The sequence below is a fragment of the Ursus arctos genome, unplaced genomic scaffold (genome assembly GCF_023065955.2).
Source record: "Ursus arctos isolate Adak ecotype North America unplaced genomic scaffold, UrsArc2.0 scaffold_4, whole genome shotgun sequence".
Lineage (NCBI taxonomy): Eukaryota > Metazoa > Chordata > Mammalia > Carnivora > Ursidae > Ursus > Ursus arctos.
The window spans coordinates 11,099,322-11,373,086 of NW_026623056.1; the positions used below are offsets into that span (position 1 = coordinate 11,099,322).

The window sequence follows — 273,765 nt, forward strand, 5'->3', positions numbered from 1 at the left end:
CAGGTGTGATCCCAGGGTCGTGAGATTAAGCCCTGTATTGGGTTCCATGCTTAGCGCAAAGTCTGCTTAAAAGACTCTTCTCCCTCTGCCCCTCACCCCTGCACTCTCTCTCTCTCAGATAAATAAATAAATCTTTAAAAAAATGAATATAGAAAAACAGAATTACTATGAAGATTGTACTGTTTTTGAGACAGGTGCTTACCAGAATTGTGCAGTACACAACTTGAACAACATTGCCTAGTGACCATGCAAAGAAAGAAGTAATTAGGAACTTCATTTAAAATAAATCATTACTTAAATTATATGGTTTGCTTAAAGAAAGTTAAGCTCAAGACTGACTTGTATTACTTATATATGTACGCATATTGAAATTCAAAGTAACAATATACCTATGATTTACTTGAGCCCTGCAATTTAACATTTCTCATGCATATGCCTATAGAGTATCAGATTGTTGATTCTCTGCGAAAGCACAGCTTTTTGATTCTAAGGATAAAAATTATATAAGCATCAGAATCCAAAAGCTTCTTTTATTTCAAACAGCTCTTAGCATTTTGACAAGTTAAGCACAAATGAATCATAAATGTACAGATTAAATTTCTCTCGGAATACAAATGGGTTTCAATTGGAGGAGGAAAAAGTGGTTGGTCAAATGCATCCCTGTTTTGCTGAGTCATGAACTTTAAAAAACTAGCCTAGTGTTTAAAAAAATCTAAATATGTTAATAAAACCACAAATGTGAATATTTCCATGTTCTAGTGCTGTGTTTCCATTTTAAAGTCCAAATGGTTTAACAAGTATGTTTAGAAAGAAATTCGCTCCCTTCCTCTAATTAATGGTTTTTCTTATCTGGCATCCTATACGGTTGTACTTGGATTTCTCTGCTTCATCATTTCTAGTTAAGTAAAAACATAAGCTGACTCTGCCTGATTAAGACCATGTCTGCTTCTCTGTGAGCTCTGTGGTTTACCTGAAGAAGAACCTTCTCTGTTTGTTTCATCCATTGCGTAACAGGAACATTTATTATTTGGGTCACTGAGTGAAAATCATCAACAAGACACACTTCCAAAGGGTGAGAAAAATAAATTGCTGCTTACCAGCTACACATCCCAGATTCTTTAATAATGTGATCTGACTTTGGCTGGATGTATTGAGAAAGCAATTAAAAGGATAAGAGAAAAGTAGGGTAAGTAACCCTAAGAACAGTAAGTTACCCACCTACATAAAAGAAAGTAACCCCTTCAGAGACAGCCCAGAATCCCACAAGTAGAAACTGCTCTGTGTTTCACGTGGCCTCTCGCTGGGTTACAAGGGCAGACATTCATCTTTCTAGGTGGGAGTTGAAACAGAACCAAAAGTGAAGTGTGGGCAAAGGAAGGACGGGCCCAAGAAAATGAGAAAATAACTGATGAGGGTTTGGGACAATCACAGAGTCAGGTGCTTAGCCTAGGAAGAGCCAAGTGCTTCTCTACCACAGAGCAGAGAAGGGAAGGTGCCCATGACTAAAAAGGTAATTAAATAAGAGGCCTCTTTCTTGGTAGCTACAACCCCTTTTCATTGATAGAGCACAATAGCTTGTGAGGTTTGCAGAGCCCTTGCTACTAAGAACTGTGGTACTAGGAGGCATGACTCTATCTCAGTAGAGCAGCGAGCTTAAAGAAATATTGAGATTTAAGTGCCTATCTGAGGGGTGTCTGGGTGGCTCAGTCAGTTAGGCAGCTGCCTTCGGCTCAGGTCATGATCCCAGGGTCCTGGGATCGAGCCCCACATTGGGCTACTTGCTCAGCAGGGAACTGCTTCTCCCCTGCCTTCCGTTCCCCCTGCTTGTGCTTGCTCTCTCTCTCTCTCTCTCTCTCTCTCTGTGTCAAATGGGCAGATAAAATCTTAAAAAAAAAAAAGTGCCTTTCTGACTTGGAACAAAATCCATACTCAGTGACATCAACCTTATTGCTAACTTTTGATTTTCAGTATTACCTTGGAGACCAGCTATGTATTTTCAACATCTGGGTTGAAACATCTCTTTATATTTCTCAAGCAGCTTTCTCCACTTAACCTTGTCATCTTGGTTGTGTCAATATGAGGGAGAAATGGGTCCAAAAAAATGAGGTAGAACAATTCAAACAAAGTCGTGGGTAATCATCAGTCTGGCAGAGTACTATAAGGGAGTGATTATTTGTTTCTGGATTCTGGGTCCAGAAAGGGGGAATTCCATTCATTCCCCTCCCCCCCTTTTTTAAAGCAGGTTGAAGTGTGGGGAGAGGAGAATGTCTCTTTCTTTTTGTCCTCTATGTAAATTGGAGCTGAGGAATGGCCAGGATGTGGTGATGGTGCTGATTTCAGATTTATCTTGAACCTCAAGGGAAAACCTGTTTCTGTGTTTTGGGTGGCTCGAAAGCCCTCCAGCCATCAAAGCCTCCTTACTAGGAAACTCTTTGTAAACTCAGCACATGCCCTTGGTTGACCTTGTTCCTTGTATTCCTAGAATCTGCAAGTAGAGTCTTCAATAACAAGCTTCATTAGACAGCTTCAACAGGGGTAAGCATTGCTGTCTGATATAAAGGAAATATTGTGCAAAGCACATTCTATTGTAATGAGCATACAGCCAAACAGAAGAAAATGGGAATCTCTCCCTGAGATTTGCACAAACTGCTCTGAAGGCTCACTGAAGGGAAAATGTCTTCCATGCCCGTGTAGCCAGCTGGAGTCTCATGAAGGACTTTGCTATTTAGATATTTGAATACAATTCAGGGGGAATAACGTGGTGTAATAAACAGAACATGGGCCATATATGGGGCCTGATAGGCTTGGGTTTAAATCCCAGCTTTGTCATTCACTAATAGACACTAAGCAAGTTACTTTTAAACTCTTTGGGTCTTAGTTTCTTCATCTGTGAAATGGAAACAATAGCTATCTTTGAAGGCCAATGCCAAAAGAGCCGATGCAAGTGAGTCACCTGGCATCTAGCAGGCATCCAAAAAGGTCGGTTTCCTTTCCTTCTTCCTCTCCTCCAAGTGTCCTAACTTGCACAAAATAATTTCTTGACCAGTGCTTGTCAGACGACTCAAAAACTTCATGAACTTAAAAGCACTCCACCAAACAACCCTTTAACAAACTGCCCCATAAAAGCATCTAGAACAGATGTTTCATTTCTTTTAAAGAGCATAGGGTTTAGCGGCAGAGAAGTTAGAGTACAAAGTTTTTTGAACAGCAGTTTTAAAGTGGCTGGAAGGTCAAGTCACAAATGATCTAAGGTCCCTTCCAGTTCTAAAATGCTACGGTCCCATGAAATTGCAGCAGCTGCAAAGCAAGGCTGGTCTTTATGACTCAGAAAGGATGGCATGCACTGCGCTGGCTGCTGGCCATACTGGAGATTTGATTCAACCCCCACTACCCTCCAATATTAGCTTTGGGATGAACAGATCAAATAAATGCACGTTACCTCTTTGTCAGATGTAGCCAAGGTATTCCTGTAGGCTAGTATATTTTAACGGAGAGCGTCCCCAGTAGTTAAACAAACTAGCAGGCAAACAGTCCAGGAGGATAAGGACGACGGTGGGGGAAGGGCAGGACCAACCCAGTCTACTAGTCTCTTTATCACTGGTCATCATTATCTATGTGAGGGAACTGGCGTATGTAAATTTACAGATCTGAATGGGGGGGCATCTACGAAGGTGTTTAGTTCTAAAACTAAGAACTCTCCTGAAAATCCAAACAAGGATGCCGAGGTAAAAATGATTTTAATTTGTTTTTAAAATCGAATTAATTTCCATTTAGATGAATTTTCACAAATGAGTTCTAGAAAACTTGGTTTTGCAATGCTAAGCATTATTTGAAATAATTTATTTTCAGTGGCTATTTCAACATGAGAAATAAAATGCAAACACACAGGCTATGACAATGCCTTCTGGGAGTGTGTGTGTGTGTGTGTGTGTGTGTGTGTGTGCTGGGAGGATATGTGTTTTTCAGAAGATAAACTTTTTTTCCTTCTGCTTTGGGAGTTTATTGTTAGAAAGCACTGCAAGTTTTAAATATCTTTTCATTCGATGGACACATGGATTCAAAAATCACTTTTCTTTTTCCCACTGAGAGTCAGGGAGAGTCTGAGTAATTAAGTAACAAGAACACAGGTCTTAAAGACACTTTGAAATCAAGATAATCTTGCCTTGGGAAGTAACAGTCTGTAGCAACAGAGAGCAGCAGAGACAAACATGTTTGAAGCACCTACTGTATGCCGCGTTCTGCTTTGACACTTGTAAAGGGGCTGCAATCCTGGAGGTGTGTAAATGCCCCCAGATGGTATTCTAATTTACAGAAAAATAAAAAACGTTCAGGGTGAAATGGAGTCCCCTATTCAAATCTGAGCAGGTACGAGATTTAATTTATGTGAACCAATACTACATAGTAGTAAAAATCAGTAAGGAAGGAACGTATGTGATTGTTTCTGGGTTTTCGTATTTTGAAATATTCACATTGGTCAATTTCTATTGAGTGTGTCTCCGTGAGAAGAACTGGGAGGGTATAAAATGACTAAAAATGTTTCTGCCTTTAATTATAGTCTAGAAGGTCAGAATATGTATTCTTGCTTTAACTGAATGCTACATATAATTAATAATAGTATAATTTTTATAGGTGAATTTTCAGAGATATGTATGAAAGAAAACTATTTGATTTCAACCTTGCAAAAATAAAGGAAACTACCAAATTTTTAAAAAGTCAATCAGGGGAAAAAAAAAAGTCAGGGATGCCTGGGTGGCTCAGTCGTTAAGCGTCTGCCTTCAGCTCAGGGCGTGATCCCAGAGTCCTGGGATGGAGCCCCACATTGGGCTCCTCCACTGGGAGCCTGCTTCTTCCTCTCCCACTCCCCCTGCTTGTGTTTCCTCTCTTGCTGGCTGTCTCTCTGTCAAATAAATAAATAAAATCTTTAAAAAATAAATAAATAAAAAGTCAATCAATCAATAAAAGCAATAGACAACAAAACAAAACTGGGCGGGGGCGGGGGGGTTACACCAAAATGTTCACAGTGATATTTTGTGGTGCTGAAAAAACAAGTGATCTTGGTTTTTATTCTTATTTATTTTTTACAGTAGCCTAAATTTCTTGTGTAATTTAAATATTTAAAATATGAAAATTCTTTAGAAGGAAGAAATGGAGTTAGGGACAGTATTGGTTGGAGGAAGGGGGGAAGAAGTCATGCTTGAGAAGAGTATTTCTCCCTCTGCTTCTCACACATCTAAGAATCGTGGATCTAGACCAGAAACCCATAGCTGCTCATGTTGGCTTATGAAGTTTGTCAAGATTTTCCCGTTTGTAGCAGAAGTTATGCTGCCACGTCTTGGTCAGGAGACAGAGGAAGGTCTGCAGGGAATGGACAGATCTGAGCTACTATAGGCAAAATGAGCATGATGGAATGGCTAAAGCAAATGGGAGGAAAGTTCACAGGTGTTGGCCCAAATAAATCAGGAGCAAGTAAAAGGCCAAATGAGAGGGGCTTGAAGCCACTGAGTGACAAGTAGATGAGAATGGGGGCTAGTATGGAGTGCAGGGTGGGAACATTGTTTGGGGAGAGGCTGGCTGGGATGCCATGGGATTGAAAGGAGGGAGTGGGGGAGGGGTCACCAAGATGAAGCAAGGTTTGGGATTTGAGTCATTAGCTGGAATGACACCTAGTGTTTCTTGTGGTACCATCAAAGTCTCCTTAACAAGTTAGCACTTCTAAGGGAAGCCTCAAGAGATTTTCATTAGGTGAACCAACTCGGAGCAGTTGGCCCATTGGTCAAGGCACAGATTCAGTGAAATTGGTTCTGGTTCTCCTAGGTGGAGGTCTCTATGGCCTATTTGTGTCATTTCTGCTGGCAGTGCATGGTCCTTCAGATGCACAGAACTAGATGTTGGCTACCTTTCCAGTATTGCTACATGAGTTGTAGTTTAGGTTTTTTCTCCAAATGTAGGGTCCTGTAGAACACCTTGGGACTGAAGCTCTGTTAGTTTCCATGTTGTATGCAGGCCACATTGTGTGGTCTAGAAACTGACGGTTTGGAGATGTGTTTTAAAAATCAGAATATTCCACAGAAAAATCCAGGTTTCTGATACCTTGGACAAAGATCTGTTAACATTAGACCCCAATTCCTGCAAAGTAACAAAGGATAGAGCTCAACAATGGTATTCATTCTTTTACTTCCTGTGTGACTGGAATATTCTCCAAAGGGATTATTTTGTTTACTGGTAAAATGAGACCCATTGGAGCAAACACTCCTCATTCCTCCTCTGGACATCAGGTCTGCAAATGACTCCTGAAACTCTAACATCCTCTAGATCCATGAAGGCAGTGAACTGAGCACAAGATGCTACACTGAAAATGGTGGAGTAGAAAGGAGGAAAGAACATGGGTCCCTGATGACATCATCGAGCCACCGAATTAACCTACCTTTCAGCCATCATAGCCTCGGATTTCTTGTGAAGGCAGGATAATCCATTTTGTTGATTCTAGGTTTCACTTTATTTTCATAGTCACCATCTCTGAAATCAGAATGTATTTTGCCATGATAATATCTTACAATCACTGCTGGCCGGGGGTGGTCCTAACATAGTTGTCGCTGCCTGTGCATGAGTCAATTTGATTGTGATTCCTAGTGACATGACTGACAACTGCAGCCCCTCAACAGCTCAGTCAACAAACCATTAAAGGACATGAGAGTTCGGGATCTTGTTTTCTGTCTGAATACTTTCCATCAACAACTTGTGGAAACATAAAGGAAGCATCATCATCAGCATTTCCATGATGACTGTCAGTGCTTGCAAGAAAATTCCAGAGGCAGTAGACAGCAATCTTTTACGGAATGCTATGTCACCAACACTTCTGATGTTACAGAGGACGACATTGGTTAGGAAAAAATATGGATATTGATGGTTTTGAATTTAAAAAGTAATGAAGACTATATATCAATGTATTTGATTTGTGGTTGTATACATACTATATATTTCTGATATATAATATTTGGTATATATGTGATATATGACAAAATATGTCTCACTTTTACTATTTTTTTCCAATAGATATAAAATAAAAATTTTAAATCATTAGAGGACACTGTGTCAATGCTAACTGAAAGCGTTTTATTTATTTATTTTTCTTTCTTGGTGATGCATAAAATAATGGCTTGGGTTACAGTTGGTGTCTTACATTTGACAAAATCAATAATAAATTCTTTATTAAGTTGGGACTTTCTGTTTCTTGCAGTCAAAAGTTTCCGCAATGATATAGCATGCAATTTATGAAAATTCGACAGTCAGCAGCTTTCTTTTTAGCTCCCTAAAGAAAAAAAGGATAGAATATGTTAAGATTCATGGGAATCTGAGTTCTTGATCTGGTCTCTTCCTAAGTAGCAATTGATACAAGTAGTGACAGGGTTGCTCTCTTGCTACCATGGTGGGTAAGACGAGCAAGGGGAGACTTGTCCGTGAGCTAAGAAGACATCTCTACACCCTCCCTTCTGCAAAGGCATGTCACTATTCAACAACCATTAGTTATGCTCATGTGCTAACGAGCAGTATCTTCTGGAAATGAAAATGTGCCAGCCTCATCACTAACAGATTTCTTAATTAACCTGCTGATACTCTTAGCAACAGAGTTAGCTATTGTCTTAGAATTGAATTATTTGGGTTCTTTTGTCCTACAGTACTCCCTTTATTCTCTCTGACGATTATAGGATGAGGGTGCTCTTTGATTAGCCCATCATAATTTCCTAAAGTAAGCAAGAATTTGAGAAACCGCCCGTGGCACATTATTTCATTGCTTAAACTTGCTGCTGACTCTTTTATCCTTTGATAACTAAGTCCTTCCTGAACAATAGCGTTAATTATACCAGTCATTTATTCTACAACTATGCCTTTTCTCTTGACGTGTTTCATCCTCATAGACAAGATTAGTGGCCTCCCCCAGAGAAGATTCACCATGGGCAATACCTGCTGGGAGAAGAAACATTTCCTGCTCTTCAACCTGTGCCTGCCCCAGTCATTCATGTCTAAGCAATACTTGCCACTATGTGGGCCTTGCTTCTTCAAGAGTAACTAAGCCGGAGACTGGGAGTTTCATCCCTGTGATAAAGTGCACATTTCTCATTAAATGCAAATTTGTCATTTGAAAAGGTTGAATAGAATTCTATTTTAAAAAAGAATTCCAGTTGGTTAAATTTAGTGTCATAAAAAAATTCAAACCAAGAATGGTTTCTGGCTTTGAGCCCACAGTGTTTCTTTTGTTGTGAATTGAATGTATTTTCATTCACTGTAAGCACTTCCTGCAGTGTTTGTCCTTTTGAGAACACATATTGATGGCTCTGTTGGCTTTAATAGTACCTGTCTTTCCTTCGGAAGTGACTTATCTAAATTTGATTATTGCCAAACAGGTAAGACCTTCATTTTTATTTTAATTTTTAAGTGCCCCTCAGCTCTCTTGCCTCTTCTGTCATAAATCAGGACTGCTGTCTTCCTTTCCAGCCCCCCATCTTTTAACAGACGCCACATTTGCTCCTCCCCTTAGTACCTCAAAAGAGACAGCCTTGAAAGACAAATCTCTGCATTTTCTGCTAACAGTTCATCTGATTTTGGAGACTGGATAGACCACCAGTCCTGCCAGTCTCCCTGATTTGCCTGTGGTCTCCTTTACTTCTCTTACTCAACTCTTCCTTGGGCACTTGGTGATTACAACTTCTGTTTATTGAATGCATATTTGGTGCTACTGGGCCCTGCCCTGAGTGCCTAACAGACATAATCCTATTTAACCCTTCTCACTGCCTTAAAGGTAGCTATTATAATCCTTGTAAAGGCAAGGAAACCAAAGACCAAAGTGATGAGGCACCTAGCCTGGTTTACCTAGTCAAGTGGCAAAGCTAAATTTTACTACCTCATTTTCCTGACTCTAAAAAATCCCTCTGGTTATAGAAGTAACATTCAGAGTCTCCTAAAGAATGTGTTAATTTCTCTTTTTTTTTTTTTTGAGGGGGGTGGAGTGGATTTTTAGTCTACTTCACTTTTTATTATGTTCATGACATAGAAACACAAGAGTGATCACATCCATGAACTCAAGTCTCCATGTTCTTGATCTTTGATATTTTGGTATGTTTTACTTCAAATTCTGCCACATCTGAGACATCATCAACAGTTTTTTGTATTAAATTCTGAATTAAATTTTCTCCTAAATTTTTTGTCAGTTTATTTCTTGCCAGAATTATGCCAAAGTGTCAGGATTTCATGATAGACTCTGTTTCATAATTCTGCTTGAAACCTTTTGTTCTAGATCAGATTTTCTGGCACAAGATGAAACAAGACCAGAATCATCTCAGAGCGCTATGTGGGATAATATGCAGTCTTTCAGGCTACTGGTGACTGAAACCATATACCACAAATAAATCTAACTTTACAGTATGTGACATGGGACTGCTAACATCAATGTTTGTACAGGAATCAATAGGTCTGATCAATTGATAGATTTACTGAGAAATGCCTTGAAAATAACAAAAGCAATGTAAAGAGCCCAAATCCATCAGCACCATCTTCATCCCGCAGGAAGGGCACCTGCTGATTCCTCCTGTGATTCCTCTCTCAGCTGAACAGTCTCAGGTCCTTGGGGTTCTAGTCCAAGAGAGCAAAATGATGGGATAATTCAGTTCTAGATCAGTTGGCTTTGGCATAGGAAGATCTGCTCCCGAATATTCGAAACGTGCTCTCTAAAGACGAAGCTACACTAAAGAAGAACTCTGTAATTCAGTCACCCTAGGGAACAAATCAACTAACAAATTTGGAAGAGAAAGGAAGACAATTTTACGTGGCTTTTAACAAATTTGCTCATTATCTGTTTAATATTTTCTGGGCTGTGAACAGTGATTAGTATATCAAATTAATTCTTGGATGGTTTGCTTGGCTGACTAAGTTAGGATTTCTAGGAACAGTAAGCAAAAGATCATCTAATCCAATTGGATCAGCTTCTTCTCTCCCACGCTCCACATAGTCCCCATCTGCTTTCCCAGGTCCAGTAATTAAACAATCTTGTTTCTCAGCACTGTATGAACCACAGGGCACCTCACCCTGAAGCCTGCCCATGGGATTTTAGGGAAGTCTGAAATCATATGGAACATTTAATGTTCATGAACAACCGAGCGTCTTTCTGGAGAGAGATCATAGCTTTCATCAGATTCTCAAAGGTCCTCTGCCACTAATGGTAACAAACATTGGTTAAAAAAAAGTCATAACTTAATGAATTTTTTCATTTCTCCTTTTTGTGTGGGAGTCTGTCCACTGATAATATTAATGAACTCAGCCTCTATTCTAGGTGCTTTGGATACACGAATGAACACAACTAGATTGCCAGCCTTCCCCGCTCTCCCACCCATCAGAGACCTAAGTTCAAATAGGGGAGTAAGATAATAAGAAACCATCCAAGTAGGTGGGCCAGGAACTTGCTAATACTGGTCAAGAGTAAGCATGGCCCCTCTAGATTGGTGGTTATTGTCACCTTTGGTGGGTTTTGTTTTTGTTTTTGATTGGTATTTCTTGTTATAAATACTTCCTGTAGGCAGTTCTCCCCCTTGAAGCCAGTGGGGAATCCTCCCATGGCACTTCCTTGGCATTCCGCTTGCTGAGTGTGTGCAATGCCCAAGTGGTCCCGGGTTTGCGTGCCAATCCGTCGAGCGCTCGGCTGCCGCACACAACACGAGAGCTTGCGCTATCCATCCGCACTGACAAAAGAGAAAACGAGAGGCATGGACCTTGACAAGCTCTGCCTCATCCAAAAATAAAATTGATTCAGGCCACTAAAAAACTCCAAGCTCTTTCATTAATAGGCCTTGGGAAACCACAATAAATCAGCCTATTAGAGTGCAACAGGGGTGCAAATTGGTGTCTCAGTTAATGTAGATAAAGATTTCAGTGCGTACTGCATATATCAAAAATTTAACACATGCTGCTTGCAGAGTTTTAATGAATACAAAAAGCTCAATTGCTTAAAACCAACACAACCCAGGCATTACTTCATTTAGCTGTCAATAAAATTGTCTCTTATTTTATTTTCTAATGGTTTATCAATACTGGTAATTTGCCGCTGGTTATAAAAAGGAGGATGAGGGGGGAGGGAAAGGAATTTAAATAAGTCCTGCTAACTAGAAAAGAGGTTGGTGGGCCGTTTTGTTCTGCCACATAAGTTAATGACCAGATGATGTGAGGTAGTGAAATCTCCATTGCTTCCTGAGACTACAAACATCAGCCTTACTTGGAAGAATACATTAAGTCAGGGGTGCACTTTGCTCCACAAATCTGTTGTTCTCCTTGATAAAGGATGTTAAGGCATTGTAATCCAGCCTCTCTTAAAAAAGTTCTCTGCCTAAGGGAAAAATGATTTTGCTCTATTTTGTTTTTTCCCATGTAATAGAGTAGCGGTGTGAAGCTTGCTGGTAGAACCCCAAAGCAAGATCTCACCTGCCTTAACCACTTCCTATAAAATGCACAGTCAACAGAAAGCCTGTTTTTGAAGCAGGTGAGGAAGCTCCATCATTGTAGCTGAAACAAACAAGTCTTGTCTCTTTCCCCAGTGCAGGAAGGGAAGGGCTCTAACCATGGTTATTACCTGTACAACTTCGTAGGTGTGAGGGGAGTAACACTGTTTATTTTTCCCCGAATGATATTTATGTAGTTTAAAAAAAAAAACAGATTCATGATAATGAACTAACCATGAGAAGTCATTCATTGATTGATTTGATCGATAAACATTTGTGGCAGGCTAATGTATTAATAAGTTAATGTAGAGATTAACCTGTGCCTTATTCTATTATTATTATTTTCTTGCTTGAGCAGACTCATTAGAAAATGAACAATGAAGTAATTGTGTCCTTCACCCATAGAGTAAGGGTAACAAGACTGCCTTGTTCTCCAGTTTCTAGGCTTCTTTGCCCAGGACAATCATTTCCCCTCCCCTCCTCTCTCTCTTCTTTCTTTCTTTTCTTATTTCCTTTTTCCTCTAAGTCTGATGGGGATACACCAGTTTGATGACTTCTTTACTCAGGCTTTTTGGTTTTTTTCTAGGCCTCATTTTCTAGAAAATGAGTCTGAAATATTCTGCTGTTGGTATAGACCTGTCCCTTACTCACATTTACACGTTCCTGAGATGATAACACCTTAGAAGGAAAATGGTCTCCTGGGTGATTTAGGTGGTTGTCCCCAAATGCCGCCACCTTGGAAGTGGGGGAAAGGGGTGCCTGAAAGCCAGCCAAAAGTGAGTTGGGAGGACCGCAGCTCCATCACCTCCTAGAGTAGCAGAAAGAGAAACAGTGTCCAGGTAACCAGTACCTGAGGGCAAGCGTCTCATTTTCATGGATTGCCTGAGCTCAAGGGAGGAGGAAGACACCCCAGTAAATGACTCTGCTGTTTTTATTACCAATTGACAATTGAGAATTTAGATCAGAGTAACGTTTGTTTTAGAAAGGTAAAGAGTTGTGGCACTTCTTGCAGTCTGTGTTGTGGGACAATTTTTATTTATGACCCACTTACAGAGCATCATTTCTGAGCTAGACCTTATGCTAGGCAGATGGAAAGAGCCATTGCCTTCTCTCAGGGGAGTCTAAGTCTAGTGGGGAAGGCAGACAAATGGACAAGAACTATATCACGGGAAGGATTCTTTTCTCGTAGTGTGAGCAAAAGGCAGGGACAGTGTGCAGAGGAGGGGTGGCTGAATCTGCATCTGAAAGAAGAGGGATAGGGGAAGGAAGGGGTGGAATAATTCAAAATGAGGGATCAGTATTTGCAAAGCCACAGAGCTGTAGAAGGTTGCCCTGTGTCGAGGACCTGTGAGAAGTTCCGTGTGCATGAAGGTGGGGCAGTGGGGTACCTGGTGGAAGTGATAAGAGCAGAGGTCCCTCGAGGCCTTGGGGAATGAGCAACATCAGCTGAGAGAATATTTCAGCTTAGTCTCTGGTCAAGGAAACATAAATGTTTGAAATTGTACAGTTCACATATAAAAGGCACTTGATAAAGGATTTTCCCAAATTTGACAAAAATATTAAAAATGTACGTGACATTGCCCATAATGAGTTGTGAGGTTGAAAGAAATTTTCTAAATTATCATTAATGATAAATTCTGATCAACTGTGTTACAGGAAAAGCTGAATTATCTTTCTGGTCTCTCTATAGAAAAAGTTATTACAGAATTTGGTCATAGGAAGAGACAATCAAAGATTATGCAGCCAAAACATGTAGAATAAAAGCATTTATAGAGGTTTGTCAAGCAGATAATTAACAAATCTTATGTTATTATTTTTCCCTGGGTTTTGTAATATTTTTGGTATTTGTCGGCTTTTAAAAGTTAATGATTTTATGCTTTCTTTTCTCATCTTAAGTAAATATTCACTGCTAACCTACTTCCATATTTATACTTTTATATTATTCTTAAAGGAGTGTCCCCATGCTGTATAAATTTCATGTCCCCTCGAACCTGGGTTAGCCTCTAGGTAGGCAGAGATACCGGGGAGGTGGGCTGGGACCAGTCTGGAATCTGAGCCTCAAGAAGTGGTGGAGGACCCTCATGTTAACTTGAGGCTTCACATCCTCATGAGAAAAGTGAGCCAGGAGAAGTCACATGACTTCCAAAATTCTCTGAACTTTTTGGTAGCAGAGCCGAGAGTAGGACCCCATCTCTTACTTCCCTAGTATGTCATCTTCTTCAGATTTAAGTCTACAAAGAACAAACATCAGGTAAGGGCAGAGGTCACAAACAAACTAATTCATGGGTTTTGGCCAGTACGGTGTTTAAAAAAACAACCTGATGTCAAGCCCTTTAGTTGGGACATGCTCTCCGCTATTTACAATAGTCCTTTCCATTCCTATTGTTCTATAATTGGGTGATGGATATAATTGTCCTGTTAGCTTGCAAAGACATTTGGCTTAGGGCAACTGTGCTTGGAGAACAGAGAGGTTTTGAGACTGTAGGCTTAAGACAGTCCTTTCGTGGCTAGTATTGCTAGATGTGTGTTCCCGTATGAATCTGCCATAGCCATATCCAGCAGCACCTCTGACCTTTGAGTTGCTGGGTAGGAAAAGAACAGAAGTGACATTTTACCTGCCAGTTATCCTCAGGGAGCCAGGCATTCTGGTGTTTTGTGAACATGGAACCATGGGCAGGGGAAGCTGGAGGAAAGCAGACTCTTTGAAGGAGAATTCCGCCTATGAGAGCAGTCCACTCAGAGCATACCTCAGCAAGGGACTGTTTGTATTTCATTTCAGCCCTTGGCCACACCATATCTGGCCATTTAAATTCCAAAGAAAACGCAATATTGCTGGTGTTCTGAGGATAACAGTGGCCCAAGAGATGGTATGTTTTCATTTATGAAAGCAGCTAAAATTCAATAACAGGGGACATGATTCCAAACCATTATGTTGCTGTAAAATTCTGGCTGATTAACATAGGAAAGTCTTCTTAGCTATTACTTAATCCACACTGGGAGATAACTTAAAAAGAATGGTTATGAATTTGGTTCAGCTAAGTTCTCTCATGATATCAGGCTCCAGGCCCTTCTGTAAGGCACCTTGGATTATTTTTCTTTGGGAAATAAGTAAGGATTTGCCATGCATAAGGTATTATGAACCTCTACATTGTTCTTAAGAAAGTCTGCCTCTGTCTAAGACCTACTTGCTACGGTTTTATGTTTATTACCTCAAATTCACTTTACAATCTTATAGTATTTTCATGTTATAAATAAAGTTGAGGCTCAGAGACGTTATAATCCAAGACCACACACTTATTAATATAACAGACCTAAAACTAGAACTCAGTTCTGTTTGGTTGCATAGGTTTTGTGTACTATATTATATACTGCTGCCTCAACACAACTACCGTAAAGGAAAGCCAAAGTCAACGAGTAGTGGTAAGCAGGACTCTTCTGAAGGTCTATGCTGTACCTGAGTACAACCCATGATACTAGGCCATCGCTCTTGAGGCTGGTTCATTGCATTTAGCTCTAGGCTTTGTTGTGGGTTTGCACTGGTGGACTGGGGGACTGCCATATTGTTCAATCACTGCTTATTTTTGAATATAGTTACTTTTTAAATTATTTTTAAAATTTTTTTGATGGGGGTAGGGGCAGAAGGAGAAAGAGAGAATCTCCATCAGAACCCCTGCTGAGCACAGAGCCTGACGTGGGGCTCAGTCCCAGGACCCTGAGATTATGACCTGAGCTGAGACTAAGAGTTGGATGCTTAACCAACTGAACCACCCAGATGCCCCTAAATAGAGTTACTTTTTTCCTCCTGGGGAAATCTGGGAACAAAGTCACTGAGCTACCTGGTATCCATCTGTAGGGACTGCTTCCCCACTCATCCACTTCAACATCTAAAGATTTAAGGTATCCCATCTTCCTTTGCCACCACATTCATTCATCCCCATCCCGAAGAGTTTTTGCCTACATGGCTTCACTTTTCTTTCAGAACTGGAGTTGTCTATGTGGACAGACTGGCTGCTATCTTAGGATTTAATGTATTTTTTTTTTAATGATTTCAAAGTATATAAACCGATGGTAGTCACAGATTCTGAATCCAGAAGAAATCAAGGCTTCACCCCTCACAAGTCCCCACTGTAGTCCTGCAAGGAGAAAGAACTCAGATATGGACCAAAGACAAAATTGAATTTTTAAGGACATGCATGTTGCCCCTAGAATAGGGGTGGAATTTTAAGCAGGAGATGTAGAGCTGTCATAATACAGGCAATATTCTCTAAGCCACTTTGGATTCTATTTTGCTTCTTTTTTTCAGCCATGTGGAAGCAAAAGACAAAAACTGTGCAATTATTAAGAAAGTGTGCTCCAAATTGGAGGCATCAGTATGAACTCATTATTTTCAGAATATTTATATGTGTGTATGCATGCACATGTGCTCACGTATGTATGTGTTTGTACGTATGTAAGTGTATGTGTGTATTTGTGTATATGCATGCATATATTTCCCAGCTCTGTCTGCTGAAAGAACTAGAAGTGAAAAGACCCCAGGAGCAATGAGCACACCCAATGCTTAGATTTTGGTCCCTAATACCATTGTTTACTAAAAGAAAAAGATGTCTCAGGGAAATGGATGAATCTAGGACTGGGGCATATAAAGTTCTGGAGGATCCTGGAACATCTGGTTATGCCAGAAAATAAGGAAATGTTTAAAAAATGATGAGAATATGTCATAAGGTTAAGAGAAGGCCTGAAGTGACTTCTACAGGAACAATTTGAATATCAAAATAAATAAGGACAGTATGAATAAAAAACCAGTAAAGAGAATAGAAATCCATGAAACTCTACTGATAATAAATAGATGCGTAAATAAAGGGAGGAAAAGGGAGAGCCCTTAGTGCAGAATTCCAAGGGCTGACTGGTAAATGTGGAGGCATCGTTTTATAAACATCTTAGTCAAGAATGGTTCAGACAAAAATCATCAATGAATGCTAAATCCTGGGAGGGGGGATTTTGATGAAGAACAACATATTTTCATGTTCTTAAACTGACTCCCCACAGACTGCTTATTAGTGTCAAGGGGAATAATTGTAAACTATATGGTGTAGAAATCAGATAACACCTTGATTAGATAAACAAACTGAAATCACCAATGAAGAGCAAATAAACATTGTATACTTCCAGAATGTGATACCATGAGAAGAACATAATAGCACTTCTGAATATTCTGACCAGAAATGTGTAACTTAAATGTAATTATAAGGACACATCAGACAAACCTCAAACCACGTATTTTCTGCTAGAAAAAGAGGAGGAAGGAACTCTATTCCTCAAAATGTCAATGTCCTAAAAGAAGCTGTGGAAATGTTTCAGATTAAAAGAGATAAAGTAACATGATGACTACATGCAAACTTGATTCTAGACTGAATCCTGTACTAAAGGGGAAACACACACACACACACACACACACACACACACAATAAAAGACATTTCTAGGTCAATTGGAAAAATTGGATTATATAGATTAGATTAAAATTTTATATTAATGTTAACTTTACTGAATGACAGACCTGTGCTGTGGTTCTGTAAGAGAATATCCCTGTTCTTAGGAAATACATGCTGAATCATTTAAGGGTAAAGGGGCATAATGTATTCAACTTTCTTCCAAGTGGGGGCGCCTGGGTGGTTCAGTCGTTAAGTGTCTGCCTTCAGCTCAGGACGTGATCCCAGGGTCCTGGGATCGAGCCCCGCATCAGGCTCCCTGCTCCGCTGGAAGGCTGCTTCTTCGTCTCCCACTCCCCCTGCTTGTGTTCCCTCTCTTGCTGGCTGTCTCTCTCTCTCTCTCTCTCTGTCAAGTGAATAAATAAAATCCTTAAAAAGAAAAACAAAAACAAAAACAAAACTTTCTTCCAAGTGGTTGAGGAGAAAAATATCATATATAGTGTCTGTTGTACATAATATTTAAAACATGTAGGGAGATGAGAGAGTGAGCAAGCAGGAATACAAGCAAAGGTAACTATTGACAATAGGTGAATCTGGGTAAAGAAAACATCCGTGTTTTTGTACTATTCCTACTCTCGATAATTTTTTGTAAGTTTGAAATTATTTACAAACAAAAACTTGAGAGAGAGATCCAGCCTTGGCTGCTGTGGTTCCAAATCTGGTTATTTACTAGCTATGTGATTGTAAACAAGTTTTGTAATCACTCTGTGACTCAGTTTTCTCAACTGAAAAGTTAAAATAATAGTACCTTCCCCATAGGGTTTTTGTGGGAAATAACAGAGGTAATGAAAATGTTTATTACTATTGACTTGGAGGTCTTTTCATTAAGGAGGTGCCCTAGCCTTGGGAGGTGAATTAGGAACTTGGACGAGGCTTGGGGCTTGAGGCATGAAGCAAGATACTGAGGTAGGTCCCAAGCCTAGGACCTCTGCTGAAGGTGCATGAGATAAGTCTGGGGAAAGAACCCTCTTCATCCCAAATTCAGAGATTTGGGGCTACAGCTGAAAGTACCGGTAAAGAGTGAGTGTACTTAAATTTTTGCTTTAAGACCAGCAGAAGTGGCAGTGACTCTGATACTCAGCCAGTCAGGTCCTGAGAATCAGGAACCTGGTGATCTTTCTAGAAAACAAATACCAGAGGACCAGAGTCTTTTGGGGGAGGGAGGGTGAGTGTTTCCCAATAACAAAAGCAGCAATGAAAATAACAAGTTTGATGTGTGGAAATAGGACAATTATAAATAAGCCTGGTACAAGTTCTCCCCAAACAGAGGTTGGCTTGTGAAAAATTCTGTCAGTTAACAGGATGCTTAAACGGCAGTATCAGGCAAGAGGAGAAAAATGTTGGCAGTGTACAGGAGAGGTTGAAGGCCGAATCTGTTGTGCCCACGTCGGTTTCCTAATTTGGATCGTTTCTCTCACAAGCTCCTTATTTGAACACAGCTTTAGCAGTGTTATGATTAGAAACATAATGCATTCCACATGTGCCTGAAAGCTTGGGAGGCCACATTTCAGGGTTTTTGGTGATGCCTGCCAAGGTGGCCCCCAGGAAAGCCACCTTGCTGTGACCCTGGCTTGAGTCACAGTCTCCCTGGCCAGTCATGAATAATGATTGTTAGACGGGAGCGGGGCAGTGGCCCAACCATCTTGTTTACTCCTTGTCTCCCTCAGGACTGGGTGAGGGGAGGCGCATGGAGGAGGGCAGTGGTGTGTGACTGAGGGTGTGGGTAATCAGGGAATAGGGAGAGTCCTCATGGATCCTTTCTCTTTCTTTTTTGCCACCTCGCTCCACCCTGAACCTTTCAGCTGGTGTGTTATCCTGTTCAGTGGAATAACCCTACCTCATCTGGCCAGAGGGGTATGGTGAGGAGGAGACCCAACCTTACATTTTTTTTAAAAAGATTTTATTTATTTATTCGACAGAGATAGAGACAGCCAGAGAGAGAGGGAACACAAGCAGGGGGAGTGGGAGAGGAAGAAGCAGGCTCCTAGTGGAAGAGCCTGATGTGGGGCTCGATCCCATAACGCCGGGATCACGCCCTGAGCCGAAGGCAGACGCTTAACCGCTGTGCCACCCAGGTGCCCCGAGACCCAACCTTACATTGAAATTCCCCAGCTCAACTGCTTCCTGGCTTGGGATTTGGGAAGAATTAACCTCTCTGATCCTCAGTTTTCTCAGCTGCAATAAAAGGTAATTCTTCCAGGCTTATGAGGAAGGTAGGAGGTGACTAGCATTAAGGGTTCAGGACAAGCCTGGCTCCAGAAGGAGCCCAGTGGATGGTTGTCAGCATTGTTCCTGTGAGCACTTGAGTAGAGGCCTGGCCTGCCCTTTCTCCCTCAGTGTCTTGCCTCCAGCTCCCGGGCGTGAGCACAGATCTGTTATTACACGTCCATCCTGAAACGTCCATCAGCTGGACAGCTTGTACTAATTCCTTTTCCTTATGGTTTTGATGCTGTGATGTTAAAAATTGCTTCCCCTTTAACCCTCTCAAATAGCAAACCATGTTGAACCTCTCCTTCCTAGCATAATTAATATTTAGCATTTCGGTAGTATGTCTCAGCTTAAATTGTTATATAGCAAAATCATGCTTATACCTGATTTACATTTCTTTCTAGCCTTCTAAATGGCCTGGCTTCTTCTTCTAGGAGTTAGACTGACCACTCCTCAGCAGAGAAGAGACTTAAAGATGTTTTCAGGGCCTATTAAGTCTGATGTTATTATGTATGTGTATATATATCTTTATGTCTATTTTGAATAAAACCAGACCTTGTTGTGGTAGTTGTTTTCATGTTTCCAGTTGAGCCTAAAGCCTTTAATGGTCTGAGTGAATTATTTGCCATCTTCTTATCCTATACAACAATACGAAGCCCTGTGCGTTCCTATCTGATTTGAAATGTGGATAAAATTCCCTCTTATCAACTGCTAGTCAGAAGTGTAACAACGGAGAATTGACTTAGAGTTGGAAGATCTTGACTTGAGTCTTGGCTTCACCACTTGCCAGTTCCCCAACCTCAGTCAAGTAAATTCACCTCTCTGAGCCTCAATTTCATCTAGAAAATGGAGATAAGGGGGCGCCTGGGTAGCGCAGTCGTTAAAGCGTCTGCCTTCGGCTCAGGGTGTGATCCTGGCGATCCGGGATCGAGTCCCACATCAGGCTCTTCTGCTATGAGCCTGCTTCTTCCTCTCCCACTCCCCCTGCTGTGTTCCCTCTCTCGCTGACTGTCTCTCTGTCACATAAATAAATAAAATCTTTAAAAAAAAAAAAAAAAAGAAAATGGAGATAAAAATATCCTTGCGCAGGCCAGTGCTGAGGATTAGAAATGGTCGTATACAGGAGTACTGGTAAAGTGTAAAGTGCATGCCGATGTTAATTTATTGTATTTATTGATTTTTCCACTGTGCGGCTGAGGATTTTCAGAAGAGGGAGAAAACATAACTTCTGTTTTCAATGTATGGTGATTATTAAGTTAGACCTTATGCATTTTTCTTATTTTATTCTACCTTTTCTGCTGATGATTGTGGCTTAAACCTTTATGCTTCTCTACTAACTTAATAATATAACAGTATCTGCCACTTTTGAAAGGACAGATGAGCCAATAGATAGAAGAACATTCTGCACTCTGGGGAGGAAATGTGTTCGGGACATCTAAGGTAGCACGCTTATTGTTAGCATTATTCACCTGGATCATTTTTGTGCTGATACAGTAACATTATCACCACCCAAAGTGGAAAAAAATAAATTATTGATGGCTTTGCATACTCATGCTGGGTTCCAGAAAAGGTTTGTGAATAGCGAGGACTTGAGCTGAAGTCTCCAAAGGAACAATGAGGGGGGTTGAAGCACAGTGGAAAGGAGACCTGTGGGGATCAGTTTCCAACTGCATTGTGGCAAAATGAATAATTCAAGAATATTGTTTTGGGTTGGGTATCCTTTTCAGCATCTTTAAAAACCTCTCTTTCTGCCATGGCAGGATCGCATAACTATTCAATATCATGTCAAGGAGTCTTTCTTGACTGTCCTGCTGTACGGTAGCAGAGTGAAGTATGTGATGTTCCAAATAGATTACAGTATGTTCTTAACATAAAAATGTTTATTGAAATTGTGATCCCTAAATACTTGAGAGGAGTGTTTTGGATTCAGAAATGTCTAGGGTTTTGTTCAATTGATTTCCCATCTTGGAGGTAAGCTTTAGGAGGATAGGAAAATGAGATCTACATGTGACACAGCCACACACCAGATTATGTGTGAACATTTTGGTTATATACGCCCTTTTTGTAATTTCAAGCATTTCATTCTTTTGTAGCTAATGATGCCCTTTATAACATCGTTTTGATAGCTTCACTAAACATATTTATAATTTGCCTTTTTCAAAAAGGATTTTGGGTGATTCAAAAAGAAAAACATACACAACTGGTTAATAACATATATATGTATAAGAAGATGGAGAAAATGTTATCCACCAGGCTTTTTCTTGGAGGAGAACTGTGTTTGGAGTACATTGATGACTTGCCCACAGTGGAAAGAGAAATCCCAAAGGCATACTTAAATAAACAAAGATGATTCCTGAACTGCCATGCACAGGCCAAGAACAGAAATATGTGTCATTCCTAAACAGATGGGAGAGATTGAGATGGGAACAGGAATGGGTTGATGGCACAGGTGGGTGAAATTACCAAGTGATGTGTGTTGTCTGACCTGGGTTTTCCCTCTGGCTCCATCATCCTATAGATATCTGTGGTAAGGAATTTCCCAGAATGCTTACTATTGTGTTTCTGGTGGCAACCAGAGAGGGAAATGAGCCTTGGCTCATTTGGTGGAAAGGAGGATGCTGAGCCAGAGGCTTGGAGGCATCAGCTGATGTCTGAGTATTAGAGATACAGAAACAAAATGAAGTCCAAGCAAACAGGCAGGAAGTAAATTCCTCAGTAATTTACAATTGTTAATAGAGGTTGATTCCAGCTCTCGCTTGGAGTTTCCTGGCAGCCATCGTAGAAAGGGAAGCATGGTCAGCTCCACATTTCTTGTTCTCAGGAAGGAAGATGCATACTATCCTCAGAAAGTTTTTTCAACCCTAATTTTGAAAGATGTTTCTTATGCAAGGCTTTCCACAAAGACCTCAAATGATAAAAGGAAAAAATGCATTCAAAAGCAGTTTTATAGTTAATGTAGAAACAGACTTTACGTGGCTGATGCTTGGACTGTCTTCAGTTAGAGTCCAGGGCATGGAAGCTAGAGCACAAACGGTGAAAAGAATTCTCTGAAGGACTAAACCAATCTAGTCTAAGTATGGAGCTGTCTCTAGTGGGTGCTTGTGGCTGATGTGCACATCATCCCATCGCAGTTGATTAGTCTAAGCCAGTCAAAGGGATTCCTTTCCCCTTGCTATTGACTCACTCAGGAATCAGACTATGACCTAATCCTGGCCACTGAGAGGTGAGGGGAGAAAATCTAGGGAACTTCTGGGAAAGATTTTCTCTGTCTCAAGTATGAAATACAGGAAGAGTATCTCTCTTCTTTCATGGAACTTTGTTGTCCATGAAATGACACCATGGGAGTGAAGCTAGTACTCAGGATGGCTGAGTGGATAAATAGGAAAGACTCTTCTTGAGCTACTGAGTCAGTCAACCTTGGAAATCTTCTAGTCCTATGCAAGCTAATATGTTTCCTTACTGGTTAAGTCAGTTTGAGCTGGAGATTGTCTTACTCGCACTTAGAAACATCTTGCCTGATACATCTGTCAATAATCTGTCATTACCTAATGATAACAACAGTGGAAATCATAGGGGACAAAGGAAAGCAAATGAGTGAGGTCATGACCCATCCTTTGGCTTGCCTGTCCAACCTTGCCTGTCCAACCAACCAATATCACTGTCCACCTCCAGTTATATCTCTGTGCTCCAAGAACACTAACTTGCTTGCTCTCACCATTACTTTTTTGCACAGTCTATCCTTTTTCCAGGAAATCTCCCTTACTCCCTTGAGTGAGCGTGCATATATATGCACACATTCAAGCATGCATGCGACATCTCCAGCCTGGCCTCTTCTGCTCAGCCTTCACTCTTTCAAGTTCATTCAGGTGCCACTTTCTCAGGATTGGGGAGCAAGGGGCTCCTTTGACATATACCCACAATCCCTGCCCATTTAGGGTGTCTGTGGTAGGGAGTCTTTAAGTTGGCCCCAGTGATCTCTACTTCCTGGTATTTACGCCCCCAAGCAGTCTTTTTCCTTTGATATGAGCTGGAACTGTGACTCACTTGTAATCAATAGAATGCAGCAGAAGGGTGTGCATTTTCTCCCTAAGATGTCACTTCCAAGATTAGGTTACAAAAAGACTGACTTTTGTCTTCAACATTCTTTCTCAGTCTCTGATTCTCTCTCTTGGACCATCAATTGCCAGAAACCCTCAAATATCTGTAAAGAAGTCCACATGGTAAGGAACTGAAGTCTGCCAGCAACCATGTCAACGAGCTTGGAAACAAATCTTTTGAGACCTATAAAAAGTCACATAAGTGAGTTTGGCAACAGATGACACCACATCCCCAATTAAGCCTTCAAATTATACTTCAGTCTAGCTGACAGCGTGGCTGTGACCTTATGAGAGATCGTGAGTCAGAGGTAACTAGTTAAGTTGTGCCTGGGTTGCTGATCCAAATAATTTATGATATAATAAATATTTGTTCTTTTGAGCCACTAAGTTTTAGAATAATTTGTATTACAACATAAGTAATAAATACACTATCCCTTTCCTGAGTTCCCACAGAAATCTGTAGTTCTCCCATTATAGCACTTATACTCTGTGTTATAATTATAATTTGCGTGACCACTCCACTGGATGGTAAATTCTGTAAAGACAGGGGCATTGTCTATCCAGTGTGGTACTGTATCTTCAGCAAATAGCACTGTTCCTAATAGATACAATATGCTACCACTCACTGAATAATGATAGTAGGTTGGGACTCTATAAAATATGTGGCACTAAGATTGCTGTGGAATACCAAGTTAGGTCAAGGAGATAAATACCATAAAGAAAGACAATGAAATTAATACCAAATTATAACATAGCTATTAATTTAACAAACATGTAAACAGACTGAGCACCAACTAAGATGGTATATAAGATAAAATAAGATTTTAAATATCATGCCTTTGGTAATGCGCACTGCAATGTCTATTGTGGTAGAACCATCAGTGAGAGTGAGGGCATAAACAGATGTAAAAACGCTGACCAGGTAACTGTCAACATTGGACCTGGGCTGACTCCCTGACCTCTCCGGGCCTCAGTTACTCATAGGTAAGGTAAAGAAGGCTTTGTATCTTCTTTAAGATCCCTTTCAGCTCTGATATTCTAGTTTACATATGAACTCATTCTGTAAACATTCACCTCAAATTATTTCAGATCTGTGGTCCTCCGTCTCTTGATTTTTCCATCCCATCACATCTGAGGGATAAAACACACACCCCACTGAAACAATGATTTTTTTTTTTTTTTTTTTTGAGCCTGTAGGGAGGAAAAGGACACATCACATTGTGGGCCTTTTGGAATTTCTGGGTAATATGTGTAGTGTGAAAAAGTTTCCCAGGGATGCCTGGGTGGCTCAGTTGTTAAGCATCTGCCTTTGGCTCAAGTCATGATCCCAGGGTCCTGGGATCAAGCCCGGCATCGGGCTCTCTGCTCAGCGGGAAGCCTGCTTCTCCCTCTCCCACTCCCCCTGCTGGTGTTCCCTCTCTCGCTGTGTCTCTCTCTGTCCAATAAATAAATAAAATCCTAAAAAAAATAAAAGTTTCCCAGATCATTCTGACCTGCTTGATGCCCAGTTTTGAAAATCTTTGACGTAATAATACATAATGGCTGACCAACAAATTATGGTCGACAGTCCAGACTTTCTGATGTTTGTCAAAATAAATGCAGTAGACCTTAGTATATATTCAGTAGAAGTTTAACAGAAATAGCTGGAAAATAACCTAAGCAGAAATATTTAACAGGTGACCCATTCTAGCAGAGTTATGTCAGAATATGGATCTTAGAACACCATCACAAAGTTTCTTGTTTTCCCAGAGGCTGAGGTACTTTACCCAATGAGCTTCTGAAACTGGCAATCTATCATGTTTTGACAATAATTTAGAAGGCAGTACCTCAAGGCATTTACCACATGACCAGGAGGCTTCTATATCTACAGGAGATTATTGTCAATATCCTTGACTGGAAAACCCCATATTGCTCTAATTAGTTTATAGCAGATTCTTTTGAGATAAAATAATAACAATAATATCTAGCTTTTGTTTAATTCTTTCATTTTTCAAAAAGCTTTCCATCTGTCATTGTGTTACCCTCACAGTGTACCAGTTAAGTAAGCAGTGCAGGAGTCCTAAAAGTAACATTTTCCCTGTAAGTTTACTCATTTCTTCATTCACTATAATGCATTAATCCAGAGTCCACTGTGTGTCAGGGACTCAACAGGGATACAATGCTGAATAAGATGTGGCTGATACTCTTGGGGGTTCAAGATTTAGGAAAGGCAAACATGTAAGCAGGTAATTATAGTGCTCTCAGGTACTTAATTTCTCTCACCTTAGTAACCTGGACATCTATGTTACTCCTGGCCCGTATTTAGAACTACAGAGGAATGGTAGGCTCGGGGGGATTGTTCCAAGAGGGGAGTTATTCAGTCCTCAACATGTCGGCAAGTGTTTCCCCATTCACACACCATTCCATGAGGAAATATCATTGCCTTTCTATACTTTTGGGCTCTTGTTCATCCCTGAAGAAGCCGTAAGTACCTCCAAAATTCAAGAGACATGTGGCTCACTGTTTAGCAATAAATACCATTTCTCTCAGGTCCTGATGTTGCTTTCACCTGTTAGAGAGTCCATCTTTTAGAAGAAGCTCTTAAGTTTAGAAGCTCAATAAAGAAAATGTGTGGAGTTTGAATCTTCAAATGAAGCCTATGGTATGCTGGAACCCATGGACATTGGCTCCTGAAAGCCAAATACACACATCTCCTCCCCACTCAGTTTTCCAATATATCAGATTGGTAGCTTGAAATTGTCCACAGTGTGGGAATATTTTCACCACAGAAATTGGCAAACCCTACCTATCATGACTGCTTTTCTCCTGAAGAGCTAGTTGTTAAAACATTTGCCAGCACACCACTGACTGGAGCTCACTGTCCTTCACCTAGGGCTTGATTAAATTGATAGATTTACTAAATTGCTCTGCATATGATATGCAAAACAGTCTCTTAATTTGGGTTTGAATATAATTACACAAACGGTATTAATTTCTTTTGCCTTCCTCCTACATACGTGGGTTAAAACTCCCCTAATTTGGCATGTAAATTTATGCAAAATCGCAAACAATTTGGGTTTTATGGTGAGAACCCTGGAACACTAATAACACTGCAATCGTGATTACACAGACACCGAACCAATGCTCATTCAAAACCATTCTCCTCCATTGTCACCCATGGAAAACCAACCCAGCTGAGATGAGCTTTACTTCTATAATTGACAGATACCTATTTTCCTTCTTGTCAGAAAAAATAAACCAAAAATCCAAACAAAACAGAAAAAAGCAGTTGTGTTCCTCTCAAAGTTTTTATAAATCGTCAATTTAAAGAGCCAGTTCTTTTCTCGGATACATGTCTCCAACAAAATCGCTCGTCTCGACGGATTTCCTTGTTCCTGCCAATGGTCTTTGTTTTCCCAGTAACCATACTGGAAGCTTCAGTGTCATCAAAGTGCTCACCACTGTGCTAGCTAGGCCCACAGAATAGGGTCAATAAATATATGTTGAATAGATCAATTTTTTTTATTCTTCTTCTTTATAATCCTATGTAACCCATCAGCAAGTCTGCCTGTAATAACCTAGGCCCTCACAACCACAACTTTTCCAACTACCTGTCTCCTGCTCGTCTCTCTCTACTTGCAAGCATTTATAGAACAGGCTTTAGCTGAGGGTGTGTTTTGTGGTAAGTACTGGGCTTGGGATGAAAATGAACCAGACATTCACCTTCAAGGTGGTAGAGACACAACTGGATAAAAAACACTGTCTGCAATATGACAGGGGCTGTGACCATGGAGGACATAGAGTGTTATAAAAGCAGGAGAGAGAGGGATTGGGCCTATTTCAAGGGGGAGAGAATCTTGAGCTGGGTTTTACAGTATGCCTAGAATTTTGCTGTGAGAACAAAGTAGGGAACAAATAATGGAGGAGGAGAGGAAGCGGTTGCTGTAGTTGGTCTTGAATTAAAGCTGAGTCAGGAGCCCAGTTGAGATTCCCTGAGTTAAATGCTGCTTTGAATGACCTTAGGCAACTTACCTCAACTCATTGCATCTTAGTTGCTTCCTGTGCAAAAGGGGATCATCTATCTTATAAAATTGTGAGGGTTAATGGTTAATGAATATAATTTCTTAGGGTGGAGCCTATGATACCTTCCATGCTTGATAGATGCTACCTATTTTTCCCACTCTTCCAGGCAAAAGAACTAGCCTTTGAAAAATTATAGAGATGAAAAACTGATATGGTCAGGAAGGACAGGCTTGCATTATAGCTGGGTATAGCTGGGTGTAACACCGGGTATTGGTTGAGGAGTGGTAAAAGATGAGTCTGGAATGGCAGGCAGGAGTCTTGACCTGAAGAACCTTGTGCACCATGCTCAATTCTTTGGGCTTTAACCTGGAGGTGATAAGGACCCACTGAAATGTTTTAAGAGGGTAAGTGACCATTCTACTTCTTGCTGCTAAGCTGAACGTTGCATTTATTGTCTTTCTCCTGCCCAATACTGTCAAAGAGAAATAGAGCTGCATGTTTGTTAAAGATGGCAAGACAGATTTTCTGCAGTCTAGTTCAGGAGGGGAGAGAGACTCCAGTATACACTGAACTCTTCTCCATTGAAAGAAAAGGTTTTTAAATGCTGGCACGTACTAAAGAAAAGTATTGAACGATGTTGGGAGGTGGTAGTGGTCAGTGTGGTTAGGCTATCTGTGTTTCCTAACTGGTGCTTATTTAAGGTTAGGCTCCTGCCCTCCCACAGAGACGGCAACAGGGACCCTACCTTTCTTGATGATTACATTTCAAAGGGATGGCTCACTTGAGAGCAATTTTCCTGGGTTGTAGAAGATACATCTCACAGGGACAGAGAAAGGATTTATAATTACAAGTTTTCTAAAGAAAATGCTGTAAGAAAAGGGAGATCAGGGGCCTATCATTAGGTTTTGACTGAAACAGTAAATTCTTGCGGCAGCTTGAGCTTTCTCAGCCAGACTTAAAGGACTGTGGTCATCCTAGGGACAAGGTCTTGGGCTGATAGAAGCCACGCTAGTATTTGTTTAAGTCTCTTAGAGTGTGGGGTAGAGAAACTTATTTGTGCTGAGACTTTGCAATTCCCATAGGCCAAGGTTGAGGTCTAGGTGAAAAGGCAGTGCAGAGGAACGTGATGGAAATTCGGTCAAGGAAAGAATACTCTCCAGTAGCTTTCTTCTCTGCTGTGTGGCATGCACTGGCTTACCTTTGCCTGGGAAACCTCATCAATCAATCCCCTCCACAATTTATAGGTCTGCTTAACTTCAGTTTGGAACACGCCCCCCCCCCCACGTCCCTTTCTCATTTTGATCTCTGGGTTTTTGCTTCTGTTGTTTCTTTTCTCCTCAACCACTTGCATCTTTTTTGCCCTCCAAAGCCTCACTCTGTGAAAGCCCATGTCCACGGAGGCTTATTTGATACTCTGGGTCCTTCGCTCTGAACTACAATACTGTCTTCTTGCCTCACAAATTAGCACTTACTTAACCCACATATTGTGTTCGGAACATATGGTGTTTTGGAAAGTGTACTGCGCTTGGAGTTCAGAGAGGCTTGAGTCTCAGGTCTTCTACAGAGCAGCTTTTCAAATATAAGTGAGTCTCATCTCTGAACTTCAATTTCTTCATTTGTAAAATGGTGAGAAAGCTCATCCCAAAACGTTATGATTAATTAGATGACGTTATGTTTGCAAAGTGCCTAACACAGTGCATAGACCAAGATTCATATGAAGTAGATATTTATTGAATCTTTTATCACGTAGGTTTATCAATTATCTCCCTGATCTGATGTTAGGCTATTTTAGAGCCAAGAACACGGCTTATCTTTTTCTTTTTCTCAATCTTTATCAAAGCGTTGAGCATATAATAGGTACTCAATAAACACTGGCTGAAAAAATTGATTAACTGCAAGCTTAGAGGGAAGGGGCTGAGTCTGTTGCACAATCTGTGAGGAATTTAACAAATGGTCAATAAGGAGATGAGTCCCCCAGACACCTACCAAATAAACAATTAATTTATACAGTTCTAGGAAGTACTAGGTTAGTGTAAGGGACTTTTCGCCTTCAAGGAGTCCCCAACAGCATTTAAAACACCAGGACATACTAAGCAAAAGTTTATAAGCAAACTAGGAAATGGATATAAATATGGGGAACCCTAAAAAAACCTGGCTTAATGTCAGGCGCAGCATTGAAAAACATGCAATCAGAGCTGGAATTCCCCATGCCCTCACTCCCTTCATGCTGGGGAGGCTATCTCAGAGTAATTAGCTTCTAAACATCCCTATGTAATAAATGAATAGAACAGCAGATGCTGAGAGTGATTTATTATTCATCATGAATAGCAAGTGAATGAAATAATTTAACAATCGCTAATCTCTAAAAGGGGACCTACTCATTTTTAATCATCTCGTATGACATGTGATCACTCATTCACGCATCTCCCTGAGCTCATCCTACTGCCAGGAAGCCTTAACGGGCAGCAGAGCGCTATTTATGTACTTCTGTGACATGAGTGTATCATTAGGCTGGTATTGCAGCCTGTGGGATTAGGACCATGTTTTTGTGCAGTGTGACAACTTGACACAATCCATACACATGTCACCTTTTGCATCCCATTAGTATCGAGGGAACCCACAGATGCTAATATGGTGTGGTGGTAATTATACAGCTCACGGTTCTGAGGGTAGGATTAGAAATGGCAACCACGGTGATGGATATAGATTGTGGTGGGTTTGTCACACGAGAGAGAGCGCTAAGGGAATGGTTACCTGATGAAAGTCTTTGTCATGAGAAGTCTAACTGAAGCATTTCCTATTCTAATTAGCATAGTGCTGGTAAATATTGTACTGTTTATTTTTGAGTCCCAGGGGAATGTAGACTCAGTATTCCAGTGTCTGGCATATTTGGAGAATTTCCTTTATCTGGATTCATTATTTACATATCTAGAAATTTAAGGAGTAGAAAATCAAGTTTTTCTGTGATTATAGATCCACACATCTCTAAAAACAAACCAACAAACAGAAAACAGAAGAGAAAATAAAATTGAGTGGAAGACCAATTAAACTGGCCAGTTAATCTACTTGGGCTCTGGCACAAAAATTAGTAATGATGGTTACTAAGAGTGCTACTATTTTATGATTGCCTGCCATATGCCGGGCATAGTTCACACATTATCTTATTTAATTCTCACTACAATTCTGTGGGGTGGGCAGTATTATCCCTCCTTACACATGGAGAAATGCATTCATTCAACCTTCGGTTATATCACTGTCAACAAAACAGTTTAGGGAAAAAAAAATCTGAAATCAATCACACAGCTTATCTTGAAAAAAAGTTTAAAATCCTCTCTGGTTTTTTAAAGATCAGTCTTTATATGTAGCTATACTTCAGTAGAATTATTATTGTACTGAAATTATTTATATTTTTATTCTCTCATTATTCCTGTTATTATATGATTGTTATTTTTAGTGGGATTATTATTTCTAGCATCATCTCTAAGGAAGGGAAAACTTCTCTTCTGTGCCAAAGTTCAATAGATCCATGTATATGACTGTGCGTAGGAGACACCAGGGAGGAGAGGGCTTCTCAGTACACAGAATGATGGTCCGTCCTCAGCCCACAGTGATGCTGAGACTGCTCGTCCGGGCACCAGGCACTGTGGATGGTGATGCTAAGTGAAAGAGACCGAAATCACCCTGTTTTGGGAAGCAGCCATTGCTCTGGTTTTGAAGTTAAATAAGCCACAGCTTTTTCTTCTTTTTTTTTTCGGGACGAGTGCATGCTGTCTTGTTTTTTTCCTCCATAAGTTGTGTATATTAGGGTGGAATCAATAGTTCTTCTTCATGCTCTTCAGAAATACTCACATTTCGTGCAGATTCTCTTTGGTCTTTCACGTTAGACTATTCCTGATGTGTTATATTGGTCTCTGATTTGATTTTGAGTTACAGTGAAAGAGTGACCTACACTCTTCCAAGCTTCTAAGAAGTGTCAGCAGATTGAATTAATTTGGAAAGGAGAAGAATAAGCAACATGGGCAGGACAGGAAAGACCATTCTGGTGGCATTTACCGAGCCGTTTGGTTGGTAGTTTGGTCAGAGAGCATAAAGGATTATAAATCATATATTACTTAGAATGTTTGAAGGTTATATTTTGGGTGCAAAACACTAAAGCATATAAGGCTATATTGTTCACAAGACCAGATCTGCCTTTGACTTGAGAATTTAGCTTTAATATAACGAAGGCTTCATATGTGTCAGAATGAGAGGCAGGCGTCCTTGTAGGTAGACATTTCTATCAGTACAAGAGACTGTTGAGAACCAAGGATCCCTCATGCTAGTGCCTCCTTCTCATGAAGGACTTCTATTTTATAAGAAGTTTATAAGACTTCTTGCTATTATTAGACGCTTGGTATTTTGAAATTTGATAAGAATTCTTTTGGTTATGCTGCCAACAGAGTAAGGCTGATCTTACCAAACCTTGTGTGAAGTCAGATGTCCACAGGGGGCCAGTCGGGCCCATGCAGGCAGCGGACGAACAGCAGCAGAGAGGAAGGTCTGGCTGGCATCAAGCCAAATTGGATTTGAATTGTGACTTTGCCTCTGTTGGCCACGAAACCTTGGGGAGTCACCGTTCTTGAGCTTCTGTATCCTCCTGTTCAAAAATGGGACAAAACCACTGCCTTAAAGATTAGTGGAAGGGTAAATCCTGTCTCCTGTGTAAAGGCTTTGACCCAAGTAAGTGCTCCATAAATTGTAGTTTCCTTTCCCTCTTTGCATGCACCAAACATGTGGCCATTTCAGATATAACCGCATGCCCCACTTTCCCCCATCAACCAAGGCTGGTTTATGAGAGGACGATATTGATACACCTCGTTAACAATGTTCAAACTACCTGCTCTCGCTCTCCGTGATATCAGTGTCAAAGCAACTGGTTTAGGAAAGGAAAATTGGACTTCAGTCACAGTCTGTTTTGAAAATAAAAAGCTTTGGATCCCTCCTCCTGTTTCTTCCCCCCACTCCTCCTTCCCCTCTTCCCCCCTCCTCACCTTCCTCCTCCTCCTCTTTCTCCTCCTCCTCCTTTTGTGTTGCCAAAGTCAATCTTTATGTTTAGGTAAAACTTTAGTAGAATTATTTAATTTGCAACTATATAAGAAAAGAAATATTTTTCTTCTGTTCAAAAATTGAAGGAACCTGAAACACTCAATTGTTTTATATATTTAGTTATATATTTTTCTTCATTCACAAATTATGCCCACACCCACTCAATTCCTTACAGCAGGCAAACTCTGGCCTCCTGGTACACAATAAATTGCCCTTCTCTCAAAAGCTTCTTTCAGACTTAAGAAAGCTTAGATATGAAAAGCCAAAGTGCTAGAATAAATTCTTTTCCTTCTTCTTAAGAAATTATGAGTAGAATTTGCACAAGAGTATCCAAGATCATTCTTTCCACTTAAAGAACAACTCTGGAATCTCAGTTTTTCCAAGATGAGGGAATAAGGCGAAAGTCCTCGATCTGATTTTGTTTTAGAATCTTTTCCAATGTGTTTGTCATAGATTTTCCCTTTAGCAAACCTTAGTGGTTCTGAAAACAATTTTAAATCCATCTTTTCCGCTTGCTTAAAGTCTTTCAATTAAGGATTCAACATACTTATTTAAGAAGTGGGCCACTTATGGAAATGGAAGAAGACTAGGATGTGGGAAAGAAGTTAAGTGCTTAAGATTTGGTTTCCTGAGGTTACTTGGAAAAGTAGAGTCAGAGCAAGAATCTGACTTCTGTCTTTTTTTCTCTGAGTTGACAACCCAGCCACACTGCCTCTAACTGAACACTATGGTGTGCCGGGCCATTACGTAGGCTAAAGGAATGAAATTTCAGAGGTGAAAACTAAGATAAAAATAATAAAATTACTTTGTCTGGGAGTTCGAAGAGTACATCAAATCTCTTATATCTGTGGGAACCTTTTCTCTCCCATGACATACAACATTATTTTAGATTTCTAATGGTCTAGGATACTTGCAATTTCTCATCTTCAAGGTCACAAGCCAAATCTGAGACCTTCATTTGCATGTCCAGGAAACCACCTTTCCTCTCCCCTTGGCTTGCCCTTTGAGGACCACCTCTTAGTTTGAATGTACTTATTTGCATGAACGAGGCCTCCATTTTAGGTGAAAACTTTCCTGTGTTTTTAAAGAATTTTCCTTTTTGATGCATTTCTACACTTTCTCCTCACTAGTTCCCCACCAGGATGTGCCTTTTCTGCCTCCTCTGTAGACTTCTTGATAGCTGCTGAGCTCCTGGCTGCGCCTTTGAGAAGGGGATCTGCCAGAGGGAGACTGTAGCCCCATCTGCCTCTGTGAATAAAAGTTCTCTTGGAGAGATTTCCTTTTCTCTTTCTGCTTTATCTCAAACCAGTGTTTTTTACCTCCTGCAAGGCTTCCACAACCAGTCAGATCAGTGCGAGAGGGAAAATTCCGATTCCCCTGCATTATTACGCAGCATTCCTAGGTCCTTTGTAGTCTCTCTTCAGACAGGAGTTTTGGTTTGTGTTTTGTTTTTAAATCAAGACAAGGTATGGAGACATTTTGCAGGAATTAAAAATAAATAAATAAAAATATAGTTGTCTACCATAACCATAAGGAGACCCCAAAGCCTAGGTCTGGATTGACTGTAATCCGATGTTAAAATGTCCTTGGAGCTTTACCCACATAGAAGTTGAAACACTAAAGATGGTTCTAACACTGAAATTTCCCTGCATTGCTGTCATAGTTATGACTTTGCAGCATTTAAGTTTGCTACTTAATACTTTCCCAGTTTTATTTGTCAAATCTAGTTAATTAATAGCCTTATCTTTGTGGGGAAGTACTGTCTTTCCCCTGGCTTTATTAAGAGACCAGTTGAGAAAAGAACAAAGAAAAAGTCTGCCTTGGGCACAGAAAATATAAAGAATGATGACATTACTTTGAAGATGTTAAATGATCTTTTTTTCCAGTTCCTGTTCCCTCCCACCCCAACCCCCTCACCCACCAAACAGTACATCCCCTTTTAATGGATAAGTAAGAAAATACCAAGTGGTATTGGAGACCATTGTATTTGGGCCAGATTTTTTTTTTCTTCTTGTCCTATAGTAGCTGTAGGGCTTTCAAATAATTCAAATTGCATGTGTTTCTCTTCACAACATTTTCCCTTTTCAAATCATCTGGCCATTATAAGAGAAATATTTGGATAACCAGCTGCTGTTTCTTCTTCTTCTTCTTCTTTTTTTTTTTTTTAGGGCAAATTTCCTATATAAGCAGAGAATCTCTGATATTCCTATGGGGAAGCATAAAAATGTTTATGCCAACTGTAAACTTTCCAACTTAGAATTCCTTAGGATATTATACAAAGCAAAAAGAAAAAGATGTAGACAAGTCAGTAGTGTCTTGGACAAAGATAAATAGAATTGTTCTTATTCGGGGCTTAGTCCATGGATTTCCAGGGTGAAAGGTTGCTTATGAATTGCTGGTTTGATGCATTTCTAAGAATTTTCCTAGACTAATTTATTACTATAAAAATTAGCCAGTTTTACTTAGTGGAACTTGAGATTATGCCTTGCATTAGTTTCTGGAAAAATATAGATTGCACTTTTTCTTTGAAAAATTATCTTTTTGTAAACATGAACTCTGTATTTTTGGTTTCTCCGTGGACCTTTATTTTTCCTGAAGAGCTCTGGCTGAGCCTTTGCCATTTACTGTATGACTATTTTGTTTACAATTTAGAGATCTGGCTGGCTGCGTTGAATGCATCGAAAATATGCCTTCTGGTGATCAACCCTGTGATTTACTCTGAAGCAACAAAGCTTCTAGCTTCCCAATTAACAAGGAAAGACAAGTTTTCTCGTTAATTGGTTTGTGGAGATATTTTCATGTATTACAGCTGCATCCTCGGTTTGCATAAATATAAAATGTTCCTCTACCACTCATCGTAGTTTTGTGAGTGAGGATGTTTCCTCATCTCAAGGAATAAATGTAAGATTATCGATGTATTTTATTCTGCATGAAGTCAAATTTATTATCATCTTTATTAGTGGTATCAACATCTTCCTCATCCTTAACATTGTATTAGTTTTAAAAGAGATTAATTAATAATTCTTTAACTCATATGTACAGAGAATCCTATTAGAAAAGACCTACTCTTGAAGTGTCTACTACCCCATCGTTCCAAGGCCTGGTGACAAAGATGGGAGATTTAGTTCACACCGTTCTTTCATTAACACGTATTAAGAAGTATCACCTAACTTGGAAGTAAGGCAAAGAGATGATGGTATGCCCTTTCGATGTCATATCAGAGCGTTGTTTAACAGGACCACCTGACAATTATTTGATCATTCAGGGGAATATATTTTGTTTTACTATATCTAATCATTGACTAAAAGTCCATTTTCTGTGAAGTTGTCTTTTTGTTGGTAGATTTGTATTTGGTAGAGATACAAATGATTTCTGCCTGGTAGAAAACATAACTCTAAAGTTTATGGTCTTATTACTTGATAGGATGTATTAAACATCTTATTTGTGTAACCATCTTATTTATGTATCTAACCCCATCTTATTCAAACATTTTTTTTCTCCTACGCTATATCCCCTATTCTTTACTTCTCCTTTGAAACATCTTGACTGTCCAGTTCATTCTGTCATTAATGAGTTGAATAACAGTTTAATACATGCTTATTTTATATTTGTAGGAGTTATGTTTGATAAATCCTTGAAAATTAAACTTTCACATGTGTCTAAGATGCATATATATGTATATATATGGCATATATATTTTGCATATATATATTTACTGTGATAGTTTTTGTTTAAAAGTAATGTCAGGGAAGCAATCATGAATTAGTTTAGACAAATGAAAACTTCATCTAAGTCTATTTTAGGACCCAGCACTACTTCAAGGACAGACCAAGTCTCATTATTTAAAATATTGATTTTCTAACAATATGTTAAGGAATTGTCTTGGGCTCCATGTGACAGATAGAGAATCCTTAAGGCATGCTGCCCTAGCCGTGCAATTAGCAAAAGCAGAATGAAGCGCCACCTTTATCCAGAGAGGTTTCCAAAAGAATTGTGATTACCATGACTTGCAGAGAAAACAAAAATACTCCTTTAATTTCAGGAAGCCTGGGTGGCTCGGTCGGTTAAGCATCTGCCTTTGGCTCAGGTCATGATCACAGGGTCCTGGGATCAAGTCCTGCATTGGGCTTCTTGCTCAGCGGAGAGCTTGCTTCTCCCTCTGTCTGCCCCTCCCCCTGCTTGTGTTCTTTCTCTCTCAAAGAAATAAAAATCTTAAAAAGAATTCCTTTAATTTCTTCAACAACAATTTGGCCCATAACCGGAATTGAGTTCATTTGTTAAAACCAACCAACACATGGCAGTAACTTTCTGCTTTAACGAATTAACCATGGAGTCCTGTCAGCTTTCTTGTCATTACTTTTGCTATTGCTCACTCTCCATGTGATTAGTTTTGAAGAAATGTTTTTAAATGTTTTAATAGTTGGTGCTTAATGAATGAATGTTTAAGAAGTCAAAACAATGTAAAAATGTATACAGTGAAAATTGTGTGTTGACCTTTGTCTCCATCATACTATTATACTGTCGCTCCCAGAGTGAACCAGTCTTTAGCTTTTCAAGTGTCCTTTCAGATGTCATTTAGGAATATAATAGCAAATTGAAATAGATCCTTGTTTTTCTTTCATTCTACATATAAGGTAGCAAGACATACACATTGCTTGGCACCTTGCCCTTTTCTCCTAAAATGAACACAATGGCCATCTTTTCATATCACTGCATAACATACTCTCTCTCCTTTTGCAGTGCAGTGTGGCTTTGTCAAGGTAACAGTCACTTGGGATCATAAACAGTCACGTGTAAGGGTGTGCCATTCACTTCACTAACCATTTAATAGACCAGTCAATATTCTAGGTGCTGGAGGTGAAAATATCAGACACAAACCCAGTCCTTAAGAAGCTCACATCCTATTAAATAGAGATCAAAACATCACTAAAATATAGTGAGGTTAGTGCTGCAATGGAAACATTTCTTAAATGCTGTGGAAGAGAATCCAGGGAGTGATTAATTCTGCCTTGGAGGTGCAGGAGAGGAGTCAAAGAAAGCCAAAAAACATGGTGACACTTGAACAGGGTCTTGAAATAGGAATATGAAGTCTAAAAAAAAGTCTAACTGGCCAACTGAGTTCTCAATGTTTTGAAAGAAAGAGTTTGGCTGTAAGGATCCTTTCTTTCATTTTCTCCTATGACTCTGCCCTGGAGTATTGGGATACATTGGTTTATACTCTGCTTGGTATTTACATCTTTTAAGTGTCTGTGGATTGTTTCCTTATCCATCGTCAGTGTGCCTGAGGGAACGGAGAGCCTTTCATCTCCCCTCCGGCACCAACCACTCTTCTTGAAGACCGTCATGGCTGTGCTCTCTTCCTGGCTTTCCAGCCAAAATGACACCGCTCTGTATTCTGAAAAACAGATGTTCAGAAGCAGGCCTTTTCTAAACATGAATACAAACAGCTCCACGGTATAAGATTCTCTACCTTTCCAACGACTCCCGCCAGCGTAGTTCATTTGCACTTTTCATTCCCAATCTATTTATCCCAGTGTAATAGCTTCGTCATGGAGCTCTTGTGCTAACTAAGAGCTCTTCGAATGCCAACCCCGAGAACTCCTCCCAGTATGAACTGCAAGCCATTTATTTTCATTTGTTTACAGTCTTTTCCATCTTTCAGCTGGCTTTTCAACCATGAGATAGTGTCCATATAGATGTCAATTTTTATTAAGCTCCTAAGTAATTTTAAAGCCCCACACAAAGTGCTTTTCTGAAGTCCCTATACATTTGCTGCTCTGCTCTCCCACGTTCCTTAATTATGTGATTCTCTAGAAATGACCTATCAAGTATGATGAAGTCCTTTGCGCGCCATCTGCATTTTATTTCACTTCTGTCCTTCTTTCCCCGCCCCAGGCCTGCGCTCTGCAACCACAACGGAACTCAGTGGTCAGGCAAGAATTTTGGCCGGCCTCGTGAGACACTGTTTTTCTTCACCAACTGTGGGGACTCTGTGGGGCATAATATTTTTAAAAATCTCTTTTCCCAAGCTTCTTACCACACTGGAAATTGGCTGGAGCTCTGCTATTATTCTCAACCCAGAGCAATTGGTGGAGAGCCTCAAGTACAGAGATGGGGGGTGTTGGCCTCTTGAAACTGCCAGCTTTGATGGAAGAACTAGAAAATCTTCAACAGCCAAATAGAACTCAAGGTTAAATTGTCTTACAAAAATCTGGCAATTTTGCCCTAAATGTAACAATTTCTTTGAGAGTTTCAAATTGTATTAAAATAGCACCCTGTTAAACTACAACCCCTGACACTCCTCTTTTCTCTGCTTTGTTTTTATATTCAGCATATTAGGATATGCCCCATATTTCACCTCAATTTGATTTTGCTTCCCCCCACTTGAACAGAAGCTCTATGAAGGAGGAGAGCTTGTGGCCATTGCGCTGCATGTTCAGTGCCCAGAAAAACATTTCACGCGTAGAAATTGCACATTCGTAGGGTAGGTGAATGAATAAATTAAAAAGTGTAAAAGGATTGCATTTCAGTTAATTAAATACTGTTATTCTCCATCGTCTATTTTTTTCTTTTTCTGGTGATGCACGGCCTTCTCCCTTCCACATCTCTTATATTCTTTTAAATATTTCCTAGATACCTCTTCCCTAGAGGGAGCTTTTCTTGAATTGTCACATGGAGTTCCACTTCCTTCAGTTCTCAATGTAATGTTACTTAGTTTTTCAAAATAGTAATGCTTTCATATGGGGCTAGCCCATGTTCCAAAGGTCCTGATCAGCTCTAAAATCTGGCGGTAAAAGCTGCCTGCATTGTTAAATCTCGTATATTAGCATACCTGTGATGGGAAGGAAGCAGTTGTTTAGTTCCTGAGGTTGAGGAGCAAAATGTGCATTATCGAGAAAGGTGCATTGGCTTTAGGGTCAGTCCAGCCCGTCCCAGATTTGAATTCCAGCTGTCTTTACCTTCTCTGTGAAACAGTTGGTAAAATACTCTGAATCCTAATAGCCATTCTCAAAGATGAAGAGAGTAAAACTTCTCTTGCGGGGTTATTGGGAGGACCAGACATAATCTCTTCCCAACAACACACTTGACAGATTGGTATTACCACTAACAGGCTGATACTGTGGTTATACCCATTACTACTACTACTACTACTACTATTCTCATAATATCATATCCTTCTTCCTCGGATTTGCCACCTATCCTGTACGGGAATCTCCACTCCATCCCAGGATACGAATTCAGATATTTCCATTTGAAATTAATTTTTTCATATGCTCACTCATTTAACAGGCATTTATTGAGAGTCAGGCATGTGCTAATTATGGCGTTGACTGCAAGGAAGGCAAAGATGAATGCACATTGGTCCCTGTATCTTCAGAACAGACTGTCTATGGCATTCATTTATTTATTCACCAAATCATTCGTCAAATTATTTGTTGAGCATTGGCTGTGTCCTAGGCTCAGTGACAGGGACTAAGAGTACATCAGTGAAAAAAGCAGATGAGGATTACATTCCAGTAGGGAGAGACAGAAAGTAAACAAGATGATGAGTTAAGTGAATTCCACAGTCCGCTGGGAAGCACAGTGGAAGAGAGAGGGGTGGGTCATGAGTGCTCAGTGTGTGTTTCTGTAGGGGCTGGGTATTTGCAATTTTAGGTAGGTTAGTCAGGGAAATGTTCCTGGAAATGAGACATCTGAAAAGAGACTCAAGGAGTGAAGGGACGAGTCACATGGATATGTGGGGGAAGAACATTTCAGCAGAGGGAACATGAGAAGCTAGTGCAGAGCAGAGGGTGCTATGTATTAACAGAGAGAGCTCTTCACTGTAGAGTCAGCAGTAGAGGCCAGAGTCCATTTCTTTGCGTGTTGCTGGCATAGCTAGAGTGGGATCTGAGGGCAGATCATGTGAAACGGTCCTAATGGAGTTCCCTGGACAGTCATCACAGGGCGAGGGCAAGCTAACATTTGGACCGTGCTCTCTTTCCAACACACTCATTCTGATGTCCTAGCTGCTGGATACTTTGAATCATATCCCCTACTTTGGGTTTCTGGGAAAGGATGTTTCTCTGTAGGGTTTTCTGTCAATCCCTTACCTGAACTGCTGTCCATTGTTTTCTACTTTATTCCTATAATCTAGGGGCTTAATATTGAATCCCCAATTCCTCCCTCCTCTGAAAAGTCAGGTGGTGGATATCTGCATGGCATGTGTACTTCTCCTTTCGCTGTCCTTTCTTCTTGGCTTTCTCCCAGTTTCCTCTGGGCAGAGAGATTGAAGATCCTCTGCTTCTTCCCAGTACCTCCACTGGTTTATTTGTGTGATAATAGCAGGGGGAACAGACCATTGCTTCACAGTGTGACTGTGATGGAAAAACACGGTAGAAGGGAATGCAGGACACAGAAAAGATGCAGAAGTGGGGTCTTGGCTGTATTTTCCATTGCCCTAGTTTAGACATTTTCTGTTGTTCCTTTGACTGAACCCAAGATGGTGAGAGTATGGGTGCTTTCCCTCAGACATTCGAAAGGACAGATTTGGTAACAAGGAATAGAGCAAGGGATGATGTGTTTGCTGATAACATCTTATAACCCACTTCCGATTATTATTTTTTTTTTCTAGCCCTGTGACCCCAGGGTTCTTTATTTTAATGGTTTTTGTACCCAGTGAAAGAAAGCAGCCACCAGGAATCGGAAAGAAGACTCAACTCGTGGGGCGCCTGGGTGGCACAGCGGTTAAGCGTCTGCCTTCGGCTCAGGGCGTGATCCCAGCGTTATGGGATCGAGCCCCACATCAGGCTCCTCCGCTAGGAGCCTGCTTCTTCCTCTCCCACTCCCCCTGCTTGTGTTCCCTCTCTCGCTGGCTGTCTCTATCTCTGTCGAATAAAATCTTTAAAAAAAAAAAAAAAGAAGACTCAACTCATGTGAAAGTGGCCTCCCGCTTCTCAGGTCACTGGTCAAAGTAGGAGGGGAAAAAAAAAAAAAAGAGGAAGGAAGAAAGTGTTTTCATTGTTGCTTGGCACAATAGACCTGAATTTTCAGGGAATAGTAAGGTTGGTTTGGGTAGGACGGATGGAATGTAGGAATTGCTCCAGGGTACTATGTGGACTACCGATGTCCAGTGGTAAATTTTATTTAATGGGGAGATAAACCCTGTCACTAGCCCTTCAGTCTTGCTTATTTAAAGTCACTGGCAGTCCATTCGCTTTTGCTCATTAATAAGTATGGCTCTTTTCCTCAACCGATCCTTCTTTCAGGCGAAGTGGATAGATAATCTTGAAATTCTGGTGCCGGTCATCTTTCTCTTCTTCTGAGTCCTTTAGGACCACATCTGAGTGCCAGCACCAGCCTCTTCACATTATTGTGCAAGGCTCAGATATTTTTTCTTCTCGGATGTCTTGGGTCACTTTCTTAACATACTTGAAATTAACTTATTTCTCTGATTGAAAACAAGATCAGTTTATTTGTAAATTCAGTCAAGGTTTGAGTTGAACAGGTAACCTAATATTTACCTTAATGTTGACACTGATTCTTTCTCGAGTTTCAACCATCTACTTTCAAGGAGGTCATAGCCATAGTTAGGTCTTTCTAGTTGGGTCATTGGATTGGGCTGACATGAAGAGATTTTGTTCTTTGATTAAAATTTTAGTCACACTTCGTTCTTATAAGATACTCTTAAATATAAAAGACATACTCTAAAAATATTTAAGAATTTTACCATCACCAAATACTTAAACAGAGAGGTTAATAGAGAATATTATTTTAGATTTAATAGCATTTTTTAAAGTATAATGTACTACAGTAAAATGCTCACATCTTAAGTTACAAGTTGATGATTTATAACATATCTATATCTGCTTGTAACCACTTCAGATAATGGAACAAATCATTTCCGTCACCCCAGTAAGTTCCACCATGCCCCTTTGCAGGCAAGGTACCATCTGCTATTCTTTCTTCTATCCCCGTAGATTAGTTTTATTTCTTCTTCAACTAAATGAAATAATGTGGTATATGATTTTTTTCTGATTTCTTTCACTCAACTTAGCATTTTTGAAGTTTCTCTATATTGGTGCCTTAGTAGTTCTTTTCAATTTATTTAACAGTTAAGCTGGTGGTATTCCATTGTGTGGATATACATGACACTTACCCATTCTCCAGTTCATGAATGAGATTTAGATTTTTCCAGTTTGGGCTATGAAGAAAGCTGCTATAAACATTCTAAGAGAAAAGTTTTTTTAATGGATATAAACATTAATTTCTCCCGATTGTATATGTAAGGGTGGAATTCCTGGGTCATAGGGAGTGTTTAAATTTTTAGGAAACTGTCAAATCATTTTCCAAATGGTTGCACTATTTTACACTTCCACCACAATATAAGAGTGTTCCAGATGATTTCCATTCTTGAGAACACTTGGAATTGTCAGTGGTTTTAATTGTAGCTATTCTACAGGGAAGAATGTTTGTTTTGATGTGCTTGAGACTATGTACCTGTTACTGTAATCAAAGAAATAGGAACTAAGCATCAAAGAAGGACTTCAAGGAAAAAATATTATGTTTGGACAGAAAAAAAGTTTCATATCCGAAGATTTTTAATTAACATCTGAAGAGTCATGCCATGGCATGAATTTTTCTTTTATTTTTCCCTTTAGCCGTGAATTGAGACAAAGTAGGGAAATGGAAGGACAGTCTAGCACTTTTCACAGAGAGTTATTATCTGGTGTGAGGGACATTAGCTAGCAAAAAGGAAAATTCTATTTGTAGTTATATGAACTGAATATATATTTTGATTCATTGATTTTTATCATTTTTCTTCTCTCTGCTGGAATGCTATTCTAGGCTTTCTCTTCAAACTGCGTGACAGAGATCATGCGTCATTTCTTATGGACAAATCTCTTGACTCTAACTTGTGAGATTGGCCCTAAACAACTCCATCTTGTACTATAAAAATGAAAGACATGTTTGTAAATTTATATTTTGTAAAAGTGTGTTATTTTTGCATAAAATAGAAGTAGTAAATGGTCTGATTTTTGGAGGAGTTGACACTAAAATTTTAACGTAAGTTTGTTATAGTTTGTCCTATTTTTAAAATGATTTCTAACTTCAGTCATCTTCTCGAGACTGAGAAAAAAGATTTTTCAAAAGTAATTATGAGAAAGAAAACCTAGCCTATCATATTTAGAGTCGATGATTGTACTAGTACTAACAAAAATGCCTTTTCTTTGGGTCCCCATTGTGTCTTGTGCATTTATCATGTACATTTAACTTATTTCTTTACATGTCTGTCTATAATGCTAGATAATGACAAACTTGGTGACAGTCATTATATCCCAGTCTCCATCCCCAGAACCCAGTATGGTATCTATCACATTTTACTTGATAATAAATACTAATGAACAGACTGGATTAAATGAAGAAAATGAGGGGCGCCTGGGTGGCTCAGTCATTAAGCGTCTGCCTTCGGCTCAGGTCATGATCCCAGGGTCCTGGGCTCGAGCCCCGCATCAGACTCCCTGCTCAGCGGAAGCCTGCTTCTCCCTCTCCCACCCCCCCCTGCTTGTGTTCGCTCTCTCACTGTCTCTCTCTCTCTGTCAAATAAATAAATAAAATCTTAAAAAAATTAAAAAATAAATGAAGAAAATGAAAGTCACAGAAGCTACTTTCAAATCTCAAGCCCTGAGAACAGCGCATATAACTTTGGAGAGCTTAAGAGGGAAAAATTTGGGGTGTGGAGCATTATTTTCTGTTTAGTTCTGGACATGGACAAATATTTGAGTAAGCATTAAGAGAAAACACTAACAATACTTGTGAGACTATAAACACATGCTTAAATGTCAAAATATTTTATATTACTAATTATGGATTGACAAACTTTGAAACTTTAATAGTCTATGCCTGTGAAATAACACATAATTAACAGAAAAATGTTGCTATTTTCCTTCTTATCTAGTCTAAGGTATGTCCAACCATTTGGCCTATGAAATCAAAATCTTCACTCCCATTTACTTGGTGAAAACCACTGAATCAAACCCAATTTGTAAAGTCTTGGCAAGTTTCAAAAAATCTCTTCTCTTTAAATATAAAAGAAATGAAACAAGATTCCAGATTCAATTTAAATAATTTTTCTCTTTGAAAAAGTTGTCTATATGGGCACGGAAAGTAAAAGCCACTATATGCAGTTATAGAGAAAATTATTTTTCCAGATGTTTTTTGGCAGTGTTTTAGGTAGGAAAATAAAAAGTTTTATAATATGATCCTCCTTCCAGAATTATTCATATCCATATATTTGGCAGGTACTGAACACACTCAATTGTATCTCAGAAGGGATCCACAGATAATGATGAATCAGCACAAACAGTTCCAAATTGAAATATTCAAAGAGTCACTGTATTTCCCTTGTTCTCAGATGTTTTGAAATAAACACTGGCAGTGTTTATTTATAAAGGTTCAGGACTTTTTGAATGTGTCGCTGCATGCCTTGGCTCTAAACAGATTATGTTGCAATTTTTTTCCTGATGATTCAAAACTATAAACCTAAAATTACCTAATTAAAAAGATAACAAACTACAATAAACTTGGACCTAAACTTCAGTTATGTACCTTGTCGGAAATTAGATCGTGTTAATAACTCCTCTTCGTGCCAAAGGCAGCATTTCCTCTTAGTCTATAAACACTGTCTAAGCATTAACTGAGGTTTCTTGGTTGGTTGGTGTCATTTTGAAAATACACTTTTTATTCTTTACCTGCTTTGGTAAATTAGGGATTTGGGCTTAAATCTGTTTTTCTTAAAAGTCTGTGAATAATATGTAGAAATAAAAGAAAAATAGCTCAAGAGAAATATCAAAAAATATTGTTACTGCTTTAAATAAGGATTGAAAGGTAAGATTTTTATGAAAAACTCCCATTCTAGAGAGACTGAATGAAGAATCTGTACTTACTTCAGTCTCATGATAAATCTTTAAAATATCATGAAAAGTAAAAGTACTCCTGAGATGTACTTATTTCTAACAGTTTCTTGGTATCTATAATACATTGAAAATGCTTCAGTTGATTAGCATATATCCTGCAGGATATGCCAGAGAGCTCTTAGTTGTGAGAGAGCAAGGCTGCCTTCCTTCCTCTATTTTCTCTTTTCTTTATGCAGTTGATGCCACTAAACCTCAATTTCCCCATTTGTTCAATGGAGATAATGAAGCTTTCTACATTTTTTCACAGTCGTTTTTGACTGTAAGGCTCTCCCAGCATGGCATCTATGGATACCTTTAAATACAATTATGAAATTATATTGGACTTATTGTTAGTGCTGAATATTATAGTCTTATCATTTATCTTCCTTTTCTCAAAGTAATATTTTACTCCATCATTTACTCCAAATGGAGCCAAGTGAAGCCTCTATGCATCATCTCTGGTAGCAGGAGGATTTGGGGAGCCCACTTACCCACATAGGAGGCAGAGGTTAGAAATTGTAATGGAGGAAAGAGGAAGAAGGTTATTTCCCCTTACCTCTAAATGTTTTGCAAATACTTGCTGTTAAAAAAGAAGTGGATAATAGTGAGGAAAGGATGTAAGACTATTTCTCTAAATCTGTTTTTCAAAGAAAGAGGAAGGAAGGGAGGAAGAGAGGAAGAAACGAATGGGACCTATTTCTCAAAGGAACTTTTACATTAACCCACAGTATATAAAAGAGATAAAATGTTGAAATAGCCTGTTCGTTCTTTGCCAGTGGTCCAAGAACTACTTAAAAGGAATATGAGGACTCAACAGAGAATGGCATGACATTCACTATGCTAATCACATCCTCTATTGGATTGAGGCTAGGAACGGAGTAGAGGTGAAGATGGCAGGGTAGAGGATGAGCGAACACTTTAAGAACATCTGTTCTATGCCAGACATGGTGCAGAAGTCACTATGTTTAAATTGTACAATAACTATACAGGGAAGTTGTGTTTTGGTTAATATCACAGATGTGAAAGTCAAGTTGAAGAAGGTTACATTACCAGGTTGTATTGGATAATGGAACCAGTATCCAAACTAAGATTTGCTTCCAAAGAGTATGCTTTTGCTGAGGTAGAAACCCAGTTGTGTTTACACTATAGCCCCTAAAATGATGTCTCGGGAAAAACAGGTGCTCACACATTGCGCATTGAGTCAAAGGTCACAATATTGAACTGGGGAGGGTAGCATGGTGTTTGGTAAATTAGATAATCTATTTCGTATTGTTGATTGCTTTTAATAAAACCTTTAAACTACATCCACAAGCTCTCTGAAAGGCAGATATTGCATTTTATTTGTCTTTTTGGTTAAAGTGAGAAGTAAAAGGTAGTTTGCTAGGTTGGCAGCATTAAGTATAAATTATAGATGAGATGAACCAAAATTTTGGCTGTCTCTAAATTTGCTTATAAGAGATTTTTGGTAAAAATATCTTTTGTCTTGAGATACAAGAAGCATAATAATTTTGATGGTGGAGTTGGATAAGATGTATGCACAAATTTCATGTATCATTGCAATGAATTTACTACATTTAGGCTACAACCTTTATAAGCTTGAAAAGGCAAGGATGTGGCTTCCAGAAGGAACATAGCCCTACTGACCCCTTGATTTTAGCCCAGTGAGATCCACATTGGACAATCTACACTTACCTATGGCATTTACTGTCAGTGTTACAAAATGAAGAGACTGCTTGGGTGAACTGAACCAAAGGAAACAATATAAGAGAAAAAATTTTTCTATTCTGACCCTAAAATCAGGGTGTAGAATTGTTCATTACAAACTAATCTTGGCAACTTCTATTTCCATCTATGACAGACTAACTTGTAAATCTAGATCTCCTGCTAAAAACAACTATAAGACTGAACAAAATGCATGAGACAACTTTCTCTAGGCATAAAAAATAGTCAGTGGGGGACTACAGGCCCTGAGAAGTCAGCCCAGTCGTGGGCCCAGCTTTCTCGGTTGGGTGTACTTTCTTGCCACTGTGTGGGGAGCTGGAGTCAAGTAGAGTGGTGGTCTCAGTGACTGATCTCAATATTGACTGGTCTCATCTATATTGAATTAGAATCCCAGAGAAAGAATAGAAAGAAAGCTGAATAGAAAACATGTTTGAAGAAGTAATGGACAAATATCCCCCAAATTTCAAGGAACACATAAATTTACAAATCTGAGAAGCTGAACAAATCCTAAGAGGATCACTACAAACAAAACCGCTCCAAAGCATATATTATACAATCTGCTGAAAATCAAAATTAAAGTGAAAAAATAATATCAGTACTGGAAACATTGATAAAAATGGTAGCTGCTTTTTCACCAAAACAGTGGAGGCTTGAATACAGGGGAATGCCCACACCCTAATTCCCAGGACCTGGGAATATGTTGCCTTACATGACAAAAGGGACTTTGAAGATGTGATTAAAATTACCGACTTTGAGATTGGGGGGCGGGGAGATTATCCAAGTGGGTCATCTACAATCACATATAATCAAATACAATTTTTAAAAGCAGAGAATTTTTCCCAGTTATGGCCAGAGAGAGACAGGACACTGGAAGACACATCAGAGAGATGGACACCAATGGCTTTGAAGATGGTTATGAGCCAAGGAATGCGGACAACCTTTAGAAGCTTAAAAAGGCAAGGATGTGGCTTCCAGAAGGAACATAGCCCTACTGACCCCTTGATTTTAGCCCAGTGAGATCCACATTGGACTTCTGAACCGCAAATAATAATTTTTTGTTGTTTTAAGCCAGAAGTTTGTGGCAATTTGTTATGGTGGCAACAGAAAACTAATATTTTTCAGAAACGAAGATGAAATTATGATATTTTCACATAAATAAAGGTTGAGAGTATTCCTCTTTAGCAGACCTGCATTATAAGGCATTTTCACCAAACAAAAGGTGAGAGAACTAGTCGCCAGCAAAACCAAGCTATAAGAAATATTAAAGGAAGTTCTTCCAGGTGAAGGGAAAAGAAACCAGATCCATGAGATTGAATGATAAAAGGACCACTTCACCAGTAAGACATAGAAATCTTAAATGTATAGGCATCTATCTAATCAGAGCACCTAAAAATACAGGAAGTTAGGGGAAAATAGACAGATCTGTAATTTTGGTTAGATGTTTAGAAGTCTTCTCTCAGTGATTGAGAGTGCAAGACAACAAAATCCAACAAGACTATAGATACAGAGGGTCTGACCATCATCAGCCACCCGAACCTAATGACTACTTGCAGAACACTGCACCCAATAATTGCAGAATACACATTCCTCGCAAGTACTCATGGCATATGCACCTAGATCATCTTTTGGACTTTAATATAAATCTCAGTCAATGTAAGATGAGTAAAAGTGAACAGCATATGTTTCCATATATTTGGAAATGAAACCAATTCCAAATAACCCATGGATCAAAGAAGGACTCACCAGAGAAATCAGACAATACGTTCAACTAAGTGATAATGAAAAGCATCACACGTCAAACTTTGTGAGCTACAGCTGTGATTGGTTCTTACAGAAAAAAAGGTGTGGATTAAAATGCTGACAATGGAAAAAGATATTAAAAATGAACCACTTCCTGTGCTAATTAGTGTTTAGTCATTGCCAGTGGTGTCATCTACATAGAAAGCTTGGCAAACAGTTCAGACAAATTTACAAAAAACTGCTACCTGTGCGGTAGATGAATGTTACCTCTAGCATTCATTATCAATAACCATTCTTAAACTTGACAAGGAATTTCATTAGCATTAATTCTATCTCCTGGTGAAGGAAAACAGCAGAGAATTTGACAGTGCTTAGAATACTGGTCCCTACTTCTTCCTCTGACACTTACAAGTGCTCTGCCTAACCGTCCTGGTTTTGATTTCCTCAGAGAAAGAATGATATCCACTTTATGTATGTCGTAAAGTTGCTCTGGAAAATGAAACACTACTTGAGAAAGGGTCTTTGAAATGCCAAGTGCCAAAATCAGTTAAGGCAATTATCATCAATGAATGAAGCTAGAAAATATTCCTGCTTCTATTTTTTATTTATCGCTTATTTTACCAGCACAGTATTCTCTCTGATTTTCAAATGTGACTTTGAACTCACCAAAGGTTGATATTAAAGATCTTCTACAGAAATCGTTGCTTTATTTTTTTCCTCTCATCCCCTATGAGCCTCTGTTTTGTTTCTTAAATTCCACATGAGTGAGATCATAGGATAATTGTTTTCCTCTGATTGACATATTTCGCTTAGCATAATACTTTCTAGTTCCATCCATGTCATTGCAAGTGGCAAGATTTCATTTTTTTTTTTTGATGGCTGAGTAGTAAAACAAGATGAAATCAGATGAAACCATAAGAGACTCTTAATCATAGGAAACAAACTGAGGGTTGCTGGAGAGGTAGGGTTGAGAGGATGGGGTAACTGAGTGATGGGCATTAAGGAGGGCATGTGATATAATGAGCACTGGGTGTTATATAAGACTGATAAATCACTGACCGGTACCTCTAAAACCAATAATACATTATATGTTAATTAATTGAATTTAAATTTTTAAAAGTATTTAATTTGAAATAGAAAAGAACTGGCTATTGTGTATTTGTATGAAAAATAATAATATTTGTAAAACTAACATACACCATTTTTGTAAAATTATATATGTATTAAATATGTGAATATATAATAGGAATATTAATAAGCATTAAAATAATGATAATTTTGATTTTTTTTAAAAAAGGATATACAATTATTTTGTATTGGATCCGTACTATGTGCTAGATACTAAGCTAAACATTTATTTTTAATATGAGTAATCTTATTTCATTCTTCAAAGATCCCTAATAAATGGATTTTATTTTGATCCCCCCCCCCCAAAGAAATCATTGCAAAATGAAACCAAATAAGAGATTGGAAACTATAATGTTTGGAGCTCGAGCCACTTCCCTGGCCTGTGACACCTGATAAGTCCCGTTCACGCTCCTGGGTGTCAAGTCAGGGGCTCTAGTTCCTGGTCTCTGTTCTCCAGCCTCAGTTCATCCCACTAACTCTAAAACTTTTATGTTCTGTTTCGTGAGTTTTGGGTATGTGATCATGCAGTACCCTCTGCCCTGAATGTTTCAAACATTGTTTTTACCTGAAAAACCTATTTTGACTCCATCTATTTTGAGTTTAGGCATCCTCTTCCTCAGAAAGTGTTTCTTGATTCTCTTCCCCTCTCTTCCCTCCCACAGAATCCTGCACGTCATGCTGCCTTATGGCCCCTGACGTTGTGCTGCATTGTCTGTGTAGGAGTCTGTCTCATCTACTATGCTCTACGTGCTACAAGGTATGGACCATATTTTATTCATTTTTGTACCCTTAGGGTGTAGCAGAGTGCATAGTGCATATTAAGGACTCTACAGATATCCATTGAATTTTTTAAAATGGAACTGAATTGCTTCTACTTATGAATGTATTGGAAGTGTCATGGTAAGAAGCAAAGCTCTAAAAAAGCCATAAGGAAATTATGAAATTTTCAGTTTTTTTTAAATGTGGTTTCCACTAAATATTAAAAGTATTAATAAAATATTGAAATAGATATAAACGAAAATTCAGGTACATTTTCCTTTAAAGGAACTTGGTGTATGGACACATGTTTTTATGTGGTTAAAATGGAAAATTTGGAAATGATTCTTCATTTAACAAAGGAGACTTTATTTTATCAAATAGGCCACAAGTTTTCTTTAAATGGTGAGCTGCTTGTAGACAGTAAATTGACCAAAAAAGATTTAAATGTCCATTTGCCAAGAACATGTGATATGCACAAAATTAAGTATATCTGTGTCTTCATAGAATGTGTTGGGCATGGCTCTAAGATTTTCCTTTAATTTTAAAAGAAACGGGTATAATATTTTCAAAAGATTGTATATTACTCCAACTAAAACCTTCAATGCAGGATCAATTTTCATGACTACTTCAACCAATATGAGGAAATTGGAAGGTTTCAAGAGGGGTAAAGAAAATAAAAAATAAAAGCAGAGATTGCCAAAGCCTAAAATAAGTTCTCCAGAGAATTTGGGAGTCTTGGCCTTGATAGGATGTGGGATGGGAATTTTCCTAGTGCTTTGGAATTTGGGCTAAAGTTCAAAACTGAAGGCAACTAGTGACAGTTGTTTCGCAGTCTAAGAGATGTACTAGGTTTGTTCCTTATAAGATGTGCTGAAATACTGTCACTTCATAGAACACTTTTAACAGCCTGGAGGTTCATTAGAGGATAATTTCTTGAAGGAAAGTCGCAGCAATAGAGAGCACTGTGGAATGGGAGAGTAGGCAGCAACGGGATCTCACCTCAAGTCAAGGAAGGAGACTGCAAGAAACACCTTTCGAGAAAAGATAGAAGAGAGATGTTTGTTGGCAGGGTAGGTGCTGTCTTACAGAATGTGAGAAATTTCTTGGGAGAATTTTAAATGTGTCCTCTAGAGCAATGCTTCACAATGGACACATACTTGGATAACATTTAATAGAACTAAATTTCTAGAAAAATGAAATAAAAAATCTTCACTGATCACACATTCTGTATGGTAACGTCAAATTGCTATAAAAATTTCTAAACAGCGGCGCCTGGGTGGCTCAGTCGTTAACCATCAGCCTTTGGCTCAGGGAGTGATCCCAGGGTCCTGGGATCAAACCCTGCATCGGCTCCATGCTCCTCTGGGAGCCTGCTTCTTCCTCTCCCACTCCCCCTGCTTGTGTTCCCTCTCTCGCTGGCTGTCTCTCTGTCAAATGAATAAATAAAATCTTTAAAAAATATTTCTAAACAGTACTCTTAATTTCTGTACATATTTTGTCAGGAATTGGTAAAAGATTATTCAAGGATCAGCATGGAGTTTCCAGACCTCAGATTAAGCAGCACTGCTCTAGATCAGAGCTTTACCTGGAGATCTGGTTAAAACGCCCATTAGAGAAAGCACTACAGAAAGCCCACGTCTTTATTTCTAAGAGGCTCCTTAGATGTTGGCACTGCTGGTCTAGAGCATACTTTCAGTAGCAAGGCTCTAGAGCCAGCTAATAGAAATATCATGTAAGCCACATTATAATTTAAATTTCTTTTACTAAGTCTTTGAGATCTCAACTTGGACTAGCCACATTTGAAGTACAAAGCCATATGTGGTTAATGGCTATAATATTTGGCCAGTGGCTCTAGAGTTTGGGCAGCATGGGAACTAGAGGCTGATTCTTTTCAGGAGAAATGAGAAGGCATGAGGAAGCCTGGAGATGTCCAAAGTGGCAGACTGAGGCCAGAAGGGCAATTGCGCCTATAGTCTGAGAAAGTGGTGGGGAAGGGTGTGTTTGTTTTCTTGTGGACGGGCGAATGCTGCGCAAGATGGCACAAGTTGTCTCAGCAGACCTCGCATGAGAGGGATGCTCGCTTAGGGTGAAGGGAGCGTAAGGAATTTGCAGGAGTAGGAATCAAGGATCTTGCAAAGGAGAGACTAAAGAATGTTTTACAAGCATCAGGAAATGCTGTGTGAGTCCCTCATATTTTGAACAGGGCCATTTGATGACAAAGAAAAGTCTGTAAAAAGACCTGAGTGAGGGAGGAGAGGAACTGTGAAATGAAAGAGAGATTGAAGTTTTGGCATTTGATCGGATTGGACTTTTTTGGTTCTTGAAAGGATCTATAGTGCCCGAAAGTAAGCCAAAACTTGTGGGATCTACCCAAGATGTAACTGAGGGGTGAGGAAGAAACCCTTGACAGCAGTTTTGAGGAAGGTTGTGAAGACAACTTCAAATTTTCTTTGTTCCTCATCATCTCCATCTCACTTAATAAAGTGGTTATAATCTGTGTGAACTCATGGTGCATAAATGACAATCACTTGAATGCTCTGTCCTTCACATCTTTAGTCAGCAGCCTGACACTGGCTGGAAGCATTGCCAGGAAATGCCAAACAACACTTGCAAGATACATTCTGGAAATTATTGTTTCGATCTTGTTAAATTATCTTATTCCCTATGTTTGTGGCAGAAAAGTTTAAATTAAGCAATGGTGTAAACAAGTAGCTTTGGAATCTTCTGAAATGCCTAAGCTCAGAAGGTAGAGACAGTTGAAGGAAGCCAAGAGAAATTGGTTAGTGTGCTATTGCCTGCAAATAATAGAAACCCAGATGCCAAAGCTCTTAAATGACAGTAACGATAACATCTTGTGTAACCCAGTCCTAAGTAGGGTGGACCTCAGAGCTGGTTGACACTGTGTCTCGATGATACCAAGTTTGTTTGTTTCTAATCTTTTCTTCACTCTGTTGTCTTTGAGTTGGTTTCATCTTCAGATTGGTATTGAGAAGGCTGTGTGAGTTCTAAGCAATATATTTATGGGTACTACTACCCAGGTGAGGAAGAAGAGTTTCTTCTTATGCTTCTTCTCTTTTCTAGAAACCCCCTAGGAGCCTCTCTTCATGTCTCCCTGTCCGGAGTTGGCTCCTATTCCTGTTCTGAATCAATTTCTGGCAAAGAAAATAGAATTAGTCATATTTCTTTGGGGCTGATGCTAGAGTTGGGATCAATGCTTATAAAGAGGAAAGAGGGTCATTTGGACAAAATTAGGTTCTTCTAAAAAAAGAAGAGGAAGAAGGAGGAGGAGGAGGAGGAGGAGGAGGAGGAAGAGGAGGAGGAGGAGGAGGAGGAGGAGGAGGAGGAGGAGGAGGAGGAGAAGAAGAAGAAGAAGGAGGAGGAGGAGGAGGAGGAGGAGGAGGAGAAGGAGGAGGAGGAGGAGGAGGAGGAGGAGGAGGAGGAGGAGAAGGAAGAAGAAGGAAGAAGAAGGAAGAAGAAGGAAGAAGAAGGAAGAAGGAAGAAGAAGAAGAATGGTTAGACACCAGTACTGTTCACCAAAGACACGGAGGTTTCTACTCTTCAGGGAAGTGTGCTGTCAATGGGCAGAGATCTAAGATACACTGGATGATGGAATATGTATGCCTAAGCTGAACGGGGCAGTCCATATGAATGCAAACCAATTACTGAAATTGCTTTCTGAATGACATCATAGCATGTCACATTATAATTAAGACACAGATTATGAAAAGGCTTATGTGTAGAACTGACTTTAAATTAAAAAACCTCTCCAGGGAGATACTGTATTTCAACGGAGGGCCTTTATAAAAAAAAGTAGATCTCTCAGATTCCCAATTGAGTTAAACTTGTATTAGATCACATGTCCACATTAGATACATTATAATGAAGTTTTAAAATGCGTTCCTTGACTTGTGTGAAACCTTTGCTTTTAGACAGGAATAGGGAAACAAGAAATATGTTTTTATGATGGTGGTTGTTTTTCTCCCTTTGCTATAAATGGAAAGTTATGAACGTTTCAAGGAATACTATCTTTTTAAGCAGTTAACTGTCAAATTACCGTAGTTAAATCCTGAGACAGAGATGAAGTTTTTATAAAACCTGCAACTATTCCAGAAGATTATTCAAACTTATGGCTTTTTTAAGCATATTTTTTTTCCCAGCAGTAATTTATTTAAGCTCTTCTTCGAGCCCTAATGTGTAGTTCTTGTTTTTCAGGTATAGTACCTGAGCATAATAGTACGGCTGGAAATTTCCTTCTATCAGATCTATTATTCTACAGAGTGATAGGAATATTTAATGCCAGATTAGTTCCTTCACAAATAATACTTGGGGAAAAATTTCACTCCTTTTACTGGCAGCTCATATTAGTGTTCCTCACCTTGAATGTCAAATTTCAAAGAAAGAGAAATCCCAGAAGAGAAACATTGTTTTCTTTTTCTTTTTCTTTTTCTTTCTTTCTTTCTTTCTTTCTTTCTTTCTTTCTTTCTTTCTTTCTTTCTTTCTTTCTTTCTTTCTTTCTTTCTTTTTTTTGGAGACATACTTTTGCTCCATAGTTTTTCTTGGTTAGATGGTTTTCTTTCAAGTTCTCCTCCATCTTTCTTTCTTGTTTACTCCGGGAATGCAAACTTGACCTTGACTTTAAGGTCAAAGCATTTTCAGACTGCAGTCAGCAGAGAATAGAAAAAAAAAAAATCAATGTGAAACATATTAGAGAGGAATAAGGGTAAGAGTAATGCAGAAGTGCTGGGAAGTCATGCAGGAATTGGAAACAACTGAGGTAATACTTAAAGTAAGACTATACCAAGCCGAGATTTTTATGATGCCTTCCTCTTTTGCTTCTCTTTTCTTACGTGGGAGTGGGTTAGAATTACAGTAATTTAAAGCCTAAATCATTAACAAAGCATTTTCGGGGCTAATAATTACTCTTGACCTGTGAAATTGAGACTTCTGCTTCATTTTTTCCCCCTTCTGAAACCCTTTTTTTCTTTCTCTGTTTCTACTGAAGGTAGGGAGAATGACAAGTCCACGTACCTGTTATGGTACATAAGCTTAGGAGTGTTTCTTGCAGGTCCACTGCTGAAAATTGAACTAAATATTTTGAGGTCTTTTATATCTGCATTGGCAATAAATCTAATTTTGAATGATAATATATTTTGATTTTATAAAGATACAAACCCCATGTAAAAGCTGAAAAGGGTTAAATAGAATCACAATGAAAATTTTTATTATAGAACTGTGTAGATCTTTCTAGAATCCAGCCACAGACCTTGGAAAGAAAGAAAGAAAATGTTAGATCAGTTGTCATTTATGACAAGGCTTATCTTCTCTTTCCCTCCTTGTTTACCATTCAAGTCAAGAACAAATTAGGCATAGGGAAAAAAAAATCCCATTATTTTTTGAAGCTTATTATTTACTAAAACTCTCTGAAGTAGAGAATGATCAGAGGAAACTTTAACATATATATATATATATATATATATATATATATATATATATGTTATATATATATATATATATATATGTTATATATATATATATATATTTGTGTGTTTTAAGTGTGTATATATATATTTGTGTGTATAAGTGTGTATATCCTCTCTACATATGCAAATGTGAAATGACAGATTTTTAATCATATTTCCATATAGAAATCGAGTTTGGCTGATTTTAAGTAATTATTAAGCCAGGCTATTATGTTATCTGGGATCTCAAAAAGAGACTAATATTAAATACATGACATCTGTAAAAATCTAACTTAACCATATGTTATACTCAAGATAGAACTGTTCTATAATTCAGATTGCTAGACATATACATTAAAGATGATTCTGTGTAAAACAAAGCCTTTGTTACTTAACATTCTTTCAAAACTTGTGACTTTTGCACTGACCTCACATACTTAAATTTTATAAAAGCACAAGAATGCACTGAGAACAGAGCTCCGGGTAGCCTCATTGATAACCAGAAGTGTCAATTACTGGCCCAAATGGGTATTGATGATTTTGCCCATATCATAGTTGAAAGTGAGCAAAACTGAAAAGCTCTTTGTCTTCCCCTTTGGAAGCATTTGAAATAATTCCCTGGAAAAGAACAAAATCTATATTAAGGGCTGAGTAGGGGAAGATAGAGATTGAACTATTCCTTTCATCAGTACAGTAAGTTCAAAGGTTGTTTCTATGACATCTTATCTTACATCAACATCTTATTTCCAATTTGACAGATTCCCTTAAAGGGTCAAAAAAGACAAGGACTTCCAAGCCAAATCAAATACATGTATTTTAATTCATGGAAAATCAGCAGGGAAACAAGAAAGATTCTCTCCACTAACATTGATTTTCCTTATATTTATTTTTTCAGTTGGAACACTCCAGGCAAAAATTCACTTGGCTTCAACTAATTTGCAAATACCATCATTCACTGCTGTTTTGCTACCCATTTCTCAAATCTCAATTAAATGTGATGACAGTTTACTTGCTAGAAACACACAGAAAGGTTCTTTCCCCACCAGAGGGCTTCACTCATTTCCTGCTAGTGGACTTGGCAAGTGGGGACAAAACATCCGTTACTGAGGCTGAGGTTTAATTTAGAAGGTTATCACCAGTGTCAGCTAAATAATTATAAAATCCTTTACAAATGCAAACCACAACAGACATGTATAGTAACGGCTGAGAGCAATATAAAGGTCATGAGACTTGTTTACAGTGGGGTTTTAAAGGACGATTTTAGGTTTCTACTCGTGGAAAGCTTGCATAGCCTTCTAAGGCACCCAGAGGATGGACTAAAAAGTGTCTTCTCTCTACAAATAATTTTTGCATTAAAACCCAAACCAAGCACAATAAACTTACTTGACTAACTGTACTTCACCACAACAACAAAGACTGACTTGGCAAATCTTGAGACTCTGGCTCGGGCTCCACATTTTCAATAAAACTAAAAGCAAGGAGTGAGGTGAGACCCAGTTTTGCCTTCAAGAAATGCAACTGAGGGAAGGAAAGAATGTTTTACTTTTCCCTTATTTCTTCTATGGGCACAAATTACTATAAATCTATTCGATGTAAAATGTAATGTAAATATAAATCTTATTAAATATGTGAATGGTATGACTTTGTTAGTAACAGGACCTGAACAAATTACAGAATATTAGGAATATCCCTGTGTGTAAAACGGGCACCCACCTCACGTTAACAGCTACTCAACAAATGTTAGCTACAAAGGATAAAAACAAACTATAAGGAGTCTTTGACAGAGACCAACCCATCAACCCTCCTCTTTATAGCTACAGAACTAAAGCCCAAGTGGTTGAAAGACTTGCCCACCTCCTAAGTGGGTGACTGGCAGCCAGGCTCAGGGACTCTTCTACCGCACCACTGTCACAGAACCTCTTTGGGCCTCAGCTCATCATTTGATAACAAGAGTAACTCTACCTGCCCAGAGGTTATCGATCAAAGGTAATAGAGGTTGTGAGAATTCCTTTAAAATTTTAATTCATGGTACAGTGCCTCGCGTGTGGCAGGCACTCCATAAATCTCTGAGGAACGGAATTTGTCGAATAGCTATGGTGAGGGCTGGCTCTGATTCACTCGCTGTGAATCAAAGCTCACTGAGCTTGTCCGGACTCTTTAATCAGGCTTAGGCCAGCAGCACCTCTGACCTTGATCGCTTGGTGGGTGCCATCCCCCGTGCTATGGGAGCAGGCACAGGCGGCCTCCACCTGCTCGTGAGGGCCCGGATGGGGACGTTTCCTTTGGTTCAGAAACTAAGGAGCGCTCTGCTTGACCCCGGTAAACCTCTCACTGCCACGTGTAGGAGCCGAACTGTCCCAGCCAATCTAGCTGCCCCTGGCAACCTTCATTTTCTCTGCTTTTCTAAGACAGAAAAGTCAGGTGGAAGGTACTTCTCTCCATGGTGTCTTCCAGTCCTGGGGCAGACCGAATTGGGAGGGATGCCCCAGAGGCCAAGGGACCCTCACTGCCTGCACAACTCCCGGCCTGGCCTGTGTATTTATTTTTTGGTGGGCTGCCTTCCACAGAAACAGAGAAGGTGTAAGAAAGAGCAATTGGTTCTGAAAATGGGGAAGAAGGAAAAGAAAATGTGAAAAACCCACTTCATACTAAAGCATTTAAGGGGTCTTACACCCCCGGGTTTTTGTTTTGGCTGGCCTTGCAGAGAAGTTGCATTATCTGTGGACTTAAAAAAAAAAAAAAAAGCCTCCTATGGTTTTCTTTAGCAAATACATGATTGCACTTGGTTAATTGTATTTACACATTTTGGCTCAATGAGATTTTAAAAAGCAAACAACTGTAGGAATGTTTTTACAGAGCACAGAGTGAAGAGAGGTAGGTAGGACTGCCAGTACCACCTTGCTCTCTGCCTTGTCTCATCTCCTTCCCTCTCTGTGTGTCTCTCCTCCCTATCCTCCTCCTCCCAGCAACCACTATACTCCCAGCACAGCCACTGCAAGAGAGCCTTGGTACCCATCTGGAGAGAGAAGGAGGAGGAGAAGTAGAGCCAGAAGATCAGGGAAGCAAAGCACAGGAAAAGACGCTGTCTTTTGAGACTGTTTCGGGAGAGTCGTATGTGCGGGGACGAGTTAGCCTCTGCATACCTCTGTTGGGGTGGCAGGCTAGACTTCCCTCTGACTAGTCTCCCAACTTTAAAATCATGCTTTATCCATACTCACGAGCTCCTAGAACAAGTGATTAGTACCTTGTGGGTCAGCGGGTGAATGGCACACAGAGATTGCAGGTTGGTGCAACTGCATGACCGCTGGGCGTTACATGAGCTGTGTGATCACAGTCAAATCCCTTGGCCTCTCTGAACCAGTTTCCTCATCTATTAGATAGGGATGATGCTTGTTCTGTTCTCCTCACAGAGTTGTTTGAAGAAAGAAATGAGACATAGTTTGTGAAACCATAAAGCAGGATGCCCGGATATATAGCAATTTATCATTTTGTTTCTATTTTATCTTACAGAAGAACTTGCAAACTGAATGTTCTTAGGCTTCTCCAGCCTACAGGTGTAGGTGAGTTCTCATTTCAAGTTAAACTTGAATTTGTAGCGGATAAACACATGGATAAAGAGTTGTAGTGGCGAGTCTACTCACTCAGACATGCATGTCATTCCTGAGAGTCCACCGCAGGTATTTCTGTGGGCCACAAATGGTAACTTACCTGGCATCACACATCCAGTCCAAGGTTCCACTCGCCACAGATCCCTGCTGCTCTTTCCACCAGCCCGTACCCATCTGAAGAGTGGATCCTTGCCCCAAAGTCCTCCGTCCTCAAGGCCCACGAGGTAGTGGTCTTCTGGGAAGTAAGGGGAATAGCTTCCTGGTTTCGCTGTTACACTCAATTCAATGGGCCCCTCTGCAGAATGTTCGGCATCACCGGCTGAGCTCAGTCTAGCGCTGAGGGCGGGGCTGTTGCAAGTAGTGCTAGGACTGGTGTGGTATCTGGACTGCCTCTCACTCTTCGATCTCTGTCCCATGGCTGAGGCAGGCTAGTCATGACTATCTCAGTCCTCTCAAACATTTTCCTTCACAAATTATGTAAGAGCCTCCTGTCACTGTAGCTTCCTTTGCTTTCTACCACCCTTAACTCCCCCTGCCTGTCTGTATGCATTTGATCCCCAGCTGGGAATACAGTTTGACATTTTTGGGAGATTCCTCAGCTGTTGTATAAATCACCAGATGGATACAAACAGTTCAGTGGACAGGAGTTTCTTCTAAACCAAAATGCCAGATATACCTGGATCTTAGTTCCAGCCTAACTGGGACTGTCTTGTCTGCCCCATTCATACTTCTTGTTGGGAAATGTCCTCTGAATGGCACCCCAACAGGCCCTCTATAATAAAATATAGAAATCTTTTAACTAACGTTCTGGAGAAATCTACCACATCTTTTATTTTTTTCTAAGACCCTATAAGCCTAGGGATCACTTTATGTTTCAGGTGATAAAGGTTTAAAATGGGGAATATATAAGAGCCTAATATTCTTTTATGTTGCTGAAGAAGTTTAAAAAATAGAAAGCCAAATCACTAGTGATTTTGTTGAAAAGTTCGTTCCTTATGAAAAGAATTCATGGGGTTTAAAATAAATTTTCATCATTGGCAATGCTTTTACTTTCATGTGTCTTCTAGCCCATGACTTCAGTGACACAGGAACTATCTTTACCATTTACCTTCAAACTGTGTCTAGTGCATTCACTTGATCATTTCTATATTATTCAATGCTAGCACGATAAAAGGTGCTCAACAGAGTTTTTATCCACGCGAAACTTAAAATCTATACCCAAAGAGTAATTTATGAATCCAGTCACTCAAGCAGCGTATATTTATTGAGTGTTTATTATGTGCTAGATGCTGGGGTGACACAAACAAATGAGCAAGATGTAGATGCTGGCTGGAGGGGGAGCAGCTGATTTCCTCGAGACCCTCTATTAGAGTATCGTCACATCCAGAGCTCAGCCAGGAGTTACACTGATCATGAATCGATAATCTCATTTCAGGGCTCAAACACAGAGATGGCAAATAAAGCCCAGGCCTGCCCCAGGCAATATTGACTGAAGCAACAAATGACTTATAATAGCAGGAAGCGATGAATAATTTTACGACCGAGAATGAAAGAAAACCCCCCTTTTCTCAATCCCTTTTACTTAAATAGCATTTGGATTTTTTTTTAAAATCCACAAAGTTTATGAAATCTTACCAGTTGCAAGGACATAGATGGAACTAGAGGGTAATATTAAGTGAAATAGGTCAATCAGAGAAAGACAATTATATGATTTCACTCATGTGGAATTTAAGAAACAAAACGGAGGATCACAGGGGAAGGAAGAGAAAAAGAAGACAAAATCAGAGAGGGAGACAAACCATAAAAGACTCTTAACTCTAGGAAACAAACTAAGGGTTGCTGGAGGGGAGGAGAGTGAGGGGGTGGAGTAACTGGGTGATGGGCATTCAAGAGGGCACGTGATGGAATGAACACCCTGGGTGTTATATGCAACTGATGAATCATTGAAGTCTACCTCTAAAACTAATAATACACTATATGTTAATTAATTGAATTTAAATAAAATAATTTTTTTTAAAAATCTACCAAGTTTATATTAAAGCACTATGTACTAATGCTTTGTTTGGCTGCAAAGGGCAGGGGTCTGGAGGATGTCATCTTGGGGAACAGAGTGGGTTTTGACAGGCTGGGTTTCAATCCCGGTTCTGTCATGTACTCCAGGTGTGATCTTGGGCAAGTTACCGCAGTTTCTGAGTGCCTCTGTCTCAGTTGCTTCATCACTAATCTAGGATGAGAATAATAGTATCAGCTCTCGGTGTAATGGTGAGGACTGACTGATAGCAGGTTCTCAGTGCAGTGCTAGCCCATGGAAGCACCGTAAGTGATAGCTATGATTGCATCCCAGCTCCTGAAGTAGAGAAATAATCTTGAAGGCAATTATTATCCACCTCCTTATCCTTTTGTCCCCCCATAAAGCCACTAGCTAACTTGGAAGTGGGCAGCAATGAGGCCAGATGATTACAGAGAAAATAAAGGGTGTTTCTCAAGCACGAGAAAATTATGAATAATCTCTAGGGTGGTTAAAATGGTGATTTAGTAGTAACAACTTCAGGAAATTTATCAATAGCAAAGCTGGGAGTGCTATTTAATCAAGAATTAATTTTAATCAGAAAATCTCCGATTTGGTATTTATTCATTTTTATTTATAGTATGCATGTATCTCTGTTTATCTATGTTCATGTCTCTCTGTTTGGTCTGAAAGTAATTTGACAGCTTATAAAACTGTATACTGTATGGCAAGATAATATCCAATTGAAATTAGTAGAAAAAATTAAATGAAGGGGAAAATAAAGGTAGGAAAAGGAGACAGACTTGTCTATGAAATTGTACCTTGACGTCCCATGCACTTCCTAGGAGTGGCCCACAAAGTTGATTCTAAGATGTCTACTGGACAACTTCAAGAGAAGAAATGAAAGCAATAATACAATGCATTATAATCAATGATAGAAAACAAGCTGGTTTCTCAGGGAAAAAAACATCCTTATTGATACTATGATAAGAGGGATTTCTCCGTGTTGCTCAGTTTTAATATTTGTCAGAAATTTGGAATAGAGTGATTAATAGAGTCATACAGTAGCTGTTTACTTTGCCCTTGCTGCATAGAAATTATTGTGTGAGGTGCTGCAGATATCTAAAACTGTCCCTGCTCTCAGCAAATATGCATCCGATACAGAGTACAAGTGATACATTAATAAACTAAGTTCAAGGTAGATAGTTATAATGAGAGATAAATGGGTGGTGTTAAAAGAAGCAATTTAAGTCTCATACCAATCTATGGACCACCCCAGGAGAAGATATTGTAACAAGTATGTTCTTTGTATTTTCTATTAACTATGCTAGTTTCTATGGTGGTTTTTAAATACTTAATGACTCTTGAATGTGGATTTTAAAAGCTACAGAGTGCAGTAGAATGCATAGCCACTTCAGAACTATTAAAGTTAACTGGGGGGAGGACTTGCAGAGATACCAGAAACCTGTGGATTATTCTATCCCTGATCCTGTATACAGTTTGGATCATGAGTTTATAAACTGAGTATCAAGCCTCACATTAGTCTGTCATCTCAAATTGTCAAAAATTGGTTCTACAATTTTCAGAGAGAGCAAAGAAAAAATTCACTCTATTGGACATCTGTTATGTTATAGGAGTAGTACTGGGCATGGAAATACAACAAAAGGGAAATTTGGTTCTTTTTCTGAAGGAAAATAATTCATTGTTTAGGCAAGGAAACAGGTGTATAAACAAATTATAGCAACATGACAGGTGCCAGTAGACATATACAAGAAGAGAAAAGACAAGCTCTGCCTAGTGGTATAGAGAAAAGGCCATGTTTAGCTGGCATTTGAGTTCCTTCTTGAAAGATGAGCATTTTGCTGTGTAGAGATCGTAGGATAGGGATGATATTCCTTCCCACTAGAGGACATATTCTTGGAGCACCTCCCAGCCTATCAATTTAATATTTCCTAAGTACCTATCAAGGATTCAGTGTGGGGTTAGGTGGTATGGTAATTAGGAAGAAATGGAGGACTTGCTATTAGTCTTCAGAATGTCTACTTGTAATGAGTAGATTAAATTTTCCACACACTTTTAATAGTGATTAAGAGGTCACGACTGTAGGTCTTAAATGGTGTGTTACAACATAAATTCTGTGGATTAGAGGAGAGCATGATTATGTAATTTAGAGGGACCAGGGCAGGCCTCCCAGATAGGCGAAGTCCTAATCTGTTCCTTGAAAACTGGGATAGGATTTGGGTGGTGGTCCAACAGTCCAACTACCATATTTAGTGAGTGCCTGCCATGGGTCAGGTTCCTGAATGAGAAGGCAGCATCAAGGTCAAGAGAGAATTGGGGTCAAGGATATGTGGATCTCTGAGAAAACCTAGTAAGACCAGAGAGTTGGGGCTGAGAGACTGTGGGAAAAGAGGATAGAGGGAAACAAGACTGGGCAGCACAACTTGAGCTGGATTAAAGGGTGTTCGGAAAGGCAGTGGCTTTTATATTTGGAATGTATGAAAATGAGGAGTCAGTGGAGGGTTTTGAGTATGGGAGGAAGCTGATGAAAGAAGTACATAAAGAAAATTAATTTTCCTCATGATATGTCAGAGCTAGAAGGGATTGGAGAGATCCCTTCACTCACCACCATCTCCAGGTTCCTACTGCCATCATTCAACAGAAAAGAAAATTAAGGCCTAAAGAGGTTATGTGACTTGCTTGAGCCTAAATATAGTAATTGTGACTGCCTTTCAGGCCCCTTCTCTCTCTTCCAGCAGTGTGTGTGTTCTGTAGGCTGGATGGCTGGACAGTCAAGTGGAGAGGAGCCTGAGTGAGCCCAGCATCCTCTCAGCGGGACCACCCAGGCTGGATGTGGAAGGGAAGGCGGGAAGCAGGGTTTGGCTGGGCCTCTGTTACAGCCATGGAATCAGAATGTTAGAGCTCAAACTCATCGAGCGCAGCCTGTTTCCTTGCAGAGAAGTGGAGGGCCCAGAGCGAAAGTGATTCATACAAGGGGGCAGTCCAAAGGAAGAACCAAGGGCCGACTTTAAGCACAGCTATTTTTCCTCCAACAGGCTCTCTTTCTTCTTCAGATCCTATATTTGTGACGGTGGGCTCTGTCCTCTGTCCCCTGCTCATGTGTCTTGGCCTCTCTGTCAAAGAAAGACATTGATATTTGGGTCCAGGATGCTTGAGCTGCTCACGGACCGGCCACTTCTCCCACTCAGTTCCCAGGCGTGTGGGGTGGAAGGCGCAGGGAACGAGACCACTCAGCAGCATCTCCTCTCAGGCCTTCCTCACCACTGGCAGCCGTGCCCTTGCAGGAGAGGCAGGGAGGTCAGGGCCTAGCTGATACCTGGGGCTGCTGGGGAAGATGCTTTTCAAATGGTAGAGCATGGGAGATGAGAGTCACTTCACCAAAGCCCTGCTTGTAACTCCTCAGGGAAGGAGGCGTGTCCTGCCCCCAGTGTGAGTGACAGCCAGAGTCTGAGATGACTGAAAGAGGAGGAGCCCATTGGGAAAAGCAAGGACAGAAAATGGGAGATGTTTAAGAAATTCAAACACAAGAACGTTTGTTTTACACTATCTGTGTTAAAAGGCAATTAGGAGCAGGTATTTAGATTTGATAATTTTAAAAAGTAAACAGGCCCTTGTAGTAATACAATTGTTCTGGGTAGTCTCTCCACACCCCCCATCCCCCCACCCCAGGTTGGGGCTTATATCTTTGACTGTGGTGAACGATACATGGACACTCACATTTTAGACATCAGAGATCAAATGAGACCTTAAGAAACAAATGGCCTGTAAATAATTAAGAGTAGACTATATAAAATTATTCCTTAGTATAAGCAAACAACATATGGTTAAAAACATTTCATAACCTTGTCCTAACTTTTGTCCTTATAAATAATTTTTGTACAGTGTGAAATTCCAGGTTGCGTACTTATGGCCATTCAGCTATTTACATGCTAATGTACATTTATTATGAATACCCACAACACTTTTTCTCATTTAAGAGTATAGGTGTATGTTTATAATAGAGTATCCCTGAACTTCATTCACATAAATGCACAGTATTTTTTCATTCATTTAAATTGAGTTGGGATTTATCTATATGGCTTATATGATTATATTTGGGGAAGGCTAAGTAGCAGAAATATTATAACTGTAGACAATGATATTAACATATTCAGATCTGCAACTCAGCCCTCACTGCTTTACACATGTAATTAGGTTGTTTCCATGGTAATGATCTAATTATGGGCTTCTCCTTGGCCTTGTGTAATCACATTTGCTGCATTTTGGCAGAGATGTTTTCCTTATTTTGTTGAACTGCAACACTTGACAAGATGTTCTCTCTTAAGATGAATAATGATTTTTTCTTGGGCGAGAAAAAGAAAAAAAAAATGAAACAATTCCTTCAAAGGTGATTTGAGAGGGATTATATATATTTGAAAAATCATGTCAGTATTAAAATATCTATTACCTTTGAAAGCATGATCTGTTTTTATCTTTAGTGTATGTGTCATTACTGATGGAACTCATAGGAGATTCTCATTTAAAAAAAAAAAGAAACATGCATGCTATTTAAATCTATTATGGGGCCTAGGAACCTGAAGAAAATGTTAGGTCAACAAAGAGAAAGCTCCAGAGAGCATGGCAGAAAGAGAACTAGAGACTGTATTCAGCAAGAATATTATATTGCAATTGACAAGGCTATTCATGAGGAGATATTTGATTATGGTTACCATGGCAGTAGGAAACACCTGAAAAAATCAATTAAGGCTTATTTCGGCAGGGATCCAAATGCAATCCTTTATTCATTTGCAAAAAATACAGGAAATGTAAATACTTGTAGGAAAGACAGCTTTATTGTCACATGGTCCCCTCAGAAAAACTCTGGAATATTACGAGAATAAAAGTTTAACTCTTTTGTATGTATAATATGCCACTGTGCTATAAAGCATTTTTTAAAAATATTTTATTTATTTATTTGACAGAGAGAGAGACAGCCAGGGAGAGAGGGAACCACAAGCAGGGGGAGTGGGAGAGGAAGAAGCAGGCTCTCAGCGGAGGAGCCTGACGTGGGGCTCGATCCCAGAACACTGGGATCACGACCTGAGCTGAAGGCAGACACTTAACAACTGCGCCACCTAGGTGCCCCTGCCCTATAAAGCATTTTATATGGGAGGCCTTTATAGGAGAAAGAATTCGTTCACTGGGTGGCACAGCCTGCTTGCTCTGAGAGTTAGCAATATGGTTTATGGGCTCCAATGGCACATTGTCTGGGCACCAGCACCCAGGGGCTAGGAACTGAAAGCCCTCATCCTTTATAATGGAAATGACTGCAAATCCAGAATTAGCAGATCAGAGCTCTAAGGACCCAGCATGTTGAAATTGCATTCTGAATATCATTTCACAGGGAATAGAGTGGGTAAAGTTTTTTATAACCCAATTGATTCAGGAGCATAAATATAGCATGGTGCTTGGGAATAATTATAACAATAATAACTGATCTTCTCTTTATAGCAAACCAATCCTTATAAAGTATCATATGGTTTGGTTTTAGACTTATATAGTATTATTTTCCTAGGGGGAAAATGGTATTAATGAGATATTTAGTTATTATTTGCATAGAACTAACAAGAATGTTGATATTCTTCTTTAGATGTATTTGTTCACTGAAAAAATATTCCTTTACTACTTGTAATGCACCAGGCAGTGTACAAGGTCCTGGGAATAACAGAAGGAATGATAGAGACATGATTGTTGCTCTCAAGTTATTTATTACTTTGTGGAATAAACAGGCTAATTTCAACCTTGGGCTAAGCAGTCTAATACAGAGATCTTAGGGTAAAATGGGACCACAGAAGGCAGGGGCCAAAGACAACGTAGGGCACAGACCAGGTATCACAGAACCACTGCAGGCAGGATAGTGGGGTGGGAGGCTGTGTGGTACGAGGGGGTTGAGGAGAGATGAGGCTGGAGCTTGAGCAGGGTCCAGAGCCCCACTGCCCTCGCCAGTTGTGCCCACGGCTTGGCCCCGAGCATAATCAGAATGCGTTAAAAGTTTCAAGCAAGGGAACAATATGGGCTCATTTGTGATACCTGCTGCTGCTACCTTTGGCATCTAGTTTCTAAACAGTGACTTTAGAACAATCAGTCCAACAATTTACATCCTTCAATACTTAAACTGCCAACTGGGCCTTGCATATTGTGGTCTTAGGTGAACCACTTTACGTCCCAAGGACACCATCTTATCTTTTCCAAGGGCCTTCTTAGCTCTGTGCCTCTGTAATGACGTGGTTTGTTTTTGTTTATAGACAGATTTGCTTATAGTATGAATATACATGTATGTGTGAGTGAATTATCTTTGATTACTCAGAGCTCTGACCTGTCCACCAGCTGCCTGATCTAAAACACTTTGAATACCTTCGTTCCCACAATGAGGCTCTGCCTCCCAGTAGGTCAAGCCAAGAGGGTGTTGGTACCTGTCACAGAGAAGGATGTGGGTTTGCATGAGTCACTGTGTGCAAGAGTGAATGATGGTTTGAAGAAGTAGTCATAAAGCATTGGAAGCATGCAGTGAATGACTTTCATAGTCTCTGCTCTTTTTTGATTACACCAAGGACAGTTTTTTATTGAGTAGCATATAGAGTGTAGCAGTGGTTTGAGGACTTTAAGGCCACAGTTGAAATAAACCAGCTCTTGCTGTGGTTGGTGGACAAATCTACCAAACATGCAAAGAACAGAAATGTACTTGTTGTAAGTCACAAATATGCCTTGAAGGGAAAAGGAAGGTCAGAGATCTGGTAGTTTGATATAGAATAAGCTTTCTCTTACGGGTTTGCTGGAGAACGTGGGCCTGAAATTCAGTTTTCTTCTCAGGCAGAGAATGGGAATTTGACAATATATTTTGCCAAATAGTTTTGCTTAGTTTGTTAATTTGAGCATCAACAATGCTAATTTAAAGAATTTTATGTGTTTCATGTTGGTGTATAGTTAATATCGGGCTACTGAAGAAAGGTTATCATGCATTTATTCAATAAGTGTTTACTAAGTACCTAACATCTGTGAGGGACTTGGTGTAAAACGGTATAGTCCCTACAGTGAGGAAACATGCTTAAGAGAATGCAGATGAGGTTATATAGCCTACCTGTGAGGTGGGCCAGGAGGTAGTGAAATTGTCGTCTGTGTGTCCAGAATCCTTAATAGTTCTTAATAGCTCAAATATAATTCCGGTAAAATAATGCCACATAAAAATCTTAGAGTAACCAAGACAATTCAAGAACTAAGGAAAATGAAATATTTAGAAGAATCCTTTGAACCTGGTTACATTGGCTTTTGTTCTAGAGAAATGAAGATAGGGTGATCTAGCGGACCTCTTTGCCATCCGTCCATCCATTCATTCAATGTATGTTTGAGCTTCTATGTCTCAGGCACTATTCTCAGGCTTGGGACGACAGAGATAAATAAGACTGACAAAGTCTTTTCTTGGGCTGTCATGGAGCTTAATTTATAGGGGATCCCAAGACGTCAGAACCCTATCTGCTCTGTTACATGCAAAGACAGTCTAAAATTGACCCAGTTAAACTCAAGCCTTTGGTTTGGATCTTGGAAGAGAAAGGACATTAGTCAAAAAGCTAGAATCTGAATACAATTTATAATTTAGTAAATATTATTGTACCAATGTCAATGTCTTAGTTTTCAGAGTTGTGCTGGTGTTATGCCAGATCTTAACATCAGGGAAAGCTGGGTGAAGGGTTCAAGGGAACTCTGCCCTCATTTTTGCAACTCTACTGGAAGTCTAAAATTATTTTAAAAATGACAGCCGAAGCTAAAGCAGAAAAATTGAGCCTTGGCTCTGCTCTACCTTCTGTTTTCTGTGTTTCTCATGTCCCTTTTACCCTTCTGCTTCCTCATCCTAGTGACTATGGTTCAGACAGAACAGAATGGGTAAAGAGCAGAGTATTGTCAGTCTCTTGTTTGCATGCATTACCATTCTACTCTCTGTTTTTCCATGTCAAAGGCTGTCTGCCTTAGCACCTATGTTACATAATTACCAGAACCAATGATTACTATCATCATTTTGTCATGATGATATCAATTGCCATGAATATCAAGGCAGAGGGATAGAGATCTTACAGAGATGATCCCTTTTCTGTATTTCCTGGGATTTGGGTTGTGGGTTTTAATATCACTCCTTATTTTGTGTCTGGATCTAAGGATGCTGGATTTGGAAGAGTTCTTGAAGATCTGGTCCAGCTCTTTCATTTCACAGATAAGAAATCAAGGCCTGGCCTTGGATGAAAGTATTCATCCAAGATCACTGCTTCTAGTTAGTGGGAAAGCTTGAAGCAGAACCAGCCCTTTTGACTTCTAGTAAGATATTTTCTCCATTCCAAGCTGCTTCCAAATAGCTGAGAAAACTCCACAGGTGACAGTTCATTCTATTACACACAGACTGTTACCGTTTACAATGTATGATTTCAGAACCTGTTGGGAAGTCTAACACAGGAAATAAGCCTGTGGCGGCAGTACACATGATTGCTAAGAAATATTGGCTGCATTAGATTATTCCCTAAAAATTCATCAAAACATTCCTTCCATTTTCTGTGATCGCTTTTGCATCTACCTGCACGTCTGGATTGACACTGAAAATAAAAAATGCTAGAACAGCACTATCCTACGCAATTGTGTTACCTAAGGGACCTAAATATAGCATAAGTGTTCAGGTAATTTTTTTTACAATGCATTAGGTGAGGTTCACGTATCTGCAAAAGTCATGTGAATTAGGCACTTAGGAGTCTTACCAATTTTTGCTTAACACCACAAAAAATATGTGTCAGAGAAAATGGCTGCAAATTAAAGCTGACACACAGCAGCCGTGACTATAGCCAGCATCGAAGCCCGGTTTATTTCCATTTCTTTCGGATAAGCTCAGTGATGTGATCAATAAATCTAGATAATTGCAACTATTAGAAAAGTTAAGCAGGATTTTTTTTTTCTTTCTCTCTCGGCCTATGTAATTTCCTCCAGGGTAGCATGGCTGTTGGTCTGGTCTTCCTACAGTACCTCTTCCCCCAATCCAGTGAGCCCCCTTCCTTTGGCAGTGTGGCTCAGCCCTGCGTACTGTCCCTGGAGCCCCCCTTTCTGCCTGTCACAATGCTCCTGGGGCCATAGCTGTAACTGGGCTGCTCTGCAGATTGTCCTTCTCCTCCAGAGCCATAGTCCTTGAGGAAATACTGCCATTATTATGCATATCTTGGCTTGGATCAAATCAATGAACAAATGGAAGACTTCCCTAAGTCTCCCTCTGGTGTGATGCATTCCACCTGTCTTCTTTCTGCACCAAGCATCTCCCAGCCTTCAACCTCTTCTCCCCTCCTATTTTCCTCTTCTAGCCTTTCTTCTATATCTTCTCCCTTCCCCTTTCTTTCCACCAAATAGTGGAACCTTGCTGTGCCTGGAACAAGAGAGTTAGGTCCTGGGGATGAAAAGGTAAATTGGATGAACTCTGCTTCTCAAGTGTGTGCCTCTCTGGTTCCCTAGCTGTCACCCCATACCCACCTGCCTCTGCCTGTCCCTGCATACCCTGGGGGTGTCCAGCCACCCCCATGGCTCCTGTCTGCTCTTTCTCTGCACACTGGCAACCTGCGTTTACACTGGGAAGTCTGAGGTAACAGTGATGAGGAGTAACTGTCAAACAGCATGAAGATATTTAATGATGGTTTAAAAAGAACCTGGGAATAAAGTTGTATGAGAAATTTGTTACATATTTAATTTAGGAAAGATTGTTACAGTATCAGGGGAGGAAAGGAAGAAAATATATTGCTCCCCATAAAAATGCAGTAAAAGATAAAGCACAAACAGCCCCTCTGTTATGTTGAAATATTGTCATCCTGTGATTAAATGGAGGCAGCAAGCTGGTTTCCGTTTGGCACTTAGGCAAGAGAGATGTGGGGGGAGGCATAAGGCTTCGCAGCTATAGGTTTGGGTCTTTTCTAGAGCTCTGAGGAAATTAAAATGCGGACGAAGCGCAGTGGCACAGGGATTCTGAGGGTCTTCAGAGGAGGACTCCTAGTACTCGGGGAGAGAGATGGGCCATGAAAGGAACTTAAACTTCAGGACATTTTGACACCTCTCTTTCCCTCAGCTTGACAGCACGAATAGGAAGTAAGGTTACATCATTTTTATTTTTCAATGTACAAAATCTAATATCATGTCTTTTCTATCCTGGGAATCTAAGAAAAGAACCATCTTGCAAATGAGTCAGCCTGGAGTGTCCAGATAGCTCAGTCAATTTCTGGCTCTGTGCTCTAGCACATTCTGTTAATAGGGTGGATGGCGCTTGTGTGTCAGGCTTCAGAAAGGGGCAGGAATTTCCTAGCGTATCACTCGTTTGAGCTACTGAACTTGGGATCAATAAATATTCCATTACTGCATTATTTATGGCCAACTATAAACAATTTCTATCATTAAATCTTTGCCTTTTAGTTGTCTCTCATTAGCAAGGGATCAATTTCAGATCCCAGTCTGGGTCATGCCCAGAATTAAAAGCAATGTGTGAGAATGTTTATTCATATGCATATTTATATTTTTTATTAAAATAGATACATGGTGGGAATTATTTCTGTATCTAATTTTTCACACTGTTTCGGTTCTAAAAGTCACCTTAAGACTCATGTCAGAGGCCATGGTGACATGGAAGAAACACTGGACAGCACTTAGATGAGTTTGGATTCTTATCCTATGTCTGTGTAGCTCTAATAACTGGTTGTACCACCTGGCAGATAAGTCATTTGCCCCATTCGTAAAATGATTGGATTGGAATGGATGATGTCTAAGTTTCTCTGTAGGTCCTGTGTTCCACAGATGGAGGAGGGCTGTAGAGAGCGGTGGTAGATGATATGTGGGAACAGGATTTAAATAGCATCCTTGCTGAGGTCCAGAATTCATATTAGGACAGTGGTAATGAAGGTGTGAGTGCCCTCTGGAAGATCACCCATTGGTTGCAAATGTTTCGCAATGGACTCTTTCTCACTATAGGGGGCAATTCTGCCTGGAGGAACGCAGGTTGTATCTGAGATGGAGAATTGCCCACGCCCTGGAGGCAATTGAAGATGCACTTTATTCAGAACATAGTGTTATTTTTTGTTTTGTGGCTGTGTTGTTTTTAAGGGGAATTTTAATGCTTTCCCTGGGCTCATGCTGTAATTTACCACAGTCCTCCCCACCTGGCCCCCTTTACTTTGACCTCCTTACCCTGAAGGTATTGAAGTTGGTAAGAGCTAGCCCAAGGAATTCAGAAGGCAGAGCTGGCCAGTCCCTCAGGCAACAGCTACTGAGTACCAGCTGTGTGCCAGGCAAAGTGGGAGGCACTACGAATACCAAGTGAGACACTCCGGATGCAGTCTCTTCCCAGGGGAGCTCATATTCTAGTAAGGAGCACTGGCACAAGCATTCCTTTTACAAATACTTAAATAATCACAGGTTTGCTAAGGACGAAGGAGCCCTGCAGCGTGCCGTGCATGTGTGGAGCAGGGGAATCTAATTTAGTCCCAGAGCAAAGGAAGCCTTCCCCAAGAGAGGGATTTTTAAGCTGAGACGTGAAAAACAAATAGAAAGTATTCAACGGAGAATATCTAAGAAAATGTTGGGTGAGAGAGGAAGGTACAGAGGTGGCGAGGGCATGACAGCTTTGCAAATGAAGAGCTGATGTCTTGAGTGAGATGAACGTGGGTTAGCAAACACATCTCTATGCCTGTTTCCTCCAAAATCATTAGTAAAGGGCTGTATTGAAAAACAACAGCAATGACAAAGCCAGATTTCCCATCTTTTCCCCTGAAACTTGCTTCCTGCCCCCTCCCCAGCCTTCCCATTTCTGTCAGTGAGTGATTCCCAGAATCTCCCAGTTACTCTGATGGGCAAACTCCGCATTGTCCTCGGCTCCATCTCTTTACAGAGTTCTCCAATCTCCAAATCCCATTCCTTCTTTCCTTGGATCATCCTTGACTCTTCTACTCCCTTCCCTTTCCTCTTGTCCCCACCCTTCTGGAGGCCCTCGCACTCTACAGCTGTTCTATCACAGGGGAGTCGGAACTACTGTCTTTGCGGGCTCCCCTGGCAGTCTAAGAAGCATCCTCCTAAAAACACTTCCTTACACAGACTGACCTTTTCAGTGGATGTCTTTGGCCTTCCGTCACCTATAGAACAAAAGCTCAACCTTTTAATCTTCCACCGAAGGCCTTAAACCACCGTGAGAGTTTATGTCCCCTTTTACTGCACCTGAGTTCTTCAGCCAGGCTACTCTGTAGAACACAGATGATCTGGTATCATGAGTGAGCGTTTTGAAAGGAAAAGAGTGTAGCAGAAACATACATTTGGAAGAATGAGATGATTCTTTTACCCCAATAGCCCTAGTCTGAGAGTGATTTTCTTTTTTGTATATTCCTTTTACTCCTATGCACATTTATCTAATAAATTTTCATCATAGTATAATAGAATTTGAATTCTGCTTATCATGCCTTATGGCAGATTGTATCTTCTAAGATGGCTGCAATTCTAAGATGGCTCTCCCATCAGCATGTGCTTCTTTCAATATGGCATTCACTGTCCTCTTATTAGGAGGAAGGCATCATGTTCACTACCCTTGCATCTGGGAAGCCATGACTACAACCAGATTCATTCTATGTGAACTCTGATGCTAGGCCATATGAAGTGGTAGGGCTCCTGCAGGTACTTCTTGGGGTGCTTGCTTTTGGAATCCAGGCACCATGCCATGGGAAAGCAGGGATCTCCATGGGAAGCCCTATGGAGAGGCCATATGTAGGTGTTCTGGATAAGAGTTCTAGAAGAGGTCTGAGGTCAAAGCCAGCATCCACTGTGGATTCACCAAGCTTGTGAGTGATGAAGGCTTTGAAATGATTCCAGCACCAGGTATCGGCTGACTACAGCGAACCGAGAGACCCAGAGACAGAACTGGTTGGCAGAGTCCAGTCAACTCCTGGAACTGTGAAAACTAATGCAAAAGTGATTGTTATAAATTTAAGCCACTTAGTTTTGGGATGATTAAATGTTACAGCAGTAGATAGCCAGACCCATACCTTAAACTGGGGAAATACCTGATGTAATTTTAAATTAGAAGTTTATCCTAAGAAAAAATTTCAAAAGGCAAAGTAAATACATTATCACAAATATACCAACAGTACTTGTAACCTGAAGATAATGGGGAAAGAAAACCAGAAGTCCAATTTTTTTCTGTATCTACTCACATTTGTTTTACCACTTGGCTTATCAACACTTTGAAGGCAGGGATTATGTTTTAAACTTTGCACACAGTAAGCTCATCTATTCCATATTATTTTTTAATAGGATGATATATTCTATAAATATTTGTTTATGATTTCTTTTAAAAACTCTGCAAAGTCTATCCAAATTATTTCATTTGAACTTTTCAAAGTCTTGTCTTATTTTACGGGTGAGGCTAGGAGTCTAGCACTGTGTTCTCTAGGGACTCAGACCTTCCAGTTTTAATCCTGGGACACGTTTTACTCCACCACAGGTGCTCATTGTTCTGAATTTTCTTTCTAACAATATTTGTAGAAACGTGATGGATCATCATGTGTCTGGGGAGGGCAGCGTCTTTGTTCTGGAGCCCTGTTGTGTTTTTGAATGGCTTTGCTGAAGCTCTACAGAAACCAGTAGCTCAGAACTTGAGTCAACATGGGAAGAGAGCCCCTCAATCTTGCTGGGAGTTACATTTTGGGCTCAGTGATAATGTGTCAGGAAGGTTCCACCCAGGACCACCCTAAGTTTTTTTGTGATATACCAAGATGGTTAGTTACTCTTGTATCTTTAATAACTGATCTTTGCAAATGTTGAGAATGAAAGAGAAGATTGTACAAAGAACACCAGCTGTGGTGTCAGACAGATTTGAAGGCTGACTCTACCACAGTTCTGTGGCTTCGAACTAAGTTTACTGACCTCTCAGAGCCTCACTTTTCTCGCCTCCTAAATGGGAACACAGTAGTTCCAACCTCATCATGTTGTTGACAGGAAATAATGAGATGGTACATGTAAAATGCTCTTTAAAATGCACTGCTCTTGGGATGCCTGGGTGGTGCAGTTGGTTGAGCATCTGACTCTTGTTTTCGGCTCAGGTCATGATCTCAGGGTACTGAGATTGAGCCTGGAGTTGGGCTCCACACTGAGCGGGGAGTCTGCTTGAGGATTTTCTTCCTCTGCCCCTCCCCCCACTTATGTGCGTGCTCTCACTCTGTAAAATAAATAATCTTTACAAAAAAATTAAAAAATGCATTGCTCTTAATAAGCATGGAACAAATAATACAATAACCTAAAATTCATTCTGGTTAAACTGTAAAAATGTAAGAGCTCAAATATCACCTGGAACTGTCTAGAAATTCTCAAAGTTTTTGTGTGACCTTGGGCAAATCATTGCACAGCTCTGGGCCCCAGGAAAGATTTGGCTGGAGGATCTCCAAGATTCTTATCTTCCAAATTTAAAATTCTGGCTTTTAAATAGTAACTTAGATGACATTAAACCATTTTGGATTTGTTAATCTTTTAATCGGTTTCCTTGTAATTACCACCTTGTTTGTCTTTTAAATACTAGGTGACCTTCTGCCACGCTGGTATTTGATTTGCTAACAGCTGGAAGATATTTACCCTTTGCAAACATTTTACTAGTAATGACCACGGTCTTTACAATATCACTGCAGTTTTGCTAGGAATGTAATCATTCCTCCATCCTCATGGTGCAACATTCAATGGGACAGTGTATTTGAGGTGTCAAAGCTGTTCTTAAGGCCATGTTTGCTTTCTGTTGATGGTGTCCAGCATTGTCTACCAAGTAGTGTGCCTATTATCTTCATTTATTCAGTCAGAACTAAGTAAAACTAAAATCACATAGGACATTTGTGATTTATAGGGATAATCATTGGCAAAGGGTTGCAATATCAGTAATCTTATAAATTTGATCTTATCCCCATTTATAGATGAGAAGCTAAACCTCAGTTTACGGCTAGTCACACGAATATTGATATGCAGAAATACCTCATTTCAGAGCTGAGTCTCTAGGCCTCGTCTTCGTTCCTGGGAGTGCTCATTCTACCATATAGTGTGATTCTCTGTTGTGGAGAGTCAGGGTCATTCATGCTGCATGGGTTGAGGGAAAAATTGCTAACCAATCTTTAAATATTTCCTTTGATTATAAATAAACATATCAGAAAATTAGAAATGGGGATACATCAGAAATGTAGCTAAAAGGGGATCAAGGAAAGTCTCTAAAAATGGTACCCTTCAACAATTAAAAAAAAAAAGAAAGAAAAAAATAGGTTAACATTAGCAGTTGTCAAAGCTACAATGAGGAGATTTCAAAGTCTGCACTGGCGGCAACACCAGGGTCATTAAGAGAAGGCAGGGAACATATAGGGGATTTTTGTCATCTTCAGAACCTGCAGACCCTGCTCTCCAGATTGTTCCTTCCCAGTCATTCCATGGCTAGATCTGGACCACCTACCTACACTTCTTAAGTAAGTGGCTGGAGAAGTAGGACTTTAAGTATGCTAGTATAGTAAATCAGAGCAATGTAGTGAGTATAGGACAGCAAGAGGAACTACTGTGCAGGGAAAATTGCTATGGCGCAGAGGTCAGAGGCCTCTCTGAGCTTCAATTCCCTTACATCTCTAATAGTCTATGACTGTAGCAGTAAAATGTTTCCTAGTGATCTTAAAGGTAGAATAGAAATCTGTCCTAAGATTGAATTTAATACCCAGCCACCCTGCTGAATATGCTCAAAGTATGACATCAGATCTAGGCCTTATTTCCCCATTCACTTCACTGGGAATTAGAAGTGAAACAGCTTGTTCCATAAGATACGTTACTTACAAAACCCAAATATATCGAATGAATATTCTGCCCTCTCCCATGTTTCTTCTCAAGGAAGAGCCTTGGAATGCTGCATGGACTTGAGAGTCCAGAAAGGCATGGACAGAAGCACATGGAGTTGATTGAGAAATGTCAGCAGAATAAACAATGGGTAAACAGCAACAGCTTTTTTGAGTGGTTGAGATGTGTAATGCGCTTTACACATATCATTTCTAGTTTTCATAATAGCCCTGAAAGGAAGACAATATTATCTCCATGTGACAGACATGGAGGCTGAGGTTCCGACAGATTAAGAAATGTACTTAAGGACCATCAGTAATAATCAGGAGGGCTCTTTTTCCCTTAGAAGCAGACGGGAATGGGTAGAGGGAGTCTCTTGGCTAGAGAGTGGGGCAGATGACATCTATTGCCCTCCTACCTTTCTGGTAGGCCTTAGCAGAGGCAAGGAAAAGATGAAACTGAATATTTTGAAGGGGTTGGAAAGTCTGAGAGGGAGGATAGACTTTTGGCCTTTGGGAATCTTTGGCCTCATGGCATTTTGATCACGGATGGATTGGGAGCTTTGAGGCTTATGGGAGTATGAACTTCTTGAACACCTTTCAGCTGAGGTGGTTGATTTCTTTGACTAGGGAAGCTTCTGGCAGGGTAGTCCTACTTGGTTCTGCAGACCAGAAAAGATCCAAAAGGAAGGCAAGCTAGAACATGTATTTGGGGCACTTTCTGCTCAAGGCAAAGAGAGAGAGAGAGAGAGTGCTGCTTAGTTCACCAGGTAGGAGATCTGAGACTCAGGACAGATGCTTTGTGTAGGAATAGAACATTTGCTTTAGATGCATTTATTGAGCATTTGCTTTTCTGTACCTATAAAAACTGAGAGGGGATATGGGATACATGGAATGAGGAATCCCAGCAATAGCCAGATTTATTTTGAAATGTGTATTTAAAAAAGTAAATATGTACAGAGGTTATTCAGTTATATAGATTCAGGCCATATTGAATCATGTGCATTCTCTATGGTATAACCAGTATAACAAAGCCAGTATGTACACAGCCATCAGTTAAAAATAATTTAATACTCATTTGGCATATGACATATCATACATATTTTAAAATGTGGAATATTTATTCAATTATAAAAATAATCTCAAGAGAATGAGAAGACATGCTACAGACTGGGAGAAAATATTTGCAATGGACCTATCTGATAAAAGTCTGTTATCCAAAATATAAGAATTCTTAAAACTCAATAATAAGAAAATCAACAATCTGACTAAAAACTGGGCAAAAGAGATAATCAGGCATCTCACCAAAGATATACAGGTGGCTAATAAGCATATAAAAAGATATTCCACATCATAAGTCATCAAGGAAATACAAATTAAGACAACAGTAAGATACAACTACCACCTATTAGAATGGTTCAAATCCAAACCACTGACACCACCAAATACTGGTGAGGATATGGAGCCCCAGGAATTTTCAATTATTGCTGGCATGAATGCAAAATGGTACAGTTTGAAAGACAGTTTGGAGGTTTCTTAAAAAACTAACTGTACTCTCACCGTAGATCTAGCAATTATGCTCCTTTGTATTTGCCCAAAGAGTTGAAAACTGGTGTCCACACAAAAACCTGCACATAAATGTTTATAGTATTTTAATTTGTAAATGCTAGAATGTCCTTCAACAGGTGAATAGATAAACTGTGGTACATTGAGACAATGGGATATTATTTAGTGCTAAAAGGGTATGAACTATCAAGCCATGAAACGACTTGGAAGAACTTTAAACACATGTGGTTAAGTGACAGAAACCAATATGAAAAGAGTATATACTGTATGATTCCAACGAGATGACATTCTGGGAAAGGCAAGACTATGGAGACAGTAAAAAGATCAGTGGTTACCAAGGGTTATTAGGAAAGGAGGGATGAATTGGTGGAGCACAGAGGATTTTTAGGGCAATGAAACTGTTCTGTATGAGACTATAATGGTGGATATATTAGTTCATTAGTTAACGGTTATTATACTTAGTCCAAACTCACAGAATGTACAACACCAAGAATAAACCATAATATAAACTATAGACTTGGGGTGATAATCATGTGTAATGTAGATTTATTGATTACTAAATAATTTATTGATTACTAGATACTCTGGTGGAGAATGTTGACAGTAGAGGAGGCTGTGAGTGTGTGGGGACAGAGAGTATATGGGAAGTATATATGTACTTTTTTGTTGTTCAGTGATTCCTTAGTTACATGTAACATCCAGTACTCATCACATCACGTGCCCTCCTTAATGCCCTTTCTGCTCAATTTTGTTGTGACCCTAAAACTGCTCTAAAAATCATCTATTAAAAAAATAATGTATGCACAAAAGAAGAAACAAAAACCATCTCAATTCTACATCCAGCAGTAAGTACTGCTCACTTTGGCATCCATCTTTACCATTTACTCAGTGATTATCAGGGAGCACCTACTATATATCAGGTATCATCCTAGGCATCGTGGCTACAGCAGTGATTCCAACACACAAAAATCCTTATCCAGTGGAGCTTGTATTCCATCTGGGATGGAAGAAGACTCAGAAAATAAACGAAGTGAATGAGTAAATGATATAGTATTTTAGATGTTAATAAATGCTGTGAAGGGATACATGCAAGGAAAGGGGAGTAAGGAGGACATAGGTGAGGAATAGGAAAGGTGTTCCTATTTTAAATAGATCATTTTGGGAAGTCCCCGTTTTTAACATTTGAGGAAAAACCTGAAGGAGGTGAGAAAATGAGCCATGTGGATATGTCAGGTAGGTCATTTAGGGCAGAAGGAACAGTGAACGATGGTTATGGGACTTAAGGAACAACAACGAGGCAAGTGTAGCTGCAGGAGAGTGAGCAGGGGAAAGCCTGGCAGAAGGTGGTCGTCACAATAAGGGTTAGCCACATCAGGCAGGACCACGTGCGCCATGGGGATAGCTGGTGTTTGTTTCTTTTTGGAGTGAGATTGGAAGTCATCGGAGAATTTGTGCAGAAGAATCATGTGTTCTGGCTTAGGTTGTAATAGGATCACTCTGGTGGCTCTTTAGAGAACAGATAGTAAGTGGAAATGGTTAAAACAGGGAGAACAGACAGTATGGAGAGAGAGTTAAAATGGGAAGATTAGGCTATTTTAAAAACCCAGATGAGCCACAATGTTGGCTTGGACCAGGGTGATAGCAGCGGAGGTGCAGAGAAGCAGTCAGATTCTGGGCAGACTGTGAAGGAGACCTGCCAGTACTTACCAGCGGATTGAATGTGGGACAATCAAACTAGTGTGGAGACAGGAGGTCTTTGGCGTTTTGTGGATGTCTGCAAGGATGGAGTTGGCGTTAGTTAAGATGAGGTAGACTCAGAAAGAAGTAAATTTTATGGGGACCAAGACCTCAAGAGTCTGGTTTTGGACATGTTCGGCTTGAGACTTTTTCCATGCAAGTGGAAAGTTGGGTATATGTGTTTGGAGCATAGGAAGAGGTTGGGACTGGGGTATTCATTTGGTAGTTGTTAGCTTAAATGTGATATTTATGGCCATGAGTCTGGTTGAGATCACCATGAGCTGGTACAGGGGGTAGTGTTGACTTACTGAGTCTTTGAGCCCTCCAACAGAAAGAGAGCAAAGGTGCAAGGGAATTTCTTCATCTATACATATTTTAGTGTAATTTCTTACATGGTGTTTTAGCTTGCACTGTTTCACTTAGCAATTATATCATGAACATTTTCCCATTTTAGTATATATTCTACAGTGTGACCTTTTAAAAAACAAATTAGGAGTTTATTTTCCTAACAAAGAGTTGGTACAATATCACTTTTAATGGCTATCTTATGAATGTATTATAAAACATGCAACCAATCCCCTATTGTCTGACTTGAGTTGCTTATAATTTTCCCATATTATAACATATTCAATGAATATATATATGTAATATGTCTTCATTTCTTTAGGATAAATTTCTGGAGAGGTATTGTTGGATCTATTGTTGAATTTTGTCAAATTTCTTTCTTCAGGAACGTTATAACAAGAAAGGAAGGCATGTAATGTGATGAGCACTGGGTGTTATATACAACTGATAAATTATTGAACTCCACATCTCAAACTAATGATGTACTGTACGTTGGCTAATTGAATTTAAATAAAAATATTTTTTAAAAAAAGAAATTATTAGAAGAAAATGATATCTCTTTATACCTACCCCAAACTATTTTCTGTCAAGTTTTATAATCTCTGTCAGTCTGATAGGTGAGAATGATTGGTGAATAAACAGTTTTATTATATTACTTTCGTATTTTTTGTGATTAATAGTGTAGTTCAGTATCTTTTTACATTTATTGGCCATTTGTATATGATTTCTTTTGCTTCTTAGCTATGACCCAGCTGTGGTCTTTAAGACCAGCCACGGAGCACTTTCCACCCTCCTGCCCTCTGTCAGTGCAGCCCAGTGTAGGGTTGGCTTCCATGGATATAATTACCAGGATCAGATTCACTGTCTTCAGTGTTTTATCACCAGTGAAGGTAGTTGGCTTTGGGCGGGCCTCTCATCATAAATTTGCTGTTTATCAAACCCACCACCTACGCAATGTATAAAAGAGTGGGATAGATTCTTTGCTAATATTCTGTCCCACGTCTGAGTTCAGAAGTTCAAGAAGACAGGACCTTTGATTTAGGCCCAGCCAACAATTAGTCTGCAGCAATATATTGCAATTCTAATGCTTCTATTTCTTTCTTTCTCTTTCTTTCTTTCTTTCTTTCTTTCTTTCTTTCTTTCTTTCTTTCTTTCTTTCTTTCTCTTTCTTTCTTTCTTTCTTTCTTTCTTTCTTTCTTTCTTTCTTTCTTTTTTTCTTTCTTTCTTTCTTTCTTTCTTTCTTTCTTTCTTTCTTTCTTTCTTTCTTTCTTTCTTTCTTTCTTTCTTTCTTTTCATTTAAAAATTTCTCCATTGTAATTGTCCTCTGGTTAACAGCTTGAGTTCATTTCAGGAAAAGTTAGTATCATGACTTTTACTTATTGAAGAAAAAAACCATACTTGGAGCTTAGGAAATAATTTCAACTTTTTTTTGAAGAAAAAACCATACTTGGAGCTTAGGAAATAATTTCAACTTTTTTTCCCCCTAAATATTTCAGGCTTGGGCAAAGCCAAAGGTATTCTGTGTCAAGCTTCTCCCCCTTCATTTTCTAACCCCTATGTATTTAAAAAGAAATCCAATCTAGTTGGTTCTGATTCCTTTACCCTGAAGTCGTCAAATGCACTTTATTAAGACATGCTTGATGTTCAAAAGAATTTGGGGCTTTGTCTTTTTTACACAACCAGGAAATCTCATTTTATTGTCTGTGAATAGAACTTGAACCTCAAGAGGATAAAATTCAGCCGAAAACTTCAAACTCATGAGCAAGGAGAATAACTGTTTTGGTATTTCCCTTTTTCTGGTTATTATTTTCATTTCATTCTCAATCTTTATTTAAATAATAGTAAAGTTCTATAGGAAATGTATTGACCAACAAAGATTGACTCAGAATATTCTGATTAAGTTCTAATTTTTCAAAAGACTTCTGAGAGAATTGCAGTGATACTATATTGTTCATAGCATTTTCAAGGGAACTGTTCGAAAACACTGGCTGACATTTTCTTTTGGTACAAAGTGACAGTCTTGGGTGATCTAGCTTTTATGACATATCCCCAGATAGGCATGATGAATAAGCAAGTTTTCTTAAGTTGCATTGCTTCAAGTTATCAGCAAGCGTAATACACAATAAGATTTCTGAATAGTTTTATATTTTAAAATTTAATTATTACTTGACTATTTGACTATGGTATTGCTATTCCTTAATAAATTTATTCTTGAAGAGCCAATCTTTAAGTAAGGAATCTTCACTTATTTAACAAAAGGAGAGAAAGGGAAATTCTCAGAATGAAAAAAATCATACCACCAGAACAATATTAAAAAATAAAACCCAGGACAAGGTAATGGTACTATCTTTGTCTTGTCTGAACTGGATGCCTTATGTATCAATTAATTTAGTTTTCCATCTTTATTTTTTACATTTAAAATTTTATTTTATTGTGGTAAGGATATTTAATATGAGATCTACCCTCTTAACAATTTCTGAAGAGCATATATTGTTATTGTTAAAATAAGTATAGTGTTGTACAACAGATCCCTAGATTTTATGCATCTTACATGTTGAATTTTATGCCCATTCACTAGCAACTTCCCATTTCCCCATTCTTCCAGTGCCTGATAACCATCATTTCCACACACACACACACACACACACACACACACACACTTAGGGCTAAAGACATTTCTCCAAAGAAGATAGACATACAAATAGCCAGTAGGTATATGAACACATGAACAACAGGTATATGATATTTCTCGTCACTACACATCGGGGAACTGTGAGATATTACCTCACACCTATTAGAATGTCTGATGTCAAAAGAATAAAAGACAAGGGTTGGTGAGGATGTGGAGAAATTGGGACCTTTGTACTCTATTGGTGGGAATATAAAATGGTGCACCTGCTATAGAATACAAAATACTAAAAACAGAACTACCATATGATCCAGCAATCCCACTCCCAGGGATTTATCCAAAAGAATGGAAATCCAGATCTTGAAGAAATATTAACATCCCAATGTTCATTACACCACTGTTTTTGTTTTCTTTAATTAGCAGAATAATAACAATAACAACAACAACAACTTCACTGAAATGGTAGTTTTAAAGTAACACTTAAAAATTGGTATTTGTTTACTTTTTCTGTTTTAAGATGGCATACTAAATACAATCTGTGATTTGCCTCTTCAGTAAAATATTTGGAAAAATAGGAAGGATTTTTCATTGTTAGTGATTAAATATATAGCGCATACTCCAAACAACTTTTGTTGTGTCACGAAATGGGAATAATCCCAGGAGAAGGGAGACATCATCTATGGAAGGAAGTGCTAAACAAAGAGGAAGCAGAACAAAGATGCTCCATAGAGGAGTTTGTGGAGGAAACAGGTAGGATGTGATCCAGGGACAGCAATGACACAGTCTACCTCCAGATGAAAACAAGAAGTGTAGGACTTTGGGTGTGGAGACAGGGCATTGCTCCTAGTGACTGGTGAGAACCTGGAAGGGAAAGGAACCTTCATTTTAAAATACCAATCATAGAGGTACGGAGCCCAGTGGCACATACCCCCGACCCCCTTCCCGAAACCCACACCAACCCATAATAGAAGACACACCTAGGCAAGCTTGCAGCAACTCCAACCTCTCCCTTTAGACAAGCTGGGTGAATAAGATGTAAAAGATAATTTAAAAGATGGGCAGCCACAAAAATACAATCAATTTATATATATATCCAGAGAGATATAAAGGATAACATTTTAATATAAAATAAGAATAAACCATAATGAAACAGAACTAGATATCTTGGAAATAAAAACTGTAACTCTACCATGCAGATATTACTGCTGTTAATGTTTAAGCATAGTTCATTCCAGTCATTTTCTCTTCACATTTTTTACAGAATTCTTATATTCAATATACTATTTCTACTTGCTTTTTTCCCCCAGAACAGTTTAGGAAAAAGCCTATTTAACATGCTACTAGATACCTTTTCTACTAATTAATATGTTTTACCCATTGACTTTTCATACATAGAACTTTTGGAACATTTTCTTATAGTGACTTTCATTAATAAGAAGTCCCCATTTAGGACTTGCACTTGGCTCTTTAACAACCCAGTGCCTTCTTCATTGTCTTCTTTTTCACATTAAGTTTGGCAAAGATGGGAGCACACACTTTCCCTTTAAATGCAGAGTGTTACTTTCATGCTTAATATTTATGACTCTTATAATTACTCTTATAAAAGATCCACTATTACTAGAAACTTCAGCTCTTGGGTTAATAATCCTGCATTTTAATGAGCTCTAGGTAATTATACTTTGAAGTCCAAGACTTCTTTTCAAAAATTGTAAATCGAAGTTCTTCTTTTTATAACTATGTAATTTTAATTTCATGTTGAAAAGCAATGAAAATTTGCACATTATAGCACAACTGTAATTTTAGAGGGAAAAAATCAGTAATAGACTAGGTAATTTTAATTCAGGTCACTTCTACACAAGGGTAGTGAAAATAAACTGAGAAAAATTTTCTTCACAAGCTAGAGAATTAATCTCTTATTCACCTTGAAAAAACATCATGCAAATAGGAAGACCCATGGAACAAGTTGGTTTCTGCTTTATGAAAATGGTTTTGTCAAAGCCAAGTGTCACAAACATCAAATAAAATAGTTTAATTGCTAGCTTTCCTCTAACCAGGTCATACAGTCACAATGACACTACTAGGACTATAAGAATTTGAGTTGTAAACTAGACACATTCTGCTACCTTTCCTGTGTTAAGCTAATTCCCTGCTGCCGGTTGACCTCCTTTGTGGCAAGCATCTTCACTTCTTTCCTCCAAAACCCTCATTGTATTCTCCTGAATCTCAATATTTAGTACTATGTGGTTTCTAGATATGTAAAATTGTGATGCTGGTCCTGGCAAGTTTTAATTTTCAACATGGCCTATTTTGAGGGTAAGGCAATTGAGTGTCTTCCATGCTTCCCTTCCCCAACTGGCCTTGGAATGGGTGATGGAGCCTTGGGACAAACTCAGTACACCTGGGGTGGTTCTGTCTTGTAGCATTGTCTCCTTCTATGAGATATGAGATTGTAAACTTGAGGTAGATTGTTAGGCTTAGAGATCTTTTGTCTTTCTTTTAGCTTTGATCATAATGCCTTGCACATAATATGGTGGATAAGAACAAGCTTGAAGGTAAAAGTTCCATGGATTAGATTTGTGCCTCTTAAACTTGATTGTGTGATCTTAGGTAAGTTAACTTCTCCAAGCCTCATTTTTTATCTCTGTAAAAGAGGGATAATAATCCTCCCCATATAATTGTGATTAGACAAATAATAGAATCTACATAAAGACAGTGGCTCTAAGTGTTTGATAGTTATTCTTAAGTAATAATGGTATTGACTCTGTTTCGAAATACTTGTTGATGTATTGAAAAGTTTATCTTTCTTCAAAGAATTTATGCTCCTTAAGGGTGAATGTGAATCAGAAAAAAATCAGCAGTTATCTTTTGGTTAGACTGTTGTTAGCATACTTTCCATATGTAAGTATTAGAAAGATTAGTTATTACAAGAAATATTTGGGAAAGTCCATTTTTAACCCGCCAGCCAACTGATAGCATTCTCATCAATGCCTGTAATGCAAGATTGGATGAAGATCAGTTTCATAGTAAATAGACCTTACTTTTCCTATATGAAGCAGCGTAAATCTTCAGATAATTTGCCAAATAAACATAACTTTTTTGAGGTCACATTTTAAAACACATACATATTTGTATTTTCTTCTACTGAAAACATATGCTTCATTTCCTTGAGCACCTTCACTATCAGTTCACAGATTATTTACCTTTGAGGGGAGTTTTTTTTTTGGGGGGAAGGAATTTTATGGAGAAATTAACTAAAGCAGAAAAATTTAACCTCAGCAGTACTGGATTTATAAGTTGGTCTTTTGATGAAAACTAACCTCTTGCCCCTAATTGTTATATTTATGAGACTTAAAACAGGGTCATTATAACTTTGTGGCTTTCTTAAACATCGAGAAAACGAAACAAAACAAATATATAAGAAGCAAAGTTTACCCTACTCCTTAGTCTCTCTGATGAGTTTGTAGTATGGATGAGACTGGATAAGGCAGTCACACAAATATTTGAGATGGTAGCCTCTTGAATCAACACTCTCAAGAAGAATATATTTTAGGTTTTAATTAATAATGAATATTTTACTAATGCAGGGTCCCCTATTTCTAGTTGTTTCTATGTTAAGTCCATTTAAAACATAACTATTCTCATAGGATACAAGGGAAAGCACAAACATGAAGGTTTATGCAAACTTTAATTAGGCATATGGAAAAACACGTCAGCATTTTAAAAAGGGAAATGTACTTAAGGAACAAATACACATTTTCGTAAAAGCTTACTCATGTTGACCCACTAAGGAATGTCAAGAGAAAGTCAAAACTCAAACCACTAGAAAATTGGGTCTGTGCCACTAGAAAATTGGTGCAATTCAAAGTGTCAAGCAAGCAGCTATGAGCAAAATCTGTGCTTCAAATGCAATTACACCACAATAATAATAATAATTACTTGTTTTTATTATAATGTGACCTGAATTTCTCTAGACCTCACCAGCCTATGGATATAAATGAGGTCACCTTATTAGTCATTATTCAAATTACTCTGGCTCATTGCCTCCACCTGTATAATAGAGTTCTCTAAAAAGTCTTCCTCAGTTTTTTTCTGCAAGTCCCTAGATGTGCTCACCTACAAACTTGCCCTTGCTATATCCTGCTGCTACTCTGATGTTAATGATTTTCTAAGGGCTATAGTCTCTTTCACCATCCTTGTCCGCTGCTGTTTTCCTGTGTACTGTCTGTGCCTCTACTGTTCTACCAAATTCCATTATAGAGGCACTGAGCCAGCGCTATGCCCAAGGTCTTTGCTATTCAATGACAAAGTATAGGGAGAAGAATGGCTCTTTTCGCATTGGATTAATTTTCTGTAAGTGGGCATCCACAACGGCCTTGATAGGGAATAGCACTTCCATGGGACTTAACTACTCAATATGAAATGAAGATAGGAGTCTGATGGGGGCAGGGTGAGGGCACAAACCCAAGTAACAAACCTCTTCAAGATTATGGATTTCTTCTGAATCATGTTCTCATACATATTGGTCCTCAAATGTATTGAATTTTAAACGAACCTACTGTACCATTTTGTCCAGCCATCATCATGATCATCGTAATAGATAACACACTGAACATTTATGGTGTGTCAGGGACTGCTATATAGCTTACCTACTTTTTTTTTTCAAGATTCATTTATTTATTGAGAGAGAGAGAGCACGGGGAAGGGGAGGGAGAGGAGTGAGAGAATCTCAAGCAGACTCCCTGCTGAGTGCAGAGCCCAGTGCAGGGCTCAATCCCACAGCCCTGAAGTCATGACCCAAGCCAAAATCAAGAGTCAGATGCCCAACCAAATGAGCCACCCAGGTGTCCCTAGCTTACCTACTTCTTACAACTTCATGAGTAGGTAATCATTATTATCATCCTTACCTTTTCAGATGATGAAACTGAAGCCTAGAAAATTTAACACACCCAGGGTCATGGGACTAGAAAGTGGTGGAACAGCACTTTAGGGAAATCTCAATCTTAAATTTGCCTCAAGATGAGCACATTAGAATAATAATGGTAGCTACTGTTATTATTCATTCCCCCATTAAGTACCAGGTGCTTTACAGATACTATCTTATTTAATCATCATGAACCCACAAAGAGGTATTAATTTCATGAAATTGTAGAGATAAACAAATAGGATAACATAGAATAAGAAATTTTCCCAAAGTACACTACCTGGAAAATAGGAGAGCCATAATTTGAATTTATGTATGTCTGATTCTAAACATTTTTGCTGTATGTGAAGTCCTTACAGAGAATACTTTTACTGTCTTTATGTATGCTTTATCTATGCTTAGGGATTGGGTTTTATCTTCTTCAAGTCTTTGAAATTCTGAGTTCAACTCTTAATGTAGCAATTTACTACTGTGTATTCTTGAACAAGTTACTCAAGTATTCCAGACTTCAGTTTCTTCATTTATGAAATGGGGATGATGATAATAGAACCCATTTCCTACTGCTGTTGTGAGGATTCAATGAGATAATTCTTGTAAAGATCATGGTTCCTGGTACATAGAAAGTGCTCAGTGTATCTTAGCTGATACTGGTATTATCAGTACACTGAGGAGGACGGTGCTAAAGCAGTCAAATCCTAAATATCATTTAGAAAGATCAAAGCCATCCTGTAAATCTTTTAAGAAATTTCAGATCTTCAATACCAAACATATAGTCATCTTTAAAGTTAGTTTCCATGCAAAGAAAGCAATTCTGTACAGCTGAAGAATGGGAATTCTCTTCACAAGTTAGGATTGGGAAGGCAGGTTTGTGACCCTGCCTCCAGCAGAGAGATGGCTCCAATAATAGTTGTAAATAGATTGTGATCCTTGTGGATGAGGAGGTCATGAGTTGAAAGAAAGACTTTGTAGATAATATTTTAGCTAAATGAGGAGAGGCAAGATATCTCTTGTGATCTCAGAAAGGGAATTTCAGCGACTCTAGTCTTTTTGATATTTGAGGAGGCTTAGAGACACTCTTTACATTACTATGAAAACCAACCAGACATGAATAGAAAAAAATAAAGGTAAAATTCACCTTTTCCCTTTTGCCTTCTCTTTTCAACTTCTTTAATCATCTGTGTAAATATGACTGGCAGAGACTACAGTGTTCACGAAGCTATAAACATAGAAAGGAAAGATTCTATAATATAAGAGTGTTATCAGAGAAAGTGTGTATAATTGTGTAGTTCCCAGTGAACGTAAAAAAAAAATCTGTGACTAAAATATAAACTATAATTTAAAACATCTTAATAAGGTAGTACTATTTCTTTTCTCTCTCTTTGTCTTTCCTTCCATCCTTCTCTTCCTTCCTCTCTTCCTACTTTCTCTTTTCTTTTTTGCCCAAGTTATATTATCCTCTATAAACTGACCTCACACAAGCTATTCAACTTTGTCTCTAATATGTCCACACAAAATCTTGCCTCTCTTGTCTTGCTCTCATCTGTTTCCCACCATATTCTGTTCCCTTTACCTGGCATGTCATTCTGCTCCCACTAACTTGTTCACCAACCCAAAGCCCACCAATTCTGCAAAGCCCGGTTCAAGCCTCCATTTCTCTTAGAAACCTGCTTTGACTTTGTGGTTAGTAGGGAAAATGTGTCTGTGAAGTAAAACTTCTCTTGGTTCAAACACTGGCTTTGCCATTTACCAATTGACCTCAATTAACCTCTCTCAGTCTATTTCCTCATTTTTGGAATAATAGTATCATATAATTTTTTTGTTACTTAACATAATACTAGTAACTATTTTTATTAAAGATTTCTTATAGCTCTTCTTTCACCTTTAGTCATAACTATATAGTTTAGATCTAGGCTTCCAATTCTAGCCTCGGTGGACTAATATGTATCAGATTTACCCTCCTAGACTAAAAAACCTATATGAAGCAAATATTTCCATATACCTGGACAATATATAGCACAGGACTGTAATCACTGACAAAAGGGCTATACCTGAGATGAGCTCCATATTTACCCAGACTTTTTTCACGGGGACACTTTCAAAATTACAGCTGCAGGTTGTAGAGCCCAAAGAGAGAGAAGTGGTCTTATGAGATGTAGAAAACAGAGACCATAATTTGGGGCTGCTGAGACAGTTGGAATTTTTGGGGCAGGGTTTTGAAGAAAAGGAATAGTCTAGAGAAAGAGCTTCAGAACTCTTCATTGGGGGTTCTCTTGAGTCTTTGGCTGAATACTAAGATGTGTACACATAAGGTATGACTCTATGAGGTCTGGGAGAGAATGGCTATTGGTGTGTGTGAGATAAACAGGTGATTCTAAAGATTTCACTGTGTTAGGAGACCTTGGGGTCAAAGTAGCCAGGTTGCAACTTGGGAATTCACCTGAGACTGCAGAAAGGCCTTACCTTAGGAATAGTAAGAACCACTCTAGACCCAACCTAATAAAATATAAATATAGGCCTCAACAGGATCAAGAGAATCTACCAGTAAATTAATTTGCTAACAATACAAAACTTAAAACTCTTTAAAGAAGACAATAAAAATCCAGAATCTCAACAAAATTGCTTGACATGTGAAGAATCAGGAAAATATGGCCTGTAATCAGGAGAAAAGCAGTCACACCTAAGCAATTCATAGTCGAATCCGTGAAAACCAAACATAAAAAGAAAACCTTAAATGCATACAGAAAAGAAGAGATTATCTTCTGGAGATCAAACGTAAAAATGAGCATGAGCTTCTTATCAAAAAGGAAGCAAGCCAGGAGACGGTGAAGCAATATCTCTAAAATACTGAAAGAAAAGAACCCCATCTGTCTAGAATTCTATTTGCAGTAAAATATTCTTTGAAATTAAAGGTGAAATAAAGACACTATCAAAAAAAAAAAAAAAAGCCTGAGAGAATTTACCAAAGCAGGTCTCTACAATAAAAAAATATTAAGGAAATTTCTTCAGACTGAAAGGTAGAGAATTCAGATCATACAAATGAATAAAGAGCACCTGAAGTGATAAATATCTAGAAAATAAAAATAAATTAATTTTCATTTTAAATTATTTTAAATGACAGTTACTATTTAAAACAGACAAGAAAATCCAAATATAATGTAACACGGGCTTTATAACATATGTAGGAATGAAATATATGGCAACAGCTACTGCAAAGAATGGAAGAAAGTAAATGGAAGCACACTGTTGTAAGGTTCTTGTATGTTAAGAGGTATTATGTTCAAGATAGATTAAGTTGAGGATGCACATTGTAATCCATACAGAAACTATTAAAATCCTAGAAATACCTGTTAAATTACCCAGCACTTTTCACAGACCTAGAACAAACAGTCCTAAAATTTGTATGGAACCACAAGAGACCCCAAATAGCCAAAGCAATCCTGAAAAAGAAGAACAAAACTGGAGGCATCATAATTCCAGATTTCAAGAAATATTACAAAGCTGTAGTCATCAAGACAGTGTGGTACTGGCACAAAAACAGACACATAGCAACTTGCATTCCCACATCCCCTTTCTCCACATCCTCTCCTGCATTGTTGGTGGGAATGCAAGTTGGTACAGCCACTCTGGAAAACAGTGTGGAGGTCCCTTAAAAAGTTAAAAATTGAGCTACCCTATGATCCAGCCATTGCACCACTGGGTATTTACCCCAAAGATACAGACATAGTGAAGGGAAGGGCCATATGCACCCCAATGTTCATAGTAGCATTGTCTACAATAGCTAAATTGTGGAAGGAGCCGAGATGCCCTTCAACAGATGACTGGATTAAGATGTGGTCCATATATACAATGGAATATTACTCAGCTATCAAAAAGAACGATTTCTCAACATTTACTGCAACATGGACGGCACTGGAGGAGATAATGCTAAGTGAAATAAGTCAAGCAGAGAAAGACAATTATATGGTTTCTCTCATCTATGGAACATAAGAACTAGGAAGATCGGTAGGAGAAGAAAGGGATAAAGAAAAGGGGGGTTATCAGAAGGGGGAATGAAGCATGAGAGACTATGGACTCTGAGAAACAAACTGAGGGCTTCAGAGGGGAGGGGGATGGGGGAATGGGATAGGCTGGTGATGGGTAGTAAGGAGGGCACGTATTGCATGGTGCACTGGGTGTTATACGCAACTAATGAATCATCGAACTTTACATAAATAACCAGGGATGTACTGTACGGTGACTAACATAATATAATAAAAAATATAATAATAATAATAAAAAAAAACAGACACACAGATCAATGGAACAGAATAGAGAACCCAGAAATGGACCCACAACCATATGGTCAACTACTATTTGACAAAGAAGGAAAGAATATCCCATGGAAAAAAGACAGTCTCTTCAACAAATGGTGTTGGGAACACTGGACAGCAACAAGCAGAAGAAGGAAACTGAACCACTTTTTTACAATATACAGAAAAATAGACTCAAAATGGGTGAAAAACCTACATGTGAGACAGGAAGCCATCAAAATCCTAGAGGAGAACATAGGCAGCAACATCTTTGACCTTAGCCATAGCAACTTCTTACTAGACACCTTGCCAGAGGCAAGGGATACAAAAGGAAAATGATCTATTGGGACTTCATTAAGATAAAAAGCTTCTGCACAGTGAAGGAAACAATCAACAACACTAAAAGGCAGCCTACAGAATGGGAGAAGATATTTGCAAACAACATATCTGAAAAAAGGTTAGTATCCAAAATCTATAAAGAACTTCTCAAACTCAACATCTGAAAAACAAATAATCCAGTTGAGAAAGGGGCAGAAGACATGAATGACATTTTCCCAAAGAAGACATCCAAATGGCTAACAGACACATGAAAAGATGCTCAACATCATTTAGCATCAGGGAAATACAAATCAAAACCACAATGAGATACCAACTCACACCTGTCAGGATGGCTAAAATTAACAACATGAGAAACAACAGGTGTTGTTGAGGATGCAGAGAGAGGAGAACCCTCTTGCACTATTGGTGGGAATGCAAACTCGTGCAGCCACTCTGGAGAACAGTATGGAGGTTCCTCAGAAAGTTGAAAATAGAGCTACCCTATGACCCAGCAACTGCACTACTAGGTATTTAGCCAAAGGATACAGAGTACAGATTTGAAGGGGTACATGTATCCTGATGTTTATAGCAGCATTATCAACAATAGTCAAACTATGGAGAGAGTCCAAATGTCCATTGACTGATGAACGGATAAAGAGATATATGTAATGGTATATAATGGAATATTACTCAAACCATCAAAAAGAATGAAATCTTGCCATTTGCAATAATGTGGATGAAGCTAGAGTATATTCTAAGTGAAACAAGCCAGTCAGAGAAAGATAAATACCGTATGATTTTACTCATATGTGGAATTTAAGAAACAAAACAGATGAACATCTGGGGGGGGGGGACCAAGAAAAAAGAGAGAGGGAAACAAACCATAAGAGACCCTTAAAGACAGAGAACAAAGCAAGGGGTGATGGAGGGAGATGGGTGAATGGCCAATGGGCTAGATGGGTGATGGTATTAAGGAGGGCACTTGATATCATGAGCACTGGGTGTTGTATGTAAGTGATGAATCATTGGATTCTACTCCTGAAACCAACATTGCACTGTATGTTAACTAAATAGAATTTAAATAAAAATTAGGAAAAAAATAAAATAAATAAAATAAACTATTAAAATGTTAACGAAATTAGAAGGGATAAATGGGGCTACGAAATGTTTAATATATCCAACAGAAGGCAGGAAAGAAAGCTAAATATAAGTGGGACAAACAGGAAACAAATAGTAAGAAAAAAAGACACAAAACCACATTCATATTTGTATTAAATGTAATTAGAGTAAACTCTATAACTAAATGTTTGTCAGACTGGTCAAAAGATCATGACCCAACTTTATGCACTACAAAGACTTAGATAGGTTAAAAGTAAGGTAACATAGCATGAAAAAAAATCACAAGAAATCTGGAGTGACTATATTGATATTAAACAAAGTAGATATCAGGAGAAAAAATATGACCAGAAATAAAGAGGGAAATAAAGAGGGACGATCACCAAGAAGTCAAAATAAGACATAACAATCTCAAATGTTTATGCAACTAGTAATAGAACTTCAAAATATATGAGGCAAAAATGGACAGAATAAAATGGAGAAATAGACAAATCCACACGTGGACATCAAAATTTTAATACATTTTCAGTAACCGTTAGAACAACTATACCAAAATAATTGGTGAGGATATAGAAGATTTAAACAATATTATTGATTGAATTAAAACACAACTGATATTTACAAGAAATATATTTATAAGAAAATGTATACTATTTTCCAGAAAACACAGAACATTAACCAAGATAAAACATGTGCTGAGTCATGAAGCAAGCCATAAATTTAAAAGTATCTATCTTCTTTCACTACAGTGAAATTGAATTAGAAATCAATAGCAAAAATGTTTCCAAACATTTATAAATGAAGAAACATCCAAATGCCCCGTCAAAGAAATCAAAATCAATATTTAAAATATTTAAAAATAAATGAGAATATAAACACAACATATTACAATTTGTGGGATGCCACAAAAATATTGCTTAGCAAAAAATTTATAGCTTTAAACGCTTAGATTAGAATATAACAATGATTTATAATCAATGCTTTAAGCTTCTACCTTAAGAAGCTAGAAAAAGAGCAAATTGAATGTAAAATAAGTAGAAGGAAGGAAATAATAAGGATAAGAGTAGAAATCAATGAGGTGGTAAGAAACAAACAATAGGGAAAATCAATGAAACAAAACACTGATTCCTGGAAAAGATCAATAAAATTGATACACACTAGCTAGACTGTTCAAGAAAAAAAAACCACAAATTGCAAATGTCCATAATTAAATAAACAACATGTCTCCTATCCTACTGATATTAAGAGAATAAGATTACAAGCAATTTTTTATAATACTACAATTTAGATGGCAAGGACAAATTCCTCAAAAGATGTAAATCACCAATACGGCTATGAGAAAAATTAGAAAATCTGAATTGATCTACATATATCAAAGAGAATGAATCTGTATTTATTAACATACTCAAGGCATGGAATCTGTAAACCTGGGAGGCAGTTATTGTAAATTTTGGTTGAATCCAAAGATCTGAGAATCAGGAGCACTGATATCCAAGAGCAGGAAAAGATAGATGTCCCAGCTCAAAAAGAGAGAACAAATACACTCTTTTTCCTTTTTGTTCTATGAAGGCCTTCAGCGAATTGGATGATGCCACCTACATTAATGAATGTGATCTTCTTCACTCAGTCTATCAATTCAAATGCTAATCTATTCCAGAAACTGCCTCACAGACACACCCAGAAGTATTTTACCAGCTATCTGGGCACCCTGTAGCCTGTCAGGTTGATGCATAAAATTAATCATCACAACCAATAAAAATATAAAAGTTAAAACATATAAAGCCTCTAGAAGAAATTATAGGAGAAAGCATATTCATGACCTTGGAGTATGTACACATTTTTTGATGGTTCATAGAAAGTATTATCTATAGAAGAAAAACTGGTAAATTGCATTTCATCAAAATTGAAAACTCTTCTCATCAAAAGACATGTTTTTGAAAATGAATAAACTACAGCCTAGGAGAAAGTATTTACAATCCTGTAGCTAACAAAAGACATAAATGAAGAATTTCAACAACAGAATTAACAGACAAAAAAAAAAAAAAACCAATTAAAGTGGGCAAAAGTCATGAACCAACAATTCAAAAAGGAAACATATACAATTGGTCTGTAAGCATGTGAACAAGTATTCAACATCATTGTTTTCAGGGAAGACTAAAATGAAAAGATTGACAAATCAAGTTTTGACAAGTGTAGGGCATAAACAGAATTCTTTTTTTTTTTTTTTTAAGATTTTATTTATTTATTTGACAGAGAGCACAACAGGGGGAGTGGCAAGCAGAGATAGTGAGAAGCAGGCTCGCGGAGAAGGAAGCCTAATACAGGGCTCGATCTCCAGGACCCTGGGATCATGACCTGAGCCTAAGGAAGAGGCTTAACAAATGAGCCACCCAGGTGCCCCCATAAACAGAATTCTTAAACATTGCCTGTAGAAGTTCAAAACTCCTTGTCAATTGCTCATAAAGTTAAACATAACCTACACTGCCTCTCAAGGATTTTCTTCCTAGGTATTTATGCAAGAGACGCAAAACATATACACATACACAAAGATTTTCAAAAGGATACAGCTTCTTCGTTCATAATAGCTCACAACAAGAAATAACCTAGATATCCACCAACAGGAGAACGGATAAATAAATTGTAGTATGTCCCTACAATGGAGTATTACTCAACAATGACAAAGAACTACAAAAACATGGATAAATGTCAAAGACAAAATGTTGAGCAAAGAAAACCTAACACGAAAGCGTGCATACTATATGATTATATGATGTTCCAAATCTAATACAGAGTAACAAACATTAGAACAGCAGTTGCCTCTGAAGAGTGTAAGGGTGGGGACTGATTGGGATGTGGCAGGAGGGAACTTCCTGGGGTGATAGATTTCTGACTTGTTAGGAATGTAGCATTTCTTTTCTTTTTTTTTTTTTTTAAGATTTTATTTATTTGACAGAGAGAGAGATAGCCAGCGAGAGAGGGAACACAAGCAGCGGGAGTGGGAGAGGAAGAAGCAGGCTTGCAGCAGAGCAGGGAGCCTGATGTGGGGCTGGATCCCAGGACCCTGGGATCACGCCCTGAGCCGAAGGCAGATGCTTAACGACTGAGCCACCCAGGTGCCCCAGGAATGTAGCATTTCTTCACGTATATGCATTTGTCAAATTTATCAAATTGTACACCCTATGTAAATGATATCTCAACAAAAAGTCCATTTTAACTTAAATAAATAGATATCACATTGTATTTTAGTATGTTTAAAGATAAATATTGCCTTGCTTTTAGGTACATAACTTAAAAACTATATAGGTTAACACCTACACGTGTTGTAGGAATTCCAGGCACATGTAAACTGTGAATCTATGTTTTAGCAAAGCCAGGCTCATAGTATTTTAGTTGCAAAATGAATACTCATTGATTGATAAGGAATTCTAAAAAATCATTTTGTGTCATATAGAATTCTATTACATATGTGGATTAGTGAGGCAGGAGGGGTTGATAGCAGCCTAACAGCCTAATAATTAAGTCCTTTACAAATTTAGAGAAACAAAAATAGAGAAGGAAGATGTAGGGTCATTTTATTAGGTGGTAAGCATAATATTTTTGGAATAGGAGCATGTCTTACTCATGTTGGGGTTTTTCTGTGTCTCGTATTGCCTGGCACACTGAAGTTTAGTATATTTTGGGAGAATTGAAATGATCGGCTTTCTATTGCAAACACTGTTTAGCAAGAACAAATTTTATACTGTAATTATTTTGGAACTTTCTGTTTCTGTGTTCCAGAATAAGTTATTTAAAACATAACTTGACCTCCCAAAAGCAGACCTAAGTTTAAAGCAGGGAGATTTAAATTGCATATTGCTAAGGTTTAATAATTTGGTAATTATTTGGTTTCTCAACTCAAGGATCGTGCTTCTAGCTAATTCTTGGAAATCATACAGGAGTTAAGGTGCAGTTGGCCTGATGTTTTTCCCTTTCTCAGCATTGAGTGTGTTATGTGAAAAGGAAGAGGGAAGAGACTAATGCCTTGTTCCATGGGTTCATGTTGAGTATGATTGGAAATGACATTGGTTAGCATGGTTTGAAGTTATTTCCAATTCTCTTTCTCCTTTATTGGGAAGTGAGCTATAAATAAGACAATGTGCTCAGTGCTAGGGTCATAAAAATGAGCAAAAGAAATTTCTGCCCTCTAAGAGATTACAGAGCAGTGGGGCAGGGGAGGGAAACAAGATGAATAACTGAATGGATGATTAGTCATAGTCAGTTCTATTAATTTTTGTAAGTTAATTTCTGTGTTAATAATTATTACCATATATAAGGCATCTCTCTCATACTTTACAGGTACTATACCCTCAAGGCAAGTACTACTCTCATTTCCGAGCAGTGGAAATGGCTTGGAGAGCATGTGCCACAGACCCCGGGGTTTGGAATCATGACTTGCAGCCATTCCACACGACTTCCTGGCCTATGATCCTTCAACCGGAATGCACCGTTACCTAAGATGGACGTCAGCCAAGCTTCTCTGCCCCAGTGTGTAACTTCCTAAACCACGTCCGAGGTAAACAAACAAACAACCTTCCAATGAGCTTGCAGCCCATTTTACAATCCTTTGGTAATTTTTATTTTACACTTTCTTAAAAACACACAGAGGGAAGAAAGTCAGATTCATTTTGTGCTGGCCATATGTTTCCATTTAAGATTTCCGTGTGAGGAGATGATGGTATGAGAGCACACATGTGGTGATTTTGCGCATAATGTCACATGCTGAGTTCCTGGGGGGGGGGGGGGGCGGGCTCTCGGCTGCCCTTTGAAGCCATGCTTCCTGCTCAGGGGAGGCATGAGAAGGCTTTCTTTATCCCACCTCCAGCTCCATGACAACTAGAGTAGATGGTTGGCTTAGGCACTGAAAGTCTTGTGTGCTACTCAGTGGTACAAACACATGTTGGCTCTCCTCTCTGGTCAGAGGCTGGGCTGGGTGCTGGAAGGGCTGTGCTTCCGGGCCCCTTGCTGTCCTGTGGCTCGCTTTCTGGTGCGGTAGACCCCCTGATGACCAGGGGCACAGCTAAGGCTGAGAATTCAGAGTGTAGTGCTCTAAGAAAGTGACCTACAAGTCCAGAGGGATAGTGTTTGCAAGGGGGGCTGACATCCTGGTGGGAAACTAAAGAAGCTGAACTTACTGCCTCTTGATGCAGGTTTTATTTACCTGTGCAATACTGTTTATTCCTCCACACAACAATGCGATGGATGTGAATTTTTTATATATGTTTTAATTTAAAACATAATACAAGTGTAGCTACAAGTTAAAATCATGTTAGAGCATATATATCTCACCTCACATTTTCAGTTTCCATCCCCCAGAGAAACCAGAGTAAATAGTTTCTTCCGTATTTTTTTTTGTTAATTTTCTGATTAAATGTGTGTATACTTCTCTGTGAATGCATCCTATATTTTTATACAAATGGGAACACACTAACCTGTTCTGGACCTGAGAGTTTTCACTTAAAATATCCCAAGATAATTTCCATGACAGGAGGTACATAGGGCTTTACCTCTTTTTTTTTTTTTTTTTTTTGATACAACATAGCTTTCAAAATATGTGTTGGAGTTTTGAGAGGATCCAATAAGTAGCATCCGTCTTCCCCTGTCTCCGGGGTTCTGAACAATTTGAGAAGGAAACAAATGGAGACTACAGATGTAATTTTATTGCAGATGGAGGCTGTCGTTTATGTGACTAGTCAAGCAGGCTTGTAAATACTGAGCCTATGTACTCAAAGCCCACCTATGTAGCTTAGCTCAGTTCCCAAAATGAAAAGGATAAAGCCAAGCCAAGATCTGCCACACAGATGTTAGGCCACCTTTTCAGGGGTAGAGTGACTCAAAAGCAGGAGAGAGGCCATGGGGATGCTTTCCACAGGCACCAGAAGTGGAGAGAAGGCGCTCCTCTCTGACAGCACGGACAAAGCCTCCTTAACGTAGCTAGTCTCCTGCTGTTGGATGTGCAGGTTACTTCCATCCCTGCTCCTGGGCATACATATTTGTTATTCTCTTTTTACATAAAAGGAAACAGGCTCTAGGAGGTTACAGATTCAAAGTGAGAGCTTGTGAGAGGCAGAGTCGGAGTTGTGACTCACGTCTGACTTAAAGTCCGGGGTTCTTTTCATTTTCCACAGCCCCTACTGTTCACCCAATTCCTAACATCTGTATGGAAAATTAGTAATAGTCTATGAGTCCATGTTAGGTAAGTCCTCTTCCTAGTTCCTCACGCTCCTCATGTGAGGAGGCCGAAGCAGGAAATATTTTCTCTACGTTAAAGACCAGTAAGCTAAGGTTCAGAGAAGTTGCTACTTCTTTACCTAGCGTCACTTGTTAATGGCGAGGTTTAAGACTCGACCTCTATTCTTCTCACTTCAGATCCTCGTCCTCTATCTCAGAGAGCCTTGAACCAGGCAGTGAAATACAGGTGCAGACCAAGAGGAGCGAGCAGAGTTAACAGACATGTTATGTCGATGCGCAAAGACGGGCTTTGCTCCAGCAGTGACAAAGGGTCTCCTTTCAATGATAGGTAGATTATATCCTTCCTAGGCAGGCTGCCTGTGGTCTGCATAGAACTGGTTGGGAGACATTTAAAATACAGATTCCTATGCCCCACTTAGACCACCTGCCTCTAAGAGAATGGAATCAGGAATCTGCATTTTAACATGATACCTGGGGTATAACTGATGGAAGATAGTCTGTGAATCACGGATGGCAGAAATCTTGCTTTGGGAAATGTTTTTAAGTTAAAAGCTTTTTGGGATACAGTAAATGAGTCATAATCAGAAGAATCGCTTCTTGAGGCTTTGTGTCTTTGTGGAAGGAAGATGGACTTTGGAATTAACTAGGGCTAAATGGAATTCTCATTCCACCATTCACTAGATGGGCCTAGGAGACAGTTACGAACCTGCTGAGTGTGAGCCAGCTTACGGTACAATCTGTTAGGAAGATTAAATGAGATGATATATGCAAAAGCCTACCTTTTAGATGGTCCATAAATGGTACTTGCTCTCCATTTCTTCTAACATTTTTTCCAATCATCTTTCTCATCTCCTCCACCTGGGACTCCTCTGAAGGGCATCCTCTTGGTCTCATTTATCTTCCCATTGCTATTGCTTAAATTCCCTGCTACAGAAAAGAGCAGAGATGCCCAGCAGGGCAAGGCTTACACTAATCAGCCTGCTACATTGATGGGGCTTGTTGCTTGTTCTATAAGATCCATGGAACGAGATGAGCAAAGCACAATTACTATGTCCCTTCTCAGAGGACATGTGCGCTGATTCATTAACAAAATGTTACATTGAAAAGGTTTGCACTGAAATGGGATTTTGCTTGTATTCCCGAAATGTCTTGAAATGAGCGGGGACTGTTAAAGGCAAGCTTTGGAAGCAGGCCCTTTTAATTTTCTTCTGATAGCTCCATTCTTTTTGTCTTCCGTCTTCTCTATGTCTACCGGACCCACCCGAGCAGCTCTCCAGGCAGAGACCTTTCCTCCTTCATGCCTTGGCTTCAAATACGATACCTCCTGTGTCCTCTAACCTCAGAATCCTCTAAGAATAGGATAGGATTAAAAATAGCCCGAAGAGGGTTTTCATACTAGTAACAGCTGGGTATGCTAATTACACTTGTCTTGAAAGGAGGCTTTTCAAGTCCTAGAATAAAATGAAAGGAAAAAGTAGAAACTTTTCATATCTTAGTTTTAGGATGACATCAGGGGAGAGGGTGAGGTTCAAGTACTATCTGAGGGATTACATAAACTGGTGATAGGTGTGATGCTTTACAAATGTAGTCATAACTTTAACAGGCAGAAAAGCAAGAAACATGGATATAAAGAGACAAATATTCTTATGGAAACAATGCAAAGAAACGTTTAAAATCGCAATACTAGATGTATGCTCCTAGAACTTATTGATGTGAAATTATATTTTCAATTTTGCAGACCTCAACTTGTACCTGACCTGAATTTTTATCTTATAGGAAAAAAAAATCACTATGAACAATCATTTTAAAAGAAAAGCAACAGAGAGAATACATTTATAAAAATCACTTTTTTTCTTATAACAAATGTAATACATATTTGTAGTTGAATATTTAGAAAAGATAAGAAAAAAGAAAAGAAAAAGCCCATTTCCCCAGAGATGATCACGTGTACATTTTGATGTGTGTCTAGTCACTCTTTTTTCTATTCATTGAGTCAAACTTTGGGGAGTCAAAAGTGGAATCATAATATATATATTTTTCTTTTGCTTAAAAAAATATGGCACGTACCAGTGCTTCTCAAGCTTGAATGCACATAAGAATCACTTAGACTTGTTAAAATGCAGAGTTTGATTCAGTAGGTCTGGGCTGGGGCCTGAGAATCCGTATGTCTCACAAGCTCCTGGAGAATGCTGCTAGTCTACGGATCACACTTTGAAAAGTAGCAGGTGTGTGTACCATTCTGTGTCATTACTGATTTCTTACCAACATATTTTTAAGCACTGCAAATATTCCATATACAATGTATGTAACTCAATAATACCATATCAGTGGCAGTTAAGTTTATTCATTTATTTTTATTATATTATAGAAGGTACTATGATGGACTTTCATGGAGAGAAATCTTAACACACATTTATTAAGATTTCTTTGAATTAATTTCCTTGAAATGGAAATCATCAAAATTACTCCAAATTTTAAAGTGTTTAATACATATTGCCAACTACCTGATGGGGGAAAATGCAGTTTTGAGAAATAATGTTAACTATGCATCACCCTGACCTGAATTTTTTTTTCAGTTTGTCCCTGTATCCTTTCCCTAGGGAGAAGCCTTTCCTGTCTCCATGGTAACCTCACTGCTTTCTCTTGAATCATTCTCAGTATTCTGGCGTTTGCTGACAAGGGTGTCTGCACCTAGCTGGCCAGTGCGTTAGCCTCAGTGCTGAGCACAGTGCTAGACACTCAAGAAATGATAGAGTGAATGGTGAAGTGAAAGCCTAAGGCTTTCAATATATAAATACTTGTTAGAACATCACAGTAGGGGCAGTATCAACTTCTTATCTAACACATCAGATACTTTGACCACTATTTTTTTTCCATTTTTTTATTTAATTAATGATTTTTTATTATATTATGTTAGTCACCATACAGTACATCCCCAGTTACCGATGTAAAGCTCGATGATTCATTAGTTGCGTATAACACCCAGTGCACCATGCAATACGTGCCCTCCTTACTACCCATCACCGGTCTATCCCATTCCCCCACCCTCCTCCCCTCTGAGGCCCTCAGTTTGGTTCTCATAGACTTTGACCACTAATTAAAACCCAAACATGAAAAATTATTTGCTCCTGCTTATGAAAAATCACCCACAACGAGCTTTGGTGTTAAACTGTTTCTTTTCATAAAGCAGGCCATGCCTGTGTAGCCCTGGTTACAATTTCAAAGCTATGTGCACCAAAACCTGTGGGCTGTTATTATCATGCTGGGGGATCTATTAATAGCATTATGTAATAATGCTCATATACTATCTTGGTATGATATTGCTAATGATATGATAATGTTAATACACTACAAATCTATCCTATATGTATTATGTCCTTATAATTGTTCATAATGGATTTTTTCACTGATTTTGATTTTTGAAAATATTATATTAAGTATCATCGATCTCGATCATCAAGGTTTTTTGCATTCCCTTAAGTTTCCCATCCAAAGTAGGTTCTTCACATACCTCATTGTTCTGGACCGTTAGGTTAACTGTAAATTCTTAAGATTTTTGAACAGGCAAGTGAAATTTATAACTCCTATCACTTAAATAATATTTGCTCGATCTTTCACTTATGTATTTAGTTGTCTTTCCCTTAGGTGTTCCTATCTAATCGGGTACCTGTTCCAGTTGCCGTACTTGTGGGTGGGGCAGGAATCGGGGCTGGCTTTCTACAGGCGACAGACGGGAACATTTTTGAGACAGAACTTTTCATACAAATACCTACTTTTATCAACTCAAAGTTCTTCCTTTGGTTCAATTGCTGACTCAAGAAATATTTTTTGACTCCTGTTGTGTGATAGGAACCGTGATAGGCAAGTGCTATGTAGGAAAAAATGAGTAAAACATGATATTTGCTTTCAAGTCGGTCCCCATTTGATCGTGGAGGCAGTCAGAGCACTGAGATAGAACTAAATCCGGGTTTTCAGTGGGAGCAGAGAGGAAAGACAGGGACGCTTGGAATGCAGGGAAGAGGTTTTGGCCACGCCGAAATTGTCTCTTCCAGGATGGGGTTTGTGCACATTACACTCACAACACCCTCCCTCTCCCCTTCCTTACCCGCCCCCTTTTCCCCCCACCCCCCTCCCCACCCCCTGCCTCCTCCTCAGTCTGTAGCCATTACCCTGGGAGGACTTAGATGCTTTGGCCAATGCTCATTTAATGGAAGTGAAGATTTACAAAATAAAACCTGGCCTGTTATTTGTAAGAGCAGGAAGTAATTCTATATTGCAGCCCGTGCATATGGTGTCACGTGTAGATCGAGAATCACCATGCCTGCTGAATTATGTTATCACTGACTTCGAAGTTATCATTGAGAAGCGGCAGCTGTTGCCAGGAATAGTAAATCATATCTCATGCTTTAGAAGAAATGGTATTATGGCTTTTCCAAGGAACTCATTTTTAATAGAAGGCGCAAGTCATTACCCACACTATATATGGGAAAAGTATAGGTTTATTTATATTATTTATTTTTGGCGATTTTAATTTGATTTCGAAATATTTATTGAATATTCACTACGTGCAAGTGAAAAAGCCCCAATCCTTATCTTAAGTAGCTTGAAATTTATTGGGAAAAAGCCATGCCCATAAGTATCTAGAGTCCTAAGCCCAGTGGTGGGTGTGTTCGGATGGATACAAGTTGCTTGGAGGCAGTGAGGGGAAGGGACAACGAAGGTCAGACTGGCGATGGGGAAGGAAAGAGGACTTTGTAAGGGAGGGGGTTTTGATGGCGGTGCAGGTTTGGTTTTGTTTTGTTTTAGGAGGTAAATAAGGAAAGGCATTTGATACCAAGAAAACAGTGTGGATACCAGAATCATAAAAATAAATGCCAGTTTGGGGAATTGGGAGGTAATTAGGTGTTGCGGCTGATTAGTGCTTCTTAATCCTGGCTGCACATTGGAATGACCTGGGGAGCCTTAGAAATACTGGTGCCTGAGTTTCACCCCCCAGATCCTTTGGTGTAGCTTATACATTGGGATTTTTAAAAGGTCCCCAAATTATTCTAATGTGCAGCCAAGGTTGAGAACTCTGCTGTGGAGTAATATATTTAGCATGGTACTGTGAAGCAGAAAAAAAAAAAAAAGTGAAAATAAAACCTATTTTTCTTGGGCAGCATTAACCTTGTGCTGCAATTCTTACAAAGGAGCACAGAACATTTAAAGGAATATACCTATTAAATCTGTGAAAAAAAAGTTAAGGGTGAGGAATTCTAATTTACATTTACAAATGAAAAAAATGAGGTAGTCTGTAGAAACATGACTAGTCTCCAGAACTCACTGTGAGGAAGGACAGGGTTTGAGATAAAGGAGAGGGGAGTTGGATTCAAGAAGCAAGGGGATATTTAAGAAAAGAGGAGTTGGTACTTTGTTTTTTTCCTGATGGCTGTGTTCAGCCTGGATTCTGAAAGTGTGGAAACTTGACGTAAACTTTCTTTCCTTTCCTTTCCTTTCCCCCTTTCTTTCCACCAACTACCAAATGTGTATGTGGGATAGGGTACACACAAAGGGAAGTGAGTCCACGGAGGGGGCAGGCTTCTTTCCCTGTAGATGGAGGGGGGGACGGGCGCTGATATCCTCCCTCACCCCTTCACTCTCCCAAGCTCCAGGCTTCCTGGCATCACGAATGATTCCTGCCTCCTCCCCCAGATCATCCTTTCAGGTTTGCCTGACATTTCCCACATTCTGTCAGATGATGGTCTTCTTCAGGAAACAAAATGAAACCTCCCCATCCAGAAGTTGGATGAATAAAAGTGCCTACGAGAGAATCTTCTCTTAAAAGATAAATACTTCTGAGACAGAATTTCTTACCTTTTTGATTATTCTAGTTCAACATGCTTCAAATCCATTCATTCATGCCCTATTCTCCCTATTTTCCACCATGGCTACTATTCATCACTCTCAATGATGAACTGTGTAAGGGTCTGGATGGCCATCCTTGTTTTATTCTCAGAACCAAGCACAGCGCCGGATATAGAGTTATTAAATGTTCATCGAATAAATTATCCTACATGCTTTCTAGGACAGAGTTCCTATTTTCTTTCCCTTTCAGCATGTTTTTACAATACGTGAACCTCTGAATAACGCTTTGACTTCGAAGCCCTGGGATCTCGTTTCCATTGATCTGTAGTATCTCATTAAAGGCCAAACATTTTGAATGTTTAATTTTCATTAGTATTCTGTCTTTCCACATTCCATAGTATCTTCCCACTTCATTCTGGTTCCTAAAAACAAAAAGCAAAAAACAAAACCAAAAACCAAAAAAAAACCCAACCCACAACAACTTAGTGTATATATATGTATGTGTTTTCTGCAGTAAATACACGAACGCTAATGAGTAAGCCGGACTTTGCAGGAAATACATCAACATCAACTAACTGAACTACCTCTGCAACATTCCATGATGGCCCATCACTCATGGGAACCATCTTATTTCCACACATAGAGAAGTGCTTTGCCAACCACAAGAAAATGATGACTAACCATGACAAGGAATAAACACACATCTAGCTTCTTTTTTCTATTCTCACTATTTCTCTTCAGGCCCTACTTAATACCTTCTTTCTTAAAGAGATAAATTTCTAATTTCCCTGTTTCCTAATTTATCATATCTTCCCTCTTCATCTCTTCAAAATATATAAGTGCCAGGCAATTTTTTTCTTAAATATGGTTGTGATAGTCATTTTGCTACTCAAAACTCTTCAGTGGCTCTCTACTTCTGACTCAAATATGGCCTCCTGACTTGGGTGTTTATGGGAGCCAACTTTCCCTTCTTGACTCTTATCCCAGTCACTTCTGCTACATGATGCTGAGCCAAATGTGCCTACTTTGTCCACTTTCCCTATAGCACACTCTTTTCTGTCACCTTGGCTTTGTCCTTGCCTCTTCTTTCTTATGAACTATATATATTCACACCAAGGACACTTACCCATCCTCAAGGGTTCAAAATCTCTTTCAAGAAACATTCCCCAATTCCTGCGAGTGAACATAATTCCTCAGTTTCTCCAATTGCTTCATTGATCAGTCTTTGTATTTCTTCTAGTTCCCTCAATGCAGCTTGCTTTATAAATATAAGCAGGGCGCCTGGGTGGCTCAGTTGGCTAAGCGTCTGCTTCCAGATCAGGTCATGATCCCAGGGTCCTGGGATCAAGTCCTGCATTGGGCTCCCTGCTTTGTGGGGAGCCTGCTTCTCCCTCTCCCTCTGCCCACTGTTCCCCCTGTTTGTGTGTGTGCTCTCTGTCAAATAAATAAATAAATAAAATCCTTTAAAAATAAGAATAAATATCTATAACTATCCTACACTGTCTCCTGGCTGATTTCTCTAGCACCGTGAACTGAATGCTGTAGGTGTATTACACGTTTTTGAGACACGTTTCATGAAAGTGCATTGAAGAATTAGGGATGAGAGGAATGACATGCTTTCTCTTATCTGTAGTATCAAAAAGGAGGCCTGATGGGGAGGCACAAGAATTACCTACCCAATATGTAGAGGGCTTTTATCCTTATAATTTTGATCTCTAAACTCTTTATATTTTTCCCTTGCACCAGCATCACCTTCCCACACCCGTATACACACTCACATAAACACATGGGTATAGGTAGCACTTTTGTTCAACATGAAAATAAGCAGGATTAAATTCACTATGATTATTCTGAGCTGGGCAAAAAACTAACATCGTTTAGATACAAGTAGTCTTTTGTAAGGGAGAAAATAATCATTAACATTTCTACATAACAAACAGTTATAATCCAGTTACTATGCTACAAACCTTTGCCCAGAGAAAATTTTAAAATATGTGATTAGTTATTTAAAAAGAAAAAAAATGTGTCCCAGCTATACCTGGTAATATATGAAATAAGGGCACCTGAGTGGCTCAGTGCGTTAAGTGTCTGCCTTTGGCTCAGGTCATGATCTCAGGGTCCTGGGATGGAGCCCTGAGTTGGTCTGTCTGCTCAGCAGGGAGCCTGCTTCTCCCTCTCCCTCTGCCCCCCTCCCCCCACTTGTGTTCTCTCTCTCGATCTTTCTCAGATAAATAAATAAAATAAAATCTTTTTTAAAAAAGAACATGAAATAAAAAGTAATCTGGGAATACCAAAAGAGAGAGAGAGAGAAAGCCTGAACAGCTTCTGTTCTGTACACAGCAAAACTATGAACATTTGAACATTTAGTGACATCTGGACAAAAAGAGTAAGCCGGAAAAACAGTCTGTCTTTTGTGACACATTTTTGAGTTGGATCCAAGGAGCAACTTTTAGGCACAAAATAGCAAATAAGTGTTTTATGTTGGACAGAGTATTTTGTTCTTCATTTGCAGGCAGCTACACTGTAACTACACCCCCTGTAAGTGGCTGTGCTTAATTCAGAAACACTCCACTGGTTGGGTGGCATGGCTCATCTGGAACTTCCCCTTGACAGCCAACATCATCACCGCTGGTTTTGCTACTTTTAATGGTAGTCCTCGTAAACATTAGGTAGTTTGGATGCGTAATATTAACAACTGAAAATGCCATTTCTACTATCTTATGTAGAAAATAATGAAAGACCTCAGGGGGCTCCTTTAAGTTATCCTAAGTAAGTCAAAGATTCTCCTTTCCAGCTTTTTCGTTACTGACTTCATTGTGATAAAAACAAAAACAAACTAAGTACTGAATCGCCATAAAAACTAAACGTTCCTCATGCATACACCACATTTTAAGCTGCCAATTGAGACCAGGAGAGAGTGAAGCATTCTCCATACACCAAGATACCGATTTATAAGGTGATTTTACTTTTTAAATCACCAGTACGGTAGCCTGCATATGCTTTTATACTCTTTTCCCTCCTCCTCACCAGCACTCCTCTGACTGCCTTGGTTCAAGCCTTGAATGGTGATAATGACTACTATGGCTTCTGGATGCAACCCCGCCTACCCCCTCGCCCTCCTCGGTTCGCCCTCCACGCTGCTTCCACAGATGTCTCAAAAAGTAAATTGAATCATGTCATCTGTTGAAATCCTTCTCAGCTTTCTCCTTAGCAGGCCATACAAAGCCTGTGAGGACCTGACACTGCCTTAGCTCTCACCATTTTCCCTCTTGCTGCCCCAGGATCAGGCATTGTCCTGCTGGACTGTGTGCTGTGCCCTTTACCTGCAGTGCTGTCTTTGGCTTTTAGGTCCTCTCCCAAATGTTCTTTCCCTCTGCTCTTGCTCCCAGGCTGTTCCCAGTCAACCACTCAGTCTCAGTCTATCCATCACCTCTTCAGAGATACCGCATTGCCCTCCAACATGTATCCACAGCCTCTTGCGGTTCCTCCCTCAGCTCTCACCCCACCACACTGTCAGAGCACACTTCCCGCCTCCCTCACTAGGCAGTGAGCTTTGTGAGGACTATTTGCTATGCCTTTTTAATCTTTCTCTCAACACTCCCTCATGCAGGACCATTAACTGGGGAGGCTGCTGTGTATGTGTTTGTTAAAATAAGATCCATTCTAATTGCCTAAAAGTAACTCGCATAATTTATACAACAGCCCCTGCCCATTTCTCTTTTGAACTAGCCCTTTTCTGCCAAATCAAAAGAAATCAGTGTGTGTGTGTGTGTGTGTGTGTGTGTGTGAATGTGTGTGAACAATACCATCAAGGGGCAATAGATTCAACATGTTTACACAGGGCCCAAGACCACAAACAACTCACTGTTTAGGTGATTTTTCTCATTTTCTCTAATATGGCACATATTGCTGAGCTCAGGAGCAGAACCATTCTGAGCCATTCATTTCAGGTGTTACTTTTGATTAAATTGATCAGCACACACCATGCTCCAACGAGGCATGATCTGGAAAATTAGTGCTTGTGGGTCTCTGATGAAATATAGACTAACCTCTTCAGTATATGATCTGGAGGTGACTTAAAAATGTTTTGGAAAATTTTTCTGTAGCTGAGTCTGCAGTCACAGTCCACAGACTGGAGAGGAAATCACATACTTGGAGACTGTGCTCCAAGAAGTATTATTGATGGTGATGAAAATATACTAAGAGAGAGCAATAAATCAGGGGCTAGTTGACCCATTTCATGAACTGTACTCCATGTTAGGTTTCTATAGTATATTCGTCAATGTGTTCGCCATCCTTGTCATTCTTCATGATACACATATGCACATGGATGGGTACACACACACACACACACACACACACACACACACTTACTTCAGCAAGATTTGTGTAGAAAATAATCCAGCCAGGAGGGTTGCATACAGTCAGAACATAGATTTTATTTTACTTTATTTTATTTTTCTTAAAGATTGTATTTATTTGAAAGAGCCCCAGAGCATGAGTAGGGGGAGGGGCAGAGGGAGAGGGAGAAGCAGACTCCCCACTGAGCAGGGAGCCCAACCTGGGGCTTGATCCCAGGACCCCAGGATCATGACCTGAGCTGAAGGCAGACACTTAACAAACTGAGCCACCCAGGTACCCTGCAGAGATTTTATTTTAACAAAAATCCTGCAGCTTGCAGTCAGAAAGGATACCAGGGAAAGAATTGTTGCTGTTTGATTGGGTGAGTCTACTACTAATTAATAAGAAAAGTGCTGTTGGTACTTTGAACACAAGGTATCATTATAATTAGAACAGTTGCCTCATTTGTAAGGAAATAAAACTGTAATTCTTAGCAGTGAGTTGTGGTTGACAGGTGAAGAAGACATGCTCTCATATTTAGTTAACGAAAAAGATAACTAAGGAGTCATGTTTGTTTTTCTATGCGTCCTCTCTCTGGTAAGCCCTTCCCTTTCGGCTCTAGGTTCCTTGAAGGCAAACATGAAAGTATATATAGCTACTGCACTTCCTGACACTGGTCAAAATTCTGTGCCCCACACAAGTGGCTTTGTCTAGACTGGTACATTTGTTATCTTAAAAAAAGTATGAACCTGGCTCAAATATTGTTTTATTTGAAGCACAATCTCCTTTGGAGTGGATCTATTTCAAAAAGGTTTTACTGAAGTTTTGAAAAGGATCTTTTAAGGCTGTCTGATCTTCCCTTGACATGGCAGAATTATGGGGAGCCTTTGATGAACTGAACCCCTGGCTAAGTCAGGCAGCTGAAGGAATAGAAAAGACTGGAGGGTCGGGCGGGGCAGGGAGACTGGAGTATGTGAAGCAGCCAGAAGCTGAAGTTGTAGGTGCCTCCTACGTGCTGGGCACCAAGAGGGAAGCACTAGCCCATGCTTTATTTCCTTTCATTTAATCCTCCACCAGAAGCTTGCAATAGAAATTGTTCTGTCCCTTTTATATGGGAGGGAACAGTCCCCTGGAGGTGGAAGGATTTGTTCGTACAGGCCATGCATGGCAGAAGCAGGATTCAAATACACGCACTTTGAAGCCAGTGCTTTTCCTAACATCCCACACCATGTGGCATTACCCAAAGTGACTTGGGAGTCACCGTGCTTGGGTTTCCCTCACGTACTGTGTGGCACTGGGCAAGTCATGTCACCTTTTGGGGTTTGTTTTCTTTGCCCTCAGCACGATAACAATGCCTTTTCTGTGTTCATTGTAGGTGTGTTGTGATGACCCAACAAAATAGCACCCATTGGAAATCACTTTGTAAATTACAAAGCACCAAATGAATATAAAGGGTTATAGCCCTTGGCCCACACCTAGAGAATGAGGTATTGAGAAAGAGTAAAGCAATTTGAGAGACACTGGTTTTGTGGTCTCTGAACTTGCATTCACAATTGCATAAAGATCTCTTTGCTATGAGGGTCAATTAATTATAGCTGCCAGTTTTTAGTGCACGGCTTATCTTACATGCAATTAATTATTCCATAAATCAAATAAGCAAGTTGTTGGCAAATGACATCTGCAATCTTTGAGCTGACAGCAAAATATATTATGCACCATAAATATCACCGGCCAACTTCTATTTTCTAGACATTTTGGTGCTGGTACCCAGGAACAGGTTGTTACTATGAATGCTGCTGGTGATGGTGGAATGTGCCCAGACCTCTCAACAGCTCAGGGGATAGCTCTTTAAGTTCTGATCTCAGGTTAGAGGCTCATTTGACAATTTAAGACAAAAGTGGGATAATTGAGTCCTCACTGAAATAATTTTGTCAGGACCAGCTAACACGCCTTGTGCTGAGAACTCTGGGCCGTGAATACTACTTATTTTACGTGACCTTGATTCTTTCTTCTTTTTTCTTTTCTTTTTAAATTTTTAAAAATATTTTTGTTGAGGTATAGTTGATATATAACATTAGTTTCAGATTGCAACACAATGACTTGATATTTGTATATATTGCAAAATGATCACCCCAGTAAGTTAAGTTACCATCCATCACCATACAGTTAAAAATGTTACAAATTTTTTTTCTTATGATGAGAACTTTTAAGATCTACTCTTTTAGCAGCTTGCAAATATGCAACAGAATATAATTAATTCTAGTCACCATGCTGTACATTACATCCCCAGGACTTATTTTATAACTGGAAGTTGATACCTTTTGATCACCTCCCTTCTTCTGCTAACAGCACCTGGAAGAGTGCCTGGCACATAGTAGGTACTCAACAAACGTCTAGCTCAAGCTCCAATCTTAGATCATTTGCCTTCTGTTTCCTCAGCAGTACTGACTGATTGCCTCTCCCCTTGCAGCTTCCCTTGTACAGGGTCTTACACCATGTACGGGCCCTTCTGTATCCACCTGGATGGAGCCTTAGCCTAGGATCTTGCTTGTCTCATAGGCTTCCAGTAGGCTCACACACTGAGGAGTTACAGCTCTGTACAGACTCCTCTCCCTCCACTGCTCTCTACCCTCACCTGGGAGCTCTACCCAGGAAGAAGAATGACCCTTTTTATAGCAATTGTGCTTGGTTGAGGTTGACAGAATGTAGTCATTCTGGGTGGCTTGATTTAATATATTTTAATATCACTCACAAAATATCTTTTTCCATTTCTCAACAAGGTCAGAACTTCTTAATAGGGAAATTTGTAATTTAATCTATTTTTGACCTAGAGAGGTATAAATAGCTTTCATTTCTTTAATTTGGTAAATTGTCCAAATTATTATCCTTCGGTTCTTTTCTCTTTACACATTAGCATGTCACTTAAAAATGGAAATGTTAATTTATTTGAACCTTTCAAAATTTCTCCAAACACAGTAAACTGCTCTATATATTCACGCATACCACCGTGACAAGGTCTTACCATTATAATTTGTCATGACGTGTAGACCGTATTTCATTGATTCTAACATGCGCATCTTTTTTTACCTGATAATATCTCTGAAATTGGCTGCATCTCACTGTTGCAAGCATCTTACTGTTGTTTCATGATCTAGCGGACAATATTTTTTCTTTTTTATAACTATCTGAAAGAGTGGTGTATTATGCAACCAGTGGTACCTTCGAATGGATGAAAAGTAATCTAAAGTGAACCATAGCTAAAACTTTTAATTCACATTTGGTAGGTAGGATATAGGATCTGGTTCAATCTCATCCCATCCTCCTTTTGCTGTGCTTCTTTGTACTGCATAAGCTGAACTGTTTAAAAATTTCCCAGGCTTCAGTATAATATGCTAGAGTTTGGACTGAGAATAGGGTTTTGCTAAATAGATGAGCACACAAACTTGGAAGGTAAAAATGAGACAAAGGGTGTCTTCTTGTTCCCTTCGCTTGTGTATTTCCTGGCAAACAGGGTCTTGAGGACAGCATGTTCCTCTGCAAGAGCATTCCAGTGGACTTTTCTCAGCCTCCTGGTTGCCAGAGGCAGCTATGAAGCAGCAGCAGAAGCTTCAACGGTTTTCAGATTCCAGCTTCTTGGTCTCTGAATTACTATTCTGCAGTGTGCTTTCTGACACGGTAGTTGCAGTGGTGGGATCAGAGATCCCCTGGTAGGTAAGTTTTGTGTTGTTCTGGGGGTAAGTTCTGGAGGTTTAGCCTATAATTTATTCTTCTACCTCTCCAATAATTTTATAAATACCTAATTCCCTGAATTGGATAGCTTCCTGCTTAAAACACCAGGAGTAGTTTGGGTTTCCTCTACTAGGGTGACTGACAGTTCTACCAGATTATTAAGGACACTCTAAAACAAATAAAAGTGTCAAAGAAATTTTCTTTAGATCAATTCTAGCTAGTTTTTTTAGACCTAACACACAAGCATCAGGGTTTGTCATCATGGTTGAAGTAAACAACACAATGCAAATGATTTCCTTTAGAGAAATGACAGCACTTAGTATTTTTATAACCTCATTATGTGACTGCAGAAGAAGCATTATTGTTGCAATAACATCCTCAATTTCTTTATCGAAGACAGAGGAGCGTAAGCAAACAAGTAGGTGGACACATAAATAAATCATTGTTAAATTATGAGAAAAGAACCACACAAAATACTTTCTCATTTATCTCTTCATTTGTCACTTGAAGAAATAGAGTTTAAAGAAAAAACCCCTGCTATATAGGATATCAACATAAACCGTCAGTCTGACCTTAAATAAGTCATTTTGGTTTGTTCAGACTCAGAACTTTTTCCTATAAAATATGGAGCATAAGACCTGTCACTTGCCTGGATTTTAAGCATATTGTCAAGGAGAAGAATATTAGATAATATCTTTGCATCTATTTGGGAAAGAACTTGTAAGTTTGGAGTATTATAAACTTGGATTAAATACCCTTAGTATTATTCTTATTGCTAAGACTTCATAAAGAGTCACCAAAATTTGAAATTAAAAATATATAGTAGATTGGTCTAATTAAATAGAGCACATCTCTTTTAAAACTGCACTGTGAAAGAGCTCTATCCATGGATGCAACTGTGAAATATATCCCAAGGTTAAACCAGGACTTTTCTGAAAGCCATTAGGGATCAGTTCAAAGCTAAATATAATTCACTAATAAATGTTCCTCATTTCAAGTTCCCTTCTCAGAAATGATTAAAAGATACATCTTAGAAGCCAATAATTTTCAAGTTAACTGTCACTTTTTTTTTTACGAAGATTTGTTTTCCTTTTTTTTTTTTAGTTTGTAGATCTGTGATTTTTAAGCCACGTATTAATATGCTCAGTGAAAACTTTCCTTAAGGATAGATCTATAATGCTGAATGAAGGGAGAAACCCCAGTAACATGTCTTTTCCTTAAACTACTTTCATTTCTGTTAAATCTATTATAAAATCCTAGTACCTCCTGCTAGTATCTGCTGTGTGATTGTCACTGGTTGAACCAGGGCTGGAGGTCAAAAAAGCTGATTTAAATATAAGGAGAAAAGTCATGTAAACTTCAGTGTTGGACTATTTTTCTATTTTCAAGGTGAGAACAAATGCATTTTTTTCAATCTGCAGTTATGGAAAAGACTTACATACTTGAGTTATTATATCTATTTTTAAGTAGCAAGAATAGAAATTCCAGAAAGATTGCATTTCTATCGCTAATGCTTGCAAGGTAGTTAAACGTGATGGTTAGATGCACAAACTCAGGAAATGACTGCACGAACTCATGTTCTGCTGCACCAATTTATGACTTGGGTGACTTTGGACAAATTACTTAACTTTTCCATATTTCTTAGTTTGGAAAAGGAGAAGATAATAGTATCTACTTTTTAGGACCTTTGTTGGCATTAAATGAATTCATATATCTAACAAGGGTCTTAAAATATACCCTCCTTCATTCAAGTGCTCAATAAGCTCTTACCACTTCCTGTAATAGTATCACTTCCTACAATATACAATACTGTCTCACTTCCTTGTTCACAGGGCCGACCATACTTAGAAACTTGACTTCTCACATGGGTCAAGGCCAAACAGAAATTCTTTTTTCTTCCTCAAACTCCACAGTTTGAGCATGAAATGATTACAGATCACTAAGCTTAAGGATTGTGCTTGCCCTGAATGTTTTCACAAATATACTCCTATGATTTGTTATGCAATTAACATACATGAAAAGGCAGTAATACAAATTTAGACTTCTCTAATGCTACAAACATATGGATTTGAAAACATTCAACCCCTTGATTGTATTCCTCAGGTTTTATATAGTGGATTGCTAAATTGCAGAGACGTGGATAGAGCATTTACCCCTAAAATTGTGTCCGGGAAAAAAAGGTGTGTCCATCTCTTAAGATGCTTCATAAGGTGAAAAAAAAGAATGGGAGAAGTGTACCACAGTCAAGTAATTTAATTGAGGAAAATAGCATATTATGTTCTTTCTTGCAAATTCACATTATTGATTGATATATTGAGGTCTTGAAATAAAGAGATATTTAACTATGTTTAACCAATTTCTTCCAAATATTTGATCATAAGGTTTTTGTCCTCATTGCTTTCTAGAGGAAATTGATATGGATTATTAAAATTCATGGACTATTTGCTAACTAGACAAAGGTCCTTGTCTTATCAGCACCCCCCCCCCCCACAGGCTGGCAAGGAAGCGAATTCCTGCTTTTGGCAAGACGTTTTGTTTTTCATTTCTTTTATTTTGTTTTTAATTGAGTGATTGACTAATATTTGAAATTGCTTTCTAATTTCCTTTTCCAGGAGGTCTCAGATTATCAGGAAGAAAAAAACCCTAACCATAAGAAGGTGTTAGAGGAGGAAACTTGACTGGGAACTCCCATGCTTGGGAATCAAACTCTTGCAAATACTTTATCTTTACACAATCTTGCCAATGATTTGGGACTTGATACCTAAGTCCTGTAGGCCTTTTCTCTCCAATTTTTTTTCTTCAATTCTCTCTCCCTCACAAGTGTTTAGGATTAAACAAGGTGATAAATGTTAAACTCCTTTAACAGTAAAAAATCAATACAAATATTCAAAGTAGAGTTGCCGTTGTTCTTGTTGAGATTGTAGTGATGGTGGTGAACAAGCCTGTGTCATTTGGGAAGTGACAGTAATTGCTTTATAGGAAAGTATTTCCCAGCATGGCTACAGTAGAGTGAACCATTTAAGGGATGTTCAGATCATCCCAGGTGTGAATATAAAACCTTTCACTTTGCCTTTTTTAAATGGAAAATATTAATATGTTGCATTGCCCTAGATGGCTTTAGGTACATGTAATGATTTTTTTAAAATTAAATGTATCATCTCCTTTTCTCTTAGTTCTCATGGCTGAGTGACTTGCTGCTCAGTGGTTCAGTTTCATTTATTTGGGAGTGATGTTTCTGATATTTCTTTCAAGTTTTTTCTTCCTCCCGTTCAGAGTCTGTCCATCTCATTATGGGGACTTCAACACGTGTGATGGAGTGAAGAAAGTCCTGGATTTGGTGTCAGAAATATTAAATACAGGGCTTCTGTCTGTGGCTTGCCCAGGTTCATGTACTCTGATGGAATGTAATGAAAGAGCACAATGAATTTCAAAGTGCTGTAGGTTTTTAAAGTTTTTAAAATCTTCAATATTATATTCCAGATCCTACCTACATTAACCACTTCTGGGTAGAAATCAGACAGTTTGGAATGTTCACTAAATCTTTTGGCATGCCATTTAGAGCTCAATCTTAAATGATAGTACGTATTCCAAGATACTATGCATGGTAGACTAGATACAATCTATTCAAACTTTAAAAACAAAGAAAGAAAAATGTGAATGGACTGCCACACCTTGGTAAAAAGAAAGAGTTCTAATTGCCAACCGTGTACATTTGGTGAATACCCTCCATGTGCTGGACTAGGCTATTTATTGAGGATGTAAAGATGTGTAAGACTTGTACTTATATTTTGAAAAAGTAGATCATTGCCAAACATAGAAGGAGAAGAGGGTAGAGAGTTCCAGATGTAGATAAAGGTGTAGAGCTGGAAATACCTATGCACCACTCAGACCACGTGGCATAAGACAGTAGGTTAGAGAGTAATGGGAACTAGGTCAATGAGCATCGTATAGCCGATTGTGAAGGGTCTCGAAAGCCCTCATGTATTAATATGATGGATACTTGTCTGTGACAGTGCTTTAGGTAAAACTTAAAGTACAAGTGGCCTAGCTGTTGAAATTTGGTTGACAAGTAATGTAGCTGAATTTATAGGATTCTGAATTTCTTTTTTAACAGTGGTCTAGCAAATTCAGAATAAATTTTTCAGTGCTTTTTAAGAGAATTCAGATATTACTGGAAACAAATACTTCTAAACATAAAAGAAAGCCAGTTTTTTTTTTGAAATATTTTTTTCTGCTTATAAACTTATGACATCTTCGTATTGCAGAGGATTTGGGGGGCAAACTTTGTTGTCTTTATGTATTCACCCAGAATGTTCACATCCACAAAATTCCTTAAGTTTCTGACAGCAGGAAAGGAAACGAATAATTAAATGAAGAGAATCATGATTGGAATATGTTCAAGAAGCGGGCAATCTATTTAAAACCAACAACTCATCAGATGTAGTCTAGTCAATGGTTATATTTTTGTGTAAGCTTGAAAGCCAAACAGGCATGTCTGAAATCCCATTGGTAAGACACTATGATTTTTAAAAAGTTTTCGGTTTGGCAAAAGCTCCTTTCTGGATTTACCGCATCCCCCCCCCCCCCCCATAGAACTGACTCCTAAGGAAATTCAAACTACATCCATGAAAATGGAAAAATTATAAGGTGCCAGCTGGGAGGCCACTGCCAGCAACAACACATGCCTACAGGAAACTGACAGCCAGAGGGCTGGATGTTCCAGCCAACGCTGCTTTTCCTTTACAGCCATTTCAATTCCAACCTTGACCAACAAATGGTCCAGGGCTGGGCGAAGTAGAGAGAACACCTCTCCCAATTAAAAAAATAATATCAAATGTTGACAGTAGAAGAATTCTTTCACGGGCAAGCATGAATTTTTCCACTGAGTAAGAAATTCCCAACCTGACACATAAAAGGGCTTTGATTCATAGGTTAATCTGAACATTTTCATGTTCTATAGACCTGACATACATGTGACAGATGCCTCACAGGGTCAGAAAGTGGTGTTTTCCATGCCTGATGTCCAAGTTCTAGAGGCAGAGCAGGCATTTCTCTGTGTGCTCCCGCTCGTTTAGGTCTGAGAGAGAGGTGCTGCTACAGTTTGTGGTGGGCTTCACACAAAGCATTTAAATCTGAGCCCATAAGATTAGGGTTTTTTCCCACCCCGGGGATTTATTTGGTATAGATGGCTTACAGTTGTTTTGTTATTTATTTAGGAGAAATGATTTTTTTCCCTGAACCTCTTGAGCATTATAATAATAGTAAAGGATTCATGAAGTACAGATAAACGAGGTTCAGAAGCAGAAGTTTTTTTAAGCACCTACAACTTAATTTCATTTGGCAGTAGCAAGGGGCAGTGTTCTGTCCGATGTTTCCGCAGAAATGGGGGTCGTGGGCAGGAGAGCTCTGAGTGAGGAGGAGCAGTGTGTTGGGACTGGATCCAAGTTTTATATAAAGACAACATTCTACTTCATCCTAATTAGTGTAACGTATTCATTCCACAAACATGTATTGAACATCTTCTGAAAACAAGGCTCTCTTTACCTTTACTATGATCTTGATCTCCCCATATAAAAGAAAAATCCCAATACTAGTTATATCAAAACTCATTTTGAAATAACATATCAAGAAAAGGGTCAGGGGAAACAAAGCAGAACTCTTGGTTTGAATAGGCATAGATCACAGCAAGCCCTTGAAGGCCCAAACTAGAAGTTTCCCTATAGATTTTCGTACTCCAGTGGCCTCACTTTAAAGACTGGAACCTGAAACCCAGAGAGGTGAGGCCGCCTCTTGTCTAGTTGCAGAATCAGTAACTGACTCATTTTGCCAGACTTCTAGTCCAAATATATATTTTGAGAATTACATGATTACTTTTTTTTTAAAAGATGTTTTATCTATCTATCTATCTATCTATCTATCTGAGAGAGAGAGAGAGCACAAGCTGGGAAGCAGTAGTGGCAGAGGGAGAAGCAGGCTCCCCACAGAACAGGGAGCCCGATGCAGGGCTCCATGCTGGGCTCTGATCGATTCCAGGACCCTGAGATCATGACCTGAGCCGAAGGCAGTCGCTTAACCGACTGAGCCACCCAGGTGCCCCTGACATGATCACTCTTAATAATAAGCAAAAACCAAACTGCAAACTTTCAGAGCTGCCTGTGTGTGGGGAGGTGGAGGGACTTGGGAAGCAGGGGAAGACAGTGGAGGCCCAACATCTCTGTATGTGTTGAGTGCTGGGCCAGGCACTTTCATTCCTGATCTCTTTTAGCCCTGTAACAACTTTGTGAGATCAGTGCTGTTGTCTCCATTTTCCAGATGACGATCGTGAGGCCCAGAGTGACTAAGAAACTTACCCAGATGCACACATTCTGTGAGTCATGGACTTAGGATCTGAACTTCTCTCTGCCTCCAAATTCTTTGCTCTTTTCACTGTACCTTAATTATTGCCTGTTAGAGGATATTGTGCATTTCTTCATAAATGAGTCCAATTTTTGCTGGCCACCTGGTTTTTATGACCGTCCAGATTGATTTTTCTTTCGAATTTATGTTTCACAACTGCAGGCTTTTTTCCTTTCCATTTATCTCTTTTCTCAGTCATGAGGTTGGAAAAAATGAGAACTACGCTGTCTTTGTTTGGACTGAGAACATTCCAAAATATTTGGCTGTACCTCAAAACCCTGTTAAAATAATATTATTTATAACTTTCTGCCTGGTCAATTTTATTTTAGGTTTGGCTATTTCCCATAGGAGGCTGTTCTTTCTCCTTGATGGTAGGTTTGCTGCTTGAAAGCTTTGGTCACACAATATTTTCCAAGTGCAACTCAGGTCCTTGCCTTCCTGATGAGTGGAAACTTGTTAGACAATTGTCCCCACCACTCTGAAGCAGCTAATTGCAGGATCTCACTCTCAGGAGCTGTGGGGTTGAGTGTTGGCGGGGAGAATGCCATCTGTTTCCATGTGAGCCATCAACTCTAGTCACAAAGCATGACCCGTCCAACTCCACGATAGGTTGCATTTTAGAGCTGGGTTTGGTGTGGCATGCTGTTTCCAGAATGCTTTCTGAGAAATACAGTTAATTTCTTCTACATTCCTCCTCAGCACGGCTATTATTGTTAGCAGATTTGTTTAGCTGCCTTAGCAGCTTGGGACCTTTCATTGACTTTTGAGCAGATGATTTGATTTTCAGGCAGAGATGAGGGAAAAGGCAGCGAGCAGAATCATTACAACGGAACACCCTCCGCAAATAGTGGGGAGGCAGGCTTTTGACAGAGCGTATCTGAAAAAGAAGACCCGGCTTTGCCTCGGTGAATAATTGAACGATGGCAAAGCAACGTGAATCACAGAGGCCGAGGATTTCTTATTTAGAAATTTAAACAAATAGAGTTTGTCTGAAAGGCCATTCCCTTTCCGACAAAAACGATGGTCAACGGAGCGGCAATTCACAGAGAACTGATGGTGTCTGGCTCCTGGCCGCAGCTCACCTAAAGGGAATATGGGGAAAAAGAGAGAGACTGAATGGTTAACCCAAGAAGATGGTTACATAACTGCTTAAATTCCACAACTTGCAGGCTTGTGGCCTCATTTCAGTCCTTAGAGACATTCCTATCCCCGTGGTCACTAGTGGCCACCCTTCTACATTTCTCCATCTCCCTGGCTCCCTGGTAGCTAAATACCTATTGATTTTCCCAGAACCCCAAGCTCTCTCCATAATAGGAAGATTTGGTGGACATCCTGTCAAATGCAAAGGAAAGCCTCTGCCAGACTGAGCATTAGAACACGGTGTTTTAATAGAAATGTGAAATATCGATGAAATTATAAATCAATGAAAACCCAGAGGGAAAGAGAATCTCATTTGAGAGAAGATCTTTAAGTTTTTTTCCCCTCCTTTTTTTTTTTTTTCTTGTAAGGAAAAATTGAATCAGGGAGCCAAATTTATGAGGTAAAAACTGTCAACAAAGTATTCCTAGCTGTTGCTGGGGCTGAGAAAAAGAAATCCAAATCACGCATGCAGTGTGAGTATGTGAAATGACACATTTTAATATACTAGTTAGGGGGTCAAAAATACCTCCCCTCTTTCACTTATGTTTTTGGATGTTGGCCAAAATTGTTATTGTTTTAATTATTTTGCCCATGCTTTTCTCTTAGGTCTCTTTCCAAACCCCATATTTTCTCCTAGTTTTGCCTCTGTGTCCTAGATATCTGTGGACTGCCAGGGTACCTTTTGAGGTCTTAAAAGCTCACGCTAGTTTGCTTAACATAACTGCCGTAACTCGTGATGCAGAACCAGATGGAGAGCTGTTGTAACGGGGCTGCAGTGTCTCCACTGAGGCATATTGCCAAGTTGAGGGCAAAGTCAGAGAGCATCACTAATGGGGGTAATATACGAGGGCATAAAGAGTCACACAGGGATCACAGGATCATCCATTAAATTGGGTGGGGCTGCAGCAAGTAAATTTTTCACTCGCCATAGCCTGGATCTGTCCCTCGTCAGGGTGGGGTTGTTTCTTATGCTGGACGTAGCTATCTTTGCCAACGTCTTGTAGAAATTCTGAACTTGCCGAGTGAAAGAGCAGAAGCATGAGAGCCGAAAGGGCAGCTATGTGTGGGAGAGAGATGAATAATGGATCGAGACTCTTGGACCGAGAGAAAATATGTTGTTGTTTTCTAATATGTTGGTTTTGACATCATTTTCCAAGAATTGTAGTTATCGAGACAAAATTTTCACAACAAAGTACCCAAGATTATGATGAAAATTATGAGATGTGTTATCCAAGTGATGCAAAGATAGGAAAGTATGAATATAAGCCATCACATTTGTGGTGGTGGTAAGGAGACAGAATCAGATGCTTTGTGCTAATATGCTCATAGTTTTTCTTGTTTCATTTTCTGTGTCAATAAAAAGTTTGTGTGTTTTAAAATAATTACTCAAGACTAATGGGGATAATGTTTCACAATGTATGTGGCTGATTTCATGTACTTTTGAAATTTCTCTCACGTTTTCAGCTACAACTTACTTTGGACTTCTAGAAAGTTCAAAGGCAAGGAGAGTCCCTGTGCTGACCTATCACCAACTCCCACAGCCTCACTTCTACCACCACGCCTGCCTCTGGACATTACTTGCTTTTGGTTTATAACTTGATGAAAGATGGGAGGTGGTAGCTTCAGTTCTGGAATCTTCCTTGGAAATTCAGCCATCATGAGCAAATAAAAATATATTCCCCAAATCAGGAGTTTGGTAGTATGAAGAAGCAGTACTTTTCTTCTTCTTTTGCCTTTAGCTTAGTTAGGATTTTTATATATTATTTTCTTTTATTAAAATTGTCATGCACTGTAAAAACTGTACTGAGTGATTGTTAATTATGCACTGTGAGGAGAAAAAGAGAACACCTGTTAAATGTAAGAGAGATCCTCAGGGATCTAAGAAATGGAATATTTATAAAAATTATAATGTGTACACTTCCTTAAAACCATAGTTAATGAAATAATTGAACATTCTTAATATTGTGTAGTGACTTGGTTTTAGAGAAATTTGTTCTAAACTGCCCGCAGAAATTACATAGGCATCTAAGCCAGGATGTCTCTATAGCATAACGTTGACACAATCCTGACTCTACACTAAAATTTGAAGTAAATAGATCTATCCTCAGGGTGGAGTCAAATGGAACATAAGGATTGCTTTATATTTGTAATTTCAAATGGAAACATCACTTAATGAATCCAAGCTTTGCCAAAGGCCCACTTAATGATGTTTACTTGGCTTAAGAAAATAGTGTAAGAGACCCATTTGCCTTGGAAGGCTGGGAAGGAATTAAAATAGAGAAGCATTTGCCCTTCCAAAGGTTTTCCAGTTGTCTAGATCTGAAATTTTTAGAAGATGATATGGTATTTTCTGAAGCAACTGAGTCATGTAGGTCAAAATTCCCCATGGAAAACATGTTTGGACATATCCTAAATTATTTAGAAAGAGGCTCAGTGCTTCTATTACTAAAGAGAGTATGTAGTCCTTATGCAATCAGACAGAATGTAGCAGTAAGGTGTCCAGCAAAAAGGTGGAAATAGCATCACTTTCAATGCATTAGTTTGCTAAAATCCATACATAACATATTTGATTAGCACTTTCTATGACTAAACCAAGAGTCATCTGTATATGTAGGACTGGGAAGTCTTGATAGCACCTAAAACTCCAATCAAGGACATTTACTAGAGAAGCAGAACTAGAATATGATTGTGATACAATAATCTGATTTTAACCAGTTTTATAATACATTTTTATAGAAAGACAGTATTGAAAGAAGAGAGATGGTTAACCTGGAATAATTAAAAAGAAGTGTCAGGAAGTACCATTTGTCAGAATATCTCCATACATTTCCCTAGAGGGAAAGAATGTTCTTGCTAGTCCTGCAGATTCCCCAGACAAATTCCTGCAGATTTGGCAGGCAAATTCTAGAGCGTGGAGAAACGCATCTGGACTTTGTAGTTTAATGACACGCATCAAGATCATCGACCTGAAGTGAGTTACTGATTATAAATCAGCTTCCCCTGAGTATTGTCTTACAGAAGAAGAATGTCTGACTAACTGAGGTAAACTTTCTTGTCTCCTTGGTAGATCTTTCTCTCTTTGTAGATTGATAATTGACTTGCTGGCTTTTAATGGTTTGGTTAGTGAGAGCTGGTTCCTCTGAGCCAGATCACTTCTAAATACAATGATAACATTGAATTTTAAAGTTAACATGCTGGTGATCCCCACTCTTCTGGTGTTCCTTAGGTGGCCAGGAGGCTTCCCTGATGTTCCTGCCATTTCTTCTTGTCCTGCTCACTGAGTGCTCTCAAACTCACTAAAGTAGGGGCGCCTGGGTGACTCAGTCGGTTAAGCGTCTGCCTTCGGCTCAGGTCATGATCCCGGGGTCCTGGGATCGAGACCCACATCAGGCTCCCTGCTCAGCGGAAGCCTGCTTCTCCCTCTCCCTCTGCCTGCTGCTCTCCCTTCTTCTGTGCGTGCGTGCTCTCTCTGTCAAATAAATAAATAAAATCTTTAAAAAAAAAGTAGTTTCCCAGTGAAGAGAATAGAGGTAGAGAAAGTGTCAGATAGCATAAAACAGTGTTTGAGAGAAAATCAAATGCAAAGAAAAAAGACATTTGAGATAAAAAAAAGGTTGAAGAAAATAAAAGAAGAAAAGGATTTTTATTACATACTTTATACTTTTAATATTATATTTTTATATTTTCCAGTCTACATTCAATGAAAATACATTGCAATTGGAATTACAAAATAGAATAAAATCAGAATATTAAAATAAAAATAAATAGAATGTAGACGCTTGATTCTTTCTGATTGTTTATCATCCTAACCTTATATTTACATGAGCGAACTCTTTGATCAGAGGCAAACATTTACTGGGTATCTAGCATGCTCAGGTACAGTGGCAGGTATTTTATACACTATATGTCATGGAATTGTTTGACAAAAAACAACAACAACAACAACAAAAAACCCCAACGACTAGTCAATTCAATCAAAGCAGTATTTAAGAGGGACTGTTCTCCTTTGATCGTGAGACTATCTTTTAAATGACCTCACAAAGTCTACTTTAGTTCCCCTTCCCTCCCAATCCCTGCAAAAGGGAATATCAATTATTTTATTTCATTTTTCATTTTTTTTTACCACGGAAAAACAGTAAAAGGTTTGACTGAATTCTTCGCTGTAGGGGACCCTGACCATTTTAGTGCCTCAGTAAACTCAGCCTTGAAGAGATTAAATGCTTGCCAAAGAGCCCAAGTCAATATCTTGAAAGCCTCAGGCAAGGGACAGTTTTTTCTCCCTATCTAATAAAGAAGTAACACTTTTCCTTTACCCTTCCTTTGTGTCCAATGTATTAAATTAATGTGTGTGTGTGTGTGTGTGTGTGTGTGTGTGTGTGTGTGTGTGTGTTTTAATATCTCTTGCAAGTTTGGTCAGTGCCTTCCTTCCCTCTCTTTAGCTGACTCGATCCCTCCAGGGGTCTTGTCTTTAGTTTCTTAGTAGAAAATCCCCCTGCCTGGCCAGGTGCCTGGAGGCCCATCTCTGCTCTAGGGCCTTAAGGCTCTCTTTGAATCACACTGGTTTCTTTCCTCTATTCCTGCTACTTCTGGTAAGACATACTGTATTTTCCCTGCTGGTTGCTTTCTTGGTGATTTTGTAAGGTTTATGCTTTCATTACTTTGTATCGCAAAATCCTTTTAGGTCAAAATATAGTTATTGGGAAAGGAGACCAACACTAAGATAGTATTTAATTACTTTAACTAAACTTTTTTTTAATGAATGTAGCCTTAATTATGGCAATTTAAAAAAAAACTTTTGAATTGAAGTGCTTTTGTAAAAATAAGACTATTTATTATGGGAGGAAAAAGCAAGGGATAATTTCATTGTCAGTTTGAAACATAGTCACATTTAAATTGCATTGGTAAAATAGAAATATTGTGATTTGTGAGTCAGAGATCTGGGTTCTAGTTCTAGATTTGCTCCTAAGTGGTATTAAGGAGAGCACTTCAACTCTGTTTCTTAATTGCTTCCTCTAAAAGAGAGTGAACTAAATAGGATTAAACTAAATGCTTTTTAGGATACCTAGCACTTCTAAGACTCTCCAAGGCACTGTGTTATATATCAAAGTCCTTTTAGACATAAAGTTATTCTGAACTTAGAGTTTTATATTTTAGAGGCAACATTATGGGTCTCATATCAAATAAACTGGTGTGGAGCAACATTACTATCTTGAACTTACATACTGTAGGTATGAATAGATGCTACAGTGAGCTTCAAATAGCACTGATAAAACAGTTTTGAGAAGGCACACTTGTTCGATCTTCTGCTGCAAACAATTCTGTCCCATTGAAATATAACGTAAGTGATATATATATATATATATATATATATATATATATATATATATATATATAAATTAAAGTTTTCTAGTAAGCACATTAAAAAAGTAAAAGAAAAGTGAGATTAACTTTGCTATTTATTTTAACCTGATATATTCAAAATATTACTGCTTCAACATGTAATCAATATAAAAATTTTTAATGAGATATTCTGTATTCTTTTTTAAGAAATTGACTGTTGGAAGTCTGGGGAATATTTAACCTTATAGAATACCTCAGTTGGGATTAGCAAGATTTCAAGTGTCAGTAGCCACATGTGGCTAGTAGCTACCATATATTGGTCAGTGCAACGTTCTAGACATTATTTCCTTCTAATCATAACTTTAAAAGCTGTGTATTAAAAATATATGAAGAAACCACTCCACAACTTTGTATTCGACTGAATTTCAATGAATCTTTTGAGAGGATTGTGTTTGCCCAGGTTTTGACAATGTGGCCAGTTGCTCACAGCACAAACTACAGGGACGTCAATCATCTCCTAGAGAATGTAGGTCGTGCAACGAATCCCAATTATCCAGCCTCCATGACAGGGGCTGTGATGGCTTTGCCTGGAATTTCAAAAATGGACTCAACTTGAAAGTGACATATTTCATCGTGTTCATTGCAAAACTGATGCCTTATCAGAAAACCTATTTTTCTACTGCCTCTAGAATACTGACCACTGCAAACAGATTTATACAGGCTTTGTACTTTCTGTAGACAGTTCTTTCTGCAAGCCCCAAAGCAGCAAAAGTTAATCCAGATGTATGCTTTATTGCAAATAATTTGTATAATGTTGGACTGAGAGCTTGAATGGAGATGTTACACAATAATTAGCTTTTTGAGCAAAGACATTTAAACATATTTCTTTTGCTTTCTTTGCCCCATATTTATATTTTAAAATAGAAATATGAGACATTTTGTGAAGTTCTCAGTAGAGAAGGACTATAACTAGGTTTGAATCAGATTTGAAGCCTCCATCTATGAGGTCCTAGTCCATAAGCAGAGATTGTCTCTGTGAAATGTCTTTTCAGAGAAGGTGTTGCAGGGGTGCCTGGATGGCTCAGTCTGTTAAATGTCTGCCTTCGGCTCAGGTCATGATCCCAGGGTCCTGGGATGGAGCCCTGCAATTGGGCTCCCTGCTCAGCGGAGATCTTGCTTCTCCCTCTGCCTCTCCCCGCAGCTTCCCTGCTTGTGCTCTCTCTCTTGCTCAATCTCTCAAATAAATAAATAAAATCTTAAAAAAAAGAGGAGGCGTTGCACAAAGAAACTTGTTTTTCTCACCAACTTTCCTAATGTATCTGAGTCATATAACTTAGATTCATATCAAGTTCTTTGCAGAGTTTTAAACTTGAGAGAACTTCTAACTGAATTAGTCTTCACTTCATAACTACGTAGAACACTCACAATGAAATGCAAATGTCATGCATCCAGGGAGTGAAAGACTTCAGGATTCACACCCATGAATCCCAATCCAGTGCTGATTTTAAGACCTCAAATTCTTCAAGGACTTAATCTCCACAGAGGTTATGGAGTTTCAAGATGCTTAAACATCAAGAGTTAAGCAGACATAAACTTTTAGAGTTGTCAGGGACTTGTAGATTTCTTCTGGTCCAGCAATTCCTAACTTTGACCTCTGTGGTACTGATCATAAATATGGATTTCTGGCTTTTTTCCTCATCCTGAGCTCAGGATTTCTCAGGGTCGGTCTTGGGATTGTCATATTTATCAAAGCCTTTAGGTGATCTTCTGTTCAGTCAGGTTGGAGAAAGCCCATCTTCTGTCCTGCAACTGAGAAAATAGAAAATGAAAGAATTTCAGGTATTTGCCTTGTATCTCATGGCTAGCAGATGTCACGCCTAGGGTCCAGAGCCCATTTGTGTTTTCCTCGAAATGACCCAGGTCCCCAAATTATATTCCATACCATAAGCTGAACCAACAAAAAGAATTCATTTTCAAAAATGAGGATTTTGAAACATGGATTCATTTGAATTAAAGTTAAACAGATTCCCCTTCCTCAATCGTTTAATCAAGCTTTTACTATTAAACTTTGCAATGGTGTTCTTCAGAGAAAATTGCAAGCCAGTTCTCCTAAGCCCTTCTCTCGTGTTTAAGGTAGATGAGGTTTAAGATAATGTAAGAAAGGGGCGCCTGGGTGGCACAGCGGTTAAGCGTCTGCCTTCAGCTCAGGGCGTGATCCCAGCGTTATGGGATCGGGCCCCACATCAGGCTCCTCCGCTATGAGCCTGCTTTTTCCTCTCCCACTCCCCCTGCTTGTGTTCCCTCTCTTGCTGGCTGTCTCTATCTCTGTCGAATAAATAAATAAAATCTTTAAAAAAAAAAAGATAATGTAAGAAGATGCCCACATATTTTTCTGTGGCAGCTGGAATCATTTAGGTAGGTTTATGTAAATTTTATGCAAATTTAACACATTTTATGCCCCTAAACTTATGGTGATCATAACTATTTTATTCACCAAAAGTTGGCCTTCAGCATATGGCCTTTGCTCATAGATGATCTATGTGGCCTCCTTCTGCCTGGCTTTTTGTGACATCATCATCCTACTTGGATATTTAGAGACTTGCAATATGTGAATATAGGGCTGAAACAAGACTCTGATTTTCCTCCAACCCAGGCTAACCTATACAGAAAGCATTTAGAAGCTCATTCCACGGAGCTGCCTTTCTCATTCCCCCATATAACACATCTTGATTCATTTATGCCACAGAGTACCAGTTGTTTAGATTACAATTTCACTGAGTAGAAAGACACACCCTAATATGTATGGAAAGTATTACTAAATTGTATTAGATTTAAGAGGGACTGTTTGCCAGCAGCTAAATGTAGAAAGAATAAGTTCCTGACAATGCAGCTCTAGAGAAAATTTTAAGGGGTGATGATTTCATTAATTTTCCGAGATTTACAGCCAGCTGGCAGAGGGCTTTCTATACCACTGTGGCTTACTGCCTTTGCGATAGCTTTCTTTCCTTAAATTAACCTGTGTTAAAATGATACAATAGCAATAACAGTGAAATAAAATTAGCCTCTCTATGTAATCTTAAAGCATCTTAACTAACTTAAATAATAGTACCCTGAGTTTAAAAGGCTGCAATGTACCTTATAAAAAGAGGTTGGTATGAGGAATATTTATAGATCCTCATAATAGTTTTATCAACAGATAAATAACATTTAGATATTGAATCATATATACATAAAATACAAAGAAACTTCTAGCATTTAGAAGGAATTCCCCATCTAAATCCCCTATCCTGTATAGGATCCTGTACATTTCTGTATTAAATCTAATGCCTCATCGTCTCACTTGTGGTAGAAAGAGCACCAAGCCTGGAGCCAGAGGGTCCTAGATTGGGTGATGGTTCTATCACTTCACTTATGTGACCTTAGGCCTATGACAGAAATTCTGTGGGCCTCAGTTTCCTTATCTGCAAAATGGGGATATTAACATTAATGTTGCTTTCACCACATGGTGTTATAAAAATAAAATAATAAGTGTGAGTGACTAGAGGAAAAACTTTATTCCCCAGGATTCTATGGAGTTTGTCTCCTGTAGAGAAAAAAAAAAAAGTCCAAGTGGTTCTATTATAGAATCTATACTTTCTACTGTGCCTGCGCGGAAAGTGCCTAGATTAGGACAATTGTGTCTGAGAAGCAGAAGGGAAGGAGGGCACAGAAAGCCAGGGAAGGGAGAACACAGGGGAAACGGGCTGTCGGCATCATGAGCATAGCATTCCTAAGAAAGAGGGTTAGAAGTTTTCATGTGAAAGGGATGGATGGACGGAGGTATGGATGGATGGATGGACAGATAGACAGATGGGCTAACTAGGGTAAGTCCCTGCACCACCTTTTTAAGAAAACCATCAGTCAAGATCTACTTTGGGGTAGCTGCTCAATGAGGCATCAGGGTAGCCCAGATTTCTTTCAGTTTAGCACATAAATATTGTCACTATGAAGCTTTTGTACAAATGCCAAGTATTTCTATTTCTCAAATATGGTTGCTGGTAGGTGAGCTGGCTCCTTCAGGAGGAGCCCCAGTCCACTCCTGGGAAGTTTGGCCTTCTTTACATTGTATTGAAATCTTTTGATGCTGGTGCATGTTACTCTGGCCCCTGACTCTCTGTTCAGTCACGGAATACTTCTCCTCCCTTTGATGTGTGGCAGCACCACTCCAAACAAGCTCGACGCTAGATAAGGGTGCAGGGCTGTAGCCTGCGCGTCTGCCCATGATCGTCAGTTTTGAAAGCCTCCACACAACATTACAAACATGTTAAGCTGGGAGTTAATGTCTACTTTATCTTCTGATATTCAACTTAACAATTCCACAAGCCCGGCATTAGTCAGGTTTTTGGAGCTGATTGCACAACTCAAAATTTACAAGATGTCAATGTCTCACCAAAGGGACCAAATGGACCAACAGAAAGCCTATTTTATAGAGCATGCTCACAAAGTAGAGCACCAAGTTATTTTGTAATATGGTGGCTTTCTATAGTGTTTTCAGGAAAAATGGAATCGTCATCAAAAACCTATCTTCTGCATTTTCAGTGATGTGAAGGATGATTCTTTTACCCCAGTCATGTATCATTCATTCATTCAACATTCATCTGCTTCTTTATTGATACATCGTTCACTCAGCAAACACTTAGTTTCTACCATGTCCTAGGCATTTTGCTAGATGCTAGTGCTAGAGATAGGGAGTAGATGAGATATGGTTGGGGCCTAAGAGAGTCTGGTCATCAAGGGTTTAAAGTAAGAAGCCAGGATGAGGTATCAGTAATGGGGATGAGAAAAAGAGTTTTCAAAAACGAGTTACTGCAGGTGAAAGAAGGAAAAGTGGAATTGAGATGGAAATACCAGGGGAATATGAACGTGTCCACATGGAGGTGTGACCCACCAAAGTGATAAACCTGTAGCCTTGGAAGAATTATATTACTCCAACTTTTTTATCATACGAGGAAACAGATCCTCGAGACATATAGGGCAAGGCAAGGTCTCCTTGGGACCAGAACTTCCCAGTGTTTTGGTATAATTCCAGATCCCCTCATCTTGTTAGTGGAAGGCATCACACAACTGGAAACTACCTATTCCCTGTAGGATCTTATTTTATTGTATTTTGAGGCCATATAGAGTAGAATACTTTTTATTTTTTATTATAGACGTATAACCTCATAGAAGAATAATTTATCCTTTCAACTACTTGTTAGTTGAGTCTAGTTCTCTCCATACGAAAAAAAAAAAAAATTTTAACCCCATTCCCTTCTTTTCTGGAAGGCCTTTTTAATTTTCCAGACTAGTTGTTCACTAATCAGTATCCCAAGATTTTAAGTGCTCTAAATGGTACCCTCCTGATTTTTTAAAAACTAAGATGGTTGCAGAATTTTCTTATTTAGGTCTCACAAAAAATCCAGCAAAGACGCTGGTAAAAATGACATATCATTTTCTGTCTAAATTTAGTGACAGACATTTAGCCAAGTTTATTTTTCACCAGATTCTGAAGTTCACAGATTTTTCTAAAAAGAGTGGTAAGGTCTAAATTACCATGCAACCCAGAATTTAAAGGAAGATATGAAATAAAATGACCTTTTACTCTAACCCCTATTATATCCATTTGAGCATCAAATTGGGCAAATACTTTTTACAAAGTCCCCACTTTTTTTTTTTCCCTCCCTTTAGAGAAAATATTGGCCTCAGAGTATTCGGTAAATAACTAGACCAAAGGGAATTCCAGCCTTTTGATTCTTGGCCTAATTTTCTTCCTATATTGCCAGTATGGACATAGGTGTCCCATGTACACATTGAAGCAGAACTTAAAAAAGGTTTAAAAAGGGAGAAAGAGAAGGAAACAAGGAAGGAAAATAAAATACAATGCAGTAATCTCTCCTTTGATGAGCTCCGGATATAAATAAGGGTGTGGTTAAAAAGTGAGTCGTTATACCACTGGCTGCCTACTCCTTTTGTGGCAAAGACAATGATACTATGGAACTAACGCAGCTAGGGGGGCATTTATATAACTATTAGCCTCTGAAACAATAGACAGGCAGCAGCGTGTTGTTCTGGAAAATGTTCAAAGAGGAGGAGTCATTTTGTCCTCTTTGAAATTTAATATCTATTTTTTTTCTTGTATCATTTGGAGGAAGCTCCTTTTTCTTTCTTAAGCAAAATAAGTGTTTTGCACTAGTAGGTAGTGAGTGAATTCTTCTTGCCAGTAGGAAGAAAAGCAATGTTTGAATGCCAAATATAGCTCCTTTGTGTGAAAATATCACATAGCCAGAGACATTTTAGAGAAGAAAGGAAAGATACATGTTCTGAATTAATATTTTTTAAATGTACAGGGAGAGGAATGTTAGCAATGGAACAGGAAGAAATTGACATAAATAGACTGAGAAGAAACAAATCATCTTATCTACAGTCACGGCAGCCCCAAAGCCGGACTGTTTATCCTGTCTGCAATGCTCTTGGCGTTTTCTGTGATCTCAGAAGGATCATTTTTCCTCCCAAGCCATGTCTATAGGAGATAGGTGTTTCTCATCATCCTGTTTCATTTAAGACATTTCTTCTTTTCCTTGCCTTCCACTTCTGGTTTCAGTGTAAGATTGCCAACTAGGCAAAGCATGAGCTACCCCGGACACAAAAGATGGCCCTGGGGACAGAAGTAGAATAATCTCTAACGTGGTTGTCTTTAAGTCTTTAAGTCATACTGACACCTTTGGGATCCATGTACCCTGGGGAGTCTCTTCATATGTATATTTACATATAGCAGGCAATCAGCCGGTTACAAAGAGTTTTGATGGAGGTGGTGGGCATCCATGACTTATCCACCCAGTACCTTTTCCTGCTTCATTTGGCAATACCATATGCTTTGCCTTTGACAAACTAACCTCCTTGTCCCATGTGATCTTGGTGACACTGGCAGTCCAGCTATCCTGCCTTTCCTTGCACTAGTGAATGGACATGTGACCCAAACCTGAACAGTGAGATACTCTCACAGGAACCTGAGTCTTGAGTGGAATGACACGAAAATGGAACATGGTCACTGATTCAGTTTGCTAGTGGTACCTTGAAGAGAGTCCCCATTGATCCGTTAATCCTCTTAACTACACCAAGGGCGTTGTCCTGATTTCTTCTTCCCTAGGCTTGGCTAATTGGTTTCTTTGATTCCATTAGTTACCTCACAACACTGCAATGAATTTGATTTTGAAGTTGGCGAGGATGGTTGCAATAAAAAATTCCTAACTGCAACAAGCAGAAATATTTCCTCAATATGACTCATCTCTTAGTAAGATACCTAGGTGAGAAGCTTGTGGGGAAATAGTGTTCCTCCTTTCAGAAACGCATGCATTGGCTTGTATCTTCCCATTGTATTTGTTTCAGCTTTATTCATTCATTCATTTATTCCATTATATTGTCTTTTATCCTTTCATTTGTTGACTACCATTTTCTAGGCACTAAGGGTATTCCCTTTGGATATCTGTATGACATACTCTTTCATCTCTCTAACTCTGAATAAATGTCACCTTCTCAATGAGACCTATGACCTCCTCTCTCAGGCTACAGTCCCAATCCCCTTATCCTAATTTGTTATAGCATTTCCTCCTTTACAGGGACCATATAATTTATTAATTTTTTATCATGTATTATTATTATAGTTTACTTATTGTCCATCTTCCTGAAATAAAGAACAAACTCCAAGAAAACGGAATTTTTTTCTTCCACTTTGTTCATTCTTGGGACCGAGGACCTAGATTGGTGCCTGACATTTATTGAATAGATGAAATGTACTAGAGTTTCTTTAAAAGTACAGACTTGTGGAGGCTGATTAACCATCTCCCAGGATTGTGTAAGGTTGAATCTCCCCCCCCCTTTTTTAAATCTATCTATCTACCTACCTACTTACCTACCCACCTCTTCTGATGTCTAAATGCTGATTGAATTCTAGCCCCTGACTGATACAGATTTTGGTACCTGGAAATGAGACGAGGTGCTGCCATAATAAAACCTCAGATGTGTGAGTGGCAGTGCAAGTAGGCAGTGTGCGGAAGTTGGGAACACTGTAAGAATTTTGAGGAGAGTATTAGTAAAAGCGTCAAGTTCCTTGAACCTACTCTTCATAGAATTTTGAATTATGTGGTGGCTGGCAGTGAAAACCTTAAGGAATGGGAGAAAAATTGTATTGAAAAGGGCAGAAATTTAGCAGCACTCTTGCCTATAGAAATCTGGAAAATAGAAAATTTGCCTAATGAACCAAGCAGAGGAGATTCCCAAAGTATTTAAGTTCCACCTGGTTTCTTCTTGCTGTTTGAAGTGAGATGCAGGAGAGAGAAACTCAGGTAAGGACTTGAAACAAAGAAACAAAAAAGCCAGAATATGACTTTTTGAAAGCTCTCAAACCCTGCAGATGGTCCAGGATGCTAAAATTAAGAAGGAAAGAAGGAAGGACAGGAGGAAGGGAGGAAGGAGAGCAAGCAAGCTGTGAGCAAGGATCAAATCCAGGCAATGCCAGAAAAACAATATGTGAAGGAAGATAAAATCCAGGGTATGGCCATAGAACATTTTATTCAAATCTCAGAAGGTCTAAAGTGGTTTCTCAGAGGAACCTGAGTCAGATTAAAGGCCCCAAAGAGATTAAGAATGTGCCATAGAGGGTCTCTCCATCAAAGTACTTCTAGGAAGTTTCAGGACATCATCCCTCAGTCATCTTAGCTGCAGCCAAGGTAGAGAGAGAGGGGTTTATTCAGAAGAGATGGTGGAGTGTGGCTATTGTCCATTGGGTTTGACCCCAAGAAATTTCATAGGAGACTCACAAAGTTCTCAAAGGAGACATATGCAGAAACACTGCAGCTTGGGCTGAGTGGGGCAGAGATGGTATAGATTGAGGAGAGATTGGCCTTTGGATCCTCAGAATTTTAACACTTGTGACTTTTTGTGAAAATGTTAAGATAACTAAGAGGGTGGAACCAGGAGTGCTGAGGGCACAGTGGGAAAACATGAAAAATTATTTCAGATAGGAGGCCTAATCAAAAACCTTCCAACATTTGCCTAGCTGAATTTCAGAATTGCAGTGGACCAGTAACTCCCCTGTGTTTCCCACCTCAATCTTTGAACATGACTGTCTGTAATGGTTATCCCATGCTGTCCCACCATTGCATGTTGTGGGGGGTGGAGATGGGGGGCAGATAATTGGTCTCCTCTGCTTCCCAGGACTACAGATTGCAAGGAAGTATACTTAAGGAGTTGTGCTTGTGGGATTACACTTGAGGAACCTCATCCATACTTGGACCTGATTTAGATGTTGAGATTCTGGGCTTTGAGTGGATATTGAGAATTTTGAGGTCTTTGGGGGCAGTAAGTGTATTTGCCTTGAGGGCCAGAGGATGGACTATTGGGAGTTTCTAAGGCAGCCCACTAAGAATCCTTGCCTCCTGGGATGCACACTCTTGTGTAGTCTCTCCCTGCTGAGTATTGTTTGAGTTTATTGACTCACTTCTAACAAGCAGAATACAGAAGTGATAGGATGTCAATTTTGAGATGAGTTTATACAAAGTTGTTGTTTCCATCTGGGAGGCTCTCTCACTGTCTTTTGAATGGCTCAATGTGGGAAAAGCCAGCTGCCATGTCATGAGGCAGCCTGTGGCGAGTTCCATGCGAGTGAACTTGAAAGTGGACCTTCTGAGGCTTGCCAACTGGCAAGTGAAAAAGCTTGGAAGCAGATCCTCTCTAGTCAATCCCTGAGATGACTGCAGCCCCAGCCAAAACCTTGATGATAGCTCATAAGAGAATCTGAGCTATAACTAGCCAGAAAGCTGCTCCTGGATTCCTGATCTACAAAAACTGTTGGATAACAAATGTTTTGTAATTTTCAGCCTCTAAGTGTCAGGATAATTTGTTATGCAGAAATGGGTAAAAAATACATTTCTATTCTAGAAGATAGCCTACACTCCAATGTTCTAATTGCTATTATGTAACATTTTGTAAAGGGGCAATGCCAATCTGTTTAATAAGATGATTTTATCAACGAATTCTTTAGTCTCCATTTGAAAAATGCCAACCTCAAGTTTTGTCTCCTACCTCTCCACTGTCTGACTTGATCTTTTGACTAATTAAGTACTTTAATTATAAAATGATAGCTAAGGGGCGCCTGGGTGGCACAGCAGTTAATCGTCTGCCTTCGGCTCAGGGCGTGATCCCGGTGTTACGGGATCGAGTCCCACATCAGGCTCTTCCGCTATGAGCCTGCTTCTTCCTCTCCCACTCCCCCTGCTTGTGTTCCCTCTCTCGCTGGCTGTCTCTCTCTGTCGAATAAATAAAATCTTTAAAAAAAAATCAAATAAAATGATAGCTAAAGAGGTCATTAGGGTATGATGTTCTCTTGTGTCCTTAGACTTCTCTCAGGTTAGAATGCTCAAAGATAAGATGGGCTAGATCAATACATAACAATAGCTAACTTGTTGGCACACTTTATCTGTACCAGGAACTGTGCAAATTGCTTTTTATGTAATCATTTTAGGTAATTCTCATATCAAAGTATTGGTACCATTGTTATTCCTTTAAAGAGATTTAAAGAGACTTTCAAGAGACTTACCCAGTGTCACACATTCGTTAGAGGTGGATCTGAAATTTGAGCTCAGGGCAGTCTATCTGTAAGGCCTGAGCTCTCAATTACCCCAGGAAAGAAGGTCTCCTGAATCTCTTATAAACAAGTTAATATACTGTAACGAGTGGATTCTCTTCGTGGCACAATACTTATGGAGCAGAACTAGGGCAAACCCTTTCTACGTCTCCATGAATGTATCCTGAGAGGGGTTTGGAATCCAAACAGACTCCTTTGCCAAAGCTGAGTCCTTGATGTTTTTGAAGAGAGGGGTGAATGCTCAAGATGACATAAATTTTGTCACCAGCCTCTGCCCCTTAGAAAATTTTAGCTCATCTGAAATTTTGTTTAGAATGTGGGAGGTCATTGAACTGGCCGATTGTATTGATTTTCAGGACCAGGAGTACATGATCCTGAAGGAGCAGTCTCAGGGTCTGCAGAGACATTTGGTTGAATAGAACAAGAACTCCCTACCTCTGCCTGTATCCAGGACCACCCCCTCTTTGTTTCTCACTGAGGAAGAAGGGAGCTCACATGTATGGTAAACTGGTATGTGCCAGAACATCTACCAGATGCCTCAAGTTATACATCTAGGGTCATTCTGACAAATGTCATCAACTCATTTGTTCATTATTTTAAAAAGACAATTGAGGTATAAAATATAATGGATTCCTTAATATTAACAAGTGTCTTTGTTCTAGTGGAAAAAAAAACAGATCTCTTTTTAAGGGTTTGGCATTAATACAATTTTTGAAAATGGAATTTAAGGTTAAGGTTCTTAACTAAATATTTATTTTTATTTGCTTTTTCCTCTCACTAATTTTCCCACAGACTTCATTTTTTTTTTTTCAAAATCAAATCCCTTCTCTCTCTCACTTTTAAGTTTCAACATAATTTTAAAACATCATTGTTGGAAAATGCAGTCTATTTTTTTTTTTTTTTTGGACAACTTTCTCATGTTCAGACTATGCATTCAGTCACAGGGTGATGGTCAGGCCAAAGTTTATCTTATCACACCAGAGTTTTTAGGTCATTTCCAGTGTTCTTATTTTTTTCTTTTCAAACTTTCACTTGAAAAGAAAATTAATTGGGAAACACCAGCAAAGCTTTTTTCCTTCCTCTTTCAGCTACTCAACTGCCAACTGCCAATTCTTTCTGAATTCTTTATCTGATGTGCACAAGAGACAAGGAAATTGTGGCTGTTCCTGGAGCTGGCAATAGTTAAATGGAATTCTAGAGACTGACTCAAACCAACATGTATTTTGTAGAGTCTTTTGATTATACACAGCTTTCTCTGAGACATAAAAACCTCTTGAAGGATTAGCTTCTAGAAAGAATTATCATTTTGGAAGATTTGTGTCACATTTCAATGATAAAATTATTCAGAAGAAATGCTCTCTGTAAATAATCTCTAAGTTCTCACAAACATCTGAGCTCTTGGGGGCCAGAATCAGGGCACAATTTGCATAGATTAAATACACACACGTACATACACGCTCACATCTGAGCGGTCTGAAGGTCTCGCGGTTGTGTTATGATACTCTCTGGAAACTATTGTCACAATAACTGTACCAACTCTTCAAAAGAGCCTGGGATACAGACCATGAAAACACTGTTGTAGAAACCTTATTTTAACCACTGATGTATTTCAGCTCTATGAAGTTTGCAGCTGAATAAACTTGGTTAAAATCCAAGCATGTTATATGTATCCTTTCCTCAATAGACTAGTGTGAAATGTAAAGCTTATCTTTTTTTATTTAATGCTGTAAGGGACCTAAATCACATATTATAAACACTTACCCTATAATGACTCTTCTGTTAGATATAAATCTTGTTGTTTTCAAAATGATATTTCGAACATTGCTATTTCATGAGTTAGCTACATCAAGTTCCCTGAGATTAATTGTTTTTACCAGAATATTGGATGTGTTAGTGGAATGTTTTGTTGTATTACATTTCTGTCGTATTAGACTTTCAAGACATCATAAAGTATTAATGCTGAAAATAACTTAAAATTTTGTGCAGTTGTTTAATTTCTCATCAGAAATCGTCCAGAGAGGTTGAGTAATTTTGTACATTTAACTGATGACTGACCACTGTAACCAAGGAACAAAATGCGACCCCGCTGCATTTTACCTTGAAGATGGAGTCCATGTCAAGTGGAAATCTAACTCACTTTACAAATCAGCCCAATAGCTGTCTTGGCTTTCAGGCTCCAGTCAAACATTTCATGTAAGAAGGTTGGCAGAGTGTACCTGTGCTCTTCCTCCTTACCTAACCCTTCCTTAGGTCAGGCTCCCTCATTCCAACTTTCCCATCCCAAAGTAAATTGCAGTGAGAAGTTTTGGAGAAGTTAGCTCTGAGTATGCAATGCTCGATGACAGGAAAAATTTAGAGAAAGTGCTTGTGTGAATATGAGCAGGTGTTTCCATGGCTGGGATGAGGGTGGGCAAGATGGAGAGGTAGATGGGGGTTGGGGGGGTGGGGGAAAGAGAGCTGTGATAGTCCTGGAAATAATTTGCTCCCATGTCATCCTGGTAAAAGGCATCTCCCTTAAATCAGGCAGGCAGAATGAATGGTGTGATACCCGGTAGCCTGCACCGTTATAAATACATGGCCTTTCATCCTAGAGATGGCCCATTACCACTCACTAAAACAGTCTGTCACAGTGGTGCTCTGCAGCCATTCTTTTTTCATGACCCCCTTGGCAACGTGACTGAGATTTCCTGAAACCATGCTCCAGTCCCTGCCCAGGGAGCACTCCTCATTAATACCCTCTGATTCCTTTCTTCCAAAGGTTATCATGTCTTGGGTTTATTTGTGTGTGTGTGTGTGTGTGTGTGTGTGTGTGTGTGTGTGTGTGTTTTCCAAAGGCAAACAAGCATAAATGGAGCAACAACTAAGCTTGGCTTTGCTGTAAACACAGCTTATTCACGGGGTGAATCTTGGCTAAAAGGCAATCTTAAGATATTCGAATGTTCAAAGTTTCCAGTCTAATGCATAGGAAGTCAGAAATGTTAAAACGCAGTTAAAATCATCTCTCCATTCTGAAGGCTCAGATTCCCCATCATGAAAGGTACACTTTGGCACAGCAGTTGCCGCAAAGCAGGGCCTTCCGATTTGCTGGCTGCTTCAAACACCAGTTGTCCCTTTGATAGTATTGACGCCTATCTCCGTTCACAATCTAGTGCGTCTCCTGCACTTTGTAACATATCCCATCTGTTTTTTAGGGCCCCGGTCATAAGGAAACCTGGAAGAGTGAAGAAAGGCCTGATTGATCACAAGGTCCTATCAAATGTCAAAGCCGGCCCTGGCTGACCTCCCATCTATTCAGAGCTGCTTTGATTTAATCTCCAAACTGGCTGCTTCTCCAGGCTGTGAGTTCTATCTGCAATCCATGTGTCAGCATTGAGATATGACCTGCTTCACGCTCCATTCATCTCATTTGAAGGACGGAAATTAAACTGGAGGGTCGAAGAGGGGAACTGCTCAAAATACACACACATTAACTGAAGGCTTTTGTGTGGGTGCATTATAGGAGTTTGAACAACCATTAAAAATTATATTAAAATGAAATTGATCTTTACTGCACCGAAATGGTTTAGAACTTTGCCCCCCACCACCCCCTTCGTTTATTCTTTCTTGTAGTAATCCTATGAACCTGATCTCATTAAGGTTTGAAGTAAAGGAGAGAAAATTTTACAATTTTTCAGTTTGTTTTAAAAGGTGTCCTTTAGAAAATTAACTTATTGCCTGCAATTTGCACAATAAATATTTGGGGAAAAAATAGAGATCCAAAGAGCTGATAACCAGACTAATAGAAAGGTATACTGCTATGTTTAGCACTATTGATTCATTTAAGCTTCACCTTTCAAGGTTTTTGTTTGTTTGTTTGTTTTTTTAATCATCTAAAACTCCAACTTTGGGAATAGTCCTGTAACTGTCCAGGCATATTGCTGTGGTATAAATCTATATATTCCCGGTTCCATTTTTTCTTTCTCAACTCCCTCTGCTCTTTTTATTGGCCCTTCTATACTGTTAAGCAGGGCTAGTAACTAGTGAAAGCTTGATTTCTTATAGATTTGTTTGTTATAATAACTCAAAAGCAAACTCTATTTCCTTTACTAGAGGTGTCCCAAAATTATGAGAATAGAATAATTATATTCTAAGTGTGTTTGGACAGGGAGCTATATTTATTTCTGCATGCATTCATTTGCTCATACATTCATGCATCTGTTATTTGAACTTTGTACGATAACTATATCCAGGTAGGGAAAGTGCTTTTTAATTTTATTTATTAAGTATATTACACATTTCCAGTTTGTAGTACTATCCACTATCAGTAAATAGTCAACAAAGACAGGAGAGGAGAGAGAATGAGACAGAAACAAACAGACAGTTTGTTTACGAACACTTTTTATTTTCTTTTCTTTTGTGGAATCACTTTGTTTCTGCTTGGGAGAAGACTACATTTCAGTTGTTTTGGTCACCCCCAATTTTATGTCTATATATAGATATATGTCTACATAAATTTATATATAATATTTTGCATGGAAGTGATTATTTTATTTTGTTAATATTTTATGTAAGGCCATTTAGGTTTTTTGCGTTTTTCACCATTATAAATGTTATTATATAAAAATATTTTTATGCTTCCATTATTTTCTCCAGAATTCTCTAATTTGGAATTAGGATGTGCCCAATTTAATATTTGCAGTCAAAAGTATTATCTTTTCTTTTATGGTTCTTCATTTGAATACCTACTTAGAAATAACTTTCCTTCTTAAACAATCATATGTGTTTTCTTTAGTACATATTATTTATTTGTTTTATATTTAATACATAAGCAAGAGAATGAGTACTATCATGGATATTAGTGTTATTTCCACATAAACCATTTCGTAGGGCTTATGGAAAAGATTTGAAACTCTGGTTATATGGAGGAAAAGCTTTTGCGCATCTGAGGCATTCAAAGAATGCCATTTAAGCATTTAGTTTTGCAAGCAGGGAAGCAGAAGAACACAGTTTGACTCTCTCTCTCTTGTACTGCTTCTCAGTACAATCTCTCTTCCTGTATCCTTATGTAAATACCCTATTACTCAAGGCAGAATGTGTTAAAGCATGCATTTTGCAAGTTAATTCATTCTTTACAGTGCTGAGTGGGAAGTGGGTTCATTGTTTTCATGTAGTACCTTGCAATAGAACTTTCTGCAGTGATGGAAATGTTCTATATTCACGCTATTCAATATGATGGCCACTGGCTACATGTGGCTACTGAACATGTGAAATGGTTACTGAACTGAGGAACTGGATAATTTTATGTAATCTAAATTGTGGCCAGTGGCTCTCTTATTGCACAAGACAGCTTTAGTGGTTTTACCATTATTTGAGCTATTGTAATAGTTGATTAAACATTATAGATATTTACCCAGTTATTCAAGTTCATTTCATTGAAGAATAAATATTAGTTGGTGAGGAACTTATAATTTTGGAATAGAAGAAGAAGAAAGATAAAAACTACTCGTGCACTGAGAGTCATTTTTTATGTTTTCTTTCAGAGAAGAGGATTGAAAATGTCCATAAGGAAAGGTGATGATAGTGTCTTCATGGAACCCTTGGGTAAGATGGATTGGCAAAGAATAAGGTGATCTGGGTTTTAAAATCTGGCTTTGCAACAACTAACCTATTGGGTAAGTCACTTTCGGTGGTCTTAGTTACTTGATATGCATGATAAGGAGGTTAATAAATAATTTTCTTTGTTCTCACGGTGGATAAATTGTATGAACCTCTTCTGTTTTATATTTAGAATCAAATATTACATTTTCCTTCATACGTCAGTAATGTGTGTAAGCACTCAGTGCCGGAGGCTTGTTAGTGCTAGCTACGTATTTGTTGAGTGAATGGCTTTGCTCAGTTGTCTACTTGAATCAATAGTTGTTTTCACCATCCATTCTTGTAGCTTGCTATTTTCCACACTCAGACTTGGGCAAGGTTTTTAAACACAGATGGTTTTGATGTAGGAGACATCTTTTGCTACAGGGAAGTAGAGGGTCATTGGCATAGCCCTCTGCTCTTGAGTTGCTAAAAGGGTCTACTTCCAGAGATGGCCACGGAAATGTGCGATTCCAGAACTCAGCTGACCTTCCTGAAGGGAACTCCTCAGGATGCACCTAAAGGCCTGGATAAAGTGCACTGAGGTGATAATGGGAAGGCAGGAGAGAGGCCAGAATATAACTAAGACTTAACTTGCTGATACCTATCATATATGACTTTTCTGAAAAGGAGTTTCTATACCTCAGCAATATTGCCTACTTTTATCACTCAAGTCCAGAATAATTAAACTTTCCTTCTTTTATGTTTTGAAACATTATATATTTTGCTTGCTAGATATTTAATATTACCTTCTTTGGGATATAGTTAGTTTTTAATGTGATGATGCATTTTTAATCCAGTGAAACTGTTAAATTCATAAGGACAAAGGCACAAATCTTATTTCTGGCACACAGTTCTTTGTATCTCACAAACTCCAGCCCAGTGTAATCTATTCTTCCCCACCCAAGATCAAACATAGGGGGGAAACTGTCTAAACAGGAAAATATTGTACAGACATTGCTGGTTGTTATTACAATAGGGATTGATGTTGTAGGTAATTTAATAATTACTCTTATTTCTGTTACATACTCTCCTCCAGGAAGTTAGCAGCTGGTTAACATTTTTCTGAGTTCACTATGTAGATCTTCCCAGAATTTCTAGAATTTCAATCCTACAAAAATGTCTAAGGAAAATTCATTATACTCTTCCCTGAGAAGAGATAATATTAAAAATTAATGACCATTTCAGTCCTCCGGGATGTAATATAATTCAGGGGAGGGGAGGAGGTCTGTCACTATCCTTTTCAAGGGCAATTCACAACAACAATTTGAGTGATAAATCCCTGAAGCTTGATGTTCTTCTCCCCATTGTAGAATCTGAGTGTTGACAATGACTCCTTTTAAAAGTAGCAATATCTCATTTGAAATTAGTGAATCTGGTTGAGAAGAAAAAGGGTCAGTGTGTAGTAAGAGTTAGATAGATGTTCATATCCTTTACTACCATGAATTCACAACTGAAACTGTATCTTAAAGAAATAGCTCAATAGAAATAAAAATCTAAGGGAATGAATATCTTACTTATGCCTTATCAATGATAAAAAGAAGTTGGAAACAATTAGATACCCATTACTAGGGAATGCTTAAAGAAATTAAAGTGTGCTAGCCAGAAAACATGTTAGAAAGATGTTAATTTTTAGCATTTTAGAGCCTATATGCATCAATGTTTATGCCATAATGTCAAGTGGAAAAACAGCAGAATGAATATTTGTACTTAAGTACATGAGATGTTTATATATGGGCACGAACATTCCCCAAATAGACTTGTTTCATTGGACAGAAGGTTTATAATATGTAAAGAACACAGCCTTGGGATTAGAGCTAGGTTTGAATTCCAACTCTGCCCCAAACTGACACTGGCAAATTATGAACCTCTCTAAATATTAGTTAAAGTTTTGTCCTTATTAGTTAATTTTTTTGTGTGAAAATTAAACAAGCAAATCCACTTAAAGTGCCCAGGGCATACCATTATTTCCCTTTTCCTTACTAACTACCTGAGACTTCCCTAGGGTGAGAAAATTTACTCAAATTGATTGATTCTGATAGGAATTTCAGTATCCTTGTTTTTGACCCAAGTAAGAATTTTTAGAAGGCAATTAGAAATTAAGTATTCAAGGATTCCTGGGTGGCTCAGTTGGTTAAGTTTCTGCCTCCAGCTCAGGTCATGATTCTACGGTCCTGGGATCAAGCCCTGAATCAGGCTACCTGGTCAGCGGGGAGTCTGCTTCTCCCTCTGCCTTTACCCATGCTCATGTTCTCTCTCTATATATATAATAAATAAATAAAATCTTTTAAAAACTGAAATTAAGGATTCATGTGATAGCTCTTCTGTAATCTTTATATTTCAGTGGATTTCAGAAGAATATTAAATATCCAGGATTGGAGGTCAATTTCTATATACAATTGAAGTATAAAACTCAGAATGGTATATTAATTTGTGATAGTTAGTTTTATGCATCAACCTAATTGGCCACAGGGTGCCCAGATTAAACATAATTTCTGGCTGTGTTTGTAAGATCATATCCAGATGAGATTAGTATTTGAGTCAATGGACTCAGAATTGAATTGCCCTTCTCAATGTAGGTGAGCATTGTCTAATCCCTTGAGGACTTGAATAGAGCAAACACTGGAGGAAGAAGGAACTCATCCCCTTTCATCCCTTTTTCCTGCCTCAATGTTTGATCTGGGATATCTCATCTCATCTCATCCCATCTCATCTCATCTGGTCCTTGGACTGAGATTTACAGCATAGGCTCTCCTGGTTCACGGGTGTTTGGACTCAGACTGAATTACACCATCAGATTTCTTGGGTTTCCAGCTTGCTGATGGTAGATCATAGGACTGTTCAGCCTCCATAATTGCATGAGCCAACTCCTTATAATAAATCTCTCTTTCTCTTTTGATAGATAGATAGATGATAGATAGATAAAATTGTATAGATAGATGACAGGGATATTAGATAGATATTAGATAATTAGATAGATATTACCTAATAGATGTATGTATTTAATAGATAGGTAGATGGATAGATATCTCTGATGACTTCTGGTTCTCTGAAGAACATTGACTAATACAAATTTTGGTACCAAGTGTATGGAATTGTTTCTCTAATTTAATTGGGTTTAAAGATGCTAATGACTCTCTTTCCAGGAGTGGAGAGAGCACTGATAGACCATAGCATAAACTGTTTATAGATATGCAAAATATCTGCATAAATCATTTATTTATAAGAAGCAAGGGGCAAGGTGACATAGTATATGGTACATTTGAACATTTTTAGGAAATTAATGAATATAATGACATTGAATAACTGTTCCTAATATTGTTGACAAAGTAGCAACAGAGAAGGATGAGCTCAGGGATTTAAATTCCCAGCTCGAGCACTGCACAGATGACCTAAGAACTACTATGTATGTCTGGAAAGACCCTTAGCCCCTGTAGCTACAAGGCTGAACTTGCTGAAGATAAAATGTAGAACCTCCTCCTACAATCTGCTAAATTATAATGCAACTTGAACTCTCAGCCTCATAGGGTGTCAGCCGCTAAAGTGAGGACATTTAATGGGCAAGAATGGGATCGTAACCTGGGATGAGGTCATGAGTGAAGACTACCGAATCTGAGGACATTGAGTCCCTAAATTCTGGCGAGTCTTCATTACCTGTGGAAGAAGTCTCCCTACCTCCAGCAGAATTGGCCTCCTCACCCCCTCGCTCCTCACAGTGGCATTCCCACCTCCAGAGGTACTGGCTTGGCCATCCACAGTCCTACCGGTCTTTCTGCCTCCACCTGACCAGATTAACCCTACATTGCCTAAGAAAACTGATTTAATAGGCTCCCCTGGGGTAGTTGCTATGCATGACAATGCCAATTCTCCTCAGGACCCTCCCACCACCCCACTTTGCTTCTAACTGTGTAACCAGTGAGAAGGTGTATTGCACTCCAAAAAACTACCTGAGTTTTCCAATTTATACAGACAGAAATCTCAGGAATGTGTGTGGAAGTAGATAGTAAAGATGTAGGATAATGGTGGAAAGAACATGAAGTGTGATCGGGCTGCACTTATTTTTTTTTTTTTAAGGATTTTATTTATTTATTTGACAGAGAGAGAGACAGCCAGTGAGAGAGGAAACACAAGCACAGGGAGTGGGAGGGGAAGAAGCAGGCTCCCAGTGGAGCAGGGAGCCCAATGCGGGGCTCGATCCCAGGACTCTGGGATCATGCCCTGAGCCGAAGGCAGACGCTTAACGACTAAAGCCACCCAGGCACCCCTCGGGCTGCACTTATTGACACAGGTTCTGCATTTAATGTTGTAATTCAGGGAGTTAGAAAGGACTCTGATAGCTTCTTTGGTTGGTTGGCTGAAACATGGATCAAAAGATGACCTACTATGAGTAAGTTGGAAATGCCAGACGTGATTTGTAGAGGAAGGGATCCAAAGGCTTAAGGAGATTAGAATGTTAGAGTAGATTTATCATTTAAAACCTACTTAGCCAAACTAGGAGGGTCCAAAAGACGTACCTTTCCCCAGTTCTGTGAGGAATAAATTTGTAAGGGGAGCCCTGGCATCCTTGAAAACTCTGTGATTACTCTTCTCTGTACACCAGAACTCACAGTGGGAACTGCTATCACTGAATTGGGAAACTTAAATGCAATGGCAGTAATTGGATCTCAGGATGGAAGGGGCCTAGTGCTGGCACTCAACCACCAAAGGCAAGATAGGTGTGGTTACTGTAATGGACATGAAAGTCAAAGCCACAATCAGAATACTCTGACTCATGCAAATCTATGGCACTGGTTAATTGATCACGGTGTCTCTAGAAATGAAATAGATAGAAAGCTTTCTAAATTCTTACTTGGTCTTTACAGGCAGAAAAGTTCTAGGTCAAGTACACAAATCTAACTTGAATCATAAGAACAGAAATCCATGTCCCTTCAATCAGTTTCAGGCTTGAGCCAGTTTACATATCCAGAAGAACTTGAATGAAGGGGAGGCTGGGTCCCCTTGATGTAGGAGCCTGGTATACTGCTGAAAATGTATACTACTAATCTTTCTCCGAGCCATCAAAGGGGCCTATGGCCTTTTACCAGGGTAATCTTATATTGGGGAAAAGGAAATAATCAGACCTTTGGGGGATTATTGGACACAGGCTCTGAACTGACAATAATTCCAGGAGACTCAAAACATCACTGTGGCCTGCCAGTCAGAGTAGAAGCTTTTGGAGATCAGGTATCACTGGAGTTTAAGCTCAGGTCCACCTTGTAGTAGGTTCGGTGGATCCCTGAACCTATTTTTGGAGGTTCAGGGATGGAGAATGACCAGTGGGTTATTGAAAATTAACCAGGTGGTGACTCCAGTTGCAGCTGCTTTAACCAGAAGTGGTTTTATTGCTTGAGCAGATTAACATGTACCCTGATACCTGGAATACAGCAATTGATCTGGCAAATGCCTTTTTCTCCATCTCTGTCCATAAGGTCGGCCAAGAGCTGACCTGGTAAAGCCAGCGATACACCTTCACTGTCCTACCTCAGAAGTACATCAACTCTTCAGCCTTGTGTCGTAATTTAGGTTGCAGGATCTGGATCTCCTTTCCCTTCCAAAAGATATCACACTGGTTCACTACATGGATGATAGCATGCTAATTGGGCTGAGTGAGCAAGAAGTAGCAACTACTCTAGACTTATCGTAAGACATTTTTATGTCAGAGGGTGTGAAATCTAACTAAAAGTCATGGGCCTTTTATCTCAGTGAGATTTCTAGGGGTCCAGTGGTGTGGGGCATGTAGAGATATCCCTTCCAAGATGAAAGGTAAGTCGTGGTATCAGACCTTTTTACCACCCCAAAACAGGCACAGAGCCTACCATGTTAACATGTTGGCTCAGGAGAGTGATTCTGACTCCCAAAAGGAGATTGGACTGCCACCCCACAGTGGAGGTAAGGAAGAGTATGTCTGGGATATACAATATCCCTTAAGGTGTCTCTTAGCATTGCCAATCCCGTGATTAAGATCAATGGAAGATTACAACAACCCAAGCCAGGCAGGACTCCAGGAATAAGGATTAGGGTCACCCTACCAGGTAAAGAACAATGACCAGTCGAGGTGCTTGGTGAAGGCAAAGGAAATACAGAATGAGTAGTGGAAGAAAATAGTTATAAATACCAGCTATGGCCATATGACCAGTTACAGAAATGAAGAATATAATTTTCATGAGTATTTCCTCCTTATTTTGCTATGAATACATTTATGTGATGTGTGTATACATATATTTGTGTGTGTATGTTTTTTGTATCTATTCGTGTATATATATATGTATATATTTGTTTTCTTTCCTCTCTTATTTCCTTATCATGTAACATAAGATGTGTTAACTTTATATCATAGCATTTAAGTACTACTAATTTTTTAATTTTAATAACTATTGCTAATTTTAACTCATAGTATTTAAGTGGTAGGATGTTGAGGAGAATAATAAACATTAATCAAGGACTTTCTCTTCTGGGAAAGGGGTTAGTGAATTTTTGGTTGTACACAGGGTAGTTGTATCATGTTAGGTGGAATTATGACCTTGTTATTATCTTTATTCAAAGATTAAATATGGTTTAAGAAGATGCATATGGGTGTGAAGTTGGCAAGGCGTGGACTTACTGATTGTTAATTTTGTGTGTCAATTTGGCCATGAGGTGCACAGATTAAACATTACTTCTGGGCGTGTCTGTAGGAGTCTTTCAGGTGAGGTTAGCATTTGAACTGGCTGACTCAGTAAAGTAGAATGCCCTCCCAGTGTGGGTGGGCATCATCCAGTCTTTCACTTCTGTTTCACTGAAGGACCCTGACTAATCCATACTGATCTTGACTATAAACTAGCGCCCTTTATGTTTGTTTTCCCCATACTGTTGACGTCAAATTCTGGAACATGTATATATACTTTCCATAACCTCTGGGAGTTCCTTTCTCTGGATGCAAGGAAGGAATGTCCCCCAAATACAAGGCAATTTCAGGATAGCTAGAAACTCACTATGTAGTATATTTGAGTGTTTAAAAGAAATTGCTCTTAAAAATGAAAGAAGAGGGGGATGCTGCAAAAAGTGACCTTTGCCACTTAGGGGCCAGAGAGGACAAGGGAAGATCAAACGAGAGGATTAAAATTCTTTGTCAAGTGAAGCTATTCCTTGTACCACTGCTTAATTACAAAAGGAAATTAGGAACAAGTGCATGTATATTACTGCATGTATTAATGTAGAGTTTAATTGGTTTGGAGTAAATTAATGGCTGCTTGCAATATTTCTGGCAATTTGTTATAAGCTGTGTAATTTTAAATTGGTTTCTTGAAAACGCCGGATAAAACATTTTAATTCACACATTGCTTTAGGAATTGATTTGGGGATAATAAAATATAATGAAATGTTTTACCTCAGATGGATGTAAGTTCTATTTGCTCTGCAATTTTTTAAAAAACTTGAATGCAAATAATGAGTACACTGCTAGGATCTTTAGAAGAGCTGTAACTGTTTGTAAGTTACTCATCTCGCTCTCTCTCCATTGGGCAACCTATAGCTATTTTAAAATTCTATTTTCTTCAAGCAGTAGAGAACAAGGAAAATTCTCTAGGGCTTTCCTCTTTTATCCAAGAAAAATTATATGTGAAATTGAAAAGCAAGGAGGTATAAAAATCTGGCAACTCAGCAAAGAAATTATTATAAAATACTAGAAATTGGGACACTTGCATTTGGGCCACTAAAGAGAAGTTTCATGAGTTCTTAGCTGGTTCGCGGTAGCAACAGGATTCCATATGACAAACTGTGAAATAGAGATGTCAGTCGCTTTTACCTAATGTGAAAATTAATGGCAAGTAATCTGGGAAAAATGAGAGTTATTCTTTTAAGATAGTCACCTGAAAATAAAACAATGGTGTTGAAATTAGCATATAAGTTTTCGATTTTTCAAGATTATTTTCCTGCTCGGACAACATGTACCTGGGAGAAATTCAGGTAAAAAGAGATCTGGGCATTTGAAATCCCTCAAAGAACATACAGCCCCTTCATGTTATGGAAAGTGGGCTTCTCTCCCTTCCTTGCTAGCTAGGTGCTCACTTCCTGTTGGCTTTCTTCATTACAACTGAAATTTTCAGCTTTCAGAAATAGTCACCCACAATTTCCCCGTTCTCCTTTTGAAAACTTCTCTTGACATTATTTTCTTTTGTGACCGAGCAGGCAGTAATGGAACCTAGAAATGATAACTCGTGAATAGCTTATGACCCAAATATTCCAGAATTTGTCCTCAAGTTACCACTGATATTACTACTGACAAAACAATGCATTTTTCCCAAATGCTTTGTTTCCCTTTCTGTGACTGTCCTACATTTTATGGAATTTTTTTTTTTCTGGGATATCTACCTTTCCTCATGGCAATTCTTATCTCTTACCTTCAACTAGAAAGCCTGTTCTAAGAAGAGCTTTTCCTAGCTCTGCCTCCCTTCCGCTTGCTTTCACTGCAGGTTGCTCTTCTATAAAGTTAATCACATTACATATTGCAAAGCTTTACATATGAGTTTGATTCTCCCATTAGACTTGTGAGCTCCTTGAAAGCAAAGACTGTATCGTGGTTTTCTTTATAGCTCTTTGTAGCTTAATTACATTCATGAACACAGTAGGTACTCAGCACATGCTAACTTATTTAAACTAAAGTGTAAATGATTAATAAAGGTTATTTTTTACATTGGCATTACATTTTAACAATCTAAAAAAATTGGAGACTTGGGGAATTATTAAGTAAAAACACAAGATCGTCTTATTTTGGTTTTAATCAGAGGAGCCATCTTGGCACATCCAAAGTAATATCACAAAAGCTCTTCCTATTCTGTCTACCTCTAAAGCCATTTGTGGATTTCCAATTTTTTTGTTTATTTCTGCTCTTGCTTTCTAGTAGTTTTAAACCTGGTAGTTAGCTGGAAATGTAGAGACCTTTTGAGAGTAGGGGTGGGTCTTCTCTTTTTTCCGCCCTTTTTATTTGTATTTGCTTCTCTTTTTTGCAAAATCTTTCTCCAGTGCTGTTTGGCTTCCTCACTGCCACCCTGCTATCAGAAAGATAATCTGATCTCATTTTTAAAAAATTGAAGTTCAGAGAGTCTGACTGCTTGAATTCATTAAGACTGAAAACCCAGAATTTTTATCCTTACTCTTCATTACCCAAATTCAGTTCTCTTTCATCCTAAAATAACCTTACACAGAATATCCTCATCTTAGGATATTTTCTCAGTAAACTTAGAGGTCAAGCACAAAATATTAGCAATATGGGATGCTCTGGTTCATTAACACTTTACACACTCGTCCTTCTGTCCTTAAAATCTAAGAGATGTTCATGTCCATCAACAGAAAAATTCCATTTATTTAAGTTTAAATATTGTATTAACTTCATTGATTTGTCAGTACAACTGATCACCTTAGGTATTCTTAACACATTAACATAGTGGTTAAAATAACGATAATCTGTAGGAGTGAAGATTAAATATATGTTCACGTTTAACTTTGCCATAATCCACAGAACCATTTTGGTAGGCTTAGTACCAGATAAATTTATATGACAAGAGTTAAATTGGACCATCTGTGACATATGCCTTCAGAGACGTATGTTATAAATAACTGCCTTGAATTTTCAAGGTCCATCCCTAGAAGGCTGTTAATAACTCCTGTGCTTTCATTATCCTTCTGATTAAGTAAGTATCACCATGTTCAAAGGTAGACTCAACTCAATCTTAGCAAATGGAGATCATTAAGAGATTAATACATATGTACCACCAAATATCCTTCTCATGTATATAGAAAAACCTCCTAATATCTAAAAGAGACAGATGAACCAAAAGATATCAACCACAGCAAAGATAGCACCTAAACCCCATCTGGGACCGTCTTCTTTCTATTTTACTGGCATCGAGAGCTTCTAAACGCTGAGTGTAGCACTTCTTCCTCTGCTCCAGTCAGAAGCTGGAGATTGATTTTCAGATGTGGATGCTGAACTTTACCTACCTCAATCAAGCATATCTATTTTAAGCCTTTCCAATCTGGCCAACCCACTGGTAACACAACTTCTTAAGTGTCGCTTCCCCATAAGTGGCTTGCGCCTGATGATTCCTTTCTACCAACAACTTTATTTGCCTTTTGATGTCAGCCCTACTCAACTGATTTCATTTTGGAGTGCAATTCTCTGGTAGTTTTAGAGTCCTTTCTCTTTCCTAGGCATTTGACATTGATCCCTTTGTCCAATCCTCCGACAGCATTCTTCCTCAGCATTATTTAGAGATCTCTTGATGGCAATAATGAAAGCCTAATCCAGACTAGCATGAAGTAGAACAGCATGTCCCCACCTGAGGAATAATTGGCACAGGGATGTATATTGCCCCTGATATTTTCTTTTGCTTGTCTCTGCTTCTCTTTTTTTACATCTGTTTCTTTTTTCTTTCATATTGAAGACTTGATTTCTGTTTTCTAGTTGTGACATCAGGTAGTTTCTGTGTTCATTTCTCAGGAATTCATCACTTCTTTTCAAGCAAGCAACTAAAACAAGCAGGAATCTCCTAGACATATTCCAAATTCTCAGAGAAGAAGGGGTTATTCAGCTTGGGTCAGATGCCCACCCCAGGGCTGATCAAATGTAACCAGGGGACAAGGTAATATTATACTATCAGGGAAAACCTGCAGTAACCATATGGATATAGATGGGTTTGGCAGGTTGAAGGGGAAAGGGGGTAACTAGTAGTTTCCAAAAAAACCCCACAAAAACAAAAAACAAAAAAAACAAGACAGTCTTCTATAACACTATTCTCTCAACTGCTACATAATTCTTCCAAGAATCACAGGGCTTTCCAGTCTGTGTTAAAAGTAACCAAAAATGAAGTGGTTTGATGCTACTTTGCTTAAAATCTCTGCTAGGTGAACTTTTAACATCTATCTAGCTTTCTGAAAATGAAATATTATTTCTTGTGTTCTCAGCTCTTATATTTAGCTCAAGAACATAGCTTCCTCGGCTAGCATTTCTTTCTTTTAGACAGAAAAACAAAAGTTTGCTTCCTGGCTGTCCCTCTCTCCCTCTGCTTTACCATCCCCTCTTTTTTTTTTTTTTTTTTTTTTTTTTTAAAGATTTTTATTTATTTATTTGACAGAGATAGAGACAGCCAGCGAGAGAGGGAACACAAGTAGGGGGAGTGGGAGAGGAAGAAGCAGGCTCATAGAGGAGGAGCCTGACGTGGGGCTCGATCCCGGAACGCCGGGATCACGCCCTGAGCCGAAGGCAGACGCTTTAACCGCTGTGCCACCCAGGCGCCCCTTTACCATCCCCTCTTAATTGAGGGAAAGTTCTAAAGAAAGCTGGTGGTCATTACTGGTGTCAGCCTTGCCACTATCTCCTCACTTAAGGGTTACAGCCTATTATAATTACACCATGTCACTCTATGCTCGTTTCCCCCCTTCTAATGAAGGCTTCATTATCCCAAAAGGAATATGTTATATGAAGTCTACACTTTGCAGTTTGGCCTCTTACTAAAGATTAGACTTTCATGAGGCCCTGGGGCTGCCAGGGGTTCTTTCCTTTGATCTTGTATTCTTCAGTAGACCTTGTCCATTCCCTTTCTGGAAACTATTGTCTGATGCAAAAATTTTAGTCATGCTATAGTTGTCTTCTACAGATCATTGGGTGAGACAAAAGCAGCAACAAACTCACAAAATACTAATTTAATGATTGTTGATGGACTCTAGTGAAAATAGTTCAACTTGTATTATGACTGAAGTCATGAAAACACTAACATTCCTAACACTTCTGGAAAAGTGTGCAGTTGGCTCTAGTAGATAATAAGCATAGAATTAATTATTAGAATCTTCAAGTTCTAAACTCTTGATAAAACAAAGATGAATTCAGGCATGTGTCAATTTTCTGATGTGTTTTGGTACAGTGGCTCCCAACTTGGGTGTGTGTAAGAAAACACAGATTCTAAACCTTCACCTGAGACTTACTGAAATGGGAATCTTTTGGGGAGGGATCTTAATGCTTCTAAGATCTTGATGGTCAGTTAAACTGGAAATCACTGATTTCTATTGCAGCTGTACTCTTTCCTTTAAGTGAATTCCAGGAAGTCATTTTACTCACAGATGTGTGACATTGGCAGAGCAGAAGTCAATTTCACTTGTAAATCTGGAGAGTTATCTGGTGTGTCCCCATAATCCCAACCCGAGGTAGTTTTACCCTCCACATTCCTCTTGGTTTCCACTTGGCATCTTTTCAGAAAATCTTCCTGTATCAGGTACCTATCCAGGCAAGTTTAAGAAGAGAGACAATGGCTCTTCTCCACACCTAAATCTGGGCTGGTTTGAGAGGGGAGAGCCATACTCCACTTGGCTGCAGAGTCTCCAGGAGACAGAGTGAGAGAAGCACCAAGTGGTAGGAACTGCCAGTCTTCTAGACTCTTGGGCTTTTCGTTGTCTTCAGTCTGACCACTTGCATTCCTCTGTGTAGCTTCAGCCCTGCCCTACTCCTTAAGACCAATCTGATCTTGGACATGAATAAAAAAGGAGCTTTAACCCAGACTCTAGGACATCACTTCCAGCCGAGCATTGATGGTGTGATCTGACTCTGATAACCAAGTTTCAGCCTCCCTCTGCACATCAGAGTCTCTATCTTGGCAACCTGCCCAATACTTCAGTCTTTCCAGGTCACATTTTTCAAAGAGTGGTATGGAAAATCCTTCACTTGGATCTTGTGAGGTACCTAGCAAAAATATAGGGGGATGGGCTAAATGGGTGATGGGGATTAGGGAGGGCACTTGTTGTGATGAGCAATGAGTGTTTTTTATGGAAGTGATGAACCACTAAATTCTCCTGAAACTAATATTATACTCTTTGTTAACTAGAATTTATTTTTTTTTTAAGATTTTATTTATTTATTCGACAGAGATAGAGACAGCCAGTGAGAGAGGGAACACAAGCAGGGGGAGTGGGAGAGGAAGAAGCAGGCTCATAGCGGAGGAGCCTGATGTGGGGCTCGATCCCACAATGCCGGGATCACGCCCTGAGCCGAAGGCAGACGCTTAACCGCTGTGCCACCCAGGCGCCCCTGTTAACTAGAATTTAAATAAAAACTTGAAACAAACAAAAATACAGACTAGGAGCCTGCATCCAGGTCCATTGGGTCGGAATTTCTAGGATTGGAGTCCAATAAGTGCATTTAAAAATAAGTGGACAGTCAAGACTTTATCTTGAGGGTCTCTCAGATTCTTTAATATAGAAATCCTGGAATTCTATACATGTCTCTGCAGCTTATATTTCTGGTCATTTTCATTATCCTCTGACTTTTGGGTGAAAGTGTAGTATAGCACGGTATTTGTCCATTTCTCTTTTGGCAGAGACTTCCATAAGATATCACCCCTAAATCTGGTTGGGGGTACATTGTGCATATACAATATTCGGTTGCAGTACATTTCAGTGTGCTAATCAAAATGATGTTTGGGGTGCCTGGGTGGCTTAGTCGGTTAAGCATCTGACTCTTGATTTTGGCTCAGGTCATGATCTCAGGGTCGTGAGATCAAGCCCTGTGTCAGGCTCTGTGTCAGGCGTGAAGTCTATTTAAGATTCTCTCTCTCTCTCCCTCTTTCTCTGCCCTGCCCCCCTGCCATTCTCCCTTTCTCTTTCTCTCTCTAAAAAAAAATGTTTTGTACTGTATTTTGGGAAAAAGTAATTGTGTTTCCAACTATACCTATCCAGAAACATTACAAAATGCAACTCATTCAATGAAGGGCAATTAATTTTTATTATTATCATAATTATTTATTATCCTCATTAAGAGCAATTAATATATATTACAAATACTAATTTAAATGACTATAATAATAATAGCAACATCTGGAGTTTCCAAGGCACCTGTTCTTTAAAAGTTCCAAATAGTATGAAAAATAATGAGTTAGGTTTTATAAGACATTTCCTAGGCGTTCTTCTAGTTACTCATTTATAAGAAATATATATTCACCTACATGCTACCTATGTGGTAAAGGAATTGTTCTGTCAAAGCTGAATATAGATTAGAAAGTTAGGATAAGAGCTTTATTTTATATTAGATCAAATAGTTGTAAAATACCTTGACAAGCACTAGTAAGAACAAATGAAATTATGTTATTGCAAAACAATCAGATCTGACTTCAGCAAACCCCACTTGCAGCAATATTTAACTTACACAGCAAAGCTAACATTTCTGCAAAATATTCTTTGCACCAAGGCTGACATGAGTTAGAATTGGTAAATCACAATAGGCATTCAACTATAAGGCACAAATTAAAAGTGATTTATCTAGAGGTTTTAAATCTGAGAAGGAGTTTTAAACTTGACTCTATGTAAAGGATGTTCCTGTTTTTATGAATGCTAATTACCAAAAATTATAACATAACTCATCTGCATTGTCACTGAACTGCACAGAGAAACTCACATAAATTTTCTCCCTTAAATGAGTGTGTTAGTGTAGCATGCAACAATACCAGGAGTGAATAAGGCTAATTTTTTCAAATAATGGTATTGAATTATAAAGAAAGATGGTGAGATTCTTCCAAATCTATTTGATAAATTTGTTAATAATAATAATATTTCAAGTATGCCACAAAATAACCTCTTTGTGGCTGGGTTGCATCATAGCTACATATTATATAGATATAATACATATGACTAGAAATAAGAGTAAAAAGGCAGATTTTTTTTTGATAGAGTAGAAATGGTTTTCCAGGAGAATTGGTAGAATCACATATAATTTTTGTAATCTTTGATAAGCACCATTTTTCTGTGCTTGAGATAATGTTTTTTAACACCTAGGATCTTTTACAATAGGATTTTCTTCAGCCATATAAGTCAGAGACCCCTACTTGAAACGACCATATTACTCATGAGTATCTATATTATGATATTCAATGCTTTAATTAAAGGGGCGGCTGAAAAGGGAGAGTTCCAGAAAAACTGATGTATGTTCAAAGGCCAGCAGGTACACTATGCAAATGAAAATGAATCAAGTCTGAAAGAACATGGCCATTGCCCATGTAATGTCAAATCAGCAGTCCCTGATGGTGGCATTAGTGGAGACCTCCCCATTTATTTATCTCTTCATTCCTCAAGTATTTATTGACATCTACAACATACAAGGTACTGTGCTGACTGCAAGGGTTGCAAAGACAAGTAAGCAGTTTTCCCTTCAGGAAGCCCATAGACTAGAGGGAGAGACATACAAATTGACACTTGAGCACCAGGTGGGACATCGTGATTGAGCACAGACTTCAGAGCCACACCACCAGTGTTTGAATCCCACTCTGTCATTATTTAACTGTATGACCTTAGGGAAGTTATGTAATCTCTTTCCTCAGTGTCATCATCTGTAAAATGGCAATGTCTCCCCCAATGGTTTACTGTGAAAATTACATGAATTAATATGTGGAGCATATTTATATGGTTGAACCATATTAATTAGGTTGAACCATACAAAATTTCCATTTTTGGAAATATTGTTGAATAAACAACTGACCAAGAAGCATTAACAAATTGAATGTCATCAAATGTAAACATTTCGACTCATCAAAATACGCCATTCTGAGTGTGAATTAATTAATTAATTAATTAATTAGGTTGAACCATACAAAATTTCCATTTTTGGAAATATTGTTGAATAAACAACTGACCATGAAGCATTAACAAATTGAATGTCATCAAATGTAAACATTTCGACTCATCAAAATACGCCATTCTGAGTGTGAAAGGCAAGCCACAGAATGAGAAACAATGTGAACAGTGGTGAGGCACCACTGATGGCCTTGAAAGAGATCCAAAAGTTTCATGTGATTCATCTACCAAAGGCAGGCAGAGGTATTGTCCCATGTAATGTCACCTCCTTCAACCCAAGGCAAACAGATCAGTTTTGGAAAGAGTCCCAAAGTCAGGAACACAGTGACAGCTTCTGCATTAGAAATGTGCAGTCCTTGGGATGCCTGGGTGGCTCAGTCAGGGTTAAGTGTCTGCCTTTGGCTCAGGTCATGATCACAGGGTCCTGGGATGGAGCCCCGCATTGGGCTCCTTTCTCAATGGGGAGCCTGCTTCTCCCTCTCCCTCTGGCTGCCATTCCACCTCTTATGCTCTCTCTCTCTCTTTCTCTGAAAAATAAATAAATAAAATCTTTTAAAAAAGAAACATGGAGTCCTTTAGTTTGCACTATCTCTCTTTCCATACCTGGTGTGTTGACGGTTAGGTAGTAGCAACCAGGGTTGTGCAGGCTTGGCCAGCAGCTTGAACCTAGATAATCTCATCAGAGAGCAGGCTTTTACTGGGGTCATCTACCTGAAGGACCTGCACATTTGACCAGCAACTGTGATTTGTCTCCCTAGTTCAAAGTCCTAAAGAGGAGTATATTTAACCTACCAGCCTTAGTTGTCCAAGTTGGTAGATGAAATGGTTAGGTTCATGGGCAATAAAAATAAAAGTCAGTAAAAATATAACAAGGCTCATCCAGGAGAAGAGTGTCTAGAGTTCTGAGAATGGCCTTGAGTTCTGCCCACGGAGCGACGGGACCCCTTCCATTTTCAGTTCTGCATAGCCGATGCTGAGGTTGAATAGTCAGAGAGGGGGGCCAGTGGGTACCATTACATTTTAGCTTAGCTAAACTATAGTGAACTAGACCCGTGGTTTTGGAAAGAAAATTTCTTCCCGCAGAGATAGCTGCCACTTTTCCATGTAAAGACAAGATATCACGGATACCATTCCATTTGGCTCAGAAGCTTTTTGAGCCCTTCCCACTTTGTTACTGGGTCTGAGTTCAAGCACTCCAGAATGTGAATTTCAGGGGGGAGTCCTAAGGCCTTCATTTGTCTGATGTTCACATGTCAGCTATCCAGAAAAACCCAGAAGCAACCTAATAGCTGCTTTTCAAAACAAGTATCTGGAGGCCATGTCAGGGAGATAGCCCCAGGGGAACCTCCAGATACATTCTGTCTCCTTTTGCCTGTGAATCCAATGGGTTAAATCATCAGTCATAAGGACTTTTTGCTCAAAGGAGTCATGAGGACTGTGTGGCCTCAAGGTGGAAAGAGAGCTACATCTTCCTGAACAGCTTCCCACATACCCTCTTGCACTGGGTCCTTCTCAAGAAATGTAGACTTGCAGGTTAGCTGATATAAAATACCACATAGAGGGGCGCCTGGGTGGCTCAGCTGTTGAGCGTCTGCCTTCGGCTCAGGTCATGATCCCAGGGTCCTGGGATCGAGCCCCGCATTGGGCTCCCTGCTCCACTGGGAGCCTGCTTCTTCCTCTCCCATTCCCCCTGCTTGTGTTCCCTCTCTTGCTGGCTGTCTCTCACTGTCAGATAAATAAAATATTAAAAAAAAAAAAAAACACCACATAGGATGTCCAGATGAGGCATATGTTATGTCTAATACCCAAAGAGTACAATAAGGGTTATGCTTCTTTTTGACTGATGGAGGTTTGAAGCAAGAATTTTTCCTGGACTTCCAGAGAGCTTGAGCATCATAAATCTACCCATGCAGTCTCAAGAAACTTTATTTGGCAAGCATGTCCCCGAATATTGTGTTGTTAATATCAGACCTGCTCCCCTCTCCAACTGCTAGAAGTCAGGGCTGTTGAGACTGAGGCTTCTGATTCTCTGATCAGTACGGCATTATCTGGGTAAAAGCTTTGGGTCACTTGTGCTAAATCCTGGCCCACCCACTGGTGTCAAAAGATAAGGGAGTAGGTATTTCTGGAGAAGGTGAGTTGGGAAACTGTATATGCCATCTCACTACTTCTCTACATACTGCTCTTTCTGAAATGGAGGATCCCCTCCGGCACTTACGGGATAGTAAAGCACATAGCACCCTAATTCCTCTACATTCAGATGTAGAAGCAGAAACATTATTAAAATGTTTAAAAAGCCCACTCACAAGGCCACTGTAGCTTCCTTTCCCCACTGTGAATCCTGCCCAAACCCCATTCCTGAATCTGGGTGTCTTTTACTTCCAAAGGTCTAGTAGGACCATAACTTGGTTGCCTGTCTGCAACAGAGTTAGAATAGGTTGAGTCTCTCCCCTCCCCAATCCTTGGCTCATTCTCTTATTATCTAGTAGGCCACCTTCATCAACATTGTAAATCCAGTGTAGGACAGGAAATGCCTAAGTAATTGTCAGGGCTTCATGTATGCTTTCTCATGTGTTATGCCCCCTCAAATTCTATGTTGAAGTCCTAACCCCTAATAGTTCAGAATTTGCCCTTATGTGTAGATAGTGACTTTCCAGGGATAATCAAGTTAAAGTGAGGTTATTTGGATCGGTTTTAATCCAGTATGACTGGTGTCCTTTAAAAAGGGGGAAATTTGGACACAGAGATACACAGAGAGGGAAAATGATATGATGAGACATGGGGAGAAGATGGCCATCTAAAAGCCAAAGAGAAAGACCTGGAAGAGATCTTCCCCATAGTCCCCTGGAAAACACAGTCCTGCCAATACCTTGATTTTAGACCTCTTCCAGCCTCCACAACCATGAGACAATAAATCTCTGTTGTTTAAGCCACCCAGTTTGTAGTACTTTGTTACAACAGCTCTCACAGACTAATAGACCCTGGAAATTTGACTTTCTTCAGAAAATCTCTCCAAGAGGGCCAAACCTCCCATATCGTAGCTGATACCCATTGCAAAATAATTCTTGAGACCTTTCACTCTTATCTCCAAATGAATCTAAGGTTGGCATCATGGACTATAGGAAGGAACTGAGCCTTAAGAGATAATCTCCCTTAATCAGCATTACATACCCCAGCCCTCTTGTCACCCAAGTGAACTAGCTGAAATTTTTTACAAGTCAGCTGTTTTCTGCCTCAAACGGTCAAAAATTCCCCTCCTTCCGTGCTCCGGGGAAGCATACATCTCTAGCTGTTACTGGAAAGGGTAGAATCTTCTTACAGTGGTGTGTGTCAGAGACTTCAGTACCAGATGACTAGAGAAGTGCACCTCCCAGAGGAGGGGTAACAACAACTGGGGTAGCTGTCACTGAACTTACCTCCGGGAACTCCTTCTGTACTCGCTTCCCCACTTCTGTGTCATTAACAAGCAATAAAGTGGAGGCCATTTATTACCCACCAGAGTGTACATTTTGTTTAATGTCTCTTACTGATTTCCATGGACTTGCCTTATACCCGTTAATAGACCCACAAGCCTTCATCCCTCCTGTTGCAGAAAGCCAAGTCTTTGTCAACATCCCATCTTGTTGCCCTCTACCTACTTCAGGCTCCTGTTTTTCAGGATTTGGTGGCCTTAGCTCCACTTCTTGCAGCTCCCTCCTGTTGCTCTTCCATATTTTGATCCTCTGGTATTCATTTAAATTTGTTTTGATTGATAGCCACAAGCATACATTTCACCTTGAACATTACTTCGACTGAGTGTTGGATGTATAAGCACCATCTCCATGTAAATAATTTTGCTCTTGATCATTATTTGTAACTCCCTATGAATCATGGCCCTACTTGGTCTCTTGATTATACAGTTACGATGATGATATTTCTTTGTAATTAAAATCTTTGGTTGGATACATTAATCTCATCATCAATGATTCCCTCTAAAGTAAATGTATAACAAATAATCACTTTGATGCTATTAGTCACTTCTATATATTATTGTTCTTCTTAAGTTTTCCTCAACATCAGATGTTGACCTATGACCTGATTTGCAGATAATTTCCATATTTCTTTTCCCTGCCCTATGGAGAACTATAACTACAAGCAGTATTTTGTAAGGTGTGTGTGTGTGTGTGTGTGTGTGTGTGTGTGTGTGTGTGTGTGTGTTTAATTGCATAGTTATCACTTGGTCCAGAAATGTGTGTTATAGCAAGGAGCGGAATTTCTTTGTCAGTGAGTGACTCTGGAGAGATGATCAAGTTTACTAAAAGACTCTATGGGCTGTTTATTGATAGCTTTGAGTACATCTCTTAGCTTCTAAGTGCAATACTGTAATTTTATCCTAACTAACATTTTAATTTTGACATAATTATAGATTCACATATAATTGTGTAGCCTTTGCCCAGTTTCCCCTGGTGATAACATTTCTCAAAGATATAGTACAATATCACAGCTAGGATCTTGACACTGAAACAGTCAAGATACAGAACAGTCTCTTCACCACAAGGATCTCTCATGTTGCCTTTTCTGTCTGCAACCCCTTCCATGCCCTGATCCCTGGCATCCCCTAATCTGTCCCTTTTTATAATTTTGTCATTTCAAGAATGTTATATACATGGAATTATAAAGTATATAACTTTTGCGATTGGCCTTTTTTCACTCAGCATAAATTCTCTGGACATCCATCCAAGTTTTTGTATGTATTGACAGTTTATTCCTTTTTAGTGCTGAGAAATATTTCATGGCATGGATGTCATACAGTTTGTTTAGCCATTTACTCTTCGAAGGATATCTGGGTTATTTCCAGTTTAGGGTTATTACGAATAAAGCTGATATGAACAGTCACATACAGATTTGCATTAAAACATACCTGGGGTTTTGTTTTGTGCTGGTATGATGAGGCCCACAGATCAGGAGACAGTGCCATTGAAAAGACTCCTTGTTACTCATAGGTCCGGAGAGGAGAGAAGCATACCATGCCCTCAGGGTCACACAAGAGAACCCTAAGGTCAGCTGCAAAGGGAGAGAAAGAGCTGGGAAACCACAGAAAGGCCTTTATTGTAGTTTTCACCGGAAGGAATGGGCAAGGTATTTAAGCACTGAACCAGGATAGTTGTGGCTCATTTGAATAATTTCAGTGGGCTTCCGAGTGCAGAGGTCACTTGATGCCTGGCCCCACAGGAGAATAGCGTCTGAAAGTGTTAGAAAGTGTTAAGAGCAGCATTTATGGACAGTAGGGGATTTGGGCTTTCGATTGGTTTGTTTGTATATGAAAAGCAGGCTTCTGGGAGACAGCTTTGCTACCTCCAGAAATCTACAAACCTAACCAACCACGGAAGGGACAGTCGTTCCCCAGGCAGCAAGACTCCAGATGTCAAAAACATAAGATACTGAGGGGGCGCCTGGGTGGCGCAGTCGTTAAGCGTCTGCCTTCGGCTCAGGGCGTGATCCCGGGATTCTGGGATCGAGCCCCACATCAGGCTCCTCCGCTGGGAGCCTGCTTCTTCCTCTCCCACTCTCCCTGCTTGTGTTCCCTCTCTCACTGGCTGTCTCTATCAAATAAATAAATAAAATCTTTAAAAAAAAAAAACCACAAAACATAAGATACTGAAACTGGAAAATGTGTTAACACAGCAGTCTCCCCTAATGCATGGTTTTGCTTTCCCTGGTTTCTGTTGCCCAAGGTCAAGCAGAGTCTGGAAGCAGATGATCCTCCTTCTAACAGTCATAAAGTCCATAGTGCCTGCGCCATTCGCCTCATCTCATCTCGTCATGTAGGCGCTTAATCATCTCACATCACCCTAAGAAGAAGGGTGAGCACAGGGCAATACAATATTTTGAGAAACCACACTCATGTGACTTTTGTTACTGCATGATATTTATAATTATTCTGTTTTATTATTAGTTATTGTTGTTAATCTAACTTGTACCACATTTATAGATTAAACTTTATCACAGATAGGTATGCATAGGAAACACATAGTATTATATAGGTTTTGACACTATCCTTGGCTTCAGGCATCCACTGGGGGTCCTAGAACATAACCCTTGCAGATGAAGGGGGAACTACTATAGAAAGTTTTGTGTGAACTTAACTTTTCATTTCTTGGGATTAAGTGGCCGGGACTGCAAGTGCTGGATCATATGGTGGTTGCATGTTTAGGTTTATAAGAAACCGCCCAACTATTTTCCAGAGAGGGTGAACAATTTTACATTACTACCTGAAATGTAAGGGTGATTCAATTTCTCTGTACCTGTAAATTTTTAAGAAGGAAATTGTTATTTGGGTTATTGACATTTCAGGCTTCTATTTAATGTTTTTTATTGAGTGAATGTAATCTGTAATACACTGAGCTGCAAATGATGAAAGATGCAAAGGTGAACAGGAAGATAACTTTGCTCCAGGAGCCTTTATACCCACTCCCCTCCCTCCCCTCTGTCCCCTCGCCCCTCCCCCTCCCAGTGGAAGTAAATCTGTGAAGAAGAAAGAATAAATATAGGTGGCATATGGAGGTTCAACCAATGTGCAGTGCAGGTGTGGAGGAAGAGGCCATTAATTCTGAGGGTGTCAGTGGGAGGCCTGGTGTAGGTGGCGATTTCTGAGCAGCTATTGAAGTGTGACTATAATTGAAAAAGTAAAAAAAAAAAAAAAAAGTAGGAAAGGCACCCAGCATTGAAAATATGTGTGTGCTAGGAGTACCAGGGGTGCTTTGAAGGGATTGGAGCTCGAGGCGCATGGCAGGAGGGATCCAGCAGTTAAAGTGAGAAACAGCCTTGAAGAAAGATCAGGAGCAAACTCAAATGACATGAGCCGGACCTTGTTTAGTAGCTAAGGAGAAGTCGCTGAAGTGGTAGAGGGTGGGTACCACTTGATCTTCATGTTAAGATGGTGACAATGTTAGGCTGAAAAGTTACGCGATCAAAGGAGAGATTTGAGAAGCTGCTGTGGTAGTTGAGGTGAGAGACTTGGAGAGCACGAGCTCATCGTGTCATTGTGGTACTTTCTCTCATTGTTTTAAAGTCAGCAAATAATGTAAGTTCCTTACAAGAGTCACTGTAAGTTCCTTACAAGAGTGGAAAGGAAGGAACAAAAATCCCCCAGAGTGTCCTTATTCAAAAATGACCATAATAAACATTTTGTAGTATTTTGTTAAGATTTGTAATTTTGTTAAGATTTGTAATTTTGTTAAGGTTGTAATTGGTATCTGCATTTATGCATGGATGTGTAATTTTGAGCAGATACTGGTCATGCTATATGTAATGTTTATTTTTCCATCTCCAGTATATTATGTCATCTTCTTAGGTTTATAAATGTATTTATTCAGGATCACTCAAAATTCTTTTGATTGTGTGGAAAAACCACAACTTAATCAACCCCTCCCCACTAAAGGATATTTGGGTGATTCTGTTTTGTTTGATTTTTTTTTTCTATTTCTAACAGTGTTCTTTTTATTCAAGCACTTTAAAGATTTGGAATCAAATATAAAATTCAGTATCTGTGATTTTCCTCTTTTCTTGGTGCCCATGGAAGAAGGAGTGGGGCATCCAGATAAGACATGCTAGGACACTCAACACCCCTTTGAATTGGCATCACCCATCAGGCGGCCTTGCCACATCTCTCAAACTCTGAAGATAGCATGGCTTAGGTTGAATTAGAGACCTATAAGCTTGTGATTTTCTAGTTGCTACAAGGTCTACTCAAGGTCTTTTGCACCATATTGAGTTTTCAAAACTGAAATGTGCATTAAATTATCCAGGGATCTTTTTACAAATGAAGGTGCTAAGGACCAACCATAAAAGATTGTGATTTAGTAGGTCTGAAGTAGAGTCAGGAAACTATATATTTTTCACTCTTCCCCAGGTAATTTTGATATACAGCCATAGTAAAAAAAAAAAGGTCCTGGACCTCTCTTTCTATCCTTTTGTGGCACAACTCCCTCCACTGGCTACAAGTCTACTCAGCGGTGATAGAATACTTCATGCTAGGGTGAGGCTGAGTGATGGTGGCATGATCTGCTCCTTTATGGGAGGCTTGGTATCTTCAACTGGAAAGGAGCCAAACTTCCACTGACCACCAATAGGTTGAGGGCAGAGATACTTTTGAGAGGGCAAGTTTTTATTAAAAAAACAAAACAAACAAAAAAAAAAACCTTTAAATCTGGGACTGGGCTTTAAAAAATATTTTACCAGCTGTTGAACTTCTGTTTTCCAAAATTATTTACTGATCTCTCTAACTGGGTGATAAAGCCTTTGACATCCCTACCAGGAAGGAGGTAAAAATGGATATCTAGGTAGGCGTGACTATCTCTTCCCTGACCCCATGTTTTACATGGGTGGGGTTGATGCTGTGGACCTGAAGGAAGACAAGATAGAAGCATCTCAGAGTAGGGGCAAAAAGGCATAGACAAGAAGGCTCAGGTGGCTGAAGACAGATTTTGCCTACTGGGTTGTTTTCCTTAGGGAAGACTATACAAAGGACACTGTCCCAAGGGTCACATAAGGAAGTCTGTAGATGTATGGTCTCCACACCATCAACAGAGGCTGTGCCATCACTGGACACTAGACAGAGTTCCAGGGTATATGCCTTCTCCCCAAGGCTGGCTTCTTCAGGCCCCTGCCGGCTCTGGGTAGAGATGTACATTCCTCATACCTGACTCTTGCCTGTGGTTCTCTTAGGATGAAGCTGTTCTATAAATACCTCTGTCATCAATCTTTGCCCTACACCCCCAGTTCTGCCTGCTTCCTTGGGTCTCTATGAAAATCTAACCCACATCTGCTCCTTCATAATGGCTTCTCTTGGCTGAAGACACATTTCCTCCTCTATGGCCCAGAACCAGGCCTCCTTGCCAGTTCTGTCAGAGGGGCTGACATTCTCTTCTATGTGCAAAGAGGGGAATAGAACTTGCAGCTCCAACCACATACTTCCATAGGAACCTCAAGCAAATTTCCTGGCTCAGGTTAATTTTCCCAGTCTCCAAAGAAAAATGCTAGCATCTCACCAACGCTTACTGACACCTTGAGAGCATCAGATTAAAATAAAATGGTCAGTTACGCTTTAAAGAATGGCAAGGATCTGCAACACCAATAGTCATCTCACAAAATCTGTGTGTCAATAATGTGGCATAAAAAACAAAGTTATTGCAAAAAAGGATGTTGTTACAAGAGAGGATCGATATATCTTGTTTGGGAAATCAACACTGTGACTTCACCTCATCATTTATAATGTATTAGCTAAAAGGTCTAAACTGTCTCAATCAGGAGACATGCCTTGAATTCTCTGCATGAGGATTTGATGTAAGTAATGATAGCAGCACTCATTTATTACGTACTGTATGCAGGTATTCTGCTAAAGTCACTCTTATTTAATGTTACAACATCCCTGGGCGGGGGAAGTCCAACATCCATTGTAGAGTAGAGGAGATCTTAAAAAGAACCTCTGGTCAAGATCAACACCAACCAGAAGAGATTTCCTGGGGCCCCAGCATTTGCCCAGCACCCTCCCTGAGGTTCACTCATTTACACAGCCCCAGGCTTCTCAAAGCTTATACTCTGTGTGGCTGTAGCTTTGCTGCTTTTCTCTTGTTCTTCTCTTTCTCTCTACTTGGCAATGTCTGAGGCAGGTCAATCAGCTCCTATAGACCCAATCATCATGGCTGTTGTGGTGGTTGTTGGAGAGGTGAATACAGGGTTTAAAATATGAAAACAGGGCGCCTGGGTGGCACAGCGGTTGAGCGTCTGCCTTCGGCTCAGGGCGTGATCCCGGCGTTGTGGGATCGAGCCCCATATCAGGCTCCTCCTCTATGAGCCTGCTTCTTCCTCTCCCACTCCCCCTGCTTGTGTTCCCTCTCTCGCTGGCTGTCTCTATCTCTGTCGAATAAATAAATAAAAAATCTTTAAAAAGAAATAAAAAACAAAAAAAATAAAATATGAAAACAAAACAAAACGAAACACAAAAAACCAACGTACACAGACAATAGGTACTGAGGGACAGAGGTTGATTGGGCAAATCTGAATGCCCAGAAAGAGACGTGTGTTTACAGAGTAATACTGAACACGAGGATGGTTCCACCTCAAGCTTAGCCTAGTGTATTTTAGAAGGTCAAACACTCTCTTCAATTAAACCAAGCATAAAGAGAAACATTGTTACAGGATTTTGTGTCCCCTTAGTGCCCATGGTTCTTGGTCACGCCACTTTGAAGAATGAGTGGTGGGCAGCAAAGCAGTTTACTGAGCAAGAGCGCAAAGCTCCTGGAAAGGGAGGGGGACCCAAGTGGGTTGCGCCTGGAGTTTCTAAGTGTAGGGGTTTTTATGAGCTCTTCTGCAGAACTTTCTTTCCTTCCTTCCTTCCTTCCTTCCTTCCTTCCTTCCTTCCTTCCTTCCTTTCAAGATTTTATTTATTTATTTGAGAGAGAGAGAGAGAGGCACGAGCACAAGCAGGGAGAGCAGCAGTCAGAGGGAGAGGAAGAAGCAGGCTACTCACTGAGCAAGAAGCTTGATGCAGGGCTCAACCCAAGGACCCTGGGATCATGACCTGAGCCAAAGGCAGACACTTAACTGACTGAGCCACCCAGGTGCCCGTTTTGCAGAACTTTCTTAAGCAGTCAGGGTGTGCTGAGCCTTGCCAATCAGGGCTTTGGTCATGTATCTGTCTACCTAGTAAGTTAATGTCCACGTGCTGATGGTCTTTTTTTTTTTTTTCTGACATCTGGGAGCTTAGGTCTTAGCTGTCCCTTGCCTGTGATATTGACAAATGCTTGTGTGGTTAATTGTCTTATTTTAGGATGTTTTGCAGAAGCCATTTCTGCAAAGGTTGCAAAGCAGAATGTTAGTGCGGTCCTCTCTAAGCTGCAAAACAGGATGTCAGCGCTATTTTATTTTAGCTGTCCTGACTCCATATTTTCTTGTTGGGACATAACTTACCAACTAACTTCTAACAGCATCTCAATAGCATTTTAAAGATACGTAAAAAAAAAAAAAGGTATAAAAAATTGAATTTACTTTCCATTCCTTCCATCTACTCTTAATATTTTGGCATATATTCTAAAAGAGAAATGGAGACAGAGACAGAGAGGGAGGGAGGATGAGACAGACAGAGGTAGAAAAAATGGAAACATTTTGTAAAATAGAGATCATAAATTATATATATTTGTCTTTTTGGGGGGGAGCTACGAACATTTTCCCATGTCATCATCCTTTGAAAACATGTTTTTAATGACCTGGTAATATTCCATTATATGAGTAAACAATTTAATGACTGCCCAATTTGGGACCATTTATGTTATTTCAAACCTTTTTAAATTTTTTCTATTATAAATAATACTTCAATGGACATCCTTGAATATGTATTCTCATCCACATTTTGAACTACTTCCTTATGGTAGAATCCTAGGCATATAATTATGACTTTTGGGTTTTTGTTTTGTTTTTTTTACACAGCCCTCCATGTAGATTACCCAATTGTTTTCCAATAATTTGGTGCTAATAAATACTTCCATCACCAGTGTTTAAGAATGACTAACTTACATATTATTATTTTTAAAAAATTGACAAATGTAAACAGCATTATATAATAGTTTTATATTTTATTTCTTTAATTAACGAGGTTGCATATTGCCTACAAGTTTATTAGCAATTACGTCTCTCTTGTAAATTATCTGCTCATGTATCAAGTCACTTTCCTAACAGATTTTCTTCCTATTGGTTCTTTGGATATCAACTTTTTTGCCTTTTTTCTGCCAATTTATACTTTGTCTTTTAATTTGATCTAATAAAAATGTTCAGGTATATTAAAAAGTTAAATGTAGGGGCGCCTGGGTGGCATAGCGGTTAAGCGTCTGCCTTCGGCTCAGGGCGTGATCCCGGCATTCTGGGATCGAGCCCCACATCAGGCTCCTCTGCTGGGAGCCTGCTTCTTCCTCTCCCACTCCCCCTGCTTGTGTTCCCTCTCGCTGACTGTCACTATCTCTGTCGAATAAATAAATAAAATCTTTAAAAAAATAAAAGAAAAGAAAAACATAAAAAGTTAAATGTAAAATAAGTGAAATCAAGAAAACTGTCGGTGAATTTTGAACTACTATTAGTGGAGAATTTTTAAGTAGAAAGGTAATGAAAGAAATAACGAAGAGGAAGATCAAATTGAACTGCAACCAAATGTAACCCATTTGCTTTTAAAAACAGTTTCAAAAAAACAATATGTGAAAGCAATTATGGAACTGAACATAAAATATAATTACCATTTTTGAAAAACAAATATGTAATATCAAATGATTTTTCAAATCAGTTATATCAGTTTATATTCCCACACCCCAGGAAGCAATTGTAATAGCAATTCAGCTACATATTCAAGGGTGTTCACAGCGATGTGAACTGCAACAGTCAAAAATGGAAAAAAAGTATTTCATGTATCTATGAAACAGGGGAATGGGGAAATTACACATTTTCCTATGCTGGGACACTATGGAGTAGTGAAAGTGAATGAGCTAGAGCCGCATATATTACCATGTGTGAATCCCATAAATATAATGTAAAACAAAAACAAGATACCCAGAATATATAGAGTGTGATTCCATTTATATAAAGTTCATGCATGACTAAACAGTACATTGCTGGGGACACATACATATGTCATAAAACTACAAAGAAAAGCCAAAAAAAATGATCAACACAAAATGCTATTGTTTAGATTACAGCTTCTGAACACTAGCTGCACATTAGAAATAACTGGGGAGCTTTTACAAAAAGTACTGATGCCCAGGACCCAGCCCAGAGCAGTTAAATTAGAATCACTCTATTCAATGGCTTAGCTAAGACTTACAGTAAACAAATAGTGCATCATTGAGGAAATTCGGGTCATCCTTTCTCAGTCCTCAAGGTCTTTGCTTCTGCAATTATTTCCTCTCTCTCGTAGCATTAATTTTTCCCTCACTGTTCGGGTTCTCTCTTTGGCATAAGCACATGTCTTAATATTAGCCATCTTAAAGGAAACAATAAAACAAAGAAATAAAGAATAACAGTCCCTTGACATGATGTCTTCCTCCTTCCATCTACTAACCTATTTTTTTTTTCTCTGCTTTTATAGCTATTGTCCTGGAAACAATTGTCTACCCCTCCCCTTTCTACCTTCTCATTTCCGTGTCTTCTCAGCCCATGCTTCCAGCCATGGTTTTCCGACCGCTCGCAGACAGCTTTCATTAGGTCAGCAGCAATGACCTCTATCCTACCAAACCTCCATCGTCCATTCTTTGAGCTCATCATGTTCAGTCTGTCAGTGCAGTTTGACAGAGTTGGTCACATCCTCTTGCTTTTCCTCCTGCCTCACTGTCCCTTCTTGTGCTTGCTTTCTCCTCTTCCTCGTGGCCTCAGATCATTGGCTTAGGCCACAGCTTAGTCCCTGGCCCTGTTCTGTAACGATCTTGTTCTTCTTCTTCCTGAGATACTAAGAAGATATTTCAACAGATGTAATTCTGGGCTCAGTGAAGGCCTTAATTTCCTTCGATGAGCTCATCTCGTCCTGTGCCTTTAAATAGCATCTACGGGTTATTGGCTCCTAATTGTTTATCTTCCGCACTGGTGTCTTTTCTGAATTTGGACTAAAATATCCAATTTATATATATATATATATATATATATATATATATATATATATATATATACTTATGCAAACTAATACTTGATTTCAACCCCAAACTAATTTCTACCGTTCCCTCAGTTTCTCAGGAAAACAATAGGGTCATCCAATTTATCAGTGAGTTTTCTTAGATAGGCCTTCAAATTATAATATGAGCCAGTCACTTTCACCATATTTACTGTTAGGATCTTAATGTAAGTCATGTCTCAGCTAATGCAACAGTCTCATGACTATTCTTTCTACTTTCACTCTTTATCCCCTTCTAGTCTTCCTGAAGCAGCTTGATCCTTTTAAAATATAAATCAGATTATGTGTCTCTCATGTTAAAAACTCTCCAGTAGTGTCCCATAGCTGAGCTCACCATGGCCTAGGAGGATGACGTGCAAGATTTGGTCATTGTCTGCACCTTGATACCCTTTCTTACCCCTCACCTTGGTTGTGAGATCTCAGACCCACTCTCCTTCTTCCATCCCTTGGAAATGGCTGGCCCCTTTAGTCTCATTGTCTGAGGGCACATCTTCTCTCAGCCTGGAATGGTGTGCTCTTAGACCCTGCCTTGGCTGGCTCCTTCCTGTGAGTAATTCGATCCCCAGCCCATACGCTGCCTCCCCCTCAAGGGGCCTTCCTTCATCACTTTATCTCAAGGGCCTTGGCCCCAACCCACTTTCACATTCACTCTTTATCACATTAACTTGTTTTCTATCTTTATTAAACTATCACTATCTAAGGGTACTTAATTTATTTGAGAGTCTGTATTGTCTTTTCTCTGCTTCATTAGAACATCAGGTCCCAAAAAGTGAGGATTTTGTGTTAGATATTGCTCTAAACTTAATATTTAGTGCAATGTCTGGTGATTGGTCAGGTCACAATTAATATTTGAAATGGATAAATGAATAATAAATCAAATCAACCTTTCTACTTCTCACGTATGAGGACCCATATTTTATGCTTATGTTGGATAAGGTTTTTTTTTTTTATTTTATTTCCAAACCTTCTTGATCATTACATAAAATGATAAGAGTCACAGTTCGTTTCCTGAATATTAAATATTTGGTTTGCTCCACTATTATTCCTTCATAGAAAAAAACAAAACAAAACATGACTGAGGAAGTGTTCTTTAAACTGTTTTTTCCATCTCTGAGGCTGTATCTCTCACTCGTAAGTACACCCACCTATACATTTCCCTGCTCCTGGTTTTTACCACTAACTCCTAACTGTGTATTTCCTAGCATGTCGGACTCCCAGATGTTTGTCATTTGCTTGTCACCCTTGCTACATTTCTCTGCTTCCCCCAAATCCAAATGCTTTTTCTCCATTACCCTTCATGACTTTTATATGCTCTGTTATAAACATGCATTCTGTTAGCATCTCTCTAAGAATTGAAAATAATGGCACATGATCAGTAGCATTTTTTCTTTCTCTCCTGACTTCCCCAGCCTTTGCCAACATGGACCCATTTTTTGAAAGAAAGCTGAGCAGGTTAATATTGACAATCTGAACCAGATGGCCTGGAGACACCAGGAGATATTTCACTAGATGTAATTCTGTGCTCAATCAAAATCTTAATTAACAGCATTGTTCTTATTTATTATACAGTCGTCATTATGTGGCATTACGCTGATTATGCATTATACACGTGCAGTTCTTTGGGTGAACAGTTCACTTTGAGTATAACTTGTGCAAAATACAAAATGTTATTTTAAAATATAAGTGTACCTAATTTAAATGTTCCTGAAGTGAATTAAATGGCAATTTTGTGCTGTTCTTAAGAGAAAGGATTTACACCTACACTGTAAATTATAAAGCAAGCTGCAGTGTTCTTAGCACCCACTACATGCTGTTTCTGTTAAGAATTCCCAGAAGGGCCGCTTAGAATGTACTAGCGATTAAGTGAGTTACAGTACATTCTAAAGGATTTTATAATACCACAGAGAAATAAAAATAAAGCGCAAAAATATATATTTAAATTGTAAAAAATGTTATTTCAAAAATTAAAATTAGGATTTATATGATGGTTCATTCTTCATATTAACATAAGATATCTACCCCACTCCCTGTTGAGTGCTTCAAAAAGCAACATTTAAAGGTACAAAGTGTCTTGTTCTGGGTAGCTGAATACAAAATGTCAAAAGACCAAATGCCACCCTCCACTCAAGTATCTGTGGTATTTGAAACAAAAAAAAAGACTGTCATTAAGCTAAAATAGTATTATATTACCATGAAACTAAAAATATTCCTGCAACAAATCACAAAAGGAGAGATATATTATTCTTGCTCTTTTGTATTTTAAATAAAGTAGACATGAGATAGAGTAATGCTTCATGGTTTATTATAGAACCATAGGAAAAGAGTCATTCCTCTGAAATCATTCTCCACCTCTCCTGGCCTGTAGGCCTTTGTCCCAATGTTGAAGTTCCGCTCTGATTTCAAGGTCACAAGTGATGAGACTTCAAGCCTATTGACCACTGCAATTGATGACTCTCAGATTTACCCTTTGGAAATCATCTCCCTCTTTTTCTCTCCTTGCCCCCACTTTTTGAATAATAATTTTATCTCCCTCTCATGGCATTTACCACAATGCATCCATATTACTCATCATCTGATGGGACCCTTCAGGGCAGAGACTTTCTCTCCCTCCTGCTCCAATGTCAAGGCCATATATGCCTCATGGATACGTATAAATATAATTTCATAATATGTATCTATTATCCCATCCAGTTTAAAGAATTATCAGTCATGACTAATATCATCTTACTTACATCCCAACTAACTTCACTCCTTCAAACACTGTGAATTACTTTGAGGCAGATTACAGATACATTATTTCAATAATAAAACTTTAAGAATGTATTCTTTAAAAATGTCATTCGAACATCTAGAAACACTAAAAATAATTCATGGTAATACTCCGAACTCTCCAAGTGACTCATTAATTTATTTTTTACATTTGATTGATTGAATCAAGATCTGCATTAGTTCACACATTAAATATCTCTTTTATTCTCTTGATTTAATATCACATTTATGCAAGAGATAGTAAGAAGGAACCACAGAACGTTTTGGGTTTTCAGTATTCTAAGGAAGAGGTCATGACAGGAAACAAAGAAGGAAATAGGGAATTAGAGCAGGGCTCTAGGACCTAAGCCTGTGTGTGTCACACTGACTCATTCTTGGGAGACCTCTCAGTTCCTAGGGCAGGGTTTGGGGGTCTCAGTGTCCTTTAGGTCTCTTCAGGGCCTATTCGTCTGGCTTGCTGGTTCCTGGAACCTGGGACTGGATTATCTCTAGGCAGGTATTCTGTTTGTTCCCAGTGACTTCTAAGGAAGGACCACAGTACCTTTCTTCCCCTCTCCTCCAAGCTAGTTCTTGGTGCTCTATCTAGACACCTCCCATGTTCTTCAGATTAAACTAGTCAATATTAGCAGACTTACAGAAGCTGTACTATTTCAATTCTAAACATCCATGAACTTGATAACAGAACATCAAAGTACATGAAGCAAAAAACTGAAAGAACTGCTGTGCAGAAGCTTTTTATCTTGATGAAGTCCCAATAGTTCATATCTAGTGAAAAGTTGCCTTTGGAGACATATCTGGTGAGCAGTTGCTGTGGCTGAGGTCGCAGAGGTTGCTGTCTACATTCTCCTCTCCTGCACAGCAAAGGAAACAGTCAACAAAACTAAAAGGCAACCTATAGGATGGGAGAAGATATTTGCAGATGACATACCGGACAAAGGGCTAGTATCTAAGGTCTGTAAAGAACTTACCAAACTCAACACCCAAAAAACAAATAATCCAGTCAAGAAATGGGCAAAAAATATGAACAGACATTTCACCAAAGGAGACATACAAATGGCCAATAGACACATGAAAAAATGCTCCCAATCACTCAGCACCAGGGAAATACAATGAGATACCACCTTACACCAGTCAGAATGGCTAAAATTAACAAGACAGGAAACAAATGTTGGCAAGAATGCAAAGAAAGGGGAGCCCTCTTACACTATTGGTGGGAATGCAAGCTGGTACAGCCACTCTGGAAAACAGTATGGAGGTTCTTTAAAAAGTTAAAAATAGAGCTACCTTCTGATCCAGCAATTGCACTCCTGGGTATTTACCCCAAAGATACAAATGTAGTGATCCAAAGTGTACCTGCCCCACAATGTTTATAGCAGTAATGTCCACAACAGCCAAACTGTGGAAAGAGCTGAGATGTCCATGGACAATGAATAGATAAAGAAGAGGTGGGGTGTGTGTGTGTGTGTGTGTGTGTGTGTGTGTGTAGTGTGTATATATTGTGTATATACACATTGTGTGTGTGTATATGAAATATATATGAAATGGAATGGAATATGTACTCATATATGGAATATTACTCAGCCATCAGAAAGGATGAATACTTATCATTTACATCAATGTAGATGGAACTGGAGGGTATTATGCTGAGCGAAATTAGTCAATCAGAGAAAGACAATTGTCATATAGTTTCATTCATAGGTGGAATATAAGAAACAGTGCAGAGGATCATAGGGGAAAGGAGGGAAAACAGAATGGAACTCATCAGAGAGGGAGAAAAACTATGACAGACTCTTAACTATGAGAAAGAAACTGAGGGTTGCTGGAGGAGAGGTTGGTGGAGGTATGGGGTAACAGGGTGATGGGCATTAAGGAGGGCACATGATGTGATGAACAGTGGGTGTTATATGCAACTGATAAATTATTGAACACTACATCTGAAACTAATGATGTACTATATGTTGACTAATTGAATTTAAATTAAAAAAGACTAAAAGAACTATAAGAAAAATATACAAGTCCACAATTATAGCCAGAAATTTTAGTAACCATTAATCAAAAATTGATAGAACTCATAGAAAATCATAACACTATTAACCAACTTAGTATAAATGAAGACTTGCACCACACTATGTCAGCTTGACCTAAGTCATGCTATAGAACATTCCACTCAACAACAGCAGAAAATATATTCTTTCCAAGTGTACTTGAAATAGTTGCCATGCTAGAGCATATTCTGGGTCAGACAATAAGTTTCAAAGAATAATATCATGCAAAGTGTATTACCTGACCACACTTAAAATAAATAAAAGAAAAATATCTGGAAAATCCACAACTATTTGGAAACGAAGTAAAGCACTTCTGTATACACCTTGAGTAAAAAAGAAATAGGAAATTAGAAAGCATTTTGATCTAAATGAAAGTGAATACATAACACATCAACATTTGTGGGATATGGCTAAAATAGTACTTAGAGGGAAAATATGAACACCCCCATTAGACAAGAGAAAAAGTCTCAAGCGAATGATCTCAGATTCCATATTAAGAGTCCAGAAAAAGTAGGGTAAATGAAATATAAAGGAAGCAGAAGAAATAAACATAAAGATAAGGGTATAAATCAGTGAAATAGAAAAAGAAAAAGAATAGAGAAAAATCAATAAACTCAAAGCCGATTTTTCGGAGTAGATGAAATTGAAAAACCACTAGCCAGACTGATCAGGAGCAAAAAAGAGAAGACACAAGATAATATTTGTATTTGTATTTTTACTTATTTTTACTAGCAAAAACAAGAAAATAACCAAAATATCAAAGAGAAAAAAGAAATGGTTTAGTAAATTATGGGGCATTGACATGATACAATATTATGAAGTCTTTTAAACAATTAGAAGAATTAGTAACAATATGGAAAAATGCTTCTTTATAAACATTATGGTTTAGTGTAAAATCAGGGTTAAAACATGTACCATTAGTGCTGCTATGAAGGTTGAATGTAAAGAGATAACATTTTAAAGAGCAGCAAAATGTAAACTAGTATGATATCTGGATATTCAGATATAAGTATAATATATAAGAACAACAATAAAACATTATTTCTCCATTCCATACTTGGATGGGTAGATTCTTACCTAAGATTGTGGCCAATTCCAGACTTCATACTTTAAAATAAAGCCAGGATATTTGTATTCAGCAAGACGTAAAATAGAAATAATTCAGAAGATGAACAATGACATTATCCAAAAAGGTTAAAGATATTAGGATAAGTTAGCCTGGAGAAGCCAGGCAATTTACATTATCTGTACACAGAGAAATATCTTTGTGCAAATAATATCTACATTTTATATACTTATTAAATATATTTAAATATAAATATATATATATAAATATACTCAAATATACTTTTAAAAGACTTATTGAATATGTACACTATAAATGATAGAACATCAAGGTTCTTATATACCAAACTTTTCATGTGACATTGTTAGAAATCTCGTTGCCGTTTGTACTAGTTGTTGCTGGAAGCTTTGATTTGTGATCTGTCTGGACTATCATTTCTTTCTTTCTTCTTAAGAAAGAATATTTTGGCCCTAGAAATGACATCAGAGCTCATCTATTTCTAAAACTTGATTTTAATGATGAATCAACTGTGGTTTAGAATGGAAAAGGACATCAAAACTCAGATAATTACTAAGAAGAACTGAATCCATATTTCTTAATTCCTAAGTACCCCTACTTCGCTCCTTTAAAAAAAAAATCATCACATTCTATTTTATAAGACACCTTTCCCTCTAGATGGCTCCTATTTTGATTAGACAGTTTTTCTGAAGGCAGAACTTTGTTTCATCCACTAAAATAGGGTTGCTGAAGGTCCTCCCCAAATTATTCTGTTGATAATCTTAATAATCAGTTGTTCAATTCTGGCCCCTACATTCCAGAATCTCGGACTCAAAGGCCCATTGGTTCTCCCTTGTCAGGTCTCAGCACTATTGATTCAACAGAAAGAAAAAAAAAAAATACTGAGCACGCACTGTGTTTGGCACCATACTGGGCACGGCAATACTGCAGTGAACAAGACAGCGCTGGATCAGACTAACTCACTTTGATTTAAAAGTACACAAGAGTGGGGCAGCTGCGTGGCTCAGTCGGTCAAGCGTCTGCCTTTGGCTCCGGTCATGATCTCGGGGTCCGGGGATGGAGCCCCACATCAAGCCCCACATGGAGCCCTGCATCATCAGGCTCCGTGCTCAGTGGGAAGTCTGCTTCTTCCTCTCCCTCCGCCCTGCCCTCCCCCCCCACCGCACCCCCACCTTGTGCACACGTGCATGCTCTCGCTCTCTCTCTCAGATACATAATATCTTAAAAAAAAAAAAAAAGTACACAAGAGTGAAACACACACCTGAGCAACTACTTGGTGATTAATCCACAGGAGGATGATAAGTACACTCTCATCTTACTAAATCTACAAGGGAAGCTAAGGATAACCTGGCTAAGAAGCAATGCCCATGTTACCCTAGTGATCTCCAGGTTCTGGGTGTTTTCTGTGCTTCTGTAGCTGACAAACTCTGTGAGTAAAATAGTCTCTCGTGAGAAATATTCATACAGCTAATCTGGCCTTCATCAAACCCCGCAGGTCTCAGAGTCATTCTGTCCCTTGGAGGCAACTTTGCATATTTCTGTTCTGCTTTGATCTCCCAGTTTAACCCTCAGAGCAGTCCTGTTCCCTCATCTCTGAGTTCTCGGGGGCATCAATTTAGAGCCCCTGTATTCTCACGCCTCAGAAGCAGTTTGAGCTCTTTTTCTATTCTTTTGTAAGAGCAGATCTTGGCACTAATCTCTTTAAGACCACGTCCCTGAAATGTACAATTTAACACATTCCTTCTAATGTTACTGTGTACCCAGCTACATGACGATGATGGTGTTTCAATACTCTCAGTCCCGTTAAGAGCTATTAGTGATGATTAGTAGAACAGATATTGCTCCTGTAGTAGCTGTTTTCAGCCTATAGAAATAGGTAGGGTTTAAGCAGTAGTTTTACAGTAATGAAATGAGATATGAATACTCTTCAATCTTTTATGATTACCATCGTAGCTTTATTGAGACTCAAAATCTAAATGTGCTTTCGGCAAAAGAACCAATTAAGTGGGAGAGAGAAAATGAAATTACTTTTTATTCTGGATAACCAAATAGATGTTTCTGATTTTACCTTTAAAGGAATTCCTTTTAAAACAGACTTTTAAATCTGCAAGTCTTGAAAGGGTCATCTGATTTAGCCTCTTGTCTCTGTCCAAACAACTATTTTTAAAGATTCTAGAGATGGAGAATTCTGAACATCTCTTGCATATTGTGTTCAAGTTCAACTTCCTATATAGCGCTTCTGTCTTTAGGAAATTTATAGCCTTGTGGAGAAAACAAATAGGTACACTAATTACATAGGAAGGCACGTGTTAATACAAGGATTGTATTAACCGATTGCTATGGGAGCACAGGATCAGACAAAATTTCACAAGGGAATCTTGGAAAAACATGGAGGGCTTTGTGAGTTTGCAAGTGCTCCATGCACAGGGCTGTGTAAATCTTCCAATTTTACCACATATGCTGTAGCACCTGCTCTTTCTATGTTGTTAAGATTGATCCTGAGGTGGGAAGAGATTCTAATTTCCTCTCATCAACTCCTGTTTCTAATATTCTTTGTGCATATAGATGTACATATAACCATGCATCTTACAGAGAAAGAATAATTATAATAAATTTCTAGATATGTGCTGGATAAGAAAAGAAAGGGACTCATTTTCCTCAACAGGCAAAGTTCGATGTGTCTCAAGTTTGACCGCTGGGCAGGTTATCAGTGTAACTAGGCCCAGTTTAGCAAGTGTTGATTAAATAAACACTTATCTGAAAGTTTTGTTTTTCTTGTCTTTCTTTTCCCCTTCCTTTCCCTTCCCCTCCCTTCCCCTCCTTTCTCTTCCCTTCCCTCCCCTCCCCTTCCCTTCCCTTCCCTCCCCTTTCCTTTTCTTTCCTTTTCCTTCCTTCCTTCCTTCCTTCCTTCCTTCCTTCCTTCCTTCCTTCCTTCCTTCCATTTCTTTGGCCAAGATTAGAGGCACAAATGTTTGATTCCCAAAGCACTGTGATAGTGATTTCTATCTTAAAAAGTCGGGGATCTACAGTGTTAATTTGTTTACTGACGACTTGGATATGGATAGGGCCATAGATTACTTCTGAAATCACCCTAAAGACCAAGAGACTATTTCTCCAATTGAATCTTTATGCTGTATTTGAGTGTCCTAACTAAGTGGGTGTTTTCTGGCAGTATAAATAGAACCGTCTAGCTACCAGTAGGATATTGCTCTGTGGTCCTCAAATAATTAGACCAATAGGGAGGTTAACAGAAAATATACTCAGTGGTTGAGTAAATGGCTCCCTTATGATCCTTTTTATCTAGTTGTCCAATCTATTTTTCTATGAGAAATAATGAATCAACTCTTTTCTAGCCTTTGTGGATTTCTTTATTAATTTTTTACTGACCTCTAGTTCTCATTTTCCCAGCGATCAGTTTTTTGTGCCAGACACTGCTGCCAGCCAACCCCAAATCTGTCCATCCTTTTTAAATACAACCCCAGTTTTGTTCATGGTGTCAATGTATGCTGTTGGCATGCACATCTGTCCCCCAGCTTCCCTTACCATAAAGAGTGCTGATGCAGCACTGTCACGGTGAGTAAGTGAAGTCACCAGGTGACACTGCTGGGACAGCTATTATTATTTTTTTATATAAAACAGGATAGATTCAGCTAACATGAGCCTCTTGCTATCACCTTTCATCCCTTCTTCTTGTCCCCAGTGAGGGGTTGGTGACCAGTAGAAGACAGCACAGCTGTGATCATGGGAATTGAGGCCACATTCTCAAAGAGTGGATCAGAAGTGATTTGAAACCTCATTCCCTGATGGCTTCTTTGAGCCACCATGCTAGTGCTGGCCTGCTCAACCCTGGACTTGGTCTTTGGAAACAAGTCACTATTGGTTGGGTCACTGTAGATGTGTTTCTGTTCCCTTTAGCTGAAGGCACTGCTGACTGATTGACTACGTTTCCCTCTTATTTGGATAGGCCATTTAATATTACAGAATGAAAACTTTGGAGTTAGACAAGTTGGATTCAATGTCCAATTCTGCCACTTATTCGCTGGGTGATCTTGGACAAGTTATTGTACCAATAAGTTAGTTTTCTTATGAGTAAAACAAATAGTAATACCTTGCTCTTAAAATTGTTATAACATTAAAAGAGTATATAGCAAAACATTTAAAATAATGTATGTATTCAATAACTGTCATTCCTGGTATCCTTTCATAAAATGTCATTACTATCATCATCCACAAATACTTGTTAATTCTGGACTTGTTACAAAGGGCTCTTTGCTTGGAAACACATTTATGGTAAGTTCCTAGAATTCCACCTCATTGCACAATGTAAAACACAAAAGCTAAACTGTGAATAAATGAACCATTGCCTTCTCATAAACAAAAGCCATAAAAAAGGGAGTGTAGATCTTAAAAAATTCTATTCATTGGAGTTAGTTGATTTATATTCTAGCCTTAATCTCTATTGCCTTGAAATTGATGTCAGAAAAATGTCCACGGGAAAAGAAATGGGTATCAGCTACAATAAACCACCATACAATAGATCTCTTTAAAATGAAATGAAATACTTCCTTTTAGAATAGGGTAAAATTTCCTTCACCATAGGAAGCCAGAAGCCCAGAAGAGACGTAGGGAGTTTAGATTCCAGTATGCCTGGGTTCTAAACGCAGATCTATCCCTTACTATGTGATCTTGGCCAGGTTCTAGGGCCATCAGGATCAGTTTCTCTTCAGTGGGGCTATGTGAGTATTTTAAAAGTTCACACATGTTAAGTGTCTGATATAGTTCTTAGCACAAGATAGGTTTTTCAGAATCTATTATTTGAAACAAAGGCAGTAGGAGGAACAGATATTTATACCATCACGTGCTGTGAGCCATTCTGAAGCAACTGCCCTTCTGGCCATAAAACCTTCTGTTACAGTGGACTGTGAAATGAGTAGCTTTCAGTTATTCCATTGTGAAAATCTAAGAATCCAGAAAACCCACGCCTGTCTTTGAGGCCACAATCAGCTGCTGGTCGATACTCTTTAAACATCTCAGATTGTTTCTAAATCCCTAGCCATTAGGAAAAATTCACTCCATGGAAACTTCTTGCAATGTTCTTTCCTGCCTACAGATTGATGAGAAATCAGAAAATGGCTTTTAGTCATTTTAAACATAGTTTAATTTTTAATTCCCTGGATATTTCTTTTTGGTTTAAAAAAAAGGAAGAAGGGAGGAAGGAAGAGGAAGGAAGGAAGAAAGGGAGGGAGGGAGGAAGACAAACACAACACTTTATTAAGATGCTATTTGATGGGAAAAGTGTCTAGAGTGGAAGTGCTCTAAACCATCCTCCTGCTTGCTTGGTGGCTCACAGGGCAATAGTCCTGCGTATCACTCACGTCTACTGGTTTCCTGCAGGTGATCCCCCGTCCACCGGTACAGGTGGAAGGAACAACAGCACCATATATCGCATGTATCCACTGCTACAGATGCCATACAACCAAACAGAATGTTTGTCCACAATTGTTATCAATTACCTGTGAGCAATGATTTATGGAAGAGTTTATCGAGTCCGAGCTGTGTCATTAATGCCAGATTATGACATCATGCCACCAAAATGAGAAAAAAAATTAATGGAAATGCTGACACATTACCATTACCCAGAATCTGTGCCTATGAAGGATGCTGTTAATAGTCCCCATTTCCCACGGGAAAAGCATCTGTCGGTGCGATATGACAGGATGTGGTTTTATCAGGCATAGCGCTTTTTAATGATCTAAATAGGATATAGAACATTGCCATGCAAATATTTGTAGAGTAACTATTTATTGATGAATCAGATTCCAGGACACTGGATAGATCCCCAAAAGAAACTGCAGTGAGGAGAATTGATTTTGGAGCTCCAGTAAAAATAATAAAAATATTTCAGACCTGCTCATTATTTTTCTTAGAGGTTTTTATTCTCCTGAATTGCAACAGATCTTATTGCAATTCTAGACCATATTTATTTGTGAAATTATTATGTTTCTTACCACTTACAGAGTTTACTTAATTTAGTCTTTGATGAAATAAGCATCTCCGACAACCCCACACATTGTCCTTATACCTGTAACAGAAAGATGAGCTGAATGCCAATATAAAGGGAGGGACAAGCTAAAAGGGCTTCTAAAGAGATGCTATTTGAGGCAACTCTCCAAGATGCATTGGACTTTGCTGCCCAGAGAATGTTAGAAAGGGGAAACACGGGCAGAGATAATGACTCGTGCAGAGGCACAGAGCTAGAGCAGGATTCAGAAAATCATGGGAAGTCCTAGATGACTGGAGTACGGGGCACAGGTAGAACGTAGAGAGACGCAGGACGGTAGGGGTGGCCGGGTGGAAAGGGAGGCCAGAAGAGATAAATAGGAGATGATAGATGATGTTACCGCACCTGATCTTAACAGCATCCATGACAATGTGTCATTGTTTGTTCAGCATTTACTCTGCGTATGATAAACACCATATATAATTTAGTATTCCCCAGTGCTCTGTGAGGACATTTTAATGTCTCCATTGTACGACTGAGGAAACTGAGCCATAGAAAAATGACTTCCCCAAGATCGCAGAGCTAGTCACTGATGAAGTAGTAATGCAGCCCAGCTCCAAGGGATTTCAAAGCCGATTTCCTTAACTGCTTAGCACGTTGCTCCCCAGTATGCTGCAGAGATCCTTCCGGTCTGGACTGAGTTATTTGCACATAATCCTGCAGGTATGGAGAAGTCAACGGAGGGCTTCAAGCAGGAGGGCTTCAAGTGATGTCGTATAGAGGACACTGTGGCAAGTGAAGTTGTCCCTAAATATGTTATACATGAAATAGGTACATATATGTATTGTGCTAACTGCTTCGTCATGATAGAGTTCTGATGGAAAGCAACCACGTAGTGTCAAGAATCCACTGCGGATTTGTAATACGTGCTGCTGTCCTGTATGCGTCTTTGCCAACATATTCTACAGGAAGCATTTGTTCAAAGTTTGCTAGGTACTGGACACCACGCTAAGGGCTCGGGATACAAGAGTAGAGTAACACACGGTCTCTCTGTCCTGGAGAAATTAAACAAGTTTCACTTCTCACTGGCTTTTACTCTCTTCCATAATTTTGTACCCTAAAGGGGTCTTTTTCTTCTGTGTCTCTCATGTGACAATCCTGCCAGGGAAAGGCTTGAGGTGTTTTAACTAAATTAATCCCCTGATCGCCCTATCTATCTATCTAATCTTCCCACCACCTACATCATTGCACTTATGGCTCATTCTTGGCTCCTGCCCCCAATCTCAAGCCCAAGACACCCCTAAAAGGAAATTAGGGATAATAACAAGGCATAATAAAACCACACTGGAAACATTTGATGAGATATAATTCCAAAAGACGAATATTGATGCCAGTCAAAGTCAAATCAGGCCAAGTAGCTAAATTTGTATGAGCGACCAAGAAGCAGCAGGATTATGTGAGACAAAACTGGGGAATCAAGATCTAGTGAGGCATAGTAAACCAGACACACAGGTGAGGGAGACAGGCCCTGTAATCACCTAGTGGAGCCTGAGGATAGAGTCCATGGGCAGGGAAGACTGAAAAGGCCCTGACACTTTCTCTACGTGTAGTTTGATGCAAATGTTCAGCTTTGATAAGATAGAGCAATTGAGTAAAGCTAGAATGCCAAATTAGAAAGAGAGGATCCCCTGAAAAATATCCTGCAAAACTGGGTATTTCAAATAAAAATGACCGAATGACAGAGAGCCCAAATTGCCTCTCAATGCAAGGCAATTTTTGGCTAAGTTATTTGCCCTTTATTAACTCTCTGGGGGGATAAATTGTTTTGAAAGTTTTGTGATAAGAAATAATTAAGCTTTTTCTATTATGGAAATAGGGATAGAATAGGAGAGTGCCTTAGAAAAATAGATTTTATCTCCATATAGTTATGATAATAATCTTAATATAATAGCTACATTTATGAATTAAAAATATTAAGTACGTACTACAGTGCAGATCCTATTCTAAGTGTGATGGTTACAGCAATTAATATGATGAGCAAACCTGTCTGTTTCATAGAGCTTACATTCTAGTGGGGCAAAGCAGAAAATAAACTCAGCAGATAAGAAATTGCTAGAGTGTTTTAAAGGCTGAATAAGTGAGATGGCAAAAGTAAAGCAGGCTAAGGAGGGTGGGAAGTATTGAGGGCAAGAAGTGATTGCAATGAGAATAGTCACAGGAGAGAGGTCTTTTCCTAAAAAAACCTTTCCAAAGGAAGGGGGCTTCAGGCAGAAGTATGTCTGGTGTGCTTGATGATGATTTAGGGGGTCAGGGTAGCTGGCAGAGAAGGGGGTGGGTAGTAAGAGTGGAAATTGGGAAGCAGGAGGTGGGGGGGGAGAGGGTAGACCATGGGGCTGTGTGTTTCCAAGAAATTCGAGAAGAGATGGGGAAACATTGGAGAGTTTGAAGTAGAGGAATAGCGTGATTCAGCTTCTCTTTTAACACACTGGCTGTGAAAATAGATTGTGGGAGGCAAGGGTGGCAGCAGGAAGGCCAGATGATCATCCCTGAGTGATTTTTGTTAATCACCTGCCCAGCGCTGTGAATTTAGCCTAAGATTCCATCATAAGACTTTAAGGAACATGATTCCATTTTACTGACGAGGAACCTAAGGCTCATGGAAGTAACAGCCCCAGGTTCACAGCTGGTAATAACTGTAGAACTCTAAACACTATTCGTTTAGATGTTTTCCACACACTGAATTCATAGATACAATTTTTTAAAAAAATAAGTATGCTCCCAAATCCATAGGGATACAGCAGTAAGCAAGACAGCCATGTTCCATGCAAAGCCTATTGGAGGAGGTCAACATTTAGAACTCTATCAAACCAAAAATATATAATGATAAATTATGAGTAATGTTCCAGAGAGACTACAAGGTGTTATGAAAATTCATAAAGTGTAATTTAGGTGGAGAGGTCAGGAAAGGAAAGGCCTTGCAACCAAAGTGACAATCAAGCTGAAACCCTATGGAGAAAAAGGAGTTAGGGAAAGAGGTAGTGCAAGATAATTTCAGGCAGATGCTTTGAAGTAGCAAGGAGATTAAACTTTGCAGAAACTGAGAAAAGGTCAGTGATGTGCACAGGAGGAGAGAGTGGTGAGTGATGAGTGGGAACAGGAGGCAGAGGATAGACTATGCAGGGTCTGGTTGGCCATGGTGTGGAATTTGGATACTATCCTAAATATGAGATGTGATGAGTATGGTTTAAACAGGAGGTGGCAGGATTTGATTTGGATTTTTCAAGATCATTTGTGGTTTGTCAAAGGAGGGTTTTTTAATATCTTAGCATCATTCTTTTCTTCATACCATTTTTTGAGGCCTGGCAGACACTAAAGTAGGACAACAAAATCATGGAGGCAGAGATACTTCTAGAACAGTAAGGGAAAGCCCAGTTTGACAGTGGAAGAGGTCTTCTAATTGGTGTTCATCTGCCCTCCACACTTCTATCTGCCAGCCTTGCCTGGGAAGAGAATGGAACCCAGATGGGAACCCAGTGGAACCAAATGACCATCTCCCACCTCAGGAAATGAGGAGAAAAGATGGGAGAGGTTGGGAGGACAGAGGTTAAAGGGAAGAGAATTTATCCATTCATAATGAATGGGAAAGACATGCCCCCAGAACCAAATAAAAAACAGAAACAAAAAGACTCAAACTTACTAAGGAGCCATGGAGGAGGATGGGTTCCAAGAGCAGAGGAACCATTCTGGCCTCCACTCTACAGTAGACCTTCCTTGTGCTGGAACTTGTAGAAGACGATTAAACTAAATTAAATTGAAGGCATCTCAGGGACATAACAACCACCACAACAAAAATAGCACTTACTGATAGTTACCATGTGGCCAAAGCAATTTTCCTGTATTAACACATTAATCCCCACAGCAACACTCTGAGGTAGGATTATTATCACTCCCACTTTGCAGAGGAGTAATGAAGGTACAAAGAGATTAGGGAATTTGGCTAAGGTCATTAATTAGCAGGTGGTGTTTATGTAAATACCATGTTTTCTATTCTCTTTGTACCACATCCCCTGCATTTCTCCCCGTCATTTTACTTTCAGGATTAATGTCCATTAACGGGCTGATTTTTCCAAGTGCCACAGCTTCATTCACAACAGAATCTGGGTATAGTCAAACAATGTAAAACTGCAGGAACTGTGTGTCCTTCACAGCCCTCCTTCTGATTCGCCTCCCCTGCACTTCAATCAGCTGTGAGAGCACTCTGGTCGAATTCCTCAGGGCTGATGACGAATCACTAATGTAACCGATCCTTCCTCTCGGTGACCAGTAATAGTTCTAGTGCCGGGCACATGGGACAGCTCTTACAGATGATTGTTTTAGTTTTGATTACTGTTTCACCCTATTTTTCAAAGTTTTCAGGAAATGTATTTTAGTTTTTATATTTCCAAGGAACTGTACAACTACTCAAGATCAACTGATGAAATCGTAGAAAACAGCTGCCATGAAGACAGTCATTACTGCTGCCAGAAAATGTAGGGCATGGATCTGAAAGGAAGATTAAGTTCGTCTCTCCCTATTGAAGCATGATTTTCTGCATTAGTTGAATGCGTCCCTGAGTCACTGCAAAATTGAGCCACTTAATCAGTGATACAGAAATATTGGGAACATTCAAAAAAGACACATTACAAGAGGCATCAGCCCTTAGAAAAATGCATATCTTTAATTCTACAATTACAATTTTTATGATTATAGTTTCTTTGTAATGATTTCTAATATATTTGAACTCACAGCCAACTGAATTTTTCCTGTTAGGAATCTGCATACTTACTCAGGTATTAAAGGGTTTACCATGGATCTCTAATCAATATAATTCTACCAACAAACACAGACTCAACTGTTTGCAAAACAAACTATGCTTGGCATAAGGAAAATGGAGATATAGTACTCCACATCTTTAAAGATGGGAGCAAGGGGGCAGCTATACCAAGAAGTTGTTAGAATTCAAAACAAATGAAGTAATTCTTATAAAATAGGTTGAAGGAAAGATCTTCAGGGGCTGCCAATGAGGTAGGATTAAGAGACAGGATGTCTTGGAGGAGATGCTATTGTATAAAATCTTCAATAATCATCTGGCTTCAAGTATATAATATCTGGCAAATATTAAGTCCTCAAGAAATATTGGATCTATGGGTAAGGTTAAAAAATTCTAATAGGTGGTACAGTCACTTTGGAAGATTGTTGGTTTCTTACAAAACTAAATATACTCCTGCCATATGATCCTGCAATCGTGCTCCTTAGTATTTACCCCAAATTGATAATTTATGTCCGCACAAAAACCTGCGTGTGGATATCTATGGCAGCTTTATTCATAACTGCCAAACCTTGGAAGGAACCAAGGTGTCCTATCATAGATGAATACATTAAAAAATGGTGGTACATCCAGAAAATGGAATCTTCTTCAATACTAAAAAGAAATGAGTTATCAAGCTGTAAACAGAAGTGGAAGAGCCTTAAATGCATATTGCTAAGTGAAAGAAGCTAATCGAAAAATGCTACATACCGTATGATTCCCAATTCTATGGCATTCTGGAAAAAGCAAAAACCATGGAGATCGTGAAAAGATCAAGTGGTTGCCATAAGTGAGGGGAGGGATGAATAGGTGAAGCACAGAGAGTTTTTAGGGTGGTGAAAATTCTTTGTATGATGCTATAATAATGGACCCCGTCATCACATACTTGTCCAAACCCGTAGAGTGCACAACACTAAGAGTTAATCCTAACGCAAACTATGGACCTCGGGCAATAATGGTTTATCGGTGTAGGTTCATCAATTGTACGAATATACCGCTCTGGTGAAGAATGATGATCATGGGGGCAGTCGTGCATATGTGGGGCCAAGACCTATATGGGAAATCTCTGTACTTAGTGTGCATCAGAAACTACTCGAAAAAAAATAAAGTGTTTTTTTCTTAATAAGAAAAATCAGTGGGGAAGTTTCAGGGTTCAGGAAGGGACAAATGGGGACAGTATTTCAGACTGAGAGAGATCATTCCCTGAATCCTTCAAGTAAAAACATAGGCCTACAGTGAGACTGTAAAGAAGGCTTAATGGAAATAGATGTCAGAAAGTGAGGAAACAATCGACTACGATTTGACGCTCTGTAGTATTAGGGAGGGTGCCTGGGTGGCTCAGTCAGCAGGGAGTCTGCTTAAGGATTCTCTCCCTCTCCCTCTGCACCCCCTCCACTCGTGCGTGCTGTCTCTCTAAAATAAATGAATAAATCTTAAAAGAACAGAAGTGTAGTATTAGGAAGAGTTTGTAGGCATAATTTAGAAGATGATTCTTTCTCAGGGAATGGTTTTACCATCCATTCAGCTAGGCAAGTCAGATTCTTAGAATTTGTCCTTGACATATTCCTCTCTCTTAACCTTCCATGAGTTCTGTTAATATTACGTCCTAAGCTGCTAAATGGTCCACCTCTCCCATCTCCACCACCTCCACTGCAGCATTTTTTCACAGTGGCTTCTTAAAATTCCTTCTGAATGGTCTCTCCACATCCACCTGTGCTCTTTTCAATGCTCTTCTCCATGTTGCAACCAAAGTGATCTTTTAAAAGAGCCCATGTCTTTTTTGTTAAAACTCTTTAAGTGGCTCCCACTTAACATGGTACAAAAAAGCCTTCATGATTTGTTCCCTGTCTACATATCTGGTCTTATTTCATACCTTTCTCAAATGTCATTATACATTTTCTTTTATAGAACAAATTATCATTTACATTTACATATTTTTTGTGCAATTACTTTGTCTTTTTCTTACTAGAGGAGTCCATATGCTATATGGACTCTGCCTCTAATTTTACATCCCAGTTCTGTGATTATGAGAAGTCATTTAACCTAAAGCCATCTCAGTTTTCTCATCACTAAAGCAAAAAATAAGAATAAATATATTCATTGAGTAGTTATGCAGATTAAATGGAAGTGATTGTCATAAGAGTTTTTAGAACAGTGCCTGGCACATTGTACATGTAGAGTGGATGATAACTCCCAGTTAAAAAATGTACATTCCATCCCATCACACCAAAATCTATTTGGCATACCAGTGCTTTTGCATGATGCCTGATAAAATTGTCTAATTTCTCAATAAATATTTCTTGAGTAAACAAAGAATAAATAATACAAAAACAAAAGTGAATACAATTATATCATGGAATACCATTTCATACTTATAAAATTAAAGGCATAATGTAAATATCTATTGACAAGAAATCCAACGATTTCTGTATTTGGGTTTTACAAGATGATGATGCAGGTACAAATCCTAAGACTTACAGCCCAAGAAACACAAATTTTTGTTAGTATTCTGATTCAGCTCATTTGGTGATCTTGGTTTTCCATAACTAGACTCAAAAGATATGGCTTTAAAAACAAGACTACCACTTTATTGATTTAGAATGAGATATTTAATTACACAATGTACAAGAAAATTTATGTTTTGGTTAGCACATCCCCTGCTTTCTAGGAAAGTATATAGAAAGCCAAATTATTATAGGAAATGTATTTGTTAGGCATGGAATCAGAGCGAAGGGAGAGGTTGGATGACATTTGTAGTTACATCAGGCTGTGAAACTGTGACACAGCCATCTTCTCTCTGGATACAGACCACCTCCCCCTGGGTTGTTCTGACCCAGTTTTCCTCTTAGTGAAAGTTTGTCTTTTGCTAGACATTAGAGGCCACTTGTTTGTGTTTATATTTTTCTTCTTTTTCAGATCATTGTTTAGATTGAATTGCTATGGCTATATTCTATTCTTAAGGGAACAATTTAATCTTCCTTTTATTAGACTTAGGTATTTCTTGACTCTCCTTGGTAATAGTTCTATAGTTCTACAGATTCTTTTTAAGGTATTTTTTTGTTGTTGTTGTCACTTGTTTGCTTTTTTTTTTTTTTTAAGTCTTTTAACCAAGAGTTAGTCTCATTTTTTGTGTCAGGATTGCATTGCTTTCATTCTGGAGCCAACTATTGATGTCTACAATATGCCAAATAACTGATGTTTTTAAAATGACTTTTATTTTTAAGTTTGTACTATTTTGTATATAGGAAGGACAATTGAGTTATTTCTATAGTTGTTGTTTTTAATGTTTACTTATTATGGTAATCAAAAAGCAACCTGACAAAATTCAATTTAAGGAGTCTCGTAGAATAAGTGAGAAAAGAAAGGAACAATGTGCAGACTTGATGGCAGCATTTTGGACACACCTAAGCCCGAGACTTACTCACACAGAAACTAGGAGGTAAGCAAGGATGCTGCGTTCTCCAATTTATGAGCATAGAACTGACTTTTATTTAAAATGATGTAAACAGGGGCGCCTGGGTGGCTCAGTCAGTTAAATGCCTGACTCTTAATTTTAACTCAGGTCATGATGCCAGGGTCCGGGGGATCCAGCCGTGTCCAGCTCAGCGCTCAGCGGGGTGTCTGCTTCAGGATTCCCTCGGCCCCCTCCCCCCCATGCTCTCTCTCTTTCTCTCTCTCTTACATAAATAGATAAATATTTAAAAAATAAAATAAAATAACTTAAACATTCCTTCCTAATGAATAAATCTTCACAAATTATTGAAACTTTACATTTTTCTTCTTGTTGGATTACAGAAAGAAATATCATTTTATAGTTTTAACAAGTATTCATGTGAGAGATGACTTTAAAACTATTGTTAGGTACAGTAAAATTTCCATTTACTTGGAAAATCAGGGAGAAGAAGGTAGTTGGAATGTAATGAAAAGTCTGAAGTGATTTTTATTATTTTCAAAGCTAGTGATAAATAAAACAGGCTAACTCCAGCCTCTATTAATGAGACATTGCAAAGAATTCATAGTTAACATATTGGTTGCTTTAAAATACAATTCATATCCCAACAAGATCTCAGGAAAAATGTTACAAATACTTAAGGGAACAAACAGGACTCCTACTGTTAATTTTCCAAACTTATACAAAATGGTATTCTAAGAACCATTTCAAATCATTACACGGTTGAAGTCTGTAAGGCACAACTAAGGACTTTAAACTACGTTACAAACTTCACAGGTGGAAAGTTGAAGCAGTTATTTTTTTAAATAGTAGCTTCATGCATTTTATGATCTTTGGAGTTTTTAATGCCTGCACATTCCTAATTATGATTACAATTACTGGCTCAGTTAAAGTTGAATGCGTGATTACATGGGAGCATTTCAGATAATAAATTAGATATTTTAACTCAGTAATTGCCAGTGATTAATTTTATTTTTCTAGATTGTTTTTTGTTTGAATTTGAAAAGTTGGCTTATTATTTCCTTGAACTCTAATTGCCTCTAAATTATGCACAAGGCTCTAAGTTCTGAGTTAATTATATCCTAGTGAGCTCTTTTAAATCAAACTCAGAAATTTCAAGGTGCACACATCATAAGAACCCGTTAAATCCTTTCCCACGTGTCTGGGTGAAGAACCACCATGCATGATTGATGACAGAGGTTTTTTGAAGTCCTTTCAATTCTGTGATGCCAATCACTAAAGGCATTGAAATTCGTCTCTATCGAAGAATTTATAGAGATTCACAAAATTACAATTATGCCAGTGAATCTCTGGCCAATGCTCCTGGTCTGCATTATGGAAAAAATGTAGGCAAAGAAAGTGTCCACTTACAGCCGTTTTATTTAACCTATATTCATTATACATCCAAAAATTGAAAAAAAAAAAGTGGCATAATAAAGAGCAGAATGAAAAATCCTGAAGGCAAAGTATGGATATGTCTCAATGATGTTACAATTGATTCTTAAAATAAATAAGTAGCTGTAATGAAATATTCCTTCACTTACCTGTTCATTTATTTCAAAAGTGACATGGAGTTCTGACTTGAGAGTAATGCAGAAAACTCATTCACTTTTCATTCCTCTGATACTGTATAGAAATAAAACTTTTTTTTTAAGTATAAACCCTAAACAATGAAGTGAACCATGAGATAGGGTTAAAGAGTGAAAAAGGAGAAAGATAAACAAAATTCTGGAAGACTAAAGCAGTTGGAAATACACTGATGTGTTGAAAGGTATCATAAAGCAAAAAGAGCAACACTTCATAATATGTACAACAAAACTTCGGTGGAGTCAGGACTCTAACTTCCTGGGTAAAGGAGAGAGACTAAGGGCTTGAAAACATGGCACGAATTAATTATATCTTTTTGGACAGCTACTCCAGGTAGCCCCCCCCACACACATATCCTTCCTTCATCTACAAATGAAAAAGAACAAAGAAACAAACTGGTATCATACTTACTATTAGCAACATTGGATGTGAAAAAATAGAACCATTCATGTAGAAAACATTTTTGAAGAGTTTTTTGAGGTTCAACAGAATTATTGATCAAGAGTGAGAGCAAGAGTTATTTTTAGACATGAAAGAATTCATAAACTTAACTTTTCATTCACTCTTCCTGAGAAAGGCATTTGAGGATGTACATCAGAAAAACTGGGGATAAAACCAAGAAAGAGAAGTAGTCTTCAAATGAAATGATCATGATGCTAGAAGGAGAGCTTTGAAGCAGACCCGGAAAAGCAAAAACTGAAAATTAAAATTAAAATTAAATAAATAAATAAATAAATAAATAAATGTGATTAAAAGAAATTAAATGAAAAGGTGGAGGATTTGGGCAGATAAGCAGAAATTATTTTAAAAAATCAAGAGGAAATTCTAAATTGGGAAACATCACTGAGATTAAGAATCAAATGGGTGTGTTTAGCAGCAGGATGGAAATAACAAAAGAGAGAATTAATGATAGAATTAATAGTGAAATCAAAGGATGGGACATAAGACAGAGTGCATATGAAGTTTTTAAAAGGCCTAACATATGTGTAAATAGTGTCCAAAAAGTAGAAGAGAAAGAAAATAGCATAAAAACAATATTTGAACAGATAAGGACTGAGAATTTTCCAAAACCTTGCAAAGACAATTAAATCACAGATTGAAGAAATTCTGAATCCTAAATAATTTTTTTAAAAAAAACAAACAATAAAATACTTAAGCTGGTGAAGTCATAGTAGTGAAAAACAAACACATAAAGAAAAGGAAAATGACATATTACATTCAGAGGAACAATTAGAATGAGAGCTGACCTTGAGTACAAAAAATAAAGTCAAGGGACAATGGAATGATATCTTCAAGTATTGAGGAGAGAGGGGGCTTAAAATCGCTCTGGCTTGGGATCCTGTATTCATTGATAATATTGTTTAATAAATGAGAGAAAATAAAGAAGATTTAGATAATGGAATAAAAGGAAATACTGATATAATTCAGCAGCAGCAGAATCCTGTTAAAGAAACTACTAAGGAGAATCCTTCATACAGAGAAATTATGGAGATTCTGGAAGAAAACAAGAGCAATAGGAAAAGTAAATATGTGGATAAATATGAATGTTGATTTATAAAATCAATAAAATTTATGGGGATATATATTATATATGATGTGTTATATATAATCTATGTACTATATAATAATATTTGATATATCTAATACCCAAGATTAAAGCATAAAAATTAGAGAGGAGGATGTAAAAGCAGTTATAATATTCTAAGTTCTTTGAAAATTGTAACAGTAATAATTTTCATATAGACTTTAAGTCAAGAATATATGTGACATTTGCAGGAACACAACTAACAGAATACAAAAAAAAAAAAACCCACATAATTAACAAGCTAATATATACAAAGAGATATGAGCAGAAAGAACTTTAAGTTGATTTGGGGATGTAGAACTGGAGTAGAGGAGAGATGGGATGGAATACTGTTGCTTTCATTATATAAGCTCTTTTGACCTATTTTTTTAATATATTAATGTGTTAATTAAAATTATTTTAAAATTACAGATCAGTGTAGCTGAAAGTTGCATGTCTTTGAATCAGGTAGCTCTGAGTCTAAATCCTGCTTTTCCACTAATTAATCGGTGACATTTGCTACATTACTTAAGCTTCTGAACAGAATATTGTGTGTATAAAGGTTATTTACAATAAATATTCAGAGTCTGTTTGTATTTCTCATACATATTTCATAATTTTTTCACTTAACAGTACTTTATATATGATTTGTCAATAAAACCAATTTTATAATATTGTTTTTAAATGTCAAAAGAATATATTTGTATATAACAAATCACAATTTGTTTTTTCAATGCCCTAATTTTAGCAGCTTGGTTTCCATTTTTTTGCAATTATAAACAATGCCATCCATGATAAGCATTCTGAAAACTAAATTTTTGTTTGTTTTTTTGTTGTTTTTTTTAAATAATATTTTTTATTATATTATGTTAGTCACCATACAGTACATCCCTAGTTTTTGATGTAAAGTTCCATGATTCATTACTTGTGTATAACACCCAGTGCACCATGCAATACATGCCCTCCTTACTACCCATCACCAGCCTATCCCATCCCCCCCACCCCAAAGCCATCAGTTAGATCCGTAGGAGAAGAAAGGGAAGAAGAAAGGGGGGGTAAACAGAAGGGGGAATGAACCACGAGAGACTCTCGACTCTGGGAATGAAAACTAAATTTTGATGTATATCATAAGAATATTACTTTAGGATTAAGCACTAGAAGTGGAATTTCTAGGACGTATAACATGTGCATTATTAAGGAGTTTATTTCATATTGCCAAATTACCCTCAAAAATTTTTGTGAAACTTTTCATTGTTCATGTTTAAAATAGAAGTGCCTATATCTCTATAATCTTAACAAACAATATTTCTTTATATATTTTGTCAATATCATGTGCTTAGAAGTATTTTCTCCCATCCTCAGTAAATCTGTTTGTATATTTGTGTATTTCTGCACTTTACTTTTTAATTTTTGTATTATACCTTAATACATAGTCCTCATTTTGATAAATATTTCTCAAGATATTCATGGCTATTCTCAATAATACACACAAAAATAATATTAAATGTGTCAAGCACATTTAATTCATTAATTTATTCACTTGCTCCCTCAGTCATGTGTGGTTTGACAAGACGATGTAGTGATGGTGTGGGGTAGTTGTGGTATTTTCTGAAAATGAATTAAATTTCTCTAATTATTGCATGAGTGCATATGGGAGGGTTGAATAGACTAAACAATAGAAGTCTAGTACAAAATGTATATGCAGATTATATTTTTCTAGATCTTGTCCATTATAAAATGTGTTTTCTGTCTCTTTTACACACTTCGGATTTATTGTGCATAAAATTCTTGAGTCACTAATATTTTCACTCAGTCCTCACGGTGATGATTGTCTTCTAGCATTTAGTATAGTGTTAGTCTCTATCCTCCGAAAAGCAGATGATGAGACAGAGTGAAGAGAACAAGGGCTTTATTGGTAGATTAGACTCTGAAGATAAAGGGAAAGAAGCAGGAGTGAGCAGAGAACATATAGACTGGGACTTGGATCTGAAACTTGTGTAAGGGAAGAAGGAAGGAAAGCTAGCCGGGCAGCGAAAGGTTCCAATCCGTCAATTGATGCTGAGTCATCTGATGAAGTCTTGGCCAACTCAGCAGGGAACGCCAGAGCGAACAATTTCCCTTAAGGAGTCCCAAGCTGGGTAGAAATAGGGTTTTTGTTTTGTTTTGTTTTGTTTTTCTCGTTCTGTGACTTGTCTTCTCATTGTCTTAACAAAGTCTTTTGTGCAGCAATACTTTTTATTTTGGTAAAGATTTTTATGGACCATGCTTTTGGTGTTATATCCAAGAACTCTTTGCTTAACCTAAAGACTTCAATGATTTTCGACTATGTTTTCTTACAGAAATTTTATTGTTTTTTTTTTTTCTTTCACGTTTAGGTCTATGATCCATTTTTAATTAACTTTTATATAAGGTATGAAATAGAGGTTGAGATTCATTTTTTTGTTTCTTTTTGGCATGTGGATGTTCAGTTGTTCTAGCAATCAGCCAACTTTTCCCCAATTAAATTTGTCTGTCTTATACCAACTTCGGATTTGTGTGGGTCTGTTTCTAAACACATCTCTCAATTTCATCAGCCTGTTTATCTTTACGCCAGTAAAACACTTTTAATTATCAAAACTTTAAAATGTTTTGATTTTGTAGGGTGGCACCTATCTCATATTTATTTCTTCAAAACTTTTTTTAATTCTTTCAGAATCTTTACTTTTCTTTTTGAATTTTAGAACTATTTTGTCACATTCCACAAAAATGTCCAATAGAAATTTTTGTTAGTCTTGACCCAAAGATCTCACCATTTCTAATGATTTATCACCACATAACTGGTTTTATTGGAAATTTTTCCTGATATGGGGCAGAACTGCTTGGATGTCTTTTCCATGTAGCTTAAGCATAGCAATAAAATAAAGTAATAGTTGGAAAAAATAATTGAATTATAGTTTAATTAGTAGAATTGAATTAACAGATAATGTGGCAAAATTGATATCACTATGATAATGAGTTTGCCAATTCAATAATTTTATATATTTTCCATTTATTCAGGTCTGTTTTATGACCTTCAAAAGTTTAGGAATACTTTCCTGAAAGGTCTTACACCTTTTGGCAGATTTATCTCCAGATACTTTATGGTTCTGTTTGCTTTTATCAATCAAATCTTTTTTAAAGTCTTATTTCCTAGTTGATCATTGCTAGCGTATATAAACACTATTTAATTTTTCTTTTTACCTTGTATTCAACGATACTGGAAAACATTCTAACTGATTCTAATTATTTACTCTAGAGTTCTTTTGATTTTCTTAGCTGATAATCTTATTTTCATGAACATCTGTATTTTGTGTTTCTCACCTTTTATCTCTTACTTCTGTCTTTCTCCTGTTCTTCCTCCTCCTGCTGTCAAGTATTCCAGTGAGATGTTACATAATAGTGACAGTGAATGCCCCAGTTTTGTCCTTGACATTAGAGGGTAAGTTTCTAAAGTTTCAAAATAAGCTATTTTCTTTACGATATATTTGCTTTATACCCTTAATAAGTTAAGAAAATTCTTATCTATTGCTTGTTAAGAGTTTGTTGGTTTATTGTAAAAAATATTAAATATAAAAAATGGAATCATTATATTAAAGCAAAATTTAATTACATGTATTGTGGTTACTGATAAACTTACTTCTATAATGTGTTTTTCCATTTTCTTTTTAATGGGAATTTTTTTCTTTGTCAGTGATACATTCCAGACCCCATCCTGGGTCTACTGAATTAATAACTGTTTAAAGGGTAAGGGGCAGGGTAGGAGTCTGTGTCAAGGAAGAGAACATTTCCAGGTCAAGTGAACAATACGATAGTTTTCGAAACTATATCCGCGAAACAAAGTGCAAGCTCCTTGCTCCTCAACAAAGAAAACAGTCCCGTCATAAAGACTTTTCCCTATTTCTCCAAGCCATATCTCTTGTCTTTCTCATGTTTTGTGTTCCTGTGATGCTGAACTTCTTGGGTTATACTGTACTCTTTTTTTTTATAATAATATTTTTTTATTATGTTAGTCATCATACAGTACATCCCTAGTTTTTGATGTAAAGTTCCATGATTCATTACTTGCATATAACACCCAGTGCACCATGCAATACATGCCCTTCTTTATACCCATCACCAGTCTATCCCATTCCCCCACCCCCTTCCCCTCTGAAGCCCTCAGTTTGTTTCCCAGAGTCCATAGTCTCTCATGGTTCATTCCCTCTTCTGTTTACCCCCCCTTTCTTCTTCCCTTTCTTCTCCTACTGATCTTCCTACTTCTTATGTTCCATAAATGAGTGAAACCATATGATAATTGTCTTTCTCTGCTTGACTTGTTTCGCTTAGCATTGTCTCCTCATCTGAATGCCTTTCCTTTTTCAGGGTTCCCCAGGTATGGCCGATATCTACTCACCATTTAACAGTCACTCGGTTGTGTCAGCTTGGGTTAGGCTGAAGATGCAATTTGTCACTGTCTCTCTGTCACCTCAGAGGGCATTAGAAATCTCTGCTCAGGGCCTCTGTCAGTTCTTTGAGGTTGGGACTTGTGTCTTATTCACCAGTAAGTTTCCAGTGCCTCACGTAGTGCAAACACATGGTCAATGCACAACACAAGCTTCTGAAATGAAACTAATCTTTTCATATAGAAAGCTCAAAATTGAACTCTTGGGGGTTTTTTGGGGGTTTTGTTTGTTTGTTTGTTTTTCCTGATCTCTCATCTGTACTACTTGGGGCAGGTTTCAAACTCCAGCTATGACATGGGGTCTTTTCCAGAGCTCTTCAATAATGCCAAATGCATATTTGATGCACCAGCACTGCTCTTCCCTCAGAGGGAGTTTAAAGTTCATCGCTCAAGTCAGTTAACTATTTCACGACAACAAAGTCTTTGAGTGGGAACACATTCACAAGTCAACACACAACTTCTCCATGGGGTGGGGGGGATGACAGAAAATATCTCTGTGTTTCTATAGATAGAGGCATGAAAAACTATGGGGCTTTATTTTTTTCCTGTTATATCTTAGCAACATCCATTGACAAGTGTTTTGAAAAATAGCCATATATGAAAGAAGTGACTTTAGAAAAGTAGGAAAAGGAAAAGTTTGAGGGAAGAATTTTAAAATGTATTAAAAATCATCAATAGTTGGTGACAGATAACCAATTTCTATTAGGGAAAAAATATAATGGCATCCTTATTATTTCCTGGCTTTTAGTCTTAGTTACTGAGCCTTCCTGCTCCTTTCCTATCATGGACTGAGGTTCGCACAAGCAAGACATAGAGTTCTCTTTGTCCCAGGGAATAGGCTTTATTTAGACCTTCACCTACAACATCATAGGAACAAGGTAATGATTAGTTATATTTGGTTATTATAGTTTATTAAGTCCCAGCAAGTCATTAATGTAGCACACCTGCTCTTTAAAAGGATTCATATTACTTGGTCAAGCACTTTTAAGAATCACACAGGACTAAAGCTGTTAAATAAATAGCTGTCTTGACTGATAAAAAGATTTCCCAAAATAGAACCCAGAAAGATTCTCTCATACTCACTGTTGGCCCTGCTCTCTGGAGCAGCTTTGACTTCTGCCTGCTCTTACCCAGTGATAAAAAATCCTTAAAGTTATACAGATCTTCACAATTTACAGATTGTTCTCATGTATGCTTTCTTGGATAATTCACTGAACAACTCTTTGATGGAGGCGCTTTACATCATTTCCATTTTGTTCAGGAATAGCCAAGGCCCCAAGGTAACATGGCCGACTTCACTCAAAAGCTTTCATGCTAACATGCAGATTCAGACCAAGGGACCCCAGCACCACTGAACCCAAACAAGTCATGCTGTGGCAGTGACAGCAAACTCTAAAAGACTGTTTACATTTTAGATACTATAATATAATATATTCAAAACCATTGTCGAGAGGGTGGGCTCATGACTCTTCCAAATGTTTCTTGCCTTGTCATTTGTCATGGAATTTTCACAGGCTGTCAGTGGTAGGAGACAAACAACATGCTTCTACCAAACTTAATTTGTAAGAAGGAGAACCAGACGACACTTAGGGCCTTTCCCCTAAATGGAGACTCTGTGACCAGGATGAGAGCCTTATACTTACTCTGTACCATAACAGGAAAAGAGATTTACTTAGTTTCTGATCTCACCTAAACAAACAAACAGGGGCACCTGGGTGGCTCAGTCGGTTAAGCATCTGCCTTCAGCTCAGGTCATGATCCCAAGGTCCTGGGATCGAGTCCCGCATCTGGATCCTTGCTCAGTGGGGAGCCTGTTTTTTTCTCTCCCTCTGCCTGCTACTCCTGCTTGTGCTCTCTCTCTCTGTCAAATAAATAAAATCTTAAAAAATACTAAAAATAAAAATAAATCAAACAAACAAACAAAAAGAAACAAATTGTACTTCCCCAAAAGACAACATTCTTCTCTGTGTACCAGCTCTATCTCACATTTATTTTATTGGCAATGCTTGCAACTTCTGATGGGAACATTTATTTCTAGAATTAGTTTGACCAAATTGTAAATGCCTCCAATGGAACAGCTTGTACTAATAAATAGATCTCCCTCTCACTTCAAAACCTACTACCACATGATTTTTAAAGAGCATTTATCAAAAACCCCTAGACAATCCTCCAACTTCAATTGAACCAATTAATTTTATGCAATGAAAAATATAAAGGAAGTCTCTTGACTGCCTCCCTGACACTTTATGTCCTGTGATATTTCATTTTTAGCAAGAAGTGATTGAGAGCAATAGACATGACTGTTTTTTAAAATGGTATGTGGGACTCCAATCTACATTTTTTTTTTAATTTGTTATCAGTACTCTCTGCCTGACACCCACTCGCACTTTGAAGTCTTACCTCATTGTGTCATAACAATGATGTGTCATTTCTTAATTTGGAAGATCTGAGAAAGAAATTAGGTTATTTGGAGAAAGGAATTAGAAGTATATATTACATAGTAGAGTCCTTGAAGATTTTTACTAACATGCTTTATCATGACCATCTTATTTGATTGGGTGGGCAAGCTTTAAAACCTGGGATAAAATGTAGATTCCTTTGTTTGTTTGTTTGTTTGTTTGTTTTTGTATCATGATGTTGAACCACAAGCATATAAGACTGCTTTTTTTTCAAGATTTTTTTTTAACTACAAAAATGCATTGGCTAATTGAACGTAATAAAAAATGAAATTAAAAAATGCATTTCTTCAAGTGAAACCTTATATTCCTGGTTATGGTAAGTCTGAGATACTGTAAAGAGTACTTATTCATCTCCCTTAGATTTTTGCCATCTGAGAATGGAATGCCTGTTATTATTTCTATTATTATGTTATTATACAATTGTTACTCAGCAAGTTTTCCATTTTGCTCTAGCAATTCAGAACTTATCTTATAAAATCTATGGAACATTTAAAATCAAAACCTTGAGAGGCAGCAGGATACTATCTAAATATTCAGCCCTATAAAACTATTTAGCCAGACTTACCAACACAGAAAAGGCGAGAGTGAAGAAAGAACAAAGAATCAGTATCAAGAATAAAGAAGGGGACATCACTACATATCTTGTAGGAATTAAAAGAATAGTAAGGGAATATTATGAACAAAGTTATGCCAGTAAATTCAATAGCTAAGGTAAAATAGACAAATTCCTTGAAAAACACAAATTACCAAAAATTTCTCAAGAAGACACTGTAACCATGTGCTGCAGTTGGTTGGGCAGCCAACTCTTGGTTTCTGCTCGGGTGGTGATCTCACGGTCCTGAGACGGAGCCCTGTCAGGCTCTGTGCTTAGCACAGTATCTGCTTGAGACTCTTTCTCCCTCTCCTTCTGCCTCTCCCCTCCCTACCCCCTCCTGCTTGGCCCCTCTCTCTCAATAAATAAAATCTTAAAAAAAGAAGATGAAACTGCAGCCTACATAGCTCTATCTGTATTAAAGATACTGAATTCAGAGCTAAACCCTTCCTACCAGAAACCTCTAGGCCTAGGTGGTTTCGTTCTTTTCTTTTTTTTTTTTTAAGATTTTTTTTTTAATTGATTTGAGGAGGGGGGCAGAGGGAGAGAGAGAATCCTGAAGCAGACTCTCCCTGGGGGTGGAGCCCAACCCTGAGATCATGACCTGAGTCAAAATCAAGAGTTGAGCGCTTAACAGACTGAGCCACCCAGGTGCCCCAGGCCTCGATGGTTTAAATGGAAAATTCTGTCAAACCCTTGAGGTAGCAACATTACAAAGATAATACATAATTTATATTAAATATATACTATAATATTGTAATATATAATATTGCAATAAATAATGTATAATATATAATTATATTAGATAATTTATTGTAGATAGCATATAGTTGGAAAGAAATATTTTTTTATATTCAAATTGGTAATAACTGCTTTTTCGTTGTAGTTTACAGAATTTTTTAAAAGTTTTTATCTTAATTCCAGTTAGTTAACATAAAGTGTAATGTTAGTTTCCTGTGTACAGTATAGTGATTCAGCACTTCCATACATTACCCGGTGCTCATCTCAAGTGCCCTCCTTAATCCCCATCATCTATTTCACCCCTCCCCCCACCCCCTCTCCTCTAGTAACCATCAGTTTGTTCTCTATAACTGAGTCTGTTTCTTTCTCTCTCTCTGTCTCTTTTTTCCCTTTGCTTGTCTGTTTTATTTCTTAAATTCCACATATGAGTAAAATTATATATTTGTCTTTTTCTGACTGACTTATTTTGCTAAGCATTATACTCTCTAGCTCCATCCATGTCATTGCAAATGGCAAGATTATATTCTTTTTATGACTGAATAATGTTCCATTGTGTATATATACCACCTCTTCTTTATCCATTCATCAATCAATGGACACTTGGGCTGCTTCCATATCTTGGCTATTACAAATAGTGCTGCAATAAACATAGGGGTACATGTGTGCCCCTTTGAATTAGTGTTTTTGTATTCTTTGAGTAAATACATAGTAGTGTGATTGCTGGATCACAGGGTAGTTCTATTTTTAACTTTTTGAGGACCCTCCATACTGTTTTCCACAGTGGCTGCACCAGTTTGCATTCCCACCAACAGTGCACATCCTCACCAGCACATGTTATTCCTTGTGTTGTTGGTTTTAGCCATTCTGACAGGTATGAGGTGATATCTTATTGGGGTTTTGATTTGCATTTCCTGATGATCAGTGATGCTGAGCATCTTTTCATGTGTCTGTTAGCCATTTAGATGTCTTCTTTGGAGAAATGTCTGTTCATGTCTTCTGCCCATTTTTAAATTAGATTATTTGTTTTTTGAATGTTGAGTTTGATAATTTCTTTATATATTTTGGATACTAACCAGAAATTTTTATTCAGTGTAATTATTGGTGTAATTGATTTGAATCTACCACTTTAATACTATTTTCTATTGTTTCATCTATTCTTTGTCTTTCCTTTTTTTCTGTCTTCTTTTGGCTTGAGTTTTTTAATTCCATTTTGCTTTCACTTATAACAAGACTTTCAAATTATATGTATTATATGTGTGTGTATGTGTATCCGTTTGTGTGTGTATATATATATTATGATTGTTCTAGGGTTTATAATAAACATCTTTATCTTATTATTCTCTACGTTTAAATAATATTGTACTATTTCATGTAAGTATAAGAACCTTATAGCAGTATAATTCTATTTCCTTTTTCCATCTTATGTGTTATAATTGATATACTTTTACTTCTTAATATGTTAAAAAATCATAATTATCATTTCTATTTCTGCTTTAGTCAACTATCTTCTAAAATGAATAAGAGAAATATAATTATATTCATTTTTATCATTTTTAGTACTCCTTCTTACTTTGTACAAATCTAAATTTATCTAGTACCAAAACTTCTGCCTGATGAACTTCCTTTAATACTTCTAGCACAGATCTTCTGCCAAAGAATTCTCTCCATAATTGTTGGTATGAAAAGAAAAATTATGGTTTTGTCTTTATTTTTGAAAACATAGTTTTGGTGGGGATACAATACTGGGTTGACAATTGCTATTTCTTTAAACACTTCAAGAGATGTCACTCCATTGCCTTCTGGCTTGCTGTACCCTTATCCTTGTTTCTTTGTGTGTAGTGTTCCTATGTTCTGTCTGCCTTCAAGATAAAATCTTTATATTTGTTTTTAAGTGGTGTGACTATGATATATATGTGTGTGTGTTTCCTCTGGGCTTTTTAGGTCTGCGGTTTGTTTTCTTCATTTGATTTTGAAAAATTCTCAAAAATTACATCTTTAAATATATCTTATGCTTCATTCTGTCTATATTCTCCTTTTGGGACCCCAATAACATTCATATTAGGCCTCTTAACATTGTCCCAAGGCTCTTGGATATATTGTTCTCTTTCTTCCTTCCTTCCTCCCTTCTTTCCTCCCTTCCACCCTTCCTTCCTCCCTCCCTCTTTTTCTCTCCCTTTCTCTTTCTTTCTTTCTTTCTTTCTTTCGTTCGTTCGTTCGTTCTTTTTCTTCTATTTATATTTTATTTTGGATAATTTTTATTTACCTATCTTTTAATTCACTGGTTATTTCCCCAGTAGTATCCCATCTGCTGATAAGCTCAGTCAAGGCAATCTTCCTCTTTGATAGTATTTTCTTTTTTACTGACACATATTTGACTTTTTAAAAATAGTTTCTTTCCTCTACTATAATTCACATCTGTTCCTATATGTAAATCACCTTTTCCACTAGAAACTTTAACATATTAATCATTGCTGTTTAAAAAACCCATCTGATTGTTCTAACATCTGGGTCATTTCTTTAAGTTTTGTTAATCAACTATTGACAGTGGATCTTCTTCTTTTTCTCCCCCCTTGCTTCATTGTGTGTCTTGTACTGTTCGGCTGAATGACATTGTGTGGAAAAGAATATAGACTCTGCTGTATGTAGCATTTATGCCAGTAAATGGTAAAGCCTCCACCTCTTTACTTGCCTCTTCTTCAGTGAAGCTCTTAGTGTAACGAGTGAATTCCATTATATCAACAGTTGAGCTGGGCTTTGGTTTTTCCTCGGAACAGCTGTTTCCGGTGTAGCACAGGTTTTAGGTCTTCCAGTGTTTGGCTTCTATCTGCCTGTGTTTGTTGTGGTGTTTGAGGAGCTGGAGGATTTTTCTCAGGGTTCAGATTCTACTCTCAGATTTTGGTAGCACCTGCAGAGCTGTGCCACAGAGTGTGTTTCTCTCCTAGCTCTTGTCCAGTGGGACATTGTTTGTCCTTCGCATTTAATGCTAGATTTGTCACACAAATAAGGCAGATTTGGGGGGTTTTTTGGTCCGTTTTAGGCAAAATTTATGTGTCTGGGCTTCAGGGTTGGGGCTTTCTTTCCATTCCTGATTTTCTTTCTTGTGGCAGCCAAACTCTGGCTGGTTGTAGGGAGAGATTTCCTGCCTTTTCCCCAGTAATAGCAGATCTCTTTTTGTCTAGAGGGTAGAATGCCAGGTGCAAGTAGAAGGTGTTTTGCTTCTACCTCTAGCGCAGCAAGAACGGATCTCTGGCTGTGTCCTCAGGATGAGAGGCTTCCCTTCCCCTTACAGAGTCACACAGGTTTTACTTCTACTCCTACACCGGAAGCAATGCATCTTTACCCATGCTTTGGGGATGAGAGTGCTGACTTCCCCTTCTTAACATATTAAAACATCTGTTTTGTAGAAGGGAACCATTCTGAAAAGTAGCACAGCTTTAGCTTGGTCACTAACAGCTGCCAAGTCCCCTCCTTTGTGCCTGTGCCACTGGATAGAACCATTACCTTGTCCCTTGTCCTGTCTCTGATTTTTGTAGGCACCTGATGGAGGTCTGAGGGAAAGGTATGAGAGAGTGTGAACTCCTCTTGTGTCTGGCTCTACCAGCTAGCTATTCTAAACTAAGATGCTACACTTGGTCTTTAAAGATTTTTAGACCTCAGCTCATTTCTTTTTATCATCTTTGTTGTATGTTCTGTGCTCTGCAAAGGTGAGTAAGTTTGTATATCCTGACTATTTTATTTTATTTTATTTTATTTTTAAAGATTTTATTTATTTATTTCACAGAGAGAGACAGCCAGCAAGAGAGGAAACACAGGCAGGGGGAGTGGGAGAGGAAGAAGCAGGCTCCCAGCGGAGAAGCCTGATGTGGGGCTTGATCCCAGGACTCCGGGATTACACCCTGAGCCGAAGGCAGACGCTTAATAACTGAGCCACCCAGGCACCCCTGTCCTGGCTCTTTTTAGATGAGGCGTGTCCTTGCGTGGAATTCAGTTGACTTGATTGCCTCGTGACTTCAGGTCTTTGCTGGGCTTAAGAAAATGATCATTTTGTAGATTATATGGCTTTTCCCCAGATTAAGGAGGGACCTCTGCTTTGCACCTTTCAACATTTTAAAGAAAAGTAAGCTTTCGGCTAAGTGGAAGGTATATAACAAGCCTTCCAAACCATGTTTTTACTATTACCTTAGTCTCCTGAAGCCTGTCTCCTCAAGCTTCTGCTCCCCTTCTATTTTAATATCCTGCCAGAAGCTAGAAGCTATGGAACCACTTCTAGATGGTGTACAGTAAGTGTAGAGGCAACCTCTATGCCCTTGCACAGACAATGGGCTTGAAAAGACACAAAGGATCTCTGGTCAGGTGTGCCCTTCTGCTGTCCTCAGGCTTCCCCTCACTGAGCATTGGTTGCTGCCGTGGACGTAGTCATTTCCCTTGCCACCCTGCCCTGGGCTTCTGTGGTGATGAGGATTTTCCTTCCTATCTTGCGAGTTCAATTAAAGTTATATCAACATCATTAACAGCCTACAGCATAAACTCCTTAGTATCCTAAAGTCATTACACTATTAAATTTCACCTGATTGTCTCAGAAATGTCTTTATTATATTAGGTTTGTTCCTTTTGGGACCAAAGCAAGGAACACCCACTTCATTTGGTTGAAATGTCTCTTTAAATTTCTTCTAGTCTGTAATAGTCTCACCTCCTTTTATGATATTTATTTGTTGAAGAAATAGGGTCATTTGCCCCATAGAATATACCATATTCTGGATTTAATTTAAAAAAGTTTGTAATTACTTAAATCTATTTTATTAAAAATTTAAAAATATAATGTTTTCCTTCTCTTTTTAACAATATGGTAACTAGCCAGAGTATCAGTCAAATGATAAATTAGGCAAGTGTGAAAAAAGAACAGATGGAAGAAAGCAGGGAAGATAGATGCTGACCCAGACTCACTTAGATGAGGTAGAAAACTTGGGGAAGTGAAATTTCATCAGGATAGGCAACTTTCTCTCTCTGTCATCACCTTGGCCAGAGTTAGAGAAAGGAGTGGTTTGATAGCATGTGTCTCCAACCACAAAATATAACAGTTTTGAAGAATTGGGTATCTGATATCTAACTCCACAAACGTGGTGATAAATATAAGTGACATTTAGCCCTCTTAATAACTTAAATAACAGTCACGAACATGGATCTAGATTTTCTGCCACAAAATATAATTTGGGGTTTTACATGGACTTGTTAACTCTTTCCAACTAGACACAGAGGGCACTTACTTGGCTTTTCCAAATGATATGTTGAAAATGAGAATCTTATGTCTACCAAACCTGTTTGAATTAGGTGCCTGGTCATGGATCTCCCTGCTAGATCACTTGGCATCTCCTCCACAATTTTTTAATGTTATAATGAGAGATTCAGGTAAATGTTAAGCTCAGCCTACAAGCAGAAATTTTGAATTGCAGCAAGAAACCTAACGGGGCCAAGCAGAGAGAAAAAGAGGACAGTCCTAAGATTGTACATATCCAAACTTCAGGTCACTTTTCACGCTGGCTGGTGCAACTCCCTAGCTTCTGTTTCTGTTGCCGTGCTCCATTACTGCCCCATCAGATGTTCTATTGACTTACAGCCTCTTCCATTTGAAATCCTGGGTCTTTGTTCTCATCACAATTTCTGTATGCTCACCTAAGTTATGCCCGTAGTAGCAAAATGACTTCTGTAGAAGAATCATCAATCCAAGAATATAGGTATGAGCAAATTTTTTCTTGGCAAAGTAATTTCTAATCATCTAAATGTTCCAGATAAGTGATTCCTTTTCTAGGAATGTTCTGAATGTAGGCTTATATGAAGAGTTCTGTATTTTTAAAGTAGGAGGGGTATTAGTGATCATCTAGTTAATCCAATGGCTGAGTGTCCTTAGGAATGTTTATTCAAGCTTTATTTTGATATCTCGTATTAGAAACTGACCTAAACCAATTTGGATATACAAATTTTTAGGGATAGAATTGAATAGAAATCAATATTCAATTGGCTATTGAATAGAAATCAATAGCCAATAGTTATACATAGGAGAGGATTAGAAACTGCTGTTATAACATCTTCTTAAGTAAAGAAAGCAGACTTTCTAAGTAATTAAAAATAAAATTCTTCTGGGGCACCTGGCTGACTCAGTCAGATGAGCATGTGACTCTTGATCTCAGGGTCATGAGTTCAAGCCCCATGTTGGGTGTAGAGGTTATTAAAAAAATAAATAAACTAAAAAAAAAATATCTTCTGCAAATACAGACATTTATTAGCATGCATATACAAAATAGTACGATAAGTACTCTACGAATTTTTGGCTTTATATATATATTTTTTTAGGGTGCCAAGAATATACCCGGGATGAAAGAGTCACTCAAGATAAATATAACAAATGCAATACTATAGAAGTAGGACTCAGATGACTCCTAGTCAGACTTGGATAACCAACATTCTACCAATCTAGCATTCAGACAGAGGCCCCCTAGGAATAAAATCTAGGGTGCCATTCTTAAAGGTAAAGGTCTGGTTAGATTCTTAAACCATAGTCTTGCGACAGAGTAAATGTTTCTAAAATATTTTAGCTTCTATTTTAAAATCATTAACTTCAACAGTAATAATATGTAACATTATTTTGCTAATATGTAAATGCTATGGTTTTGACCAGCCAATAAAGTCACCGAAAGCACTCCTAGTACCCACTTCTGATATGTGTCCCTTTTATTATGCTTTTAACTTGTTCCCATTCCAAATTATTCATCCCTCTGTTTCAACAAATATCTGTCAGTGAGAACAGGGAAGGTGGTAAATGGTACATAAAGGGAAGGTTGATGGGTGGCAGTCTTGGCAAAGGGGGATCAAGGTCAACTGTTCAGCGTGGGGATTTCACTGGTTTTCTGTGGGAAAACTGCACTTTTAATATTCTTCCTAGGAAGAATCCAGGATTCTTCCTACAGATTTTATTTTCTCCAAACAATCCCATAAAAACATATTTTCCTTGACATAAAGGAATACTCTACATAAGCCAAAAAAAAAAAAAAAAGTGGTAATAGTACCTCAGCCTAAAACTCCATTTAGAGGGGGAAGGACCTAAAGTATTGTTCAATTGTGTAGTCTTCTACAGACCAAGTTCCTTGAATCAGTCTCAAAGAAACAAAATGAAACAACCAGACCTGGAAATGTTTTTGTTTTATTTTAAGGAAAGAGATTATATGAGATCCTACTATCCACTTGATCAAAAGAGCCACATTTAATTTTTTCCTGCCCTCCATGAAAATGTAAATCAATTTCCTATATGATCTAAATCTGTAAGGATATACAGAAGTTGGAAAAAAAACACTCAAAGCAAGATTTAATTGTGTTCATTACACTAAACTTATATGAACCAGAATGTGGCTCCATCTATTCTGAAAGGATTTTTACCATTAAAGGTTAAAACAAAAAGAAGCCTCTAGTTAACCTTCAATTAGCCATAGCTGCCTGGCACTTTCTTATTAATCAAGATTTTACTCCTTCTCACATTATATTTATGACATTCAATTTTATTTGGTTTCTTCAATAGATTTCTCAGAGGTGAAATAGCTCTATTTTATGGATGAAAATCAAATCAAAATGTGGAAGGCTTTCTGTGTGACCTTCATAAAGTCATCTCCCTGAGGTTCTTTTCTTATTTTTAAAGGGACAATAATGAGGTCAACTCTACTGTGCTATGGAAGAATAGAATGAAATTGTGCAGAAAAGCAGGGTAGTGTTGGTTTTGGAGCCAAGTAGACATAGGTTTGACCAATTATGGGCTGTGTGACATTGGGCAAGGTGTTAACATCTCTGAGCCTTTATTTCTTCATCAATAAAATGAAACTGTCAATCCTAATTGGGACATTGTAAAGGTCTTGATATACAAGAGGTAAAGAAAAAAAAAAAAAAGGTAAGTTCCTTGGACCGAATATTTGCATGCCCCCAAATCCTATGTTCAGTCCTAATCCCAAATATAATGTCAGTAATATTTGAAGGTGGGGCTTATGGAAGGCTATTAGGTCATGAGGGCAGAGCCCTCATGAATGGGATTTGTGCCTTTATAAGAGACTCTGGAGAGCTCCATTACCCCCTCCACCATATGAGGTTAGGGAGAAAAGATTTGGTTTAGAAAGCTGATGCTCACCAGACGTCAAATCCTTCAGCACCATGATTTTGGTCTCCCAGCCTCCGGAACTATGGGAAGTAAATTTCTGTTGTTTGTAAACCACCTGGCATTTTGTTATAACACCCCAAATGGACTAATACAATAGCTTTTCTTTTTTTTTTTTTCAAATAAGAGAAGACCTGGTCTATGACTACGAAGAAGTAGGAGAACCAGCATTAGACCTTGTGCATTTTACTTCTATTTTTTTGTCTCTTCTGGAAAAGTGCCTTTCTCTGTCCTCAATGTCCATATCTATAAACATGTACTCTAAGACTAGTTTTCCATTTGAAAAATTCTTGATCATTTTAATTTTATCAAGGGTAAAGTTAGGCTTCTGCAAGATCTCATCCCATATGTGTGTGTTTGTTGCTGTGGAGGATGGTCTGTGTACTATGTCAGGACATAAAATGTCTTTCTTGTAGTTTTCAATCAAAAAGTGTGAAAGCCACCTGTCCACAAACCAGAATAGAGAATATGATTGCATGGTAAGTAAGTTAACATGATGTTCCCAACTTGAAATGTGCTGCAGAATTATAGTAGTCATGATTTTACTTTGAAGATATTTAAAATAAGAGAATGAAAAGAAAAATAAAAGATTGAGAACTGCCTTCTGTGAATTGGACTCCACACTTTATCATGGAGGCCTGAAAATTGCTTATTAATAAATCACTTTCATAACACTGCATCAGGAATTACATATGAATTTGGCATCTCCCTGATACACTAAGCTTTTATAGACTCCAGAAGTAGATAAAGAATTGCTAATAGCAGTAATGAGGAGGTGTGAATTCCACCAGCAAATCAGGATTCTGTTCCAGCTCAGGAAACATACCATCAAAATCAAAATTAATTTTCCCCCTTTGGCATTTTTCTCAACCATATGTGGTTTTAAAATTATTATGGTGACTTCTATCACTTTATTGAAAATATGCAGGATGTATTTATCTAAGATAAATATGATTTTACTTGTATGTTTTCTGAAATAATAGCGCACAATATGCATCAGAAAATAAGGCAATTATATAATAATATAACTGTTTGTGAATTGTATTTGGTTCTGCCAGGATTTATGAAAGATATATGTTTAACAGATGTAAATGTTTATATTAGATCATATGGGACATAGTTATTCATCTGCCTTTCAAAGAAGCGTGGAGCTCCCGTTCATCCTCAGGAGCGTTACTTCCATATTGCCTTAGGTGGTTAGTCTATGATTCCTCTTCGAATCCTCTGTGAGTCACCTGATGCTGACACTGGCATTAATAAAGGCAAACAGTATTCCCAAATAACCAAAGTTCGTGCTTCGTTTTAATTTACAGGGAATATGATGGGATGGATGGATGGATGGATGGACGGATGGATAGAAAAGATGACAGGTAGGTAGGTAGGTAGAGAGATACATACATACATACATACTTACATACAAATATATAAAAATGGTGTAATCTAAATATAGAATTAAACTTTTAAAAATGATAATGAAGAGAGATATAATTAGGCTTTAAATACAGAATGAGAATTATGTTCAGGACTAGAATACTTACTAGGTTCTAAGAATATTTTCGTTGTGTATCTTCACCGATTCTCAGTGCTATGTGAAAAAGACCAAACTGTACACATTTTACAGAAGAGAAACCAGATACTGACATTAACAGCCTTGCTGACTCACAAGCCATGGAGGTATTAGGATCTGGAATCCATTTCTGTGGACTGGCTTCAAGTGCAGGCAGCACCCCACTAAATTTCTGCATGAGACAAGCAGAATTCTTCACTGCTGTTAGTCTGTCCTTAAAATCCCCCAATTTCAGGATGAGACACTTTTGGCCAAATAGTTAAACCCTGATTATGAAATGATTGATAATTCCACAAGCTTCTAAACAAAAACCACGGAGCAAAAAGAATTTATTCTTTTCCTGTTTTGCATACATACTCTCAGCGGAGTTTCCTAAACTTGGTTTTGATGCTTGATGCTCAGAATCAGCCACAGGGCTTTGGAGAAGAGATTTTTGGACAGCACCCAGACTCTTGCATGTGGCCTAGAAATCTCTATTTTCTTTTTTCTTCCTTCCTTCCTTCCTTCCTTCCTTCCTTCCTTCCTTCCTTCCTTCCTTCCCTCTCTTTTCTTTCCTTTTCTTATTTTTCTCTCTATTCTTTCTTTCTCTCTCTATTTCTTTCTTTCTTTTAGAAATCTCTGTTTTCTTAAAGGTCCACAGCTGTTGTGATACTCAGCCAAGTTGGGAACTGCTGCTTTAGAAAAATGCTTTAGGGTAGTTTTGGTGGAAAACCTATCAGAAAAATCAAATAAAAGCCAATACATGTTTTATTAACACGTCATAAAGACAAAATAAGTTTTAAAAAAGAAAATTTACCAAGCATGTGAAAAGTAATCACAACAAATTATACATTTTTAAAAAGCTTTAACCTACCACAAACATCATTATTAATTAACTGCCTGACACAATGCTGTGCTTAACAATATCCTGAAAATCAATCGACATTAGTTCATAAATATCTTCCTCACCCTTTTTAAATAAGAATGTTTACTGTGTGGATATTGCATAGTCTGTTCAACAACCATCTTATGGATGGGCATTCAGGTTGTTTCCAGTATTTTTCAACGACAATCGATGATCTTGTGTATATGCACTTTCATATTATTAGGGGTGTATCTTTAGCAAAAATTCCGGGAAGCAGGATCACTGGGTCAAAATGTAAACACATGTAGTTACTTTAGATATTGCTAACTTTTATCTCATAATAGTTGTGCTAATTTTTTTCCCACCAGCAATATATAAAAGTGCCTATGTCTCTGTATCCTTGCAAAAGAATAGTGTTCTTCTTTTCAGTTTTTACCAATTTGACAGGTGAGAGATGGCATCTTAGTGTAGTTTTAATTTGCATTCCTTCTCAGGAATGAAGCTGAACATTTGTTTATATGTTCAAAGGTTATTTTTATAGATTTACTGTGAATTGATAAGGTATCTTTTTAAATAGAGAACTGAATATTCTGGGTTTTTTCCTGCAGGTATGATAAATACACTATAAAGTCCTATATACTGATTTCTAACTCCATAAAATGCATTTTATAGTTATAATAAATAGTGTAATTGTATAATTAAACTATGAATAATGCCTTGTTATTTTCTATTTTTTTAAGATTTTATTTATTTATTTGTCAGAGAGAGAGCACATGCAGGGGGAGTGGCAGGCAGAGGGAGAAGCAGGCTCCCCGCTGAGCAATGAGCACCCGGCAGAAATTGATCCCAGGACCCCCGAGATCATGACCTGAGCCGAAGGCAGGTGCTTAACCAACTGAGCCACCCAGGCATCCCAGCTTGTTATTTTCTTACTGTATCATATATCTTAAAGGTATGTGTCTTAACTTTCATAACTCACAAAGCCAGTCCTAGGAAAGAAAAAAAAAAACAATCAAACAGCCATTTCCATTAATAGGCATTGCCAATTCTTAATTAAGAGTATTTAAGTAGTCAATCCTAAGTAGTAACTTTTATTACAATATTTAAAATTTTGTTTTACCTGTTTGATCATTCTAGTATCACCATTTAGAATACCTTCTACAAAATCTAGAAATGTTCCACTGTTTTATGTCATATTGTGATAATAGGGCCACAAAGTAAATGTGCCACAAAACATCATTCCAGTGTTCTATATTGGCATCTACTTGTCTTTATTTTAAAACTACCTGTTGATTCGTTATTTATTCAAATAGTTTTGGTTCCAATAATTGCATGTTTACTTTTGTGAGAGCAAATGTTTTATGTCTAGTGTGTGTGTGTGTGTGTGTGTGTGTGTGTGCACGCACGCATGCGTTAGGTGAATGCTTCAATGACAAACATTACATTGGTCAAAATGATCTGGAAGATTGGTTGTGAAACACATAAAAGTAATAGCAAAATACTTTGCCTTTAAACTTAGAATAGAAAGGGCAATTTTTATAGCCTCTTTTTCCATTTGAATTAATCGTGACGTCCAACAAAATTTTCTGCAATACTTCTCCAGCAGAAAATCATAATGAATGATTTGAATCAAATTGTGTTTTTCTAGAAAATGTTCCACTATCGGAAGGACATGATGATAATTTTCCAGGCTAATTTTCTAATAAACATAGTAAAGCTTCCAAGTTTTGTATTTTTATTTAATTTTCTGATTTCATGAATATAATTTATTTTATTGGGCAGGCCAGAGTTGCATTTGTTGCTTCTGAGCTGGGAATTTTATATGAGTAATCCTTTTTTTTTTTTTTTAATTCTCACTGTTTTGATCATCAATTAAAATTTTCATTTATTGAAGAAACCGATCCCTTCAAATTTTGTTTTTGATGAGAACAATTTCCTTGCTCATTGTCATTGTTGTGATCCATGATTTTTTAGATAAAAACATATTTTATAACGTCCTTCTCAAATATGTCATGTGGTTCATGTTTACAAGAGATCCTTTGATTTTTATTGTTTCTGTTCTTAAAAAGTTAAGCAGATCATTTCTTTGGGAGTCTAAATTTTTCCTTTACAGGATTTTTCTTTTCTCAATTCCAAGGTATTTTCTATTTCAACCATGATTTGGTGTATTATTCACATTGGTCTGAAGGTAGAAAGGAATAATACAGTTTCATTTGAAGTATATAGAATATGAATAAATTTTCTTCAAAATGTAAATTAAAGCAAATGCAAGAAATTGAAAATTTTAAAAGATTTTTGTGTTCTCATAATAATTATTTCCAATAAAATATTTAAAATCACTATTAAAATTAGAGCCAAAATATAAATCATATTTAACATATATTAGAATTTTAAGTCGAAACTGTTTTAACACCTGAATTGTAAAATTTAACAAATAATAAAATTTAGTCTTTTAAAATACTTTCATAAAAATACAACTATTAGCAATCTCACTTGCCAATTTAAAGAATCAGCATTTCCATTTATATGTGCATATATATACAAATTTAGAATAACATAAATTGTCTAATATTGCAAGATTGGTGGCTTTTCAGCCACTGGATACCTGTTGCAGATACGATGGTGATTCATCAATAATTTTAGAAACATGATTTGGAACACAAAGAGAGGCTAAAAAATGGACATTTGTCACTAATTGAAACTAACTCTTCATCACACAAGACCCTCTGGTATGCATGCCGTCCGAGGAGAGGAATGGGTTTGTCTTGAGTCCTGCCACCACGGACTCCTCCTAGGGCTCTGAAGCCAGGTCTGTCCCCTGTGTCTGCAGCACAGTAATTTTTCATGGAATGCAGGCCTGATAGCTTTCTGTTTTGAGACCATGGGGAAGAGAGAAAGAGAAGCACTTCCCTAGGGCCAGAGTGGTGTTAGTGCAAGGAGGGGTTAAAGGTTGGTGTGCATGTGTTGTACTTTAGGAAATCACAGGGCTCCCTAAGGTGGCTTTGGAGGAGAGCCTCTTGCTCTCCTGGATCTAAGTCCAGTCACAGAGAACAAAAGGAAAAGAACATTCACAAAATTATTTTGACTCTGTAGACTTGTCAATTGCATATACTTGTCGCAGGAAGTATGGAATAATCACTTCTCTTCAACAGCAGCTGCCTTTAATAGAAAAGCAGGATTGTTCTATCTTCCACCTGCTCCTACTAGACCATATTCTTTTGGCAGTTACATACATTTATTTTGAATACATGGGATGGGAGAATCACATCCAATAATCAATGTTTCTTTTTACAGATAATGAAGATTGTAGTTGGAAACACACCTTTCATAGTATATTTTATTAGTTCCACCATGCTTATAAATAGCTTATAAATAGGTCACGTAAACTGATCTTCATCTGAAAAGTTTATTAATTAGGCAATTTGTTTTACTTAGGGATTAAAAATAAAGAATACAATGATATCTTACCTATTTCAAAAGGCTCCCTGGCCCTTTAAATAAAAGCTGAACTTCTCTATTATTTTAAAGAGTTCTAGAAGAGGAAACAAAAATTTTTTTTTAAACCTTCTCTGTTTAAGGTCCATTAAGGTATCAACATCCTGAAAAGAAAGACTAAAGGCAGTTAATTATTCTCCCAGGTGCTTGGCACCGTGTGTTCACGATTTGGGTTCAAAATCCTGGCTGGAGCTCATCTCTTTCAAGTTTTTCTCTCTTTTCTACAACTTCAAACTCCTAATTAAACAGTTTTCACTTCTGGTTATATTTACAAATGAGTCAGCGCTGAAGAGAACTGACTGATCTTAATTGGGAATCAGATCTCCAAGAGACGTGTCATTTCCACGTTCTTAAATACTGCGGACTCGCGGGGTGGCTCAGTCACCAGTACATATAATTATTTAAAATTTCTAATAATGTTCCTATTTGGGAAAAGTTAAGAATTACACAGAATCCAAACGCGCACTGCGCATCAGTCTTCACATGAGCCCCGGGGGGCAGGGGGTGAGACCGAAGGAACCTGAAGTGAATTTTGCCGTCATGCGGGTAGACGCGAGATCAGGCAGGACTAGTCTTCGCAGCCGAAACAGAGGCAGGTGGGAGCTGTTAGTTCTGTCACTCCAGAGGCCCGCAGACTGGTCCTAAGCTGGACCGTATCTCCGTGGGATTCCTTGCGGTCCCCAAAGTTCAGGGCAGTGCTCTTTATTCTAAGAGATTGAAGGAATTATTTCATGCTATTGCACCTGTCGTGGACTTGAGCTGTCACAAAGCTAAGAGTCTGTGACCTGTTACTACTATAGCCATAGTCTGGGCCAGACCCGCTGAATTCTCTCCAAATGTCAATTCCCAGGAATGCAAGCCAAGGAGGAACTAAGCCAGCAACCAGTGCACCTGAGTTACTTTTTAAGAGGCAGCATGAAAGGGAGGGGTAGCCGCATATGCCCAAATACGCCCCCATGTAGGCCAGCCGGCATAAGGATGTTAATGAGGTGCAAGCAATTGAAAAGACGCAGATACAGGAAAAGCTCTCCTCCCTCCCTCTACTTGCCTAAAAAGCAGGACACAGATTCCTAAAGGTGCCTCCATTTCCCTCTCTACCAGAAAAGACCAAAATTAATCACCAGAGGCAACTCTAAGGCCCTTATTAGCCCAAAGACATTGTGAGGAATCTACATAATGAACCTTACTAAAACTAGCCTTTATCTGCCGTTCGTTCTCCAGAATATTTGTTCCCACAATTTGCCACCCTTAGAAGCTCAAAGTCCTTTTCCTTAGTCTTCTCACTTCCCTAAAAATGTGTTCTTTGTTAAGATGCCACATAAGCCCGTGTTCTAAGCACCCCTGTAAGCTGTTCATCACTGTGTTCCCGTGTATATGTGAGATGCACATATTAATAAACTTCTGTTTGTTTTTCTCTAATTAATCTGTCTTTTGTCAGTCTAATCCATAGAGTCATCGCTGGAGAACCTAACATGGGAGAGAAAAAAGTTTTTTGTTTTTTCAAAAGAATCAAAAGGATGCTGCATTTGGATTTGGAAGACCTGGATCTAGTTCCTAATTCTGCCTTTGCTGTGATCATAAGTCAGCCATCACGAGCCTCAGTTTTCCTCATCTGTAAAATGGGAACAGCAATAGCTTTTGACCCACCTGACTGGACTGTTATGAAAGGTGAAATCATGCACGTAAGAATACTTTATAAACTTTAAGTGATAAGGTTAAGTGTTTTTGCTCCCTTTCTAGAAGTCACTTGAGGACAGGGGTTGTGGCTTATTCAGTGTGAAGTAAGTTGATTGTTATAAATGTATCTTTGGCAATTCTAGTGTCCTCTTAATCATACTTTCTGGGACCATTGCACCTCTTTACACTTACCCTTGTGCTGGCTCTTCCTGTCTTTCAAAAACCTGCTTTTGATAAATCTACAACTCCAGCCTCTTGTGTCTTGACCAGAATAGAGGCAGACTCAGGCCTGAGACATACTAAAGTTCAGCGCATGGGCCATTAGGGAAGAAAAGGCCTAGTTGACCCTTTTCCAAGGAAAGCCCCATAGGTATAAATGGTAGGCAAAAACTAGGATGAGTATCCGGTGATTAAAAGGGAATAGCAAATTTGCCTTGCTTCCAGTTAATACGCACTGGAGAAGGTTCTAGGTAATAAATGCCAAAGCCCGGTGTGACAGAGTGACAACATGTTTCCAGGCAGCCCATCAGCCAGAATTGGGAGGTTAGCTTTAGGAACCAGGTAACAAGGAATCGTACATTTTTCATGGGCCATGAAACTGGGCCAGAGTTTCATTTGTATTGTACAAAGTTAACTGAAATTCATCTTACTTTATTTTTAACTTAATGTGTGGTATAATTGTTTCTTGTCAACATATTCTTGAGTTTCTAAATTTTAAAATTTGCTATTTTATTTGCTTCTAAAATATTCATGGTTACTTCTTTTTATCAATAGCTGTTCTCAAATTTAATGAATTATATGTTTTATGAATTAGTATCTCCCAACTGTTTTCTTCTTTTCTCTGTGTTGTTGGTAAATATCCTTTCCTCTCTTTTCTGACATTAATTCTCACGCATTGTTTTGTTAAGAAGGGGGATGGTTTGCTTTTACTTTTGCCCCTATGAAGAGTTCTGTCTTTTCTGGGGGTGGCTCAGACTACTCACAATTATTATCATATCTGATATGTCTATCTTAATTTGTCCATCTTTTCAAATGCTATCAATTTCCTCTATTATTTTCTTTTTATATGTGACATATTTTGTTTGCTTTTACTTTCTTCTGTGATTTTGACTACAAGCTCTTATGTTTTATAATTATGATAGAAGTCACCTTTGAGCATTACAAATATTCTATATTTTTGTAATAATAACACTCAAGGATAAAATGATACATTTAGAATATTACATAATTAAAATAGGAAGTTTATTCCACTTGAATTTTCTTACCCTCTCTCATTTCTCTACCATGATTCCCTTGTTTCACTTTTTCGTGCCTGTTTATGTAACTGAACTCAGGTGATCATGGGTGAAACATGACTCTCACAGTAACTATCTTTTATTTTAAGCAATCTCTTGATATTTATTTTTTAATATATATTAAAGTTTTCATTAGATCTAGTTCTATGTTTAACATGTTTGAACGCTCATCACTGCCTTTTTAAACATATCCATAGTCTTAGATTCTCTGTTGATCATCTTTCAGTAGTTGGAATGCTCCGTCAGACTGTTTCTTTCAACAACGGTTGGTAAGTGATCTATTTCTGAGTCTTTCTATATCTGAATGTGTCTCTATTGTCTTCATCTATGAAGAGAAACTTAACTGCATGTGAAATTCTTTTTCTCCCTCAAATGTGAGTGCATATTATTTTATTTTATTCTGCATTTATTTTGCTGAAGGCAAATGTGAAGTTTTCTTCCTTTTTTATGATAAAGTTTTGAAAATGTATTTTTCTTTTTTTGAACCATTTATTCAATAAAGATTCATTGAGCAACTAGTATGGGCCAGGCTTTTATCTTGTCACTGGGGACACGGTGGGGAATTAAATAGACAAACATGCTGTCCTCATGGGATTACATTTTTTTCTCTTAAATGCTTACATGATTTTAAATGTTATGATCGTATTTAAATTTTTGTTCTTAGACATATCTTGTTTGACCGATCTTTTCATAAATTCTACGTGAACAAAAACAAAGGTAGCTTTCTTAAAACATCAAAAGCAAATATATTTTCAGCTCCAGACTGTCCTTTCTACTGAAGCCTCCATTTTTCAATATTTTTTTCCCGTGGGGCAACCTATGATTCTCAATTGCATCTTTGTTTTCCATTATAAATGTCATCTTTCCTCTGAAAATTTTTATAGACTTTTCATTTGCTTTTGTGTTCTGAGAGCTATGCAAATTAGTTACCCTACACAACTGATCAGCTTTCTGAGTGTCATTTTTGCTATTCAGTGTTTCATTTCTGGTTTTATTTCTGCTTTTGCAGTTTTAGTTCTTCATTCCCACCCTGAGCCTTCTTTCATGTATTCTATTGCCTTTCTTCCCTGTGGGTTCATTAGTCATTTCTGTCACTTTAGATTCTGTTACTGCACTCAAATATATGTACAGAACAGTATATGTATCAAAAAAGTGCACCCCGATGGATTTTTACTTTGTAAAAACAACCGTGTAACCAGCTCCAAGTTCAAGATTCAGAACATCACCAGCCTCTAGAAATATCCTTCATGCTCCTTTCCAGTCACTATTGCCCTCAAAAGTTACTCTACTGTCTTTTCTTTCATGTTTTTCCCCCTTATTTGTTCTCTTCTTTTTTTAATAGATGCCATGTCTACTTATATCTCAGGAAGGATCCAAAATACTCTTCTTACACTTTCTCCAGGTTCCTGTATAGATTACCTTCAGAGATACGTTCTATTGCTCAGTTTTCATGATGCTTCCTTTTTCCCCTTTGTTAGTGTATTATCATACCCCCACCACATTTTTTCTTTTTCAGAAAATGAGGAAACATTCAAACTCACAGTTTGCTAAGGTAAGTTACCTGGATTTCCTGTTGGCTCTTATATTTGTAAACTACCTACCGGTTGCATCCATTTCTCAGGTCTTCCGCTGATTATCAATAGAACCTAGTTTATCGTCTGGTGTTGCCCTGTGGGGGTGAGATTCTCCACTCTTCCCACTGCCTCTTTCTGTGGTGTTACGATCCAGGTAAGAACTGAAACACTAGAATCTCTACTTGCACCCTGGCAAAGCTCAGTTTTTAAGACTCCTACCTGCTGTGCTTTCATTGTCGGTCCACACCCATCAAGGTGTACTGTGCCCCCTCTGCCCTCACTTTCTGTATAACTACTCCAAGCCACCACGTTTCAGTCTCGACATTATGCAGAGCCATGGGGTTGTACTGTGGGCATTTGTAAACGTGATAGCCACAAAGTAGTGAGAAGACTGGTGAATATAGACTCATCCAGGGCCTTCCTTCTGCCAGCGCGATCTCCTGACCAGGAACATTAGCATTCACCTGGGGCTTCTGTGTGTGTGTGTGTGTGTGTGTGTGTGTTTAAGATTTTATTTATTTGAGAGAGAGAGAGAGGTGAGAGAGCACAAGTGGGGGTGGGGGAAGGGGCAGAGGTATACAAGCAGACTTCCCTGCTGAGCAGTGAGCTGACGCAGGGCTCCATCCCAGGACCTTGGAATCATGACCTGAGCCAAAGGCCAATGGTTAACCGACTGAGCCACCCAGATGCCCCACACCTGGGAATTCTTTGAAGTCAGATCTCACCCAGACCTACTAATCAGAATCTGCATTTTTACAAGATGCTTTAATTCCTATGTACATTAGAGTTTGAGTAGCACTGATTTAGAAACTTTTGAAAAATCTCGGTGCCTGGCCTTATCCCCCAGATATGGATTGATTTTAGAGTGAAGCCATATACTGGTGTTATATTGCTGCTGGAGCAGGTTACCACAACCTTAACGGCTTATAGCAACACTCATTTATTAGTTCATAGTTTTGTAGGCCAGAAGTGTGAGCTCAACCGGTTTCTCCACTGCAAGTTCTCAAGGTTCATATGAAGTTAGAGTCAGGGCTGTGTTCCTTTCTGGAGGTTCTAGGGGACATAGCTTCTGGACTGGCTTGTTGGCAGAATTCCTTTCTGTGCCGTGGTGGAACTGAGGTCCCTGTTTCTTTGTTGACTGTGGCTGGGGTTCATACTCAACTTCTTGGGGCCTCCTGCATGCCTTGATTCCTGGCCTCTTTGTCTTCAAAGTGAGTAATGGTGGGTTGAGTCCTTCCAGTGCTTCGGATCTCTGTGATCTCCACTTCTGCCCTATCTCTCCTGCCTTCTCTTCTGCAGTGTGTCTCTCATTCTTCTGCCTTTCTTTCTGCTTCTGGGATCTCACGTAATTTCCCTGGCACACCTGGGTAATCCAGGATCATTTTTCTATTTTAAAATTATTTGACTAGTGACTAGCCTTAACTCCATCTACAAAATCTTTCCCAGCCATACTTAGATTAGTGTTTGATCAGATAACCAAGGCATGGGAATGCTGAAGGGGAGTGGGAGGCATCTTTAGAATTCTCCCTACCTAAGGCCATCTCCAGGGGCTTTTAATGTATAAGCAGGGTTGAGAATTACTAGTAGGGTTCTCTGATCTAGGAAGAGAGCAATCGGTATTTTCCCACCTTCTTTTAAGTATGCAAGAGTGCTATGTTTTATGAAGTAAAGAAAAGAAAAAAACTCTGTCTATCTATCTATCCATCTGGCTACTCATTTTCTTCCCCCTACAATTGACACTGGCCTTATTCTTGGAAGGAACATCTCTAGTGGTTATCTATCAGCGTCTGCATTTGGACACCATCACAGAGCATCTGGGTGTGGGTGTATGCCTAGAGAGAACTGGGGAGAGGCAGTTACCAGGCTAGTCTGAGACCAAATTAAGCCGGGCATCTCCACTAATTGAAGCTGTGATTTTACTACTTTATTCTTGATTTTCCATCTCAACCAGGAAAATCAGAACTTGAAGAGATTAAAGGCTTTTGCAAAGGAGTAATGTGGGTTGCTGAGACATCAGCCTTTACCATTTCCCTTCTGGGGAACTGAACTGTATTTTGTGCAATCTACTTTTATTTCTTTTGAATCTTTAACACATGATTGTACCTTGGCGGGGGGGGGGGATATGTGATCGAGTCTAAAAGATGCATTTTTGACAGGGCTGGTTAAATTTCTGTGAGGATAAGGGGCGTTTCAGGGTGGAAAAGCCCTACGCGCACTCCGGAGAGTAGTTATTAGCAAAGAGGGAAAGGTCGGGTTTGGATTAGTGCAAAAGTTCGGGGTCTATCGAGATTTGGGATTTCATAACCCAGGGTCAAGACTGAGTTCTTCTAGTCTCTAAGTCTTAGAGACAGACCTTTAAGAGAACTGTGTGTATTTCTACTTTTTAAGACCCTTGATAGAAAAATGAAGCCATCTTTTATGGTTCCCTTCTCCACTGGTGAGCCCTGTTTAAACAATGGATGTCTTTGTTTTCGCTCAACTATAAACTGGCATATTTAATTAGCACTAATTCTTAATTATCGGTGGTAACAGGAAAAGGGGGAAATTAAGACATATAGAATCCCTTGATAATCATTTTAGCCACAGGAAAAAAATCAAACTATTCCCTCTGTTCCTGGTTCTTTATGCCAGACTTACTCACATGCACAGCCTGCCTTAACTCGCACTTGCTAGATCCTGACTTTGGAATAACTCAGAAACTTCTGATTCTTTAATTTCTGATTTCTTTTCTTTTACTCTTGTCTCTATGATCCTGAAGTTTGACTTCATTATTTTCTTTTAGATTTCAACCTTTGGTCTCACGAAGTTACATGATCTTTCTTTCTTTGCCTTTTTTTTTTTTAAAGATTTTATTTATTTATTTGACAGACAGCTAGAGAAGGAACACAAGCAGGGGGAGTGGGTGAGGGGAAGCAGGCTCCCTACTGAGCAGGGAGGTGCCCCTTTCATGATCTTTCTAACCCTCTCTCTTGCCACCTTGGACCTGGGCGTGATTGCAGTTTTTACTTATTTCTTTCTAAGGCTCTATTTTATCATCTTATTATTTATATTTTATTTTATCTTAGTTACTTTATTTATTATTTCTAAAGATTGTCTATTTATAAGGCTGTAATTCTCTTGGTGAGGACTTCAGACTCCACTTCTGATTACAACAAATAAACCCAGAATGGTGGCCTGACTTGGCCAGTTTTAGCTACCCTTTAAAAGGTAAATCTGAGAACAGAGTCAGTCATTACTCTCTGATCACTAGAATTAAAAACAGAGATCTAATTTTTATCAATTTTCTCTATTACTGTATACTCCTTCATTATTCCACTCATCAGGAGCAAAATGGGTTTAGTTTTGAAAACAACAGTATGGATAATAGTCACACTGTGTAATTGGCTATATTCCTTCTCATATTTAGGGAGATATATTCTAGGTTAACATTAGGAACAAAACCTAAAGTCACAATTTTAGAACTAAAATATTTCAGTGATAAGCAACATGGACTAGTAGTTGGTGCCTGAGAGTTTCTTGAGCTTCCCCCCGCCCCAGAGACGCTAATGAAGAAAGTTAGGTAGATGGAAGACAGATGGGTAAATGGGGGCGCTGCCAGCTGGAGAGGGGAACCCTCACCCAATTTCAATAGCAGCATCTTGTTTTGCATATATAAGTTCCAAGAAAGATTTTTGTTTGAAAAAAGCTATTGTGAATTAAAAACATTAACAACTGTGGATCTGGTTTAGTGTACCATTCTCCACTTGAGGAAATAGAGGTCCAAAGAAGTCAAGTGGATAAGATCATAAGAAGGCCAAAGACTCCACTCCTAGGCCAGCACTCTTCCTATTGACCCACAGGGTTTTCCCCAAGCAATTAAATGCCAGCTATAATACTCATGCCTCCTTGGATAACCTACTAAATGCAGATTTCACACTTATAAACTGTTAAACAAGTTCTCTAATTTAATATTTACGTAGGAAGGCTGGAGGTTTTTCTGTTGATTTTCAGAAATCAATGAACATTTCACTGTTTTTCATTCCATAAAAATTTACCTGCAAGGTAAAGAGAATAGCAAAATAAATAAAATGTGTTCCTAGGCCTTAGGAAGTTCATTATTTAATGATAGAACCTATTTTGGGGGGGTAAAAATTATGGAACCCCAGAATCAATCATAGACAGTCAAGATTGAAGCAGTTTAATATAATTTGCTTTAAAATAGTTTAATCAATTTACTAAAACTTAAACAACAAATTATTTGCATGAATGAATGATGTCACCATGCAGTGTTTCCATTTAATTATCTTAGAATTGAAGATAATTTTTATCCTTGCCTACCACAGCCATAGACATGAAATTATAAAAATGATATTATAAACATATCAGAAGGTAAATGCCAGGATTTAATCCATTTCCATTTTGGGAAACTATGTCACATTTTCTTTTTTCAACTTCTTCTCTATTTCCTTGGAGTATTTACGAAAAAATAGCATTTGGTTGCCTCTAAATTGGTTGCCCTAAATCTGATATTTCCAAATATATGAAGGCCACATCTTGAGTCAGTTACTATCAATAGTTAATTAATGTAGTTAATTCCTAGGCATAGTGAATTCACTTTGTAAAATTTTGTATGTATTTACATATATTCTTATAAATATTGCTATTTCACTAATTCATTCACTAATTTAACAAATAATTTTTGCTCTTTCCCAGGGACTGTGCTGGGAATTATTTTCACTCCCTTCAAGAAATGTGCAGGAAATAGCAGTTTCTTTTGTCTTATGTTTTCTTCTCCCAATAAAAATAATGAATTGTGCATTGGAAAAAAAAATGGTGTCAACAAATTACAAGTGTATAAATACATAATGAAAGAAAACACTTTCATTATAAAGTAAACATATCATTCTAGAATAGAATACACCATGGATGTCTTTTGAATTAGAAAAGAAAATATGTTCTTTTGCAATACAAACATATAGGGATAAACCCTACTAATGAATATAAGAGCTATAGAGATCTATTAAAAAGTAACTCTTAAATAAACTGAAATCATATGTTGGATAGATTTACCAGCTACCAAGCTAAAGGTAGGAGCAACAGAATCCCTATAACTCAAAATAAAATCGACACATTTTCCTTCTAAGTGAAGGTGGCAAAAGGAACATTCTTGACTCATTTGCAAACTTATACATAGTAATTTCTGGTTTGATATTTGCTCTTTCTCACCTCCCTAATGTAGCATCTTCTAGATTGCCTCAAGGTAGTGGTGCACAGGAGACCACTTTGGGGGGAGTTATTGGGCCTCCAGTGAAGGGAATCAAACTGATCAAAGGAAAGGAAGTGAAGCCTTGAATTGTTTTGTAATGACATTAATTCCTCAGTGACTTTCCAATTAAAAAAAAAAAAATCAGCACAATGTGCAACTCTCTCCATGAATGCAGGGGGCAGAAAAGAAATTAGGCGTTATCAAGGAGGCTTTCAATGTGTTGTCGCCCAATCAGAGATTTAGGACATGATAGTTGAAATAACTTTGCGCCTTGGTGCCCTACACCGCTATTAAACACCAGTTAGTGTGTAGATGTGTCCTCAGCTGGCAGATGAAAAGGTCTAAAGTTCAGATTGTTCAAGAAGTCATAATGAAGCCACAAGAGCCATGTTCTTTGTGAGAGAAATGTCAGCTCCTGGAAAGTCTCTTAAACTGTAAAGGACACTTCATTACATAGAAGAACTGACTTAATATACTTTGCAAATGACTTCATAACATTCAATTTTGAGAATCATTTCCATTCTTTTATTCAAAGTACATAGGGAAATTAGCTGAAATATTTATCTTTGCTTCTCTCTAAGTTTTATAGCACTAGTCAAAAACTAATTAGACTCTGGCAATTAAATCCTGCATGTATGCTTCTTCTCCCACCCCACCCCCACCCCCCAAAGGAGTTTTCCTCGTTATGCAACTTCCTCTGTTGCAGAGAGTGTCCTATTTAACTTAAAGGTTTAGGTTTTGGTTTTTGTTTGTGTGTTTTAATGTCAAGCTTATTCGTTCTTTTCGTGTATATCTGATAGGTAGTTAGGAAAAGAGGAAATGAAGGGAGCCAGTCATCAAAACCAGTAAGCAGTTCATGAAACATGATCCATAAAGGAGAAGGAAAGATTTCTCATCATTCCAGGTCCCTAGGCAAATAGGAACCCTCCCAGAGTTGTCCCCCAAACCTTCTTTCTACCTGAGAAGGCAAGGGCCACGATGGGCAAGTTCAAGTATAGTATTAATCCCTAAATTCAGGGTAAATAGGTTTCCCTCTCCTCTGACAGTTTCAAAATATGTATATCTGCATGACTTGCTCTCCTAGGAGTTCTCCTCATTGAAATGACTTGATCTGGTGGCTGGCTTCCTCTTTTGTATGATAGATGGGTCCTGGGTGACTTCTGAAGGAGGGGAGCACTCCGGAATAGGAAGGCTTAATAGTGTGTGAGTTAGTTCAGTGCTGCTCTCAGCCCAAGCGAAAGACACTATCTTTCCTTCGATGCTTCCCCCATTGCCTCCAGGGATTCCCTCTGGCCATCTGAGTGACAAGATCATGAGGGTCAACATTAGGATGTGAATCTGTCATAAATCTGACAAGACATTTTGGTTTTTGTTCATTTGTTTTTGGTTTTCCCTTAGTTTTGGACTAAAGGCCAAATATTTTCACTGTAGCTTGTGAGTGATTTGATCCATCTCACCAGAGCTGGGGGTTCTACAGAAGAGTTTGTGGCCACAGCCACACGAAGAGTGGTATTCTGCAGTAGTAGGTCTTCTATTCAAATTTTCGTAAAGAATTTGGTGGTAGGAAGATAATTGCTAAACATTGGAAACCTGGAATCTCCAACATCTTTCACTTTTTCCTGAGAAACTTAAATAGTACTAATTTTCCCCACCAACAAAATAAATGGAAACAATAAAAAAATACACTACCATAAACTACACTAGGCACAGGCTTAATTACTCTTAGTCAGCCTATGTCGTGAGATAAGGGCACCCAGTTGTTGTTTGTTTTTTGTTTTTTTTAGGCAAAGATTTATATTTTCTTTCTTTTTTCATTTTTTTTCTAATTTAAATTCAATTAATTAACATATAATGTATTATTTGTTTCAGAGGTACAAGTCTGTGATTCATCAGTCTTATATAATACCCAGTGCTTGTTACAACACACACCCTCCCCAATGTCCATTACCCAGTTACCCCATCCACCCACCCTCCTCCCCTCCCCTCCAGCAACCCTCAGTTTGTTTCCTAAGATTAAGAATCTCTTGTGGTTTGTCTCCCTCTCTGGTTTTATCTTGTTTCATTTTTTCTTCTCTTAAGGGCACTCAGTTTTAAACATATGTAAAGACATGTAAGAATTTGTTGTATGATTTTTGTTGAAATGTATTAGGAGAGGTGCCTGGGTGGCTCAGCCATTAAGCGTCTGCCTTTGGCTCAGGTCATGATCCCAGGGTCCTGGGATCGAGCCCCGCATCGGGCTCCTTGCTCCTCAGGAAGCCTGCTTCTCCCTCTCACACTCCCCTTCCTTGTGTTCCCTCTCTTGCTGTCTCTCTCTGTCAAATAAATAAATAAAATCTTTTAAAAAAGAAAAGAAATGTATTAAGAAAGACAGAAAAGTCATTGGCCCTGTACTTTATACATTTACAACCTAGTGATGGACATAGCTGAATATAATAATGGAGAAAGACCGAGAAGTCAGAGCTAGAAACATCCTCAAGTTTAGACACTGGCAAAATTTAATTTATCCATTTAATTGTTAATCAAATATTTCAGTGCCTTCTATTTCAAGACACTGCATTGGTCCTATGGATGATGTAAAGATAAATCATACATGATTCAAGGAGTTACTTATCCATGAAGGAATAAAATATTTCCACAAATAACAAGACTACTGTAGGGGAAATACAGATAGGCTGCTGTGGAAAGAAGGAGATGGAAATAAACCTTGAAAGCAGGGTCAAATAGAAAAAGGGCATTTAGTTAAAGAGAATATGTATAGAACTTACTTATAGATTACTAGCATTAGAGTGTCAGCAAATTTTGATATTTAGAAAGTTCTGTTTGGTTCTGTGTGGTAGGCAGAATTCTAAGATGACCACCAAGATTCCTGCTTCCTGACTTCATGCTCCCTATTATCTTCTCCTTTCTCTATGGACGGAGTCTGTAAATACTGTAGGTTACATTCTGTGCTTAGGTTAAATTAGGTCATTAGGTCATATGAAAAAGAGGAAGGGATTTTTGCAGATGTAATTAAAGTCCCTAAATAGTTGACTTTGAGTTAAAAGTCAAAAGGGAGCCTCTGCTGGGTGGGTCTGACCTAACCAGATGAGCCATTTGAAGAGGGTTTAGCAGTCAAAAATTCAAAGCAGGACAGAAGTGTTCCTGTTGACCTTGAAGAAGTAAGCCATCATGAGCTCCTGAACTGCAGGGAAATAAATTCTACCAACAGCCATGTGACCTTGCAGGAGGACCTTGAGTCTCAGCTGAGCTGTGTCTCTGGCTGACACCTCAATTGCCATCTGTGTGACTCTGAGGAGAGGACCCAGTTAAGCCCTTCCCAGACTCCCAATGCACAGAAACTGTGAGATAATAAATGGATGTAATTGCAATCTGCTAGTTTGTATTAAATTGTAACACAGCACAAAAAAAACCCAATATACTCCACTACAGATTACGTCAGGACTTTCAAACTGAGGTGCATGTGCTGCCCGGGTAGACAATGGCTTTCTAAGCATGCAGGGGCGCAGACAGTTTCAGTGGAATCATTCCCAGACACCCAACATATACATGTCTTTCCCCACACTGATCTGCCTGAAAATGTGCTATTTCCTTTCTCTCCTCACCTTTAACCATCACCTTTCTTCTATTTTAACAAAGAAAGTTCAGCTCTTGCCCTCCCTGAGTCTGACTATGATAAGATTACCCTGGCTGAAAATGCTATGAGGTGACAAACAGAAAACAAAACAAATGTTTAAAATAGTGGGGTCTGCAAAGCCTCCTGCCATTAAGTCATTGTCTGTGGTAGGGCTCCATATCTTTCTCTGTCTTATGTGTGTTAAGGTTAAGCCAAAGCTTGGCATTAGAAACAGGATATTGTGAGCTGGGTCAAGATGATAGGAATCCATAAATCTTATAGGATTGGCTAGCAGAACTGATGATGACCGATTTTGTTTAGCAAGCTGGTTTCTTCCATCCCCTAAGTATTGTCAAGTACTGCATTTCTTCGGAGGATCAGTCCTGGCAGTACGAAGTAGTGAAGCTTGTGGCATCTTTTTTCATCCATGCAACAAATTCAAGACAATGCTCAATATATCTGTCTAGCTTGGTATTAGAATAATACAGATTTGTAAAAGGCATACTGGTAAATACCACCCTCTTCGGAGTGCCCTCTGCACGTTCACCAATCTCAGTCTCGAGAGCTTGGTGAGTGATTACATGTCCCTGTGTCTGTCGGCATCTCAGGGGCATATTTTTGGATGATTTCAAGGAAAGGGAGAAAATGAAACATCACTTATGAAACATCACTTCCAAAATATTATTACATATTAGGGAAAAAGAATGCATAGGACATGCAAATTAATATTTTGTATTTCATTGAAAAGTTAACTTCAGGGAAGAGTGTTGCCATCTACTTTGGCCTCCAAAATACTATATTATTGTAACTTTAGTATTTAATGTTTAGTCCTTTATGGTTACAGAAAAAACTATGTATCTAGATAGATGGATAGTTGTTGCAGGGACACAGAATGAAATGATCAATAAAAGGCTTTCAAGTATAAAACTACATTAGGATAAAATTCTGAGGAAGAAGTATGGAAATATGAGTGCAAGCACAAAAGTGAGTGACGTAAAAATTCTGACTGTTAAAGAAGATCATGTTTAAGTGCCTTTTAAATAGGCTTTAGTGGTTATCAAGTTACTATATTATTTATATTTCACTGGATACATATAAAGTAATATAATAATTATACTGTATAATATAAACGTTATTACAATGTTTATTAAAGACATAAATACTTAGAATTACATTTTTATAACTATTTAAACTTATAATAACATTTTTTCAATAACAACTTAAAAGTCTATGAGAAGATCCATGATTTCACAACATTCTCTTAGATCTGTGAACAAAAAGTTTCAAGATCAAAGGTGAGAGAGACAATGTTGAAAGGTAATTTAGTGCTTAATTAAATCTACTGGGATAAAGCAAATAAATTTTATTCGGTAAGGAATAGGGAGCCAGCAACCTGGGAAGCAAGGATACTGTTTTATATGGAATACCCTGCGTCTCTCGTAGGTGCCAAAGCACTCTGCAAGGCTCTCTGATCAGTTGTGCTTCAAAAAAGTCTGGGTCATACCCAAACCAAACTTCATAATCTAAGCAAAGTTTTCACTATTGAATTTTGGGGGAGAAGGAGAAACTCTTGAATTATTTTCTGTTGACTCTATGTTTGATCAACTCTATGGCTGGATTCAACGCTTCTGAGCAACACTGAAGGGCGTTTCAAGGCTAGTACCTTTCCAGGCCAACTTATCCAGAGAGCCGGAGGAGCAATGGCTCTTGTTCACCCCAGCCATGAATTCCTGGACACCCAAGCTGAGAAGTAAAATAGGCCAGACGTTGCATCATTCTTCTCCTGTACTGACTTGAGCAGAGTCAGTGAAAAGACCAAGAGGTCAGTAGCACTCAGAACTGAATACTTATATTCACCTTTTTATACAGACATCAAATTCTTAGCCTTCATGCTGTCATTCTTTGTGGCACAAACCTCCACTACACATTTCCCAAGATCTTTCATCAAGTTTTTAGGCCAAGTGTTTTGCTGCCTTGTATTACTTGTTTATTCTATTTGCCTATGGTTTTTCTCATTATAATATCACAAATATGCTGTCATCATAATGGATAAGGATCCCCACATTGTATCTTGGGAGGATAACATGAGCAGCTTATCCTCAGTTGGGCTTTCTGGTTTATTAGATAAAAAATCTTGACTCACCCACTTTGGTGATTACAAACATTCTGTGGTGTAACCGTCCTTACTCTATATCTCCAGTAGGTCTTATTAACTTGACACGTAACCTCAAATTCACTCTTTTACAACATCTGTAGTGGCTAACCCCCTCCCTCCTTTATCCCTTAATGAATTCATCCTCAGATGAATGATGCCTCTGTCTGATAAATGATTTATTAGAAAGTGATCTATTCACCTTATGACTTTAAGGAGAGCTGTATTGTTCAGGGCAGGGAGAGGATTTGGAAAGGTCTGTGAGTGAGGGCAAGTAGAAGAATTTGAGTTTTTCTATCAAAATCAGATAAATGAGTACAGTTCCCCCAGGTGATTTAAAGGGTGCATTGCCACTGCCTGAGGACCTAGAATGGAAGCGTGCAACTAGCGGTTGCAAAAGTAACCTGAGATCTTTTTAAGGGAAAAAAAAAATGCTATTTTAATATGCAGCAGTATCCTCCTCTCCAAATTCTATTTATGTTTTCATATTATAAAAGGGTAAAACATGACTTTGAATTTGGGCAAAAGAGCTTCTCTTACTTATGTAGGTCAGGGCTATTTCCTACACTGGATACTTTATCATCTGACAGACTGGTTGTTCTCCGGCAGGCCCTCATTTGTTTCCTAATTTAACATGAGTCTAATCAAATATTGGTGTGTATCTATAAAAAGATCGCAAGAGAGGTTTGTAACTTGGTCACATTCAGCTTAGTAAAACAGAATTCTGTTAGCATAATTGGTTTGTTTCCTCACAATTCGATATTCTTCCAGAAATTTCCAATGTGATTTGTTGCTCATCTTTCTACTTAAAGATGGATTGATTGTCTTGTTTGAAGCTGTTTGCCTAGATATCTAGAAAACAAAGTGAAAGAATCAGGTTGTTATCATCACAATTGATGAATCACTGTTTATTGGTGTTAGTACTGTTTTCTGACATCAGGATCCTAAAAGGGCCACCACACATAATATGGGTGCTTTAAAAGAGGTGTGCTGTTTTTCACACAAAGGCAGTTGAAAATAACATTAAAAGAAAGTGCAACTTTTAGCAGAGTGTTTTATATATAGCCCCATATTTATATAGCCTTATTTTTCCTTGATGATACTAAACAATAGGTTGTATGATGTATTTTGATACCTTTGTTAAGGAGATAAATTTGAATTATCCTCTTACTAGTTCACTAAAGTCTCATAGCATAATCTTCATTAGAAAAGCTAGTTACACTTGTTATATCTTTGTCACACCAAATTCTGTTTGCTTTCATAAAATGGATTTGTATTCCTGTTGCATATTTAATTTTGTGCATATTATAAACCTAAGTTCTGCATTTTAATTGCCTATTCATAATAGCTGATTGACTAAATAAATTTCCCCCCAAAATCCATCCCACTAATTAGCTACTTTCCTGCTTGTATAACAAGTGTACACATTTATGCTGCTGTGCAATGAATATAAAAAGATTTATTTATTTTCTACTCACCTGACATAAATTTGCTATGAATATAATTGAGTGGAGATTATAATAAATGATGTTTTATTTTCTAAATCCTAAAATTTAATTTGTCGTCTGAAAAAACTTTTGAGTGGAAATGCTGGGAATGGATTTACTTATAGACTTCATCAGGGAAAATAGACCAGAACTTTTTCTGAAATGTTGAACAATAAATTAAATCTTTAAAATTGATCAGTAACAATTAATCGATAATGACTTAAGAAAACTTTTCTTTAGACTCTACAAGAAATTTTATGAATGGAAAAAATTGTCAAATTCTAATATAATATACTATAAGGCAACAAAATATATTAGAAAGAAATGTTATAATGCATGTCATATTGAAATTATATCCATAATTTTGGATATATGAGTTGAAATTGGGTTTACCAATGCAAAGCAAATCTCAAACTCAAAGACAGTATGACAGGAAACATAATAGTTTTGGTATTCCTGTTATCATTCTTTCACTAGGTCTTAGAATTTTCTGGAGGGTTTTATCAGGATGGAAGAAGAAAGGAGTAATTGCCCTTGTCACAGGTAATAAAAGATTATTTAACCCTTCTTTTAAAAAAAGAAAAGAAAAAAAAGAGCACATTGCTCTTAATCAAACCCTTTCTAATAAGATACAAACCAACATTTTCCTATTGAGGTCAGAACTGTATTTTATGTATGTATGTTAACCATGTATTTATTCTCCCAAATTAGTAAATTATAAGAGCATTCAGATGACATAAGGTAAAGTTAGAAGTAGATATGATTTTTATTTTCTCTACTTCTATACTATTTGTAAATTTAACAAGAAACAATACTTTTAGAACCAGTAAAAATAAAGATAGTAGCATTTCTTTAAAAAAAAAGGAAAGAGTAATTGCTGCTTAATAGAAAAATGGATGACCTTTAAGAACAAGTTAGCTGAACTTTCTTCCTCCTTCTGTGATGCCATGAAATAGCATAGCATTTGGGATTTTTCTTTAGAGCTAGAAAGTGGCTCCTGGACAGAGAGCAAGCACCCCTTTTGCAGCAGTGTTCATTGTAAAAAAAAGCAGAAAATATTTATTACAAATCACACATAGGTAATGTTTCGTTTCCCAGAACCGTGTAAAGGAATTGATCTCTATGTATTTTTTTAATTTGAGCAGAAAATACCACTGATGAACTCTCTGTTTTATAGTGATTAGTACTACTGTACAGATAAGCACAAATCTGTTTGTTATGATAGAAAAAGATCACCGATGAATATATGTTCTACATTATAAAATAGCTATCTCATTCTTGCTCTGTGGATTGGCATCTAGGAGTTATCATTGTCAACTAAAGACATGACAATGATTTTGATATTTTCCTCGGCAATTATTTGAATATATGGCATTTGCAGTTAGATTAGCTTGTGGAAAGATTAAACATGAATATTCTAAAATAACTGCTTTTCTTATGTATGGATTATTTTAACATTTCTTAGTCTGTTTCTGTCATGTAGCCTATGTGAATTGTCAACAATTATGGTGTGTGATTGATTTTAAGGGCTTATGTTCTGGATAAAGATTCTAATATTTTGGAAATAAGCAGATAATTAAGTATGCCAAGTCATTTCGATATTTATTGGAAATATAAAAACTTCATTATTTAAAAGCACAACTTCCTTTTAAGGAAGATGGACCCTTAAATAAAATCTGAAGGTCATTGCTGACTGAGCTGCTAATAGAGGGCCTTCATGTGAACAGTGGATCATTTGTAGATATTCAAAAGTGTTCCTGGGACTGAGTTCAAAAGATGGGGCCAAAGAAAGATGAATATTACAGTGAGGAGAATTTGGCATTAGAAGCAGCCTGGGAATGATGGAATGGGTCACAGAGACAAAATGAGGGTGAAGGATGAGGTGAACAACAATTCTACAGAAGCCTGGGTGGTCCTTGGGGTCACGTAGCTAATGAAAAATTTCCAGTTATAATAGGCCAAATGAAAGGGGTTTCGGAACAAGAAAACATAGCATTCAATTTTCAGTTCGTGGCCTTGTATACATTTTTAAGTAATGACCAAGATCAAGCACCCTTTGTATTGATACAGTAAAGAAAAGCATAACACATAAGAGACAGCCAAACTCCTCTTAAAATAATTCTATAGCAGCAAGAGCTAACTAAGGTCAGAGGTAGCCGTGGAAAACGTGCTCCCTAGAAACATGCAGACATCTTTGGAGGAACACTCATCTTCCCTCAAGGCATCAATAGGGAAAGGGCTTCAGGCAATCATCCTTCCTTCTAAAAAGTCTGGGTAACTGTAGCTGACACTTGTGTTTCATAAATATTTAAAATCATAAGGAATCATGACATAGGCAGGTTGATGCAGTTTGAATTCCACTCTCTGTAGTTCTAAAAATCTAAAAAATTCTAAAAAATCCCTCATATAAGACTTCTAAGACCAATATCTTATTATATCATGCTAGCACTTTTATTAGACTATGCACTCCTTCATCTGTTTGTTAAATACTGTAATGTGCTCAGCCTCCACCAGTTTACACTGCATTAGGCCCCGGAAATACAAACATGAATAAGATCATTACTATCCTCATAAATCTCATCATCAATTTAGGAGAAAAACAAGTGCATAATTACAATTCGATGTGATAGAATAAGAATAGAGTTATATAAAAACTGTGGTAGGATTAGATGGAATAGAAAGTAATTTTTGCTGGGACCATTGGTAAAATCCTCAGAATAAAGATAAAATGTAATGGAGACTTCAAATTCAAGGTGAGGGACTGAGCACATACCTTTAATCTGTTCTCAAATCTCCTTGAAATGACATAAAGAAACCCACAGAAATCCTGAAGAACTGGGAAGGATGCCATCAACAGGTCAGAAACTGAGAAAATGAGAAACAAAGAACAGACCCATCGGGATTGACATGGGGTGGGGGGGTGCTATAGTGGTTGAAAGACCACCAAAAAATCAGTGTTGCTTTCCCTAAAAGAACACTGAGAGACTCTAAGAATAAAGTAAGCACAGCCCGATGTTAAGCACAGGAAACTTTCAAGTAAATCTCTGAAAGATTTCCAGTTAACCACTCATATTTTCCAGAACACCTAGATTAGTTTCTGCCTCCAGATTATATCTACCAAGAATAGATCTCTAAATGAAATAGAGTTTGCAAGAGTGGACTTCCAGCCAGGGCATTAGGGTTGGAGGAATAAGCAGGACTAGTAACTCTTGGCTTCTAGAATTCATGTCAAGAAAGCGTCATGAGCATGAAAGGAAGCTCGTCTGTCTGTATGTTCCATCTCCCTCCCACCATATGGCTCATGCAATTTTTGAATCATATTCACTGAAAGGAGAAGAGTGGTTTTTCACAAGTGCTGAGGAAACATAAGCTATCAAACCCATTAATTCCAGACATTCATAAGTAAAATGAAGAGATAACCAAAAGTCACTTGAAGGAAAAGAAGGCAGTAATGTGAACAAACAAAAGATCTAATCTCTGAAGAAACTGTTACTGCAGGAAACAAAATAAATTCTTCAAACAAATCTATTTAATATTCTTAGAGTGTTTTTTATGGAGATACCACACCCATAGAGAAATAGTAGGTTGTTGGGGAAAAAAAAAGAGAGAATTGAAGAATAAACAAAGTTTGGGGAAATTAAAAGCATATTATCATTTAAAGAAGTCAATAGAAAATTTGAATTGCAAAAGGAACATGACTGACAGCTAAACCCTTAATCTGGAAGCTAATGTATTGAGTACAAGTGCAATAATAAAAAATGATTAAATCATGAGAAAAGAGACAGAGAACAGATCTAAAACATCTGAAATCAGCTTAACAGAAGTTCAAGAAGAAAATGTAATTTAAAAAAATAGTTTATTAGAAGAAAATTTTCCTAAACTGAAGAAATTCAGGTCTTTCTTCACTCTAAAGAGCCCTTCAAACATTCTAAGATAATATTCTGAATCAGGAGAAAAACACAATTTTGATAAAGCTTGGTAAAATTTTTGAATTCCAAAATGCAAAGAAAATCTAGGAGAAAAGAGGATCCTTACAAATGAATTATTAGTTGTTAAGCTGGATGCTAAAGGATTGTGGAGCAGTGTTTACAACTTAATAAAAGGATTTGATTATATAATTCTATGCCAAAATATGACAACAAAATAAAATCAATATGCCACTAGGTGAGTACTAGAAAAAAATTATTTAAGGTAATGCTTCAGCAAAACAAAAAAATGAATTCAAGGGGAAGACCTCGAATGTAGAAAGCCCTGGCTAGAGAAGTATTCAGTAAAACTTCTAATTGAATGTAGGCAGTTGCTGATACTATAGTTATGAAATTTAAAATGATTGTTAAGAAGGAGCTCCTGAAATATGCGAGGGAGAATAGACAGTAAAATTACAATCAATGGGGAGTTAGAATTCTATGTGAATTTAGCACAATGGTGGAGAATGGGGGAAATGAGCTTGTTGGCGTTCCTGCCATATAAGATGGTAAGAGACTATGCATATGATTGGCTTTGCAATTAAGAGAAAACATTTTAAATATATTTTTATAAATTTAAGATGCAATATATAATGCTATAAAAATAATATAGAACTGCCCTATCACTCAAAGTAACCAGAAAGGTAAAGGAAAACTTGATCATAATCAGAAAAGTTTGGAAGGAAAAAGAGAAGCACAATGTTGTTAATAAAACAAGGCAGAAAAACATCAGAGTAACCTCACCTATGAATGTAGAGGTAAAATTTTAAATAAAATGTTAAAAACACATATTAGGCATGAATTAAAATTAATAATACAGTATAATAAACCATGATTTTTATTTCAGGAATGCAAAGTCAGCTCAACAGTAGGAAATGTATTACCATAATTTCTCCCCTAAAAGATTAAAGGAGGATAGGATCATTTATGTTAACGTCTTGGATCACAAAGACTTTTATGTTTGTACTTCTGCAAAGAAACCACTAGAAAGTTACATAGTTACATTAAAAATATCTTTCTCAATAGCATCAGAACTATAATTATAAGCTTAAGAAATATTTATGACCTATATGAACAAAACTGTAAAACTATGCAAAAAGACGTTGAAGAAAGACCTTAATTAAAGCCAAATATTTTGTTCCTTAATAAATTCAATATTGTAAAGATATTATCTATCCCAAATTACCACATAAACTCAATGCAATTTCAGTTAAAATTACAATGGGACCTTTTCTGAACTTTGCAAATTGATCGTATTTTTCTGATAGTGTAAGCATTTATAATAAAAATTTAGAATTCATCAAATTGTTTATTTTAACATTATGTATAATAGCAACACCCCAAGATTGATTAGCAAATTATGAAATATGTGGAAAGAGAATATTCATCAGTTATTGGGACATATTATGAATCCTATAAGACAATGGAACATGGTAATGATTTTAATGCTACATGTGAAAGCAAAATGTCTGTACCTGATAATGGCAAACGTAAAAATATGAATACATGAGGACAAAAAGTCAGATGGCATGAAAAGTAGTGTGTCAGAGATAAAGAGAACACTTCTTACTCTTAAAATGTCTAGTAGAGTTGATGTATCATTTTTCAATAAAACACAAATAAAAAAACAGCAAGTAGGGTCCTAAATAATTTATAAACTCAGAAAACATTAATCAAGTGTTTATTTTTCTTCTAACATCATGTATTTTAGAATGCTTTATTTTCAGTTAGAAGAAATAAAGTGATAAAAATAACCATGAGCTTATTCTCCCTTACAACCATCCCACACCCTTAGCCGATAATCATGGAGGCCTCCCATATTTCTCTTGGGGGTGAGCTGCTTCATTGCTAAGATCCTCTGGCTCTTCTATTGTATATGGAATTACAAAGGCTTAAGTTCTAAAAGAAATGCTGCAGGTATTTATGATTTAATCTTTTACCTAATGTCTCTGCTTGAAGATTTACTTTTAAGTCTGATTTGTGAGGCTGACCAATCCTTTCAGGATGGTTCTAATTACAATTTTCTTCCATGTAATGAACCAAATCTTTGCCTCTGTAATTTGTGCCCACTGGACCTAGTTTTATCCTTTTAAAACAGAGAAGAATTACTTCATGTGGCAGGCCTTTAGATGTTTGGAGCCACTTTGATATTGTCCTTTGTCTTCTTATCTCCAGTCCCAACATCCTCAACCCCTTCAACCCTTTCTCATGTAACACCTGAACTGAGCATTTTCTTCATCTTCCATGATAGAACCTTAGCTTAGCCAACCCAAATCAAATATGCGTTCCAGATGTAGACCAGCCACTATAGAGGCCAGTGGGAATGTTGTAAGTTCTACACATAATACAGTTTAAATTGCATTTTTTTAAGAATAGTTTCTGGCTCATGTTGAGCTTGCTGTTCATAAACATATGTCGATTTTTTCACATGAACTACTTAAGTTATACTTCATCTATTCTTCAATTGAGTGAGTTATTTTTTAAGGCTCAAGGTTGGATCTGTAATATATCTCTAATGTAATCTTATTACTTTTCAGTCTGTTGAAATAATTTTAAATGTTGATCGCTACTCAACCTGTTACCTGGTTAACTCAGTTTTTAATTACCTACAAATTTAAATAGCATGTAACTTATATATGCTTTCAGTTTGGTGACAAAAATATTGAACTGGCCAGGATCTCATTGCCATATCCCTAGAGAACACCAGGTTGAAATGGTAGTCGAGTCTGTCTAGCTAGCATGACCTGGCTGACTGTCCTCTTGTCTAATTCACACTTTATTTTCATAGTCTCAGAAGTATCATGAGAGACTTTATTAAATCTCTTGCTGTAGGAAAAATACTTCATCAATAGGAAGGTTTTCTGATTGCTAGTTTTTTTTAAAGAAACAAGATTTCTTTTTAAAGATTACAATCTTATGTGGAATAATAATTTATAGCACATAAAAAAGTGGAGCTACTGTAGTTGAAATGTGCATGTAAAGATGGGACACCACATCACCCCATTCCTCTCACACTCTTCCTAAGCCATGGCTGTCCACACACCTCAGGGCTCCAAGGAAGACATTTGAGGACACAGATGACATCCTGTCATAACTATCAGTAAAGTCAGCCTCACCGTGAAAGACATGAGACTAATTCAATATGGCATAAACAAGACTAATACATGCTCATGCTTTGGGGTCCACTCTTCTATTTGAAGTTACTTCTTAGAATCTGTTTAATAATTTTATTAGATAATACAATGTCTAAGAGAAATACTTCCAAGCTTACTGGTCTATATGTTCACCTTTTATAATCGAGGAATTATAGTTAATGCAGAGGTCAGATCCTGGTATATCCTCTTCCAGTTCTCACCTAAATACTTAGGTGAGAGAGCTTGATAAAGATCAATTAAGGGACCAAAATTGCAATGGCTTAGGAAACTAAAAATATGAAAAGGCCATATGGTGTTGTGTGAAGGGAATTAGCAATGACTTGGAATACACATTCTGGTGTAGATATAGTCCATTTACTGTACCAGCATTGCATAAACAGCTGTATCTCTAGGGTCTGCTCCTAACCTTGTGACTTAAGAAAATGTAGGCCAGAAAATCTGGCAGCCAACTAAACCCTGATGCCTCAAAACTTCAATAGATTCTCTCTCTCTCTCTTTCTCTCTCTCTCTCCATCCAGCCACATTATTCCTAATGAACACATTGCTGCAGGTCTAGATTGAAAAGCAAGAATTCACCAGTATGCAATATGCTGAGTATCTAGATAGGAGTAGTATATGTCTTCTGTATTCTGCAAAATAAGCATCAGCATGGAAGTATCAAATACGAGTAAACCAGGTAGTATTAAACAGCATGACAAAGGGTTTATGGAAAAGTGTTTCAACATAAAGTCAAAGAACTATCCTGAATATTCAAAAAACAAACTTCAAAAGTAATTTTTATAAGAATAAGTAGGAAGTGCTTGAGAATATTTGCCTTACTCTCCTAGTAAAAATCTAATAACATGACCACTACAAAGAAGAAATAGAGACAGTATTAATTAGCATGTTTTTGCCTACAAGTAACAATTCTGATGTGGGATGGTTTAAACAATAAACACATTCTTTTCTTTTTTCCTTTTTTTTGGTTTCAAGTTTTTTTAAATTCTAGTTAGTTAACATATAGTGTAGTATTAGTTTCAGGAGTAAATTTAGTGATTCATCACTTACGTATAACACCCAGTGTTATATCACAAGTGCCCTCCTTAATACCCATCACCCATTTAATCCACCCCCCCCGCCCACCTCCCTTCCAGCAACCCTTGGTTTGTTCTCTGTAGTTAAGAGTCTGTTTTATGGTTTGCCTCTCTCTCTCTCTCACTCTCTTTTTTTCATCCCCTATGTTCATCTGTTTTGTTTCTTAAATATGAGTGAAATCATATGGTATTTGTCTTTCTCTGACCAACTTATTTTGCTCAGCATAATATACTCTAGCTCCAACTACATCGTTGCAAATGGCAAGATTTCATACTTTTTGATTGCTCAGTAATATTCCATTCTATATATATACCACCTCTTCTTTATCCATTCATCTATCAATGGATTTTTGGGCTCCTAAAGTAATTTGGTGGGCTCCTGGGTGGCTCAGTTGGTTAAGCATCTGCCTTTGGCTTGGGTCATGATCGCAGGGTCCTGCGATCTAGCCCCATGTTGGGGTCCCTGCTCAACAGGGAGTCTGCTTCTCCCTCTTTCTCTGCCCCTTTCCCCTGCTCATTCTTGCTCCCTCTCTATCTCTCTCTCATGCATGCTTGCTCACTCTCTCTCAAATAAATAAATAAAAATCTTTTAAAAAAGTAATTTGGCTATGGTTGATAATGCTGTTATAAACATCAGGGTGCATGTGCCCCTTTGAATCAGTATTTTTGTATTCTTTCAGTAAACACCTAGTAGTGCAATGGCTGGATTGTAGGGTAGCTCAATTTTTAACTTTTTGAGGACCCTCCATACTGTTTTCCAGAGTAGCTGCACTAATTTGCATTCTCACCAACAGTGGAAGAGGGTTCCCCTTTCTCTGCATCCTTGACATCATCTGTTATTTCCGTGTTGTTAAATTTAGCCATTCTAACAGGTATGAGGTGATATCTCATTGTAGTTTTGGTTTTTATTTCCCTGATGATGACTGATATTGAGCATCTTTTCATGTGTCTGTTAGCCATCTAGATGTCTTCTTTGGAAAAATGTCTATTCATGTCTTCTGCCCATTTCTTAACTGGATTATTTATAATTACATTATTTTCTTACATAACTAGAATATGAAGGCAGAGTGGATTCTCATGTAGGGTCATTACAGAGGTCAAGTTGTCATCAGGGCCTTTGTGTTCTTCCAACCTAATCGTGTTGTTTTTTGTTTGCTTGCTTGTTTTCAGGCTGGCTTACCTCAAGTCTCAAAATGACTGCAGCAGTCCCATGTGTCACATCTATGCATACTAATGTGCACATGATAAAAAGGGATGAATCTTCCTAAGTCTCTTTATTAGGAGAGAAATGTATTGTGCAAAAGCTCCTGGTCAGCTTCTCTTCACATTGATCTGAATTGAATTATATGAGTGTTCCTTAGGCAATTAACTAAAATGTGAAATAAAACAACTATGACTGGCTTAGACAAATTACTTGGGAGATTATCACATCCATAACAGGGCTCTATAGAGAGAAAAAGATGGTATGAAGTAGTTGGTTATAGAAGGGAACTACCTAAAGAGAAAGTTTAGAATGCAAACTGGAAAAAATAAAGAGCAGGAATGAAATTGAGAACATTGGATTGTCAATAAGAAACTTAAAAAGCCCTCTTTGTGTGCTAAATAAAAGGACCTAGACATTTTAGAAAGTTAAAAAAGATATGGAAGGAAGAGAAGAGGGACTAAAAAGTATGCTTATTATGATAAATAAAGGGAAAAAATTGGATGAAAGACTATCAAAGACTTCAGAAGGAACATTTTCATGGGTGAAAATTGACTTGAGCCTATAGATTAAATGTGACCACATATGTTCCAGGGAAAATGAATAGTAAGAGACCCATCCTTTAACATTGTTAAATCTTACAAGTATTGTCAAGGAAATTAAAAACTACATAAAAAGGGACAAAAAGTATACTAGTCTTAGACTTTTATTGTGTGGTACTAAATTGTAAACAACGCCTGTAAAATTTTTAGAAGAAAAAAATGTAATTTAAGAATTCTATGTGTAGTACTATAGTCAATCTAGTTTGAAAACAAAAGAATAGCTGTGTTTAAGAACTCTGAAAATATATTCCTTATTTTCCTTTCCTTGGAATTGAAGATATATGTAAGTGGATAACTCAAGCTAGAAAAAATGTGGTATTGAATTTTTTTGAAGTTAAGTGGTAGGGATACAAGATTCAAATACTCATCTAAGATGTCATTCAAATGTAAAGACAACAGAAGAATTTTCTTAGGTATTAAAAGCCCCATTAAACACAAGACTTATGTATTCTTTCAGAAAGAGACATTTCTTAGTCACTTTAAGAACCTAAGAATAATAATGTAGTAACATTAAAAGACTGGTTGTTGGATTGTAAGCAACTTAATTGGATGAAGCATAAATAGCTATGGTAGTATGATTATTCGACTGAATGCAAAATACAAAACTATTGAAAGTGGTGTTTTATATAGTAGAACAATATATACTAATAAGCAGTTTCATAACTCTCATTCAGAAAAATTAAAATAAATAAAACTAAGAAGTGGGTAGGAATGGAATAACAAGGAGTGATAAATTCCTCTAGCAAAGAAATGACTCAAAGTCATCATTTCTTTTTGCCCTTGAGAAATAGAAAAATACAAGTTTGAACATATAAAAGTGTTATCACTGGTAAAATTAAGAACAAAAAATAACTTCCGAAATGACTATGAAATAAAACAAAAAACAGACTTGCAAAAATAGAAATAAAAACCAACTGAAGTATATGGAAGCACATCAAATTAGAAGGTATAAAACAAATTAAGAGGTATAATTCAATCATATCATAATGGTTATAAATATAAAGGTTACGAAAATATTCTCTATGTTGCTTAGAACAGGATGTCTACAAGAAGACAGACCAAGGATATACAGAAATAAAAAGAAGATACTCAGTTACTGATAGCAGACAAAATATCCAAACAAAAAATAATGGAGATCAGATTTTTTTGCATTGATAAACCTTTTTTTTTACCCTAAAACAGAATAAAAATTTCTAGCCTCATATAGAGATATTTATCAAAAAATGATGATTAATGCAAAGAGATAACTAATGACAGGGGAAATATAAATGGTTAATAAAACTATCAAAACTCTTCTTCCTCACTGAGATTCTAAGAATGCAAACCAAAATAACAAGATTTTGTTTTTACCTTTAAGTTGCAAAATCTTATGTAATTGTGATAGTCAGTTTTTTGAGATTAACATGACAAGGTATTCTCACATATGTACATTGAATCAAACTCTGGAAAGCAGCTAAATAATGCACAGAGAGACATTTTACATAGTCATTTTACTCCCAATTATAGTAAAGGAATGAGTGTGAAGGCAAAAATCTAAAAAGGTAACATATTTATATGTAATGATGTTCATCACACTTTACAACAGTCTAAAATTAGAAACAAATATCACTGAAGAAGAAGAGCACTAAATAATGTATAATTCAGTAACTACATATTATGAATATTAATATAATTTAATAATTACATATTACATCATATATATGTGATATCATGATATATATATTATACAGTAATTAAGAGATGTTTTTGAAGAGTTATCATTGCATTGGAGAATATTTATGATTTAAAGCTGAAGTCAAGAAAGCCTGATGAACAATTGTGTAATCTGTATTATCACAACTATATAAAAATGGATTTGAAATTTCCGAAAGAAAATATGCCAAAAGGGTATAATTATAAGTGAAATTATAGGTGATTTCTGCTTCCTGTGACCTTTCTGTAGGTTCTCAATTTCCTATTTCCAACATGGATTATCTTAATAAAGAGAAAACAAGATGCCAGTAATTGGAAGAAAAAAATTGCTTTTCTTCCACTTCCAATTTCTTCCATTTTTAGGTGTTTTTGAAGATTGTGGTGGTTTTGTAATCAAATCGCTAGCTCTTTCACTCCCTGAGATGTAATTTTTCTGAGACTGGAGGATTAAAACGGCTCTATATTTTCACACTATATCCTTGCCTATCTTGGTTTTCAATTTCCTCCTAACCATGTTTGCTCTCCTTTTGCTACTTTGGAGATCGTTTGCCCGGTTGGAGAAGATGAAAACTAAACAGGAGTTAGTTGATTAGCCTTGTTTGCTTTTTGTCGTCTGTTAGCATTGTGTGTGCCATCTGTTACCAGCAGATTGCCTTCCTTCATCTCCTTCTTGCTCAGACCGTAGCAAAAAGGAAAACAGTCCACCATTTTGTCTTCAGAAAGTTTTTGCAAAGTTGAACTCACTTTGAGTATTCAACCTCCTTAGGGATACTAACTGATCTTCTGATTTAATGTTTAGTTTTATGGCCTTTCCTTCGCTTTGAAAAACTTTCCGATGTTCCTTTAGAATATGACCTCATCAGTTCCTTTGCAACTACAAAGGGTTTTGCATCTGTGGCCCTTGAAACCAGGTCAGTCCGCTAACCCATCACACATGCAGGCTACAGTTGCTAACTGTTTTTCTCTTTTTGGTACCTTTTCCTTCTTTGCCAACTGCTTTGGGTATCATGCTCTTTTCCTTGAATCCCAGTGTTTGACCATGCTTCATAAATTCAAAACCTGCAGTGCCCCAGCTAGTAAAAAGTGAAGAATTGGAGAGCCCAGAGCCCATCTACAAAGAGGGCAGCTGTTACTCATGTACCTCCAACTGATTGCCTCACAGGACTGATGGCCCATTCTGGTAAAATCCTCTGATTTTTGGAAGATGCTGAAAATATAAGTGTGTGTGTATAACAGAGAAAAAGAACTAAAGTGAGAGAGAGATATCCCCAGAATTTTCATGTAAGTAGTTAATTTTTTTTTAATTCAGGTCAATACCCCCATGTAAATCACACACACACACACACACACACACACACACACACACACACAATATGTAATGAGATAAATTCAATTGGAGACCTCCAGTGTTCATTCTTTATTCCATATCCACTGTCATTTCTCAAGGTTCTCCCAAGAAGCAGAACCAGTAATACATATAGGAAAAAATAAGGAATTGACCCACACAGTTATAGAGGTTGAGAGGTCCCTCAATCTGCCATCTGAAAGTTGGGGACCCAGAAAAGCAAGTGGTAGTAATTCAGTGCAAGTACAAATGCCCAAGAACCAGAGGATCCAATGGTGAAGATCCCAGTATGAGGAGGATTGGAAAAGATGAGATGAGATGTCCCAGCTAAGCAGTGAAGCAAGAAAGAGAGAGAATTCCTCCTTCCTCTGCCTTGCCTTTTGTTTTATGTAAGACCTGGGTTGATTGGATGGTGCCCACCCACATGGAGGAGGACGATCTACTTTGCTGAATCAACCAGTTCAAATGAGAATCTCCTCCAGAAGCACTCTCCATAGACACACCCAGAAACAGCTTTTAATCTGGGTGCTTCATACCCAGACAAACTGACACATAAAAGTAACCATCACACCTGTAATGAGTTTATTTTTCCATTTCATCCCCCAAGTTTGCCATTTAGATATCAACTTTTGTTTTTAAAAAATTTGTTTATTTACTGGAGAGAGAGAGAGAGCACACGCAGGGGAGGCATGGAGGGAGATGGAGAGAGAGAAACTTGAGCAGGCTCCACGCTGAGCACCCCACCGGGGCTCAATCTCACAACTCTGAGACCATGGCCTGAGCCAAAACCAAGAGTTGGACACTCATCTAACTGTGCCACCCAGTTGTCCCAATTTCAACTTTCTTAATAAGTATCTTCCATAGCTCTAAACCCTGCTGTCACCAACTTATAAGGTGGATATGTGTGTGTTGGGGGTGTGGTTACAGATGTATGTGAAGTAAAAAGCAGCATATTTTGTATTTTGCTTGTTTCCCAACAGTGGCCTCCACTCTGTCTTGGAATCTTTGTGATCAGATAGTAAGAATTTATTGAGTTTCAAAATCTACGTGATCCTTCGTCACACCATGTGGCTAAGGACATAAAACAGACTCTGGAAACATGAGGTCCCAGGTGTTAGTTGCATGGGCCCTTTAACTTCCTCCCACCCTTGCTGTCACTTCTTTTTCTACTCCAGAGTCCACTCATTTCTTCATCTTTAAGCTTTGTCCCATGCCTCTACCCCAACCTTGCCCCTGAGACTCATTGACTGAATTTGATTCCCTCATTTTGACATTTGGTCCCTTGAAAACACATGACTTTAAATCAGCTTCTGGTGCTCACTTCTCTTGACTACTGCAGGTTACCACACTAACCCTGGGTCCAGTGCCGGATGACCTGGATGGTGTCATAAGTGAATATCCCCTGACACCCAGTGAAGTGGGATCATCCCCTGAAAACATCACCCATCTTCCATGCATTAGAGAATGCACCTTCTCTACAAATTTTTCAAAAATAACTTTCCTGAAATTTAAGATACACATCAGTTGATATCATTATTGTTATTATGAGCTTGCATTTACTGAATATTTTTATTGTGCACTGTCCTAAATACTTTGTAAGTAGTAACTCATTCAATGATCACAGCAACCCCATGAATTAAGTACTTTGAGCATCCCTATTTGCAAAAGAGGAAACTGAGGCATAGAGTGATTATGTGCACACTTCGGTCTATCCAGCTGGTGTCAGAGGTAGAATTGAAACCCAGCAAGTTGCACTTCAGAAGCAGACCCTTAATAACTGCACAATATTATTTTTCTCTTACATTGTTATAAACTTAAAGATGACATAATCATTTTCTCGCCAGGTTCCCATCAGTTCTCATTGTTGATCAGAATTAGGTGCCAATAGCAAGTCCTCTCGTTCTGCCTTTATCCCTCTGCCTTTTGAGCCATGAAACTATCAGCAGGGCATGTCAAGAACTTTCTGATGCTCTACCTTTAGCACAATAAGGCTTCCAGCAGCTATATTGATAGTTGAAGCTACTTTATCTTGCCTCAGCACCAGTTTTGTGATTTATTGATCATTTACTTTTTATCTCAAAGCTCTGAAGTGTGCTTCTAAAACAGCATCAATACCTTTTTCTCCCCTCATTTTCAGCCAGATCATATACTTCCACTTTATAAATTGTAAATTTCCATGCAGGCTAATACTATGTTTATCCATAAAGCTACTTCCCTTCCCCTTTACTTCTAAGTCTCTCTGACTGACCTTATATGCTCACTCGAGACTTAAATGAACATTTCTATCTCTGTGATGCGAAACCCTTTATCTCTTCAACTCTAGGTCCACCGTGAATCCTGAGCTGCAAACAAACACGGGCAGGCGACTCCTGGACATCTCCACCCTTGGGCACCGCAAACACAGCCTGCTCTCACCTGAACTCATAGTCTCTCCCCATCACTGCTCCTTCTGTTGTCCCAAGTTTGCCATCTATCCAGTTTTTCCAGCTTGAAATATTGGCCCCAGTTCTCTGCTCATCTTCACAAGAAAACACATTTAGATAGTTTTTGGTCATCGACACACACATTTACTACTCACACACCATTCTTCGCTCACGTATGTTTCTGTCCCCACCACTGAAACTGAAGCTATACCAGCGAGCATCACGCACCTCCACACTGAATCCAATGGCCACTTTCCTGCCTTCACCGTACTGTGCCCCTCTTGGGTACATTTGGTAACAGTCACTCCCTTCTTTCTCTTAGTTTTCATGATGCCACCCTCTCCTGGATTTCTTATTCTTTTATTGGTTCCATGTCCTTGGGCTTTTTGGTCGGCCTCTAAAATATTAGAAGTTCCTAAGACCAAGTCCTTCCCTATATTTCACTTTTTATTGTTGCCATACAGAATTACCACCAATTTAGTGACTGAAGGTGGCAAATTTTATTATGTTACCGTTCAGAAGTTTGACCCAGTTCTTTGACTAAAAGCAAGGTGTTGTCAGGGTTATGTTCCTTTCTGAAGACTCTTGGAGGGAACCACTTTCCTGTATTTTCCACCTTCTAGGGCTGTCTGCATTCCGGCTCGCTGATGTCTTCCCCTGTCCTCACAGCAGGCAATGTCAAATCTGTCATGAAACCTGCTTTTGTAGTCACATTTCCCTCAGATGATACCCAAGAAAAGTTCTCCACCTGGAAGGCCTCTTGTGATTACGTTGGGCATACCTAGGTAATCAAGGAAAATCTCTCCATCTCAAGGTCTTTAATTTATTCACATCTACAAAGTCCCCTCTCGTAAGGTAACATATTCTCAGATTCTGTGGATTAGGACTTGGAAATCTTTGGGGGCCTATTATTCTGCCTTTCACTTTCCTCTATGGAGGCGATCTTTTGAGTCCCACATTTTCAAATGCCATCCTTGTGGGGATGATACCTACCTAAATCTCCAGCCCTGATGTTTCTGAGACTTCAACATATATGTCAAAATACTTACTTAATTTACACTCTCCATAACCTTTCTTCCCCAAATCTTCATTATTTCCACAAATGGCACCATCACACTCCCAGCAGATCTAGAACTAAATTTGGTGGCCATGTCTGGCTTCTCTCTTTCTTTTATCCCCAACCATAAGTAACAGAAGGTCCTCTAATACATCCTTAACTTCTCTAAGTCACTGTCTCTGCTGCCACCTTAGACCAAGCCACAGAGTCTGTAGCTTCCTAACTCCACTTGCTACTTCTCTCTTGATCCCCTTACATTCACCTAACATTTCTTTTTAAATTCCCACAAAGGAATCACAATAAGATTTAAAAATAGTCAATTGGATTATGTTATTTCCCTGTTTAACACCCTCCAGTGGTGTTAGAAGAAGCATGCAGGTAGGTCAAGTTCCTCGGGACCTAACACTTTGACTTCATCTTCTACTACTCTTCCACTTCCACTAAGTTTCAGCCAGACCACCAGCCTTCAGTCCATTCCTGCGGCATGCCAAACCTATTGCTGCCTCAGGACCTCTGCACTTTATCTGGAACCCTCATGCTCAGATCCTTGCATTGTTGGCTGATTGTCATGATGTGGAGTTGACTCTAGGCCTTCCCCGGCCATGTCATCCAAAGTCAATTTCTCTACTTCCCCTCCCCTTCTCTATCCTCTGACTCTCTTCTGATTCCTTCCTAGCACTAATCACTGTCTAAAATTGTCTTGTTTGTTTATTTATGTCAACTTCACAGAAATGAAATTTACATTAAAAAATACACATATTCTTCGTACACAGTTTGCTGAGTTTGGAGAAATACATACACCTGAGTAGCCACAACCTCAGTTAAGAAGTAGAGCACTTTCATCACTGCAAAAAGCTCATAAATGTTCCTTGGCAGTCAGGTCCCTATGCCCACACAGGTAGCCTCTGATCTGACTTCTTATAGCCACTGATCTCATCAGTTTTCTTGTTCCAGAGCATCTCTGTCAAATAGAAATATAATAAGAACCACGTAGGTAATTTAAAATTTTCTAGAAGCTTGCGTAGCTTTGTCCTAGAACTCCATACAACTTTACATAATTCTGTTGTGTCTGCTTTGGCTCGGCATAATGTTTTTGCGTTTCATCCTGGTCGTATCAGTAGTTCATATTTTTACATTGGTGAGTAGTATTTGATTTCATGAAAACACAATTTGTTTATCCATTCTTCTATAAATGTTGTATTATTTCCATATTTTAGCTGTTTGAGAAAAGCCACTATGAACCTTCATGCACAAGTCTTTTTGGACATATGTTTTTATTTCTTTTAGGTAATATAGTAAGTTATTATTTAATTTTACAAGAAACAGCCCAATTGCTTTCCAAAGTGTTTGCACCATTTTGTCCTACCTCTAGCTTTGTATAAGGGTTCTAGTTGTTCCACGTCACTAATACTTCATATTTTGTTCTTTTTTATTTTAGCCATTCTAGTTGTATCCTATGGAGGTTTTTATTTGCATTTTACTGATGACTAATGATGTTGAATATCTCTTTTCAAGTGGTATTGGTCATCTGTATATTTTGTGTAGGGTCTGTGGCAGAATCTTCCCTTTAAAAAATGTTTTCTATTTATTGAATTGTAAGACTTTCTTATGTATTCTGCAAATGAATCCGTGTCATAGATACATGCTGCAAATATTTTCTCCCTTACTGTTGCTTAATTTTCTTAATAATGTCTTTTGAAGAACAGAAGGCTTTAATTTTCCTGAAGTTCAGTTTATATTTTTTCCTTCTATGGTTATTGCTTTTTGTGGCCTCTTTACAAAATTTGTGCCTACTCATGGTATCAAAGAGTTTCTCCAGGGTTTTCTTCTAGAAATTTTATGATTGTAGCTTTTATGTTTATAGCAGCTTCTTAAACCACTCTGGTGATCTTTTTTTCCTCTTTTTCCCTTCTCTTCTCTTCCTCATTTCTTTGCTCTCCTTTCTCTCTCATCTGTTCACATGAAAGATAGAGCACTCTGTCTGATCTCAGTTTCTGACCTTATTTCTCTTCTTCTCTAATGCCAGTGAGCAAAATAAAGGTTAGTAGTGGCAAAACCTGAAAATGATGTTTCCCCTTTTGAAAGGCAGTAAGGTGGAGTGGCAGGAGGGGAGGGTGATATATACTTCTTCCTTTTTTGTTTTTTATTTTAGCCTTTCACTCAAGAAATTACAATTCCATTTCAGAAAGGGTAGCGCTTAGACAGCAGTGGGCACAGAAGGGTGTGAAAAGATGCTGAAAAGCTGGTTGGTGAAAGAAAAGGGTGTAGGCCAGATCTGGAGACACATTTTTCCCAATTTATGTCCAATAACCCCAAGAGAGAAGGAGAGGGTTCTCTGAAATGCACTCTATATTATTTGTAGCTTGTTTTCATATGCAATTCCGTTTGCCCATGGTCAAGGTAGACCAACCTGATAAGTAAAAAAAAAGTAACATTGCAATGACAGTATGGATGTCTTTTGTTCTGCCTTCTTTTTGAGGGATCTCCAGCCACCGTCCAAGTCTCCCCATTTTCTTGTAGAACTCCCAGAAGTCACCTCATTCATTGGGTTCACAGGCCCAGTCCTCAGGAATACACTGTTATCCTCTTTTGCTATGCCAGTTCTGCCTTTGTTAGGTGATGTCTGTTGCCTTTGGATCCCTTTGAAAGTGCTACCACTATTATTCACACCATTTTCCACTGCGGCTTGTCAAAACAATGCTATGCCAACACCATGTTGTTCTGAAGCTGTTCCACTCTGCCAAAAAAATATTGCTGTGCCACTGATGCATCAGTTCTCCTGATGTACAAGATCAGCCAGCATTTTCTTCTAGATAAAGAAGAATTCCTCTTCCTACTCTGGGTACCACATTCCTGTGTATGGATTCTAAAACACCTCATCCCATGCTCCCTGTAAAGGAGAATGGTTCTTTCCATCTGACTTGTAGCTTTCTCTCCCCAGATAGGGCTCCTTCACTCAGAATCTGTAGACCATCATTTTTCGTTTTTGTTGTTTTTTGTTTTGTTATATTTTGTTTTTATTTCTGAGGCTCCAGTTTGGGAGAATAAGCTGAGTGACAGATGATGTCCTGTACTGACAATTATCATTCCAGAATATGGTGCAGTGAATGAGCCACATGAATATGTCTGGGTCCGTCTCTCCTTACGAAGAATTCTTTGTCAGAAAGCACCTCAGCACCAAGGGCTCATACTCTCACCCTTTTCCATTCATGCTCAGCTATTCTAGTTCATATCTAAACCATTTAAAAAGCTGCATGTAATCCTCATTCTATCATGTGGGATCAATTGCTATCAAGTAATTAATCCCTTTTGTTTTCTTGTAAAGTACTAAGTTAGCAGATGATTTACGGTACTGTTTTGGGTAGATGCTTGGCTCGGATGAACTCTGACAACTGTAGACAATATTCTGGTTTTACTGAGTAAATGGTGCCTGCTAAAGAATAATGCTATCAGCTTTTTCCTTCCTTCCTTTTTACATTTTTTTCTTTTCTGAAGAAGTTGTTTGTGGAAGGCAACAGAATTCCACATTAGCCTTGTCAGCCATATGAATGGTTAACATGGTTGCCTCAATATGGAGTCATCTACCACCCTGTGAGTTGCATTTGCCTTGGTTGGTGATGGATAACTCCCATATGCTAGAATCTGTGGGTCATCACTATTGTCTGTGGCAATGCTGAAGGAAGTCTGTTTCTTTTGACGTTGAACTTCACCCTCTATGATGTGTTTCTCAATCTCTCTCTTTATTTATTTATTTATTTATTTTTTCATTATCACTCTCCCTTTCCTGCCCTCCCCCAACATCACCAAGAGCCTTTTTAGGATTTTTTTCCTAATCATTTCCTTCATCCCCAGTAATATTTTAATATCACAGATATACCTTCCATCTGTTTATGCACCATGGCCCTCCAACCATTGGAATAACTAAGGTTTTTTTTCACCCCCTCCTAGGAATCAGTTTTTACCCTTGCAGCAATCAGTATCAATCCCCATGTAAAATGCGTGCTCTGTGAAAAGAATGGCATGGGTACTGGACAACTCTGATAGTGTTTAGTATCATTTTCTTTCTTTTTTTCTTTCTCTCTCTCTCTTTCTTTTCTCTCTTTCAAAGATTTATTTATTTATTTATCTGAGAGAGAGAGAGAGAGAGAGGGAGTGCAAGTGAGGGGAAGAGTAGAGGGAGAAGAGAGAGAGAATCTCAAGCAGAAACCCCACTGAGCAGGGAACCTAATGTGGGGCTTGATCTCATGACCCTGAGTTCATGACCTGAGCCAAAACCAAGAGTCAGATGCTTAACTGACTGAGCCACCCAGGTGCTCATTTCTTTTCTTTACTTTCCTTTTCTTTTTTTTCCTTTTTTTTCTTTTTCTTTCCTTTCTTTTCCTTTCCTTTCTTTTCCATCCCTCCTTTTCTCTCTTTCTTTCTTTCTTCCTTATTTCTTTCTCTCTCTTTTTTGGAAGGAGGCAATTTGATATAATGAAGGACTGGTGGCTTGGGAGTCAGAGAAGTGGAATCCTGATTCCTCCACAACTAGCTGTGTGATCTTAGGAATATATCTCTGAGCCTTATTTCATGAACAGTAAAATATAGGAAAGTATACTTTGTTCATAAGATTGGGGATTAAATTTTAAAATCACTGTGCAATTCTTAGCACAATGCCTCTCATGTAAGTTTAATTCTCTGGTTATTATTTTAGTTTATATTGGTCAACTCATCAATTTATTGATACCAATTACCTTCCATCTTCTTAGAGTCATATTCTTCCTGGATTATTCCATGCACTCTATCTTATATTCATCTCCATAAAATTGCTGCAACTTCTGCAGGCATTCTTGAAATGAGTTCATTTTCTCTTCTGGAAGGAAAAATGGTGTATATTTATGGCTCCCCCAACCCAAATCACATCTGGTAGAAAATCAAACAAAACATAGGTAGGTAGGAAACAGTTTCAAAAGTGTTCATATTTCCTGGGCCTCAAATTGAACAATAACTTTTCGGTTTCCACTTGAAATTATGGAGTCTGTTTAGTAAAATGCATTTTTTTTTATACTTCAGATAGTTACAGTATTTTTTTATACTTCAGATAGTTATTTGAAGTAACTACTTACCGGAGGTTCTTGGGAACTTTCTTTTAAACCTTTTAAACCTTCTTAATCCTTGCTACTCAAACTGTGATTCAGAGACCGACAGCTGGAGTATCCTCTGAGAACTTGTTAGAAATGTAGACTCTCAAGTCATACCCAAGAACGACTGAATCAGGCTCTTCATTTCAATAAGATCCCCAGCTGATCTGTATGCACAGTAAAGTTTGAGAAGTGGTTTGCATAATCACTTTTCTTCCTCTAACTGCATCCAATGACTGTTAATCTTTTAACAAGATATAATTAACACTATTTGCAAATACTGTTATTACCTATTCATACTTATCAACACTATTAACTAAATGCTTTGCCTAGCTTTCTTCAGTAAACATAGTATTACTCACTGACCACACCCATAGAGTAATTCTAAACTTTATATGTTTATATTTAGCATGTTTAGGAAGTCTGCCAAAAATACAGGAGACAGCCCACGGAGACTAGGATTCATTAGCTCTGAGATGACGCCCAAGAATCTGAATTTTCTGCAATCATTTGTTTTCCTTATGTAAGTGGTCCATGGACCATAGTTTATGAAAAATGGTATTACACTCTTACATTAAGTCACTTACCCTTTCTTATCCCTTTAATCATGTCACTTGATAGGAATTTCTGGACACTATAGAGTATACATTAGGCATTAGGTATGCAGACAGCCCAGGCAACATGCACAAAACCAGGCTTTGTGAAACATTTACTGGTTTCTGATGTTCTTCTCATTCTCTCTGATGTTGTAACTCCTCTGGAAAAGAACATGTGAGAATGCTGCTGCAAAAGACGTATTGTAGTGTATTGCAGTAATGAGGGAAGACAATGAGCACTGCAAAGATCACTGTTTATTGTGCATGTGTAACTCTTTTTACAAGTGTGAAGAAAGGAGGAGGAAAAGGTTTAAAAAAATTAGGTGCCTCACAGTGCTTTGAGGAGAATTTTAAAGTGATTATTAAGCTGGCAGTATATACTATTTTGCATATGTTGGGCAGTAAATAGTTAATTCATAGCCATAGCACCCAGCTTATTTTTTCCACTAGGATTAAGGTAATAGATGAGATTCCTCAGAATTGTTTCAGAAGTTGATGCCCAAAGAAAACACATTAATAGAAGTACAATGCACAATTTAAAAGATAGCAGATAGTCTTTCCCATCTTGGTTGAGAAATAGATGCTGAACAGTCATCACCTCACACAAATCTCCTTCAGAAAAACTAAATGTAATTAGCAGTGGCTGTTACTTAGAGATAGAAATAGAAATATAACAACGAAAGTTGGTAGCATGTATTACATGGAAGGATTAAATGATCCTCTATGTATTCAATACTACATCAAAGACTTTTATATTCAGTAGGTGAGCCTATCAGGTAAGAGGTCTAAGTCAGTGAACTACATTGGAACTACCTCTTGGGGTCAGATACTGCAAATTTGACTTAAGGTGTTAGAACTACCTTTGGGGATTCTTAGCATCTTCTTTCATACTAGACTTAATCCAAAATATGGAAAGATTGTATCTATCTAAGTATCTATCTGTCTGTCTGTCTATCTATCTGGAGGAAATGAATGTATCTTAAAGGTCCCTTCCCCATTTAAATCAATTTGATTCACAAGATTCTATGGCGTCATTCCTGGAAGCTATTTTGCAGTTAAAGTGGTAGCAAATAATGAAGGTCTGATGACACCACAGGAAATAGAGTAGAGCAGAGTAAAAAAAGCTAGAGGTCATGAGGAAGCAGATGGGCTATTTGAGGACAAATCTAGGAAGAAGACTATAAGCCCTGAGAAGGTATTTGTTCCATTATTAATTATTAATTGAAAGCATGTTAAAAATATATCCTTCATCATCCCTGTTCCTATGATCTGGTCTCTTCAGGAAAACTTGTTTACCTTTTCTATACATGAATGGTTATAAAAAGTACGATTACTGGCGGTACATTGAAGTGACTACAGCTGGTTTTCCGTACTCCTTGAATTGTGATTGGTAAACACCAAGTAGAGTTGGGGAAATGATTAGATTGACCGTTTCCTTAGGTGCAACTTTATTGTAACTTGTGGATCAGCTTTAAAGGGATTGTCTTTACTTTGGCTAAGCAGAGAGACAGTGTTTTTTGGCTTTTTTCCCAGTGTTTTTCCTTGTCCACATCTGGTCCTACACAGAACAATTACTCATATCAGCCTTTTGGATTCTCAAGACATGATGATTTATACCTTCCAAGAAACTCTTTATGGCACCAGTTGTGTTTACAGCTAGACTAATGGGGGAGTTGAACATTGAGCTTTTTCACCGCCTCCCCGCTGCCCCTGGACCTCAGTTATCAGAGATACCTAATGGACCCCAGTAGACTGTGCTGATCCAGCTTCATTCAAACTGTGGGGATGAGAAATCTCCATGAGCACACCATGGTCACAGCAATTTACAGATCTGAACGTCTGGTGGATCAATGCAGATGATAAAGCAACCCCTTTTTTTCTTTCTTTCCTTTTTTTTTTTTTTCTGAAACATACGGGTAAGATGTAGATTTAAGGAAGCTTGGATATGAGAATGTAAAGTTGGGTTTTTAGTTAGATTGGGTTTGTTTAGAAGGTTCTTAGAATTAGAGTGATCTACTGAATGAATTTAAAAATAAAAGTAAGATAAGATTGGATACTATACAAAAAGAAACAGAGCAGTGAGATTGCGATTCAGAGAAATTAGAACACTTTGCTGTTACACAGGAAGTAGCTTTGCAAAAATAGTTTCGCCTACAGTTACTGGCACTTTTCCAAAATCAAACACAAACAGTTCTTTGAATTTCAAGAGAGAGGATCATGTAGGGTTATGGTTGCAGTGAGTACTTTGGGAAACAGGAAAACTTACCTTTCCAAACAGGGAGTGAGATGGCTCTGAGATATCCATCTGTAGTTAGGTATCAGTTTGTTATAGAGAATACTTTAAAACAGTGACATGTAGTAAGGAGGGCACGTATTGCATGGTGCACTGGGTGTTATACACAACTAATGAATCATCGAGCCTTACATCGGAAACCGGGGATGTACTGTATGGTGACTAACATAATATAATAAAAAATCATTAAAAAAATAAAAAATAATAAAATTAAATTTAAAAAAAAAACAGTGACATGTTGAAATGAGCAGTGGTTCAACCTAAGGTATGGGACCTACACATGAAGTTGATTAAACAGTTTGGAAGAGATAAAAGAGAAGCCAAACTAAGACCAGTAAAAGCAACTGAGGCTGTAGAAAGGCCCATGGATTATAAAGAAATTAAGAATGAGAAAGCCATTACAAAATAAGTGCATTGTAAGGCAGCTCAATTAGGTATGCAAATGCTATTAAATGCATGGGGGTATTTTATGTAATATAGAAATATTGCATGCTATTATTTAAATCTAATATTATCGCCCACATTTAATTGGTAGTTTTCTGCAGGGAAGATCAGCAGTAAATGCTTAACCCCTTAGTCCTCAGCAAGCCAGACCCATTGAAAAAAAATAGTTGGGTCCTTCCATAACAGTTAAGGAACTAGGTAAAACCCCAGAATGCTTTCACAAGAAGCAAGCATAAACCTCATCGATAAGGACTACCCTATTAATATAAAAAGCATATTGCATTCATCTTTACTATGTTTGGTACCTAGTGCAATGCATGGCATGTAGTTTTTGTTTTGTTTTGTTCTATTTCTCAATGATTTTTTTTGTGTGTATGCCCTAGGATGAATCAGCATAGTGTTTTCTTTTTGTTAACGCTAAACTGAAATCTTAGCATAATATCCTTTAAAACATTCTTTAGGTTGCTCCCCTCCCCCCAGAAAAAAAAATCTAAAAGGGGAAAAACATAAATGAAAGAAAAAAATATATTAGAGTAACAAATGAAAAGACGAGAGAAAGCCCAAATATGAATAAGTGTGTGGATAGGGAAAAAACCCAGATGAATAATAGCAGGAACATTACATACCTAATTAAACATACTTAAAATTGGGACAATGGGTTAAATTGGAACATTGATGTTCGGCAAAAGGAATTCATTTGCATGTAGAAATCAGGTTGTCATCAACTGCTCTTATAGTTTTAGTAAGTCTTTAAATTTCCATCTTTTCCCTTTGTACTTTTCCATTACACACAGCACATTATAACCAGATCAGTGGGGCAGCCAAGAGAGCAGAATTTATATTTCAAAATGAAAGTTGATAGTTAATAGCCTAGCAACATAATGAGCCACATTTCTGATGGAGAGTCCAAGCTTATACAGATCGTTCAAGTTAAACAGGGACCCTCCCAAGCCTGATGATCTCCACAGTAATCCCAGATGGCCTATGTGAGGCCCTTCAGAGCAAGCCTAGCTATCACTACTGCTGGGAACACAGAGAAGCAGCCATGTAGGGTTTCCTCAGTGGTAGTGAGGGAGGCACTGTGACCCCAATTTAGCTTTCAACATGATTCCATTCATGGAGGAGTTGGGTGTATTCAAATCACCTTTTCCTCTTATTAACATTGGAAAGCCAAATCCATGTTTTAAAACGAAGCGTTTTGCTTTAGCACAATGTAGGGAAGAGGAATATAGTAGTCGAGGGTGGAATCCCTGGTAACGACCATAGCTTATGTTTACTAGATGCTTTCTGTGAGCAAGGCATTAGGTTAAGCCCCTTTCGTGTACTATACCATTTAATCCTAACAAAATCCTAATGAGGTAAGTGCCACTATAATCCTCATAGTAATGGAAAAGAAACTGAGGTTTATAAAGGTTAAATAACTTGCTCAAGTGGCACAGCTGAGATTTGAACCCCAATCTTGTCTGATACCAAATCCCTTGCTTTTTACCATAGTCTACAGGCTTTTCTTCAAAATGTAAAGGAGCAAAAGACCTCTCGAGGCTTTGTCCCTGGGCAATACTTGTAATGTCTTTGGTTAATACAGCATGCTTCTTGTAGAATTCAGGGAAGCTAAGACTCATTTTGTAGAATCGCTTCTGTTCCCATATGGAAAGGAAGAGATCGAGAATGAGTGCTCTGCAACAGTGATGATTGTCCTGGCCTCTCAGCACTTCCCCCCATCGTCAGGCTCAAGTCACCTGTCTTCTTCTCTGAGGAAACTTCCAGAAACACCCTCCACCTGCAGTCGGCAGTAAGCACTCTTTCTTGCCTGCACAGCCCCACCATGCTTTATGCGTATCATCTCCTCTTTCCTGTGCTCTTCTCTGCAGATTTCTAGAGGGCAACATCTATATCCCACTTGCAGCTTCATTTCTAAAGCACAGTGCCAGGCTGAGTTAAATCTCATTTAAGGCATTCGGCTTCTATTTCATATATTTAGACATTTTTGTTTTCAGTTTTAAAATGCCTAAAAAATGAGAAGGAACAAAGGCTACGTTAACGGATCAATTTGTATAAAATAACTTGAGCCCTGACCAGGTGCCTTTACCCAGGTGAGCCATTTGTCCCGTGGTTCCCAGGTGAGAATACGCTGAAGAGTATGTTCAAATTCACAGCAGGGTAGAAAATATCACAGGCACAAGGTTTGCTGTGGCTGATGGGCCAGCACCTCATCTATCATTTTAATTAATTAGATTAATTAATTAAATTAACTCAAGCAGTCATTTAAGAAACATCCCTTGTATGTTCAACACCAGGTTGGGTAGAGATCTGAAGACTGAGGGGGTTTTCAGAGAGGGAAATTACAAAGATAAATATGATGGCAAATATGTCTGTTTTCAGAGGCCTCACTTTCTATTAGAGAAAACACACAGAATTCTGCTCTCACCTATATTCAGTGCTTATTTTGTTCTACCACAAAAACAATTTTTATTTGTATACACTTGACAGTTTACAAAGCACTATCACACTCATTTATTGTTTCGTTTTTTAAAAGATTTTATTTATTTATTTAACAGAGAGAGATAGCACAAGCAGGAGGGAGCAGCAGAGGGAGAGGGAGAAGCAGGCTCCCCGTGGAACAGAGAGCCCGATATGGGGTTCAATCCCAGGACCCTGAGATCATGACCGGAGCCAAAGGCAGACGCTTAACCAACTGAACCACCCAGACACCCCTGTTTCATTTCGTTTTAAAGATAGGTCCCCAACCAGCATCCCGCTGATGGTAAAAACCAAACATACTTTGTTCTTTCTTGCATCTAGTTCGTGGGAATTAGAAGCAACCAATGGAATGTCGTGGTAATTTAAGATCATGCTGACAGCATAAAGAAGAGGCTGATCTTTTGTTATAGACATTAAAAGCAAATGTCCTAGACTAGACTTCTATCTTGTATTAAATCAGTTCCTGGGTTCATTTTTAGCTCTTAGCCTAAGGGAAAAAATAAAAATAAGTCCTACCTTAAAAAACACTGGCATTGAAACCATACCAACTCTTTCATGCTAGATCACAACTTCTCATCATGATGCTATCTCCCACTGAGCTGCTGCACATCAGCCCATTCCTGCACTACTGGAGCCAACTGTCATCAAAAAGTCAAGAAAACAGGGCAGAAGCTTTGTATTGTGTCTATTGTTTTGTTTTTAAGAAAGAGAAGCAGAAGGCAAATAACTTTGACAACCAGAAAAAAGCTTTTACAGAGAAATGGCATGTTTACATGCATTATTTTTTTCTATCATAAAAGGCCCCAGATCAGTTTCCCTCTAACTGATAAAAGTTGATTATATTTGAGAGAATGACACATGGCTTCAAGGATCAGTTGAGTAAATTTTATTAAGGGCCAAAGGGGTAATAGGAGATTAATGTTTGCTTTCTTGGCAATATTTCTTTCTTGCTTTCTTGGGACTAGTGTCACCAGCCTCCTCCCAAGAAGGAAGCATGATGTAATTCATTGAGCAGACACAGCAAAGATGAATTCCTCAACCAGTTGGACCCTGATGGTCTCACACCCCAGTGATAGCTCTGTCAGTGCAACCATATCCCACCTAATAATAATACAGTCTTAAATTTAAGGATGGCTGCAGGCCCAGTCATTTCTCTTTCGAAATGGCGGCTGACTCACCAACCTCGGGGAAAAAAGAAAGATTTTGGAAGAAAACCAGAAAGTATATGCTTGCTCAAGGATGAATGTTCTCCTCCACAGTAGAAATGTCCCACCAATACAATGAGCACCAAAAGTCCGAGTAAAGGAGAAATATTGACAAAAGAAAGTGGTTCATCACCTTTCACTAAAAAAGCTAAAAGCGGGGACCCAGGCTTTTGATTGGTTTGTTTTCTCTTTCCCAGACTAAGGAAATGAAAGGAACCGAAATGCCATTATTTGAACAGATGTATAGATGTCTGTGTTTTCATCCTTTTAAACTGATCTGGTCTTTTGGAGTTAAGTGTTTTAAAATTTTGTTCAGATGCAAATTATCGATTTTTCCTTTTATGGTTCAAGTTTATGAACTCTTTATCTAGCCTTAGATTCTGAAGATTTTCTCTTATTTATTTTTCCTAAAAGTTCTACAGTTTAAGGTTTTACATTTAAGTCCATAATTCATTTTGAGTTAATTTTTGTGTAAGGTGTGAGGCTTTGGGGGGTTTCATTGTTTGTGTGTGTGTGTGTGTGTGTGTGTGTGTGTATCATATGTTCAGTTGTTCTGGTGCTATTTGCTGAAAAGACTATATTTCCTCCATTGAATTACTTTTGTAACCTTCTAAGGCTATAACTTTTAATGTAAAAGAAGCCACGAGCTTAGCTAAATTTCCTTACACCTAAGCAAAGCAATAATTCATGCTTAGAGAGTGCTAATTCTGTGCCTAGGCATTGTGCTCAGCTCTTTTCGTGTCTTTACTCCATTAACTGTCTCAGTAACTCACAGCTCATTTAATTGCCTTAATAATTCTTCAAAGTAGCTATTATTATTGTTCCCGTATTACAGATAAGGGAACTGAAACTTTGCCAGGTTAAATTATTTGCTCAAAATCATAAAACTGGAAAGTTGGGAGGCCAGGATTTGAACCCAGGTAATGTGCTCCTAGTGATTGTGCTGTTAACCTTTGAGAGAAATGCGTTATTTACAGGGTATCAGATGTTTAGCAAAATATTGAACATCTTGCCATTTTTCTCACTGTTATCCCAAGATATTTCAACTAGTGTAGGAATGAAAGACTCTCCACACATCACTCTTTTTAGGTTTCATGTGTTTGATGTTTTATTCATATCAAAACCCACATATCCATGAAAATACATCTTAAGAGTCAAAAAGCATCACATTATTTTCTAAATTTGGAGACTGTTTTACAAGCTGAAGCTCTTAGTGTTGACACCTTGACCTTTCTATTACCTGCCAACCAACCCTTCCCTAGAGGGGTCTAAAAAACAAAACAAACCAACAAACAAATCATGAATCCCCTGGGGAATCCCAGTGCTATTGTCCTTATCCAGTAACAGAGCTTGGGGTTGTTGACTAGAATCAACTCTTTTTTTTTTTTTTTTTTTTTTTAACATTTGTCCTTTCAAGTTTGTTTCCTGGCTTCTTAGGATAAACACAGAAAGTATTCATGAAAAATAAAGTCAATGCTAGCAATGCTGTCAGAGAAAAACGAAAGAAAAATGGCAACGCAAAATTCCCAAATGGTAAATATTTTGTTTCAAATGCAGGAAGGAAAATGGAATTTTTAAATATAAACAACAATGGATTATCCAAAAATTTATATTCTCAGTAAAAACAAGGTATTTTGTTTTTTACTGTAAGGGCATTTTGGAATCCTTATTTCAAAAAGCGTTTCTAAAGTTACATAATCTGATGCAGATGAAAGAGCCAGTAGTTCTTCCTCTAATGTGAAATCAGACTGACTTGGGTTATAGGAAAGCTGTTAAACTGAGTTTGAAGAATTTCTCATTATTCTGTTTACCTATTCATGAAGTAACTTGTCATATTTTTCTCTTAAGTGAGAAGCACTGTCCTAAGATTTGTGCTTGTGGTATTTTGCCTTATCGAGAACAAGAAATGGGATAAAATCTGGGCAGAATGTTTTTGAAGTCCCAATATGAAAAGTAGTTGGTGTGATCTTAAAGTCACAAGATGTTTTAAAGTTGTCATCCTGATTTTCGAATATGTCTCAAACTAGATTTCCAAGCCTCCTGAGTTGTTTCTGTCACTAAAATTGGAAAGATTGTGCATGTTATGTATCTGAGAGATTGTTTAGAAATTGCAGGGTACTATGTCTACAATCAATGAAGCTGTTACCAGGTAGCAGTGAAGGGGTTTATGGATTATAAACCACGCAGTTATGTTCTTCTGAAGTTGTAAATAAGTGGTATAAAATATAGCACTTGGGGATCTTGAGTCTACTTCCTACCCCTTCTTTTCCCATTCCCACTCTCCTCAGCTCTTAGTCTTTCTTCTCTTCTTTGTTCCTTGTTTTACCTTCCATATGTGTAGAATTTGTACCATGTATTAAAATAATGCTAATATTAAAATAATTCCTATATTTAATTCAACTCTAGATTTATTTATATTTATATGTAAGGCAAATTCTGAATTACAAGTCTGTTAATTGTAAGGGTCCTTGGTGAGGCAGAAAGGTGGAGCGAACATTGTATTTTATATATTTTTAAAGGACTCCCAGAACTATAAAGAAAGCAAAGTCAACATTGTTCTTATTGGCTTAGGATGTAAGAAATTTGGGGCATTAGGAAAAGGCCCACTTTTTAAAAAAATTAGTTCTCTCTCTGTTTTTCTTCTCTTCAGATAAAAAGGCTTAGTATTGCAGCAAGACATTTAACTGTGTAGGTCATTTGTGTTTTGAATTTCATTATGAAAATCAGAAAGGGCAAAAGTAAAGTAGAGTGTAGTACATAGAATCATCAGTGTCTCTGAGACAGTGGTGAGACAACGTCAAGATAAAGAGTAAACCAGACGATTTACCTTTTTTCTATAACCACATACAATTATGACCTTCCAAATGGCCTACTTACTTTGGTCAAGTCTATTCTTTACAAGATCCCCTGAGTGGTCCTTTTGAAATGTAAACCAGATCATGTCAACCCAGAACCCTCCAATGAGTTTTCATCTCAGAATAAAATCCAGAGTTCTGCCAATGACCTTACAAGGTTCTATCCAGCTTGTATCCTCTGTTCCACTGACCTCCTTTCTCTTCTTAGCATCTTCAAATTTGCTCATCCAGGTGCCTAAGCTGTTTTCCCCAAAGATGTCCCAATGGTTTATTCTCTCATCTCCTTTGGGTCTTTGGTTGGCTATTCCTTTTTCAGGGATATCTTCCTTGGCCACTTTATGCAGCCACCCTCCACCTTGACTCCTATTGTTTCTTATTTCTCTTGGCTTTATTCTTCTCCTTAGCACTTTTCAAAATCTAACACTAAATATATTGCATATTGCTTTTCATTTGTTTGTTTTGTCTTTCTATTCCCTACTAAAATGCAAATCTAAGTGTAGGAATCTCTAGCTGATTAGTAAAGTAATGCATTTAGAACACATATAACAAGTTCTGGCACATAGTATGGTAAATGTTTGTTGATAAATGTTTAATAGATGAATAAGTCATCTGTCAATAGATGCTAAAAGAAACCTGCCATTTCTCCTTTGATATTTATAAAGAACTATAGTCCAAAGGAAGCAGAACAGGCAAAGTCACTGGTTGGACACCTAAAATTTATTTTTTTGAAAAATATTATTTATGTAGTTTCCTTCTTTGGGATATAATTATGAGAAAGGCCTGGGGAGATTTCCACAGATGGTGGTGTAGGAAATCCTGAATCACCTTCTCCCACAGATATACCAAATCTATAGCTAAATATGGATCATTTCTTCTTAGAAAAGACCTGAAATCTAGATGAACTGCTTCTCCACAACAAAGGATATAAAACCACATGGGGATGGCAAGGAGAGGCAGAGACAGTCTCACCAAAAACCCTACCACCAGTGCAGAAATACACAATAAGGAAGAATCTCACCCATCTGCACTTCTTCCAAAGGAGCAAGGGGTTGGTGCCCCAAATCAGGCACCCCAAACTCAGGGATCTGCACTGGAGAGACAAGTCTCCAAAAGTCTGGATTAGAAAATCAATGGGGCTGATGTCAAAGAGACCCAAAGTGCTATAGGAAACTGAGATTCTCTTTTTAAAGGACTCACGTGGAGTCTCATTTACTCTGAGACTCAGTGAAAAAATAGTAGTTTAAAAAAAGCACCTAGATTGTATGTGAAGGATATTCATTTGCTAATCTAAAAGCAACTGCTGGAGAAACACTTGAAACTCTCCCTGGAGACGGAGGAGATGGCAGAAGCCAATTTTGCACTCTCCACCTACCTTGCTAGCACCTGTGGGCAAACTTGGATGTAGAATCCCCTCCCCCAAGTGCCTTATTAAGACAGAAGGGGCAAGCAGTTACAGCTCTACCTGGCTACCTTGATGAAGGTGGGGAGCATAGCAGTTGCAGCATTCCACCCTACTTGGCTGGGGCAGGCAAGTGTGAACGGTCATTCTCTCTCCCAGCCTAAAGCCGGTATGTGCCCACAGACAAGGCACCCTCCCACTGCATTCCTGAAGCTCATGGGCATGTGAAATCAAGACATTTTCCTGTTGCCTTTCTGATGCTGATGAGTATGCCCTGCCTCCTACACTCTCCAACTGCCTAGTTAAAGCCAGCAGTCACGCACAATCCACCAAGGGGATACCCCTTGATTGGTTCTGGTGGCCAAGGTGGCTAGTGTACCTGAGCTCCACAAGAATGCAACAGTCAGAAAGACCATTCTTGGCAGGCCACCACCCACAGAGTCCTGCACAGACAGCAGACTGAAACACACACCCAGTATTCCTGTGAAAAAGGCCTATTATGTTGAAGCTTTAGCCTAATGAACAGGCTTTAGGTTTCCCACACATCTAGAGGAGAAGAAGGCACTTCCAGGGAGCGTAAGGAGGGAGACACATCATCCTTGTGCACCCCCTTGGCTTTCATATAGCCAATGATACCTCCCAGAAAAGAACTTATGCACTCATGTGGAGCCCAAATACTTGCAACTATCACTCAGGGGGCATCTCTAGATCCCCCTGTTCTGGAGGTCAGGAGGGATTATAATTGTATATATCACATACTTTAAAAGCTGCCTCCTTACAATCAGCCCAAACTAGGTGTTAAGTGAGATTCCTTTCCTTAGAACACTGACACGTCTTGGCACACCCTCAACAATTGGGCCGTATCAAGAATAAAACAAGCAATTTAGACAATCATAATGGTTTGAGAGACAACTAAGAGGACAAGATTGAATGAGAAGGATCATTACCTACTCAAGGCCACTCCTTCAAGACTAAAGGAGGTAGCTGTTTGGCATAACACACAAAACAAACACAAAGATTCAAGCCAAATGAAAAACAAACAAACAAACAAACAGAGAAATACATCCCAAATGAAATAAGAAGATAAACTTCAGAAAAGCAAAAGAAAAGTAATCTACCTGACAAAGAATTCAAAGTAATGGTGGTAAAGATGCTCACCAAACTCGGGAGAAGAATGGATGAGGACTTCAACAAAGAGAGAGAAATTATAAGAAAGTACCAAACAAAACTCGCATAGCTTAAGAATACAATAACTGAACTAAAAAATACACTAGAGGGTTTAACAGCAAACTGGGTGAAACAGAAGAATGGGTCAGCAAGCTGGAAGACAAAGCAATGGAACTCACCCAGAGAAGCCAGAAGAAAAACAAAAACAAAAACAAAAAATTATGAGGAAATTAAGGAAACTCTGGGACTAACATTTGCACTATGGGGTCCCAAAAGAAGAAAAAGAGAGAGAAAGGAGCGGAAAACTTATTTAAAGAAATAATGGCTGAAAACTGTCATAACCTATGGAAGGAAACAGATATCCTGGTCCAGGAAGCCGAGAGTATTCCAAGTAAGATGAACCCAAAGAAATCCACACCACAACACATTATAATTAAAATGTCAAAAGTTAAAGATAAAGAGAGAATATTAAAAGCAGCAAGAGAAAACAAATTGCTGCATACAAGGGAAACTCCAGAAAGCTATCAGTAGATTTCTCAGTAGAAACTTTGCAGGCCAAGAGAGAGTAGCATGACATATTCAAAGGCCTGAAAGGAAAACCATTCAGCCAAGAATACATGATCTGGAAAGATTATCATTCAGAATTGAAGAAATATAGAGTTTTCCAGACAAACAAATGCTAAAGGAGTTCATCACTATGAAGCTAGCCTTACAAGAAATGTTAAAGAGACTTCTTTAAGCTGAAAAGAAATAGCACTAATTAATAATAAGTAAACATGCAAACATAAAAATCTAACTAGAAAGGTAAATATACAGTAAAGGTAGTCGATTAATCACTTATAAAGCTACTGTAAACATTAAAAGACAAAAGTGGTAAAATTAGTTAAGACTACAATAATTAGTTAAGGTATACATAAAATCAAAAGATGTAAATGTGAATTCAGAAACATAAAAAGTAGTGGGAGGGTAGTAAAAATATAGTTTTGGAATGTGTTTAAATTTGAGTTGCTATCAACTTAAAATAGAGTGCTATATACATAAGGTGTTATATGTGAACCTCACAGTAACCACAAAGAGAAAACTTATGGTCAATACTCAAAAGAAAATGAGAAAGGAATTTAAACATAACAGTAAAAAAGGAATCAAATCACAAGGAAAGCGACAAAGAGAAGTGGAAAAGAATAGAGAAGAACTACACAATTGGCCAGGAAACAAGTAACAAATGGCAGTAAGTGGATACCTATCAATAATTACTTTAAATGTAAATGAACTAAATTCTCCAATCAAATGACATGAAATAGCTGAAGGGATTAAAAAAAAAAGAACACAAGATGTATCTATATACTGCATACAAGAAACTCACTTCAGAAGTAAGAACACACACAAAATCAAAGTAAAGGGATGAAAAGAATTATTCCATGCAAATGTGAATGAAAAGAAAGCTGGTGTAGCTATACTCATATCAAATAAAATAGACTTTAAAACAAAGACTGTAATAAAAGAAAATAAGGGATACTACATGGTGATAAAGGGTAAATCCAACAAAAAGATATAACATTTATAAATACATATGCACCCAACAAAGAAGGATCAAAATATATAAAGCAAATATTAACAGACCTAAGGGGAGAAATTGACAACAATACAATAATGATAAGAGACTTAAACACCCACCCCCCTCCCATCAATGGATATTGATGTAGATCATCCAGACAGAAAATCAATAAGGAAGTATTGACCTTGAGTGACACATTAGACCAGATGGATGTATTAGAGATATACACAACATTCCATCCAAAAGCAGGAGAATAAACATTCTTCTCAAGTACATGGACATTCTCCAAGACAGATCACGTGCTAGGCCACAAAATAAATCTTGGTAAATTCAAGAAGATTGAAATCATATCAAGCATCTTTTCTGACCACAGTGGTATGAAACTAGAAATCAATTACAAGAAAAAAACAAAAACTACAGATACATGGAAATTAAAGAACATGTTACTGAATAACGACTGCGTCATAGAAGAAATCAAAGGAGAAATTTAAAAATGCCTGGAGATGAATGAAAACAGAAACACAACATACCAAAATCTATGGAATGCCATAGAAGTGGTTCTAAGAGGGAAGTCTGTAGCAATATAGGCATACCTTTAGGTAGAAACAAGAGAAATATCAAGTAAATAATTTAACCTAAAGGAATGAAAAAAAGAACAAGTGAAGCCCAAAGTTAGTAAACACATAGGGCTACATCAAACTAAAAAATTCTGCACAACAAAGGAAACCATCAACAAAATGAAAAGGCAACCTACTGAATGGGAGAAGATATGTGCAAATAATATATCTAATAAGGGGCTAATATTCAAAATATATGAAGAACTCAGAGAACTCGGTAACAAAAAAAAAAAAAACAAATATTCTGATTAAAAAATGGCGGAAGGGTCTGAATAGACATTTTTCCAAAGAAGACATGCAGGTGAGCAACAGACACATGAAAAACTGCTCAATATTATTAATCATCACTATCATCAGGAAAATACAAATCAAAACTATAATGAGATACCACCTCACACCTGTCAGAATAGTTATTATCCAAAAGACAAGAAGTAGCAAATGTTGGAGAGGATGTGGGAAAAAGGAGACCCTTGTACATTGTTGGCAGGAATGTAAACCAGTGCAGCCATTATGGAAAACAGTAGGGGGATTCCTCAAAAAACTAAAAATAAAACTATCATGTGATCCAGCAATTCCACTACTAGATAACTATCCAAAGAAAATGAAAACACTAATTCAAAAAGGTACATGTATCTGTGTGTTCATCGCAGCATTATTTATAATAGTCAAGATATGGAAACAGCCTCTGTGCCCATGGATGGATGAATGGAAAAAGAGGTGAGATTAGATAGATAGATAGATAGATAGATATAGATATAGATATATAATCTATAGAATATATAGATTATTAAATATATATTATAGAATTATTCAGCCATTAAATAGAATGAAATCTTCCCATATATGACAACATGGATGGACCCTGAGGATATTATGCTAAGTGAAGTAAGTCAGACAGAAAAAGACAAATACCGCATGATTTCACTTATATGTGAATTCTAAAAAATAAAACAAACAAGCAAACAAACAAAATAAAACTTGTATCTCTTAGGGGAACCAATTGGTTGTTACCAGAGGAGAAGTGATTGGGAGGGTGAAATGGGTGAAGAGGATCGAGAAGTACAGACTTTCAGTTATGAAATAAGCCGTGGGAATGTACAGCATGGGGAATATAATCAATAATATTGTATTCATTTTGTATGGTGACAGATGGTAACTAGACTTTTTGTGGTGACCATCTTGCAATCTCTACAAATGTCAAATCACTATGTTGTGCACCTGAAACTAATATAATAGTGTATGTGAATTAAACCTCAATAAAAACAAAATTATGAGAGAGGCCTACAGGTCTACCTAAATTAGTTAAGTAATTTAAATCTCTATTTCCATTTTGCTGCAGAAGACAATCCACTTGTAGCGTCTCAGCTCAAGAAACAATGCCCTATGGATTGAATAAAATAATTGGGCTTGGAAGGAGCTTTGCCTCACACATGAACACACTGGATGAGAAAAAGTATCTAAGCAGCTTTGAGGTTGGTCAGACTGGATTTGAGGCCAACTGCACCCATGATTTTTAATGTACACTTGGCTAAGTGGCTGACCCTTTCTCAAATTTCATTTTTTCCCCTTAATGAATGGGGGATTCTGTGGGGTTTTGTATTAGTTTCCTCTGGCTGCTGTAACAAATTAGTACCAACTCTGTGCCTTA

General features: G+C 38.2%; 1 long non-coding RNA gene across 2 annotated transcripts; it reads left to right on the forward strand.

Annotated features, from left to right (window-relative positions):
• The first annotated feature begins 59,613 nt into the window (after positions 1 to 59,613).
• LOC113254888 (uncharacterized) lies at positions 59,614 to 223,900 on the forward strand. 2 transcript variants are annotated; one of them, XR_003316005.3, is made up of 7 exons: positions 59,614 to 59,665; positions 98,868 to 99,084; positions 141,402 to 141,548; positions 143,730 to 143,861; positions 214,237 to 214,293; positions 216,097 to 216,286; positions 220,268 to 223,900. It is a non-coding gene; the product is annotated as an uncharacterized LOC113254888 (long non-coding RNA). The 2 variants fall into 2 exon arrangements; XR_008957251.1 differs by lacking the exons at positions 59,614 to 59,665; positions 98,868 to 99,084 and adding an exon at positions 125,031 to 125,252.
• The last annotated feature ends 49,865 nt before the right edge of the window (positions 223,901 to 273,765 follow it).